The sequence below is a fragment of the Ochotona princeps genome, chromosome 12 (assembly GCF_030435755.1).
Source record: "Ochotona princeps isolate mOchPri1 chromosome 12, mOchPri1.hap1, whole genome shotgun sequence".
NCBI lineage: Eukaryota > Metazoa > Chordata > Mammalia > Lagomorpha > Ochotonidae > Ochotona > Ochotona princeps.
The window spans coordinates 53,839,349-54,096,124 of record NC_080843.1 but is presented as its reverse complement, the minus strand read 5'-3'; the positions used below and the strand labels follow the sequence as shown (position 1 = coordinate 54,096,124).

Genomic DNA, 256,776 nt, shown 5'->3' with positions numbered 1-256,776 from the left:
GAAATTTCATGCCATTTTACCTGCTTTGTTATGAAGCCTGCAGTCAGTTGAAAATACTTTAAAGGACAAGTTTGGAACTATTTTCCCTTATCAAAAGGTTTACCCATTACAATTAAAGTTTCTATAAAGACTGTGCATAATATGAATAGAAAGATGGAAATACACCCATATGTCAAAATAATATTTTCTCCTTCCTGTGGGGGATATAACTTTACCTTTTTGGTAAAATACATGATCCCCACTCAGACAATTTAAGAAAAAAAAAGATTCGTAAGTATTCCTCTTATGGGTTTCAAATAACAAGACTCTTAATCCATTGTCAGCATGATGTTTACAACATGCGTAAATCCCATGGAAGTCAGCAAATGTTAGCACTTGACAAATATTTGCTAGTAGGATTAGGACTGATTTCAAGGAGAATCTTGAAAATAGGGGCCAGATTGTGTATATAAAATACTTGAAAATTTAGAGATTAGAGAATATCCTAGGAGAAGTTAGAATCTGAAAAACAAAAAAAACTATAGCACCATTTCTTGCAAACTCAAGACCAACCTGGAAATGTGATATTATATTCTAAATATTGGGAGAAAAACACAAGCGACTGTATTAGCTTTGAATAGTTGAACCCAAATCTGTAACTGACTTTTTGGGAAAAGAGAGTCTTTTCAGACAAGGGGGGAGAAAAAGTAATCCAAATTATGGAGAAGACATTGAAAAATATTGGCAGTGACACAATTCTTCTCTTTCAGAGTATCCATTAAGGAAAACATTCATTTCTTCCCTTTGTCTCTGTCTCCTTGCCTCTACACAGATCATGTGTTCTTTTGTTCCCTGAAAGGATCCTGACCTTGAGTTGACCATGTAGTCTCAGCACCAGTTGGAAGGAAAAGTGAAATCACAAAAATTAAATCTGACATCCAAGGTCACAAAACCTGACCTAGAAATTAAATCAATAATGGAAAGAAGTGGTTTACTATGCTGTTGAATGAAAAGAACATGTCTGTAAGACAGGGACTTTTATTTGTGATTCTCAGAATGCCAGTTCACTAGCAGAATGCTACACAGTAGGTCTTTGTAGTAAGCCTGTAACTGTTGGGAAGTATGAAATCAGTATAATGCCAGGGCCACTATCTCCTGCCAATGACACTGTTACTAAACTTATACTTGCCCTGGGCTCTCCAGGACTGACAAGACCCATGAATTCAACAAATTTTGGTTAACTCAGATACTTAGAATTAATATGTCTTTAATATTCAATGATTCAGAATATACACACCAGATTTTGTATAAACCTCACTTTTACTAATACAATTTCATTATTTCAAATTGTTAGAGAAAGAAATTACTAGCTGCACCCCAAAGCAGACATAAGTGATGCTTCTTTAAAATTAGTTCCTTTGGAAGAATAAGAGGTTTTCTGAGACAAATGTGTCAGTATATCAATTTTCCTGTATGAATTTATATTCTGACTATAAAGGCCTATCCAGTGATAGTGGCCAATTGGTGTGAATATTTCACTCTATTGAGCTGGGTACTCTTTACGAGTTTAAGCCTGAATTTGTATTAAGCATGATTTTCTGGTAGCCTTATTTACTTGTATTTCTCTGGAGACATCTAGTGGAGAAAGTATAGCACGCAAGGTTTCCAGAAACCCAGATGGTGCCTATTTAATATTTTGATTAAAATAATAATGTGACATTCATCCAGACCAGTGAGCAGGTTATATGTATTTCAATATAATACCTGAAGATGAGTAACAACCACCTAAGTCTTTCTAGAGCTGATTCAGGTTGGCTGCAAGAACAAGTGTGAATTAGAGCAAAGTCCAGTCTTGTTTTTGTATCATGTGCCTCACCAAGAGCTGCATCATTTGTTATCTGGGGTTTTTTCTCCTACACTGACATAAGACAACAACAAGTGAATGAGAAATTATTATCACGTATTTGACATAACAAATGTGCAATTGGAAATAATCACTTCCTTGCTTGGATTTCATCCATTGCTCCATTCTCATACCATATACTGCATATTTCACCATTTGCACCTTTGATAGCATTGACATTAAGCCTTTCAGCTTCTCTCTCATTTTGATCCAGATAACTGTTTCAGAGACAATTAAGATCTGTTATCATGTTTCCTGCCCACAAATAACTTCTAATATTTCCTCGGTGCAGATGAAGTGGTGGATAATCGCTGCAATTACAAGAGCTCTGTAGCCATCCATCTCATACAGTACTCAAATTTCAACATCCCATCTGGTACAGTCTGAATTATAATATCGCCATGTTTCATTATCATCCATTCATCATTCTTCTTGGAGCATTTCCCTCAGAGATGGATATGTTCTCAGGACTCAAGCTTAGGCCTCTGCCCCAACTCTTTCCTAGTATCTTTCATTATCCACATCAACCCCTGCTGCATTTTGCTTCATCTATTACCAGGACTGTGAATGCATGTTCTTGATGCTCTCCAGATAGGCCTGAAAAGCTGTTTATACTTATTCGCAGCAAAACTGCCAAATACGTTTGAGTTATTCTTCATTTCTCAGTCATAATACTTCTGTCCTTAAACATATCTATTATCCTTTGTTCTAAAATAAACTGTTCCTCAAGTTCTCCAGATGTAGCTGATAAATTTCCAATTCTGGAGTAGTGCTAACTTCAAGAATTCTGCCTTCTTTTCTTTCATGCATTGCATGAGAGTTCCTGGATTTCTTATTCAAGCTTCCACAAAAAAAGTTCTATAAATGTGTGTATTCCACAAAAAAGTTCTGTAAGTGTGTACATCTGAAGGAGGTTTTATTTGCTATAATTGTATGCATATTAGTGTTGGGGTACTGAATCCATAGGGAAAGAGTGGGGAAAAGATCCGCTGTTTCAATGCTAAGACGTTTACATCATTCTTTATATGTTAAATGTTATTCCTAAAGGCACACTTAATTATGAGGCAAAATTGGGTGAGTTACAGTCACTGCTGTTTGGCCATCACAGTTTCCTGGCATACAATGGAACGATAAAACAAAAACAAAAAGTAAGTTGACCTTGTTATAGAAAGTTCAGGGTAGAGGAGGCGAAAGGAAAAAACTATTCAAGCAGACACAGAGAGTGATACTATGGTTCTTTTTCAGAGAGAGGGACTTATGGGGCTGTAGTAGATTTGACCTTAAATGACAAAAGAATCTTTGATTCTTTGTGCCTGTGTTAACTTCATAGAAATGTATGCAGACAGTTGTCAACGTTTGCCTCAAGTAAATAGTTGTCACATTAAGAAAAATGAACTCAAATAAAATGACATTTATTATAATAAAAACATATTTATCATAATGACTTAATACACATTAGCAGTCTTTGAAATTCATATGCACAGTAAAATATGAGAGGAAAACCATTATTACTGGATGGGTGTTGACACTGATGTTTAAGTAAAAGCCTTACTTTAATAGCTGAACATCATAAGACCAGAGACTAAGTCACTTAAAAATTCCTCAGCATGATATATTATTTGGGAATCTCAATTTTAAAGGGGATTATGCCAACTTAGCAGCAAGTGTGTTCACGACACAGCAGATTTGCCTACAGTTTATTTTTTCTTCCTATTCTTACAAGGCTAATAACCAGATGGTGGGGCAGGTCTTTGGTGTAGGCGCCTTGGGATGCCCACAATATGAAGGAGCCGTGGCTCCATTCTGACAGCTCCAGCTTCCTACTGCTGTGTACCTGGGAGGAAGCAGGAGTTGTTTCACATACTGGCATCCCTGCCACTATTGTGGACATCCAGGTTAAGTTCCTAAGTCCTGACTTGAACCTGGTGCAACCCTGGCTGTTGCAGACACTTCAGGAGATGAACCAGCACTGGGGAGTTCTCCGGCGCCCTCTCTCTGTCTCATCTCCTTCTCTATCTCTGCCCTCTCCGTTTCTCTGTTGTCTCATCCACTCTTTCAATCTCTAACATCTCTATCATCCCTCTCCAAACAAAACGAGCTGTAAAAGTTAATAAATAAGAAAGGTCAACTAGTATGTGGAATTGCTTTGAAATATGATAAGTACTGTGAATTTGATTGTTATTTTATTTTATTTTTCGTCTGAAAATTCTCATGCTGGTGGCATTCCATTGCTTCTGGATTGGCTTCCTCACTGAAATGTGGAAGCTTGAGTTATTTGAACTGTGAAACACATATTTTTACAGCAAAAGAACAATTGGAAAATATTTTAAAGTAAGGCTTCTGAATTCTAGGCTTTAGAATTGGAAAACCGTAGGTCAGATATACATGTCTGCCCTCTAGTGGTTGCAACCAATTTTTACAACTTCATTTTCTCGTTTAATTTTATTATTTGATGATATAGCTGCATAGGCTCAGGTATTTACCATTCTCCATTTGTAAACGCTCCTCATCCCTGACGCACACACTGATTTCCCTAATATCATTACAATTGTATAGTCCTTCCCAAACAGTCATAATTTCATCATTCTGCTATTTAAGTGCATCCTGACGTTGTAGGTATAGACAATGGCAGAGTCCAGCATCCTATTGTCAAGATACATTTAACAGTTTCATTGGGAGTCCATCTTTGATTTGGAATTAGAGACGCATATTGCATTGTAGCTTCACATCTGAATATGATGGCTTCTATGACACAGTTACTACACATTCTTTTAAATGAAAAGCCATAGACCTTGGCTTGGTAGCCTAGCAGCTAAAGTCCTCACCTTGAACGCGCTGGGATCCCATATGGGCACCAGTTCTAATCCCGGTGGTCCAACTTCCCATCCAGTTCCCTACTTGAGCCTGGAAAAACAGTTGCGGATGGCCCAAAGCCTTGGGACCCTGCACCATGTGCGAGACTCGGAAAAGGCTCCAGGCTCTTAGCTTCGGATTGACTCAGCTCCAGCCTTTGTGGCCACTTAAAGAGTTAATCATCAGATGGAAGCTCTCCCTCTCTGTCTCTCCTTCGCTCTGTATATCTGACCTTACAATAAAAATAAATTAATTTAAAAAAAGACAAGTCATAAAGCAAGATCAAACAACAGAAAGAAAAACAGAAAATTAACAATAGTGTGAATTTAAATAACATGTTACTAAATGATTGATGCGTTGCTAGAGAAATGAAAAAGAAAATAAAAAATCTTCTTTAAGCAAACAATGCTACTATATGATCTATGAGTAGGTAAAGAATTTAATAAAAATGATTCAACATTTTTGAATAAATGAAAATTAAAAACAAAAATATCAAACCCCATGAGATGTAGCACAAACAGTGTTGAAAGGACTATTGATCTTGTATTTGCATGAAGGATGCCTTGGGTCAGAGAGAATATATGATGTTTGTCTTTTTGGACAGTGCAGGATGGCTCAAAGCTTGGGGACCCTGAAGCCATGTGGGAGGTCTGGAAGAAGCTCCTGGCACCTGACTTCAGACTGGCTCAGCTCCAGCTGTTGTGGCCACTTGGGGAGTGAACCAGAGGATGGAAAAGCTTTCTCTGTGTCTCCTTCCCTCTGTAAATCTGCCTTTCCAATAAAAATAAATCTTTAAAAAATAATTTATTTGAATCTTGAGATAATGAAACAATGGAAAGGTTAAACCTTAGTGATCATCTTTCTTTTCTGAGTGTTCACAAACTATGAAATTTAATTATGAGGTCTAGGGTTGCATCTCTGTATAGGAATTTCTGAATTTTCTCCCAAAAATCTGTAATTCGTTTTTGTGTGCATCATCTACTATTCCTAGCCTGTCTCTTATTCATCATGGCTCATTATAGATCAATTATATTCAATCAGTGATCTCATCTGAACCCCTTTCAGCAGCATGAGACATAGTTTATTCTGGCTCATGGATTTAAGGTTATTTAAAGCAATTGCTATTCTCTTCTGTTCTTGACACATACCTATCTGTTCACAATAAATGTTTTTCTTCTGTATAATTTGGGGGATAATTTAAATTGAAAATGGAAACGAAAATGCTCAGAAGAATTTTTATCTGTCAACCATCAGTCGCTACAAATAGTTTTTTTTCCTGTTATTTTCCTTTTACTATGAAAATAAGTGACACAAACTTTGTCATTAAACATTTCCAAAACTCTAAATTCATTTTTTTATTTTTCTCTATTCTGTTTTAAGCATTATTGTAAGCATTTATTTGATGAGGATACTCCCAATTTTGAGTCCAAGGTTCAGAAATTTAGTCCAGTTATTCCCATATGAGTGGAAAGCACCCAGCTTCTCATATCACCTGCTGCCTGTGAGCGTGTTCTCTAGAAGCAAACCACAATTTGAAGTGCATCCAAGACATGAACTCGGCCTTTTCTGCCGGACTACATTTTTAAATAACTTCTCTCTCTTCTTTCTTTCTCTCTCCCTCCCTTCACCCGTCCCTTCTCTTCCCTTCCTTTTCCTTTCCTTATCTTTTTTCCTTTCTCCTTCTCCTTCCCTCCTTCCTTCCTTTCTCTCTCTCTTTCTTTCTTTCTTTCCTCAAGAACCACTGGTAAGTAGCCGATCAGTCGTGTATCAATGTACATAGTACAATAAACAGGAAACCTATATGAATGAGATTGACATTTTGAGATTTGATTACCTTTTATAGTCTTTGTACTCTTGAGGTAAGTAGTATTTTGTTGCTGTTTTGTTTTTGTTTTCCAGTTGATAGTTGTTAAATTCTTTGTCTGATGGACTATTAAGCCTGGGATTGCAAAATATACTGACAGTATATATAAAAATGTAGAAAAACAACAACAGCAAAAACAAGACAGCACAAACAAAATACAAACAAACCCCAAAGTAACAAGAACAGCAAGCAATGAGTAAGGAAGCAGGAAGGCAGCTAGGGAATGTGGGAAGGATAGATGAAAAGTATCACTATGCTCCTAAATCTATAGTGTAAAATACATGACATTTAAAAAAATTTACATAGATAAGCTAAAATATATTCTTTTTTTAAAGATTTATTTATTTTATTACAAAGTCAGATAGACAGAGAGGAGGAGAGACAGAGAGGAACATCTTCCATCCGATGATTCACTCCCCAAGTGAGCTGCAACGGCCGGTGCTGTGCCGATCCGAAGCTGGGAACCTGGAACCTCTTCCAGGTCTCCCACGCGGGTGCAGGGTCCCAATGCATTGGGCCATCCTCAACTGCTTTCCCAGGCCACAAGCAGGGAGCTGGATGGGAAGTGGAGCTGCCGGGATTAGAACCTGCGCCCATATGGGATCCCGGCACATCATTCAAGGCGAGGACTTTTAGCCCCTAGGCCACAGTGCCAGGCCCTAAAATATATTCTTAAAAAATCATCTCTCAGCTACAGGATGCCAGCTTAGAGGGGCTTATTCTACTATGACATAGTGCCAATTGCCCCGTGATCTTTTTTTTGTGTGTTCTACTAAAAATCTTTCTAAAACTCAAGAGCTTTTTAGATACATACTACACAGTCTTAATATTTAGTACTACCTGACTGTCCTTATTTGCCTTTATAGAGATGACCAGTTCTAACCAAAGGCACTGTCTGAGGACTTTCTATACTAAACACTTTTTATATTGTAACTAGAACTCTGTGCTACGAGTGCGTCCTTGGATAGCTTAAATTATATTTGCTTATTAATAACCTGATATTTTATTTATTTATTTATTTGTTTCAAAGGCAGAATGGCAAAGAAAAAGGGAGACAAAATGAGAGGAGAAGGGGGAGAGAGAGAAGTAGAGAGAGGGGGAGGGAGAGAGAGAGATTGAGATTTTTCATCTTAAAGTTCACTCATTAAACACTAGGAACAGCTTGGACTAGGGCAGATCTAAGCCAGTAGAAGCAGCAAAGAACCTAGTTCCTTGAATATTCATCTGCTTGTACCCTGGTGCGTTAGCAGGGAGTTAAATAAAAACATGGAGCAGCCAAGACGCACACTAGACACTGTTTTACACACTAAAGGCATCTTAAGTCATGGCTTAACCAACTATCTCACCGACTGTTTTCTGATGTCTGCATTTCCAATTATTTTACCAGAAACATACTTAGAACATTTACATTTTACATATCACACACACAATTATCTAGTTTAAAAGGTCACAAATTGAAAAATAAAATAGCCTTTTTCTCTCTGCTAGAACTGATGATGTTTGTGATTTCTCATGTTGTACGGGTGTGAGCATTTGTGAAGTGAATAGAAGTGACTTGTGTTTCCTTTCAATGCTTAAAGTAAATGCATTTCCACATAGATTTTTCGGACATGAATTATCTAAAGGTATATGAATTATATAAAGGTATATGTTATTTATGAAATAACAATAATAGCATGCAGCAGAAATAAATTTGATTAACTGAAAATCCTAAAAATTGATTCTTATTTTCCTTGGATTCACTGTTATACCTTCAGAAGTGTATTTCCGCCGTCGTCCAGCTAACTTGGCTCTAATGTTGTGCCATAGAAAATGCTCACGTCAGTGATTGTGAATTCCAGCTGCTCATCAGAATGATTTGAAGAGCTTTTCAAAATACAAATTTCCAGGCTACCATCGATGGGGGGAAAAGCAAGAAACACAAAAGCATAAAAACATTCCCCCAGGAAATAGTAACAAGCAGCCAGGGTTAAGAATCATTAATCCTGAGAAAAAGTGTGTTCCTTGAGTTTTGTTGTTCTTCTTCACTTGTGCAAAGGCTTTCAGCTCTCAGTTAATTTAGCATGTTCAATGATATAAATCAGAGAAAGACCAATAGAACATGCTCCCTTATTCTCCCTCATTTGTAAAAACTTAAATACAAAACAAACAAAATCCCACTACTCTCTCTCTGAACATAAAAGAGTAACCACTTGGAAGGTTTGGACTAGGGATGGAGGGACAGAGGAAGATTGATATCAAATCCCAGTTAGATAGACGGATGAATGGGATCCCAATGTCATCTAGCACAATGAGGTCACTGTCATTCGCAATAACGTGCTATGCATTTTCCAAGAAAATACAAGAAAGGTGCTCCATGGCTCCAGCCGTACAGTTATGACAACAAGAGGGAGAGGGTAATTACTTCTATTCACAGCACATACTGAACACGTGGATTCACTATCACACTGCCTTTCTTGATTGGCAGAAACATTGTCAATAGATTTTAAATATGGTAAGTAAAAATCATAGAAATAGAAAAATCATAGAAACTCAGATAAAATATTTACAAAGACATTGGTTTCTTTCTTTTTTTTCAAAGTTATATTTTACTTAGATTCTGCACTCAAACAATGCTGCATCAATCCAGACAGTGGAAAGATATGAAATGAATGGCATTGTGTTTAGGTATAGCCTAAGAAACAGTAGTCCATCAATTCTACAGCATAAAAAAGACTTAAATACATGGTAGAGAAATAGAATTTCCACTGGATAGTCAGAGATCATGGAAACATTTTTTTACCCTTTCAAATTCTTCAGCTTTCTAGCATATGTCCAAAGTTCAATTGTACAGAAGTCACTTCTAAGTTTTCAGCTGTTACTATATAACTCTCAGAGTCTCAGGATTGCCAATGTAATGTGTTAGCAATTGTTCAATTATTTACTTTCTTTTTTTTCTTTCTTTTTAAATAATCTTACTTAATTGATTAGGTACAAAGGGTCAAGGGCTACAGGAAAGTGGGTAATACCATTGTTTCCACACTAATATCATCACTCTTTTTCCCTGTATCTGGGGTCAGGGGAAAAACAAAGGGAGAAGCTCCACCCAGCCTACCACCCATCCCAGGTCCAGGATGTGAGGCACGCTCCAAGGGTCTTGCTCAAGCAGTTTTGATAGTTCAACAGTTCTGAATTGCTGCCAATCTCACCACTCCAACCGTGATGAAATCTATTCAGAACCCACTGGCTGACATAGCCCCTTCATGGTTGGGGTTCTGAGATCAGCAGTTCAGTTGGAGGGATCTCCAAAGAAACTTCGTCTGAGGTGATCCCAGACCTGATTCTTGTGTGTGCTTGCCAGTACAGGGTCTGGCACAGTCCGTTGCCCCAATCAGCTTACGCACATGCTGGTCAGTGTAATTGCTGGGTCAGTTCTGTTTCCAGCCCAGTCTTCCACGCAAACCAATGGGTGTTGCAGTCCAGCTCGATCCTGCCCACTTCATACTCAGCCCTCAGACAAACCAGTGGGAGCTGCAGCCTAGTGGGGGCGACTCCCCATAACCTCCACCAGGCCTGCTCCCTACCCTGGTTCCCATGCATGCCAGTATGTACCGCAGACTTGTTCAGTCTGTCCCACATCCCATTTAGCTCTCATACATGTCAATGGGTATTGAAGCCTAGTTCAACCCAACCAACCCTACTATCCAGCCCACACACATACAGGCAGGTGCCTTTCTGTCTAGCCATCCCTGTCCCTGTCCTGGTTTTTGTGCTCTCCAGTGGGAGTGGTAACCCAAGAGGGAGATGTCCACTCTTTCTCTAGTAGGTCACTCCCACTTCTGGATTGTGCACTCTCTAGGTGGTTCTGGAGTCTAGCTTGACAGATTAAGCCCCAGTTCCAGCCTCTGCCAACTGATGCTGTGGCAAAACACAACCAACCCATACCCACTCTAATTATCGCTTGCACCAATCGGAACAGTCAGCCCAACCTGGCCCTTCCCTGATCTAGCTCACATGAGGATCACAGGTGTTGCAGCCTTGCCTGTTCTGGTCTGCCCCTACCCCAACTCATGCTCTCCAGTGGGGGTGGTTGTCCAGCAGGGGAGCCCACATTCCCCTGCCAGCTTTGCCCCCTTCCCCCTGGTTCTCACGTGTGCTGTTTGGGTGTTGCCACCACATCTGGTACTGCTCACTCCCCCTTGGCATTCTGTAATGTGCACTGGTTTGTGTTGCAACCAAACCTGGCCCAACCCATGCTCCATTCTGGTGCTCAGATTCACCAGCGGGTGATGTGAACGGGTTCAGCCTGATCTGTCCTCCACGTAAGCCATATGTATGCTGGTGGATATCTTTCTCTGGCCTGGTCTGGGTTGCTGCCTATCGTGGTTCTTGCGCTCAACTGTAGGGACTATGTCCTGACAGAGAAGATTCCCAAGCTCCTCCATCAGAACTTCCCCCTATGCCAGGTTTTGTGCGTATTGGTGGTTCCATGGGCCAGCCCTTTTTGCTAGCCTTCAATCCATTCCAGTTCTTACTGTTGGATGTTTCAGCCCAGTCAAGGCTTGTCCATACCCAGACACTGCGCACACATGGCTCAGTAGGGGCAGAGCCCCAGCCTAGTCCGTCCTACATCTACTCAGGTTCTCCAGAGCACCAGATGGTGCTGGCATCTAGCCCAGCTCAGTGTGCCCAGCCCCAGTCCACACTTGTGCCAAGGGAGATTGCAGCCATATCCAGACTAGAAAGCAGACCCCACTCTGGCTCCCGCACTCTCCCATGGAAACCCCAACTCAGCAAAGGTGTACTTTGACAGCTCTCCAACCAAGTCTATTCCCAGCCCTAGATTACGAGCCCATCAGTGGTTGCTCTGACCCAATTGGTTTAGTTCCTCACCTGTCTCAGCCTTTGCCTTCAATGTTGTGGCCTAGTGCAGACCAGTTGGTGTAAGAGCCTAGTTCAGGGCCCGGTAGCATGGCCTAGTGGCTAAAGTCCTCGCCTTGAATGCGCCAGGATCCCATAACGGTGCCGGTTCTAATCCCGGCAGCTCCACTTCCCATCCACCTCCCTGCTTGTGGCCTGGGAAAGTAGTCAAGGATGGCCCAAAGGCTTGGGACCCTGCACCCACGTGGGAGACCCGGAGGAGGTTCCTGGTTCCCGGCTTCAGATCGGTGTAGCACCAGCCGTTGTGCTCACTTGGGAGTGAATCATTGGACGAAAGATCCTCCTCTCTGCATATCTGACTTCGTAATAAAAATAAATACATCTTAAAAAAAAAGAGCCGGGCTCGGCAGCGTGGCCTAGTGGCTAAGGTCCTCGCCTTGATCCCATATGGCTGCTGGTTCTAATCCCGGCAGCTCCACTTCCTCTCTGTCTCTCCTCCTCTCAGTATATCTGACTTTGTAATAAAAATAAAATAAATCTTTAAAAAAAAAAGAGCCTAGTTCAACATGACATGTGCTCCATCCTGATTTTTGTTCTTCCTTGTGAGCTAAGGTTTTTGCTTGGCCATGCCCAGTCCACCCCTTTCCAGTTGCAGCTTGGCTTACCCCACATCCTATTTTAGGATGCACCTTCGGGTGCTGCCTTGACCTGCCCAGACTGCTATCGGTTCCTTTACCCATAACTGATAGCAGGTGCCATGGTCACACCTAGCTCAGCCCAGTGCCACCCCAGCTTGCGAGCTAACCTGCAGGACTTGTAGTTCCACAGGGTTGGACCCACATTTCTCCCACAGAGTATACCCCTGGACCTAGTACTCTCACGAGCTGGTTAGTGTCTTGACCCTGCCAAATGTGACCAGTCCACTATGCCACTGCCCAGTTAGGTACTGGTACCTAGCCCTGCCAGACAGGCTCCCATCCATAGCTTTGGTGTGGACTGGTGTGTGTCAGTCAGTGATGCTCTATGCTAACAGCCCATCACAGAATTCCTAATTGGGCTGGTGAATCAGTCTGGCCCAAATAGATCTTATGGATACTACCCTCCAAACCATCAGGTCTCAGTCCCCATGATTGCCGGAAAGTTTCATGACCCCGTTACTCTGAGTCACCCAGAATTCATCTCTCACCTACACTAAACCGGCCTTATTCATGGGTGTCCCTAGGCAGTAATTACGTATCCTAAAAACCCCACAGGTCGCCGCTGGGCAGCCAGCAGGCAGATCCTGGCACCACTTGGTGCACTGGCTGCCCAAAGCCAAGGACTCAGTCTCTGCTTTTCAGCAGTGGCTTTGGCCTGAGTGCCCAGCACTGGGTCCAGCCTGGCTGGGGTACCCCCACAGCCACCACCCTGCAGGGAGCTGTATTTGCCCCAACCCCAAGACCCGAACCCCTCCCAAACTCATCCTGCAGCAAGATGTTAGTGGCAGTGCAGAGCTAGGACTTTAATCCAGTGCCCCAGTTTCCCTCATGGTGTAATTACCCTGAGGGAAGAGCTCTCTCAGGCCTGGGACATTAGTAGGAATCTGGACTTGAATCCAGATATTGTGATAATGGATGTGAATGTCTCAAATAGGCCTCCTGCATAACTCTTCTTTAGTAACTCCTTATTGCTGTTTACTGGTTCTTTACACCAATATCAAAATGATGATGAAATTAAAAATGATTTCTTGTATGTTTCTGACTTTGGTCTTTTATTTTTAGTTATATTTCAACATGGCAAGATCAACTCAGCTGCTCCAAAAAAAAATCTGACAGTCAAAACTGGTGATGTCAAACATGCATGAAAATGACCATATAGTTATTACTTATAATAATAATAATAATAATAATAATAATAATAATGTTTTGGTTAGAGATAAAAGTAGGCTCCCAGGAATATTCAAAGGTGGCTTAAGAAACAGGAACTATCTGTTGGTTCACACCAGCTTTTATTGGAATTAGAATTTTAGGCAAAGGTGCATTGTCTCATGCAAGGGTCTGAATTTGCTTTGTTTTTTCACCAGAAATGAGGGAAAGAGGACTAGTGGGCTTTCTTATTGGCCTGTTCGGAGTAAGATAAGAGGAGCATGAAATCTGTTAGCAGGATAGTATCTAAAATAGAGTCAGTGTATCCATATATTGAATCATCACACAATGTCACCCAAATATGGAGCAACTTTTCCTATCAATTAATGAATTTTAAAAAAGCAAAAAAGAAGAAAGAACAATACTATGTGCAGTATTCTAATTATGTCTTTACCATCCAAGAGATGGTGAGAGAACTGAGTGGAAATGTGTGTGTGTGTGTGTGTGTGCATGCACGCACATACACATCAATAAAAGAAGATAGCAGTCCATTCTTGCTGAAGATTGCATTCATAATTGGGCTGGCTACTGGGGATTCATCACATTTGCTGAATATTTCATGTATGACTGTGTGATATTCTGTATTCTGTAACCAGAAAGAAGACAGATAAGACAAAATCTAACTGCCAGCAGCACTTCCTGTTTTCCTACTCCTCTGTATTTTCTGCTTCTCTTTCCTTTTTCCTCATAGCGTATGGGCAGAGGAGGTAATGACACTCCATTTTCTATATATAATCTCCCACGACATCTATAAATTAAGCTGAAACCAAAGAGTCAAAATCCTAAGGTTGCTTACCACATGCTTTTTTATCTCAAAAACTTTCAATTATTTTATTTCAGTTGGTTCTCATTATTTGTTAACTAAAAAATAATACCTAGCTTCATTTCATTGCTAAGGCAACTGAAATTTTGGTACATAATATAGTGTAAGTCTTACGAAATGGACTCTGGAGTCATACTAAAAGTGTTTGAAATTTAGCATTGCCTTAGGTTAGTGAAAATACTGTAACAACCAATTAGACACTGATGTGATAGATATTTTGGTGTGGCTACGGATTCATAAAAGTACCCATGGAAATTCTACAGGGAACTGGAAAAGTATCAACTATTATCTTGCAGTCATAAATTAGACACGGTATAAATACCAGGCCTATCAAACAACAGCACAGTCGTTACATATCATTTAAGTATACCCACAGCTGAGAAATATCTGCCTACACTGGATCACATCATGTCCTAGGCAACTCCAATCAAACATCATAGGACACAATATGTCTGTTTTGAAAACTCTGAAATCTGGCACTTACTCAACATTTGACATCATGCAGTGTGATCATTCCTCATGACTAGTCATGCAAATATGACTCATTGATGTTGACTTAAGAAGTTGGAAGCCTGGATTCTGGTGGTGGTTTTTATCGCTAACTTGCCATGTGAGTTTGTAAACACAATTTCACTTCACTAAACTTCACTTCAAGTTGTAATGTTAGAGTGTATGAGTTTTAATATACATTCCCATTGTAAAGTTTACAGTTATACTTTACTATTGATTTAAGAGATAACAATTCTCAAATATTAGTCTGAATAAGGAATTCGTGCATGTTCACAAAAAATGGAGGAACAATGATTACAGGTTGTTTAAAAAGTTTGCAAACATGTATGTTCTTTAAATCCAAGTAAATTATCACTCATTCACAAATAAAATAATCAGAGAAGATGACAACATTTCTGGAGATGATAGGTTAACTCTATATGGTATTTAGAAGGTAGTATATCTTCAGATAGTTTTAGAATAATGGAAAAAAACCATAAATTTAATGGTCACACAGCTTTTTAAAAATCTTCATCTTGAAGAGAAAAACAGCTATCAAGAGAAAATCTGAGAACCAATCATGTGAGCCAGAAGGATGCCTGCATCAAAGCTGTAGGAGAAGGGTCATTTGCTCATTTCTCAAGAAGAGTTGATTAATTTGAAAAGGCAGATAGACATAGAGAAAGAGAGAGCAAGCGAGTGATTAGGAGAGAGAGAGCGAGAGAGACAGAGAGAGAGAGAATGAATGAATCTTCCATCTTCTCAAAGGTTGCAAAAATAAGTCAGACCAGGTAGCAGCCAGGAGCCAGGAACTCCATCTGGATCTCCCACATAGATAACAGGGGTACTAGCACTTGGTTAATAATCTGCCTTCCTAGGCCTGCTACCAGGAAGCCAATCAGAAGCAGGTGGCTGGAACTCAAATTGGCACTCTAAAGTGAGATGTCTGTGACCATCGGCTTAATATGCTATACCACAACCTCAGCCCATGCTCCATTTCTACTGGCAGCCATGGATAGAAGAGACTGAGACACTTTATCTAAATGAAAAATGGTAGAATAATAGTAAAAAATGGTCTATAATAATTGAGAAACTAGTACTTGAAACCGCTTTAAATTCTGCAATTATAGTTTACTGTTGATATAAATGAGATGAAATCTCACTTGAAATGATTTGTGTTAGGAAACAGATGCAGAACAGAGAGAGATGGAGGGGGGTAGGAATTCACAAACAGATCAAATTTATGAAAGACTTTTAAACTCACAGAGGGTAGGCCACGGCCTGTGTGTAGATGGAACAAATGTGTGGCAGGGGTCCAATCCTTGAGCAGGCTAGGCATTGTCAAGCATAAGGAAACCAGAATAACTGAGGTAGCTTTCTGAATTATTTCCTTTTTTAATTTTAATTTTTTCATGATACAGCTTCATAAGCACAGGGATTTCCCGTTCCAACTCCCATTCCTGACACCACTGTTTTCTCTCATTTTATTACAGGAGTATAGTCCTTCAGCAACAGGCACAAGCCCAACATTCTGCTATTTAAGTGTATCATGACATTGTAGTTATGGACAATGGTAAAAAAAATTGAAGACATTTCAAGCGTGGTAGGCGGCTCTGCTCCCTGAGGGCTAGGTGATTAAACAGGAATGCAGAGGGTGGTGTGGGGAACAACACAAGGCAAGGGCTAGACTGGCCTTTGGGGGTGCAGTGCGTTTCTTCTTACTGTGTGGGAGTCCTAGTGGCTGCAGAACCAGAATGGCTGACTTGTGTTCTTGCTCTATCCACCTGTGGAAGGATTTGAGTCCTGATACAGTTGCACTTGTTATTGGCTTAGTATGTTTTCTGTTCCTGTAATAAGATATCTGAAGCTGAATAGTTTATGAAGAAGAAGTTTATTTGGCTAAAAAAATTGCTTCGCTCACACATTGGGAAACTGAAAATGTAAGATTGGGTGGTTCCTTCTGTTCAGCCTTTGTTGAGGGCTCCTCACCTTGGCTCTGTTTCAACATAGTAGATAGCATCAGGATATGAGGGTCTGGAATAACTGCTAACAGATGAAGAAGTAAAAGCAATGAGGAGTCAGGCTTGCTCTTTTTAAATCAACTCACCCTAAAATAGAGCTAAACAGGGTCCTAAAAGAGGTACGCGAACCCATTGAGGATGACATCCTTAATCTTCTCATTACCTGGCATTTTTAAAGATTCTGTTATCTCCTAGCATATTGGGGACCATGTTTTGAGAGCACAAACCTATGGGACAGAGTGAAATATATCATACCACAAAAGTTGCCTTGACTAAAGCATTACCTACTGAAAAACAATCTTTGGCACTTTCCCTTAAATTTGGAATCAAATTTAGTTACTATCTATGACATAGGCACATGTATACTAGCATGCAAACTCATGCATAGATATATTTTCTTTTTTAAGATTTATTTATTTTTATTGTAAGGCAGATATACAGAGAGGAGGAGAGACAGAGAGGAAGATCTCCTGTCAGATGGTTTGCTGCCCAAGAGGCCGCAACAGCTGGAGCTGAGCCAATCTGAAGTCAGAAGCCTGGAGTTTCTTCAGGATCTCCCATGAGGGTGCAGGGTCCCAAAGCTTTGGGCCATCCTTGACTGCTTTCCCAGGCCACAAGCAGGGAGTTGGATGAGAAGTGGGACTCCCGGGATTAGAACCAGTGCCCATATGGGGTCCCGGGGCGTTCAAGGTGAGGACTTTAACTACTACACTATCCTGTCAGGTCAGGTCCGCATAGATACATTTTCAAAGAGCAACATTACTTTAAAAGTATTCTTATGCCAGTGTGATCTCATCACAGGTATAGTGATTCTGTTCACACCAATAGAACAATTCCATCATAAATCTCACTTTCGCTTGAAGAGGGGGTGAGTAGTTGGAAAGCGATAAAATTGTGAAAATCGCCAATGGTGTTTCACAGGAGTCAGTGTGTCAAGGATCATTCTGATCTAAAAAAAGTCATTGCAGCTCCCAAAACACAGCAAGCCCAGTAGGTAAGCACCTGAAGGACAACAGCAGAAAGAAACAAACGGCAAACATATGTATCTGTTTGTTCTCTTTCCACCAGCCAGTTTACAATTCACCCTATGCAGGATGTGGTAAGAACACAGTATTCACCTTTTTTTAGATTCAGGCAAAGTACTATGCATCAAAAATATCATAATAAAATCATAAAAATATGCTACTTTCAGAAGAAAAACAAAATCATAATTCCAGTGACTTTCATATTTATGTAATCAGTATTTGCGCAACATTGTGTCATGACAGAGGAATCCGCCCTGTGGTGCTGGATTTGTTTCATTTGTTCTGAACACAAAGCTCATTCTGGCTTTTGTAGCGTTTGCTTTTTCACTTGTCGTGGTTATGTGCATTACTGACTTGATAATCAAGTAATAAGAAATCTCTCAGTCTCTACCATGGTTTTTGGTGGTGGTGACATGAATCAATGGTACACAGCATGGTGGCTTACAAGAGTGCAGATTTGGAAAACTAAGTAGACATAGCATTTTAAAATTGCTTTGCCTTTACAAAATGATAAAGGAATACTTTAAATGTATCTTCAAGGAAAAACGCACTTCATGTCATAGCACATACTATCTTTGATAAAAAAATCATTGCTAGGACTAATTCCAGGTGAATTAAAATTTTTTCTTTTCAAACGTATTTGTCAAATGGTTCTTTGGTAGGTTTTCAAGTGAAAAAATTATCCACGATTGCATTTATATATAGTTAAGGGACACTTGTTTACCATACATAATTTCCTCATTTATTTTTAGCACAGAAATCTTATGTAAATGTCAAAATGTAACTTCAAGTAACTGTTAATGGGTACTACTGGAAAAGGAGGAATACTGTGTTTCTTGATTGGATTCAGCCACCTTGTTGAGGAAGTCAGGTTGACTTCTAAAGGAAAGTGATGACATCTTGGTTTTTTTTGTTTGTTTGTTTGTTTTTTGTCTAGTAATTTCCAGAAGATGTAAACGGTCCTGAGAGAACATGAACTTTGGAATGGAATGGAATATGCTCAAATTCAAACCTAGCACCACTATCTGTTAGCTATCAGTCACTTGCATAAGTCACACAAAAAATCACATTCCTCATTTTAGAGTGAAATGGTAGTGCAGTCTGATTCTTGTGATAATTTTTAATCTCAAGGTGTATTCAGCTTTCTTAGGTCTTTCTTCTCTGCCTCTCCCTCTTCTGCTGTTCTGTCTTTATCATCTCATCTGTCCTCCACCTCATGTTAAACTTGAGGCGCGTACATTAAGAGTCATTTTGCTTCACAGAAATGTCATTTGACATGGACCAAAATACTAAGGTTTTCTCAGTAGATCTTTCCTTTACTAACAACACTGATTTATTAACAATCATAAAAATTCTGTTGAATAAAATATTAATGAAAATTAAGTAAAAGTGAGAGTTCGGAAAAAGACTTCCCCTCCCCTTGTCCATGTGAAATTTTTAATAAAATTGTACATTCAGGAAATCATTCAACTTCTATACATTTTCTTTCTGAACTGAACAACTGAATAAAGCTGTTTTTATTAGAACTCCTGGTTACAATCACTGTCTCTGATTTAGCTGTTTCTATGTCTGTGCATCTTCTAAGATTCCTTAAAAAAATACTATCAAGAATGATGTTGATTTTTTCCAGACAGGAAACACTATAAACAATTCTTCAACACACACCACAAATACATTAAGAGCTTCAGAAACCAATTATTTTAGGAAATCATGCAGAGCACAAATGATACACCCTTTTATTTCCCTCTCCTGCAATGATCACATTTATTGTCACTTTTCAACTTATCCAAACTCTGCCATGACAGCTTTTTAAAGCCCTTCCTTTTGTTATCTGAAACAATTTTTTTCTTTGTACTTATTGCATGGCAAGGAAATTAATTTTTAAATCATATACCTTACTTTAAATTACTTTCCAATAATTTTCCACACCTCAAGTTTTTGTTCTCTCTGAAAGAAACCATTTCCCTTACACAGCCCAGTTTGTGGGCTTAAGGCTGAATTGTTGAGATGAATGTTTCAAGTAGCACATGTGAACTTGTTCTTAAATGCTCTGGTCTTCAGAGGAGCTGTAGCTTTGTGTATTTTGACACAAGGAAGCTATTGTTAATATAAACCATTCTCTCACAAAACTTTCCTTCTTAGGTCTCCTGGTTTTCCAGAGTTTCTCTGGATATGGGCGCTCAAAAGGTTTACATTTTTTTTCTCTCTCTCACTTTGTTCATGCTTTGGATTATTTATCTGCTCAAGCAAGAGAATTCCACATCCACTTTCCATTCTCCGTCTTTCTCCATCATATGCTTCAGTCAGTCTTTTTTTTTTTAAGATTTATTTATTTTTTTATTGGAAAGGCAGATACACAGAGAGGAGGAGAGACAGAGAGGAACATCTTCCATCCGATGATTCACTCCCCAAGTGGCTGCAACGGCTGGAGCTGAGCCAATCTGAAGCCAGGAGCCAGGAGCTCTTCCAGGTCTCCCACGTGGGTGCAGGGTCCCAATGCTTTGGGTCGTTCTCAACTGCTTTCCCAGGCCACAAGCAGGGAGCTGGATGGGAAGTGGGGCTGCTGGGTTTAGAACCGGCGCCCATATGGGATCCTGGCACGTTCAAGGTGAGGACTTTAACTGCTACACTATCATGTCGGGCCCAATCAGTCTTTAAAATCAAGAACCAAGAGGATTGGTGTTGTGGCATAGTGAGATAAGGTGTCACATGTCCTGCCATATTGGAATGCCAATTGAAACTGTAGCTGTGCTACTTTAAATCCAGATCCCTAATAGTTTCTGCCAGGAAGCAGAATAAGATAGCCTGAGTTCGTATCAACCATGTAAGAGATGTGGATGGAGTTCCAGATGCTTGTTTATGATGTATCTCAGTCCAGCTTTTCCCTGTATGTGTCAAGTGAATTATAGGATGGAGGGGCTCTCTAATTCTGTCACTCTGCCTTTCAAATAAATATATATATTTTTGAAGTTAAGCAGTAAAGATTGGCATTTTGATGCTGGCATCCCACGTGAGCACTGGGTTAATCCTGGCTATTCTTCTTTCAATCCAGCTTTATGCTAATGTCCTGGGGAAAACAGTGAAAGCGGCCCAAGTGTTTGGGTCCCTGCCATCTAGTGGGAGACTGAGATGAAGCTCCTGGCCTTGTGCCAGCTGTTGCAACCATGTGGGGAATGAACTATCGGTGATGGCTATCTCTCCCCATGTGAGTGTCTATTTTCTTGTGTGTATCTCCCTTTTCCTGTGAAATCATGGTTTTCAAGTAAACAAATTCGCATTAAAAGTCAAGCACTGGGCCCGTCGGCGTGGCCTAGCAGCTAAAGTCCTCGCCTTGAAAGCCCCGGGATCCCATATGGGCGCCGGTTCTTATCCCGGCAGCTCCACTTCCCATCCACCTCCCTGCTTGTGGCCTGGGAAAGCAGTTGAGGACGGCCCAATGCATTGGGACACTGCACCCACGTGGGAGACCTGGAGGAGGTTCCTGGTTCCCAGCATCGGATCGGCGCGCATCGGCCCGTTGCGGCTCACTTGGGGAGTGAATCATCGGGTGGAAGATCTTCCTCTCTGTCTCTCCTCCTCTGTGTATATCTGGCTGTAATAAAATGAATAAATCTTTAAAAAAAAAGTCAAGCACTACAGTATGCATAACTTTTATTAGTGTAAGTATTGATTTTAGTCGTATAAATGTAAAAATTTGATATAAGCTTGTGAAGGCAGTATTTGTAATATCATTAATTATTGTGTATTGAGCAAAGTAGGCAGGTCTGCAGTGTTAACATGTAAATGAGTTTTACAAAACTACTAATGCCTGTGAGTGTCTGAACAGTAGCTGTACCTATGAATTCACACATGTATGTCAGTTGGCTGTTTTCTAGATCTTCCTAGTTGGATATGTTTTAACTATTAGTGTCTACCCAAGGTTCTGAAATCTAACTTTGTCAGCATCTATAATGTGATCTCATCTTTCAGAGTAGACTCAAGTTAAACAAGTTCTGGAGCTTCCTTCTCTTTCTCCTTCTTTTGGTTTCAATGTATGTATTTGTTTTATGTATTTGAAAGGAAAAGATCAAAAAGAGAAAGAAAAAAGAAATTCCACCCTTATTTCAACTCTCCAAATATAACAGCCGTGACTAAATCAGGCTTATGTGAGTAACAGGGACCCAGTTGTTCGGACCATCACCTGTTGTCTCCTAGGATGTGCGTTAGTAGGAACCTGGAATTAGGAATGAAATTAATACTCTAACCAAGGCACTCCCATATGTGCACTCTAAGCAATATCTTAACTTATACACCAGATGTTCATCCCAGGAGCTTGCTTTCTGTACCAAATCAGGTTTTAAAAAAAGGAAAAAAAAAGATAATTGTTTTAAGCTTAAAAGCTCATGGGAACACAAGAAGCATTATTTGTACAAACATAAAGTAATTTCAAAGTTCTCATTGGTGTGCTGGAATTTCTGTGCATAGAAATTTGAATGGGCTTGTAAAGAAACTGAATATCATACATTTAAAGATTTCAAAGAAATATCTTCCATTTGTTTGCAGTTCTGTTCATTATACACATAACATATATTACAAATCTCAAAAAAAATGTTCAACTTTAGGACATCTGGTACTAACAATACCAATAGTTTTTTCTGTACTTATAGATGTATGTGCTATGGAGAACTGAGGACTTAGAGAATCCCTTCCAGACACTTCAAGGGGAGGTTTTGCCACTCCAACTGAATCTCTGTTTCCGCCATGTCTGTAACCCTGGACCTAAATGAATTACTGAGAACAGGTTGGTTTTTGTTGTTGTTGTTGTTGCTTCCATCAATAGTACTGTGTGGTGTAGCAGAGAAAATTTGAAATTAGTTTTGTGTCTTTCTTTGCAACCAGACACACACACACACACACACACACACACACACTGCAAAAAAGGAACCAATGGAAAACATCTCACACATTAATTCTACCCTTCTGCTACTTCAACTGTGTGTCTAATTTGGAAAAAAAAATGAATATTTGATTAGTCCTTGTTTTTTGAGTTCCGGTGTACTTGAGATGCAGTTGTATCTCAAGCAGCAAGTGCTGTAGTACGTGTTTTTAGTCTCCAAACTTATCCAGTCGGATTGTGAAAGCATGACGAGAAATCAGATTTGCGAATAAACAGTACTTCTGGCTCTCCTAAAAATTAAATCTAATGTTCTGTGCTGAATTCCAATATCACATACTGAATATGTATTGATCTACTTATTTCTATGATGCAATTAAGTCTTAAGAAAATTAAACACAGCACACCTTTCATTTTGTACATTTGTCCTGCTTAATGGAGCTTACCAAACCCAATCCATTCTCACAGCACAGGATTTCAGAAGTGACAATAGTAACCTTTGTCTTGCTCTGGTTTCATTCTAAGTGAGTGTGGAATGTAATGCTTGATGGTTCAGCTCTGACAGACACAACGCAGCACAATGCCATCACTGGCTGTGTTCTCCTAGTCAGATAAGTGCTTTTTCCAGATCTGTTATCTGTAAAATGAGGTCAACAACCAGCAGTGTTCCAGAGGGTCGTTATGAGCAGTGCAAAGATGCTAATACACACATGTGTGGTAATAACTGGATTATTATTACTTAAGCTGCAGTTTGGGTTTGCAATACTTTGAAATCAGACTTCCTAAGATTTCACAATTTGGGTCAATGCTAAATCATATACCATTCATGAAGTCCATAAATGCAACTTTTTTTTCATGGACGTAATTATCCAACATTTTTCTACTTTTTTTGAAGAAATAATGATCATATGTGGTAGAGAAATATGCTATAGTTGCTGAAATAAACGAGATAATGCAGTTGCTAGTAACATTTTCACATTTGTCATACTTTCCTTGTTACATTTTAGTGAATGATTGTAAGAGAAGGTAAATCACCTTGCGAATAATATAAAATACAAGGTTAAGGATATTATCACTGTAGGGAAAAGTATATATCCTATCTATATCTAGTGACAAAATACTAATGATTTTTGTGTGGTTTAATTTTCAAAAAGATGTGTCAGTTGCTGAGGATACATAAAGGAAGCAAATGGATCTTAGTCCTACTTTCAGTTGAAATCAACATTACATGATTGGAAGTGTCAAAATTCAACTTCACTTATGATGAGTTCGTGAGAGTGAACTTTTCGTTTTACTGTTATATGAAATCATCTTGATTTGCTGAAATGCTTCATTTTTGTTCTTTTCAAGCACTTAGAAACTTTGCCACTTTGTTAAAATTCAGTAATTCATAAAGATCCACACTTACATCCACGAGCAGTTGAATATAAAGCAGGTCCTTTTTTAAAATGGAGAAGCAACTTTTATTTTCTGACAAAAATTCCCTTCAAAATAGTCATTGCAATTTATTAAAACAAAACTTTTATTTGCTGATAATGAACATCGAGACAATCAAAAAATTCTACAAAGCATACCTGACTTTCTCATCCCATGATAAGAAGTCTTGATTGCGTTAGCTGTTCTATAATTATTTACACATTTTAAAGAAATAATTCAGCAATATTTTTATTTTAAAATAAAACCAGCATGGGGTAAAGTGTATTCGCCCCTAAGGACACCTTCAAATATGAAAAGCTTTAATACTGTTGGTGCTCTGGTTTTTGGCATATAAAAATATCTATTATAGGAGTCTACTACCACATGGATTAAATTGCACTTGTTTTAATTGTAAAAGATAGCTAAAAATTTTCAGTGGTTATTGCAACAGTACAAGAATACAAGGTGCATTTTTTTATTAACAAAAACAATTGTAAAACAAACTGTGAAAGCAAAAGCAGGCTACAAAACAGAAGGGTCCTTGATTGCCTTTGCCTTATTTAAACATGGTACAGGTTAATATGACACAGTAGATAAACGATGTAAAGTGGGTAAGTTAGCATTTGCTAGGATAATTTGAAACATTTCCCCCTCCCCTCCACACACACCGAGAGCACTATGGGAAATATTTATAATAAGTATGGTAAACGCTTCTCTTTCAACTATCACAGTCTCGTTGTCACATAATCTTCATGGGCGACTGTGTCGGTGAGGCTTAAATCATAGTCTATACTAGAATCCTCCTCCTTGGAGTGTTTCTCCTTTGGTATAATGGGCACAGTGTCCTCCACCACCACCTTGTCTGACTCGAACGAACACGCTCTCTTGCCTACCTGTAGACCCAGCGTGTCCGTGTTCCTTTCTCTATGATCTACTAAGACACACTGTTCACTGAGACCAGGAATGTTCAGATCACCCCGTGAAACTAATCCTCGGGATTCCAGTTGGATAGTTCCCTCAAGTGGTCCTGCCGCCTGTTGCCGAGCAACTTCTTCTGAAACAGAGAAGATTTGGTTTGTGTTTTGCTTTGACCGTCTGTGAAACAACCCGAAGTTTTTGATATCGGTCACAAAATTCACTCTCCTCTGCTTCTCCCTTGGTGGCTCTTGCACCACCAGGGCAGAGCCATTGCTTATGTTATGTCTTTCAGAGGCAATTGCTGCTGATCTTGGATGAATCAGGGTGGTTAAATCAAAAAGGCTGAGATTCCTTTTCTTGTCTTTGCTATTACCTTCGTTATCACTCTTTTCCTCCGGCTCAGCCGAGCTGGATGGCTCCTTTGCAGCATTTGCAGATTGGATGGTGGAAAGCTTGCTTCCTCTAAGCAAACCAAGAACTTCAAAGCGGAAACTAGAAATGTCCTGCTTGAGTTCCTAAATGAAATTGAAACACCAGTTAGCTTGGAATAACACAACAAACATGGGGACCATCGTTTTCTCGTTTCATACACGTGTCCAAAATATTCTCACTCCTTTCTAAGAACTAGGCGTTTACTGTACTCTGGTTCTGTTCCTGAATCTCTGATTACTCACTGACCTTTGGGATTCTCTTGATGTTTACTGATCTCCTTCTTGAGCTTCTTTTGTAAGGAAAAACTTTCTAGGGTTGATGTGAAAGGAAATAGGAGTATTGTCCCTCCGTCACTGTATAGTTGGATATATTGGTTTCTTTGAGACCACAGTTTTGAATAATTCTCCTCCAAAGGCTTTATCTACTGTAAATCTTCTCATGGTCTTTCAAGGATGTATTTTGTAAGAGTTTCAGGACTGGCGCATTTTCCTTTCTAAAGCCGAATAAAGTAGCATATACTCTTAGGAGAGTTGGCAGTTGTTATTATTTTTTTCAATTATTTGCTACCCTGGAGGTGACTGGACCCCGACTTCCGAGCTGTCTTCTAACTCTCAGGAGGTATCTCGGGTCACACATCACTCCTTCGATTCATCTTTGTTGCTTATCTTTTCAGACAGCTAAATTGTCAGTACTACCCTGATGGTGGCCTTCCTGTGGCTTCCTGACTCCAAACTATTCTGTAATGCAACACAAATCTTTGATTTAAAATGTGATTTTGGAGGTTGCCAATAGCATTTGGGATCCTTGTCAAATTCTTCAAACTGTGCTTTCAATATTATCATTTAGCTGTTAATGTCTGCTTATCTTAATTCTCTTTGTGAAACTGACTTTCTCTGTATAGGTAGTGTGTTTGTATGTGTGTGTTTTGTGTGTGTGTGTGTGTGTGTGTGCGTGTGTGTATGCTCTTGTTTCTGTTTTACCTGCTGTTATTGACTTCAATCATTCAGGCAAAATCTCTAACAATCAGAAAGACAAAATTATCATATGTACATTCTCAAATGTATGTTATTGCCTCTGGTAGAACTATTTTTTAAATGTTCAAAAGGAAAGCTAAGTTTGTAAGTTACAATTAAACTCAAATCTTAATTTCTAGCTACCAAGGTGAGACAAAGAACACTGAAGGGTTTTTCTGTTGACAGTGTCTTGCTTATTAAATGGTTCAAATTTGGAAACAGCTGAAATTTCATGAGCGCAGGCTCAAGCACTGGAGTGCTGTCTGGGATCAGTGAATGAAAATGAACTAGTGCCACGAGGTACTGGGATTTTCTCTGCCTCTAGGTAAGTCTCCTTGACACTTTGGATTAAGTATGTTTCAGAACAATTTATTTTGAAGAGAGCTTTTACCACCTGCTGTTTTTCACAATTCAATTGTGTTTCTCCTCTCCTTTTTTTTTTCTAATTAAAAAATTAGAAAGCACACAGGCTTGCTGAAATACGGCTGTGTTTCTAGCTCTGACTTTAAATGTGCTGTATGTGGTTACATGTTGCATAGCATCTGCCTCTTGGGGTGAAGATGAAAATAGTTACCTTAAAGTTCTCTTCAGTCAGGCCTTCTTCAGTTTTAGCATCCCTAATCATTGCAGCAACGTATCGCTTCACCAGGTTCCTCATAACTTCCTGGGGGTATTTTAGAAGAACATTGGTATTCAGTGAGTAAATATGATTTTGCTCCTGAATCAGTTTTGAAGTGTGTGGGAGCAAACTGTTTTAAGGCCTATTTCCAGATAGAACACAAGGATCACTTACTTGATATTGGTGATGTCTTCTCAGATTGTCAGCAGCTCTCCTCTGAAACAAAAGGGACATTTCCTTTACGGTTAGGTTGACATATTTTGATTTTTAAATACATATAATATATATGAATCAAGAATCTATTTTCATTTCCGCAAAATGAGAATTCTACCTGACAGTGAGTGAAAGCTACTGAGTGTTTCACAAGAATAAAAAAGAGTGAATGAGTCAATGAATCAAGTACAAACATATTCTGCAGGACATTTAAAACACCTCATAATGTAATCATTAGATATAGCATGATGGATAAGTACATAATCATAACTTATTCATGTTAAAAAATCACTTAAAATAATAGCAAGAGACAGAGATGGGCATATCAAATAGAGGGAACACTAAATATTACGATGACATGCTGTTTAATCTGATAGTTGAGTTTAACCTAATAAATAAATAAATAAAAGATAGTGTTCAAACATCACATTCACTAGTTCATAGTTTCTTGAAGCAAATGTGAAGCCTAGCTAGCATTTTGAGATGGTGGGTTTTAAAAGCAGGGATAAGAATAGCACCAAGCGATGAGTATAGAGTATTGGATGGAGAGCCTGTTTAATGATTGAAGAAAAGTTCATCATAAATTTAATAAAGTATAATGACATTGAAATGATAAAGGTTTTTGCAAAACTTCTAAAAATATTGGAAAATTGTGCTAAAGTTTATACCTATTGAGTAAACAACAGTGTTGATGCTTAAGAAAGAAAACTGGCTATCATAACCTGAAAAAGTATCTCAATAATGAAGGTTTAAGAACAAACATGAGAAAGAATTTGCACAGGTTGGATTTATATAAGGCTTTTGATTTTATCATTTAAGAACTTTAGAAAATGTGCATATATAACTGCAAGATCATTTTTTTAAATTATCAAACAGTTTAAAAGAAGCTTTTCTTGCATATGTAAGGAAAATGCTTTATCCTCTGGCATAAGAACAGATTTCTGGTTTATGATTGGTAACGACTTGTAAGGATGGATGAGATAATATTTAGCTTCAGAAAAGTCACTCAGCATTAGTCACTTCTGAGAAATAAATTGTCAGTATGATTGGCACATTACAGTAAAAACCAGTATATGGTAAAGAACTTACATTTTTTTTAACGTGTTGGTTGCTCAATACTATGTCAGTTAATTCCATGACGTTGTAAATTGGTGCTGATGTTATGTCGGGGCTTTAAATTGATAGGGATGCTGCTCTGCCGGCTCTACCTTCAGACCAGAGAAGGTCTCCCCAACAAGCCATTGAATTTGGGCAATGAGATGCTGGATGCTATGCTTGGTAGATGCTTGCAATGAAAGAATCTCAACTGGTTTTGAACTGTGGTAATGCAGCAAGGTGGAGGAATCCACCATAGGGGGGAGGGCTTGGGGAGGGGGGGAATCCCAGTGCATATGGGACTGTGTCACATAATGCATTGTAATTAACCAAAAAAAAAAGAGAGAGAGAGAGAGAGAGAAAATGGCAATAATGTAATTAAGATACTAAAAGTTAAAAAAAAAAAAATTCTGTTAGGAATAAGCTGTGGAAATTCTATGATTGTGCCACTAGGTGGAGGTGTCTGACGCCGATGAGACACTGCTCTGCTGAAACTCAACATAAAAATCCTTCCAAAAAAAAAAAAAAAAAGAAAAGAAAACAACAACAACAACAAAACAAAAAGTAAAAAACAGAGCTTGAAGTGAAAAAAAAGCACTGAAGCAAATTGTGAAACAGTGTATTTACCAATCTCATGTTAAATGTCATTTAGATTTGTTTTCCCTGGTTTAATGGAGAGTTTTCCTTAATTTAGAAATGATTTTATTCTATTCAATATTTATTTTTTCAGAGTGCTATAGTACTTTATTTTTCTTTCAGACTCGTTCATAACTCTAATGAAACATTTTTAACAAAGAGCAGTGGAAAGCCATTACATTTTCCTGACTTAGTTAAAACCAACAATGACAGAATAAGAGAATGATGAGTAAACTAAAATGTACTTGAGTCACTTGTGTATTGAAATGGGTAATACCTGTCCTTCCTTTAGTAAATCCTCATTCCCTTTAAAGTTAAAAATTTTACAAATATAAAGAGATCAAAGATTAGATCTCAAATAATACTTCTAGATCTGCTTTTTTATAAAAAATTTAAAACATCAAAACAATTTGTTACACAATGAGAACACAGTTACTATAATTTTTAAAAATTAGTCAATTCCCATTCCCTAATGATACAGTAAATTGTTTCTTTCAAGGGATTATTTCCCATTGTATCACACTGTTAAATAAAAACTACAAGAGGCCATAAACTCCTGTTGTAGACACAGGAGGTGAATTAAGTCACTTCTGCCTTAATCCTAACACCAAAAGGGTATTCTGAAGTAACTTGTTGGCAAATTAGCTGTTTTTTTGTTTTTGTTTTGTTTTGTTTTTGATCTACCTCCCTATCCTCGGTTTGCAAGGCAAATTACCTTGTAATGACCAACCTGATGCTTGCTTCTTATTGATAATTTCTTCAGTCATTTTCAAGTACCAAACCAAATTTCTTTTGTGAAATGAAGTGTTGTCTAATTTAGAATTGAAACTAAAGCTAATTAAGATCTTGTTATAATTTTGTCCTTTGACAGCATTAATATTACAGACCGTGTTTAGTCTTATGAGATTACATTATGAAGTTAAATTTCAACTTGCTGGCTATGCAAGCAGGAGTGGATGAAATTAACCATCTTGTGAATATCCATACCCGAAATACTTGAAATGTGTTATGGCCAAACAATGACCAGTAAGCTATGGAGCGCATGTAACCCTCATTGATTCATTCTCTGCTTCTCCTGTTACCACCACAAAGTAGATTCAAGTTTTAGTGACAATTTTATCCTTATGTATTCTAATCCTGGTTTTCTGTTTTGGGAAGGTATTGTAATGAAATGTTAACATCGTGGACTTGGATCGTATTCCTGTGCCAAGATATGGAACTTACCTCTGAGGCCTTCCATATTCCCATTTCCTTTTAATTTCCAAGATGGGTAATTGGGTACTTTTTAAGGATAAAAGACATAGAAGACATAACAGTTAAGCATCTATCACTAAAACTAGTCCATACTCCGCGTACTTTTCCCCCTTTTCTATTAATAAAAGTTAGGGCATGTTTTATTATTATGATTAATAATTGTATATTTGAGAAAGGGGTGGGGGAACTGCAATACTACCCAACCCCCCCCGACTACTATGCTGGGGCCAGCACAAGCCAGAAACTAGAAAGACAATCTGGCATCACGTGGGCAGGAACCCAGGTACTTGGGCTGCCACTGCTCCTCCTCCATTCTTCAGCAGCAGGAACCTGGAGTTAGGAACATGCCCAGATAATGAAGACAGGGACTGTTACGTGGAGCTCAGCATGCTAACTGCAGGCTTAACTGCAAGGCCAATGCCAATCTCATAACGTATTTATTTTCAGTTTCATTTATGTATTTGAAAGTCTCAGAGAAAGAGGGAGAAGCAGAGAAAGAGAGCAAGAGAGTGAGAGAGTGAGCAAGCAAGAGAGTGTGTGAGAGAGAGAGTCCATTCACTCATTCATTTCCCAGATGACTGCAAAGGCCTGGAGTAAACAAGGTGGAATCCTTGTGCCTGGAATCAGGGACTCCATCAGGGACTGCAACACGCTTGTAGGGGATCATAACCTGCACCATCTCCTGTAGGGGACCATAACCCGCACCATCTCCTGCCTTTCTTTTCAGCGCACTAACAAGGAGCTAGATCAGAACTGGGACATCTGGGACTCTAGGACTCATAGGTTGCTGTAGCAAACAGTAGCTTTACCCACCACATCACACTGAAGGTCTCTTGTTACATATTTTGAAAACTATAGTAAGAGATGGGCATTTGGCACAGATGTTGACACCACTTGAGAGTTCTTGAGTTAGAGTCTCTGTTCATTCCAGATTCTAGCTTCCTGCTAATGCACAACCTGGGAGACAACAGATCATGGTTCAAATATTTGGGTCTTTGCTACTTGTGAGGGAGATCCAAAAAAAGTCCCCAGCTCCTATCTGATTGTCACAGATATTTAGCAGTGAACCAGCTGATAGAATATCTCGTGTCTGTCTTTCCCTCCCTGTCTTTGAAATAAAGTGGAAAAATAACTATTAAAAATATTCTTGGATTATAAACTTGCAGAGTCTGACTCATATTAGAATTACCGTTGAGGAAGTAAATGAACACAATGAGCTGTAATTGTCTCTTTTGTGTAATTTTCATGACATTTCATGTTGGTGGAAGGCATATCTTCCAGATAAAGTGTTGGATATCTTACTCCTGAGCATTAGAGAAGTTTAGAAATAGGAAAATCTCATACAAATAATACCATAAGGGCAAGTCCTGTCAAGTATAGACAGACATATAGTGTGCATTCTGTAGCCAGTCGTCTTTCAGGGGAGCTTAAAGTATTTTGAATATCTCTGTTTGCAATGAAATTTTGCTGTGCCCTCTGCACATTTTCTTTTGTGAGTTTACTATCATGGCATGAGGGGTAAGGATTTCTACTATCTTTATTTCTGGGAATTAGGAGGACCATAACTCAACCTAATATCATATGTATTTTTTGTAATAAATATAACAGTACTTTTTGAAAATTAGTGACATCATTAAATTTTATATAAAAGAATTACTACCAATGAATGTTTGATATGTTTGTCATCTTTTGTTGAGTAAAGATAACTAGGGTATGAAAAGGATTTTATTACCATAAGAGAAAGCTCTGCATCTTTAATTATTAGGACAAAGGTAAGTACAAGAAATGTACCTAATTTGTGTTTATAAAAGCAACATAAAGGAAAGGAGTTGTTGCAATGACCCAATTGGCTAATCCCACTTTACAAGCACTGGGATCCCATACAAATGCTGGGTCCTGTCCTGGTTGCTCCATGTCCCATCCATTCCCCTACTTATGTTCTTGAAAACCAGTACAGGATGGCCCCAAACCTTGGGACCCTGAACCCATGTAGTACACCAGAAAGAAACTCCTGGCTCTTGGCTTCAGATGGGCTCAGTTCTAGCTATTGAGATAATCTGGGGAGGCAACCAGCAGATGGAAGATCCTTCTCTCTGTCTCTCCTTCTTTATGTAAATTTACCTTTCCAAAAAGAAATAAACAAACATTTAAAAAATACCATAAATGGGGACATTTCACTGAAGTACATAAAATTGGGTAAGGAATAATTTTCAAAGCAGTTCACACTAAAAACTTTGATAAAGCAATGTGCAATGACAAGATCTTTAATTTACTACAAAATAATATCCTAAATAGAACCATAGCCTGGTAGAGCTGATACGGAATAAATTTAGATCATGTTCACAACATTGCTGAGAAATCAGAAGACTTTTGTAGTTTTCAATCAGCATTTTCAGCTTTTAAAAATGATTTATATTGATTGATAGCTGTATTTAAGACAGGTCATGTGGCCCACAAGCACCCAATGTCTTCTTTAGCTGGGTGTCCAGGAAAGATACTTGGAAAAAGTGTCCTGGGGCCAGCATTGAGGCACAGATGACAGAGCAACACTCCAGAGCCCTGGCATCTTTTACGGTGCCAGTTAGAGCTCTAATTCGGTTCCCACTTAATGGCTTGGGAAAGCAGGACAGAAAAGTCCAAGGTTTTGGGGCCTCTGCATCAACGTGGGAGACAGAAGAAGCTACTAAATTCAGACCAGTCCAGCTCAAGCAATTTCAGCCATTGTGCAAGTGCACTCTGACATTCAAACACATAAATAAACCTTTTTTTTTTTAAAGTGCCCTTTGCAGTTCTCTTTGTAAATTGCATTGATGTCACTGAGGGCAAACCTGTGCATGCCATTCGTGTGAATCAGTTTGCAGCTGCCTCTGGCATGTCTGGGCAAGACATGGAATGTGGATCACAGAACTAATGATAAAGGAAAACTCAAGCAGTAGGCAATTTCTGCTGCAGCAAGGACACTTCAAATTTCAGCAGAGTGTCAGATCGCTTTAGAGCAGGGAACGGTCTGCAACTGGAAAGAGAGGTTGGGGAAATTGGCCCTGTTATTTTCTGGCATTCAGCTACAGGTCCTTTCCAGATCCACTGTGTGGAATGCCAGGCTTACTGCTCATAGCAAGCTCCCTGCAGTCAGTTTTCTGCACTGTCTTCTTTCCTTTGAGCCTTGGTTTTGGTCTATCACTGATTTTCAGCCCTTGAATAATGCCTTTTAGTCTTTACTGAGCTCAGCACATCCCTCAAGAGGTGTCGCTTGCTGTGTTCTTCTTTTTTAAAAAGTAAAAAGGCAAGAGACTTATGCAGAATGGAATCTATTTTTTCTCCAAAAATTGAGATGTGGCTCCAGTACAGATGGAACTACATCTTATTCTCTATAAATGAAATTTTAGCAATATAACAACATGCATCTATGTATTGCTCTTTATTATACAAACCTTCTGAGCATAGAATTATGAGCCATGTAAAATGTCTGAGTCTCAGATTGCAAACTAAACTTTCAGGACTCAGTTTTTGAGGTGCCACAAATATCAGCTAATTATCAGCCATGCCTACCTCATTGGGAAAGAAGGCATAACCAAAGGCATTGCCAGCAGTCCATTAGGAAACCAGAGACTCTCAGGGGTGTCATGTGTGTAAGAATTGTAGTTAGGTTTACATCATTAAGGTTTATTATTCAATCATTAAGATCAAAGCATTATACATTTTGACAAATTCCCACTGAAAATGAGTTCCCATAGACATACACTACTTGGATTTATCCTTCTTGGCTGATGGGTAGCAGTTACTGCTTCCTCTGCAGTGACTGCCACCATGTGAAAAACCTGGAAGGAACTCAGGGATCCCATGGTTGTTGCAGCAGAGGCCAAGCTATGTGGGTATTTCAGGAGTAATTCACCAGGTGGAGGATCTCTCTCCATGCCTTGCTCTTTCTTTGTCTCTCTGCTTTTCAAACAAATGTTTTTTCTTTTTAAAAATTTGAAATGGATATTGGTACCTTAGAATAGAGATTATTTATGTGACAGACAAGATGACATGGAGAGATATTTCATTTACTCATTCACCCATAAAATGGCTAAAGAACTTGGGGGTGGGCCATGAGAAAGCCTGGAGCCAGAAACATCATTTGGCTATGTCATGTAGGGGGGTAGAAACTTGAGAGCTTGAGCCACCATCCACTGTTTCCTAGCACATTAGGAAGGAGCTGGATCAGAAGCAGAGCATCTGGAACTCAAAGCAGCAACTCCCATGTGTGATGTTGGCTTCCCAAATATTTGTTTAAGCTGCGGCATCACAACACATGCCAAGTGCAGTCTTTGATAGGAATTTCTATTATTTTTTTCTCATGGTTTCTTTTAAAAGAAATTATTATATATTATTAATTCCAAAGGTTCTGGAATTTTCCTTATCCCCCTAACCTCTGTTTCCGATTATTTCCCCTATATTCTTATAACAGTATAGTTCTTCACAGTCCATCATTGAAAGCATGGACAATGGTAGAGAGTCTAGCATCCTGTTGTCGATATAAACCTAACAATTTCATTGGGAGTCCATCTTTAATCTGGACGTAGAGATGCAGACTGCACTGTATCCCCACACATGGACATGACAGTCTCCATTACAGCTAATAGACATCACCTTATATGAGAAACCACAAAACCAAATCAACAACAGGAAGAAAAATAGAAATATACACAGCATGAAGTTAAATAACATGCTACTGAACGGCTAATGTGTTGCTGAAGAAATGAAAAAGACAAGAAAAAACCTTCTTTTAGCAAACGATGCTACTATATAACTTATGAGTCAGTAAAGAAGTTAATATGAGAAAAATTATTTTGAAGAAATTAAAACAAAAACATCAAAATCCATGAGATACTGTCTATTGATCTTTGTTGGTGAGATGTGTCTCCTGTAGGCAACAGATAGCTGGGTTTTGATTCAAAAAGGACAAATTATCAGCCCAGAATAATGTACCTAGCAAAGCTTTCCTTTGTTGTTGAAAATGAACTAAAATTTTCCCACAGTAAAAATAATTCAAAGAATATGTCTTTTGCAGACCTGCCCTACAAATGGTACTTAAAGATGTTCTCTTGACAAGAAAAGTAATAGCACCCACCAAACCCAAAGGAAATTTGAAGAACATTGCAGTAAAATAGCAACAGAAGCCTATATCAAACAATGAAGAACCCATTGCTAAAATGACAGGACTAAGTTACCACCTATTCATATTAACCCTGGATGTAAATGGCTTTAACTCATCAATCAATTATCATATATTGATAGGAATTTCTAATTAACGTTCCAAATTAGAACTTGTTAAAGGTGAAAGTTCTGATAACTCCAGTGTGCTAGCATTTGAGAGCCAGTGTTTTCATATGGAAAAAAGATATGTACAGATAAGGTAGAGAAAGGCAATAAATAAATAAATAAATAAATAAACCTAACAAGAGACAATACCAAAAAGTAGAATCTAGAGTATGTTTCTTTACCTGGTTATTGTACCCTCAGTAGTAAACTGTCTTATTGATGAGTTAAATTTTCAGCTTTCTCTCAATAATGAGTTTGCTTCCTAGCGTAAATGTTTTGCTCAATAATAAAACATTTCTGCTTCATGTATGCTTTCCTTCATAAAACAGTCAAGTTAAAGATTAATTTATCTGGAACTCCCTAATCACATTACAAAATCCAAAATTAAAAAACGATAACATAGGAGTCTTTAAGGTTTGTGGTTTCAATACTATCTGAAAGTCATAAACAGAGAGGTCAAATGGAAATGTAAGATTGCCAGTCTTAGATGCCCAGAAAATAGCCTATGTTGCACGATGGTGGACAAGGAACTTAGGTTCATGCTGGGAATGTGGAGGAGATTAGATAGTTCAGGCCTGACATACAGGTGGCTGCTGGATGACAAGTGTAAGTGATGCACAAATACGGAACGTTCATAATAATGCTTCAAAGATTGTGATGATCCTCTTTTTTTTACTAAATCATGCAGCATAAATATAAGTGAGTTATGCATAAAAACCAAAGGTAAGCCTCCTGTTCAACAAGATTTGAGAAACATAAATGTAAGAGATGGCTGAAAAATGACAGAAGCTTCAAAAATTGTTGAGAAAAATCAGAAGATGAATATATAACATGGGAGGCATTGTTACATATTCATCAGTGTTTTCAAGGAAATGAGAGAACAAATAGGAAGCTCATTGCATTCAGAAACAAAAAAGACTGGGACTTCTCCACGTCCCACTCCATTTTGTCTCTGAGATGTTGGGCAAATTCTCTCTCACCAGAAATGGTTAGTTAAATTATCTCTGAGCTCCATTTGGAGTATAATGTTACGTACTTTTTTGTTTGTTTGTTTTGTTTTTAAGGGGTTTATCTGAAAGGCAGAGTGATGTGGAGAGGGGAAAGGGAGAGAATGAGAAAGACAGAGAGGGCATCTTTCAGTTGTGGTATCACTGACTTACCAGGATGGCTGGAACAAGATGAAACTAGGTGCCAGGGGCTCCAACTAGGTCTCACACATAGGTTGTGAGATGCAAGACCCTGAATCATCTTGTGCCACTTTTTCAAGAACATAAGTAGGGAGCTGGGGTGGAAATGGAACAGCGAGGACTCTAGCGGGCACTCCAATATGTGATGCCTGCCAATCTGTGATTGCTTAACCTGTTGTGTTCTAAGCCAAGCTTTGCTTTTGCAAAATGCCACTGGAACTTCAGCATCACCTTGGAGTTAGTGAATATCCATTGTGTCTCTTTGTCTTCCTGTTTCTCTTCAATGCACTATCAAGAAAAGGAACTGAATGGAAATACTTTCACAGCAAGTCAATTATTTTTTTGACATTATTTTCTCATTTAACTCTGTTATTAGTGTTACACTGATCTAGCTTACTTTCCATTTGTCATAGACTTTTCATAAGCAAAAGCTTTTAAACAATATGAATTATTTAGCACTGTGAATAAAATGCGTAAAATTAAACTAACAGTATGAAAATCAAAATAATACGTCATTCTCAATCTGGAAATTCAGCACAGAGAAAGAGTAGGCTCAGGTGGCACTGTACTTGAGTAAGCTGTTACTTCTAAAAAGCTCCATTTGGGATGGGAAGAATACACAGGCAGAGAAAGGAAAGAAGTTGGAGCAGAGAGGCATAACTCAGGATACTGATGTAACATGGCATACATTATCGCAGCATCAAAATACCCATTTTCAAAGGTTTAAATACAAACCTTTTTAAAACGAAATTTATATACAATGTCAACAAAAATGCTTTATTTGTCATAATTAATTTTTAAAGATCATAAGTATCAACTTGGTACCAAAAATTCTAATTTAGAGATTGAAACATAAGACAAAATTTATTTTATCGAGGCTAGTAGTGTGTGTAATAGGTAATGCACATCCACAGAAAGATCTGCAACTTCTGCCATTGACTATCTCCCTCTGAAAGCATGCTAATTGCTTTAATAAAAAGCATAGTTGAGTTCACAGCCTTCTGATGCCAAAAAAAGAAAAAAAAAAAAGGAATGATGATCACATGTTTCTAACTACAGACAAGAACGAGAGGGCTTGGAACCAATGTCATAGAGAGGTTCTTTATTCGTTTCATTGGCAGTAGAGACAGAAACCTTAAATGAGGTGCAAGTATCTGACTGCAAATTTTAGTGCATTTGAAAATCCAAGATTTCTTCTCAGAGGTACCATACTAAGGGCATATTAATCATTAGTATCTTCTGCAGAGTGGATAATAAAATTTCTTAAAGATTTAAGGATAAGTGGGAAATTTGCTTCCCTGTTACCTTTCTCTATTTATCTAAAACAGAATATAAATTGTTTCTCATAGCATTTTCATATAATTACATCACAGCATTAACTGTACATCACTCATGATAGCAATATGTCTTCAATCTTTATTTCTCCTCCATTGAAAGTGTCCTCAAAACAAAACTATGGCCTCGCTTTTCCGCTCACTCTCACATTCCTGGCTCAATTCCTGGCACATGATACATGCGTAATGCTTATTGAACATAATAACGTTTATTCTATTCATTGCACTTAATCTATAACTATTTAAAAATATTCTTAACTTAATATCCATTAACCTACAAATAAGACACTTGAAATAAAGCAGTTTCATTGCTTTCCAAGACCTGGGACCCAGTCCACAAGTTAGTATGAAAAGTCTCTGATGGATAAAATCAAATATATTCCAAAATGTGGTCTCCATAGTTCATGGGTAAAAGTTTATAGAAAAAGATGCAACTACATTCCTAATACTCTGTGTGCAATGTGGGCTCACCAGTCATTTTCTCTTTAGAGCTAGAATTGTTACGGTGCTGACAGGAAAGTCAATACATTCTCAGTAGGAGGAAGCCTTTTTCTGTGCTCTTAACAATGCCCGGCTGGTGATGAAGTAATTGAGTCTGAAGGATAACAGAGGCCATAACCAGCAGTCAAAGCTATGGTAAATAAGGCTAAAAACAAATTAACATTTAAAATTTGATGAATATATCTAAGACAATTTACCATAATATAAAGGCATTTAAATTATCCCCAAAGCAATTTTCTGAGATGTCAAAATGACCAATGAAAATGTGTTAACTGCTAAAGCATTGCCATGTGTGCTTTGAAAATCAGCGAAGGGAACAACTTGTCCCATGTCAGTGGTTTGACTGTTCGTTCTGCTGGAAGTTCTTGAACTCTTAATTTCCAATAGAAAAAAAAAGTGCAAAAGAATTCTAATCTTCCAGGACGCCACAAGCATGGTTCCAAGGTTTTCCAATAACTTAAAAATACAACATCCTGGAATCTAATATGTTAAGAAGCAACATTTTAAGTATTGATCATATTTGGAAATTGCGGTAACCTGTTGACATGGAACATTTAAGATTTAAAATCCATTGGATCATTTAACTGACAATTTTTAACAAGCATAGCAAGCTCTGTGCAGGGATCTAGAAATATGAGGTGATTAAAACAGAAGTCTTCTGCTCATAAAACTTATAATCCAGAGAGAGAAACAGCGAGTCTGAAATGACACAAATGACCTGCTGTTAAAATTCTGAGAGCGCCAGAAGTCAAGGAATAAAGAGACAGAGATCTGGTTATTTGTGAGTCAGGGAAGGATATCAGGAAATAGGTGCATGGAAAAAAAATCCTCGTTACTCAGACCATTCTTTCGCCATGGCTAATGTGTGAATAAATATTCATGAGAGTCCATAAAAACAAACAAAAACAAACCTCAGTCTCTGAAAATGTCCAATGAAAATACAAAAGGATCCAAATGCACTGTAAAAAAATAAGCACAACAACAGCATGCTGCATTCTTACCCCTATGGTTCCAAAACTTTCTGGCTTTCTTCTCATCTTTTTCTTGCACAGATGAGTCCATATCCACTTGACCAGGTACCAGAGGGACTTAGGGCTCGGGATGACATTGAAGGGAGTAGGGAGAGTTCCTCCTTCTTCAAAGTAGCTCATCCAAAGCTTTGTTCGAGCAAATTTCCACTCTATATCTGCATGGTCCTGAACAGGAGAACATGACAGCTACTGACAGGTTTCCTAATTAACAAGGCAAGATCAACCTCACGAAGAGTCTGTAGCCTGCCTCTGCGTGGCTATTGGAAGATTAATTAAATTGCTTACCAAAGCACTCTTAACTCCTGGAGACAGCTATCCACACACTTCAGGAAGTGTCCCACCCTGTCACCAGGCTTTAAGCCACTTTCCATCATTCTCTCTTCAGTGAAACAGATATTCACGGTAATAACACATTAACGAGATCACAGAGATCAATTATGAATTTACCATGATTCTGCATCTCCAGGGCTGTATGGTCATGTTAGCTCAGTTTTCTCACAATTCAGGTCAGAAACATGACTTTAGGTTTTATCTTATGTAGGTGGGTGCTACATTCACAGACACATAAAAAGCCTTATTTGGAATTTGTGTTTATGTTCAGAATTTTTTTTTTCACTTTCAGATTACAGTCAGAAGCTCAGAGATAAATCACTACAACAAATGTAGAATAGGATCTTCCTGACACAGCATCTGAACCTTGAAAAAACCTTGACCAATCGTCATCAGATAGAGTGTAATTACTTTTTTTTTTTTAACCACAATCTGAAAGATATTTCTCTATCATTTGTACTCATCCATTTTATTAGACTGGAAAACATTTCTTTTTCTTATATATAGTACAACCAGTCACATCCTAAATTGGTTGTAAATCTGATTTAAAGCAGAAGATCTGTAAGGTAGAGGTTGTAGAAACTGTATTTGTCAATGAGTAATTTTACAAAAGGGATCCCAGATCTTGGAGTAAGAGTACCGATCGTAAGACTTTGCTTCATCTTAATGTGCCTGAAGCGCTGTGTGCTGATGAATACATTTGTTTTGCAGATATTTCTCCACTGCACAATGCTGATTTGGGGTTAGATACCAGACAGCACCTTAAACAAGATACATCACAGCTGGAAAATCATGGCCTTCATTGCTGCTGAACAAATGTTTGATTTTATGGATTGCCCTATAGAAACAAGAAAGCCATTTTGTCCTCTTTGTTTCTCTCCCCTTCTCTCCTTCCTTTTATTATGTGTCTTCTACTGTCCTTTTCTTTATAGATAAGCTTATAGCTTCTGCAACTGGGGGCAAAAAGTGTACACTGTTTGTTGCAATCATGGATAATATTTCTTAATAGCTTTAGTCAATAGAAGAAACAGTCACTTTCACAAAGTGTTGAACTATGAGCTATGACTGATACTCTGAGACTCACAAATTAAGGGCTATCTTGATGATTATATTCTCTTACTGAACAGATGCTGCCTTTGTTCGTGGGTTGAGATTCTGACAGCATCACTAACAGCCTATATTACAAAATTTGGAGAAGAAAATTCATAAACTGATGATGACTAAACCCATCTTTAATTGCCCAGCTTCCATTTGCAGTATAATTTTCTTAAAGAAATTTGGATATTTATTGCTTTATAAAAATCCCAATTATTGAATCTCAACTGAACTTGAGCTGTGGTTATGCAACAAGGTGGAGGAATCCACCATGGTGGGAGGGTTTGGGGAGGGGTGGGGAGAACCCAAGTATCTATGTAACTGTGTCACATAATACAATGTAATTAATGAAGTTAAATAATAAATAATTTAAAAAATCCCAATTATTGGCAGCTTTTTAATATCTAGCTTGATAATTATAGGCTTTGTACTTTTTTCCAATTACTGTTGTCCTGGAAAGTGGATTGTATTTTTGAAATACACTGGCTAAAGGAACTCAACTTTTCTTATAAATATACATCAACAATCTATAAAATACTCAATTTGTAAATGTTTAAATGAAGCACCATTTATCACAAATCTAGATATTCACCTTCAAATCTTTTGAGAAAGGTATATTCAGAGGAGCTGCTATGGATTGGAAGTATTATAGCTTGTAAATAGTTTAAATAAAAGTAATCTGTCATATTTATGCAGCTTTTCATGCAATGACCGATGCCTTAAAAGAAAATTTGCTTCCATGAAATAGTTTAAGTAAACTTCAGAGTGCTTCTAATGAAATGATTACCAGTAAAGTCCCAACTATAAAATATATTTGCAGTTGCTTACAGAAAAATGGAGTCTAGGTATACCAGATATTACTTGTGTAAAAGATACTTATGGATGTGTCAATAAGTATATTTCATTATCTCATGAATTTTGCTTTATGGCCATATTTATTGGTCATACATATGTGTCAGTTTATAGACAAACTCAAGGGCTTAAAAGGCTTTGTCCATGGCTGTATTTTTGCTCAATAAATATTGGTTGCAAGAATAATACATTTAGCTAAGTGTTTTAGATTCCAAATTTTAAGTCAATACAGAATGTACTTTGTACTTTTTACAGAATTTGAGGTTTCTATCCTGAATTTTTAAAGAAGTGATAAACCATAATTTCTGTCCCCCCCAACCCATCAGATTCTACTGTTGGCTATTTTTTTATATGTTGTCAAGTTGACACAAGTTTGCTCATACTAAGATGATAGGTTAAAGGGACAGAGATGATGCCAAAACAGATGAAGACTGCACTGAGAGCTGCCTGTGTGGGTCATACCTCCTTCTGGCTTATTATAGTAACTGACAGCCTGGAAAGACAGATTTAGCTTATGGTATAATCCTATGAAATGGTAAAACTAGATTAATACTGTGCATAGTTATCTATGCTATAATATTGACCTGAAATATTAATTTAACAGTGTATACAATAGTCTGATGATCTCATCAACAGGCACTATATATGGTTATATTTATCTATTATCTATCTATCTATCTATCTATCTATCTATCTATCTATCTATCTATCTTTCCCATGATAACAAGGTGGAATAGACTAGAAATAAAATATTCTAGGTGAAATATTGAATTAAAATGAAGTTAGTCAACTTACAGCAATAAGTTGGTAAGAATTGTTCATCATAGCTATCAACATGTTGAGTAGGACAACCAAAGAGATGACATTATATGTCCCAAACATGGTGGCACCAACAAACTCAGTGAATTCATGCTGTGCTTTGACATTGGTCACATACAAATTGATGAGCCCAAATATTGACCAAAAGAGGGATTGAAGTGTCTCAAATAACCTATAATAGAGATAAAATGACACTAATAGTTATCTGAAAAGAAACATTACAAAGTAAAAACATTAGAACTTAAAGCTGTTCTATATATATTCATTATTTAAAAATACATATTAATTGCAAAAAATAAAAGCTCAAAGCCACTTTCTACAAGGGTTGGAAGTAATAATGGATTTTGCTTTCTCAAATGGTTGAGAAAAAAAAGGATGGTGATATTTTGTGACATGTGAAAATTATGTAAATTTAAGCTTTAATATGATAAAATTTTGTTGAAGAAAGTGAATTCTTTACCTGATTTTTTCTTTTGACATATGAGGACTTTAAAAAATTACTGTAGTACTCCACACATACATTAACATTGTCTGTAGCGCATCCTCTAAGATTGTAAAGAATCCCAGCATGCTTAGACAATCAAATTTTATGTGGTTTTTTTTTTTTTTTCGCCTTAAGAAACATTTTATTCATTTTAGCCAACGAATGAAAATCTTTCGGTTTTATTAAAGCTGAAATTCTCTTAACTTGTTCCAGGAGATGAGGCATATGAATGACAATTAAAATCTTTTTATTTTGGTGGGATTATTATGTTGCCCTAATATTATATAATACAGAGATAGTAGAACTTTAACATTCCTTCATCCATGGGTAAAGGTTAAATAAAAAAAAAAAAAAACAAACTTTTTCGTATCCATCATGATAACTTAAGAAAGCTGGATTTCTTTCTTTAGGGAGATAAGCTTTAAATTGGTATCATATTGTGGGAGTAAGTGATTTATATTTTCTGCCAGCTCCCAGCCCAGTGATATTGATCCATGGGAGGAATTTGTAGAGAAGTGTTCCTTTTGGAAGTCTCTGGAACTCTTCACCCACTACCTCAATGATTTAGGTCATCATGATGACACAATTCAAAGAGGGACACTTCATGTGAGGCCAATGGTCTGGAGTGAACTTTCTAGGAAACTTAACCTTAGAAATATCAAGATAATCAAGTAGGTTCCAAAAGGGCTGTGGTTACAGTGCTATGATAGAGTTCCGGTGGTTGAAACTATAAAAGTCAATGATTTGAAACTTGTGATTCAAGCAGTACCTAACTGAGGATGGAAAGGCATGCCGTAAGTTAGCAGCGAGAATGCAGTGACAGTGGTGGGGGTCACATCCTTGCTGATACAGAGCATCTGGTTCACTCCTGCTCTCCCTGCAGCTAGGACAGTCCCTGCGGTCTCTGCTTGCTAATGACATCTCTTGCTCAGTCTCCAAGGACTTTGCATGATTTTTGTTAAAAACACTATTTAATTGAAATCAGCTCCGTCTTTCTGGATCTTTTTAGCAAGAAGAATCTAGTCAAATACGCCTACATTGACTCTAAACATTTAATTTTATCCAATTTATTACTTTCTTTAAAAAAAAGCAAATAATTTCATGTTTACATTGAACAGCTAGTTAAAGCTGTAAGAGAAAACTAAAGGATAAATGTATTTTGCAGCAGATTTTTTTAAATGCATAGGTTTTTTTTTCATAATATGCAGCTTCCATCAATTTTTTGGAGGTCCTTTGCATTAGCTTTCTAAAACAGATGGTAGAAACCATTATCATAAAATAATAAGATCAGTTATTACTGATGTGGTCACATTTTGTCAGATTCAGGGTCTTGTGTATTATGTAAGAAGGTAGCGAATCATTTCTGATGAACAAGCCATGTAACAAATCCCAATCTGGAGAGTTCAGTCTGGTACACCAGCCTGAGACAAAGGTCATTGAAAATTCTTTGGAAAATTCTCAGGAAAAAGTAAATTTGGTCATGTGTTCTTTACCTTTAAACTTTAAACTTCTAAAGTTAATGATATTGCCCTTTAAACTTTAATTTAAAATAATTGTGTTCTGTCTTTCTGAATAATATGTTTTTTCACTGTGAATACACAAATATGATTCAATTTATTTTCTGCTGGAATTAAGCGGTTTAGAAAAATGACAAGTTAAATAATATGTTATATAATAGATTATATAAAATGTTATCAACATAAATCCCATTGCGGTTGCTATTTGAAATGCCCAAATACAATAATGACGCAGAATAAATAATTTGCTATGGTTGAACAAGACTTATATGCTTCTTTTTTTTTTTTTTTGTTGTTGTTGTTATTGGAAAGCCGGATATACAGAGAGGAGGAGAGACAGAGAGGAAGATCTTCCATCCGATGTTTCACTCCCCAAGTGAGCTGCAACGGGCCGGTACTGCGCCGATCCGATGCCGGGACCAGGAACCTCTTCCGGGTCTCTCACGCGGGTGCAGTGTCCCAAAGCTTTGGGCCGTCCTCTCCTGCTTTTCCCAGGCCACAAGCAGGGAGCTGGATGGGAAGTGGTGCTGCCGGGATTAGAACCGGCGCCCATATGGGATCCCGGGGCTTTCAAGGCGAGGACTTTAGCCGCTAGGCCATGCCGCCGGGCCCCAAGACTTATATGCTTCTAACGAAATTAGAGACAGTTGTAAGAAAACGTTTGCAAATCTTTTAGCAAAATATTTGTTGACTAACATGAAATTTTAAAAAGGGATTTCAGTGAATGATATTCTGTGATTATCCATAGATTTTATTCTTTCTTTGACTTTCTTTTGAGGGATGACTCATTGATAATAGTTGAAGAGTAATTTCAAGTAGCTAAAATATATTTATATCTCAGGTATACTCAGATCTTGATGTCAAGGTATGTTTATACAAGAATCATTCTTTCCTTAGCTGCTTTTTTTTTTTTTTACACAGGCAACGTAGTTTATTAACATTTCATTAGTACTCTCAAATCTATGGAGAGTAACATTGTCTATATCTTTAGCAATATTTGATTATTTTAGTTGTCAGAATATCTTTATGGAGTAATGTAGTTTTTGTCCTATGGATGGTGTTCCTAAAAAAAGTATTATACCATCTTAGGCGATACTTGACATACAACCTGGGTTGAAGACTAAGAATTTCAGTAGGTAGAAGCTTTGCCTTCCTGAGGATAACATTTTGTGGGCTGCCATTTGAAAATATATTCCCACTGCTACGCTTTGGAATGAGTTAATCCTGTGGTTAGATGGTCACAGCTAGAGAAACTGAGCAAGTAAAAAGGTAATGTATTTCCTAGTTGTAGTTTCCCTCTATCCATGGGACTAAAATAAGGAAGGAACACAAATACAATGCCTTTCTTAACATTTTACATTTAGTTTGAAAGATAGAAGACAATATTAGAGCAAGTAAATTATGGTGTTATTGGTCAGTTCCCATAATTAGGAATACAGCTCCAAGAATGGGACAATACATGTCACACGGCAGAGCCCTTCTTTCCACAGAGAGCCCTGTATCAGTATTGTTAACTTAGCTTTACATGCAGTGAAATTTCATTGATTAATGTTTGAAATTGTTTAGGTGAATGTAGTTCTTCACATGTTATGAAGAAACAATCTGAAGTGTGAAAAGAGAAGTTTCCATTTGTGAGGGACGGGGGAACACAGTGAAACTCAGAAGTCATAGATGACAGTCGTGCGCACTTGCAGATCATGCAGATAGGGGAACTTCCAAAGCGAGTGTTGGAAACAGGGCTTGGAAAAGATAGAATTGGTGCATCTTTGAACAAAAGTCTTACAACCAGGATTTTTCTCTGAAGATGAAATGGCAACAGACATGGATGAGGCAGTGTTGGCAAGTAGTTTGCAAACAGGCTATGCAGAATAATCAGGGAATTGTGTTAGGTGGAGCTGAAAAAGCTCTGGGTCAAGCACCCAGAGAAATAATTTGGAAAAAAAAATGGATGTGGAATTAGTCAGGAGAATTTTAACAATAAATGACTAGTTTATGTGAAATGGTTGTTTTTCTTAAAATTATTCTGCTCTCTTGTATTACGCACAGATCTCTGATATTTCATAGATAAGGTTTTTAAATATCACCCAAAATGGTGCCATGTTCACATTTATTCAGTAAGTAGAGCAAAATCACCTAGTTTTTTTTAATTATCTGGTAACTAGCCATCAGTTTATCACAATGGGAAGAAAATGAGCATGGATAAGGAGAGAGATGTTCCATGAAACTGCCCAAGTGTTCAACACGGTGCTCATAGGGACGTGTGACTGATAAACATGAGCATGAAAATTACCATGGCTTCACAATGAATCTTCCTACTGCTTATACAGGGGCATGGAAAGCCTTTTATACAGAATAACACGAGTACAGGAATTTTAGGTTTCCATTTTGGGTATTTTTAGATACTTACATTTCCTTTGTTGGGAACTAGAGAATAGAGAAGACATAAGATGGGACTGCAGTCTTCAGGAAACCATGGGAACATGCTGAAATGAACTTAGTTTTTTAATATGATTGATTTTACATATTTTATATATTTTAATGTATGTATACCTAAGCTATCAATAGTATATTTTTCCCCACATTTTTAAATGGTATGAGGTCATTTTAAAAAAATGAAGTTACTAAAACTTAAAATAAATATACCAGGTATTTCTTTAATATCAAAGGATTTATTTCTATTAAAAGACATGTTAATTCTGTTTTCTGCATTAAGTATAATTTTAATTTCCAGTTCCTTTGCAACCATTTGTCATGAGTTTTTCAAATTCATGATGTGGGACATACCAAATTCTCCTCAGTGTTGCCTATAGAAACGTCTGCTGTACTTACGTTGAAAATGCATTATTCTGCTTTTCACATCGTATGCCTTTGCAGCTTAACCCTTTTGTTTCTTCATAATAGAAGTACAATTGATTTAGGCCATTTGCAAATGCTAGCAACACCAGGCAGTATATGAACAGAAACTTCAAAATGTCCAGGAGCATTCTTCCCAGAGATATTTGCAGAGGTCCCAGGTGAGAATTTGCAGTAAATAGTGAGATCAGACGTAAGGAACTGAAGATGTTTGCAATAGCAAATAAAGCCTCTGCCACAAGCGTGGGATGCCACATGTCCCAAGATTCTCGTGGATTTAGAGCACTGTACTGGAGAGAAAAAAGAGAGAGTAAAATCTACACATAGGTATGAAAATATCAAGTTCAAACCCACAACACTTTTTAAGTAGAGATAACACAACAGCGTCCTTTCAGAAAGCTGATGTTCTTCATGCATGTGACAGGAACTTAAATCTACAGAAACGTACTAATTTATCATTCACGAGCTTTGTTCAGGTTTGCCCTGTCACTTATGATTCTGTGAATGTATTGTCAATAAATTTTAAAGAATTTTTAATGGCATTTAAAAATTGAAAATATCATGGAAGAAGTAACGTTCAATCTTATTTTGAAGGAAGAGCAGTATCATGATAGCAAAACAACTGTTATAAAGGAAAATCATTATGGTTTGAACAAATTAATAAAATTATGCAATTTCACACACTTGTCATTTCTAAAGGAATATGTGTAGAATAGATAACTTTAAAATTAATGAAGTAGAAATTTGCTGCTGTGGGAATAGAAAAAATGATCACTCTGGGCATAATTATCAGCCTTTCTAGTTGTCTGTACAACGTGACTTAGATATCATCGTAGTGGACACCAAATTAGCAAAAATTTGTCATTAATATCTAAGAAAATGCAATTATCTGAACATTATCTTATATAAATATGTGGCTCAAAACTATCTGTTGCATTTAAGTTTGATTGGTTATTATTTACAGAGTAGGATAACTTAAAATAATAGCTTTTAATTGCTGATACTTGACTGGAGTTTTGTACTGTGGTGAAGCCACTAATTGTGAAGCCAACATCTCATATCAGGGCATCAGTAAAATCAGGGATATTCTACTTTCTGTCCAACTACCTGCTGATGTGCTGGGAATGCAGAAGTGGAACGTAGCTGAAGCATTCAAGATGCTGTGAACCATGCGGGAGACCTGGGTGGAGTTCCTGGCTCCTGGTTTCAATTTGGCTCAGGCTTAGATGCTGTGATCATTTGAGATGGGAGCCAAGAAAAGCTATTTCTCTCTCTCTCTTGCTCTCTCTCTCTCTCTGTCTGCTTCTTTCTCTCTCTCTCTTTCTCGTGTGTGTGTGTGTGTCTTTCTTTTTTGCCTCTACCTTTCAAATAAATTACTTGCTAAGAAAGAATTATGGATACTGAAGGGCTCAGCGAAATGAATCTTCGGAACTACCAAGGTAGGTCTATATTCTGTTATAAGAGGAGTCAAATATATACTGAAATATTGTAGCATGTAAACCTCTGATTAAATCTGTATTAGAATTCAATAATATATGGAGTACTTTTATTCATACTTACTATTAATGACATGTCTAGACAACACAATCTTTTCCCTAATGATCATAGGGAAAACAAAGAATATTCTATTGCTGTATAAAGCACATCAGAATATTTTCATTCTTTTCATATTGCATTTTGCATCAAAGACATTTACATATGTTTGTCAATTATTTCTCTCTGATTTCTATTACACTTCCCTTGGCAGAAAACAAATCGCAATGTTCTTATCCAACCTTCAGACCCAGGCTTGACTGACAATTTAAAACAATCAAGTTTGAACAAGAAGATTAATTTCTATTTTTAAATTTTGATAAATGTTCTTGAACATTCCCACGCACAGTTTCAGCATAAAAAGCTAACAAGGGAAGATGCAAGAAGAAAACAAAAGAAAGGCTTTTTTTGCTTATTTATTGTAGTGAGTTTTGGAGTACTTGAAGTGCCAGATACTGTCTGCTTCATTCACTTCCTATTTCATTGATGGTAGCTTCTCGAAAGTTTAGGTCACATTTAATCCACTAACTTAATTCCTTTCTTCACTTCTCTTTTGATAGACACATGCATTCAAGTAGAGAACAACCCTGTCTTTGTTGATAGATAATTCTATTTCGTTTTTCTTATCTAACATAGCTTAGAATACATCTCACAATGTACAACCTACAGGGCAGTAAGCATTGCTATAGATCCTTATCCTTAACTTGCCGTGATGTTTGAAAGGATGCCAAGTCTACAATGAGTGCTCGACAATATTTTTTTTTCCTGCCAACTAGTTGTAGCTGACCGAGAAACGAACAAGCAATAGTAATAATTATAAAGAAATCAAAAACACTAACACAAAGTGGGGTAGGAATGGAGGAAACAAAGGGACTAATAAATACTTTCTGGGATTTAGGGAGCTAGGAATGGGCAGAGATGACATGTTTTCAAGGCTTTCTGAGTCATCTGAATCTGTGGCTTATTCCAAGTGTCACAGCCCGGTCAGAGAAGCTGGGTGCAGAATCTGTCTTGACTTTGTGACCAAATGCGGATGTACTTTGGACCTCCCATGCAGAGAGCTTTTCTTAGTCAATGTTGCCAGCTAGGTCTCCAGAAGTTATGAGAGGAAGATTTTCCATTTCACAAATCATAATACGCTAGATTCTGTCCTGTATAATTGAGTAAGTTGGATTCAGAGTCTGGCACTTCTGTTCATTGCTGGAAACAGTGCCACATGAACATGTTCATAGCACATACAGTGAAGGCTTACTGGGCACAACATCACTGGCATCTGGGTTAATGGATGTTTGGATAGCTAACAGTCTTTGAAAGTCAAAGACAGAGACCTCCCAAGAGACATAGAAATAGCTCCCCTGGAGCCATCTGCTTACATTCTCAGGATAATAAACCTCAGGAGAGAATTTATTTACTTTGGAACGTAAAGGTCTTTCTTTTCCAAGGGAAAAACGGATAGCTGGCTCCGCTGCACCATATAAACTTGGAGATTCTCAATTTCTGAGTGCCTTTGCTGTGGAACCAGCCCCTGTGTGTGCGGGGTGCATCTGGTTGTCGGCTTGTCTCCTTCTGCAGATTGGAGCATGGGGATTTGGTGCTAACACTGCAACCCAAGTAAATAATTTGACTGTTCTCTGATCCAGAAACCTCATTTTCTATCAAGGATAAACAGAGACATAAACATTGAATAATTATCTCTTGGTTCTTTCTGTTCAGTTTTCCTTTTGAAATTTTCCAGTCACTCATATAGAATTTATTTGCATTTTTACCTAAAGTCACTTTACCAGGTAGTTTTGAATAGTCTTAATGATCCATGATATCCTTTGGATTTTAAGAAAAGAACTGTAAATATTCCTTCATTAAATTTTTTTTCCGCATCCATGATCAGAAGTCAAAACATTAACTTGGAAAGTTTTCTTTCTCTCCTGTGTAAAAATGTTCACTTTTTCAGGTCTGTGTAGTGCATGGCATTGCGCTTTTTGTTTTATGATCACCTGTTATGTGATTACCTTGTTTTACTTATGTCTGCTAATTTGATAGCAATATGATCATGATAAAATAATAATTCTTGTTACCTCTCTATATTTTTTAAAACAAAAAATTGTTCAGGTTTTTAAAAATATATGGGTGTGGGATAATTTATTCATGTGTTTTATACTGAAACGTTAAGTAAAAAATTAGCAGAATAAACATGTACACCAAATGAGCAATAGTTTTGGGAGATGTATGCAGATATTATATTAAACATACCTCTGCATACAGGTATTATAAAACACAAGTGATATTTATGAAACTGTGATGCAATTTTCAAAGTGATAAACAAAATGACACAATAAAATTTATAACACAGTTTCACAGTCTGAAAAAAAAAATGTTCACAATATCCATACTCATTTCTATCCTTGGATGGTGGCATCCCCACTTTTGTTTTGCCCATTTATAGCATTCTTTATAGGCCTCTTTATCTTACCCATCTAGTAAGCGATATTTTAGTTTTTCACATTTTAATTGATATATAATATTTGCACTTATTTAAAGAATACAATTTTATATTTAATAACTTATACACATGAGAAGAGATAAAATATGGATAACTTGCATTTTCACAGCCTCACATATTATTGCTTCTATGTCTTAAGAAGTTTTCAAACATTCTTATTAATTATTATAAAATACTCGTCGATTAAAGATTAAAAGTACCCAATTGTGCCCTGTAAATGTCCAATCCCCTTTTCAAGTCTCTTTTCTCATGCTACTCACTTTCGTTGGTTATTTCCCATAACTCCAGTCCTAAAAGTTGAATCCCAAATACACACACTCAACCCAAAATTCTCACCTTGTAATTCTTTTATATTATATTGGGTTATGGACTTTTCCACTGTAATATAGATCAGAAGCATCACAATCTCATGACCTGAAAATGGAACTCTTCACTTTTTCATCCTCAATCTGTTCCATTGATGCCTTCTGATTTCAGAGAATAGGAATCAGTCACTTCAATCCGTGTTTGAAGTTTATCCTAGAGTCTTCTCTTCCCAAATCTGAGCCTGCAAGCCCAGTTCTCTTATGCTCATATACTGCTGATTGTTCTTGATTAGGACACTCACTGAATCAGAACAGTTTCCCTATTTCTTAGATATTACTATAATAGCTTACTGAGTTCTCTGTTGACCTTAAACTTTACTATTCCAATCTTCTATTTCCTTTAGAATGATTTTTTAAATGGAATTAGTCACATCATGTCACAGGCTTTTAATATTCTACAATAATTGTATTGTCTGTGAGACAACATTCCAATTTCCCGACATGTGGCATGAAGCCTCAAGAATCTGTGTTTTCACTTCCTTTTAAGACTCATCTGTGGGGCCCAGTGTGGTAGTCTATTGGCCAAAGTTCTCGCCTTGCACCCCCAGGATCCAATATGGGTGCCGGTTCTAATCATGGCACCCTGCTTCCCATCCAGCTTCCTGGCTATGGCCTGGAAAAGCAGTTGAGGATGGCTCAAACCCTGGGGACCCACCACCGTATGGCAGACCTGGAAGAAGCTCCTGGCTCCTGGCCCCTGGTTCCTGGCTTTGGGTCGGCTCAGCACCTGCTGTTATGGGCACTTGGGGAGTGAATCAGTGGATGGAAATCTTCCTCTCTCTTTTATCCTCTCTGTATATCTGACTTTCCAATAATAAATGAAGAAATCTTAAAAAAAAAAAAAAAAAGACTCTCATCTACTTGGTTCCTAACACTCAACATTTTAGTTTTGGTAGTTCTCCAAATGAACCACTTATTTTTACCAAAATGCTTTTCAATGAATATTCCTTTCTCTAGAATGATTTTAAGTTCTGATTGTCTTGACTCTTTGGCTGTTTGTACTTTACAAATAAATGTTGCATGAAGTTATAGTTCTTGGGGCTACAATACAGAAAAAGGGCCTGAAAACCATTATTCAAGTATTGCCAATCCTTCCCTTGAGATGTTCTTTCTGACCAAACTTGAGTAAACACTTACATGGTGCTTACCAAAGCTGTTTGTTTCATGTTGTAGAAAAATCCTTAAATGAGAAATAAAGAGCAGTTCTAGTCACATATTTGGAGTTTTCATGTAGTAGTCATCAAGTCCTCTTTCTCTAAATTATTTGCTTTTTGTTTATACCTACATTTATCAGGTTTTGCCCCACATCTTACATTCTATTCTAATTCCTTTTTAAAGAACTGCTGCTTCTGTGAACACATAAAGTTCATAGGCACATAGAACATGTACCTTTGGATCACTTGTCAATGTTTCATGCAGGGAACTGTGTCTAATGCACTTTTTCAGTGATGGGTTTTGAGTGGAGTATTTTCTACTTAAATGCTCACAAAACACTCTAGTTAGAAGAATCCTCGACAGGTTCAAAGTTGTTGTGTTTAAAAGATACTCGAAAAATGTGGCTTGAAAGAACTGGAATACATAGGGTTTAGGAAAAATACAAGGATCTAAAGAGAGGTAGGAACCAAGCATGCCATTCTTAGCACAGGTAAAGAGAAATGAGTAATAATGTTTTATCATATTTTCTTGAATTTATGAAAATATGTTAGCTCATTTTTATGTGTTGTACAGTCTTATGCATGGTTACAAAAATAAGCAATTGAAATGAGTAGAAAATATGTAAAATGAAAATGCTTGTGAGATTTAATAGAGACCAACACTGGTTTTAGCATAAAGTCTTCAGAAAATTTATAGAAATGCGTAGTATTGAAAAAGTATACATGAATTACAAAACTTTACACCAAAATAAACTTAATATTTAACTCAATTTTCCACTATTTGAAATTCCTTCCTATTTCGTTTTCTATAAATTTGACAAATAATAAAGTAACGAATGTTATTAGGCAAGCCTATGAGTTCTGTCTCTATTAGATAGTTCTCATTAAATGAGTGTATTTAGAACTGTACAACTCTTTGCTTTAAGAACTATAGGATATATCAGAACATTCCATCCTTCATCATTTGTAAAATGGAAAAATTATTTATCCCTTTTATATCTGACAAATGAAGTCATTGATAATCTATACGGCTAAAACCTTTTACAAGAGTAAGTTCATATTAAAAAGTCATGACTTTGAAATAAATGTTCTGTTATCATAATTTTGATTATTCAAAATAATTTCAATTTCCTATTCTTAAATAAGAATAGGAAAATATAGTAATTTCTGCCAAAGGATTTGAAATACAACTTCTCCAGCTACAAAGGGGCTGGGTAATATTTAGCAATGAGGCTGTATTAATGACTAAAATATTATTATTGTCCCTATGGGCAGCAGGTTCTGATTAAACAATACTTCATGCATAGTGAAAAGAGGGAATGATTAGAAAAATTCCCTCTTAAGTATTAGAAGCCAATTTTTAAAAATCTATAGTCCATGATCTGTAAAATGTCAGTAAATCAAAAGTATTTCTAAAAGACTCACAAAAACTAAAGGGAAAGATACTGATATCACATAAATTATTATTATATATATTTTTTTCTTTTTCTTTTCTTTTTTTTTTTTAAAGATTTTATTTTTATTGGAAAGCCAGATATACAGAAAGGAGGAGAGACAGAGAGGAAGATCTTCCATCCCATATTTCACTCCCCAAGTGAGCCGCAACGGGCCGGTACACGCCGATCCGAAGCCGGGAACCAGGAACCTCTTCCGGGTCTCTCACGCGGGTGCAGTGTCCCAAAGCTTTGGGCCGTCCTCGACTGCTTTCCCAGGCCACAAGCAGGGAGCTGGATGGGAAGTAGAGCGGCCGGGATTAGAACCGGCGCCCATATGGGATCCCGGGGCTTTCAAGGCGAGGACTTTAGCCGCTAGGCCATGCCGCCGGGCCCAATTATTATTATATTTTTTATTTGCACTTTATAATTTGTTGCGTTTATACACAACTATCCAAAACAATTATAGCATGTGTATATTTGTGTGTGCCTACATGTCTGTGTATAGGAACTATTTACTGATTTAATGCCCCAATACATTGTGATGTTTGATTATTGTATGAATTTCAGGGTCCATATATTGGACCTCTCCTACTGCCATGTGAATATATTTAGATAAAGTCCTTACAGGAAGCAGTTAGGTTTAGATTAGCTCATAATGGTGGCACCTATGAAAACAGCAGCAGTGAATTGACATGCGCTCTCTCTCAGTGCACCATGTGAATGGATTTGGTTCTATTCACATATAAGGAAGATCTTGCAAAATACCAGCAGAGGCTCACTATCAACCTTTTCAATTTTGCCCAAATATGATACATAAAACTGTCATCTACCATATTATAAATACACATGTATCTCTCTGTCTCTGCCAATTACTTGATGGGCGGGCCTCCATCTCAGCAATTTTTGCATTCCCAGTCACCTGATCACCAGTTATTTTCTGTGCTCACTTCTGTAACACATGTACTAACCCTTCCCCGACGTGCTCTAACAAACAAGATTGATCAAGTAGGCTGCTTGATCCACATAACTTTTATTGATTGAATAAAGCATTTTTGCAAGAACCAGATAATAAAATGAATCATAGACTACTACAATTTCATCTGAAAAACTTGCTAGAACAAAAATAAAGATACACAGTCTTCAACAGTTCTGGCTCTTCAGACAATGCAACTGAAACTTAGATTAAATAATTTGTCTTGAATGACACAGATTCAACATAAAAAATGGTAACATAAGACTGGCCACATGAATAAAAGCACCAACAACACTTGTTGGCGAGGTTGCGGGGAAAAGGGATCCCTACTCCACTGCTGGTGGGGCTGCAGGCTGGTACAGCCTCTATGGAAATCAGTATGGAGAATATTCAAACAACTCAAATTCAACATACCGTATGATCCAGCAATAGCACTCCTAGGAATATATCCAGAACACTTGTTTTATGAGAAACCAACATGCACTCCTATGCTCATAGCAGCACAATCAGTAATGGCAAAAACATGGAAGCAACCAAAATGCCCATCAACAGAGGATTGGATAAGAAAGCTATGGTTCATCTACTCCATGGAATACTACTCAGCTATTAAAAAAAACAAAATGCAGTTCTTTGTGGCCAAATGGGCCAAACTGGAAACCATAATGCTAAGGGAAATGAGCCAATCCCAAAAGGTTAAATACCACATGTTTGCCTTGATTTAAGATGATATGATGTTATGTATAACATGTTATGTTTTGAATGTTATATGTTGTGTATAAACTAAAATTGAAGTGTAGGTGAGGTGGTCACAGAAGGTGACTGGTAACTCGCATTTACTTTTAACATATTGGTTACTCATTACTATGTCAATTAATTCCATAATGATGTAAATTTTTGCTGATGGTATGTTGGAGCTTTCAATTGACTGGGATGATACTCTGCTGGCTCTGTCTTCAGACCAGAGAGGGTATACCTAAGAAGCCGTTGAACTTGACTGGACAATAAGATGCTAGACTCTATGTTTGGTATACGCTTGCAATGGGGGAATCTCAACTGAACTTGAGCTGTGGTTATGCAACTAGGTGGAGGAATCCACCATGGTGGGAGGGTTTGGGGAGGGGTGGGGAGAACCCAAGTATCTATGTAATTGTGTCACATAATACAATGTAATTAATGAAGTTAAATAATAAATAATTTTAAAAAAATGGCAACATAAAAAAATGGCAAGACCTCAAATTACTTTTAAACTAAAAGTGAATGACAAACTATAGTATAGGCAAAGGAAAAAGCAAGAACAATAAACTCAGTATATGAAAAAGGAGACCAGAGTAAAATAGCAGACAGGCTTGTGTTGTGGAACACAGGTGAAACCACCAATGGCCATGCCAGGGTCCTCTATGATCACCAACTTGTGTCTTGGCTACTTGACATTAGAACCAGTTCAAAGCTAAGGTCCTAGGGTTTGGGCACCTGTGACCCACATAAGAGAACCACATGAAGCTTCTGGTGCTTGGCTTATGCTTGGCCCAGGGCTCACAGTTTCCACCACCTGGGCAGTGAATTACTGGGTACATGATGTCTCTTTCTCTCTCCCCCTGCTTTCAGTCCCTTCCTCTATTTCTGGAACTCTGACCTTCAAATAAACAACTGAAAAGAAACGAAAGATCTCTAATAATGAGTGCTTACTCTATAACAGTCTCATTTTTAGTGCCAGCAGTGTAAATGAGAAATACTTATTTTTCTAACCTTATAAATTAGCTAAAAAGTTAAAAAAACAAATTCAAGGTCATTGAGCTAGTGATAGAATAAAGAGCTGAACCTGGTAAACATTACTGTAGTGTTCATGCCATGAAGCGTAACTTTGCTACTGACTAAACGCAATTGACTAAAACAGAGATATTTAGAAAGAACAAGGCATAATTTGTACTTATAAATTCATAGCTGAGTTCATATGATCAGTGGGAGTTAAACAAAATGCATATTTCCTAAGATTTCCTGTTCCTTACGTCATCATCATTTGTGAAATTTGTGGTATGGTACAGAACTCCATATTTATTTATTCCTCTCCTATTCCTTCATGACTGGGGATGAGTGGGTTTAATTCTAACATGAAGCCTCTCAGTTTATAAAGAACAGCTATTAAGATTTCAGTGTAAAATCATACACATAGGATGTTTTTGTCTGACAGCTTTGAGACAACCATCCAAAAATCTGCACTAGTTTGAATCAGTGGTCAGAACACAACAGAAAAAGTAAATACATCCCTTATATGCATTACTTAAGTACAGCAAATATAGTTATGAATCCTAGCTTCAATACTGCTTATGAGAATTAAATGCAAGACAATCCTTTTGGATTCACTTCCACAGCTCTCTGAGCAATTCAGTTCAACAGGATTATTCAAGACAATGTTTTTCAAAATGCTTTTCCTTAGATCAGTTGTATCTGTATTACCAGTGAGTTAATTAGAAATGCAAATGTAGGTATTTTTCTACTTTTCCTATATATACATATATAATTATGTATGCATACATATGTGTGTGTGAGTATTGGTCTGTGTGTAGCTTGCTTATATAGAGAAGATAATTACAGAGAAGGGTGTTGGCCAACTATGCAATTCAAAATAGACTTCCACTTTCTACATAGAGATATAATCTCATTTGATAAAGTTACTAACTTCTGCTCTTAATAAATTCTTCAAGATTGCCAATGTCAATGCATATGAGAAAAAATCTTGAATTTTGTTTTCACTTTTAATGGAATTGACTGAAATTGATTTTGCTCGTTTTTTTTTTTCCTCTTGAGAATCAAATTTAATTTAACGAATTCTGAAAAGCATAGTATTTCTAATTTTGGGCAATTTTGATTCTATCATGTGAATTTATACGAAGAAACACAGGTTGCCATTTTAAGACACTGGCTAGGTGAATAATTTTTCTCTTTCATGTTAGATCTTCTCTTTCATGGTAGATCTTACATGTTAGATTGTTTAACTGCATCAATTATTCATATTACACTCCATTCTATACTCTGATATTAATCAATTTAGCAATCATTTGAATATATTTTTCAAAAGAAGAGAAAAAAGAAGTACGAAAAACTGAAATATACAAGGAGAAAGTATGTTTATCCTTGAAAATTCTCCAGAACACAAAATAATCTTAATTTTTGTTGCAGGAAGAAAATGTTTTATGTCGATTCTGTGACACTAGATAAGATTGATGGTGTACAAAATCTGGAGGAGTAATGGGTGTGTGAGACTTCAAGCAATGTCACGCTGAATGAGATGAAGAGAAAGAAATTATATTCTGCTCTAATTATATCAAACTATATTAGGTAAACTGAAATGATCATTTCAGTGCTTTGAATAAGTAATATTTTGATCTACGAAATTATATCTAACAGTTACAATATAAAAATAGGTTTTTACTTGCAAGAATTGAAATGGTGTCTGAGACAGAATTTCATTAGAAATAGAAAAGATTAGACAAACAGCAAATGTGAACATTTTTGAGGTATCATTCTATCTTTACAGAAGTCAACTGGGTAATAACTTTTACACATTAATGAAAACGTCTTTGGAGGCTATAGAGCATGGTCCATCTATATGTAGTACATATATATAATATCATAAGTTGAAGCACTAGACAATTTCATTTAAAAAAGAATCACAATCATGGGAATAGTTAATTTTCAGCTCTTATGTTTTATCAATGATTTAAATAATAATTACCTTTACAAATGCAACAATTTTCAAGGAGATGGTCGCTAAGTATAAAGAATTCATCACAAAATCCATCAGATTCCACCAATCATGGATGTAATCTTGAAGTCCACCATCCCACATCTGTTTAATTTCTCCCCATATAAAGCCTGCAATTACAAAAATATTCATGGTAAGTGTGATCTGCAATAAAATCACTCAAACTGAAAAAAACTTTCATAATCATAGATCTTACAGCAGGAGACATTGTAGTTATACTAGAAGCAGCATCTATTTTTTATAGATAGTTATAATTGAGTCCCAGCCAACTTTTAAGATTTTCAGGACACTAAAGCTAACTTTGTAAATGCCATTATTCTCTTTGATCCATTGCATAAGTTCAGAGCAATGTGTATTTTAAATTAAATAATTATTTATTCTCATACAGTTACAACATCCTTTTGTAAGAAAATTCTGTAAGATATGTTGTTCTCCCAAGTTAAAATGACTCAAAGATACATGAAAGAAAAAAAAATGTGTATCAATCAAACAACCGATTTTAGATGATTAATCAGGGTGCCTTGTTACACTTCTTGAAGCAAGAAATCCTTTGAAATATCACTTTTCATTAATGAAAAAATGACACCAATATTCATGATAATTTATTGAAGGACCATATACAGAGCCATATATTTGAAGCTATATCTCAAGAAATCCTAATTCCTTTTCCTTTATCATGGTCACAGTTTTGATAGGACGTTCTTCATTTTCAACATCTAAGGGCACTTAGATGTAAGATTAGGCTGACTATTCCGACTGGTACAAGCAATAATTAGAGTGGGTAAGGGTTGATTGGGCTTTGCCACAGCATCAGATGGCAGAGGCTGGCACTGGAGGCTAATTCTGTTAAGTTAAATGCCTGAACCACCTGGAGAGTGCATAATCCAGAAGTGGGAGTGGCCTAGTAGGGAAATAGTGGGCACCTCCCTCTGGGTTACCACTCCCACTGGAGAGCACAAAAACCAGGACAGGGGCAGGGATGGCTAGACAGAAAGGCACCTGCCAGTACGTGTGTGGGCTGGATAGCAGGTTGGTTGGGTTGAACTAGGCTTCAATGCCTATTGACATGTCCTAGAGGTAAATGGGATGTGGGACAGACTGAACAAGTCTACGGTACATACTGGCATGCATGGGAACCAGGGTAGGGAGCAGGTCTGGTGGGGGTTAAGGGGAGTAGGCCCCACTAGGCTGCAGCTCCCACTGGTTTGCCTGAGGGCCAAGTATGAAGTGGGCAGGATCGAGCTGGACTGCAATACCCATTGGTTTGCGTGGAAGACAGGGCTAGAAACAGAACTGACCCAGCAATTGCACTGACCAGCATGTGCGTAAGCTGATAGGGGCGATGGACTGTGCCAGACACTGTACTGAGAAGCTCACACAAGAATCATGTTTTGGATCATCTCAGATGAAGTTTCTTTGGAGATCCTTCCAATTGAACTGGTGATCTCAGAACCCCAACCATGAAGAGACTATATCAGCCAGTGGATTCTGAAAAGCTTTCATCGCAATTGGAACTGCAAGACTGGCAGCAATTCAGAACTGTTGAACTGTCAAAACTTTTTGAGCAGGACCCTTGAAGGATGCCTCACATCAGGGACCTGGGATGGGTGGGAGGCTGGGTGGAGCTTCTCCTTTGTTTCTCCCCTGACCCCAGATACAGGGAAAACAATGAAATTAGTGTGGAAACAATGGTATTACCCACTTTCCTGTAGCCCTTGACCTTTTACAACTAAGTAAGATTATTTAAAAATAAAAAAACCAAAAAAAGAAAATATTAGCGTAGATGAATATTTCAATTCTGTAAGCTTACAAATTTATGACAATATTTTATAGCTTAATGATGAGAGAAAAATATCTAGAACTGAAAATTATAAAAATCATAAGTATGATAATGGTAATCAAGACTATAAAAAGGCATGAAAAAAGTATCTGCTGAGGATAAACAAAATTGTGAATAGAATTACTTTTACAGTAAAACTAAGAAAAAGTCAAACTATAAAAATCATAACTTGGCACTTGTTTATTAGACAGAAGAAATCAAAGAGATCAATTATGGACAAATAATGTTCTTCCAGAAGTTAATATCGTGTAGAGAAAGAGACACAGTCACGAACTGTAGAGAAAGAAGAGCTCAGAAAATTTTTATGATAAGTTTCTAAAGACCTAATGTGAGACAACATGGGAGAAGAGGCCATGGAAGCCACAAACTTCAGTGGAATTTCCATCAGTTGTCTGATCTTCTCCATGGACCCTGGCAAGCCAAAGACAAAGATTATGGTGCAAACCTGAAGAAGATGATAGTTTGTTTCTGTGTATCAGGCATAAAGGTACACCTCTTTCTCCTTCTGGTCTTAAATATGTGTCAATATCTGTAGAGATCTTATACCTCTAAGGGAAGGATAAGGCAATTTGTATAAACAACTTGCAAGATTTGACAGCCATGGAGGCAAGAGTTAGGTATCACTGAGCAAACTGGTATGCAAATCAAGGCTGTTGTGACTTTGGCCAGGGTATCAGAAACTCTTCCTGCCCTGTCAGTACTAGGGTGGCACAAAGCAATAACCAAATATGAAACTGCTGAAGAAAGTACCAAAATGCAGGTGGAAACTTTCAGAAATACAAGCGACCCGGGAATGTCCAAAGCTGTGGGCAGAGCAACAACAATGATAACCATCTTTTCCACCCAGGCAGAAATGTATAGTGTACAGAAACTTCTTATAGCAGCAGCAAAACCCAAACCTAACTTAACTCCCAACAGAACAGGTTTATATAATTTAATGATATAAAAGAACCTAACAACACTATGTAAAACCTGACTATGACAAAATACATCAAGTGTACATGAAGATTCACCCAGACACATCACACTGTAGACTCCAAAACAAGATTCCACACACTGATACAAACTGAAGTCAGGCAAGGCGAACCTAATGAATGCAGTGTAAATAATACATCAAAAACATGTGTGAAAAAAATCTTCAAATATTTTAGGATACTTCTAATAATTGTTGGGTCATATATGATTTTAGCATACATAGAAACCCTATTTTCCTACAGTGAGAGTTTTTAAACTTTAAAAATTTTAATTTTTCCTACTAACCTGGGTACTTCTTAGACTGCATGGACAGGGCCTGGCGTGGTGGCCTAGCGGCTAAAGTTCTTGCGTTGAATGCACCATGATCCCATAAGGTGCCGGTTCTAATTCCAGCAGCTCTGCTTCCTATCCAGCTCCCTGCTTGTGGCTTGGGAAAGAAGTCGAGTACAGTCCAAAGCCTTGGGACCCTGTACCCCTGTGTGAGACCCTGAAGAGTTCCTGACTACTGGCTTCAGATTGGTGCAACACTGGCCGTTGCAGCCACTTGGGGAGTGAATCATTGGACAGAAGATCTTCCTCTCTGTCTCTCCTTTTCTCTGTATATCTGACTTTGCAATAAAAAAATAAATAAATCTTTAAAAAAAAAAAGAATGCATGGACAATGATAGCTTACACAAGAAAACTAAAGGCCAAAGAGGCAGTGTAACTAATATTATGATACCGGTTACTGCAGAAACCAAGATTGGATACAAATATTCTAAAGGCAGTGTGCTTGAAACACATTATCTAAATTTGATGTTACCTAAGAAGCGATAAAACACCCTATCTTATTTTTGATACTTCACAATGTCATTTATTTGTCTTGTCTTGATTAAAATTGCCCAGTCCCAGACATTAAAATGTGTGTATGCACTCTTTGATCACAAAAAAAGTGCATTGAAAGTTTAACACAAGGCACAATGAAAATGACCAGGTTATGTCAGATGAATGAGGTGCTAGGCTCAGGTAACCAAGCAGCTCTGTAGCTTTGCAGAGTAGTCCATTTCTCTGGGTTTTTGGTTATCTTACTTCATTTAAAGAATACAGGAATACAACTCTGGTCTAAGAATTCTGTAGTGGTCATCATGGCCCTATATTCAATAGAGATTACTCCATTGAGGCAGAGGTTCCAGTCCAGAGCCTGAAATGCCTTCAGTTATACTCAAACAAAATTTTCACAAGGCATAGAAACCTTTGTGATGTCCAAAGTTAATACTGACTTGATATATGTTTGACTCCATTGCTTTCCAATTTATTTGTATTATAAAGTAAAATATAAAGAGCCTGCCAATCAGACCATTATGTTTTATTACTGATAACTTGGAATATCTCTGCATTTGCTTCTTTGATGCTGGGAATTCTGATCAGATTAAGCCATCAGAACATCTAGCTTTAATTATGGCATGGGGGAATTATGTAGAGGAAAAGGGTATTTCAGCTAATTGCGTTAAAGCGCAGGAGAAGAGTTGTTGAAAATGTTATTAAAAAGCAGTTATGAATTCAGTACAAAGTGACATTTTATTTTAGAAGCTTTCTTGAATGATCGGACTGTGTTCTTAACTAGCTGTGTTCAAGAGGATGACATTTTGATTGGAAATACAGTCTTCATGACTTAGATTTCTCAAGATGAGCAACAAAACTCACAGTTCTGATATCTATATATATATATATATATATACATATGTGTGTGTGTGTGTGTGTGTATTTAGTGTTCAAAAAGAAGATAAGAGCTAAAACATAAAAGTCTAGGGGTGGGTACTTCCCCTAGGAAATGGGAAGCACACATGCTGTTTCACAGTGGTGTATTCAATACCTGACCTCAGTACCTGACTCCAGTTTCACAGTAATGCAGACCAATGGGGACAAATGACTCAAGCAGTTGATCTCTGCCACCCACAAAGAATCATGTACTGTTTCTGGCTCCTGGTTTGAGACTGGCCAGTTGTGATCATTCCTGGTATTTAACAAAATGAATCAGCGGATGGGAGTTCTGTTTTTCTCTGTGTCTCTCCTCTTAGATTAAAACAAACAAAACTTTTTTTTTTTAACTACTCCAAATCTTACTTCTGATGCTTGGAAGACATAGCTCTCTGGGGAAAACAGAGATCATAATGGAATTGAGAACTCATGCCATTTTTTGTTTTGTAACTTGAGTTGTGAATAAGATTTACAATCAATAGTCATTAGGTACTGGATTTGGGTTTTTCATGTGAAAGGTCCAGATTGAAGCATCCCTTCCTCCAACCCTAGCCTCCCCACATCTGTTTCTTTGAAAGCTATGGACTCCTATTTGCTGTGATGCTGTTGATTCTGTTAGTGTGATGCCAAGTCTCATCTACCCTGACAGTATTAACTGCAAGCTAAAGGTATCAAGCGTTTAGAAAACTGTAGGGTGCTGTTAACTAGCCAAAGAAATGGCATCCAAATAATAAATTATTCATGACGACTCTAAAGCCTGACTAGAACAAAGCTTTTGGGAGCTTCTGTCAGAAAAATGTTTGTCCTGTTTCCATAACGGGAACATTTCAAATTGTTCTTTGCTGTTTATAAACAGATGACATGATTTCTCAGAGTTGGGGAGGGGGGCTAATTACTAGCATTGATGTCAAGCCTGTGGGACTGATGAAGGAAAGAGCGGAGCCAATGAGTCACAGAATTTCCGTTTAAAAAATATTTATGGATGCTTGAACATTTTGAACATTTTTACAATCTTTTTTCTCCTACCTTTCCCACAAGAATTTTCACTCAGGACTCTGAAGTGTCTGATTATACCAGTCGTTTGGAGGATGGGATGAGGTCAGCGTTAGCCTCCGTTGCCTTGGAGAAACCATCTCTCTGTAAACAAAGCTCTCCACCTGCCCTCTCTTGATGTTTGTACTTGCACAGGCAGGAAATAGCCCCAAAGACTAAGTCACCCTTTCACCCAAAGCAACTTCCTACGGCCTGTGATTTAAGTCCCCAAGTGGTGAAGAGCTCCAACCTTGACCTTAGAACTCAGCTCACAGAACTCAGGATTCCATGGGCTATCATCCAATCAGCGGAGATAGGAAGAATACTGAGAATTTCACTCTGTCCGAGTTTTGGTTTGTTATGTTTTGTTCCTCAAATCACTGAATAAGAAAGCAGTTTCAAGTGAAAGACTGCTTCTGTTTGAAAAATTCTCCCAGCAGAGGTTAACTTAAGCTGGATTCCTGAAGGATCCAGAATTAAGGAGTAGCTCCTGTGGTCTCGGTATTATATTTAAAACTCACACAATGGTGAGAATAGGGCTCCAGTGACCACTTTCTGAACACAGCATGCAGAAAATTATAGCCAACTTTTTTTTATAGGGCTTACTAAGAAACATTAGAATTGCATATCTCATCAACCACCTGCACCCTCTAGTCTACACTAAGCCAACACTGGGAAGAGAGACACTAGACAGCCGGGAAAATAAAGACAGCACAATATCTCTGGTAAGAGGCAAATATCCCTAGGAGTGAGTTGTTGATTACTTAGCCATATTACCATACCTCTAGGTCAAGCCAGAAGGGCTGCAAGAAAATATTTCATAATGTCTGAGTATTTCTACACCAAGAAAACAAAACAAAAACTACCTCATTCCCTGTTGGGACATTTACTTTGATAACTAGCTTGTTTGTCTCTTCCTGGATCCAGTTTCTCAAGGAAAATAATTAAGTGGGGCTTGGTAGTATGCAACCACAGGCAACCTGATTTCACCTGGTGTGGAAATGTCCCTTGTGGCTGTCATGGACAGAGAGTTTCAAACCCAAGAAAATGTTGGGTGTGAGTCATTGTTGCTGCGACTCCAGGGGAACACTTGCAGAGTTCCAGGACTCCACTAAGGACTGCCTGCAGGTTTCAGAAATCGAGACAGCAAGACAGCAGGCACAGCAGAGTCTCTGATTTAGGGAACCACGCACTGTGGAGACACAACAGCATCCAATGACAGACAATCACAAACCTTCTGGAGATCAACATCAGCGTCTGACACACAGGCTGTTCAAGGACAGGCAGAGTTGAGGGACAACCAAGAAAGAGCTATGGGCAAAGCCTGGGGTGAGTAATGAAGATGTCTGATTTCTGTGAATTCTCTCCCCCAAGTCAAAAGGAAGGGAAGATGCAGAAACTGTGCCCCTCTGTCTATTCCAGTGCTGGAGTTGAAGAAGTAGATCAAGTGTGCACTCTCTCACATCTCTCAAATCGAAGTGAGATCTTTGTGGGGGTAATAAAGATATTTAACAGGATTAGAAGCATGCAGGTTTAAATTGAACTGGATCTAGTGTTAATAACTCAGTTTAGAGTCTTCGTTGATCTCTATCAGTGATATCTTTAAGGGACCCGGAAAGGATCATTGGTGTAAGGTGGCTGATGAGAAGGACCCAGAGAAGCAAAGCCATTTTGGGGTTTGAATGTAAACAGTTGTACTTCACAAATACAATCATATATGAGCAGGGCATTGGCAGGAAATTTGACTTCAGAATTATTTCTTAATCTAAAATGCTTAACTGTACTGAGAATTTTTAAAACAGCAGATCCAGACAAAATAAAAATTGGGATTTTTTTTTTGTAAGAATCTCAGTGATCGTAATTTTAGGCAGCAGATACTATTTCAAAAAAATGCTGGCTGGGAGGCATAGCGATCTTCATCTGCAGGCATCTAAAATCTTTTATCAGGGACCTGGCATGATGATTCAGTGGTTAAATAACGCTGAACACTCCGGGATCCCATACAGTTGATGTGTTGCTGCCCCATTAACTCCTCTTCCCATCCAGCTCCCTGCTTGTGCCCTGGGAAAGCAATGGAGGACTGTCCAAAGCCTTGGGACACTGCACCCGCCTGAGAAACCTGAAAGAAGCTCCTGTCTTCAGATAGGCTTAGTTCTGGCTATTGCAACCCCTTGTGGAATGAACTCGGGGATAGAAGATTTTTCTCTCTGCCCTTTTCTCTTTAAATCTATCTTGCCTACAAAAATAAAGTAAATCTTAACAAAATTCCTTATCAGTATAATTTACTGCTGTTATTTTAAAATCTAGAAGAAGGAAAAGTAATTTACAGTTAAGGAAATGCATACTTTCTAAGTTGACACAGAAAAAAATTCTGTTAGCTTTAGATTAAAGATGTAGAAATTAGAGTTCCTGATCATCTGATATTATGGCATAATTATAATTAGTTAAATATCAAAGTGAGAAGTTTCTACTATTGTGGTAGCGTTCTTTTTATAGGATTTCAGTTTAATTACAAAATTCGCATGAAAACTAAGGCATAAAATGTCTGTCTAGAAGGGAAAACAATGGTTAAATATTCTTCCAGTGCATTGTAAAAGAGCTTTTCCTATAAAAGTTATGTATTCAACATAAAGCAGTACATGATCAATACACGATTTTGAATGCAATGGTTATTAAATCTTTGCCAGGCAAGTTGTCATTTCCCACTTAATATCAAATTTTAACACTGTCAAAAACAATTGCATGCAAAAGCATGTGCATCTCTGTGTATGTATCTTTTAATTTTCTGAACACATCCCTACATACACCTGCAAATCCACATGTACTGATAAATGAATTTACATTCTATTATGTCCTTATGCCCAAGGAATTAATTTTAGATCTCAACATGTATACATTAAAATCACTCCAAAATCATATCAAAACATCTTTGTTCTTTCAGTCTTGAAATAAATTTTTTTCAGTAAAGTGAACCATGTTTTTATGGGCTTCAGATTGGAGACAAGTAATAATGATAGAATAGGTGTTGTGAGATTGGTGGTATCATAAGTTTGGCATGTTGATCTACACGGTATCAATCTAAAAAAATTCCAAAAAAGAGCTGTATATTACTGGTTAATGATACATTCATTGTATTCAATTTAACCATGTGGAGTTGTAAGGTGGCAATCCAAGGGAGAGGTCTAAGTGGAAACCGGGATTCCTGGGCAGTTTCTGCATCATTTTCCCCTTACCTGCTTTGCTTCTGGGGACCATCTCCTAGAGGATAAAGTGTGGGCTATGGAGTTACACTGAGAGAGGTTGGAATGTAACCTCTACCACTGCTTAATGCCCTAATCATGTACAAAAGATCAAACTTGGTGAAGCCTGATTCCTTTCCATAAAGTGAGACAGAAGTGTACTGTTCATGATTAAGTAGAATCTCTGTGAAGTTCACGCAAACATTTCATTTAAGTAGCAGAGTGCCTACTTATTAAAGTGTTAAACCTTTATTACCACTATCATCATCCTGCATGAGTAAAAACTAATTCAAGCATCCTTTTGTTTTGTTTGTTTGTTTGGTTTTGCTTTGATTCTTCCTTCTTTGGATACTTGCTTATTTTCCTATTTCCCTGAATCATTTTAAAATATATCTAAAGGTTCCTAAAATTCACTACTGATGTATAAAAATTTGTATTTCATTGCCATGATCAAAGAGTTCACTGACTGAAATAAAATGTTATGTATTGCCGTTTATTAGTAAAGATATAATGCACAATAATTTGCATTTCTCTAATACTTATTTTTTGAGATTTTATTGCACTACTACATACAGCTTTATATAGCTGACCTTAAAATATTTCCCCACTGATGGGAAAAAACAGATCACATGTCATGTTGAAATGATGATCTGGTTTCCTTGAACATTGAAGTATCCCTCTTAAATGCATTGGTTGATGTGTTTAATCTGAATGGTGATGTATGCAGCTTATTTGTGGAGGTTGTTTGAGCACCATGACAGGGAGAGAATGGTGAAGGACCATGGGGTTGTTTCTTAGACTTATAAGAATATATCTTCTGGGATATTTGAGAGGCTAAGCAATTTACGGTTGAGGCAAAAAAAAAAAAAAAAAGATTAGTATCTGAAACCCTATGATGCCAAAACTATTCAAAATGGTCACAAGAAACGAAGACCACATAGAAGATGGTTTTTTCTCTACGCATAAGTGGATGACTGTGATCATCGTTTTTCACTTCACATCTTCCATTTGGCATTGCTTCTTGAAATGTTCAGACTTGTTAATATCAACCTTTTAAAATATAAAAATATACAATAATTCAAGCAAAGGGGAAGTCAATCTTGTTAAAAAAATTCTAAATAAGTATGTGTTATAGGCAACAAAGATAATCTGGATATTATGAGCAATTCTTACTTTATGCCTAGCGATTCAGTAGAAGTTATTCTTAGCAGAGCTCAGCTAGATCTCTTCCTTTGGTGCACCCTCCCCTAGTGCAGCCTTCTCATTGTCAGCTCAGTGTACACAGATTTACATATTTTTGAATTGTGGTACACTGAGGCCTACACAAAACGTCAAGCCATTTCCAGCAGCCATTTTGTTTTCTCATGTTGGCCTTCATTAAGGTTCTTCTTTTATAGAAACATTATCAAAGTCTTATTTATTTTACTAAACTGATTATATAAACCTATATCTGGAAATTTTTATACTAGCACAGGGGAAAAATAAAACTTTGACATATGTTTTGTTGCTGCTTTTTTGTTATAACAGATTTTGAAGAAAAATCCAAGCTGAAAACCAGCCTCTAAGATTGTTTCTTTCTTTCAATAATCTTTTTGTTGATGTAATGAAGACAATTAAAAATTCTGTAGAAATAAAATATGTATGGTGCCAAGATTTTGAAATCCCTGCACAAAGCTCTTGCCATATTTGACACCTGCATTTCACATGCATTTCTGAAGACTTCTTATATTTGCACCAACTAGTCACACCAATTTGCGATAACACTGTAACTATAAACAAATTCCTGATGTATACAATATGCAAGTAATGTAATTTAGTTCATGTGCACATTTTGTATAAACATAAGAATACCCTATTCATTTCATATCCTTGGAATTTTATATTGAAAATCAATTTCTGGATAAGTTAACAACCTCGTCATTCAGTCATCGGAGCGAAGAACTCTTTACCACACGTTCTGTTATCAGCCCCATATGAATTGTTGGGCAAAAAGCTGTTCTATATTTTACTTAGCTTTAATCGGATAATTTGATAGTCGGAGAATCACATTATTACCCATATTTTTCTATCAAGAGGGCTAACAGGATTATGCATGAGTACTTTCTCTATTGGTTAGAACTGTATATCAAGATTGCTAAGGAGGTAATTTTGCTCCCTGTTTGAAGCTTCGGGGTTCTTTATTTGAAAACTAAAATGTTCAGCAAACTAAATTGACAGCAAACATCTGTAAAATATCCTCATGCTGTTTGATGGAAGAGAAGAAGAGTCTACACCTTCAACACAAACATATCTGCTACAAAAATAAGATTTAAAGTATGTGGGGTGAAGACATAATTTATTGATAACATCTTTGCAGAGGGATTTAGGGACCTTGTCCACTGTTTTCTAAAGATACCAAATTCAAGTGGCTTCATTTTAAAGATTTAATGAAATATTGATCTTTGGCAAAAAAAAAAGTGATAAAGAGTAGTTAAAGAAAATGTGAATGAATAGATGTGCTAATTACATTCTGTATAAATGTCTTGAAATGTCACGCTATAGCTCATAAGCTGTAGGGTTACTAGGTATTATTCAGTTAAGGTATAATAAACCCTTTGGGATGTCAAAGATCAATTAACATGATAAAGCAAATGATATTCTATCATTGTACTTAATCACAGGGTGTTTGAATCTGCCAGACTTAATACCATTAGTTTAGATGACACATGGCGTATGGCATAAAGTAATGGAAATTCCCAAAGCATATCTCTCAAAGAGAAAAAAAAAAAAACAATTGGCTTGGGTGACATGGGTTGAAAACCTAAGTCAGTTCAAAATTTGAAGATAGTGTTATTTCATGGTTGTGACTTTAGTGTGATGGGGACGCACCTACAAACCACATTCCTTGTGTTAGTAATTTAATATTGGTGTTTCAAATCTAGCTCTTTAGAGTGCATAAGCTGTTGTATCAAGCGACTTGTACCTACCTGATTTATCAGAAAATAGAACTTGGTGGAAAAATATTGCAAATTCACTCATATAGTCATGAAACCAGACCATGACTATTTTGTCTGTGTCACACTTTTGACGCAATGTGAAAGCATTCTGAAACCCATGTTTTTAGCCCTCTAGCTATTCACCTATTCCTTTAAAAGAGACTAATTATTTCTGTATTAATACTGGTTGCTTGGCAGACAGAATGCTAGGGCTTAGTGGGACTTAGTGCTGAGTGGCTGTGACCACCCATAATTTCACAATCTATTGGCAGTCCAACATCACTGACAACTTAGTCCTAGATACCAGGCACTGGGAATTTACTGCACGTGAACAGTGTAACTGTTTGGAAAGATCCATTGACTATATGAAGACTCTCCTCACAGCTTTCATTTAAGATGTTCACTAACGTTTACCTCTTTTCATCCTAAGAAATATCTTTATCCTAAAATTCCCAGATACATAAACTCTTTACAATCAGAATATCTTGAAAAGATATTGATCTTAGCTGATACTTGTTTGTGCAGGATTGTAATTCCATATATTGTTGAATCACATAGCAATGAACTATTGTAGCTATGGTTTGTACTTTTAAGGCAATAATCATGGGATATTTTATTAGAAGCTTTAGGTACAGGAGGCCAACAACAACCATTTACATTATATGAGTTATTTAAAGTTTGGAGCTTGTTTTTCTTCACATTATTTAATAATTTCTGACATATTGTATATCTATTTTCTTGCTCATTGTTTATTTCCTCTAGTAAACTTTGAACTTCATAAGGAGAAAAGGGATTTATTTTATTTTATTTTACTTCCATATCACTCTGCCTTTGTGTTGTGCTTAAGGAATTGAAAATACTTACTATATTTTTAGTGGCTGCCATAAGGAAAGGGTATAACTATGTCTGTGCTTCATGGCATCTATAGTATCTTTTAAATTGAAATGTTCTGTGTTTCAGTTGGGACTTTAATGCCTTTTGTCATTCAGTTAAGTTGCCCGTAATGGAAAACTGAACTTCCTAAATGTTCTGCAGGATTTTTCCAAAGAAAAGAACATTCCATGAAAAAAAAGGCACATGTTTCTCATGTTTTGTTTCTAACATGATATAACTAAGTGGAGACTGGCAGATTAATTTTATCTTTGATATTAACTATATTTATAATTACTTTACTCAAAAGGAAATTCACAGATGGTCTAAACTTCCATTCTAGCTTTCACACATTAACACTTTGTGCACTCCACTTTAATTAGAGTTTACCCAAAAGTTCACTTGAAAAACTTAAAAATTTTAGCAACACACATAAAAATTATCAAATCATCACTTTGAATATCTTGTTACTATGGCTTAGCATATTTATAATTATTAAAATTGAAAAGTGGATTCTTTCTGAATCAGACAGGCTGTTTTTTCTACTTATACTTCTTTTGCAGTTTTTCTGACTAAAGTCAATTCAAACTGATCACCAGAGATTGTGCGTAACAGTTTTGCGATGTGTTTCCTAATGATGTGATATTGATCCAGAGGTTTACAAACATGGGTTAAATTGAGAGAAGATGAATTTTCAGTGCACCACACTAGGACAGAAGGAAGAACGATTAAAATGTAAATTTTAACCTTGGACACAATAGCAAAAGATGAAAAATGAAAGAATAAATAAGGTTTATACCAAATACTTTAAAGTTTCTAACAACGACTTTTTGCAAATCTGAAACAATTATGGAAACAGAAAGGGGTAGAAAACACCCTTCAGTTTAATTTCCTGGTTTTTTTTTTTGACTTACTGCATAATTTTTAAAAATAAACATAATGCTTTGATTTTTAAAAATTATTGTGGTTATTTCATGTGTTGATTACTTAATTTCAGAATGATTTGTATTTATCTTTAAGAAGGCACATGTTTAAAGAAATTGAGAGGAATTATACGGCCAATGAGACACACTAAAACATCTTATAATATAAAAAAAGAGCCCAGATGATTAATCACAAAAATGAAGCCATTAAAAAAATCTAGACTTTTAAAACTTAAGACTGCATTTCCCAGGGTGTATCTGGGAGCAGGTCCACCACAGCTTGCAAAATAGTTATTGGAATTTCTGAATTAGGTCTGTACTACAGTGCTACAGTGATCCCAGTCTCTGGGGACCATTCCTATGCTGCAAACACTACTGAATGCTAGTCTCTGAGCAACAACATTCCATGGCAGTGACAGGCTGTTATTATATTTTCTATAGTAACACATTTACCCAGGACCCATGGTAATATCATCCACTCGACGATGGTTGGTGGTGGACCTTGCCTGTTCAAGTCTGACCTGTCGATGTGCTGAGAGGCAAGCAGCAGAAGGAACAAAAAAGTCAAATAGGAGGCTGTGTGGCAGATAAACTTGATAAATGGCTTTCTGATGAACAGTCCCAGTGGGCTTTTAGGAGCTATCAGGTAGCACACAGAGAAGACAGGGAAAAGAAGTCCTATTATGAAACACGTCACCATCTTCACCGCCCAATGTCTTCTCCTCCAGCCTGGGAATTCATCATACCAGCGAGATGCCAGGAGTTGTTGACAATTGGGTTGGGCAACAAACTAAAAGGAAAGGACAAGAAAAGGAAATACAAGTTAGCATCATGTGAAATTACTTTGGTTCTGCAATAAGAACACAGAGGAGTTTTTAAAACCTGAAAGTTCTATTTCACACAATCTTATATTTCAACAAACTGCTTGATGCTATTTTAGAAAGAAAGCCGAGTATCGAACATTTATTATCTCCATGAAATAGTGTTCTGTGCTTTGTGAGATACAACTGATGTCTAAAATACAATGCTTGTCCCCAAGGACACTAAAATAGAACTGGTAAGGAGAATTATGTATGTGAGGATTTGGTATGTGAGCAAAACTATTAGAAACAGATAAACATGCACAGATACACACATGCGCACACATTTACATGATGACATATGTAGTGAAAATTGGTGTTAATACTTTGAAAACAGTTACCCAAACTACTGAAGTCCCAAATCATAAATGTAACAAATAAAAAAATAAAATATGAAGAGAAAGAAGATAAATCTAAAATGTAAATAAGTAAAAAAATCCAAACAAAAGCCTCACCACCACCTAAACAGGACTTAAGATATTAGTTGGATATCAACAAAATAAATTTAAATAATTCAAAATTTAATATAAGATTAACAATTAAAATGACTAGGGATCCAATTTATTTGGTCCTTTCTTCACCTTTTATTTTTTGTTTCTCTTTTTTTTTTAAAGATTTATTCATTTTATTACAGTCAGATATACAGAGAGGAGGAGAGACAGAGAGGAAGATCTTCCGTCCGATGATTCACTCCCCAAGTGAGCCGCAACGGGCCGGTGCACGCCGATCCGATGCCGGGAACCTGGAACCTCTTCCAGGTCTCCCACGCGGGTGCAGGGACCCAATGCATTGGGTCGTCCTCAACTGCTTTCCCAGGCCACAAGCAGGGAGCTGGATGGGAAGTGGAGCTGCCGGGATTAGAACCGGCGCCCATATGGGATCCCGGGGCGTTCAAGGCGAGGACTTTAGCCGCTAGGCCACGCCGCCGGGCCCTATTTTTTGTTTCTCAATAGACATATTTTTTTCCTGGCTTAAAAATGTGTATCCAAATTCAGAGCTTGGCCATTGTCTCCCTAAAAACAAAATTCATATTCTCTGAACAACTGTTTTGGCACTTTGTCCTCGTATGTTAAGTGATAATCATGAGAGTTTCAATTGGCTTCTGGTTAATTACACATTTGATCATTTTATGCTATTGTACTATAGTGATTTACGTAAGGACAATGTGATTTTTTTTGCTCACAAAGAACCAAATATTTGCATGCAAGTTTCCTCTATGTTTTATAGCTGATTCCATGATCATGTTAAAGTAATTCATATCCTTTGGATCTTCATTTCTCAGTGTAAGAATGTTCTCCAACAAATCATTTTACAATGTTGATAGCAAACATTAGGTATTAGGTATAGATAGGGGTGCTTTGGGGAATTATTTCACCCATAGCTAAAAAATCTTTTTGTTCTTCTAATTCAGCCCTTACTTCATAGCTACCGATGTCTGGATCTCCAAGATAGAGCTGGTTGTGTTCATAGGTAAAACAATTCTACTGGTCTCCCTGTGCATAGTCATTATCATGTGAATAATTACTCTCCTCAAAGCATCATTTTAACATGTTCCTTCCTAACTTAATTGAGCCAGCAGTCTTTAGTATTGCTTGGGAGCCATATGTTGACTAGGTAAGTGGTGAGAAGGCCAAGATTATTAAGAACTGGACAATCTTTCTTTAACAAATTTGAAACATACTGGGACTGGCAATGTGGCTGGATAACTAAATACAGAGCATCACTGGCTTATTACAAAGCTACACAGAAAATAGGACATTATGTATCATTCCAAACATGGAATGGTGTGGCAAACAAAGAAAGGAAGTTGTATTTGGTAGTTAAGTCTAAAATAATACGTGGGGTTTGAATAGGCATGGATAGATTGATGACTGTGTTTTGGTTTAGATTTAGAAAATCCTGTTGCTGGAAACATGGGGATGGAGTTAAGTATTTTCAGCAGAGCATCTGCTCTGCTAGGAAGCTATAGGTCATGATAGATGTACTAGAAGTAGAGCACAAAGTGAAGTTGTGATCCTATGTGGGATACATATGGGAATGTTCATCATTGAGGCAATGCCCAAATCTAAGGTTTTTGGTCTTCAAAGTGTGCTGAATCCAGCAACACTCACAGCAGTAAGGAAACTGGGAGGCACTGTAAAACACCCAAATATAGACCTGCTGAATAAGAATTTACATTAAAATCTGATGAGTACTGCTTTAAGTTTGTAATACATCTAATGATGTTATTTATACGTCCATTGGATCGGATGAATATTCCTTTAAAATCAGCTTAATTTTATATAAACATACATTCTAATACCAAAACCTAGTAAGAAGTTGCTCAGTATGAAATTGTGGGAGTGAGTGTGGTGTCCTAAAGTGTACAGGTGTGCAGGAGTTTGTGTTAGAGTAAGGCCAGCTTTAGAAGGTATGACAGTTTGAGTAAAAGAAAAGTAGAGTGGTTGTTCTCAAAGTTGAGCAAGAAGAGATCTCCTAAAGACTTCTTAAAATATATTTAGCCTGACTGCATGCAGTATTTCCTTTTTTAAAGATTTATTTAATTATTTGAAAGGCATAGTTATAGAAAGAAAAAAACGAGAGAGAAAAAAATCTATGATATGCTAGTTTCCCAAATAACCACATGACCAGGGCTAGGCCAGGCTGAAGCTTGGAGCCTGAGCTTCTTTCAGGTCTCCTGCATGGGTACCAGAGGCCTAGGAAACTTGAGTCAAACTCCAACACTCTCCCAGGCATATTAGCCAGGAGCTGGTTTAAAATTGGAGCAGTTGGATGTTAAACTGGACCCCATATGGAGTCACTCAGATGGTTACTTAACTCATCACATCACAGTGCTGGGCTCCATTCAAAGTGTTTATCATGCAAATTGAGCTCCTAAGCTCATTATTCCTACCACGTCTCTAAGTGGGTGTGTCCTGGTTTAGAGTCCAAGCTTCAGGAACCACCACCTTATAGAAAACAGTATTTGAGTAATGTGGGATATTAGTCTAGTTTTTCAAATTTTTATGATATTATATTTTTGCTTTCCTCATTTAAGATCATTCCTTATCTTGAGGTTTGGAACAGGAATATACAGTTGAATAAAGTGCCTATAAAGGGAATTACATAAAAGTTATACATCAAACAGATATACTCTATGATAATAATTAGGAAAATCTGTAATTATAGAAATAAATACACAAATATGAAGAATAATTTGCAATAAGTTATTATAATTTTAGTGTAGATGCAAATACAGAACACAAGTAATGGCATCAAGAAGATGACAGGTGATTAACTTAAAATTAACTTTGAATGTTACTAAGAGAACTAAACCAGCATGGATGATTGTCAGATTTGGACAGAGTAGAAACGAGAAGACGGAGCAAAAGATAAACTTGTAGGAAAATAAGAAAGTGCTTATTTCTAATTAGTCACAGAAAATTATCCTATTTATTGCCATCTGCCATCATTATAATCCTAAAGTTATAGCAAATTGTGCCTCATATAATGAATTTCAATATTGTAAGAATTAAGAACACTTAATCCATGGAATGGATCCTTTGGGTTTCAATCCTAGATGTGGTGTTTTAGGAATGTGTGAATGTTATGGAATTACAATGTCTCTCCTGTTATGCAAAATGGAGATAATAGATATCTCATAGTTACAAAATTAAATGAATTAATATGTGAAAAATGAGGCAGCTACTAGGACATAATAAGTATTAGATATTGGTTACCAATATTGGGTATTTGTGAATTTACACACCAAGGATTTATGCTTTGCTTATTTTATTTTATTTTATTTTATTGTATTGTATTGTATTTTAAACTTATTTTAAAGGAAGAATTACAGAAAAGAAGGGAGAGAGAGGATCATACAGAGATCTTTTATCAGCTGGTTCACACTCCAAAAGGGCTACAACCTTCAGGACTGGGTCAGGATAAATCCAGGAGCCAGAGGCTTCATCTAGATCTCCCATGTGAGTAAAGACACCCGACTTGGGCCATCTTCTGCTGCTTTCCCAGGCACAATAAGGAACTGGACTGAGGTGCCCATATGGAATATCTGTATCCTAGATGGTGGCTTTACCCAAGATAATTCTTCCCCAGGCAATTTTTAAAAATTTTTTCATGATACACTTTCTTAGGCCCAGGGATTTCCCTTTCCACCCTCCACCACCCAATTCTACTTCCCCCAAGTGTTTTTCTCTGTATTATATAGCTTAGTCTCTCAACAACAGTCACAATTCATTGTTATTCTATTTAAATATATCCTGACATTGTATATATAGAGAATGGTATAAAGTCCAGCAATCTAGTGTTAAGATATATTTAACAGACATTGGGAGTCCATCTTTTATTCAGACGTAGATCTTGTATTTTGCAGAAGGTTACCTTATATATGTCCTTTTGGGATTGACTTATTTTACTGAGTATAATGGTCTCTAGTTGGGACTGTTTTGTTTCAAAGCAATTTCTTAAACTCTAACCATAGACATGAAACTAAAGCACTTACATCTACACTATCTAGTCTTTTTCCTTCCATCCAAACTTTCTGTTTCCCTGACAACAAGTGGGAAGCTTATCCTGGCCAACAAATATTCAGGGATAAGAAAATAAAACGTTTTTAATTGTTCAGTCATTGAGATTGTGGTTGAATTAACTAATACACGAGAAAGAAAAATTAGGAGATTTGAAAACAGTAGAGCTCACATAGTAACAGACACCCTAGGTAGGACTGTCCTAGAGGGGACGATTAAACAAAAACAACACATACGTGAGCCAAGGGAGCATCAGTAGCTCACAACTCTGCCAGCCTCTGATAGGCCTTCCACAAACCAAGGACAAGTCATATAGTTTAAATCATCTTCTGCATCCGTAGGCTGCTGTAATTAAATCTCCTTCCTCAGGGCTTTCTGGATACTTGCATATTTTAACTGGCATTAAATATCACATTTCTAAGACAAGTAAGGGATTAAGCAACTAATCCCTTGCCAACTAGTGCTAACAGGGCTTTCAGACAGCAGAATAAAAGGAAATAAAACTTTGGAACCTGCAAAATGAGGGCCAGGTGAGCTTGATCTGGTCTACTAGGGGAGCCTTAGTGAAGAACTCCAAGGATGCAGGGGAAATATATGGGTAGAGATCATCTGAGAGAAGTTATCTTGAACACAGCAGTTGCATGAAGCAATAACCTCCAACATGAGAAGAACTGACTTCTGTAATTTTAATTGGTTTGGTAATATTTCTGAAGATGAATTACCAGGTTTTCAACGCTGAAAATTATTACTTGAAAGTAATGTAGATAAATAAAATTCAAGAAATTCACAAACTATTCATTATGATAAAGAACACTGTTAATCCATGTATATAAATTATGTTGATTTGAATACAACAACCTGGATAAGATATGAACTCTTCTGCATTTGCTAATGACTAACTTATTATTTGGAAAGTCTCTGTTGTAAAAAAAAATATGACTCAACCTTCGCATAAGCCTTGTAAGTCAAGAATCTGAATGCAAATTACAAGAAAATAATCAAATTTGAAAATGACTGGAATGTTATTATACTCTTATAATTGCATATATGGATTATATTTAACCTTTCAGCTTTGTATGAATATCAAAGTAACAAAAATTATGAGATGGTTAAAAAAAGAAAACAAAATTGGGTCCGAGTTTTGAACTGTCATTATCGAAATGCACAGAGATGGTAAATAAGCACATGGAGGAAATAAGATCAGAATCATTAGATGTTACAGAATTGCAACTTGAAATCACTGTAACATTCTACTGCACACATATTAGAATGGTTACAACTGAAAAGAATAATCACAACACGTATCGTTGGAAATGTGGAGATTCTGGAATCCTCAGACATCACTCATCAAAGTGTAAATGATCATCTACTGTAGAAACTGGCATGCGACTTTTTTTTTAAAAATTCAAGCTGTGGATGATAGACCCATTCTAAACATTGTCGTTTATTCTAACACAGAAAGAAACTATTTGTCTTTAGACACTGTATACAAATACCATGATAGAAACTCAAAAAATAATGATACCAAACAATTCAGAGGGAAAGGAAAGCATAGAGTACAAAAATCTCAATTACAGAAACACTAGAAAATACACACTAATGTACCAGGAAGGAAAATAGGCCAACAATCACTGGAGTAGTGGTAGATGTGGGGAGGCGGAGAGTGGGAGAGAGATTACAAATCAGTACAAACACGATGGTCACATTTACTGTTTTCATTATGAAATTTTCAGACACATCTAAAGTGCGAAACTACATCAGATTATCCAAATTTAAACTGTACTGTTTATTCGATTTGATGTCATTTTTGCTTTCATAGAGCTTTGAAAGTGTGTCCGTCTTTTGCAGGCACCACTCATCTTCAGTATATTAGCTACCTTATCAACTTGGCCTCTTTAGCCTGCATTCATCTCGTTACTTCATTTTAGTCCTGCTTCTTGTTTCAGATTGTCCTGACATATCATCACATGAGGGATGATGATTTCTGACCTACACAAAACGTGTTACTTTGTTTTCTGTCTATGTTTATCAGTTCCTAATTGCTTCTCGCAGTGTGGAGATGCTGAGCATTGCATAATCCTTATTTATCTGTGTCTATTTAGCGTTTAAAAATCTTTCTGGTTTTCCTAGCCTCCGGGAAAGAGACCCAGGTTGACATAAGTCACACCATGCCCTTAACTCATTTTCAACCTTCTCCTTTCTTTCAGCCTTACACACTAGTGCATAGACCATAAAGGCTTTCCAGGGTTATGATGCCATCCTAGGCTTTCTTACTGTAACAAATTTGCAACGTGCTGATAGATTTGCCTGTAATTATCCATGTCTCATTTTCTCAGCATGAATTCCTGTTGATCTTCTGCTTAGATTCACATTTCCCTGGCTACACTCAGATTTAATCGTGCCTTCAATACACCTTTACTATTGTACCCATGGCCCATATCTCCTGCATCTTGGGTCATGAATTGCAATGATCTATTTAGAAGAGTCTATTGTTTCTCATCAGTTAATTCCTAACACACCACCCATATATAGTTCTAGGATGCCGATAATTTGCCATTCATTTGAATCAATTGTTGAGTTAAATGCTGACCCAAAACACAAAGCTTGCAGGTCCATTTATTCAGGCAACAATGACACATGTAAGTTCCACAGAAAAGTCTGAAGGTATTAACCTCAACAGTAACAATGACGCTAGGTATTCTTGTGCTTTTTCCAGAAGTTATAAAACTAATTGTGTCTCTTTTCTTAACATAATGTGAAATAGTCTAGGTAACTTGTCTCCTTGAAAATAAAACTATTGGTATTTACTTTCCAATATTTGGAAGTCATCAACCCTGCACTCTTATACTAGGAAACAGTGATATTATAAATAAATACAGGACAACTAGAATTTTTATGTCCCTTAGTCTCTAAATATTTTAATTCCATTTTTGTATGAACTTTCTGAAGTCCCCTTGTAAAGTGGTTTAATATAAGTTCTGTGTCTTGACTTGGGTTTCTCAATAATAGTTATCATTGTGCCCAGAGGTGAATATATATCCACAAAACGTATTTCATCAGGTTTTAAGCTTCTGTGATGCAATCTGTTTGTTAATTTGGAACTGCTTCTAAAAGATTTTTAGTAGATATCTTTAAATATCACAAGACATGAACAGAGTGTTAAGAGATAGTTATGCATAGAAAATCATATTGCAACATGCCAGGAAAATCCTATAATAAGCTGAGGATATAGAAAGAGTTCCATTTCTCTGAAGTTTTCTGTCCCAGTGCTACTACCCATCTCATCGCTTCCATAGTATCTGCGATGATCACAAAACTACTCAGGCACTTCCGTGGAGACAACCTCACATTGAACCTCACGTTGAGCTCCAGGCTCCTGTATCTGGCCTGGCCTGACCCTGACAGTTGTTGGCATTTGGGGAAAGTGCAAGTACATGGAAGATCTCTGTCTCTCTCTGTCTCTCTCTGTCTCCCCACTCCCCCCACCCCCCCCCCCGTCTCTTTCTGTCTTACTCTCCTTCTCTCCCTTGGCCTTTCAAATACAGTGACAATTAAAGATGTTTCCTGACCTTTCTGCCTGAGGGAGGAAGGAGGATAACCAGTCATGGCCTCAACCCTCAGCAGCGGCACTGTCTGTCCTAAATTGAGGAATGGGGTTTTCTCTTTTAGTCCAAACAGGCAAAAATTCTTCCATAATTGATGGTAAATAGAGTTACAACCTTAGCTATATTGAATATAATCACAATTATGCAGAATGCCCCTTTTATACACTAACACTTTCAGTGGAAATAAATAAAAGCAATGAAGAGACTGACAAAGGTTAAAGAATTTCTTGTTAAATTCTTCTTTAGTACTGGAAAATCCATTTGAGAGCAAACAGAACTCATCTGGTTCATATCCATAGATATTATTGCCTTCTCTGACTAACTATTTAGCCACCTCCAAACATTTATAATGCAGGTTTTGATGCATAATACATACAAAGAAGGTGTTATTAAAATATTTACTTATAATTCTTTCAGGATAATTTTACTTCATCCAAAACAGTGTTAAAAGTTAGATACAGTTTTTCTTTTCTCTCTCTTCTTTTTACTATGTTCAGTTATTATTTTGACTACTTCTTTAGGTACCTCATTTTCTTACACTAAAGCAATTGAAAAGTCACAATAAAGTTTATTTTTTGGGCTAGATATTGTGGCACAGCAGGTTAGGCCATGGCTACTCTGCCATCCCATGTCAACATGTGCTTTGAGTTCCAGCTAACCTGTTTTTGCTCCATGTCCTTGCTAATGTTCCTGGGAACACAGCAGAAAATGGCTTGCATACTTAGATTCCTGCTACCCAAATGGGAGACTCAGGTGGATTTTCTCTTTCCAATCTTCAGGCTGTGAATGCCATTTGAGGAGTGCCATTCTTTTTCCGCCCTCCATCTCTTTCTCTTGAATCTACCTTCTATTTTTAAAAGAATATTTTCATATCTACTCCTAGGGTTTTAAAGCCACACATAATGGTCTATAACACATACATTATTTAAATTATAAATACTAATTTTTGAAAAAGTATTTTGTTCAAAGTGAAAAAGTTGAAGTACCAAAGAGTAACAAAGAGAATTCACTTTTCTTTCTATGCACAAGAAAACAGCATCTGAGTAACTACTTTCTCAGCAGGTTGAGCAGTTTCTCATGTGGTGAAGATGATCCTTTATGACGGATTTTATTGAGATTGGCATATTCTAGCATTTAATTTTTATCACCACACTCCTCTGTCATGTCAGTAAAAGTTAATCTTCCTAGAGAAGTAAATGTCCACCCGTAATTTCAGCTAAACCCAAGACAAAATGTTCTGCTGCAAGATGGTGTGGAGGTGGAGAAATACAGGGCATGCGCGTGAGCAGTAGCACTGGAGGTGGTGCCTCCCAGGGTTGCCACGGCATTGACCTTCGAAAGCAGCCAGAAGTTTAAAGCAAGAGAGTAAATTCTGAGTCAAGGATTTGGAACATTTCATTATCTAAGAGCTGAGTTGTTGCCAGTATTCATATGTCTGTCCAAGTTTAAGAGAACTGAAAACATCATTAAGATAGGTTAATTGTATTGAACGGCTGCTAAGTAAATGTAAAGTGCTGGTAAGAGAATAAAATCAATACTTAAATTAACAACAATAATATTATTAATAATAGCATAAGTACTATTTAACATGGAAAGAAAAGACTTTGTGCAGCATCTAAAAATTGAGAAATTGTATTAATTCATCATCTTTATAAAATCTTTTCTTTCTTTTTTGAAAGGAAGGTAATGGATCATAGATGGGTAGATTGCTGATAGAAACCATCTATTCATTCCTCAAATGGCTACAACAACTGGATTTGGGGAAGTCTGGAGTTGGGAGACTGGACTTTAATCCACATTGTCCATGATACTGAGAGGGAACCAACTGCATTGCACAATTCAGGTACTGGATTCAAGAGTGGAGTTGGGAGTCGAATCTAGGGGCTTAGGTCAGGCTTTGGGTGTCCACACAAGTCTTAATTATTGAAACAAACACCTGAGACCATCATTTTTATCTTCCCAAACTCCGGCAGTCGCTTGTTATAAACAGTCTCTTCCACATTCTGCCTGCAAAAGCCATTCTGAAACCCACTCACCATGATTGTCTTTATGTACGAGTGTGTTGGCTCCAGCATTCGTCACAATATATGATATGGTAGTTAACTGCTTACATATTTACCTTTGGCATTTAAATACCAATCTGATATCACTTGCTTCTTCCTCTATGAGTTTATATCAAGGTAATTCATTATTAAGAAATAAATTGCTCAGGGTTTATGATGTCATAAGATATGCAATATATATTACATATGAGGCAAACCTTGAGTCTCTACACAAAAGTTTATTTTAAAAAATACTCACGCAATAATTCTATTACAAAACTATGTTATGAACATGAATTGTCAAAATGTTCTTCATGGTCACACTAGAGCTCTTTGCATAAAATAGCTGGACGTTTGTTTTATTCTAGGAGTCTATTATTGCTGCCAGGTTGGAAACTGTCCTTTTGTTAGCAGGATGTGAATTCACAAGGATAATACATCACCTAATCTATTTTAATATCATATAAAATGGGTGATCTTAGCAACAGTTATTTCAAACACTTCCTCTTGGCAGCATACTGTAAGAATTTACAGTGTAGGCAACAAGAGCACATTGATAGCTGTGATGGCGATGCAGATGAAGCTGTTATGATAATATCATTTTATTCAACATGAAGTAGTTACTTGGTTATAGAATACCTAGGTCCCTGCCTATAGTTGAAAGACTGCTAACGTTGGTATTCTCTAAGATGTATCCTCTACTGAAGAGCAATATTCCAGAATAAATGGGTGATCCGAAGATCAGTAAATTGGCAATCTACATTGATAACTTAGTGTAGCACTCAAGTTAAGGGCCTTGCTGTGAGATGGAAACAACAAATCTAAGAAAGAAACATAATTTGAGGCAGTGCTATCCTCAAAAGTAAAATATGAGGCAGATGAGGAATTTTAAATGTGTAAATAGGCACACTTTCAAAAGAAGAAAAAAAAACATAGTTACTTTAATTATATATTTACTTAATCTACCATATCTAAAAGTTTCATAATCATTTATGATCTAATATTTAAAAATTCTTATTTTTGTTCAAAGTCTTTCAAAACTGATAGGTGCTTTACACTAACAATAAACTTCACCTGGGAAAAACTATAGTTTGAATGCCTAATTACCTCATTGAGCCAGTGACTGTGGTATTATACAGCACACCTCAGATGCTTTTCAAATAAAAATGGTGGTTATCTTTTGATATTTCCAAAGAAATCTCTAGAAAGTCACCGAGCATTGGCTGGGGAAAATAGTTATTTCATTGTTTCCATGGTTGTTTACAAGGGTTTATTCCCAAAAAGAATATTTATACCTAGTTCTCTGGATTCTCTTCTCTTTAAGGTGGGGTGAGTTAACTCTTTTCTACCAAGGGCCATTTGGGTATTTATGACCAAATCTGCACGCCATACAAATGAACCTCAATACTGGCCTGCAATGAAAGTGTTGAATTTCGAGTCCTACCTATGGTTAACTTAGCAGAGCCAGACCAAATGATTTTGTGGGCTATATGTGGGCCTGCTTTAAAGCTGGATCAACAAATTGTCAATTCACTCTAACTAATCCTAAATGCCTTCATCCTAACCCCAATCCTGCACAGAACAGGAAATTTGTGTTTTTTCCTCTTTAGTGTCTTTAATCATATCTAAATCAGATAATAAGGGGGCATCTGTAACACTTCACAGAAGAGTTATCCAATCATAGACTTGTGTTTTTACAATATAGTTTGCAGCAAAGAGAGGGAGATGGAGATAGCAAATCATAAATGCTCACTTTCATCCGATTATTAATAAGCAATCACTAGTGTGAGCAGAAGCTACTTTAAAATGCAAATAGCGCTAGAGTAGTTCAGCCTCAATCACTGGCATCTCTGAAGGTAATTTTTTTTAGAGGAAATCAGATTACTATCTTCCTTTCAAAGATTATATTTTATAGCATGGAAAATCTATTCAGCTTTGATTTAAAGACTCTTCATTCGTTGATTGGCCTGAGAGAGACTGCCAAAGGGGATTTCAGAATGGAAAGGTACATCAAGGAGTAATGAAAGCTCAAATTGCTGGAAGAGCAGGAAGATATGCCTAGGCTCTCAAAATTGCAAATTCCTTGCTTATTGTTTTTATTCCTCAAAGGAAAAAGAAATATATTTATACCCTACATTGAAAATGTGCATGATTGAAAACAGTTGAATGAGGAAAATCGAGAAATGCTTGCATAAGACCACAAAGATTTATCATTCTTAGGAAAAGATCTTAGAGGTGGATGATACTTCAAAACCTCAGGCCTCATTTCCTCATTTTTTTCCACTTTGGAACCAGGAACTTGAGGGTCACTGATGTCAGGTGAATTTTTCAGGAACTTGAAATCAGCAGTAGAGACAAAGTTAGCTTCCTGCCATACACAGTGCCGATTGGGACTTCAATAGCTTAAGATTAAAGGCATGTGTTTCTCCAAAAACAAATGAGTATTTCTATTTCTTGTCCTCTAAGCATTATTAGCAGTTTGGAAAAGGAATTAGGAGACTTTCTCAAGCTTAAGAATGAAGAATATTCTTAGATAACGCCAGGTGCAGTGGTCTGGACATAAAAGTACTCATTGGTGAAAACACACATTTCCTGTATCAAGAAAAAAAGTGGTAACCCTTGGTGCTATGTTTTGTATTCTATTGTAGTTTAATTGTCTCATATTTTCCAGAAGCATGGAAAATTCTAGAGTTGTCAGCATAGTTATCACTTAGTGATCCCACAGATCAACGGTTTTCTCTGCTGATGAAGAGATGTGTCTAGAGAAAGAGGCCATGCATGCAGTGACCAAGAAAGCCCACACTTCACAGGAATGTGTACATTCCTCACGCAGTCTCTTCTATACAGCTAGCACCCAGATGCATATCATTCACTCACTTCATATATCCAAGCAAAAGTCAAAAAGTATGGCTTTTCCCACATTTTATATTCCTGACTCTCTGTCACATGACTGTAGTACAAGTTATCATGGTTTCTTGTCATATATTTATCTTCCTTACTCCATTCCAAACCTAAAGTGATCTTTTGAAGCAAATTTAAATATGGCACTTTCCAATTAAAACCTTTCACAAGTTTCTTGTGACTTTCTAAAGTAGACAGGTGCTGCTCTGGTTCTGTCGACCACTAGTCAGCGAGGGCTCATACCCCAGGCTCTGTTCTAGGCACTGGGCCCTGGCTTTCACACAACACCATGCCCCACTTGATGCTCCCATTGTTTGCTGTGGTATCATAATCCTACCACTTCTTTCCCTCCTTTATTCCCCGTTCTTCAGTGAGTCTGTGTGGAATCCCTAAGCTACCAAAAATTATCTCTGACCATGTTATATATGTGGTTCTCCATAACCTTTCCATAATGCTTTCCAATGGTTGCCTTAATGCACTAATTTGAACACTATCTTTATTTTGTTCTTTCCTATGCTGAGATGGCTGATTCAAACACCTGACAATGTCTGGTACAGTTAGGTGCACACCTCATCTTCATTTAATGAAGAAAAATAGATGCATATGTGAATAGACATGCATACATGAATAAATCAATGAAAGGATGATATTGGGATTTCTCCTCTCCTAAAATAATTTCTAGTGCCTTAGAAAATTTGAAGGTATCGCATGGCCTAAAGAGAGCTGAAAGAACTTGTCTAAGTCTAATTATCAAGCTTACTTCCTCCTACCTGGCATCTCAACCTACATGTGTCTGGGAAGTGCTATTTGAGTCTCTTGATGTTGCCGAGGCCAAGGAAAGTATGACACTTGCAGGTTGGCCATGCCTCTCTCCCAGACCAACATATAAACCTGTCAAATAATGAGCATCTTGCTAATTCTAGCTCAGGTGGAATAGCAGCAAACGAATAAGTGCATCTAATTTTTACAGGAAATAATTTATCATAGAAGAATTTTGGCTGAGAGGTTAGAAAGCATTAGCCGTAAAATGACGATTATAAAAAAACACTTCTCTTTTTCCTTTTGAAGATTGAAATGAAATAAGGTATATGATATGTTTTTTCTGGTAGTGGGGCAAATGAAAGAATCAGTAACTCTTCCCTTTTGCACCTTTCCAAGCCGGTGCGTGTACCAAAACTGAAGACATAGCACACCTAGTAGCAATTTGTAATTGTTTCCGTATTTGCTTGCAACTCTAATGTGATAAATAGATTCACTAACTTTGTCATTGTGTTTCCCTCTCCCAGCACCACATGCAACATCAGAGGAAATTATTAGCCACAAGGCTGCAATGCTGGCCTCCCATATCTGAACACTTGGTTGAGTCCTGGTGTTCTACTTACTATCCAGCTCCCTGCAACACCGTGGACAAACAGCTGGGGACACTCCATGTGCTTGGACTTCTTCCAGCTCTGGAGGAGATCTCAATAGGTTTCCAGATTCCTGGCTTTGGTCTGTCTTAGTCGCTGCTCTTGTGGCCATTTAGGGGAATGAGCCAGCAGTGGCAGATCTCTCTGTTTCTCTTCTCTATTGCTCTGTATTTCAAATTAATAAACAAAAATTTAAACCAGAAATTATTTTTAATTGGATCGTGACATCATAGGTCATTTTGTCTGATGAGACACATGGGAAATCTACCAGTTGAAATGTGATGTTGGTCATTTCCAAAATTGGTGTATGTACAAAACTGTCCATATCTCTTTTTGTCACTGTGTAAGGAAGTTTGATTTGCTAGCTGGGAACTATCCATGCCCATCCATGGCAAGTACAGCCAAGTGGGCAGAAAAGCAAGGGAATATGGCTCAGTGTTCCACTGTACCTAGAAATCAAACCATGACTGAGGTTTTGTAGTAAGTTTTTATATGTAGATTTTTGGATGTCTTTCTGAACAGCCTCTTGACTTGAAAAATGCCTGCTAGAATCAAATGTGGTGGGTGTATATGTGGGGGGCTGTATTTTCACAGACTGAGTAAAATAAGAAGCTATATTTTTCCCTTTTAAGTACAAGCTAAAGGCAGAAAAGAAATACACCATAGTGGTTCCCCCCCCCCAGATATGTGTGTAGCTTTTGTGATTTTTGAGTTCCTGCATAATCTCTTAGTTTGGGTAAAACTAAAACTGACTTTACTCACGTATATGCATTAAAATGTACAGAAATTGTAAGTTAATTAAAGTTCGGGTGCATTAGATATAAGTGAATAAGAACTAGAAAAAGTCTAAGTCAGCAAAATATTTTATTATTATATTTAAATCTTATTACTAAAAATTCCAAATGCAGATCCTTATTTTTAATTTTAAGGATTTCTAAATACATTTAAAATGATTTCTAAATATAAGTCTATAGATGAATTATCCTTAATACTACTCATTTGAAGTTACAATATTTAGTGCCATTTTCTTATGAGTAAAGTTACTTGACTATACTTTTGCCAACAAGGGATGGCTTATGAAAATAGTACTAGTCTAGTGAAGAGTCTAACTCTGTATAGGAAAATTTCTAAACTAGAGTTTTCCTTTTTCTAAATAAATTTAAACTCTTAACCTACATAGCATCTTCAGGAAGTGGTTAGTATTATGTGTATTTGGTTGCAGTGGTTGTGGAAGGGTGGTTACTTTTAGACTTACAGGACATTAGAGATGAAATATGAATAGTCAATCTTAAATATTTTTGACAGAAAATGTCAGATAAACAGATCTTAAATAAATAGAATCTTTCCACTTAAGAGCTATTTTTATTCATTTCAAGTTTCAACAAGCATGGTATTTTTAAACCAGGAAGCTGGAAAAAAACATTTTTATTTTTAAATTGCCCTTTGTGAATATATTTTCCTCCTAGATGCTCCTTTGGTGGGGAGCATCAAGGTTTTCTAAGTGCTTTTCTGAAGTTTATAGAGAACAGAAGATGGAAGAGAGGTCTAGTGTGGAGAATGGGGCTGTCTTGTACATGGAATACATATTTACATCCACAATTACACTCTGATCTTAAGATTTATAGTTGTACAATATCATGTGTGAGTGGAAACCAACAAAAAATTGAGAACTTGGGATGCCCATAACTCAATAGTTTACTTCCATCAAATATTTTATATTCACATTATTTTATGCAGGAGTATAAGAGAGAAATAGGAAAAATTAGATTCAAGAATAATTTTGCAAAATTAACAATGGAGCTCACTGTTATCAATGATTTATCTTGATTTGGAATGTAAGATTATTTATACAGAAGTTTTAAAATATGCTTTATATAGTAATTTTACTAGGTGAGTATATGACAAAACTCTCAGAGCGAAGTACTGTCATCAGTGAATTGGTTTCATTTAGAGTTTATGATAAATTTTTCAAGAGTTTCTTGGGATGACTTCAGACCTGAGCCTAACGATTTCTTTTTATCTAAAAGTAGAGTTACAGAGGTGGGAAGGGCGCCGGGGGAAAGAGGTTTTCTATCATCTACCCATTGGTTCAGTCCCAAACGATCCCAATAGCCAGGTTCTAGGCCAGGCCCAAATCAGGAACCCAGAAGCTTCCTCTGGATCTCCCATGAGAGTGTGGGGTTTCAAGTACTATTCTCTGCTGCTTTCCCAGGTACATTAGCAGGGAGCTGAGTTGAAAGTAAAACAGACAGAACTAACACTCCATAAGAAAGACCTGTGCTGCAGAAAGAAGCTTAACGGCTTAATGCTCCATGTCATAGCGCTGGTACCTGCAGTCTTAACAAACAAAGCATTCACAAAAATGCTACAGGTAAAGCACTATTTCTGATTTACAAAGCTGTAGCCATTCAGGCAGGCATGTATGGTGCAGTGGGATAAGCTGCCACTTTGATGTCTACATCCCACAGGTGAGTGCCACATTTGATCTCACCTACCATACACATTTTTTTTTAAAGATTTATGTATTTTTATTACAAATTCAGATATACAGAGAGAAGAGACAAAGAGGAAGATCTTCTGTCCGATGATTCACCCCTCAAGTGAGCCGCAACGGCTGGTGCTGCGCTGATCCAAAGCTGGGAACCAGGAACCTCTTCCGAGTATCCCACACGGGTGCAGGGTCCCAAAGCTTTGGGCCGTCCTCAACTGCCTTCCCAGGCCACAGGCAGGGAGCTGGATGGGAAGTGGAGCTGCCGGGATTAGAACCGACGCCCATATGGGATCCCGGTGCGTTCAAGGCGAGGACTTTAGCTGCTAGGCCACGCCACTGGGCCCATACCATACACTTTTGATACAAATTTCTGCTAGTGCACCTGGGTGAGGGGGAAGTTGTACATGGTCCAAATGTATAAGATTCCTGCCTCTTGGGAGGTGTGGCTGCTGGGTTGTCCTGAAGCAGCTCTGGCTGTTGTGTGCATTTAGGGTGTGAACCAGTGGGTATTAGATTCTCTGTTTTTCTTTCTGCCATTCTCTTTCTCACATTGCTCTCCCTCTCTGTGTGTCCTTATGTCTTCTAAACTGAAAAAGAAAAAAAAAATGAGGGGAACTGGTTCTTCAATTGGGTGCTGCTTTGTTTCCCTCCTCGTGGCCTGGGAAAGCAGTAGAGGATGGGCCAAAGCCTTGGGACCCTATATCCATATGGGAGACCTGGTGCGGAAGAAGCTCCTGGCTCCTGGCTTCGTGTCGGCTCTGCACCAGTCATGGCAGCCACTTGGGGAGTGAACCAACAGATGTAAAATCTTTCTCTTTGTATCTGCTTCTCTCTGTGTGTAGATCTAACTTTCTAACAAAAAGCAACAAATCTTAAAATATTTTCATTTCTTCCAAATAGTTTCATAGATTACACAGTGACATCATTTTAACCAAGAGGCTTTTGTGTTTTCTTTTTCATTTCTTCATCCATGTGTTGGTTATTCAGTGGTGCATGTTTTGACTCCATGGTACTGTAAATTTTTTGTTTTAATTTCATACCTGTTGTTGACCTTGTTTCGTGGCTTCTCATTTAAGGGAATGTATAGTGATGGCGTAATAGATCATATTAAAATATAATATTCAGATGTGAAAATACAATGCAGTATGCATCTCTCTTTGTATATCAAAGATGGACTCCCAATGAAACTGTTGGACATTTCTAGACAATGGGATACTGGACTGTCTGACATTGTTGGTACCAGCAATGTCAGGAAAATAAGAGACTGTAGGACTTACGACTGCTTATAAAAGACTATATTTTTGTAATAAAATGGGGAAAATCAGTCAGGGATGAAAATTTGGGGAGAGGGTAGGGAAATCCCAGACCCTAAGGAATGGTACCATGAAATTCAAAATTAAAAAAAAAAACTCAAAAAAATTGTAATAAAATTAGAGTTTTAAAATTTACCTTTTGAATACCCTCAATTCCTTGATATTAAATTATGTTAAAAGAAATTAAAATAGTTCAGATTCTAGATGTTATTCAAAAATATGGTGTCATTATATCAAGCAAGGGTGGGGCTCACCGTGCCTGAGAACCATATAAGGCCCACGATTTCATGTGGTCTGTACCTGCCAAAATAACTAGAGGCAGGATTCAAAATTCAATAAATTTTTAGCTGGCTGATTTTTAGTTGATGATTTTTTATGACCCATGAATGTTATAAATACCCAAATGTTCCTTGACAAAAAAAGGTTATCTATTTATGATCATAAATGCTTAAAGAGTTTCTAAACATAGGATTAATATTCTACAAAAATGGTTAATATCCTATTTTTTGCTAGTATAAGATCTGAGTTATTTATTGTTTCCCAGTAACATCATTTCAAAGAGTGACAGTGAGCAGGCTAAAGTCTGCTAATTTTCAGTAGTTCAACCACTACCTAATAGGTTCCAAGTTATTTTCCAGACGCCACAGATTGAACAATGGATACAGAATGAAAAAAAAAACATTGGCTTGATGTTGCTGCTTACATTCTGATGGAGACAGGTAAGTAATAAAACAAAACTGAGGAAAACAGAAAACATTTCAGTTTGTTCTGTAGTTAATGAAATAGTGACAACTATATGTAATGGACCAGGAGTGTACCAGAAGGATGTAGGCTATTTTCAGAGTGAACTCGGGAACAGCTGGAAAATTTTAGGTGGGTACTGGGGGTATTGGATTGATATTTCACATCACAGATAGAAGAGATTAAATGAGGACCAATTCAAAGAAAGTTGATTATTAGTTATTTGGTATAATGGAGACAAAGTTCTCAAGGCAGATTCTCATATTTGGGATGCTGGTATTAACTGATTTCGGATGTATTAAGTAAGAGCCTGAACCAAGTTGAAATTAAGACAGAAAGTATCCCTGTCCAATTTCCCTATCAGTGTGAAAGCTGAGAAATTACCTAATGGACTGTAACCGGTTGAACTGTGCTCAACCAAGATTCATAAATTGAAATCCTAATCCATACTTAACATGAATAGATGGTCTTTAAAGAAGTAATTAGGTTGAATTGCAATTCAGAAGGAAAGCAGAAAACACAGCATGATGACAATCATCTGCAAAGCTGAGTTCTCAGAACAGAACAACCATGTCCACATTGTGTCTTGGACTTCCAGCATCCTTAAAGTTAGTACAACAGATTCCTCTTGTTTAAACCTTTCTGTTGTACTTGTTATGGAACCCCTAGATGACCAGAACAGAAATTAAACTTAAAATATCACAAAAGCTAGTTCAAAATTCTGAAAACGAGTAACAACAGGCAGTTTCTGGAAAACAACAAAAGCAGAGATGAAAGGAACAGGTCACTGTGTCTCTCATCTCATCTCATCTATCATAGTGCCTTGGCTTGAGCCCCAGGTTTTTATTGTTAAGATTCGTATATTTTTGAGGGGAAAATCAGAAATACAGAAAGAAGGAGAGACAGAGAGGAAGGTCTTCCGTCCACTGATTCACTCTCCAAGTGGCCACAATGGCCCTGCTGAGTCAATTCAAAGCCAGGAGCCTCTTCCAGGTCTTGCGTGCAGGTGCAGGCTTTGGGCCATCCTCAAATGCTTTCCCAAGCCACAAGAGGGAACTGGAGGGGAAGTGGGGCCTCCAGGATACAAACTGTGGCCCATATGGGAGTCCAGCGCATGCAATACGAGGAATTTAGCCACTAGGCTACTAGGCTGGGTCCTGAGCCCCAGTTTTGCTTTCACTTCTAGCTTCCTGCTAATGCATATGGTGGGGAAGCACCAAGTGATGGCTCGTCCACAACCTTATCCTCCCGACTCAAGCACATTTGGGGCATGAGCAAGGTGAAAATGTGAAGTTTATGCTACCTGGTGAATGAGAGTCAAGGTAGTAGGTAGAATTACGGCGGCTAAGCTGCTAACATTACAGTCAGAAAATTATTCTGGATTATATAAGGAATTATATCTGGAGTATCTGACAGGAAGCATAAAGATTGGAAAAGAGAAGCACAAGAGGTGGCCAGCGACATTTTGCTGGAAAGATGGAAGCTGCTGCTGTTCCTGGTGTCAAAGATGGAGAAAGATGATCATGATCCGATAAGGGAAAGGAACCTTGCATAGAAAGCGGAAAAGTAAGGGAATTGCTTCTCTGCTGTGCTTGCAGAAGAAATGCAGCTCTCATAACTTCTCACTAACTCAGCGAGCCTTGTATCACACACACTGAATGTGCAAGCTGTTTTGACCCACTGGGTGAACATTTGTGCAGTATGCCAAGAAAAGATTTAAAGGTATATACTGCAATTCTTAAAGCAACCATTAACACACATTGCAGAAAAAGTAGAGCTTTATGCTGTGGTCCCGGAAGAGAAGGGGTATCAGACCCTTGTCATTTCTAGCACTGCAAATCCCGAGTCAGCCTTTTGTTTTGGCTATCAGAAGCTTAGGACTAGTTGCTTTGTGCTTTTTGCTTTCTGTCAGGATTAGATTTTTATATACAGAAATAAGTGTGTTGAATTTTTAATAAGAGCTCATTCAAAATGCAATTGTATCTCATTTTTCCATTAAATATTTTATATAAAGGCAGTTATGGTATACTGTTCATAAGTTTAAAATAGGAATAGTCAGTAATTATAAATAGTAATATCAGAAACAGCTACTCAGTGCCTCACATAACAGCAAACGAACATCAAGTATTGACAGAACTAATATCTGGACTCACAATGTTAGGCAAGTTTTACTCGAGAGTGGATTTACTATATATTTTTCATTTGAAAAAATAGTTGTCATATTGTAAATGAGAGTTTTACTTGAGCATACTTTAAAATTAATTCATTTTCAATTTTTTAGGGATATATACTTAATAACTTATACAACTCAGGACATTTATTCAACTAAATAATCGGTGGAGTTTAAATTTTAAACACACGGGCAGGTCAGCAGTTTAGGCAGCAGACATATGGGCTATTACAAAAAGTTTGCTGTTGTTTGGCAAAATATTTATTAAGAGTACTCAGAAAAATTTGAACAAAGGCTATTAAGCTACACAGTCCAGACAAAGACTGCCTCTTTTAACTTCACAGACTAAACACCAAGCTTTCCAAAGGTCAAATTATGAATAGCGCTATTTAATTAAAAAAGAGTGACCTCCCTCATTGATAATCCGTATCTTCCCCCTTTTAACTGCATATATGGAAAATGGTAATTCAATTATAAATACAAAAGGTTGTGTTACTGAGCCGTTGCCATATTCATTTGGTTTATACACTGCTTGTATATTATATTTCAAAAGGCTTTACAAGATGCGTATTACAGTGTTCTATATACAGAAGAGAAACTTGAAGTTGGGAAACTTTAATTTGCCAGAGTTATTTAGAAATGACTAGCAAAGTGTCTTAGAGCAAGGTTTGCCTTTCTCTATTTAGTGTTCTTCCTGTTCTTCGGCTCTCTGCCTTGCTAGGCACATCAGCTGACTCAGCATTTATACTGGCCCATCCCTGGCTTTTGCAGCCATTTGGGGTATGAAAGAGCAGATACATGGATTTCTGCATTTTTCCCTCTTTCTGAACTCTGCCTTTCCAGAGTCATAGATAGTAATGTGATAAATACATCCAACACAATTAGCATATGGTATGTAGATATGTAGTAAGCATTTCAATTTATATAATTTTAAGAAATATTGGAAAACAAAAATACAAGCATCCACTGAAAAGCCCCTTGCCAGTACAAGCTGAAATCAGCTCAATAAAAATATTAACTTAGACTGGGCCCGGCGGCATGGCCTAGCGGCTAGAGTCCTCACCTTGAAAGCCCCGGGATCCCATATGGGCGCCGGTTCTAATCCCGGCAGCTCCACTTCCCATCCAGCTCCCTGCTTGTGGCCTGGGAAGGCAGTTGAGGACGACCCAATGCATTGGGACACTGCACCCGTGTGGGAGACCTGGAAGAGGTTCCAGGTTCCCGGGTTCGGATCGGCGCGCACCGGCCCGTTGCGGCTCACTTGGGCAGTGAATCATCAGACGGAAGATCTTTCTCTCTGTCTCTCCTCCTCTGTGTATATCTGGCTGTAATAAAATGAATAAATCTTTAAAAAAAAATATTAACTTAGACATTCCTGAAGCAAATGGAGATGTCATGGAAAGAGACTACCTTAACTTTTTTTATTCCATTTAACAATGGAGGTTGGAACCACAGCAACCAGGCAAGAAGAAAGAAATGAAAGCCATCAAAACGGTAAATAAGGAAGCACAGTTAGATAACATGGAGCTTATATGTAGGAACTACTGAAAATGTCACACACACACATACACACAAATGTTAAAACCAAAGAAATATCTTAAAAAGGAACACGATAAAAATGCCAACTCATTTGAATACACAAGCGACCAGGAGCAAAGCTTTCTTGAAGAATTAAGACAAAGATGGAGGAATCACAATTTCAGTTTTCAACATGTACTACAGGGCAGTGGAAATCATAACAGTCTGGTACTGGTACAGAAACAGGGAAGATCAATGGAATAGAACAGAAACCACAGAAGTGAGCCCACACATGTACAGCCAATTAATCTTCCATAAAAGAAATGAATAACCCAAGGAAAAAGGTTAGTCTCTTAAACAAACGCTATTGGGATAATTGACTATGTGTTTTAAATAAATCAGATGTCAGCCTGTCACCTTACACAAAAATCAGCTCTAAATGCATCAAGGACCAAAATCTACACCAAGAAATACTCAAACTATTAGAGGAGGTCAGGAAGCACTCTACAAAATATAGGCATAGGCCAAATCTTAAAAAGTCACCAAAGGCACAGGCAGTTAAAGCAAAATAAACAAATGGTATTATAACTAAGAAACTTCTGTACAGCAAAGGAAATAATCAACAAAGCAAAGAGGCAATCAATAGAATTGGAGAAAATCTTTGTATATTACACAATACATAGGGGAGAAATAACCAAGATTTACAAAGACCTTCAGAAACACAACATTAGCCGAACACCCCTGCAAAAATGGGTGAAGGACACTTGGGGAGTGAATCATTGGACAGAAGATCTTCCTCTCTGTCTTTCCTCCTCTCTGTATATCTGACTTTGTAATAAAAATAAAAATAAATCTTAAAAAAAATGGGTGAAGGATATGAGCAGGCCTTTCTCAAAAGAACAAACTGAAATGACTAATAGACATATAAAACAAGCTCAGGCTCCCTATCTATTAGGAAATGAAAATAAAAACCACATTGAGGTTCCAACTAATTCCAATAATACTGGCCTACATTTGGAAATCTACCAACAACACATGCTATTGTGGGTGTGGGGAGAAAAGTACCCCTCTTCACAGTTGGAAGGAATGTAGGCTAGTACAATCACTGTGGAAATCAGTATGGAGAGTGGTCAGACAAATGAAATTGATCTACAATATGACCCAGCTATACCACTTCCAAGAATACATCCAAATGAAATGAAATCTGCTTCCCTGTATTTATAGCAGCACAATCCACATTTTGAAGACACAAAAACCACCCAGATGCATGTCGAAAGAGGAATGGATAAAGAAACTTCAGTATAGCTACTCCATGGATTACTATACAGCTATTAAAAATAATGGAATTTTATTATTTGCAACAAAATGGTCCCAACTAAAAACCATTTTGCTTCATGAAATAGCCAGTCCTTTATAAAGGACAAATATCCTACGTTGTCTCTGATATAAGGCAGCCTTCATATAAAATACAAAACAAATAGATATATCGGTAACCAAGTACATACATATATTTTCTTTTTTTTTTTTTAAAGATGTATTCATTTTATTACAGCCAGATATACACAGAGGAGGAGAGACAGAGAGGAAGATCTTCCGTCCGATGTTTCACTGCCCAAGTGAGCCGCAACGGGCCGGTGCTGTGCCGATCCGAAGCCGGGAACCTGGAACCTCTTCCGGGTCTCCCACACGGGTGCAGTGTCCCAATGCATTGGGTCGTCCTCAACTGCTTTCCCAGGCCACAAGCAGGGAGCTGGATGGGAAGTGGAGCTGCCGGGATTAGAACCGGCGCCCATATGGGATCCCGGGGCTTTCAAGGTGAGGACTTTAGCCGCTAGGCCACGCCGCCGGGCCCTATACATATATTTTCATAGATGAATTCTGTATTGGAAACTAGTACATTGGGAAGTGAAAATACGTTGCAATATGCATCTCCCGAATCCAAAGAGGACTCCTAAAGAATCTGTTAAATATAATTCGACAATTTTATACGGGATTTTTCTACCATTACCTATACCCGAAATGCCGTGATACACTTAAAAGAATAGAACGTTGGGCTTGTGACTTTTGCTCAAGGACACTACTACTGTAATAATCTGGGGAGAATTTCTGGCAAGAGAGAAGGGGGAGGGGAGGAAGGGGAAGCCGAGAAAAGTATCCCTGTACCTAGAAAGCTGAATCATGGAAAATAATAAACAGTCAAAATACATTTAAAATAACAAAAGTCAACTCACAAAAATACTTTTATTTCTATACACCAACGCTAATCAAATCGAAAGAGAAATAATTCCAATTGCACAGCATCAAAGGTAACAATATACTTAAAAATGAATTCAACCAAGGATTTTAGAATGTGTAGGATGAAAACCACACGATATTGTCAAGTGAAATTAGAGACATACATAAACAGATTGTGAGACTCATGAGTATCAAGATGCCAACACTACACAAAACAATCTACAGATCTAATAAAATTCCCATAAAACTTCCAATGGCAATTTTCACAGAAATTGAAACTTTACCATAAAAGAAATCATATAAAATCTTAAGGCATCCTGATAGGCTCATTAGTAAACGCAGTTACATAAAAGTAATAATTTCATAGCACAGAAGGGTGAGTATAGTTTCCAATAATGTAGTATAAAGAACTAGAAGAAAGGAGCTGGTAGGCTCCAAACATAAAAACAAGGAAATGAAAATGCTAATTACTGTATTTGATCAGTTTACTCTGTGAACATGTTGAAATTGCATAATGTATCCTATAAAAGTGTACAGATCTTACACATTCATCAAAAATCTCCTTTAAGACAGAACAATAATGAAGGTTCTGTACTTGATCATCTTGAAACTTGCTACAAAGTTGTGGAATTTGAAGCATATTTGTACTGACCTCTTGACAGATACATTGATAAATAAAATGCAGTATAGAGCCCAAAAATGAACTATGAGTATATAGACAAATTATTTCTAGCAAATTAATAATGAATATTAAATGAGAAAAGGAAAGACTATTCACAAATGATGCTGGGAAAACTGAATATTCACATGCAAAAGATTAATATTGGACTCGGATCATTCCCCAAATTAAGTTGAAACCTAAGCATAAGCCCTAAATAAAGCTATTAAATGAAAACATAGGGCAAACTTCTGATTATGTTTTTAACATTGATTTTTGTATAGAAGACCAAAGTACATATGCCAGAAGAAAAAACACTCACATTTTCCTTGATGAAAAATTAAATATGCATTAATAAATATTGTTGGGGTAAGTACTTGAAAAAAACAGTTAAGGCAGGGAGTCCTGTATTCCATATGAGAGTACCTGGTTTGAGTTTTGGCTGCTCTGCTTCCGAGCCAGCTACCTGCTAATATATAACATGGGAAGCACAGCATGTGGTAACCCAACCGTTTGGGTGCCTGCCACACATGTAGGACATCTGAATTGAGTTCCAGTATCCTAGGTTTGATTTAGCAGGGCTCTGGATTCTGCAATAGTTGGGTAATGATACTTGTCTTCCTCTTTTTATTTCAAATCAAATAAAAATAATAAAATTTGAAAATATTAAAAATAAAAAGTTCAGTGTATATATTTCAAAAAAATATCAATGCCATAAATGGAAAATTCACAGATGGAGTAAGTCATTTACAATTCATATTTCTGATAGTGGATTAACAACCATAATACTCATATAGAGAATTCTTAAGTTTCAGCATTATAAAACTCCCAAACATGTGATTCAAGAAGAGAAAAGATTTGGGCTATTCCTCCAAAGGAATAGAAATGTACCATAAAACATGCTCAGTGTCACTAATCATTAAGGAAATTCAAATCAAAATTATGAGATACAATCTCTTATTCATTAAAATGGCTACAATTAAAAATAATTAATAACAGGTGTGGGGATGGATATGGATAAATTGAAACTTTTCTACACTATGGGTGATGATGTAAAATATTATGATCATTGTGGAAAATAATATGGGCCAGAATAAAAATTAAAACCAAATAAGATTGCCACATGTAACATAATAGGTAACTGAAACCAGAATATTCAGGACATACTTGTACTCCCCCATTCAAGGCTTGAACCCAAGTCTTCTTCAGCAGAAGAATAGATGAGCAAGATATATTATATCCATACAATGTAATATTATTCAGCCTTAAATAGGAAAGAAATTTTGGCATATGCAACCACATAGATAAAACCGGAGGGAATTATAACACAACAGAGACCATTAAAACAACAATAACTATATAACACCATACTCTGTTTTTACTAGATGAGATACTTAGAGTAGTTAACATTGTTTGGAAGTACAATGGAGACTGTACTTTCATACAACCTGGAGGAACAGGTAAATGGGAATAATTTCTTTAATTGGTAGCAAATATCAGTTTTGCAAGTTTTGAATTCTGCAGATGGATGACAGTGATGGCGCCATAGTAATGAGTGTTTCATGCTGCTGTACTTAAAACATGTTTTTTAAAAAAATTATTTTATTGTGTAACTAACTTGAACAAAGAATTAAAAATAAGCCAACACAGAAAATGGCCAATGAGGAGACAGCTGGGAAATCCATTGAGACTTTTTGGTTTCCAGATAAGACATTAAAATGAGAAAGGTCTTGTGTTTAGAAACCACAATGGGGTCCCTAAACATGCAAAAATTTAGGTCCATGCTTTAAAATGCACCATACTGTTTTTATTTTGGGAGGTAGCTTGAGGTAGAGAAAAATTCTTTTATCATGCTTTATGAAGTATACAACATATAAATTCATACACACATCACACATTGACTTCTGTTGGTGTTAAATGTCACATAATAACATGGGCTTAAAGCTTTAATTGATTTCTTGCCATATTTTGATTTTAAATTTTCTTTTTAAATATTAATGGAATTTCTTCCATTTTGTCTCAAGCTGATAATTTCCAACAGGTTTATATATTGCTATATTTAATTTCTTTAGTCTTTACATAAGGCCTATAGAGATAATTCTACATTGTTTGTTTTTTATTTTTTTTTATTTTTTTTTTTATTTTATTTTATTATTTTTTTTTATATATTTATTATTTAACTTCAGTAATTACATTGTATTATGTGACACAATTACATAGATACTTGGGTTCTCCCCACCCCTCCCCAAACCCTCCCACCATGGTGGATTCCTCCACCTTGTTGCATAACCACAGCTCAAGTTCAGTTGAGATTCCCCCATTGCAAGCGTATACCAAACATTTGTTTTTTAAAAGAATTATTTATTTTTTATAGGCATATAAGATTAACAGAGAAAAACATCTTCCTTTCACTGATTCACTCCCAAGTGTCCACCCTGATCAGAGCTGAACCAATCCAAATTTAGGAGCCAGGAACTTCTTCCAGGCCTCCCACATGGGTGCAGCTTCCCAAGGGTTTGAGCCAGGCTTTACTGCTTTCCAAGGTCTTAATCATGGAGCTTGGTGGGAAGCGGAGCAGCTGGGAAATGGATGGCTACTCATAATGTGGGATCTTGGCGCTTGGAGGTGGAGGATTAATCAGTTGAGCCATTGCACTGGGCCCTTACTTTTGTTTTTAATGAACTTATTTTCATTTTATTTGAAAGGAAGAGAGGGGAGGAGGAAGGAAAGGGGAGAGCGAGAGAGAGGATCTTCTATCCATTGGGTAGCTCCAATGTACCAACAACAGTAGGGCTAAAACAAGGAACCTGGAACTCAGTATGGATCTCCCATTTTGGTGCTAAAAGCCCAAGCATTGGAGCTATCATCTGCTGCTTTCCACAGGGCTTTAACAGAAAGGTGGATCAGAATCAAAGTACATGGGGCCAGAATCAAAACACTCCAACAAGTATTGTGTGCATTGTAGGTAGCAACTTAACCACTGTATTAAACACCCACCCTGATTAATTATACTTTAATTTTCAAAAGACTTACCACATTTACAGACTCTCACATGTATTACTTTGTGTTTTTAAGCAGCTCTATGTGTGGTAGCTTTTCATATTATTATTAAATTTTTTTGCTAGAGCATTTTTATTTATGAGAGAGAGTGCAATTTGCTGGTTGCTGGTTCACCAGGACTAGGTAAGGCCAAACCAGGATCCAGGAACACCAACTGGGTTTCCCCGCTGGCTAGGAGAGCTCAAGAACTTAAGCCGTCTTATGTTGCTTCCCCAAGTACATTAGTAAGGGGTTTGATTGGAAGCAGAACAGTCAATATTCAAATTGAAATTTATATGGGGCCTGAGTTCTGGAAGATGTCTTAACCCACTGGGTCACAATGCTGGTGTTTACATTCAGTTTTAAATGTAAGTAATTTGCATGAACTTTCATATGTCTAAATATTTTAAAACATGACAGAACTTCTTCAAAATATTACAAAAAAGTCACTGTATTCAATTGTTTAACTTCATTCAATATTCATGAATAAGTCTTCAGGTCTTTGCAAGACAGTTTTTATTTTAGTTTTCTCACCTTTAAAGGTTTATGTATTTATTTTGAAAGTCAGCATTACAGAAAGAAAGAGACAGTGAGAGATGTGAATCTATTGTTTCATTTCCCAGATGACTGCGACAGCTACAACTGGGCAAAGCTGAGGCCAGATGTTAGGAGCTTCATCCAGGTTTCTCAATGGGTGAACAGGACCCAGAATACTTGTGCCATTTCCTGCTGTTCTTTCCAGGCCATTATTTTGGAGTTGGTTGGAAGTAAAGCCATTCTGACACGAACTGATGCCCATACAAGATGCCTTTATGAGATGCTAATGTTAGATGTCACAGTTTCACTGCTATACCACAACTCAGGTTCCTAATTTCCCACATTTGGATCTGATGTGATTAGTAGGTTGCTGGGCCCATAAGTGGTCATTATAGGCAACCATACAGAGGCAGCAGCATGAGTCGCTAGCAAGTAAACAGAGTTACTAATTGTGAAAGATGAGACTTCACATTAATTATAAAAAGGGACAATTTCTATCATACTTTCATAGGGGCCAATTAGCTAATGAGTGATTAAAACTTTAAACTCATGGTCTGAGAATCAAGAGTAATTGAAGTTCATTCTGAAATTCCAATTTACTAAGAAAGAACTAATTGTGTTCCATATATCTTGTTAAAAAGGAAATATCAAACAACTTGTTAGTTCAACCAAATGGTTTTCATCCCAACTAATCACATTATATATGGAAAAAATGCTGGCACTTAAAATTGAGCTTTTTGAATATTATTATAACCAATTTTAGATCTCTTCATTTCCAATATCCCTGGATGGCAGATTTTCTTGCATATTCACTCATTGTTTTCCTGAAGTAGTGCACCCAGATCCTAAAATACTTACTGTACAGCATCAGCACACAGAAACAGGTTAGTGGCTTCAATCTCAAAAGTCAATGCTGTTTCCATGAGTATGTCCAGGGATACTGACTGTTCTTCCTTAACAGAACAGACTGCAAAATGAGAACTTTGTCTCTAGAGTGCCCCCAGAGGTGCATTAGCAACAAATAGTCCATGATAAAATAGATGTGGTAAGATAGAAATAAAACCAGGATGCACAAGGAAAGTTAGTAGATAGGAAAAATCAAAATAAAGTATTTTGACATATTTACATCTTTTAATAGCTATTGCTACTTACCGCACCTTAACATTAATTACTCAATTAATGCTATTGTAAACAATATTTTCAGCAACCTTTGATCAGATAAAAGTCAAACTGATTTTGTTCAGCAAGAATACAGAAAAAAGATCAATATAACTAAAAGCTTGCTTAACTTCATATCAAATTACTATTATTGAATTCTTTATTTGAAAAGGACAATGTACACAATGTTATTGTGCTTTTAATGTGTTTTCCCAAACATTATTTAGTTTGGCACCTTCCTACTCCTAATACCTTTGGAACTATCCACTTTATACCTTCACCACAGATTTCTCATCATTATATATAAATAGAGCATTCAACAAAAATTGTATAGAATTCTTTGTTATTTTCTCAAATGATCACATCATAAAATTCCTAGGGAATGCCACAGAGGCATTGTGTAAACAAGTTTTTTTTTAACCAAGAAATGTCTCAAGTAACAACAATAATAAAAAATTAATACCACATAAAGTAATTGCTTTTATATCAGAGTAATACTGCTGTAATTGATGAATATAGAAAAATAAAAGCCATAATTCTTGCCTTGAAGGAGTTTAGCATCTTCTGGAGGGGAAGAACCTAAAGCAATTAAGTACAAAGTGGTAAAGGCAAATTTTCCAAAGGTAGAGAGCAGTTAATCCAGGCTGAGGAAGGAAGCTTGTCTTGAAGACTGATTAGGGTCAAGTTAACAATGCAGTGGTAACATGCAGAGTGACAACATCCTTAGAGCACAGTATACAAGAGAAGACATCAGCTTTTCTTGAGTATGTTATATAAGACAGAAGGAGTGAGAGGTCCACACAGACAGAAATCTAATGTGCAGATATGACATAACTTGTTAAGGAAATTGTTCATTATTTTATAGGACATAGAATGGAAGGGATAGGCTAAAATTTAATTACCTTTTCAAATATTTATTTATTTTACTTGAATGTCAAAGTTACTAAAGAGAGGAGAGACAAAGACAGATCTTCCATCATCTGGATCATTCCACAAATGATTGTGATGGCCAAAGCTGTGCAGTCTGAAGCCAGAATTCAAGAACTTCCTCCAGGTCTCCTACATGGTTCTGGAACCCAAAGCCTTGCACTATCTTCTACTGATTCCCCAGGCCATTAGCAGGGAGCTAGATTGGAGTGGAGCAAGAAGGAATTGAACCAGTACCTGTATGGGATGCTGATACTGGAGGTGGAAGATTAGGTACCAAGCTACCATGCTGCCCCCAGGAAATCTAGATTCACAATGTACAAAAACCAGACACAACCCAAATGTCCACTGATGGATTAACGTATAAACAAGAGTGTTATGCTGAGCCTCTCTAGCACGGGGGCCTCACTGTATCTGGCTTTCTAACAGGGCAATTCAGGACTCCTGGAGAGCTGAGAGGAAGTTTTGAGACTTCTAATGATGAAAGCTACAGAAGCCACTGCTGTTGCATCTTATTGGCTCGGCAAAGAGCAAAAGCAGGCTCTAATTCAAGAGTAACAAGCTAGTAGTTTTCAGGTTATTACCATCTCTCATTTTCCCCATGAAGCTTTGGGAGATTGTTAATACAAACTAGTAAAGGTTAACTATCAGATTTGTAACATGAATAACTGGAGTCGATTTTATTTTAATACAGATACTGCCATACTTTAGAGATAGACAGTGAGTTCATCTTTGAACAATGGGGGTTTGAGAAAATAGTAAATATGATATATTTGTGTATGCATTTATGTCATAAACATTAAAACATTTTATAAATTCAAAGTTCCTAGGAGTGTCCATCTTAGGTATTAGCAAGCTAGTTACCAGTTTTCCAAGCTTAGCTTCTGCCTACCCTGAATTCTGACCATTTGTTTAGAACCTACTGTAGGCTCCAAGCACTGATCTAGGCATTGGATTTGCCCTAACACTCATATAAAAAAACTCTAATACAAGCAGATGAGTATCATTTAGAGGCGACCAAACACGAGAAACTAAATCACTTGGGATTTGAGTGGTGACCATGGAGAGAATAAAACTGAAATATGGAAGGGAGTTAATGAGGTACAACAGTGCAAGAGAGGACACAGTATTAATTAAAGGAGTTGTTGTGGAGATGTTCATTGAGAAGCTGATAACATGATATGAGGCCTAATAAAAACACTGAGCAGAGAAATAAGAGCAAACGTGTGGCGAGAAGAGAGAAAGCACACACAAGGTGCCCTCCTGTTCCATGCGCATGTCTGCCCCTCTGCGTCGGCATGTGGCCTTTCTAGCCCGCAATGCCTTTCGCTAACTTCTTTGCACAGGTGATGTCTAATTTCCACTGAAACTCAATCAAGGTACTTTCATTGTCAGGAAGACTCCCATTAAAGTCTCAGGCAAAATTATGATCCGTTTTAATGGGCCTTAAGAGAGTAGTTCTTGGAGATTTCATTTGATTTATATAAGTAGGAACAAAAATCCCAGTTCTAGGAAACTTTTTGGAGGAGAGCCAAGCTTGGCTTAGGGCTTGCTATTTTCTCATTTTTGCTGTCCTCAATATTTGGCACAGAGCAGATGCCCTGTAAGCATTTGTGGAATTCCAGGGAGAGAAAGATGGCATCTCTTTGTCTACAGGGCAGTTCTTCAGCCAAAGCTCCTCATCCCCTCCACCAGCTTCCTGCTGGACTTACTAACAGCTGCTTATGAGATCCCTGTCTTGACCCCAGCGATGAAAGAGGGGCATAAGGAAAGGAAAGTAAGAGAGGTACTTGGGATACTGGTTCCATTGCTGCCTAGGAAAATCACCACTCTCAGAGACTACCATGGAGGGCAAAAAAACTTGTACCATGATTTAAGATGGAATTCGTGCTATGGGACAGGAAAAGCACGCTTTCACAGACATGCAAGGGCTGGCAAGCATAGAAGGAAGGCCCAGAGGGAACCACGGAGCAAGAACCTCGCTTTACTCTCCCTGCGGCCGCCGAGTTGCGTGCCACCTGCAGATGAACCGCGTGCAGCACAAAGAATAAACACGTAATCCTGTGTGATGACTTTCCCGTTCTGTACCACAGAGAAGCCATCTGTAAACACACAGCTTTAGAGTCACGAATCACCAAACTTCAGGACAGGCATGGGTCTTGGAGTTTTACAGGATCTTTCTGATTCCAAGAACTCGAACATAAAATAATCGGCCGCTGTTTAGAAAAACTGTGAGTATACCTAATATGGTCACAGGAAAATGAGAATGAGGGAAAAGTTTAAACATTGTTTATGACATATAATTTATAAGAAGATTCAAAGTCATCAAAATTTCGTGAGCTCTATAATATTTTTGCTTCATGAATTTCTTAAAGGCAATCTATTGAACTCTTGTGTTTCTCCAGAAAAAAAAAATGATTGGGATAATGTGATGGATCCACAAATTCAGAATTCTGTAATTTCAAATTATCTTTAGCGGTGGATCCCAGAGAAAATCTGGGTCAGTATACAATAGCCTAAAATAAAATAGCTCTCAAGTTAAACTGTGAGCTTTTGTGGAACAAAATAAAGAAAATGGCTCATCACCGAGAAACTAAATGGTCATTTCTGAACAACAGACCTTGGCTGATCTGATAATAATCCCTGGCCAGTCAATCATCTTACGCAGATATAACAGTCTTACAGAAAAGCAACTCAGTTGAGGATGGAAGGAAGATACCTAACACACAATGGAATTTTCCAGGTATTAGCATTAGACCAACGTTTTCATTTGATATCCACAACAAATGAGAACATCTTTAAAGAGACACTTATTCTGAATGATGGTATATACATTTTATCAGGTGAATAGAAAATCAATTGAAAATAAGTTGCTCAATCATCTTAATATTTAATTTTCCATAAAATAAAAGCTATGTTTTATATTTCACTGTGATTTTACACTTTCTGAACCATACATATGTCACTTTTTAATTAGTGCCATTTATAGAGATAAATGTATGCAATTGTCCAATTTCAAATTTAACTATGAAAGATAAAAAAACTTTCAGATGTGAATTAGGATATTCCACTTTATTTGCTTAAAAAAAAAAAAAACCTCCTATGGATTGAATTCTAAGCTCTAGAAACCTGGTGTTAAATGCCTAATGACCTGTCACAGTTCTGTCTGCAGCTGACAATCCTGAACAGGCATTTGCTTCCCCCATTCTATAGTGTCAGGCACTGCAACACTGCAATATTTCGTTCTTAGGAGGGGACTGAGTTGAAGCATCAAGGACTCATGTTGCCTTTGCCTAGCAACGGCAGGTGTGTGTGCATTTGTGAGAAAAGAAAAACCTAGGGCTACAACCAATTGGTTGGTGAGTGAGCACTACAAAATAGGAGAGAAAATAAAGTGAGAGAATGCTGCTTTATATCACCTTTCCTAGTGCTATTCTTATCTCCAATCACTCATTATAGTATTATGTATCAAAAAACTATCATATGCTTAATATTTCAAGGTGTGGCAATGTGACATTAGGTCCTGATGTAAATAAAGCAGTGAGGTTCAAGCAACACATAAAATCAATACCTAAAGTTAGTTTAACCAGTGAATGGACGATCTCTCTCTTTTCCCTGTTTCAAACAAACCATTAAATAAATCTTCAAAAACAGTAGAGTGAGGACATATCAAAATCAAGTGTGTAGTCTAGGATGTGATTTACTTTTGAAAGCCTATAACTGGAAGAGAATTCGGACAGCCTTAAGGCTGGGATAAAATGTATACATTATACAGGAAGTGTACTTTAATGGTTCAAATACCTAATATGCTAATCTATTGTAAGAATAATAAATTTCCTTTGACATGAAAAACAGGGATTTAATCCACAAAGCACTTGTGACTATAACAAATGACAAAATGGGAAATGATATAACTGTACCGGGGTAGTGCAGCAAGTTAAGTTGCCGCTTGAGAAGCCAGCATCCTATATCTGAGCATGGGTTCCTTTCTTGGCAGCTCCACTTCTGATGCAATTCCCTAGTTCTACACTTCAGGAGCCAGCGGATAATGGCCCAACAGTTTGGGAACCTGCCACCTGTACAGGAGGACCAGGTTCAGTTCAAGTTTTCTGGCTTAGGCCTGGCCCGATCCCAGATGTGAACTAGTGGGTGAAAGAAAAAAAATCTGTGTTCCCCTCTCTGTTCTTCTTTGCTTTTTAATAAACAGATAAATCTGAAAAGAATAACGGACAGTTTCTTTTTTAATGTGTGAGATTGAAATGCATGATAATCGCAGGATTAACTGGTAGGGCAACTTCTTGACAGAGTATGTGCTAGAGTATGTTTTGAAAGCTCTCCAGGTGACTTTGATAATAGACCACATTTAGCAGGTCTGCCTTCTCTGCGTGCAAAAATCAAGGAAATCTACAACTTCAACTCACAAGCCAAATATTGATAATTTTGAGGACAGCACAGTACAATCACTTGAACGATTTAAGGCAGAAAAAGAAATTGTCAGTATTCTGAGGCAGTAGTGTATAGCTCATAAACCTTCCCGCTGACTCTAAATCTATTCGAGAAAAACCTGCTTCCCCACTGAACAGACAGAACAGAGGTCATTGTGTGTCACTGTGTCATTGTGTGACTGCTGAGCATAAAGGCTTGGTACTGTGTCTGATATGTTTTACGAGTGTATCTGTTCTCTTGAAGACTCAGCTATGAGCAGTGATGGTGGATGACAGGAAAGATAAAATTAAGTATTTTATTGGCATCTTTGTGAGTGCACTGAGGTATTTCAACGATGCGGAGAAGATGACATTGTGGTACTAGACGCAAAACTCCCGGGGTCCTATTGATTTTTTTTATTACCATCGTTAACATTTATTTATTTATTTATTTATTTATTTACTGGTTTTATAGGCACTGGGATCCCCCCACCCCTCCCCAAACCCTCCCCCCATGGTGGATTCCTCCACCTTGCTGCATTGCCACAGTTCAAGGTCAGTTGAGATTCTTTCATTGCAAGCATATACCAAGCATAGAGTCCAGTATCTTATTATCCAGATAAGTTCAACGGCTTCTTGGTGAGACCATCTCTGGTCTGAAGGTAGAGCCAGCAGAGTATCATCCCGATCAATTAAAAGCCCCAACATAACATCAGCAACAATTTATTTTGACTACAACAAATTGCCTAGGACTTGAGACTCTTCAGTCCTCTAATTACAAACGTTGTCCCTAGATTTTCTTTTGTATGCAAACAAGCACAAAAAAAACAAGGAAAAGGTGAGTCTAGAGACAGAATCTACAACTGGAGTCAAATAATGTAAATTTATCTTGCAGTTGTACACTAAAGTTATTCTAGTTCCTCTGTGATCCTAAGTCTCTGAGCCCTAAGCATTGGAAACTTCAACAATGAGTTGATACTGTTGAAAAAGACCTGAACTAGCATGCGTGTCATTTAGGAGTCCGAGGAAAATCATGCAGGAACTTTTTCCTTCATTGTTAATATAAAAAAATCCTTCCAACTAGTTTCAGGCTACCATGACAACTGATTAGGCTCAACCAGTAGAAGAATCCAGGAAATAAATTCAAGCTTCTTGAACTTTAATTATTTAATAACTAGCAGTAGATGAAGCAGTCAAGGCTAGCTCGAAATTACTAAGTCCAAGTTTAAAAGATACTAAGGATATTTGCAAATTCAGAAGTCTCTTTTTCTCATTCTTTTAAAATCTTACATCATTTCTCCTACTATTATTCTGGAATAAATAGTGACTGTCACCCAACAGTGAGTAGACAATCAGCATTTTCTAGAAAGAGTAGAAAGCAATATTTAGGGAACTCATTCAAATAGTAATTGCCATGGAAACACAAAACAATCATGCGCATCATATGTGTAAATCTGAGGTTTTATTACTAAATTTTCTAAAGCTGTGAAAACTTCTTGAGAAAATACTTCTCTGCAATCAATTTCTTTAGATTTTTCCTCATTAGGAACAAGACAGTAAACTAGAGATTAAAGATGAACATTTTCATTTGCTGTTGGACAAGAATTTTTCCTTATTAGTAATTTGTAACAGTGTATTTTATTACTATAATACCTTTTAGATGGCTATAAGACCTTATACATTCACACATTACACATTTTCTATGAATTTATAAGGGAAACGTTTCTAACATATATGTGCATATTTTAAATTATGCAACTATTAAATCCATTAGTAGATGAGATCATTGAAATTCAAGGAATTCTATACATGACGCTTAAAACATAAGACTTACAAATTGAAGAGTCAAAGCTCTCAGCCTGGAAATTTCAAAACGCCTTAGTTTTCCACTGTAGCACAAGTCGATGAGTACATTTTACCGCAGATGTCAAAAATCATTACCAACTAGCAAACCTCTTATTTCCATTCTTCAGTGTGCTTCATAATTGCTAACCTTGCAAACAATGAACATCATCCTCTTACGGTTAAATCGAAAATGCTCTAAAACCCAAAACTAATTTTGTGAGCAGCAGTTTGCTTCACTGTGATTAAATTCTATGGCACTTTGATGAATGGAGTGTGGCAACACTTACCTCTTTTTGACGGTACTTAATAGCCAATTTTAGTCTTGCAAGATCGTTTCCACTTTGTTCTTCTAACAAACTATTGTCATCTCGGTAATTAAGAATTATCTCCAGTTCCCTGGAACTTCTTGTCTGATCCAGGAGGTCCTTAGCAAATTGTTTGCACTGTCGTGACAGTTCCTCATACTCTGATTTGAATTCATTCTCTACCTTGCTCAGTTCTTGGAGTTCCCAACTCAGCTGGAAGGCTGTGAGAAAAGGATCTTCACTTGACAGCGCAATGAGAGACGGACTGGCCAAGGCCTTGTAGATGTTGAGTCTGGAACGTGAGTGACGGAGGCTGTCCACGTCCGAGCTGGACACACATTCCACACAGTTACAGCGAACCTCATGGGGTCGGGGGACCGAGACTCCTTTCTGAACCAAGAGTTTTATTATCTCATAATTATTTGTATGGGCTGCCAAGATAATTGGTGTAATGTCCGGTGTGAATTCAGAGAATTGCTTATCAAGCAGTATGGGAGGCACCTAAAATGAAAGCAGAATTGATGAATATTCATTCATTTGTTCAAGCATAGAAATTTCATGCAATGGACTCTGTTGAACAAAGTTCATAAGTCTTTTGTGAGGTTTCTCTTCTTTTTAGGTTTTCTTTTTTTTCCGGAGAGATGAGAATTTTCTCCTCTACAAGCAGAGGAAAAAAAAAAAAGAAAAAAATCGGAAGATACCCATCCCCCGTCACACGCACACACTCACAACTTTCCAATATAATGACACACTCTTCTTTCTTTAATCTGAGATGTGACATTTTGTGCAATCTTAAAATAGATGGTGGTGGAACATATTTTTCTTGATAAAAACTTTTCCTACTCCCTACTTATTTTCTTTCCCAGAGATGTTGACTCCCTAAATAACCAAGAAATACACCGGAAAATATCAAGAGCCTGTTTCAAACCCAATCTCTTCCTCTGCGGCAAAAGTCTTTGAGTTCCTTAACTCATTTCCTCTTTTGGTGTTTGTTTGATTTTGGTGTGTTTCATTGTCTCCACGCTTGACATGCAGTCAGTGATTAAAAGTGGCAAAGGAAATAAGAAGGCTCCTCTCAGGCTTTCTCTTTTCATCTAGCCTCTTCCGGCAGTTTTTCCACATGACAAGGACAGTTTTACTGCTAACAGTGTTGTTCTATTAGAAATAAACAAACACTGAATCCAGTCACCAGGGTGAATTTCCAGTGAATCAGGTTGCCCGTATGTCCTCACATGATTTCCTTTGGTTTATACTCCAGGGATGACAAGTCTGAAAACAGTAACAGCCACCATTTAGTAATCATTTGCTAGGTACATTAACCCTCAACCTTGAATAGTCACATTTTACAGATGTGGTCTCTCCGTGAGTTAGTAGAAAATATAATTAGAATCCTGATCTGCCTTTCTGACCCCATGCATGTGTATAATTTGCTATTTCTACTTGGCTTTATGATTTGTAGTTTAATATTCATCCCTGTTTGTACAAAGTCACAGACGGATCTGTGAAAAATAAATGCTACATAAAGACAAGTTAGGCAGATGTGGTAGGAAAAATGACTTCTTTCACATTAAAATATACTGGAGGTAGAATATAAATGACAACATAACAGATCATTAGGAGAAGAATCATGCAGAAAAAGAAGACACAAAGACCACAACCAGTTCCACTGTTTTTAAGTAAGAATATGATTTTAAATATGTTGATTATTTAGCTTTGTTATTTAATTCACCCCAAAATACGTATACTTATGCATTTTACAGGAAACATTACAGTAAAGAATAAAATGATCTCTTTAAGAGGATATTTGAAGATATATGCCAGCAATTTATAGTGAAGATACTATTGGATAGCTTTTTAAAGTGTTGGTAAGCACGGGAGTAGATTAGCCGTTGAGATAGTACCATAAGCTTAAGCAGGATCAATGTATAATTTAACACTTAAGCGTATACTTTAATTCTTAAATGTAACATTCATTAAAAAGTGATTATATATTTATTTCAAAGTAAAAATTCCATTAGTCAAAACTGAAGAAAGCTCAGTCTTGAACAAACTTTGGCAGACATTTAGGGAAAAGCAAACAATATTAGTTGTTATATTTATTGTCTGCACTGTGGCACAGTGTGTTAAGCTGCTGACCACATGGAAGCATCTCATATGCACGATGGTTGAAGGTGCAGCTTCTCCATCATTGATCCAGTCTCAGAAAACAGGTCTTGGGTCTCAGAGCTCACCTAGGAGATCCAAAAGTAGCTGCTAACTTCTTGTGGCCCTCTGGGGAGTAAAGTAGAAGATTGAATATCTGTATTAAAATAAATGTATGCTTTAAATATATTCAAATGATAGATGCCATTTAAAGGAATCTAGTTTCAGAGCAAATTTATTCGAGATCTTTACACACTTTTCAATCTACCAAAAATTTTAAATGTATTAATTATAAAACATTTCAGCAGAATATTTTAGGAAGTTATACAAAAAAGCAATGTAACATGATCACATTGAAATCATACTTTCTGAAAGATCTATTTATTCACTTGAAAGGCAGAGTAGTAAAAGGACACAGATAGACACAAAGATCTAGAACTTCTATCTTCTGGCTCTTTGCCCACATGGTCACCATGGCTGGAGCGGGGCTGAGCTGAAGCCATGAGCCAGGATCTTCTTTCAGGTTTTCCACATAGGTGCAGAACTTTGCCCATTTTCTGTCACTTTCTTATGTTCGTTAACAGGGATCTGGAGCAGAAATGGAGCAGACAGGGCAGGAATGGTACCCATTGGGATATTGGCTCTACAGGTGTCAGCTTTACACACTACACCACAACACAAGCTCTGAAATCACATATGTGTTTACAATGCCAATGGATAATTTTAAAGAGAAATGAATAAATAATTGGTTCAATTTTGTGAGAATGTCAGGAATGAATATTCTGGGAATGAGCTTTAATATTTAAAACATCCCTGTGATGTAAATGTTTTAGTGCATAAATATTTCTGATTTCATCAATTATAGAAAGCCTGAGCTTTGAAAATTTTTATTGGACCCATTTTATAAGTCCAAAAATATAATAATTCTTAAATAAATAAGTATTTTTAAAACTTGATAATTTCAATAATTGTTGAGCTTCCTTTTACTCTATAATATGCTGGAAACACAACAACATTGTATGCACTTCACCTTAACTGCCTTGCAGCGAGTGGGCCATTGATCACTAGATGTGGGGAACTGCTCCCCTTGGGTGGTTTTCACTGAGAGTCTGCCCATAGTACAGCATGCAGCCAGCACATATTTTTGCTTAACCAGATACCAGAAGATAGGTTTTTTGAGTATAATGAAGCAAGAACTTTCCCTCCCCCCAACAAAATTTCAGTATTATAAATCTCACATTTATCTTTCTGATATTTACAGAGTATTTGACTTTTTCATTCATACAAACTTAAGGAAGTTTCAATTTAAAGATACATATAAAATTATTCGGTTTGGTAGTTAAGAAATCACCTGCCTGAAAAGGCCTTGACTCTGTGTTTGTCTTTGATTTCTGACTCAGTTTCTTGTTGATGTGGATCGAGAGAGGCAGTGGTGATTGTTGAAGTGATGGATATGCTGTGAATTAGACTAATGTTGAACTAACGATCAACATGCAAATAGATGAATGTTTGAAAGAATTCAAGGAAGTGAATTTTATGAAGAAAAGACCATGAATGATTCTCAAAATTTCTTACATCAAATTAAGTTCATACTTGAAATTTACTTTAATTTCTTTTATACCCTCATATGTGATAATATGAGGATAAAATTAAATGATATGAAAAATCCATCATTTCTACTTTGGAAAAACATACAGACACTCCTAGAAAAACCAAAAAATTTTGGCCTCCAGTCATAATGGATGGAAATTATATACTCATTTTTTAAAATTGCGATTTCTCCACGTTGGTACAAAGATAGCCTTCAATTTGGGGCATCATCACATCTTTCAGTTGCGATGCTTTTCATATCCATTTGCATGGGATAAGATAGGTTTTTTTTAACCGGAACACACTAACTACATAGTTGTTTTCAAGGAGAAGAAATTGGAAAACCAGACTTTCTGGAAAGAAAATAAGCATCCTATTTGAAATTAGACACAGGTCTATTTTGATTCAAACATGCATTGTTTCTTAGTAGAAAGGCCCTGGATATCAAGTAGGAGAAAATAGAAAAGAGAACTCAACACACACACACACACACACACTCATCTCAGATAAAATGTGGGAGATTTGAGAAAGATCCAGAAGATTTAACAGGTAAATACAAGATATTTAAATGGAAAATAAGAAACAGATAGATAAAAAGCAAAATGTGGCATAAGTAGCAAGACAAATGTCAGAATCTGAGGAAATGTGTCTCTATATAGACCAAGGAGTTCCACCTGGTCTCTATATTAAATATATTTATAAATATTTATATATTAAAATAGTGAAAACAATGTCCTGATGAAATCTCCAATTCCCTTTTTCTAAAGGGAAGAAGAATGTATTTAAGCCATCAGATATAAAGTGAGTCCATTCTTATTAACTAAAGTTTCCTATTATTGTGTATCCCTGGAGCCAGAAAGTGATGGCTCAAACATTTGGGCTTCCTGTTATATACTTCCTCCAAGCGTATAAGTCTTGCCTCCTGGTTTCTGCCTGGCCCACCCTCATCTGCTGTGACAACCTGAGTGACCGAAAGCGGCTTGCTTTCTCTCTCTCCTCTAACAATATGGACAAGGAATATCTGTAGAATGGACACTAGTTGTGTATGTAAATAACACAGCATGCTATGAAAGCGTGGTTTAAATCAGAAATGAAAAACAAATGTAAGATTTATTTTTTTTGGAAAGACAGATTCACAGAGACAAATATCGTGCACTGCTGGTTTACTCCCCATGTGGCCACAGCGGCTGGAGCTGAACTGAAGCCAAGAGCCTCTTCAGGTCTCCCACACAGGTGCAGGGTCTCAAGGCTTGGTGCCATGCTATACTGCTTTCCCAGGCCACAAATAGAGAACTGGATGGGAAGTGGAGCAGCTGGGACATGAGCCAGTGCCAACTCGGATCCTGGCATGTGCAAGGCAAGAATTTAGCCACTGTGACATCACGCGGGTCTAGAAATGCAAATTCTTTTAATATTATTTAAGTGTAACTAGTTACAAGAAATAATTTTCAAATAAGTTGATTGCATGTATAAAAAGACATAAGATGGTTACTCAAAACCGTGTCAATTCCATAATGTTGCAAATTGCTGTTGATGTTATATTGGGACTCTTAATTGACTGGGATGATATTCTACCAGCTCTAACTTCGGAACAGAAATGGTCTCCCCAAGAAACTGTTCAACCCATCTGGACAATAAGTAGCTGGACTCTATGCTTGGTATATGTTTGCAAGGAAAGAATCTTGATTGAATTTGAACTGTAATACTGCATCAAGGTGGAGGAATCCACCAGGGGGAAGGGGCGTGGGGAGGGGTGGGGGGATTTCCAGAGCCTATGAAACTGTCACATAATGCAAAATAATTAATAATAATAAAAAGACATAAGAAGGGCTTGGTGGCATGGCCTAGTGGCTAAGGTCCTTGCTTTGAATGTGCCGGTATCCCATATGGACGCCGATTCTAATCCCAGCAGCCCCGCCTCCTACCCAGCTCCCTGCTTGTGGCCTGGGAAAGTGTTCGAGGACGGTCCAGAGTCTTAGGTTCCTGCACCCGTGTGTGAGACCTGGAAGAAGTTCCTGACTCCTGCTTTGAATCAACACAACACCAGCCATTACACTCACTTGGAGATTGAATCATTGGATGGAAGATTATTCTCTCTGTCTCTCCTCATCTCTGTATATCTGACTTTGCAATAAAAATAAATAAATCTAAAAACAAGACATAAGATAATATTCACTACTATTCTCAACTTGGTAACAATTATCAAGAAACAACAGTAGAACAAACAATACAGTCATCACTCTTTCCACCAAAACTGAGCAAAACAGAACTGCTAATCTTCACAATTTATATTTTTCATTACTTTGGAATTTTTGTCCAAGGTTGTATTAGACAGTAAATTATCAGCAAAAATGTTAAGATACATCAGCCTTATAAAGGAGCAAAAATTTGCCCTTTGCAGCCATATGGTTGAACCTGGAGGATACTACATTAAGTGAAATAAAGCAGGCCAAGAAGCACGAATCTTACACACTGTGGAACTGCACAAAGTTCATACAGAGAACACTGGCTAAGAGAAGAGAGGTGGGGGGAGAGAGTAGACAACATATTCAGGATCATAACTGGATAGCAAATGAGCTAAACAAGAGAAGACATGAAACAATCCATCTCTGCTTGGCAGTTTGCATGGTCATATGTTTAGTAGTTCCAAGAAATTCTAAGTTAAAAACATTAACAAAGCTTAATATAATGTCTATGGGCCCAGTACCATAGCCTAGCGGCTAACATCCTTGCCTTGCACACACTGGGATCCCATATAGGCACCGGTTCTAATCCCAGGAGCCCCATTTCCCATCCAGCTCCCTGCTTTTGGTCTGGGAAAGCAGTTGAAGACGGCCCGAAGTCTTGGGTTCCTGCCCCCACGTGGGAGACCTGGAAGAGGCTCTGGGCCCTTGGCTTCAGACTGATGCAGTTTCAGCTGTTGTGGCTGTTTGGGGAGTGAATCATTGGACGAAAGATCTTCCTCTCTGTCTCTCCTCCTCTCTGTATATCTGACTTTCCAACGAAAATAAAATAATAATTTTTTTAAAAAAGGAAAAAGTCTATGGAACATATAATTTTTAAAATGTTTTAAAAATATGTTTATGTACAAAAATTCTTATTGGTAGTGTAAGTTATAAACACAATTGAATAGGAAAGATGTGTCTTTCATATGCTGGTTCACTTCCTAGATGCTTGCAACAAACAGCTAGAGCTTGGCCAAAATGAAAGAAGGCAGGAGCACCTGTGAACTGAATCTCGGCTTCCCATGGAGGTACAGAGGCTTCCTAGGATGTGCCTTGGCAAGAAGCTGGAATTGGGAACAGAGCTGGGACTCAAACACAGCAACTCTGATATGGAATGATGGGCATTCCAGATGGAGGCGTCACTGCTTTACTAAAACGCCACTTCCCTAATGCTTTTCAGCAGAAAAAAAAAGTTTTTGAACTAATTTTGGCACATCTTTAACTGATGCAATATCATGCCAAGGAATATCTGAATAATAAAGAACACTGAATATTTCATTTTCAATGGATGCGTCTGAGGTTTCATCTTGTCATGTTAGAGATTTGTAACATGCTTATTTATAGAACATCTCTTTCCTTTGGATTATTGAAACACTGGATGAGAATCTACTTTATGTTAGAAATTGTTCTTGATACTTTGTTGTGTCTTAACTATTTGTTTAATTAGCAAAAGGTCGTGTAACAAAAGACCAGAACATACCTTTATATGAAATTATATTTTGCACTAAAATTCAGCATATGTTCTATATGCTCTAATCATTTGCATCAAACTTTCCATTCATATCTTTCTTATTTTTTGTGTCCTCTCCCCCACTTATCCAATTCAATCCAAAATTCAGAAGCCAGATCAAATAGCATAGTTTCCTACCATTTATTCCATAAAATTGAATTTCCATTAAGCTGCCTTTATCGAGAGCAGTCTGGGTGGTAAGGTATCACTTTGTTACCAAAAGGAGAGAAAAGCATTCATTTTCTTAAAAAAAAAATATTAGCGAGAATAGTGACGGCAATAGTACATCATAATATCTGGTTTCCTGTTCCCATTAAGGGCTCCTGCTATAAAATAGCTTTAATCCTACCAGCCTTTAACTAAAAATGCATTCAGTATTAAGTATGAGAGACTTAATAGCAATAATTATTTTTGCATTTGTGAAGCTAATGTTCATTTTATATTGCATTTTCACATCTTTGTGTTACAGCCTGTTCAAAGTCCACTGTGAATTAAAAACACCAGCAGAGAGGCACAGTATCGATTTGAAAAGATGTATGAGGCACACAAACAATAAAATTCCATAAGAACTTGGTTCATACATATTTTTCAGAAAAATATGGTAAGCATTTGAGACAAATAAAAATCTGCTAAACTGATACCAAAAAAAGGTGTATAGGATTGGGATCCAGTGATGACAAAAGCAACAGCTAAGCCTTGTCCTCTTTTTTTTTTTTTTTTTTTTTCAATGAATATGCTTTATTTTGTCAGGCAAACATGAGCACAGAGCAGGCAATCAGAATGACATCGCATAGCTATCTTGTCGTCTGAAGCAATGGATTCTTTTTTTTTTTTTTGTCTTTCTTTTTTTTTTTTAATTTTTAATTAATATTTAGTATTATATGACAGTTTCATAGGCTTTGGGGATCCCCCTCCCCCTCCCCCCTCCCCTCCCCTCTGGTGGATTCCTCCACCTTGATGCAGCATTACAGTTCAAATTCAATCAAGATTCTTTCCTTGCAAACATATATTAAGCATGGAGTCCAGCTACTTATTGTCCAGATGGGTTGAACAGTTTCTTGGGGAGACCATTTCTGTTCCGAAGTCAGAGCTGGTATAATATCATCACAGTCAATTAAGAGTCCCAATATAACATCAACAGCAATTTGCAATATTATGGAATTGACATAGTTTTGAGTAACCAGTATGTTAAAGAAGAAAAAAAACAAAGAACAAAATAACAAAAAAAAACAAGTCCTAACCACAACCTATGATTAGCTCATTGACATCTCAATTTTAGTTTATATACAGGACCGGACCGGCTGCTATATACCCCGAAAAGGCCACAGGGTACCATTCAGCTGTCTCATGTCTATTTCATTTTAGTATTTAGCCATTTGTTGTGTTGAAGTATAATTTTGTTGATCTTGGCAGATTTTGGGATAATCCAGACTGGCCTGTAACTCTAACAAGATATTTGTCGACATTTAAGGTGCAGAACATTTTTTTTTGGGGGGGGGGGTGTGCAGGGAAATCCTCATGTTCGCCTTAATCTGAGATGAAAAGATGACAACTTGAAAGATAGTACCTGTATATTGTAATATTAGTGCAATCTCTAACAACCTGTATCCAATGCAATAAGATAATGCGATATAATCTATAAAACAACAATTAATGTCAGAATACTTAAGATCTACATCAAAAAAGTGTAAAACCTACTATACCCTCAATACGCTATATTAACCGGTAATGGGGAGGGAGTGCAGGGAAATCTTTCAGGACCATAAAAAGAGTGAGAAAAAAGTACAATATAGCTTATCAAGGTCAAATCTGGTATTTCATAGACAGCAGACTCAATGCGGCACTAAACAACAATAAAACTACTATACCAATGCATGAGGGGGGAATCGGGTGCGATCCTGACAACCTCTTAACAGGAGGTCATGTGCGTGGAGCAGGGGGGCTCTCCAGAGTGGAGCAGGTGGTAAGGAGGAAGCTTGGATCCCAACCATGAAGACTCCCAGATCTTCAACATAAACTACTAATACGAGCAACAAGGACTATACCCCAACTGCCAAGGAGGCCACAGGGAATGGGATGCCCTCGGAGGCCGAGTACTTTGAGGTCACCCACCCCCAACTGGAGCTCCCGCAGGGGATGGAAGAAGTCCAAACACTACCGCGTAGAAACCAACGTCATCGGAAAGACAGCCAGAAGCCCTGAGCGGTCAGCAGACACAGAAGAACAATTAATGTCCTTCAGGACCAGGGAGGAGAGCTTTCTCTGATCCGAGCCTGGCTCCACCTCTGGACCCCCGCCCTCCCTCGCAGTGACCATCGGGATCGCTTCGAAAACCCCTCACAGCAAACAAACAATCATACAAACTAAAAAAAAAAAAAAAAAAAGCCTAAAATAAATAGACAAACAACAGAAAGTAGAGCTTGAAATCTGACAGGAAAGAGCTGGCATGGATTGGCTCATGCCTTGCTGGGTGGGACACAAAGATTGGTCACTCCTCACCATGGTGTTGAGCCTTGTCCTCTTGACCTCATCTGAGTTAGTTCTCAGTCATTTGGGGAGGTTGAGGATTACCATTCTCTTACTTATAGTGACACAGAGATCCATGCAACCTGATTCCACACTCTAAATTCCTGATCAGTGAATGCCTTCTGGTGGTAGGGCAGCTTTGGCATCCTGGAAATAGGTGTCTAGAGTGAGAGAATCTGCATTAAGTTCTGCCTCAAATACTTTTAGTTACATGAAAATGACAAATCCAGTTAACTTCCCTATGATTTTACTTGTGCATTTTCAACGGTAGACATTTATCCAAGCGATTTCTCATTATGGAATAAGAGACAGAGAAATGGATTTTGGTGGCTTTTCAAAGTAATCCCCGGTTGTGATGTTGACTAAATGTGAAAGCACATGAATCACTACATCAGGGAGACGTGTGTGTTATATGGCAATGGTAGGATTACAAGGAGGCAGAGCAGACAATCGTCTTGTTCAATTTCATCAGAATCATTTGTCTCCTCTCCTATAAGCACAGGACAGAATATAGCACTTGATTTCCCTAAAAGGTAGAAGAGTAATGACTGGTAGGCCAACGTTGCTACGACAGATGTCAAAGGTCCGATGCGCAGTTTTGTGACTAAAAATCTAACTCATTTGTCTCCTAAAATGACATGAGGGTCTTCATAATGCACTATTATAAATACATCTTAAATAGTAACTATTAAATATTATTTTCATTTTGGATGAAGAGTTAGAAAAATCATGTTTCAACTCCTAAGGAGACATCAGAATCGAAAGGGTTCCTCTCTCATTCATCTCTTGAACACTTATATTTCTAAGGGATCAAAATAAAGCTCAATATTCTCATTGTACAAACATGCATTCCTCACACAATATTGGCTATTTCCTGTGTTAGTTATAATCTATATATGCTAATTTTTATTCTGGTCATTCAACAATGCATTTTAGTATCAATTGTATGTTAACCATTTGCTAGGGTTTGGTGATATAATGATGTACACATGATAAAATTTACATTTTCATTCATGAAGGGGAAGGAGAAACACATCCAATGTGAAATAACATGTGTAAGAGTGAATTGATAAATGAGTGGATACCAAAGTCTAGAAATCACAGAGACAAATACAGTGGGATAAGAGGGAACAAGGGGCTCTAGAAGCAAGGAGCGATTGCTGCTCTTCAGAGGCTAGAAAGATGCTCTTACCCCTGTAGGTCTGTTTGTGTAGAAGTCTGAGAAATGTGACATATCACATTAAGCTTCTGTTTAAGGTTCCTGTGTTTCTAGAAGCGGAGAAGCAAGAGCAAAAAATCTGAGTCACGAGAGTAGCTAGAGTTTCTGTCACTTTCACAAGAGTAGTTTGTGTATGAAAGGGGGGGGAGTAACAAGTGAAGTGTTGCAGATGTGTTTGACATACATTATGAATTTTTCTCTTTTTCTTAGTTTGATAAAATAGCATTGGAATATTTCCAGCATCAGGGTGACAGTGAATGCCCACCTTTAGCAGGATGAGTATGGCTGCTGTGTTGACAATGTCCTGAAGGGAACAGAGATCAAAAGCAGAGCGCACTGATGGGCATTGCAGTTAGTAAGAGAAGAAGCTCTCGATGGCTAAGACACATCATACTGGAGAGTTTAATAAGGAGCCTAATAATAAGTATATTATAACAGCAAATCCAACGGATTGTGCTAATGTCTTAAATATTGGTTATGAAATATAACATTAAAAAGATACTTCAAAAATGACTAAACATCCCAACCCGAACAGATGGAGCTGCAACTTGCTGAGAACTCTGGGAAAAGAGGTTTTAGGATGCAATGAAGATAAGGATATGGTTTTTGCATGTTAAATTTGAAATCTGGAGATGTACTTGACAGTCATCAACATACAAATAGTATTTAAAGACATATGCCTGAATGTCACTAAGCAAGTGAGAAGTGAGTATAGATAGAAATAGTAGTTAGAAATTTGAACCTTCTGACATTTCAAGATTTGGAGGTTGAAATAATGAGGAACAACCAGTACGGATATCTAGAAACTAGACAGAAAAACAGGAAAAAAATCCTAGAGTAAAATAGAAAAAAAAAAAAGGACATCACCTGAGAAAAAGGCAAGAAGACATGTGGACTTGTACGTTTGAGGAATTATGAAAATTAAGTGCAGGAGCCAGCAAAAGTGGGAAATCATACGTACTCAAGAAGTGTAGGAGGATTGTGGGGAACCCCTAACTTTGCTTTTGAAGTTAGGGGTCAGGCATTTATAGGGAAGCTAGTGAAAGCGGTTATATGTTTTTCTTTAATTCTCGTGATTTCCTGAGCAGAGGCACACAGTGGACAGAGACTAGACTAAAACAGAAATGGAATTTCACCAGGTGATACTACAAAACAAGAGAGGATGTGGCCGACAGCTAAGTTGCCACTGATGGATGAATATATCCCATCCATGTAGGAGTAATGGCCTGAGTCCCAGCTGTAAATGGGAACCCTACAGACAGAAGGCAGTGGCTCAAGGATTTAGGTGCTTGCCCCCCACATGGGACACCTGAAGGGAATTTTGACACAACCCTGGTTACTATGGGCATTTGAGGAGTGAAAAAATCAATGTAAAGTCTTTCTACTTCTCTCGGCTATAAATTCTATGTCTATTAAATAAAGTAAGAGATATAATATAAAATAAAAAATTTAAAAAGTCCTTGCCAGAGCTATTAGGCAAGGAAAAGAAACTAAAGGAATCCAAATTGGAAATAAGGAACTGAAATTATCTCTATTCGCAGATGACATGATTCTCTACATAGGAGAACCAAAAGATTCAGTCAAGGGACTATCGAAACTCGTAAGAGACTTTGGCAGGTATCAGGATACAAAATTCATGAACGTAAATCAATGGCACTAGTGTACACAAGTAATTTCATGGCTGAGAAAGTAATTGTAAGTATAGCCCCCTTTAAAACAGCAGAGAGGAATCTTAAATACCTAGGAATTAAGCTAATTAAATATGTGGAAAACATCTATAATGAAAACTATACAACATTTAAAAAAACAGGCCCGGTGGCATGGCCTAGTGGCTAAAGTCCTCTCCTTGAACGCATCAGGATCCCATATGGGCAACAGTTCTATTCCCGGTAGCTCCACTTCCCATTCAGCTCCCTGCTTGTGTCCTGGGAAAGCAGTCAAGGACAGCCCAAAGTCTTGGGACTCTGCACCCATGTGGGAGACTTGGAAGAAGTTCCTGACCTCTGGGTTTGGATCAGCGCAGCACCAGTCGTTGCGCTCACTTAGGGAGTGAATCATCAGACGGAAGATCTTCCTCTCTGTCTCTCCTCCTCTCTGTATATCTGACTTTCCAATAAAAATAAATAAATCTTAAAAAAATAAAAAAACAGAGGAAGACATTGAAAAATAGAGAAACTTACCATGTTCCTGGATCAGCAGGATCAACATCATCCAAACGTCCATATTATCAAAAATAATATACAGATTCAACGCAATCCTAACCAAAATCCCAACCACATTCTTCTCAGAAATAGAAAAGAAGATACAAAAATTCATCTGAAAATACAAGAGACCACAAATACCAAAGCTATCCCGAAGAGTAAAAAATCAAGCCAGAGGAATCACAATTGCAGATCTCAAGACTTACTACAGAGCAGTGGTCATTACAACAGTTTGGTACTGATACCGAAACAGAGAAAAAGACCAATGGAACAGAATAGAAATCCCAGAAGGGAGGCCAAACATGTATAGCCAACTAATCTTTACAAAAAAAAATGAAAACAATCCATGGAAAACTCTGGTCTCTTCAACAAATGCTATTGACTTAAGAAGCAAGACCCGCACCTGTCACATTACATAAAAATCAGCTCTAAATGATTCAAGGACCTAAATCTACACCTAGAAACCCTCAAACCATTAAAGGGAAACATAGGAAGCACTCTCCAAGATATAGGAACGGGAAAAGGCTTCTTAGAAAAAACATCAAAAGCACAGGCAGTCAAAGACAAAGTAAACAAATGGGACTACATCAAACTAAAAAGCTTCTGTACAGCAAAGGAAACTATTAACAAAGTGAAGAAGCAACCAACAGAATGGAAGAAAATCTTTGCAAACAACACAGGTGATAGAGGACTAATATCCAGGATTTACAAGAGCTTCAGATACACAGGGACAGTAAAAAATGAAAACAAAACAAAAACCTTGTGAAGAAATGGGTGGACGAAATGAACACACATTTTTCAAAAGAACAGATTCAAATGACTAACAGACATATGAAAAGATGCTCAGGCTCCCTAGTTGTCAGGAAGATACAAATGGAAATCACACTGAGGTATCATATAACTCCAGTGAGGTTGGCCTACATTCAGAACTCTATTAACAACACCTGCTGGTGTGGATGTGGAGAGAAAAGTACCGTTCTTCACTGGTAGAAATGCAGGCTAGTACACCTATTATGGAAATCAGTGTAGAGAGTGCTTAGAGAATTGCAAATAAACTTTCCATATGACCTAGCTGTCCTGCTTCTGGGAATACACTCAAAGAAAATAAAAACTGCATATGAGAAGGGGATCTGTAGTCTTATATTTACAGCAGCACAATCTGCAATAGCAAAGACATGAAAACAATCCAGATGCCCATCCAAAGAAGAGTGGATAAAGAAACTGCAGTACATCTACTCCATGGAATATTACTCAGTCATTAAAAAGAGTGACATTATACCATTTGCAATTAGATGGTCCCAACTAGAGACCATTATGCTCAGTGAAATAAGTCAATCTCAAAAGGACAAATACCATTATGTTTTCTCTACTATAAAGAAGCCATCATGCAAATTGTAAGATCAATAATCCTTTCCATACTGTTTTTACTGCATCCCGTGTGTTTTCATATTTGTTACTTCATTTTCTTTTCTTCCAAATGGTTTCTTTTCTCTTGTTGAATTCATCACTGGCTCATAGATCTCATGGTGGCATCACTTTACCCAAGAGGTTTTGTGTTTTCTTTTCATCACCCATGCACTGATTATTCAGTGGTTCACCTTTTCAAATCCATAGTGCTGTGATTTGTTGTTGTTGTTTTAACTTCATACCTGTTGTTGACTTTGTTTCATGGCTTTTCATTTAAGGGAATGCATAGCAATGCCATAATAGAGACTATGATATTCAGATGTGAAGATATAATTCAATATGCATCTCTACTTCCAAATCAAAGATGGATTCCCAATGAAACTGTTGGACATATCTAATTGAAAATAGTTGGTAGAAAAGATGAGAAGGGGGAAGTTCGTAGTCTGAGAGATAGTTTCATTAATAATAATGTTAATTCGGGGTATGGATATGGAAGTAGGTAGCTGATGTAAGGGGAAGTTAAAGTCCAGGTATCACATATGAGAGCAAGAATCCAACCACTTGAGCAATCACTTGTTGCCTCCTTAGATATGGAAACAGGGTTCTGACATGGCATCCCAGGTGGCTATTTAACCACTGCACCAAATGTCCATTCTGAAGTTTTTAAAACATCATTGTAACGAGTGTGTCATATTCTGAATAAAACTCTAGAGTGATTAACTTAATCACCACTTCCACTTTTAGAGAGAGGTTTTCCATCCACCAATTTACTTTCCAAAATCCTGTGATACCTGGAACTGGACCAGGTTGAAGCCGAAGTCCAGGTTTCCCATCATAGTAAGTAAGGTCCCAACTACTGGAACCATCACTTGCTACAGCCCAACCCAAGCACTCCAATATAAGAGGTGGACATCACAAGCAGTGTTATAACTGCCATGCCAAATGTCCATCACTAGACTATAGGTGAGTATCTCCTCCATTTCCATGCATAGCAGCACGACTGTGTAAATATGAGTAAATTTTTCTGTGGTTTTTCTTTCACTAAAGAGTGTTAAGTTGCTTTTCTGAAAGATTGCAGTATGGTCCCCGCCCAAGAAAGACACGTGCTGAATGCTCTCTCTTGCATGTTGGTACCAAAAAGAAAAAAGAAAAAAAAACTACAAACAAAGAAAAGCCTGTGTGTTTTAGTACTGTGCACAGTTTTGTCAAATTTTTATACCTTTGTCAAAGCAATGGTTAAAAATGGTATACTACTACAGCTGTAACTTACGAATATTAAGAACCCACCTGTTGAGTAAGGTTTCTAAATTTTATGTTCCTTTGATTGATGGTTATAATGCTACTATTATAGATTTCCAATGAAAATACTTTATATTTATTTCTCAATTGCTCAAACATTTAATAATGTCTTTTTCATCCATGCCTTCTGTATAATGGTATGCACAATCGACACTTGAGAGAGAAATGACTTTTTCCTATTACAAAAGCTATCTTATTGCCTGAAAATTTTTTTAAATGTCCAAAAACAAGAGAAAACTGTTCAGCAAAACTCACAAGAGATACATGTTCAGCATGTATGAATACATATGCAGACTTTTTATATGAAAAATTGACAGTGTATTTTATAAATTGTTAAGTAGTTCAGCAGTAGGCAACTGCTTAGGTTTTGTACCTAGACAAATGCTACATTGCAGGGAGAAAAGCAGGCAATAGCTGGCTGGCATTCTGGGCCTGGTTAATGTCAACTCTGTGTTAACTATACCAGTGTGCCAACATAGCTGCCTTTTCTATTTTTTTTAGATGATTTTCTTCTTTTCTGGAGACTAAGCCTTTCTCTTCACTTCCTGCCTTTCTTTTCATTGCTATTTGCTCTCTTTGCTGCTCTGTTATAAAGTAGGTAACGAAGAAGCAGAAGAGAATAATTCTGTTGCAAGAATGCTTAGTGTTCATGAGGCCTTTAGCCTAGCAGTTAAGGTGCTGGTTATGGTGTCTGCATCCCACATTATAGTGCCATAGATATGTTACCCAGTACCCGATCCTTCCTGCTAACATAAATCATGACTGGATGGGTCCCTGCCACCCTCAAAGGGTATCTGAGTAGATTCCGAGCTCTGCCACTCCTAGTTCCTGCTTTTGCATGCATTTCAGAAGTGAACCAGCAGTCCAGACTTCTCTCTCATACAAATACATACATAGATAGGTAAATAAGAAATCTTAGTTAAAAAGAAAAAGCTTAGCATAGAAAGAAACACTACATGTGTGGGTATACCAGATCTTCTTCAACATTTCTTCTAAATCCAGTACACGAGGCATGATTTTAAGAAGTTAACAATTCCATTTTCACTACTGTTATCATGAAAGGGTGTGTGTGTGTGTGTGTGTGTGTGTGTGAGAGAGAGAGAGAGAGAGAGAGAGAGAGAGAGAGAGAGAGAGAGAATATTTGGAAAGAAATCAGATACAAAGACAGTCTATTTTGGTTGGCAAGGTTGATTTTACAACCTAAGAAAGGAAAAGATAGTATTAGATAGCAGCAAAGTTGGGGGGTGTCTCTAGCTCATTTTATCCCACTTAGTTAACACTTACTGAATTCCATTGGGAGTGTTTAATAAAAGTAAAGGAAAACAATATTTGTGGCAAATGTGACAACCTTTTTATAGATTGGTAGCAGTCTGTAGAAATAGAAACTTCTACAGTTATTAGATACTACTAATAAGATGCAGAGTTCCCATTACTCTGCAGGGACATTTCTTTGTAGACAACTGAAGTTGGATAGGAACTATCCCTGTGCCCAAAGGGAAGTAAGTGACCACCATTTCCCTGGTCACTTGGAAGCCTATGGGATTTAATGAAGCAATACCTCCCCAAAGGCTCCAAAGCAGTTGGTAACTACATGTTCAGCATTCTATACCAAATCCCCTAATGTCCCTGTCCCATTATTTCTTCTTTCCAAGTAATGCACACGCACATTCACATACACACAAATGTGCAAATGCTCACTCACACAGAAACACACACACACACATCACAATGTGAATATACTGAGAGAGGCCACTTTGCGTTCAGACTACAAAGTCTATTACTGAAGAATGAGAGGGAATTTTAAAGAGAAAATAAGGAGAGAAAATACGCGATTCCATGCAACTATGCTATATTCTATACATATTAGTAAAACACACACACATTCGCCTGTGTGTACATGTTTGTGAAGCTCACAAAACAGCGAAAGGGGCTACAAGTTTTCAGCATCAAGGCGAGATGAAGAAGTGTACAGGAAACGGTGCAGTGAAAAAGATGCGTAATGAACTCAAACAGTGTCGCATAATGTATCCCTTCATAAATGAAGAAAAGGGCATGCATTTGAAAAAATAACCTCCTTTTGCATAGAGGCTGCGTTTGTTTCTGCTGAATTCCCGCAGTCAGTTTTACTTCAGAATCAAACTCCTGCCAGAGTCCTTCACTATGCTGTCTCAGGCCCCCGCTGCAGGATCACATTAAAGTGCAGAGCTTGACATTAGTTTCCTACACTCTTGTTAATGTGCTGTTCTCACCTCCCTCCTCCCAGCAATGTGCCAGCAGCATCTCTCCTATCACTGCCAATCTCTTCCTACAATGATCTAGCAGAAATTGAGGAAATAGGATAATCCATTTGAGGAAATCAGTAATTTAGATGGTGAAGAATCTATTATCAGCCTATGGCAGAAGGATTTTTAGGACACTCTTGCAAAGTCAAGGGAAAGAAGAGATCTTTCTGGGTGGCTCTAGGATAAAGTTTTATTGCTAGATTGTTATATGTTCTGAAGGGCTACAGTTGCTAGGTCTCTGGTGGTGAACATGGAAAATTTGGGAAAGGAAGAAAAATTGCTATGAAAGCAAACTGCTTCCAAAACTCACTTGTGAAGCTGTTCATCTCTCTCAGCCTCAATTTCCTTGTCAATAATAGTTTACTGTGACTGCAATGAATGAAACATACAAACACATATCAGGAAATTAATAAAAAAAAGCATTGCTTGTATTCCTTGATACACACACACATATATGTGTGTATATATATATATATATATATATATATATATATATATTCGTTACTGATTTAGTCAACATTGCTTTGAGCAATTACTTAGACAAATGTTCAACAAAGAATCCAAGGCTGCTGTTAGGTTACAGAAGAACTCACTTTGCAAGTTGTTAATAGTATCTACTTGGATACTGCTGGGACAATTGGCAGTTCAGATATATTCCACTCTCTATAAATTAAATTAACCCTTGATTGAAAGTATGTGAAAAAATCAGAATCTGTACTGCTCATACAAATTTTCATTTTAAAAAATTTTCTAGGGCCCGGCGGCATGGCCTAGCGGCTAGAGTCCTCGCCTTGAAAGCCCCGGGATCCCATATGGGCGCCAGTTCTAATCCTGGCAGCTCCACTTCCCATCCAGCTCCCTGCTTGTGGCCTGGGAAAGCAGTTGAGGACGGCCCAATGCATTGGGACACTGCACCCGCGTGGGAGACCCGGAAGAGGTTCCAGGTTCCCGGCTTCGGATCGGCACAGCATCGGCCCGTTGCGGCTCACTTGGGGAGTGAAATATGGGATGGAAGATCTTCCTCTCTGTCTCTCCTCTGTGTATATCTGGCTGTAATAAAATGAATAAATCTTTAAAAAAAATTTCTAAATGATATACAGCAACCGTGAAAGCCACTTACACTATATTATATAGTGCAATTAATCTAAGTATGATTTAAAGCATACAGGAAGGAATATGTCTGTTACTTGCATACTATATCACTATAAAGGACTTAAGCATCTATTAATTTTGAAATCCATTGGGCTATGAGCAAATCAATTTCTGACCAATATGCTAATGGACAGGATGATTGTATTTAGTTGTTAATATTGAGTAGGTAATTGTTAACTTTGCTTTGCTTTTTAAATCTCAGTATGAATGACCTTATCATAACATCCAGTAATGAATAAGGTAACTGAGTAGACTGGTTTGGAGTTGGAGTTGTGATAAAGTAGGAAAAGCCCCTCCTACAAGGTCAGCATCCCCAAAAGCGGCCAATTTGTGCCTCAGTTGCTCCACTTCTGCTCCAGCTTCCTGCTAACGTGCCTGGGAAAAGCAGCAGCAGATGTTGTTAAGTGCTTAGGTCCCTGCCACTCCCATGGGAGATCCAGACGGATCTTTTGCTGGGTTTGGCCTTCAATTGCCCTGGCAGTTGTAGCTATGTTGGGGAAAGGACCAGTAGCTCTGTCTATCCCTCTCTCTCTCCAACTCTTCCTTTTCATTATTTTCCATGACACAGTTTTGTAGGTAAAGGGATTCCCCCTCCCACTTCCCTTCCTCCCTCCCCATTCTCCCTGCCACCAACTATTTTCCCCCATATTATTACAATAGTATAGTCTTTTAGCAACAGTCACAAGTTCAACATTCTTCTGTTTAAGTGTATTATGGCATTGTAGGTACAGGCAACGGTAGAAAATCTAGTATCACATCATTAAGGTATATTTAACAATTTCATTAGGAGTCCTTCTTTTTTTCAACAGTAGACAGGCATGCTGCAACGTATTTTCACTTCCCAGTATGCTAATCTCCATTTTGACTTTCCAATAAATAATTTTTGGGAAGAATGTAAGACGGTCTTACAAAAAACTGCTTCACACATTGTAATGCTCAATTATTATTAACCATCTTTTGATGGTCTATAATGACCACCATGAAATATTGTATATACTTAAAATCACTTCATTCTGCTTGTTTTGTGAAATTTTGTATTTCTTATCAAAATATTCAATATGTTGCTAATTGAAGTTGTCCTTACATTTGAGAGTGGCAAATAGTCAGAATAAAGGTCAAGTGATGGAGAGTTGCTTCTAATTTCTAATTTTTAAAAAAATATTTATTTTTAAAGGCAGAGCCACAGAGAGAGGGAGAAACAAAGAACAGATCTTTCATCAGGTGATTCACCCACCAAATGGTGACAGCAGCTGAAACTGAGCCGAACTGAAGACAGGAACTAGGAGCTTCTTCAGGGTATCCCGTGTAGGTACGGTGCTGCTTTCCTAGGCCACTAGCAGAGAGCTGGATTGTAAGTGGACCAGTCTGGAGATGAACCTGTGCCCACAAGGAATGCTTACCCTGTTGAGCCACTGAGCTGGCCACTTAATTTGTAATTTATTATAAAATATAAAATTATATTGTAACAAAGATTTACACTTTAAAATTATATACCCCCCCATAGAGACTACTATTGTTCTCAGCAGATAGGCCAGTGCCTGTGATGTTACTTTCCCATATCTGATTATAGTTTTGACTTCTGGATACTTCACTGGTAAAACAGCTTTCTGTCAACAAGCCTAGGAAGGCAGCAGAAACTTATCAAAGTACTTGAGTGAGCCTCTGTCTCCCAAGTGAGGGACCTAGATGGAAGGGTTTGGCTTTGGCTTGACCATTGTGCAAATTTCAAGAGTGAACCAGTGGATAAAGAACTAATATCTCTCTGTCTCTCACTTTCTCTCTTCCTCCCTCCTTCTGTAACTTTCTCTCTCTTTCAATATCATAATCTGATTTTAAAAACTAGTTTACTTAAAAATTGTATAGTACCAAAATCTCCATTTGATTGTGATTCTGATGTGAGAGCAGTAATCTAGTGATTTTGCCTGTAACCAGAGAAATTAGGAAAGTGTATCAAATTAGCAGAAAAGGATACATTGAAAACTGTAGCAGGGAATCCCAATCATTAGATGCATTATTACATTTTCCAATTATAATGCTGCTATAGGTATTAAATTAATTATAATTGCTCACTACTATCCCTAATGGAAGAATTCCAATTTTGAATCCTTTACTGAAATATAATACTATTATGCTTGTTTTTAATTAAATTTATGATGGGTTGGAGGGAGCGAATAAAAATGGACCCATAAAGGTTTTTCACCAAAGCCCACATTTTGGAAAATTATTGGAGGAGAGAGAATAAGGTCTTCTGTCCATTCATATATACCCCAAGTGGCCACACAGCTGGAGCTGAGTCAATCCGAAGTCTCTTCCAGGTCTCCCATGCGGGTGCAGGGTCCCAAGGCTTTGGGCTGTCCTCAGCTGCTTTCCCAGACCACAAGCAGGGAACTGGATGGGAAGCAGGGCTTTCAGGGTTAGAACCAGCACCCACATGGGATTCTGGAGCGTGCAAGGCAAGGACTTTAGCTACTAAGCTACCTCACCGGGCCCTCTCTTTCTTCTGAAGTGTAAATCCATTTTCATGTTGACACTAACACTTCACAGGGCTTTTGTTTTAGAAGATAATTAACATTTTTAATGCATGTGTATTTAAATTAAATTAAATATAATAAATAAAAAGCACTTTGAGCTTTAGAGTACTATAATTTCCAAATTGCATCAAGGTAGAGTTATACTATGTCCTTTTTGGGTTATCTTGCTCTTGTGTTATCTATTTATTCTTTCTACCAACCTTGCAAGCAGGAACTGCAATTCTCTCCTTATTTCAAAGACAAATCAAGGGATCAAAAGGGTAAGTGATTTTCCTGAGATGATAAGATGGGATGTATGACTAAATTCTTCTCTCTAAATCTCTTCTCTCCCTCCTGCCTGAACAATTCATCTGACTTAGATTCTCTATTCAAACACAGAGCCCTATCTTGCATTTTCATTTCAAGGAAGAGAAGTGTCTAAACATTTGGAGCTTTGTTTTATGACCTGAGAAAGCTCTATTATCATCATTTTTTTGTTATTTTGTCTTTTGTAAGTCCAGTTTTTCATAAGTGGCTAAAAGCAGACACAGGAAGATCGAATAGAGGCACTCCAGTTTGCCTCTCCCTCTGTTGAGCAGACTGAGAGCACTAGAGAAACAGTTATGTCTTAAGGTGAGTAACTGAAACTAATTAAGAGAATAGTGGGAACCCATTAGGTCATAAAGTCCAAGGATGGCAGCTAATAGACAGAATCAAGGTTCCCCAGCAAAGAACGTGGTACTCCTTGCCTTGGGTAATCTTATTGGGGATGGGGAGGAGAGCAGAGGAGCCTCAGTATGTCTATCTACAGAATCATCGCAATGGGGAGACTCTTGACAAGAGAACAATCCAGGGGCCACAAACCAAAAGCCCAGTAAGGAGAGAGACCTGGGCCACTCATGGCTGATTATTTTCAGGAAAAAAAAAAAAAACAGGTCATTGTGTATCTCCACATAGAGAGATTGCCCATAGACATCCCAGCACTCCAGCAAGGAAGAGAATATTCTCACAAGCCCAGCTGGACCCCCAAAAGCTAGACAGCCTTAGCATTGAAGCCCACAGAATGCTCACACCTCAGCAAACTGGATGTAGAGTAGTGGGGTGATCCAGCTGCTAGAATTAAAGATTTTGCTTGAAGTTGTATCTCTCTCCGCTTCCTCCTCTACCTAGACCACTTGGGGCATCATCCATCACTTTCCAGGCGAATTTGGGTTCCTGGCTGCACACTGAAAGTTGTGTTTGGTAAGGACTGTTTGCCTGTTCCAAACAGTGCAAACATTGAAAGCTGCTTTAGCATCAATCCTGATATCAGCCCAGCAAAGGCCCTACAGTCTGCTGGGGACACCAGTCACTTTTACTGAGTGTGGTCAGAATTTCTGCACTCCTAAACTCCTGGTACATCGCTCCAGGCCCGTGCACTTTCAAAGGCAGCTGCCACGATCTGTGTACCTCCCCTCCTCCAGTCCTGTACAGCATGATGCTTGCTGGGGAACTGGTGAAGGCTTTTGCTTCTGATTGAACCCAGTGTGCGGCTCAGATGTTAAGCTCTCTTCCCTGGAAAATTGCCAGAGATTCTGCACACACCACACAGCTCACTGCAGAAGTCCAACTAATCTGATGGACAATCGCCAGAGTTTCTGTTCCCTGCCTAGCCCTGTGTGTTGCTCCACTGGGGCTCTGGCCAGGAATGGGGGCAGGGTTGTCACTGTGCTTTGCCTAGCCCAGCATGTGGCTCAAGACTCCAGGCTACTCCCACATTCAGCACATCAGACTGCATATGTTCTAACATCACTGACCAAGACCTTTTTTCTAGATGTAACCACTGTCTCAGCCATCAACTGCAAGACCCACCAGCACCATCCAGGGTTAGTGTTGGCCTTGTGGCTCTGGAATAGGATGGTGGTGTGGAGTATATAAGCCTAGCTTACACCTGAGGCTAGCTTGCTTTACTCTCAACACCAGTGGAGTTATACAAGCTTCAGTCCCTGTCTTTAGCAATGGCTGCATGCCAGGTGCACCCACCCCAAGAACAAGAGCTGCTTCCAACATACAATGCTCTCAAGCCCATCCTTTCTTCTGGAGCTCACTGGGGAGCTGCCTAACAAGATTACAGAAACCCCACTAGGTCTCAGAAGTATCCAGATCTGTTATACTGCTACCATCAACTAGAGCAAAAGAGGTCATGGAGAAACTTCAGTACAGGGTCCAGCTGGAGGAAAAGCCACAGCAGCCTACCAAACTGACACCAATGTTCACCTTCAGGGATTAGTCTTCAATATGTGAATCAACACATCAGCTGTATAGAAACTAATACAGGATTTAAAATGTATAAACAAGAAAGGCAATATGCCTACCGAGAAGAAACAGCGATACACCACCGCCAGACTAGGAAGGTGAGAATGAAAACAGTGCCTAGTGAGGAGTCAAAAGATTTGTTAACATGAGTCAGGAAGTGTAAATGAACACGAGGAGTCTGCTAAACAATTGGGCCAGACCAAAGCCAAGAGCCTTCCATCCAGGTCTCCCACATGGTGGCAGGGACCCCAAATGTTGGGCCATCTTCGTCTGCTATCCCAGGCACATGTGCAGATAGCTGCCTCTTCAGAGGAGCTATCAGGATTTGAGTCAATGCTCACCTGAGATGATAGTGTTACAGGCAGTAACTTAACCCACAGTTTCATGTCACTAGTCCTAAGACTTTTGTTTTTGGTTAACAACGTAAGAGTGGTCCTTTTAAAAGTTTGTGGAAAATTCATATTACGGGAAAAACAACATATGGAGTTCAAAATTATTTTGCAAGGAAGCCAATTTATCTTTTCATTCCACTGTTTTACAAACTAGCCTAAGTTCCCATCTTTAGTGTTTTCTTACTTTCATGTGAAGAGTGATACACTGAGAAGAAGGAGCAAAGAACATGATTCAGAGGAATTGTTATTACGTGATTTGCTGCTTTGCAAGATAAAATGTCTTCGTGACTAACGATTTTCAATGTGTTAAACAGTATATTATTTTATGAGGCAGAATAATCAGCTCTGTTAAACCACTTGATCGCATTAATAGTGAAGGACAATCTGTCTTCTAAAAACTCTCCATTTAGACCAAAATTACGCACATCTCTCATGATTGCCATTTTCCATCTGATTAAACACAATCTATGCTCTGTGTTACCACAGCTTTTAAACTCCCTGCTGTGAAATAATAAGACTCAATTAGGATTTTATACTTTGGAAGCATTTGCTTATGTTCCCTACTTCACATAACAAATATCAAAGTTGAGATGATTTTCATTGTACATGTTATTGGCAGGTTAAGAAAATATTAAATATAAAGATTTCTTGCTCTCTATATCTCAATTTTGATGGTACATAAATTATGGATATATATATGGGATAAAATGTAGATTTTGTGGTCAGAAGAAATTGGGTGCATTCTGAGTGGTATATCCCTGAACAGTTTGTACCTGGCTGCAGATGACATAATCCCCTCATATGGGAATCAAAAGATTCTACAAAGAGGTTATTGAAACTCACAAAAGAGCTTAGCAAAGTTTCAGGATATAAAATTAACCCATACAAAGCAAAGAGAGTTGAGAAAAAGGTTATAAAATGAATCCTATTCACAATAGCTATGAAAATTATAAATACCTTCGGATAAATTCAATGGTTAATAAAATGAAAATTACAACATATTCAGAAATGAAATAGAAAAGCACAAGACAATAAAAAGTAGTCCATGTGCGCATATTAATGCCAAAATATTAGATGTTCTTCTCAGAATGTTGTGTTACTTTATATATTTGCTTGTTGATAGAAAGACTGAGATAATGGCATTGTACAATAATAAAGCCAGTGTTATCATACAGGTGTTGGACATTGCCCTTATAAGCTGTCACCATCACTGGGCATGGAGTGGAGGAAAAATTAAAATTATGATCCTGACTAATAGCCAAGAAAACCAAGGCATAAGTGGAATCATAGACTTCTCTAACTTGCAAGTGATAAGCAGGAACAGAAGCCTATATTTCCATCACTTCTCTTCATTCTCCTTCCCAACATTTCATAGCTTCTAATCGCTTTTCAATCCCTAATGCAATGTTAGGACAAGGGGTGTGTAAGGCCACAATTAGCATTTATTGATCAGCTAAATCACGAATGTCATGTTGTATTGAGGATTGAACATAATCTGAATATTTAAGTCAGAGACTTCTAAATTCATCTATCTCCTAGCCTAAATGATGATGCTGAGCTAATTAGTTAATAATTTAATCACATTAAAACTGATTCAATAGGTGGATCCAGAACCAACATGGATACTATTGTAAGAGACTGTTGAGTCCTAGTTCCACTGTAGCATGGTTTCGTGATGTGGGAAACCTCACTTATGCCTTTCGGGCACTCATTTCACTGTGTGTAGGTAGAGATAGCTCCGCTCATAGGACAATTTAAGAAATAAAAACATGAGAAGAAATTAAGTTCTTTCAGTTATTGTTACGATAATTGCCCAAATAAATATTGTCTGGTAGAATCATTTTCATTGTCCTTTTTATTATCTTTGTCAGCATCAGCAGCAGTTTGGTTGTAACCTAATAATATGGCATTCCTTCAAGCCAAACCAAAATCAAGACACCAGTGGATTCTGTTTAGATTTCATTCTTTGTAAAATGAAGTGATTTGATTATATAAGCTTCAAGATCCCTCTCCATGAAAAACTCTTACATTCTGTTTAGCAGAACTTAAAACCCCAAATGACTTCAGCTCTAAGATCTTAACTGTTGAACTGAGGACTAATGTCTGACAATGTCTTCTTAAAGGAGAAAAAGCCAAAACAAACTTTCATATATTAAATAGCAATTCATAGTTAATATTTATGAAAATATGACATCCCCTGAAAATCAAAACTAGCGTAGAGTGTAGTTCATAATACATAATTACATTAACAAATTATGACACTTTTATAACTCAATGTCCTCTCAGTCCATGGTTCCCCAGACTGGCAGCATTAACATCACCTGAATAACTGTTAGGTCAAATTTTAGGGCCTCTTTCTAGACATATTTTATTAGAAACCCTGTGGTGGTGTCTAGCAACCTGAATCTGAGAAGTTCTCCAGGGATTTGGACGGTGCTAACCATAGGAAATGAGTGTTCTACAAAAAGAGTGGAAAAGCAAGTTCTTGTGACATACATTCACTGAACCAGCTGAAACTGGAATTGAACCCAACATCAAAAGACATCCAAGAGGGCCCTGGTGTGGTGGCCTAGTGGCTAAAGTCCTCGCCTTGCATGTCCCGGGATCCCATATGGGTGCTGGTTCTACTCCCAGTAGCCCCACTTCCCGTTCAGCTCCCTGCTTGTGGTCTGGGAAAGCAGTGGAGGACGGCCCAGGGCTTTGGGACCCTGCACCCGCGTAGGAGATTTGGAGGAGGTTCCTCGTTTCGAATTGGCTCAGCTCCAGCTGTTGCAGCTGCTTGGGGAGTGAAGATCTTCCCCTCTGTCTCTCCTCTCTGTATGTCCGCCTTCCCAGAAAAACAAATAAATCTTAGGGAAAAAAAATATATCTATATATATAGAGAGATATTTCAAGTTTTCACACCAAAATAAATATCTTTTAATTTCATTTTCTGAGTTTTTGGAAGCACTCTCATATTAGGTTATCCTTCTTATTCATTTTAATAGTGGCTATTTGTATTTTATGTGATTTGGTGTTACAGTTTCAAGTCTTATCATTCATTTTAATGACCTCAGCAAAATCAGTACAATGTGTTTCAAAGTCTAGAAATATCAATGAGTCTGAATTTTTTGTAATAATACAAAAAGTGGCTTTTAATAATTACAATATTTATCCAAAAAGTAACACTTTATGAGTCAAAGAAATCCTGTCAAAAGCGTGCTCGCTCCCTAAAACACAGTGATTTGTGCAAAAGGCCATTAGAGAAGATGTTGGCTTACTAAGGAAATGCAGTCATTGAAACACAGAGAGTTGCACTGTAATAGTGTTGGACAGCTCAGGCCCTGAGGACAACTTTTGTGTGTAATATTGTGTACATTTTATGTTGCTAAATTCTTGTCTTTGTAAACATGCCAGGAAATTGCAGGTAGATTGGAATTACCATTTCAAAAGTGTAAAGTCCAAACAAAAACAGACAATTTGTGTTTATCCTCAGTGCCTTCACATTCTAGAAAGTACAAAGAGAGAAGGAATTCTTGGCCGACAGACTGATAGAGCAGAAATATTGCAGAAACACATGGCCTGGGATATTTCAGGCTCTTGGCAGAGTACAAACCTGTACTGCCTTTTATTAATAATCAGGGTCCAGATCAAGTGCCTCTAAGGAGCCAGGACCTACTTGTGAGACCAGAGTTTAGCTTAGAAGTTGAACATCTTCCAACAAACACTCTCACTACAGCAGATATGTTCTGCAGACAGCAAGTTACTCTAGTCAGTACAGATGTCATGGACTAAGGAGACACTGAAACGGATGGCTGATGTTTTGCAGAAAATGGAACTAAAAGGATTTCAGTGTTATGTACTAACTACACATTTAATGACAGTCTTGTTTTATAGGCTTGTTATGTTCCAAAGTGATCAGCACTATCTGTTTTTAAATTACATATATATATGTGTGTGTCTATATATAAACATGTAATAATTAGTATATAATATAATATTGTTGCTATTAGGAAAAGTGAATTCTTTAGCAGTATGATTGTAGACAGAATTTGCAAACAAAAGATGATGATATCCACAGTATCTTAAAAAAAACTGACACAGATAAAAACACTATTATACAACCCCATATATGTGTTCAGTACTCCATTAGTGGTGAAAAATTAGAGCAAAACAAATAAAAATAATAACTTCTAGCCCAGTCAAGGTTTGCCAAGGTGAGGAACAATGAAATCTATAGATATTTCTATCAGCAAAATTTTGCCATTGTAAGGTGATCCACAAACACCTGTGTGTAAGATAAACAAACAAAAAAAAAATAAGTGGCAAGCGGGGAGTCTGGTTTTGTGGAGTATTAGTTTATCAAAATTTTGGTGCAGATAAGGAAAACAGGTAAATAGATGTGAGAGTCTCAAGAAAATACCGGAAAAAACAGTCTGAGAAAACAGGGAGATATTGAATCACAAAGTTCTCTTTCTCTTAAAAAAAAAAAAAACTCTTAGTAAAAAAGATTCATAACTGGAGAATTATTAAAACCACTTGAGCAAATATCTCAGAGCATGCCCCACATCCGGGACTTGGGGTGGGCGGGAAACCGGGTGGGGCTTCACACCCAATATCCCCCTTTACCTCAGATACATGATGGAAACAATATGGACATAATAGTATTACGCACTTCCCCTATACCCCCTGAACCTTTTTTTTTAACCGCAATTAACTATGTAAAGATGTCAACAACAATACAATAAAAAAAGAAAAAAAAACAAAAGGAACAATAAAACCTTAAAAAGTTAAAAAAAAAGTCATAACTTAGAATAGTCTATAATTTTCAGAGTTAGGGATTTGTGGATTATCAAATTGGGCAGAAATGCGAGAGCTATAACACATATTTCTGAAGCTTTTACTTGAAAAGACAGATTTGGAGCCAGTGTCTTGCTTCTAATGCTTTGGAATCGATAGTTCGCCTGGATGCATGGAAGTGAAGAAGTCAGTGTGAAAGAAAAAAGAGTCAATACGCAGGCAGGCACAGGACAGCAGCACAGGAAAGCATTTCACCAGGCTGAAGAAACAAAGCTCTGTGCCTTTCAGCCTATGATTTCTCCATATCCTTAGGAATCAAAGAGAAAACAAAGCTTATACTATTTGTGTCATTGTTAGTGTCTTTTCTGTGGACGATGTTAAGCATATCTACACTGTTGCAATGAAAGAATTTGATATATGTACACCTGTAGCATACTATTATTTTGTAATCACCATTTCTGTTTTCCTTTTCAAGTTTCAACTGAAAATTTCCCATTACAATGTGTTAAGGACCACCTGGAGTACTTTAAAAAGATTCAAGCAAAATGGAACTAGAAGATGAGTTTATTTTAAAGTCCATGGATAGTCTCTTAACAGTACATATTTTCCATGAAGTTTTTAAAGACTCTTTGTATAGTCACAAGACAAATGAACAACCTAATATTCGAACCATTCATAGGGATGCTTGTAATTTCAAGAAGTCTATTCATGCTTTGTTCTTCTTTGGTGCTCACAATTATCTGTGACCTTCATGTCAGAAACGGCAAGAAGTAATGCAGGACATGAAGGGTATGCTTAATAACAGTTTCTTTTTATAACAGCCCTAATTTTCATGGATGCATGTCTCAGAATTATGAGGGAATCAGCATCAAGCTCTCTCAGACTGAGCTGCAGCACCTGCAGGCATGTGCAAGATCCGGGGTAGGAAGCAAGCCTGGTAAGGGAAATGTGCACCTGCTGGGTTGTAGCTCCTGCTGGTAAGCATGAGAGACAGAGCTGCAGACTGGCCAGGCTAGTCAAGGTGGCAGTACCCACTGGCATTCATGTGGGCTGGGTCTGGGAACAGGCTGGGCTAAGCTGCTAAGATGCTAAGCTGCAGCATCCATGGGTATGCACAAAAGCCAGAAGGGATACAGTATGGACTGGGCTAGGCTCCAGTACATGCTGGCAGACACAAAAACCAGGGCTGTGGGGCAGGCCTGGTGGGGGTTCTTGGCAGTTGCCCTGAATAGTCTGTGACATTGGCTGGTGTGTGCGAAAATGGGGCCTGTGGTGGGCTGAGTTAGGGCACGGCACCTGTCAGTGTGCATTGAGATGAGGCTGATAGCAGAACTGGCTAGGCAGCTCTAACTGCCAGCATTTGCATTGGCTAGTGCTGGTAACTGGCCAAACCTGACCCTGCACTAGTTGGGACACACCAGAGTCAAGTCTGAAGTCATCCCAAGTGAGGTTTCTTGGGGACTCCAGAAATAGATCACTGGACCTACGTCTCAGGCACAGGGAAAGTCACAATATGTGTGGTCTGATCTTAGAGCACATCTATCAGGACTGGGCCTCCTCACTTGCAACTGCAAGAGCAGCAGAGAGCATGCTCAGAGGCACATGGGGGACAGGACAGCCAGCTCATCTAGACCAGCAAAGAACACTGAGTGCCTTGTCAGAGGATGGAAAGCAGAACAGTTTAGACAAGACTTTCCTGGCAAAACTTTGCAGCAAATGTCTCGGTCTATGGAGACACACTGAGGTGGACTTTGTCAGCCAACAGAGTTTGGACGGATTTCCTCAGCCCTGGTGCAACGAAATTGAAGATGTTTCAGGAGTACCCAAACCATTCCCAACATTCTTCCCCACACTGGGGTCTCTAAGGCATCACCAAATGACTAGCCCCCATTCCCAGGTGCTGATGTAGTATGACAGCAAGAAGCGGTCCCTGCCGCCACCCCAGCTGACCAGAACACAAAGAACTGAAACATGTGTTCCACCTACCTTCCTCCACACATTACCCTCTGCACCTCAATCAAAGGCCCACATGGGCATACCTCCCTTTCGACTATGTAAACAACATTAAAATAATTTTCTTTAAAAAACACGAAGGAGGGCCCTGTGGCATGGCCTAGTGGCTAAAGTCCTTACCTTGAATGTGCAGGGATCCCATATGGGTGCCGGTTCTAATCCCGGCAGCCCAGCTTCCCATCCAGCTCCCTGCTTGTGGCCTGGGAAAGCATTTGAGAACGGCCCAATGCTTTGGGATCCTGCACCCATGTGGGAGACCCGGAAGAAGTTCCTGGCTCCTGGCTTCGGATTGGCTCAGCTCCAGCCATTGTGGCCGCTTGGGGAGTGAACCATAGGACTAGGACGGAAGATCTTCCTCTCTGTCTCTCCTCCTCTCTGTGTATCTGACTTTGTAACAAAAATAAATAAATCTTTAAAAAAAAACCACGAGGGAATCGAAGTATCCAAAGAAACGTTCTATGGGAGGAATGAATTAAAAATTTCATCTGTGCTTGTACCTGTTTTTCTCCACTTGGCTTTTTGTGGTTCAGTAACAGCTCCACAGCGCCGACAACTTCTTTTCTGATAGCGTGTAGCAGCGCATCTCCAACATAGACATTGAAGCTTAACAGCAGCTCAATGAGCTCCAAATTCTCGTTTTCAATGGCAATGAGAAGGGCAGTTCTTCCAAGAGGATCAATGCAATTTATATTGATTTTGAAATAGATTTCAGCTTCCTCAAGTGATTTCTTGACACTTGCATAATCTCCTTTTTCCACTGCATTCAAATAGGCCTTTTCTGATGGGGAAAGTTCTGATTCTGCTCTTACTATCCTCAGAGGGATGCGGTCTCTGTACGGGGCATTAACATTTCTTTTGTAGTAGAACTGAGCCATGTTTCATGCCATGCTTTTTCTTTGTCTCTGAAATTATAAACAAAATCACACAGATTAGTGTCGCCATGCATATTCAATTAGCGTGTATCAAATTTCTGTTCCAACTCACAATGACAGGAGTGCTCGCATTATCATTAACCAGTGAGAGTCAAATTTATCTTTCTTTATACAAAAAAAAAAAACTACACTTCATCTCTCTGGAAAAAATTTACAACATCCTAATCTAAGAGGAACAGTGATAGTATTGGTAAGAATCTATAAATGTAGTCTCAAATTTACAGAAAATAATGTTAATTTTGACTATAGTTCTTTATTGCTGCTAGTTCACATTTACAATTAGCTATTTTGTTATTTTAATTAAAAACTGGATGGTTTACATATGTTTACAATGTAGTATTAAAATATTTGCACCATCCCAAGTATATTAAATGCGTATACTTGTCTTAACCAATTATTTTAGATTTAATAACTATGAGTAAGGTAATTTGATTTGAATACTATTTTGTAGATTAAAATGTATGCAGTTACAAGTGTGATCACATTCAATGTAATATTTTCAATTTGAAAAATCATGTAGTGTTTGCATATCACCTGAAGTTATCAAGTAACTAAATTTACCCGTTGACATAAAATTATTCACAATTTCTCAAATATCTAAATGGAGAAGTGAGTGTGCAATGCTATTCTTTCATAATTTGTTACTTTCTAGCAATGTCAGTACTTTCTTAATATGTCTTTGTAGAATAGGCAAAGAGCAGGTGTTCAAAGTGTATTAATTTTAGGTATGTAAGTTATTTTTCTGAAGGGCTATTGTAATTTTGTGTTTTAAGATGTATATTCATTAATATTACGAGTAACAATCATTTCACAGGGTAACAGGACTAATTTGATTGCTTTTAGTATAGCGAAAACTACTACTGTCTATATTTAGTGATGTGATTCTGAATGTCTTACTGATGCATCAGTGACTCCACTCACATACTTGCCTTGGAAGGTGAGCTACCACCCATTCCTTCTGTGCCTCTTTTCCCAGTCCTATCCTAGGATACGTAAGAGTATTGGGTCAACAATATGACTTTCACATTCGACTTTTAACAAGCCTACAGTCCAAATTGAGCAAAATGAGCATTACTGGCAGTAATGTAGCCACACCTACTATAATCTCACAGTGGCCCTATTCAATGCTCATGGGAAAACAGGAAATTTTCTCCTTAGGCCCATGTTGTGGTCTGACAGATGAAGACTCCCATTCATGTTCCAGCTGCTCCACTTCCTATTTAGTTTCCTGCTAATGGTCTGGGAAAAGCAAGGAAGGGCTGGCCCAGGTGCTTGGGCTCCAGCCGCCCATGTGGAAGACCATAATAAAGCTCATGCTTCAGTGAGGCCCAAAGCTGGCAGCTGCAGCCATCCAAGGAGTGAAGACCTCTCCCTCTCTATAATTCTGTCAAGTAAATAAATACCTTTTAAAAAGAATTTTATTTGATATGCATATGCAACATTACTTAATAATAATGTTGTTCTTGCTTAAATTTTTAAGGTAATGGGCTGAAATGAAACTATGGCCAGAATCACTCACAATTCAAAGACAGTCATGTACACATGTGAAGCAAAGGCTTCAGTGAATTACGATGAATTTATTGAGGTGAAGTATCAGCCCAAGGCTTGATGCTGCAGCCTGTGGGTTAATCAGCCACTTGCTACACTGGCATCACATGTCAGCACCAGCTTGAAACCCAGCTGCTCCACTTCCAATCCAGCTCACGCACCTGGGAAAGCAGCAAAGGCCGACCCAAGTGCTTGGGCCCCAGCACACACACGGGAGACCTAGAATACCTGACTCCTAGCACAGCTTAAGTGAGTAAGGCTATTTGGGGAGTAAGCCAGCAGATGAAGATTGCTCTCACTCTGCCTCTCCTGCTCTCTCTATAACTCTGACTTCCAAACAATAAGGACAACAACAAAATTGAAAAAAAAAAAAATCAGCCTGATATAGTAGGTTAACCACTGCCTAAATCCCAGGATCACATGTGGGCACTCATCTAAGTTCTAGCTGCTTCACTTTGATTGAACTCCCAGTTGAAATGCTGGAGCCTTCACTCCCACAAGAGATCTTCTGACTCGTAGCTTTGGTCTGGCCCAGCTTTGGCCACTGGGCCTATTTGAGCAATGAACCAGCAAATAGATTGTCTCTCGTATTCTCTTCCTGCAACTCCACCTTTCAAATATTCTATTTTTGAAAAAAGAATCAGCCTAAGGATCTGCCATTTTTTAAAAATTCCATTTACTTAACTTGATAATGATGCTATCAAATTCTAAATATACTTAAAATTTAAATGCATCCAATTGCATTTAAATATTTACAATGGGATGTTATAATTCACACATAGAAGAAGAGTGAAAGTAACTGCTGGCTAAAATTCTGAAAATAGGAGAGAAGATTATCTAATTTTTCATTCTATGGACTTGTCCTTCTCAAATACTTGAGATGCATGGATAGTAACAAAGGACAAAAAGAAATCAAGTTTAATATTGCAAAACTCTGCCACATGAATGCAAGAGCAAGTGGAAAGCGCTGATAAGGCCCTTGGAGTGCCCTGAGCTGACACTCTTATCAGTCCTGTGGAATTGCTATTGGAGGGAAGTCGATGAAGGAGCAGAGAAGAGTCAGTCTAGCAATCTTCCACCTAAAATGTCGAAATCCAAAGCTGCTCCTGGCCTTGCACTTTCAGAATGTGCTTCCCGAATTCAGTCATGGAGGTGACAGAAGTGAGCAGGTCCTTTCTTTTCAATGTCTCTTTTAATAACACCAGGAGTGCAATGTATGTGTCATCAGCCAAGCTTCACAGACTCAGAAATGAGATCTGGATTGATGGGGAAAATCTCAAATCCCGAAGTGTGTGTGTGTGTGTGTGTGTGTGTGTTTTTAATAACCAAAATCTGTTCTCTGCAACATGTTGAAAAATTTAGAAACAAAAATGTGAGGAGAGCTAGTATTTGATAATGATCCCTAGGAGAATTTTCAAAGTTTTCACTAAATTTGAAAACTGCAGTTTCGTAAGCAAGATATAAATATACAAGAAAACAAGAAAAGTTCTAAGTATTTATGTGTCTCCAAAGGCATATTCCCCAAATGATAAGCTTAACTGTACCATGGAAAGAATGATCATTTTGAGTTTTGTAGAATAACAATAGCAACAACAACAACAATAACAACAACAACAAAACATAGAAACCTTGTGCTTTAGTATGTTAAATCCAATATCTCTCAAATACTTTTCTTTTCCTGATTCAGTGTCAAAACACAGGGATTCACAGGTGTAATAAGCCAAAAGGCTTAAGAGTCCTAGTGATTGCTAGATTATGACCACAAACTTTTAACTTTAATTTGTACTCACTATGAAATCTGATAGAAAATAACATTTTCTCACTTTAGTTCATTTCTCATGCCATCATTTTAGCATATTACCATGATACACATTGAAATAACACATATGCCATTTAAATGCATAATGTTCTGACTTTTGCTAACTTTCAATCCCAGACCCTTTTCTAAGTTTGCTAGGAAGGAAATTGTGTCTACGTTTTGTCAATTACAAGTCTTACACTAAAAATGCTACAAATTGACTGAAGTGTTTTGTGATTTATTCTCATCGATATTAACCACCAGCATTTTTCTTTTACTTTCATACATAGAAGATACTGATACACTAAATTCCTTTAAAATGTTTTAGTGATGTTTCACAGATGAGGTTATCTTACTGAACAAAAAGAGCAACAATTTGAGAAAACTTATGAAACCAAGTACTGTGACATATCAACATTTTAAAGCAAAAAATTATTTTCCAAATTATTTTTATGAATTAAATTTCCCTAGGACTTAACAAGCAGCAAATTTAAAACTTAGCCCAAAATATCTTCATTTTAAAACACACATTAAGGAGAATGACATATGCAAAGCAAACACTTTTTTTTTTCAGAGACAGTAACATTTTATTTTTAATTTTATGGTAAAATTATGTAGGGTCTGGGATCCCCCAAACACTTTTAATTAGCTAGAATTTATCTCACATGATTTAGAAAACATGTTCGAAAGTACACTTAGCAACGTTTGAATCTGCAGCCTGAAATTTAGAAAGTATGCATTGATCTCTTTTTTTCCCTTCAGTTTCAAAGGAAAAGATGTTCTCCTCTCCCTCTAGCAACTAAATCCTACTGTCTGAGCTGTCATTCATTGCCACCTGTCTAACACTTTACATCCAATTTCTTTAAAGCCTGAAATTTCCATCTGCAAATGAACTCGTTCCTTTCAAGTTACAAATGTACTTAATTATCACGTGAGTTTGTATTTCTAAATACTTATGGTGATTTATCTCTCCCATCCTTGAACATTTTGTAAACTTATGGGTCATTTATTATTATTATTATTATTATTATTATTTTAATTATATTGTTGACAATCTTTACATAGTTCATTACAGTAAAAAGGTTCAGGGGCTATAGGCAAGTGGGTAATGCTATTATGTCCATATTGTTTGTTTCTTGTATCTGAGGTAAAGGGGAATATTGAGGGAGAAGCCCCACCCAGTTTCCCACCCTCTCCAAGTCCCGGATGTGGGGCATGCTCTGAGATCCTTGCTCAACTGGTTTGAATAGTTCACCAGTTATGAATCGCTGCCATTTTCGCCATTCCTAGCTCGGTGAGGTCGTTGAAGAATCCACTGATTGATAGAGTCTTCATTTGCCCAGTATTTCGCTGCCGACATATAGCTGAGGTGGTTGATTGACTTGTTCTTTCTTCTGTCTTTTCTTGGCTAGGGTTCTGAGTCCAGCATTTCGATTGGGGAGATCCCCAAAGAAACTTTGAGGTATTCCCAGACCAGATTCTTGTATGTACTAGCAAGCACAGGGCCCGGCACAGTCCATCTCCACGATCAGCTGGTGGTTGCAATTGCTTGGTTGGTTCTGGTTTCACTCCCGACTTCTGGGTCATTTTTTCATTTATTCTCTAATGTAATATTTATCCTTGTTGTGAATAAGGATACATATTCTCAGTTGTGTTCTGCGATGATCCGGTTAAATTTGGCACTGTTCAGAGCTAACTGTATTCTTGTTTCCAGTAACCTTGAAAGACCAACTTGAACTTGTGTTTGAATACTCTTTTCACGCTGGTTGGTGATACAGCAAGCTAATCCTCCACGTGTGACATCGCTGATGGGCACTGGTTCTATTCCTAGCTGTTCTGCTTCTGAATCAGTCTGCTGTTTATGCCTGGGAAAGCAGCTGAGGATAGCCTAAGGCCCTAGGCCCTTGTTCTCACGTGGGAGACCCAGCAGAAGCTCCTGACTCCCAGCTTCAGAGCGACTCAGCTCTGGCCATTGCAGACATTTGGGGAGTGAACCATCGGTTGGAATATCTTTCTGTTTCTTCCTCTTTCTCCGTAGCTCAGGTAAAAATAGGTAAGTCTTTTTTTTTAAGATTTATTTATTTATTTTTATTAGAAAGTCAGATATACAGAGAAGAGGAGAGAGAGTAAGATCTTCAGTCTGATGAATCACTCTCCAATTGGCCACAACAGCCAGAGCTGAGCTGATCTGAAGCCAGGAGCCAGGTGCCTCTTTCAGATCTTCCACGTGGGTGCAGGATCCCAAGGCTTTGGGCCGACTGCTTTCCCAGGCCACAAGCAGGGAGTTGGATGGGAAGTGGGGCAGCCAGAATTAGAACTGATGCCCATATGGGATCCCGGTGCTAGGTGAGGACTGTAGCTGCTACGTTATTGCACTGGACCCAAAAATAGGTAAGTCTTAAAGAAAGAAAGAGAAAGAAAGAGGGAATGAAAGAAGAAGGAAAACAACAGACTTCTCTAATACTGCCCCTCCCACTTCAACACCCCTTGCTCCCAGTAGTTCATAAGACCTCTTGTGCTTCTATACGGAGTTGACATGCTGGTATTAGAGCTCTCTTCTGTCTCTTTCCTCCATATTTCACCTTCCTTATTAATTGCCTGTTCCTGGAAACATTTAATAAAACCTAAGGAGCAGCCTAAGCCACGCCAGGTCATAGTGCCCCCCAGCACTGATGTGGGTCAGATCTGGGGACAGACCATGCCGAGAGTGTTTATACCATCTACTGGCAGATCTGAGAACCAGGAAAAGGTGCAGCAGGACCAGGTCGGGCCAGGACAGGGATCTGGCTGGACTGGGATAGACTGTAGCAGCCACCAGCAGGAGATGGAAGGGGGGACTGGCTGCACTGAGCCAGGCTGCACAACACAATGGTGGTTGTTGCAGTGAGGCAAGCTGTGCCAGCCAGGGGTCAGTGAGTGCTGTCTTTGTGAGCCCCAGGGGCGGCAGATCTCCAGGACTCCGGGCACGTGGCTCGGGGCCTGGGGCCTGCCTGCAAGGTGGGTGTCCAGTTTTTGAACCCCAGAGGCACAGGATCCAACGGGGCTCAAATCACCTAGCTCAGGTCCTGGGGCGGCCCGCAAGATGAGTATCAAGTTTGTGAGCTCCAAGGGTGGAGCATCTGTAGGGGTTTGGAGCACCTGGCTCAGGTCTTGGGGCCCTCCCATGAATTGGGTGCCAGATTCATGAGCCACGGGGGTGTGGGATGTGGTGGGGCTAGGTTTGTCTGGTCCTGATGCGTGGGCTCACCTACAAGTGAAAAAGGCTGAGCCATCGTGGTGCACCCTGAGGCACATGGAGAGTATGGCAGCTCATTGGGTGTCATAGCAGAGGAAGGAGAACTGAACAACATCGACAACCACCCCAGCCAAATGATGACAGCAAAAATCTGGGTGAATGGAGACTTGAGGTCAACTATTTCAGCCAATTGACCTTCGGAGGACTGCCTTAGCCTTGGATGGGCAAGATCAACAGCATTTCAGACGCACCCAAACCACTTCAGAACACGCACCACACTGGGCCCCTGGGTTGATATTGGGTGGTGGGTCCCCATCCCTGGGTACTGGGACATTTGGGAGGCTGGGTGTGGCTTCCCCCTGTATCTCTTCCCTTCCCCCAGACACAAGAAGAAAAAACCAAAAGTCAAAAACAATTATTTCACCCACTTTTACCTAACCCTTCATCCTTCCCACCCTGATCAACCATGTAATAATCATACAAAGTAAATATATATATATATAATAATAATTTTTAAATGATGTGAAAAAAAAGATCAATGGTGCCGGGCCTGGCACGATAGCATAGTGGTTAAAGTTCTCACCTTGCATGCGCCAGGATCCCATATGGTCGCCGGTTCTAATCCCAGCGGCCCTGCTTCCCTTTCAACTCCATGCTTGTGGCCTGGGAAAGCAGTCGAGGACGGCCCAAAGCCTTAGGATCCTGCACCCGCTTGGGAGACCCAAAAGAGCTCCTGGCTCCTGGCTTCAGATCAGCACAGTACCATCCCAGATGGAAGAACTTCCTCTCTATCTCTCCTTCTCTCTGTATATCCACCTTTCCAATAAAAATAAATAAATCTTTAAAAAAAAGCAATGGTGTCAATCATAATTCTCAATCTGGACTTGTGTCCAGTACTGTAGCCCTTACTTACATATATCTGTATACAGTGTGAGTTAACCAAAAATTAGAGAGAAGGATAGTTTCTTTTGTTATTGGCTACATTTTACATACTGAGTAGCGTCATCTCTCCGTGAGATTGAGCCACTTAATCTATTGAACTGAACTAGTTGGCTCTTAAAAATCACTGTCTTCCTCTATACTTCTCTCTACATGTTGAATACCTTTACTCCCTTTAAATCCCTAACAAGTACTTTCAAGTTTTTAAAGCTTATCTGAAGTATCGTAGCCTTGAGGATTTTTCTCACTTTCTGTCAAGCGGGATTACATAGCCATTTTTTTATGAATTTTCATAAACTTTGTGGCTCCCAGGGATTTAGAGCATTTCTTACTGTGTCTATATTTAGTAATGATGACTTACAAAGCTTTGTACAACTGCTCCAGTGTTATGAATGAACAGGTGACCTAAGGGCTGTAAGTTTGGAGCTATTCCACTGTGAATTTAGATACAAGAACAAAATAAATAGGGTCAAATTGCTTTAACCACCTGTCTAGAATTTGCTTATCTCTTTTATCCAAAGGGTATTTAACTATGAAATAGCCTGTGTAAAATGTTTTTATTTTATACCTATTTCTCTTCTCTGAATATGTTTGCCACTGAGCTCTCATCAACTACATGAGGAATTACAATTGTGTTGGATAAATAAAGATCTGTGTAGCCCAAGCTTTGGAACACATCACCGACCACTGCTTGCCTAAAATCTTCAGGTGAACAAAAGACCTTTAGTCAGTTGTAGGTTCTTCAGGTAAATGTGAGAACAGAGAAAAGATACAACACACCCTCCCAAAAGTAATTTACGTATCTGTAACGGAGGATATAGAGTTAATAAATATCTGGAGACTAAAACGGGAACTAATTTCAGGAATAAAAAAACTCTAAGAAGTAATTGGAGATAGAGGTAGAACAATAGTCATGAAACTCTTTGTTAGAAATAAAATGTAAAAAGTTAACAGAAATGCAGAGTGGGAGTTCAAAGTAGGAGAACAATAGCAGGACACTAAAATCAAATAATATAGTAAATAAAATATTTTTAGTAATAATGGCCAACCATTTTTACAGTTATAAGAGGAGGAACCAGAATTGTGGTGCAGTATGCTAAGGCACTGCCTGTAATACTTGCCTCCCATATGAGCACTTGTTTGTGTCTTCTACAGCCTTGTTAATGTACCCGGGAGAGCAATAGAATGTGACTCAAGTGCTTGGACCCGGGCCACCCAAGTTGGAGACCGAGATGGAGTTCCAGGCTCCTGGGCTCAGTCTAGCCTAGCCTGGCTGTTGTGGTCATTGAGAGTGATCTAATGGATGGAAGATTTCTCTCTCTGTCTGTCTCTGTCTCTCTTATCCTTTACATAACTAAATAAACCATTTTAAAGGAATATATTACACTTTATTCTGAAAAATTTGACACTGCTACATAGTACATTAATTGTGATTTTTTTCAGAGAAAAATCTTAATGTTTGGAATAAACCACATCCTATGAGAATTTCAATCATATGCTTCAATATGAATAGCTAAATCAATATACAGTAGCTGCTCATTCAAGAAAGGCTGTTGTAATTCAACAATGATTTCAATATTTCAGTAGTCACATGGATAAATTTACACATGCTTTTTTATCTAACATAAGGTCTTTTCTCAATTGGGCAAACACTGTTTACCTTAAACAAAACCCTCAATTTATCAATCCACCAATCTTAAAGGAATCATATTACCAAAACCGACATTCCTATCAATTTTCCCCATGTTGAAAGACAGAACTTGAGTATCATGAATGCCACATCAACAATTCCTGAATGTTCTTAGACTGTTTCCTCTGGAGACATCATGAAACTCAATTCAAGATGATGCTCCCCTTAAAGTGAATTCAAATGAACGTATTAGTAGATTTTATCTGACATTTTTAGAATCTAATACAAGTAAAGGACAAGTAATTGGATTAAAAGAAGACTTCTTGGGCCCGGTGCGATGGCCTAGCGGGTAAAGTCCTCACCTTGAACGTGTTGGGATCCCATATGGGTGCCGGTTCTAATCCTGGCAGCTCCCTGCTTGTGGCCTGAGAAAGCAGTCAAGGACGGCCCAAAGCCTTGGGGCCCTACATCTGCTTGGGAGACCCGAAAGAGTTCCTGGCTCCTGGCTTCGGATCAGCACAGTACCAGCCGTTGTGGTCACTTGGGGAGTGAATGATCGAATGGAAAATCTTCCTCTCTGTTTCTCCTCCTCTATGCATATCTGAATTTGCAATAAAAATCAAATAAATCTTTAATAAAAAAGGAAGACCTCTTTGTCAAATTTACAGGAAACAATATAATGGAGTTCCACTTTGAAAATAAAAAAGGAAAAAAAACCTAGTATTTGGAGGATAAAACTTGCATCTTATTAAAATTATTTAAATATAGGATGGAATAAAATTTGTCTCATACATATGGTTTTAGATAATTTTTTCACTCAAAACTGTATTAGAACATTGGAGAGTTCTACAATTTAAGGAAAGTATGAAAAAAGAGGAAATGTTTCAGTTAAAATTAAGTCAATAGACTTCTGTGTTTTGCGTGTCTAGGTCTATGGCATCAGGAAAGCATGCTATGCAATAACTGATGAATGTGTGAAATATTTACTAAACAGATATATGTCAGGCTTTGTGTATTAAACATTGAGAACATCACCACGAATGATAGCCACCATCTGATTCTCTAGAAGAGACACCCCGTCTCAGCCCTTAAACACACACGAAGCACTCAGTGGGCAGGTTTTTGCAAAGCCGTTGGAATGCTGAAAGGACTGTAAGGGAAACAGTGACACACGGAAGAAAGGCTGGAGTACACTCAGTGTGTGCTGCTTCCCTAAGACACAAGAAATGATAAGATGCCAGCATCTGAAAACGCACTGAAAAGGTTATATTATGAGAAAGAAATAGAGAATGAATGAACTGAGAAGCCAAGGGAGCACATGAGACTAGAATAGGGAGTAAGGGCAAGAATGAGCAGGTGGATCTCCAGAGGCGTTGGCATTGCGCTCACCATATCAGTCTCTTGAAGGACTCTGAGTAGGAGAATCACATAATATGACTTCTAATTTGAAAGGTTGCTTGCATTATTTAATGATTAGGCATTACACAATGTGGAATTATGCACTAGAGCACATCTGGCAATAAACCAAGCGAACACTACCATTGTACAAGACTGGGCCCAGTGCGGTAGCCTAGTGGCTAAAGTCTTCGCTTTGCACTTGCCAGGATCCCATTTGGGTGCTAGTTCTAATCCTGGCTGCCCCGCTTCCTTTCCAGCTCCCTCTTGTGGCCTGGGAGAGGAGTGGAGGATGGCCCAAAGCCTTGGGACCCTGCACCCACGTGGGAGACACAGAAGAGCCTCCAGGCTCCTGGCTTTGGATTGACTCAGCTCTGGCTGTTGCAGCTACTTGGGGAGTGAATCATCGGATAGAAGATCTTCCTCTCTGTCTCTCCTCCTCTCTGTATATCTGACTTTGCGATAAAAATAAATAAACCTTCTAAAAAATTATTTGGGAGAGAGCTAGAGAGAGAGAAAGAAAGCTCTTCCATACACTGGTTCACTCCCCAAGTGGCTGCAACAGCTGGAGCTGGGCAGTCAGAAGCCAGGGGCATCTTTGACTTGGAAGTAGAGATGCATACTGCATTGTATAAAATACTTGTTTTGTTATTAACAATACAATACTTTTTTGTTTAGATAATGAACCATATATAGCCATATCAATTAGGTTGTATTTAAGCTAGATTTTCATATAAAGGTGTATTATTTTATAAATTTATATAGGTTTCTTTTCTTTGTCCAAATAATCTGCTGAGGTTTATTTTGTATTGAGACAGAACTGATTTGAAAACATCACATAAAACACAACCCTAAGTGATGAATTTCTGGCATGTAAATTAAGCCTATGTAAAACCACTGAAACAACCACCTACAAACTCTGACTGTAGGAGTGTTATTGCAAACCAATAGTAAACACAAAATGGGAAATCTTCCAGGGCAGATTTGGGTAACATTTGTTGAGAAATCCACAGAAAATAAGCTACATTAGTTTTCTGCTCATCAACAGGGGACACATCTCAAGACCCCAGCGGTCACCGGAGTTTGCAGATGGTACAAAGCCCTGTGCTTCTATAGCACTGCCTTTTGGTTTTGCTGCACATCATAGTAACCTCGACATATGACTTTATTTTTCATTTTCATTAAATTGAGATCTTTTTAATTTTTTTTTTGTTTAAAGGAAACTGTTGGCTTCTCTCAGACGTATTTGAATTACTAGTGTGGTGCTTCTTCTAGGTCTCCCACATGAGTGCAGGGTCCTAGGCATTTGAGACATCCTCCACCACCTTCTCAGGTCACAAGCAGGGAGCTGGGTGAGAAGTGGGGCTGCTGGGACAGGAAGCCGTGCCCAAATGGGACCTTCTTTTTCTAAGTGATTTAGAAATATCAATCAATCATTTACCTGCTATATTTCTCTTGTTAAAAAATATTTATTCCATTCATTTTTATTTGAAAGGCAGATTTCGCATATGCAGAATGAGATACAGAGAAAGAGGTCTTCCATAAGCTAGTCCACTCCCTGCAAATAGCCACAATGGACACGGCTGAGCTGTTGCTTTCCCAGTCCATAAGCAGAGAGCTGGATGGAAGTGGAGTACCTGCTCACCCACGTGGGATGCCGTACTTGCAGGGAGAGGATTAGCTTGCTATGTCACTGTGCAGGCCCCTTTATCTTTTTTAATGTAAGCACATAAGTCTATAAATGCCCCTCTAATATTGCTTTTGCTGTGTGTCGCACAGGTTTTGATGTGCAGTGTTTCCATTTTCATTTATTTAAAAATTTTCTTTATTTATACCTTAATTTCTTCAATGGCCTATTGATCATCCAGTAGCATATATAATTTCCATGAAATTATGAATGTTACACTGTTCATGCTTATTTCTAGTTTGCTCCTCTCTGGTTCAGACTTTCATCCCCTGCTCCCTGCCCAAAATTCTCCTCCGTTTCTAAGAGATATGAACCCACATGACCTGAGGCCAAATATTTCATTACATGGGTAAACAACTGATAAGTTATTAAAATTGCAACGAATTATTTATTTATTTCTCTTATAGTTCTCTGATAGTTGCGGCTTTAATTGTGAGCTTTCCAATTTCCATTGAAAATTAGAACCACAAATTTTCATAATGTATCAGATCCCATTGCTATGCATCGATAGGATATTTACAGAAAAGTGAAATGGAAATACGTCCTGCTGGTCACCAAAGGTTGTCTCTGGTGTATAAAATGTTTTTTTTCTTTTTTTCTTTCTTTAAGCCAAATGGCTGATCTATTGTAAATACATTTTTCTACTGCCTAAATCAATACTGTGTTTGGAAGAAAAATACTCCTTCACAGGAAAATTATATAGTTTGTATATGCAATTATGCAGAAAAGAACAAAGAAACAACAGAGATTTATTTTAACAAAGTTTTATTTTAATTTCCCTCTTTATGTGTTACGTAGAGAAAGAACATCTTAACAAATAGGAAATTTTGGCATCAATATCTAGTGACTGCACTGTTAGCGTCTCAAGGTGCATGGAGGGAGAACTTTCCCCCTTTGAAAATTTCCTCAAAACCAATTTGAGCTTTTTTAGCTGAAAATTTTAACTTTCTGTGGTTTCTGATACACCTTTTTTGGTCAAATTCGGGAAATTCAGTTGAATGCCTACATTTTGCATTTTGATGTTGTATTTTAGATTTGCATCAGTAAAAACCAGATTGGATGTCAACTTTGATACCTAAACCGTTAGAGCCTGGACAAGATCACTTAACTCACAGTTCTATTTCCTCCTATGTAAAACAGAAATTATGCTATTCAGAATCCTGTGTGAAGGAATTTAGATAGACACATTATGTGGATCAGGGAGCCTAATTTACAGGAGACATGAAATACCTCAGAAATACACATTGACTTTCTAGCCTGGCTTTTAGTATCCTGTAACTTTGGAAGTTCAGCAGTTGAAGTAAATTTAAATTTAGTGAAATCTCTCTGTCACACAATAACTAACTATATAGTTTAGGAAACTGGTAACTTGGTGACCTCAGGTGGTTTTATACAACTCATAAGAGCATAATGGACCTGGTGTGGTGGCCTAGTGGCTAAAATCCTCACCTTGAATACACCAGGATCCTGTATGGGCGCCGGTCCTAATCCCAGCAGTTCTGCTTTCCATCCAGCTCCCTGCTTGTGGCCTGGGAAAGCAGTAGAGGATGGCCCAAAGCCTTGGGACCCTGCACCCATGTGGGAGACTTGGGAGAAGCTCCTGGCTTCTGGCTTTGGATTGGCTCAGCTCCAGCTGATGCAGTTACGTGGAGAGTGAATCAACGGACAGAAGATTGACCTCTCTGTCTCTCCTCCTCTCTGTATTACTGACTTTGCAACAAAAATAAATAAATCTTTAAGGGCATAATACTAGACAGCTTTGCTACTCTGGAATTTTAATATTGACAGTGAACATTTTGCAATCAAAAATACTGGTTTTTGAAACTACCTTGTGCCACATGGCTCAGGCTAGTTATTTCCTCAGAAATTTAGTCCCTCTGTCGTTGTAGATAATGATGTCATTGTTCAGGTTGCTGCTGTTCAAATGTGATGCGAAATGTACAAAGTGCCTGATAAGCAGGCATTCAGCCCATAGTGACTATGTACATTTTACTATATTTTACTGCATTTCAAGATGTAAACTCCTGAATATCACCTGTATATATTTCATTTAAATTGTATATGCCTTCTGGGCCTGGCGTGGTAAGCCTGGTGGCTAAAGTCCTTGCCTTGCATTTGCCAGGATCACATATGGGTGCCAGTTCTAAACCCAGCTGCCCTGCTTCCCATCCAGCTCTCTGCTTGTGGCCTGGAAAAGCAGTCAAGAACAGCTCAAAGCCTTGGGACCCTGCATCCATCTGGGAGACCAAGAAGAAGCTTCTGACTCCTGGCTTCGGGTTGGCACAGCTCTGGTTATTACAGCTGCTTGGGGGAGTGAATTAACACACAGAAAATCTTCTTCTTGATCTCTGCTCTTCTCTGTATATCTGACTTTCCAATTAAAAAACTGTATATGCCTTCCAATAAACGCAAATATAAGTTGATACACATATCATGTGATGAACTGTTCACTGCGTTTGATTAAAAAAATGTTAAAATCAACTTTCTGAGCTTGATTTCCAGACGTTTTAAGAGCTATTATCAGCTTGGCTCATATCCTACAAAAGGACAAAATCTGTCATAAGCAACAATTGCCTTGTACATCTCATATGAGGATACATGAAAATGTTTGTGGAAAATAGAATTAAAATACAAATTTGGCACAAAGATGTTGAAATTCATGCATATATTTTACAATGCATCTTTCCATGAGCATTTGTAGGGACTCTCGTGTACTGCTCCTTCTGTTTGTTTCATAGATTGTTTATGAAAAGTCATAACTCAAAAAACCAACGGAAACAATGAATTCGCGCTGCAGTATTGCCTGTGAAGCCAATGCCTACAAGGCTGACAACCGGTAATGATGCTGATTCCTGTTCCAGCAGCTCCACGTTTAATCCAGCTCTCTCTAACGTTCCTGAAAAGCACAACATGGTCCAAGTACTTAGGTCTCTGTGCCCTGTGGCAGCTCCAGATGGAGTTCCCAAGCACTGGCTTATCGTGGACCAGTCCTGAGCAGTGCAAACACTGTGGGGCTGAGCCAGAGCTCATTTCTCTTTCTCTTCTTTCATTGCCTCCATCTCACTCTATGAAACGTTGCCTTTCAGATCAGTAATAAATACTTTTAAAAGTTAATGGGGGGCTTGGCAACATGGCCTAGTGGTTAAGGTCCTCGCCTTGATCCCATATGGCCGCTGGTTCTGATCCCGGCAGCTCCACTTCCTCTCTATCTCTCCTCCTCTCAGTACACCTGACTTTGTAATAAAAATAAAATAAATCTTTAAAAAAAAGTTAATGGGAATGTTAATGTGTTATGGATACTCTTCAAATGTAATGAACAGCGGAATTTAAAACATGATGAGAAAATGGACTGGAAAGATGTGAATTTTTCAAGAATCTGAGTCACCACATATCTGTGTATATAGAAAAGTAAAACAGGAAATAATATAAACTGCACACCCAGACATTAATATATATTCATATGTATATGAATATGCACTTTTGCCTATCAGCTTATACATGAATAGAACTAGCAATATACTGAAATATATTGACATAAAATGACTATAATATGAATCAGTCATATATCATAAAATAATAACCCTGATTCTATAACCTTTATAGTATAAATTAATATGGATAGCATTGCAGTACACAAAACAAGAAAACTCCCACAAAAAACATTTCCTTAATTTGGTGGTTTGATTTTTAGAAGCTATTTTTACATTTAATATTTATAAATAGAATAATAAATACTAGCAGACCATGTTAACAACTATTGATCTCATGTTTCTAATATCAGTAATAACTAATATAACTAATCAGTATGTTTCTAATATCAGTAATAACTAATATAACTAATCAGTAATAACTAATATCAATATTTTATCAGCTATGCAAAAAGCCCACTTGCCATTGTCTACAAAAATTTTAAATGTGAAAAATGTTCATTGCTTTTAAGTGGTATATAACATGTAAAATGTATTTTTTAGGCCCAGCGGCGTGGCCTAGCAGCTAAAGTCCTCGCCTTGAACGCCCCGGGATCCCATATGGGCGCCGGTTCTAATCCCGGCAGCTCCACTTCCCATCCCTGCTTGTGGACTGGGAAAGCAGTCGAGGACGGCCCAAAGCTTTGGGACCCTGCACCCACGTGGGAGACCCGGAAGAGGTTCCTGGTTCCCGGCTTCGGATCGGAGCAGCACCGGATGTTGCGGCTCACTTGGGGAGTGAATCATCGGATGGAAGATCTTCCTCTCTGTCTCTCCTCCTCTCTGTATATCTGACTTTGTAATAAAATAAATAAATCTTTTTAAAAAATGTATTTTTTGCTATTTTCCCTTTTGGGGTAGAGAATGGAAGTGTCTTGCTCACCCTCTGCCTCTATCTCTCCTTGGCTTGCTTGCTTTCGCTGTCACTCTGCCTTTCAAGTAAGCAAATAAACTTTTTTTTTGCATGGTGACTGGCTTATTAAGGGTTTAACACCTGAACATATAGGAAGTAAATGGTACATGTTATATTCATTTATCTTCAAGCTTGAAAGTTACATATTCTGTTATATTTTTTAATTTTTATTTTTATGATGCAGTTCCAGAGTCTCCGGGTCATGGTCAATGTTTGTCTAAATCATCCATCACTCCAACCTCTAAGTCACTTGAGCAGCTACAGCTCAGATACGTAATTGTGTAGTATTAAATGAGCCACTTAAATCTCTTACATCTAGGAAAGGAAGGTTTTTTTTTTGTTGGTGGTGGTTCTGCTGAGCTAACAACTCACTCCAAAATACAAATGAGTTTCAATTTAACTGATACAATATTAAATATAAAACCAAATCAAATCCTGAAACAGAATAATTATTCACTAGTTTCCTCATTCTCTGATTCATGGGCACATTGTTGAATGTCCACAGTCCTAGAGAACTGAAATGAATACAAGAATATAAAAATACGACCTTGCTTTTTTGAAGCTGAAACTTTTAGACAGTGAGTAAAATGGCAAGCATAATATCAAAAATTCTTAAGTAAAGATGCTTAGAACCATTTACAGGTATTAGAAAGCCTCACAGAAGGTAGTATTTAAGGTGAATTACGAAGGATGAAAGGATGTGTTAGGTAGGAGAAAAAATAGAAACCAATTTTTGAAAGGTAAAAACAAGTAAAAATGGAATGTTGAGAGCTGGATGCATCCGTAACTTAGAGAAAATATTTTGGGCAAATGCAAATTCTGACATTTCGTATGAACCAAAGAAGCTCATTCTACAAATGAATTAATTCATTTAAAAGCCTTTATTGAATGTCTAATGCAGTTAGTAACTTTATATGACTATAAGAAAATATCTAAGACAACCTGCTAGTGAAGGGATAAGCTCCATTCCCGCTGATGATTCTGGAGGCAAAAACCAAGGTGAGCAGCCCTACTGACTTGTCTGCCTAGTGAGGATGGCACATGGAACAATATGTGCAAAAAAAGGATTTAATGATCTAATTAGCTGAGAGAGCACAGATGCACTCCTCTCCAGCTTTTATTAGCAAGTTTTTGGAAAGAACATGCATTCAAGGCTGAGCGTCCAATGTACTAAGAATCCACTAGGACCACTTCTTAAACACTGATTGGACCAACTTTGCCCTGTTGGTACCATCAATCCTTGACCTAGACTTAATCATCTAGCTGAGTCCAGAAACTCTATCATATTTAAACTATGTATCTAAATACATAAGAAACTAGGTTTACACATTTCTGCTTTCTTCTTTTGAAGTGATTTTAGAGTTCTAGAACTTCTGCAAAGGCAGTGCAACATATCCGACTAATATTTCACTTCTTAGTTTAATGTTCTTTCCCTCCAGGATTCATCAGAGAATACCACACTGCATGTGACCACGAAGTCTCCTTAACATTCTCCAGTCTGTTTCTAAGTTTTTCTAAATAGTTCTCCAGCTGTTTCTAAATTTCTCTTGCCTTGTCTCAACTTATTTTGCAGCTTACCAGTCATATATTGCATAGAATTGCCCTCAATGTAGGTTTATTTGATATTTCTTTTGACAAAACTGGTATTATGGATGAGAGGAAAGAGACAACATAACAATTTCATTGTAGCATGGAAAATATGACATATTGAGGCTCCACATGGCTCAACTAGGTAATCCACTAGCTGCAAGTTCCAGCATCCCATATGGGTGTGGGTTCATGTCCTGGCTACTCTGCTTTCCATCCAGCTCCCTGCTTGTGGCCTGTGAAAGTACTAGCAGATGGCCCACAACCTTGGGACACTGCACCTGCATCAGAGACCTGGAAGAAGCTCCTGGCTCCTGGCATGAATCTTTGCATCCATTTGGGGAGTGAATCATCAGATGGATCATCTTTGTTTCTCCTTTTTGTTTGTTTGTTTGTTTGTTTGCTGTTGATTTTTGTAAAATCTCTCTTTCAAATAAAAATAAATAAATCTTAACAAACTAAAATATTACTTATTAATTGTGCTGTTAACCTTGATCCTTCGCTTAAGATGAGGACTATCGGCTTTCTGTACAGTTTTACTTAGTGGAAGTAAATCAATAAATTCAGTATGTATTCAAAATGAAAGAATTATATTTGACCGACGAAAAAAGAATTATCCATGAGTTTTTGGAAAGGTATTAGAAATATTAACATACGGGTCTGGCATGGTAGCCCAGTAGCTGAAGTCCTCACTTTGCCTGAGCTGGGATCTCATATGGGAGCCTGTTCATATCCTGGATGCTCCAATTTCCTTCCCCCTTCTTGTTTGTGACCTGGGAAAGCAGTGGAGAATGGCTCATGTCCTTGGGAGCCAGCACCCACATGGAAGACCCAGAAGAAGCTCCTGGCTCCTGGCTTTGGATCCTCTTGCTTTGGCCATTGCGACCATTTGGGGAATGAATCATTGAATGGAAGATAATTCTCTTTGTCTCTCCTTCTCTCTATAGATCTGCCTTTCCAATAAAAAATGATAAATAAATTTTTTTTAAAATAAACTTCAACATAATATATATTTAGTGAAATACTTTCAGGAAATTCAAATGTCATTTTCTGTTCTTCAGGTTTTGCCCACTAGTTTCAGCACTCATCAGTGGGTCTTGTCTGCAATAACTATTATTGCAATATTCAAATGAAATTTTCTATATTCTCATGCCTTCCATATTGGCTGCCTTGCATTCTTATGGAAAACTTCTCCCCTTTCATTTGTACTTAAATTATTAACAAGTCAGTATTTGTATCATGGATTTGTGAGTTGCAATGTAATGTTGATGTTGTTTATTTCGGCTTTGACCATTGTTAGCTTTTTCAGGCTGACACCTGCATCTATGCTTTGCATTTATTGTTTGTGTTTGAGCACATGTTTACTTTTTGACATTACAAGATGCTCCAAGATTTTCTTGTATTTTCCTTGCCCTTGTTCTAGACCAGCAATTCTCCAAAGAAACCCTAGTCTTTTTAAGATGGTATTTAGAGGGCCCAGTGGCGTGACCTAGTGGCTGAAGTCCTCGCCTTGAACACGCTGGGATCCCATATGGGCACCGGTTCTAATCCTGGCAGCTCCACTTCCCATCCAGTTCCCTGCTTGTGCCCTGGAAAAGCAGTCGAGGACGACCCAAAGCTCTGGGACCCTGCACCCACGTGAGAGACCTGGAAGAGCTCCTGGCTCCCGGCTTCGGATTGACGCAGCACCGGATGTTGCGCTCACTTGGGAAGCGGACGGAAGATCTTCCTCTCTGTCTCTCATCCTCTCTGTATATCTGACTTTGTAATAAAAATAAATAAATCTTTAAAAAAATGATGGTATTTAGAAATCATTATCTGGATACTAGATATGGTCACTGCTTCTGAGGTGTTACTGAACTAACTTGCCTCAGTAGAGCTTGGGAATACATATATGTATGCTAAACCACACATATAAGCTTGTCTGCAATTGTCTACAAATGCAAGCACACAGACACAATCTTTATGGTGTTTCAAATATCAGTCTAGCATCACGGCCTCATTATACCATTCCCTTTTGCAGTTGTAATTTTGTTTTCTTTTACTAAGAAGTTAAATTTTCAGTATGTGAAACATTATTTTATCTGGTAAAATTCACAATATATGTCAAATGCTTGCAGCATTGTTAGACAATATCATCATAAAATAGACCAACTTTGTGCACACACAGTTCTTCATGTCTCCCATCTTACAACATGTAGGTAGAAGTGGAATTTCAGTGTTATTCCCTCCACCAATATGGGTAATTTTTAAAGCTCACAATCCAGCCAAAACTACACATTACCAAACTACGCTGTGAGGCAAGAGACATAAAGTTTGTGCTGACTCCTGGCTTATGGAGAGGCAAGGAACTCTTAATTGCATTAATAATGATGAAGATTCCCAAGACCAAACCACAATATGTTAATATTATGCATTGTTCTGGTGACTAAAATCCATTAAGATAGATACAAAATGCCATTAAAATGTTATTCGATAAAATAATATTCTCACTCACCAAAATTACTGGGGAATGGGAGTTTGGCACACTGGCTAAGGCTGTGACCCTGCAAAGTGCATGAGTCTCTGCCACTTAAAATGAATCCAAATAGAGTTCCCAGCATCTGGCCATTTGAGAAATAAAGAGGTTGGTGGCGCTCTCTCTCTCTCTCTCTCTTTCTCTCTCTCTGTGTATGTGTCTGCAGTAGCTAGAAATATAAAGACACAATTCTTTTTTTTCTTATTTCACCTCTTTGGAATATCTTTACTCGACTTGGTTATCTTCAGCTTAACCCTGTCCATCTGGCCATCTCCATCTGAATCTCAAGAGTCAAATCTGCAAATCCTCTGAGCCTCAGTCATGATCATGGTCTGTTTCCAGTTGCTATAGTTTTACATTTTTTTCTGAGTAAATAACCTCCATGAGCATTTAAATGTTCATTACATTACAAATTTCCTTGTTCTTAAAGCAGAGATAGATTTGTCGATCCCTGCAACCTCACTACTTAGCCTGTAATAATGGGCTGTATTTTATCAAGTAAATGAATGAATTAAAATTATGCACTTAAATTATCTTCAAGAGCAAACAGAGATTAACTATTATGCTAATTTGTGCCACATACCTCTATTAAAGAAAAGACCATTCCAACACAGAATTATATGTACAACTAAAGTGGAGAAACAATGATAGATTGCAAAAGGTAGAATTCAGATATTGCCAGAAATATCACATTTTGTAATATTTTAAACAAATCTCCCAACCTTCTAATAAAGGCAATGGAATGTTAAAACCAGTGTGCACTTATGTGTTTGTGGTTTTTATTTCTAGAAATATTCTCATTAATTGCATCATAAGTTCATATATTTCTTTTTTGTAATGTTAACATAGAAATTATCAACCCATCAACTCATCTTTCAAAAAATTAAAAAGTTGCATTGACAGCTATGTGAGGTTGATGCCATCAAAAACTATTCATCAATTCTGTAGCTCAATACAGAGCAATTAATCGAGTAGTTCCTATTAGAGACCCTTACTTGATAAAGGGCTGGGAGTATAAGGGAGCTACATTATAACATATCGAAACTTTTGCAATGCAGTCAAAGCTATGCTAACAGAAAAAATAATTAAAATCAGTGCCTATGTCAAGAAGCTAGAAAGACACCAAATAAATAAACTAATTACAAATTTGAAGGAGCCACAAAACAACAACAAAATAATACCAAGCTTAGCTGAAAAAAAAATCAAAATAATGGAGGAAGTAAGTCAAATAGAAACAAAAAGAACAATATATAAGATCAATGAATCAAAGAGCTGGTTCTTTGAGAAATTCCACAAAATAGGTAAGCTGCTAACCCAATTAATGACAAAATGAGGGGAAAATATGAATCAACAGAGTCAGAGATGAAAAAGTCATACAACAATGGATGTGTTGGGCACATCAACAAATATTACAAGCGTTTATATATCAATAAATCAGAAGACCTGTAAGAAATGGATAAACTTCTGGACATGTGCAATTTACCAACACTCAATCATGAAGCAATTAAAATATAAATAGACTTGCAACCAGGATGGAGATTGAACTAGTAATTAAATGCCTCCTACCAAAATTTTTTTTTCTATGAAGGCAACATCATCTAAATACTAAAACCAGATAGAGGTACAACAAAGAAATATCCCGGAGAGACATAGATACAAATCCTCAACAAAAACTTGCCAATAGAATCCAACAATATGTCAGACAGATCATTTACCTAGACCAGGAAGAATTTATTCCTGGCATTAAGGCATGCTTTAACATATGCAAATCAATAAATGTGGTACATCACTTCAAGAAAATGAAGAATAAAAACCATATGACCATATTAACAGATGCAGAGAAGCCATTTGATAAAATACAACACCACTTTATGCTAAAAAATAATAAAACCTAAGAAAGATAGACATATAAGGAGAATTCAACAATGCAATCAATGTAATATGTGAAAACCCCATGCCAGCATCACACTGAATGGAGAAAGAAAAGAAGCTTTCCTACTAAAATCTGGAACTAAGCAGGGATGTCCACTTGTGCTACAGTTATTCAAAATAGTTTTGGAATTCAAGAAAAAGAAATTAAAGAAGCTCAAAATGGAAATGAAAAGTCAAATCATCCCTCTTTGCAAATGACATGATTCCATACATAGGAGACCTAAAAGACTCAATAAAGAGAATATGGAAACTCATAGGAGTTTGGCAACGCAGTAGAATACAAAAGCAATGAACATAAATCTGTATAACGCTAGTTCATTCAGAATTGCATATTAAGTGATCCGTGTGGAAATTTAAAGCCTCCTGATGGATACTGAGCAAGCGAGATGTTCATATGGTGACCAGCATGATGGCATAAAAGGTTAATCTTCTGTTTACAGCACTGGCATCCTGATTGGGAGCCCGTTCATATCCCAGCTGCTCCTCTTCTGATTCAGTTCCTTGTTCGTGGTCTGGAAAGCAGAGCAGGATGCTCAACGTTTTGGGCCCCTTTACACAATTGGAAGACCTGGATATATGATTTTCTAAGCTGTCTGTTGAACAAGCCAAATTATTTCTCCTGAGTTATTTTCATGTCATATGTTTAAACTTTGTCTGTTATTTATTCACACATCCCAATAGCAAAAGGTACATGTGAAAGTTATGTGTTTAGGTCTGAACAAAAGTCAACATAATCAAGGCCTCACTAACACTGGTTTTTTAAATAATTTTTAAAATATTTATTTGAAAATTATACACTAGTGAGGATAATAAGGTTTTGGCTTATTAGGTCAATTACACTGTTTAAATCATCTTTCTATAATTTTAAAGCAATTATTTAAAAGGCATATCTTACAGATAGAAGGATATATAAATATATATAAAGAGATCTTCCTCTGCTGATTCACTCCCCATATGGCCACAAGAGCTGGAGCTCAGCTGATCCAAAGCCAGGTAGTTAAAGCAAAAATAAACAAATGGGGCCACATCAAACTAAAAGGTTTCTTTATAGCAAAGGAAACAATTAACAAAGTGAAGAGAAAACCACAAAAATCAGAAAAAAATGTCTTTGCACACTACAAAATAGATAGGTAACTAATATCCAGGAGTTACAAAGAGCTTCAGAAACTCAGTGACAGCAAAGCAATCAATCCTGTGAATAAGTAGATGAAGGAAATGAACAGGTAGTTTTCAAAACAACAAATTCAATGGCTAATAGACATATGAAAGCATGATTACGGTCCCTAGTTATCAGGGAAAAACAAATTAAAACCACATTGAGGTTGCTCCTAACTCCATTGAGGTAGGCTTATATTCAGAAACGTTTTAACAACACATGCTACCATGGATGTGGGACAAAAGTTCCTCCCACTGTTGGTGGGGGTGTAGGATAGTTAAGTGCTATGAAACTTAGCCTGGAGAGTGCTAAGACATCTGAAAATTGATCTATTGTATGACCCAGTTATTACATTTCTGGGAATAAAACCAAAGGAGGAGAAATCTGCAAGTGAGAGAGTGACCTGAAAACCTATGTTTATAATAACACAATCCACAAGAGTAAAGACATGCAAACAGCACAGATTGCTGTCAAAGAAGAATGGATAAAGAAACTGGTACATCTGCTCCATGGAATATTACTCAGACATTAAAAATAATCCTATCATTTCAACAAAATTGTCCTAACTAGAGACCATTACGCTCAGTGAAACAAGCCAGCCTCAATAGGACAAATATCATATGTTCTTTCTGATATTAGGTAGCATTCATGCAAGTTACAAAATGAATAGAAATACAGGCGAACATGTAGCTGCAGATACTCTCAGAACTGAGAATGGAGGCAAGCATACCAGGGAGTGAAGGTAGGTTGCAGTATATCTCCTCCCAAGTAAAAGTGGACCCCTAATGAAATTGCTAAATGTAGCTTGACAATTCAACACTAGAAATTCTACCATTGTCTATAACTAAAATGCCATAATACACTTAAATAGCCGAATGTTATAACTGTTACTAAAGGAATATGTCACTGTATTAGCATGGAGAAAAACAGTGGGGGAAGAAAATGGGGATGGAGAACCAGAAGAGGCAAGAGGAATCCCTAAATCTGTAAAAAAAATCATCATGGATAATATTAAAAATAAATACACTGAATGGAGAAAAATGCAACATATGTATGGAGAAAAGAATGTCCTCAAATGTATTATTAAATATGTCATTGTTAAATCCTATGAAAGTCAAGATTTTATTTTGTATCTAGTTTCCTTCTATGCCTTAGTTGCTGAACTGATAGATGACAGGTAAATTTGTTTTCCCACCAAAAAATGCCTAAGACATTTATTTGTGGGGAGCTCTTTCAACAGATTTTCTGATTAGAGGTGACAATGCAAACAGAATTAAAACAAATACATTGGTGAAAACACATTACTGTTTCCTACAGGTAGGCTTAAAGAACGTCACAGAAAAGGGACAAATACAGCTGACCTTTAACAAAGCAAAATGGGTTTGCCAAATCGAGAAAGGAAGGAAAGATACCGTAAGTGTATAAGTATGTGTCTATGTGTGTGTGTGATGTTCCGTCTTTATATTTGAGATAAACAATTTACTTTTTTAACTGTTCCCTACTTATATATTGAAAAGGTAGTAGCTATCAGTGCAATAGGCCAAGGATGCCACCCATGTGAATGTATCAGATATGGAGACTGCTCTTTTAGAACTCATTCTCCCTACATTTCACAAGGTAATTATGAAGATACACTACCCAGTTGGAGTTGCAGAGGGGAAGCAGTATTATCTAAGTGAGGATATATTGAATACTGGGGCACTAGGCTCATTCATTCGGAACTGGATCCAGGAGGAAGATTCTTTCTACAGGAGAACTCAGAGAAACATCTGAGTCTGTGTGCAAAAGGGTATTCCAAAGTTTTGCAAAATAAATCCCTTGTTGGTGCAGGCATTTGTCACAGTGGTCAAGAAACCAGCTGGGCTAACCCAATTCATATCAGATTGTCAGGGGCCTGTCTCAGCTACTGTATGTCCCCTGGGAAGAAGCAGAGGCTGGCTCAAATACTTGGGTCTCCGCCACCCACATGGGATATCTGATCAGCCTGGCTTTTGTGCGCATTTGGAAAGTGCAACATCAGATGGAAGATCTCTTAATTTTACTGTCTCTCACTCTATTCTTCAGCAAAATAAAATTCAAAAGTTATCTATCTTTCTATAACTGAAACTTCAAGATCCTCTGGGTAACTGAGGTGAAAGCGCTGAACACTGCAGTGTGACAGTCACTGTCTGGAAGGTTAAATCCGGAAAGTAAGGTTCTTGATCACTGAACTACTTTAACAGAAACGAAACTGGAACAGGGAGTTGATCAGAAACTATTAGAAAACTACACAGTAATGAAGTCTAACATTCACTCATACTTTGTTCTAGGCACTCTGCCACATTTCGTTGCATCTGCAATTTCTCATTACTCCAAGAGAAGGTAGTGTTATTTTAAGTACTTTATAGATAAGGAAGCAGAAACACTGAGACATTAGGCTATTTCCTAAAGTCATACAATTGGAAAGTAACACAGCTGGGGTGTGAACCAGGGCAGTAAGCTCCAGATTCCCATTCATTGAACCACATTTCTTACTTTTCAATCTGAACTGAGAACTATGGAATTCCACTTGCAGTTATTTGGGGAGAAATAAATTTTGACTGACCTAGAAGAAAAAGGAACTGCTTTTAAAGAGATTTTGAACTATCAAGGTTCACATTGTATTCTACACTTAGAAAACATTTTAATATTTCTTTAGATTTCACATTATGACTCCATTATAATTTCAGAGTGCTCTGAGTACTTAAAATTATATATGGTTATATTTTATAAGCAGCTATCATAGCAGGATGAATGATAAATAAATATGTAATTCTAATATAACCACAACATATGTTTCAGAACTTTTTCACATTATGAATGCCTCTAGTAATTCCAGAAGGAGGTATATCCATTTTATAGAGAAGATTACTGGCCTAGGAGTAACATATTCAAGTGATGGCATACATAAAGACACATTCAAGATAATTAAAATATTTCCACAAAGGCTTGTCTTAACAAATAAGAACTATATTGTCAAACTGTAGATGAGGTATTAATTTTACATAATCTTTAGTTATGAAAAAGATATTCTCAGATGATATTTTATCTTTATATCACAAATATTCTTCTATTATAAACAGACAGTAACATTTCAGATCTAGAGGTAGCATATCAATGCTTTCCCCAATCTCTTCAAATTACCTTTTTGTTTTTTTAAGATTTATTTATTTTTATTGGAAAGCCGAATATACAGAGAGGAGGCGAGACAGAGAGAAAGATATTCCGTCTGATGGTTCATTCTCCAAGCGGCCACAATGGCTGGAGCTGAGCCAATCTGAAGCCAGGAGCCAGGAGCCAGGAACTTCTTCCAGGTCTCCCACACGGATGCAAGGTCCCAAGGCTTTGGGCCGTCCTTGACTGCTGTCCCAGTCCACAAGCAGGTAGCTGGATGGGAATCAAGGGCTTCCGGGATTAGAACTGGTGCCCGTATGGGACCCTGGTACGTTCAAGGTGAGGACCTTAATCGCTACACTATGGAGCCAGGCCCCTTCAGATTACTTTAAGCATGAAAGAATCCACATTCTTAATACAATTTCTACTAAAGATTTTGCTGTTTTTATTTTGTTATTTATATAATTACTTTTATCAGCTAAGGTAACAAATGCTGCTATCACTATTTTGATCTCTCGATAGCAAGAAATATTTTATGTGTGTACAACTTAATGGTGATGAATTCTAACAATGCCAACATGCCATGAGCAATCTACTGACAGCCATGACAAGTTAGACGTTTATTTAAAAGGAAATTTATGTATCCACTGCTGTTACCATACTGTGTATATGTCTCATCTCTTTCCAGCCTTCCCTGAAGAAGTCTTCAATTGGTAACCTGTGCTCCTTTAAATATAAATCTATGATTTTTTTTTTCACTCCATACACAGATGGATATGAATAGAATGCCTGCAGCAAATATAAGGTATCGGCCCTAGGGAAAGGGAATTTTTCTCCATATTAAATGACTCTGAGATTGTGTTCTTTTATGAGATATATATTCATATTCTTTTGCAGGATTGTGCAGGTGATATGAATAAAAAATCCACAGTAAATAACAAATCCACACTGTGGATATGAATAAGCGCATTAAAATCATGAAAAGCACGATTTAATATTTGTTGACAAGAGCCTTACATGAGGAAACTTCAAAAGTTCAGGAGCAAAGGAATGAAATGCTCAGGATTTTTTTGTAATGGCCATTGGGGACAGCGGTGAAGAAAAAGCTTGTGTCTTACACATCATGGACACCCACGTCCAATGTCCGGACTCTAGTTCAACCTCCGTTTCTGAGTCCAGTTTTCTGCCAAGGCACTCCATAGGAGGCAGCAGGTCACTGTTGAAATAATTAGCTCCTTGTTATTCACTTGGAGATCAAGACTGAGTTCACAGTTCCTGACTTTGGCTTTGCATATTCACAGCTGTTGTGGGAATTTAGGGGGTAAATTACAAGATAGAAGATTTGCCTCTGTTTTTGTCTGTCTACTCTCTTTGCTTTTCAAACAAAATGAACATGAATAATGACTTCCCAAAGAGGTAAGTTTGATGAAATCCCTGTTTATAAAGAGTTTTCAAAATGTCCATGGAAAAATACATATTATAGAAATGCTTCCAACATGGGGTTCAAAAAGTTGCTCCAAATGTTTTTTCAATTCCATGGTCTGTGAACTTGTTAATATGAGATAATTTATCTAAAAATACTTTTAATAGAAACATGAAAATTGTACAGTTATGTACAATGAGTGCCATGGGATGTTTTGATGTTCTTGTACACCAAGAAATGTCCAATCAGGTTAAATGCATCCACCTTATAAAACATTTATCATTTGTTTATGATAAACAATTGATGTTATCTAGTTTTGTTTAGGTAACTCTGTACTTATCTTTTAGTAAATAAGATCATTTATTAGCAAATAAGACTATTATTAGCAAATTAAGATTATTAGCAAATAACATTACAACAGATTACTAAACAGCCTAAATGTCCTAAGAATGGAATTCCTCAGTCTCCACATGTAGGGTTCTTCTTGATGTCCATTCTTGTAAGGAATTCCAGTTTAAATGCTGTCTTACTGAGAATTCATCTCCATGTTTTTCTTGAGATAAACAGTAAATGGATTCCTTCATGAATTTGATGAAAATCAGAGATGTCACTTAAAGCAAGGTCAGAATATGTGAAAGTAAAACCAAAGAGTAAATTCATAAAAAAGGGAGAGAAAAAGAAGACTGAAAAAAATTAGGATGCCTTTGTTACACGTCTGATGACTTAAGCCTGATACACCTTTATATAGACAAAGACCTAAATACCAAACACAGAACGATTGTGAAGAAGGTAACAGATAAATCAGCCATGCAATGTAAATTAAAATGTTAATGCAAATAAAGTATCAAACATTTAAAAATCATACCTGATTGTCAATCAGTGCCATGTGTTCCTCTGTCTTCATCTTTGATACATTGAACTGTTGTCAACAGGAACATTTCACATGTATAGTGATGGAGTACTGGGGTCTATCATATACAGATGTGGGGATATAATGAAACATTCATCCCTGCTTCCAGATGAAAGATGGATTCCCAATGAAATTGTTGGACATGTGTAGACAATGGAATGCTGGACTGTCTGTACCAACAATGTCGGGATATACTTAAATAAGAGACTGATAGAATTATGATTCCTTATGAAGGACTACTATTGTAACAAAATGGGAAAAATCTGATGGGGGGTGAGAGTTCGTGGGGGAATCCCAGCCTATATGAAATTGTACCACATAATTCAAAATTCAAAATAAAAAATACATTAAAAGTTAAAACATAAATAAAAAGGAAATTTCACACAGTGTGATTTCCAAGTATTAACTTCAGTTTTAGCACAGATCAAAAGGTAGTGCTTGCTCAGAACAAGGTAATTACTGTGTCTAATGAAAGATAAAAGAAAAAGTAAGCTGAAATCTGGGTGTTTCATTATTGCTATTGTTCCCCAGAGACCCTGTGGAATTTCACCAAATTTTTTTGGAGACAAGAAAAGCTGAGATACACAGTTACATATGCTGAGCATTTGTAAATCAAGTAATAACTTCTGTGGGCACTACATCAACATTATTATATTTCGAAATTCCCTTTCCTTATACCTAGGAAGCCCTGGATTCATGGCACTTAATCTATAAATGATTTTGTGCTTGGGAGTAAAATGAGCAATAATTTAGGCTGACTGTCTTCAAAGCAAATTGGGAGATCAGCAGAATAGTTATAATCATTAATGTTTTCCAAATAACTGGAAGAGGGGAGGAAAAAGTATGTGCTAACAGTACCAGGTCTAAACACAAAACCCTGCCTGTCTTCTTCCAGCCACTGCAGCACGGTAATCTCAGACACGCTGTAAGGTTCAAGAGACATTTGGACGTGCCAACTTGTGACTGCTTCTCAAGAGGGCTACAATTTTAAGCTCTGTTCCCTACAAGCTGAGTAATAACTACAAACAAAATAACTCTCGTTATGAAGCCTGTATGAAACTGATTAGACTAGCACATTAAAAAATTATTTTCAGGAATTTTTATAAACAAAAATGCTATATGGAAAAATTACAATTACTATCTACATATATCCTCACAATCGTTGATTAGAACTTATAATTGAATGCAACTTTGATGTTCTGTGCCTTCAAGCTATGCATCCAAATTATAATCCCAGTGCTATTGCTTAATAAGAAAAGCTAGGGCATGTAAAAAAGTGTTTAATGAAAGTAAAAGGAAATAAAAGCATTGGCAGGTTTAGCTCATAAAAGTACTTTACTACATTATTTAAACTTTATTTCAACTTTGTAGGGCCATTTTCTGTAAAAAACAGTCCCATTTAAGCCTGAAATATGATATTTTCATTAGTGAGACCATCAATAATTAATACCTGAAACCACCCTTCTGGAAGCAGAAAAACATTCACATTTTCTCGTCTTTGGTTGTCTGCGCTTTCATCTGCAACTGTGATGACAAGCTATGTCAGTAAACCTTGAGAAAAAGTCAAATTTAGTATAACAGTGGCTGATTTCAGAAGAATACAGATCAATTTAACTCATCCCTCACTGCTACTGTTGTCAGGTGTCTGGTATGAAAAGCAGAAAATGGTTTAATCAATGAGCCTTAGAAGTGTTGCAAATGAAGAGAGCAGTAAAAAACAAGAATCTGTATTACAGATATTATATAAAGAAAAGTTCACAGAATTTATTTTTAAAATATATAAATAGTTAGAATTAGGAATTTTATTGGTATGTCAAGTTCAGTAATTGCAATGATAAATAGTAAAATATTTATATGATGAAATATATTTTTTTTGTATGAATGACCTGTTAGAATTGTAAGGAACTGGTTGGGCCATCTCTTTTCACTGTTCTCTGTCTCCTATCTGTCTAGTTATAATAATTATTTTAGCATCAGGTTGAATCATATTAAGTCAAAGGTTTATAAGCAAAAAAATTAATACAATTTCATATGATACAAACTAACATAATTTGGAATATTATTTGCTAAATAATGTTCAAAATTTCTATTTAATATTTTCATCTCATTCTGAGCTTCACTTTCCAAGTTTATTGACCTATACATTTGCCTTTTCTCTTTCAGATTACTAACATTTCTAGTATGCTCACTTGTCAAAGGCTGACTTTTCTCCTTTTTAAAATTTTACTTCTTTATTATTACTATTATTATTATTGTCATCATCTTCATTTTATGATACAATTCCATAGGCCTTGGGATTTCCTTTACCCCCTCTTAAAAACTCCTCCTCACTCACTGAGTTCCCCTATACTGTTACTATCGTATAGTTCTTCATAAACAATCACACGTCCATCATTGTAGGCATGCACAATGACAGTTCAGCATCCTATTGTTATGATATATTTAACAGTTTCATTGGGAGTTCCACTTTGATATGGAAGTAGAGATACATACTGCAGTGTATAAAATACTTTTTGTTATTAACATTAATATACATCTTTATTTAGATAACGAATATAGATACACAATCATATCAACAATGTAGTTACTATGCAGCCCCTTAAATCAAAAGCCACAAAACAAAATCAACAGGAAGAAAAATAAAACTTTACAATGCCGTGTAGTTAAATAACATACTACTAGATATGATAGTCTCCATTACACAATTACTATACATCCCCTTAAATGAAAAACTACAAAACAAAATCAACAACAGGAAAAAAAAAGGAAATTAAAAATGGCATGAAGTTAAATAACATGCTACTAAATGACTCATTTGTTAAAGAAATTGAAAAGAAAATCAAGAACCTTCCTGAAGAAAATGGTGTTACTGTATGATCTATGAGTCAGTGAAGAATTTAATGAGAAAGAAAGTGTTTTGAAGAGAAGAAACAAAAAAAAAGTCAAAATACATGTGATATAGTTTCCCCTGATCTTTGCTGGTGAATGAGTTTAAGCCATTTCCATTCAGGATTAATATGAACGGGTGGTAATTTGGTCCTGTCATTTCGGCAATGGGTTGTTCACTGATTTAGTCTTCTGTTATTATTTTACTAGGATGTTTTTCACATTTGGCTTTGGTGGGTGCTCTTCCTCTTTTCTGTCAAGAAAACATCTTTAAATATAATTTGTAGGGCAGGTTTGGAAAAGGTATGTTACTTTAACTTTTCCTTACTGTGGAAGAATTCTATTTCATTTTCCAACACAAAGAAGAGCATTGTGGGTTTGTTATCCTGGGCTAACAAACTTTTTTGCTTTTAGATTCTGAAATATGTCACTCCATTCTCTTCTTGCCTGTAGAGCTTTCTGTGAGACATCTCCTGTAAGTTTAATTGGCATTCCTTTTTATGGCAATTAATTTTTTCACAGGCACATTTAAGGATCCTTTCTTTATGTTTGATTGAAAAGAGCCTAATTATTATGTGTCATGATGAAGATCACTTTTGATCAACCCTGTTTGGAGTTCTGTGTCCCTCCTGGAAATTGTTTCCCAATTCTTTCTCTAGATTAGGGAAGTGTTCCCTTATTGTTTCATTAAATATCTTATTAAACCCAGATTCTCTTTCTGCTTCTTCTAGGACTCCCATAACTCTTATGTTTGGCCTTCTAATAATGTTTTTCAATTCTTGAATACTTTCTTTAGCTTGACCCAGCTCTGCTTTTGGATTTTGTTTGTTTCTACCTGGTGATAGGAAGAATCTTCCAATTCTGAGATTCTTTCTTCTGCCTCCTTCATCTATTTTGGAGACTCTCCACTGTACTTTTAATTTGCTTCACTGTATTCTTCATTTCTGATATATCAGCTTTCATTTGATTCATTTGCTGTGTGACATGTTCCTTAAATTTCTAGAACTCCGTATTTCATGCTTCTCATTGTTGATAAGAAGCTTTATAACAAAGGCTTTTGCTGCTTTGCAGGGGAGTGTTCAGTAATATTTACTGTGCCCATGTCTCTTCTTTTGCTTTTGGTCATTGTGCTTCTGCTTAGCAGATTCTTCTCCTTGGGGCAGGTTTCTAAGCTGTGTCACCCAGAGGTCTACAATTAGATTTTACTTATTGCATTAGGTACATGGCTCTTTGCTTGCAGTCACTTGTGCTACTCCCTCTAGTAAGTTCCAGGTCTGAGTTTTTATGTTAGATTTCCACCATTGTCTCTGTAGCCCTACCCCCCAGGTCACCACTCTCCACCTCCTGTGATACCATGCTGAGGTTGCACTGTTGTCTCTGCAAAATTTCTCCCACTTCCGGTTGGAGTAGGTTCCAGGATTAGGGAGAAACCAGAAGTCCTAAATAGCTAGGTTGTTGGTGGTGCTGGTCTTGCCAGAACCTGTTGGCCATTAGGTCTGAGAGCCACACAGACCTATTTTGACCTGTATGATGCCAAAGTTGGTATTACTTTCCCTGTGGGACCAGTGCAATGCACTGAGCTTAATGAGTTTACTCCCAGCTCAGTGCATGCACAGCTCACTGTTGTCCCTGATGTGTCAAATTCTTTGCCACACTGTAAGAAATGGTGCCTGATATGCCACTACGAGAGTTTTTGATCTGCTAGCTGTCAGGTCTGAGGGCCATCTGGACCTGTCTTGGGTGGAACCGGTAGGATGCAGTTGCAGTTCACTAAGCCAGAAACAAGTTCGCTCCCAACTCAGTGCATACACAGTCCTATTCCATAGCCTGTGCCTCCCTACACAAAATGGTGCCCGATTTGGCTCTAGGGGGTTGGACTGTGCTGTGAAATCTACCCTGTTCCCACACTGCTCATCTGAGACCTGCTGTTCTGTCTCTGCTCCTGGTCAAATCAAACAGACCAGCAGAATAGGCAGTCCTTTGTCTGGGTTCACCTCTTGAGTCCTGGTGAAAAACCCTTCCCACCTGGTTGCTGGTGGAGTTCTGGCTGCCAGTGCAATTCAGATCTCTACTTGCTGAAAACCACTGGAGTATCAGCCACTGCAGCACCACACCATTGTGTCCGCTGCTTTCCTGTGTCTGTCAGTCTCCAGGTACCCCTCTGCTGTTTTCTGTCCTCTCCTATTTCCTGGAATGTGCCATCTCTGCTTCACACTGGCTAAGATTTCTCTGTCTATTTAGATATGTCCTTACCCTATTCTGCCATCTTGATTCTCAACCTGTATCCTTCTATCAGAAGTTTGGTTACACAACTGGAAATCATTAAAATCTCTTTGCACTGAAATAACTAACTAAATAATTTTTGCTGCAAAGCCAAGTACTGGCTTGGGAAACAGTTTTCAAAGTCTGCTGGCAAATGTACTAGTCACTTTTTGATTTTAAGTAATTGATTCATTTTGAACCTGACATAAAAGACAGTCTCATCTAACAATAATCACCATGGAAGCAAATATTCTGAAACAGTCATTTAACAGGATACAATGTAAAAATTTCTGGAATTATATTTGGTAATACAAAAGTATTTGAAATCAGGCTTAATTGTGTATAATTATAGGTAATTTATAAGGGATCACATAATAAATGTGACTTTAATCAAGAATATCCAAAAAATTATTATATGCTGATCCTGAGTGTCAAAAGAAATAGTAATAATATACAGGTGACTTGAGAGAGAGCAGATGATTGAAATACCTGTCTACAGAACACTGCAAATAGCAGAAGATAATCAGGACAAAATCTGGTTGTCTTTGCGTTAGCAGTAAGAAAAATCTTTCCTCCTGTGACTGCTTTTTCTTCTTAAAAATAAAGATGGCACAAAAAAATAATAACTTGGGTTTCATAAAAACTTAAATGCTTGCCGAAATCATCCTATTCAGAAGATAAAATGACAAACTATCGTCTTGTGGATATTATTTGCAAACCATATATCTAATACCTAAAATTATAACTAAGTACCCAAAACTAAAGGCAAGAATTTAGAGAATCTGGCAAGGACAGAGAGGTCATTTAGCTAAACATGAAACAAAGCCTGCAGCAATGAATCAATTAAAAGACAGTTAACATCATTAGTTATCACAAAATCAGCCTAATGAGTTAATATTAGAAAAATAGCAAAAAATGAAAAACAGTAAACATCTCAGTAAATATGGGGAGAAACTAGATCATTCATGCATTTCTACTAGAAACGTAAATTGATACAGACACTTTGTGAAGAAAACTTGAAAAAATAAAAATGATATGACTGCATGCCTCAGCAATTACTTTCTGAGCAGAAATGCCTGTAAAATAAAGACTAAGAGTACTTATATAAATCTATGTACAAAAAACAATAGCACTCACTGATATTGACAAAACTCAGCGATAATCCAGAAGTCATTCAGTGACTGAGTGCTCAAACCTATGTAGTTCATCCACACTGTGGATTCCTACTCACCAGAATAAAAGAACTTATTATCGATACACATAACTTAGGAAAAGCGCAAGGGTTTTATGCTGAGTGAGAGAAATCAACCCCAACAGGGTACACATTTTTCATGCTTGAAATGAGAAAAAATGCCAAATCAAGAAACAGTTGAGTGGGTTTTAGGAGGTAATGGGCCATTCCATAGAGAAAAATGTAAATCAGAAGGCATACTTTGGAATAATTGTGTTTGAAACAGATCCAGAAAATAAAAAGATTTGGTGGTTCTCCCTGCCTTAGTGAGTTTGGGCTACTCGCAGACATGGAGGCTGGGAAGTTGAAGGTCAAATTTTGTGTCTGGTGAGGGCCTGTTTTCTCATTCACATATGGGACCCTTTTGCTGTATGGAAAATGCAAGGCATCTTTCTGGGGTCTTTTGGAACACTAATCCCATTCACAAAGGTTGAGACCTGACTGCCTCCCAAAACTCTATCTCCTAGCGCTTTCACCTTGGGAGTTAGGATTGTTATCAACACTCAAATTTTGAGGTGCCAAGTACATTCAGATTACAACATTTACTGCAATCTAACTTTGATAAGTAAAGATAAGAATCGTAAGAAATAAATAAGGGCATTTCATTTTCCTAGAATGATATAAATTGGACAAATTTACTCTCTCAAATGTTAGCACTTTCACAAGAGTTTTGAAGCCGTAAAAAGCAGGGGAGTGTGTTGTTAAAGCTCTAAGATTAATAAATAAGGGGAATATAGGCTGCTCAGATGGGCAGTACAGGTGAAATTCTTTGTGTTTCAGGTTTGCATTATATGGCATGGTAATTAAGAGATTTGGTTTTCGAATTTCAGATTTAGTTATTCGAGGCTGTAGTACATACTAATTATGTGACCTAGGAAAGCTATTACTAGCAACTCTAAACTTTTAGCTTCTTTGAAAGTATTTTAAATAAAGATGCTGATAGGTGTATGGAGAGTAGTAATGCATGATCGTGCAAGTTCAGCATTGGTTCTACCAAAGGTTATTATTAATTAAATATTAAATCGTTTTACTTTGCTACTATTTGCAGAAGAAAGTTGGAAAGTATGCTTCTATTCACTATTAGAATTTCTTCAACTTTTCATGCACCGAGTTGGCTGGCTCCCAGAATCATTAAATTCCAGCCACTTGCCTCCCAGGCTGATGGTGTGCTTGGATGACTGCAACATGACTTTTAAGTGCCAATGTGGCACCACAAAGTGAGATTAGTAAAGGTGTGCAGAAAAGAGATCACACTGGGCATGTGGTGGTTCATAAAGTACTCAAGAAAACTGAACTCAATAGGGTTAAAAATCTTAGCTGCTTCATGGCTCAAAGGGGATTTCATCCTTGCCTGTTTGCAGTTGTATAGCAGCAGAATTATGCTTTGAAACTGATATTTATTTTTCAAAGGCCCATAATCTATGTGTTTGTAGAAAATTTTATCATAGATTTTTAATTTTTATTTTCTTAAATTAACACAGTGAGAACAGATTTCATGTATTTTACAGATAAGATTCTGAAATCCATACTTCCCTCTGTCCCTCAATTTCTCCTGCTTCCTTCCTTCTTTAATTTTTACAATAACATAATTTCATTTTCAATTTTTATATAATCACAAGATTAATACACCACTAACCATAATATTCAACAAATAAAAGGGAGAAGGACCAATGTCCCACAGAAGTATAAGTGAAGACTAACAACAGTAACCAAATATAGGAAAACTATAATCACAATACCATCAATGAAACACTGTAGCAGATAGAGAAAGCGTATGGATTAAAAAAAAAAAAAACATTAAAAGGGAAAGATTTAGAATTCCTATCTTCTTTTTTTTCCATAAAAACTCTCAATTCCTGTAGGAGCTCATGGTCTGAGTCAAGGGCCAACTGTAGAGATGTGGATGGATCTTGAAGTTACCATCGGCTCACCCACCATTCACACAAGACACATACCCTCACCCCATCATCAAAGAGAAGTTCCAGTTAAGAGATGACCATGAGGTTAGTAGAGACCTCATCCAAGAAGGTCTTCTAGCATCCCAAGGAGCTCTCTGAGGTATCCTTGGCCATTATTAGTGAGTGATGAGAGAAAATGGCATAAGAGAATTTTGTCAAATCTGTTAAACATGTAAGGAATAGATAAACACCACAAGTTGGAAACTATTAAGAACTAAAGTAACACTTGTTATACTAGTATGTGGAGTATGAATGATAAAATCTGTCTGGCTTGAAGTTGACAGATTTTAAACATTTGCTTGTTAAGGACACTTTGGGTATAAGTTATGTCCACAAAGTCTTCCAAAAGGCACACCCCACTACTTCCGTGGAGACACCTCCCTTTCAGAATGGCAAGGCTGGCAGTGGTCTCACTGCAGACCACTGATTGTCAGAACCTGGAATTCCACAATCAGATGAAATCTGTGAGCGCACTGGGATGGAGGCTGGTTATGAAGTCACACAAGCTCAGATGCTTGGTAAGAAGGCAGTTAAAGGGTTAAGCAGAGATCCTGGATCACCCTGCATTCCAGATTATCCAGATTGTTTTCCCAGTTGCTGTGCATCCACACCCTGGATTACTGCGGAGAGCAAACAGAATCCGTTGTGAGGATATCAATAGGATCTCAAGATACTGACATACAAAATGGATGAACCTTGTGAGTGATGACCAATATGTCCCACTGGAAAAAAAAGGCTGAAATTAGTGTGGGTTCAACTGAAGCTTAAAGTCAGTAAGTTAGTTTACTTGTTGCTGTCGATGTGATAAACTGCTTCCCATGGTGGGAGAATTTAGTCACAATTTCAACATCGGCTTTGGGACCAAAGGACAGTCCCAAAAGACAAAGTTTAGACCCAGGACAATAGCCTAGTGGTTAAATCCTTGCATATGCAGAGATCCCATATGGGTACCAATTTCTGTCCTGGGTGCTCCACTTCACATCCAACTCTCTGTTTGTTGCCTGGGGAAGTAGCAGAGGATGGCCTAAAGCTTTAGGACCCTGCATCCATGTGGGAGCCCCAGGAGAAGCTCCTGGCTCCTGGCTTTGGATCAGCTCAGTTCTGGCCTTTGCGGCCACATGGGGAGTGAACGGATGGAAGATTTTTCTCTCTGTGTCTCCTTCTCTCTGTAAATCTTACTTTCCAATGAAAATAAATCTTTTAAAAAAAGACAAAGATTACTTCCAGGATATGACCAAACAGCGTTTTGTCTAGCACTGGTTCTAACTCCTTGGGAAATTTGGCGAAAACCTGAATAATTTTTCACTTTGGCCAACCAGCTCCTCTTGGCTTCTAAAGATTGTAAACTGGATGGGGGTAACAAAAATAAATATTGACTCCTCAATTTTAGGATGTTCAGCACTGACAAACTAACTCTGGCCTGAGGTAGTAGCTGACACCATACCAGATTGAAACATAACCACATCAAGTATACTGGTGAAGTTTGTCCCCTGATCACCCCTACAGCTTTTCAGCACAGTGTATGTTGTAAAATAAGCCACACCTCACAGAACAAGAGGGTAGGAGTTGGATAACACAAAACATTTAGCCTATATATTAGCCACATGCTGCAATGGTGATGTTAATAAAATCAGAGAGGATGTCTCATAGGCAGGTTGGATGATATCCTGAATTACATGATGTAGGATTAATATAGTATTGGCCCTATCTGAAAACATTTTCAAAGAAATATATTCCATCAAGCCTTAGGCAATGTGAGCAATAATAGTTATAGCTGAACCACAAGCAATGGTGAGCTGTAGCATTTCTGCATCCTTTAAAAAAGGCTCCCAATGGAAGAAATGATGATTACTCAGGAAAACCACAGGCCTGAATAATATTATCTCATTGATAAAGAGGTCAAATTGCCATGGGCTCTGCTTTGTATTTAGTTAATGTTGTTTTTACTACTCAAAAAGAGAGAGATACTAATTGGAACTTTGCAAGACATGATTTATGCTAGATTAATATTGGAATTAAGCGGTGGGAATTTGCACCTTGGAATGTCCACACCAAATTTCATGGTGCCTGAAATCAATACCTGGCTATTCCATTTCTGATCAAACTCCCTGCGAATGTATATATTGCTAAGGGTTTTCCGGCTAGTGCTTTGGTCCCTGTCACCTGCATGGGAGACCTGGATGGAGCTCTGAGCTCTTGGCCCTGACCTGGCGCAACTCTGGTTACTGTAAACACCTGAGGCATGAATCAGCAAATGGAAGAGCTCTCTATCTCTATTCTTCTGACTTTATGTGCTTCTCTGTGTTTCAAATAAAATGAAAATCAAATAGTTTTACCATGGTAATTGATGTATTTGGAATTTACTATTATATAAACAAAATAATCCAAAATGCAATGTATAGTTCCTGGTGTTAAAGATGTGGTAATTTTTCCAAAAATAGTGTTATTTCTCAGGCAGTTAAAGATAGCAGAGATGCAGGTTAAAGATTTTGAATTTTTATAGTTGCTATATTAATTACTGTGGATATAATCACTCATATTGTATCATACGGGTATAATATTCTATAGTTAATGTTTCAACATTAAAGTCAAAATACAAAAGAAGAAGGATTAAGCTTCTGACTTTGATGGAATAACATATGTGAGGTAACTTTCTTTAGGAAAGATTAGAAAAGTTGGGTAAAAAGAAACAATAATGAGTAAAAATAACTTCCTGTCTGAAGAGTAGCTGCAAAAATAAACTAAGATGGAAGGAGGCAAATTCCAGATTAAAAAAACAAACAAACAAGCAAACACACACAAAAAACCCACACAGTATTGGGCTCAGATTCTACAAGGCCTATTTGTTCTCCAAATTTTTCCAAGGTTATTTGCCAGAATGCAAGGTTCCCATGTGCTCCCATGAGAAATGAGACACATGGAACTGAGGTTCACACACATCAACTCTTCTTCCAAGACACGTAAGGTTGAAATCATAAGCCTCTTGGGAAAATAAGTAAGACACCTGACAAAAAGCAACTAAAATTAGAAGAGGGTCACCAAAATTTATTATTCTAGAATCTGCAAGAATCAGCACTTTTATGTGGCAGTCAAATAATCATGGTCCATGGTTCCTCAAACATAGGATCTGGATAAAACCACAAGTTCATACAGCTTTGCTAAATCTGAAAATTCTCTGGACATCCCAACTTATAACTGGATTAGATAATTTATCTCATCTGCATTCCAGAGAACAGGGTCTATTCTCTCTAGGGAACAAAATACTAATCTACACTTTTTGAATTAATTTTTAATCTTTAAATAACAAAGAAAGATACTAGAAAACAAATTAAGAACAACAACAACAAAAAAGCCATACTTATGCTACCAGATTCAACCTCAGACTTAAAACTAAATGTGATATCCAGGAATATTCAGAAAAATATGGAAAATGGGGAACTTTCTGCCTGATTTAAAAATCTAAAAGACAAATAAAAGATATTGGACAAAAATTTTCGGTAATTAAAACTTGTAGCAACACAGGGAGCACAGTCCAAAAGAAAGGTTCCTAATTAGGAAGGTAGAACTCTAGAACAAAAACTCAGAGTGAAACAGACACCGATCATGAGTGGAAAACACATTAAGAGAAAAATTAAGGAAGGCTAATAATTAGCATGGATGTAAAGCTCTAGACATGTATTTGGCAACCTTAAGAAAGAAAGAAAAGAAGGTAAAAACTGTAAGTGATGAAGGATTTCTTTCTCATCTTAGCCAACAAGTGTCAGTTAAAAATTCTAAAAATGACAAATTTTGGACATTTTGAATGAGAGCTATTCACCCAGCGATGAGGTGAAGTCTCATTGTGACGTTTTATCTGCATTTACCTGATGGTGAGTGATCCAGAACATTTTTTATGCATTTTTTGGCCATTTATATCATCTTTTGAAAAACTCTTACTCATGTCCATTGCTCATTTCTAAATTGCATTACCTGCTTTGCTATTGAATTTCTTGAACTCCTATTCTTATTCTACTGTGGGTAATAATTTTTTATATAACAAATCCAGTTTGTATTTTTATCCCATTCTATTGGTTGCCTCTTCACTTTGTTGAGTTTTTCCTTTGCTGTACAAAAGGTTCTTAGCTTGATTCAATCCCATGCATCTGCTTTGTTTTCATTGCCTGTGCTGCTGGGGTCTTATCCAAGAAGTGTGGGAAAAGGTGCCGAACCTATTCCCGTTGGGAATATAACATCTACAATGTGGTTCAAGAATGCCACTCCTGGGAAAATATCCAAAGCAAATGAAATCAGCATACAGAAGAGTCACCAGTACCTTCTGTGCAGTAGCTGATCAACATAGATGTCTATTAACTGATGACTTGATGAAGAAGACACGGTGTAAATATGTAATGGAATAGTACTCAGCCATAAGAATGAAATCCTGTCTTATGGTGTAAAACCGATGTCACTGGAGACCAGGGTTAGTGAAATAAGCAAGACCCTAAAAGACAAATACATGTTTTCTCTGAAATATATAGAATAAAAAATAACGCATAGGAGTGGAAAAGATATCTTTAAATCTGATTATTGCTTACCGTTCTTGTTTATATTCCTGCTGAAATGTGGTATTTCTACTTTTCTAAAAACGAACAATTTTTTTAAGGCTAACAAAATGGATCAATTCATACTGTAAAACTTCTTAAATATCAGGCAACAGAAATACAAAGTACTCAACCTAGATAGATTGTTGCATGATCGAATTACTCAAGTGAAGACTAAAATGAAATATTAGAAACACCAAACAGGAAGTATATACCAGCCTCAAAATGCAGACATCAGATTTGTGGTTGAATGTTTAACGGAAAATATGGAAGGCAAAGGTCAACTCGGTGGCATATTTAAAGTATTGAAAGAAAGTTAATTACAACCCATATTACTCTAACCACTAAAGTTATTTCAAATGTGAAGTTTTTTTCCAAAGCATTTCAGTCACTCAAAGAATACAAAAATTGACGATGAAGAAACTCACTAAAACATACACTAATTCTAAATCCCTCCCAGAGCCATGGTGATACTAGAAGCAACTGGGGACAGCTTATGGCATATTTGAAATTATAAAAATAATTTTAAAAAACCTACTGAAATAAAAAATAGAATACTATTTTTTGGAAGATTTATTTATTTGCAAGTTGGAAGTACAAAGAGAGAGCGAGAGCTTCCTTTCCCGGGATGGCTGGAATGGCTGGGCTAGGTCAGGCCAAACCTGGATGGAACTTCATCCAGGTCGCAGAGTTCAAGGGCTTGTCTGTTTCTGCTGCTTGTCCCAGACCATGAGCAGAACGCTGGATCAGAGGTAAAACACTTAGAACATGAACCAGCCCCATATTGGATGCCAGCACCACAGGCAGTGACTTAATCTACTTTGCCACAAGGCCCCAATAATTTTGAGAAAAAAAAATATTGGTATTTATTCTGATGAGGTTTTCTGGTTTTTTTTTTCTTTTCAACTGTTTGTTTGCTGGTATATAATACTATGTTATTTTTTTAAAGACAAATATATCTTCCTGCTAATTTATTTTAAACTTCTTCATGGTTAGAAATAAACACAAAAACATCTCATGATAAATGGAGATAAATTTTGTTTTCTTATTGGTGTCACAATTATATTTTAAACAGCTTCTAGGCAATAGTAAGTGTATCAGGACAATGAAATGAAGGTATTTGTTTATGAGTCAAAAATAAGTCAAATGAAATATTTTCTTTGAATAACAACATAAATAATATATGTTAAGTAATTTGCTATTGCCAACAAAATCTTTGAAAATATTCATGTAACATTTTTTATTTTTTGTTTTTCCTTAGGCCTATAGTGAATACTCATTTTAGCACATAGCACTGAGTTGTCTAGAAGGCCCAGTGCCAACAATATACTGACTTTGCTGTCAAAATGGAACAACATACTGTTCTCAAGATTCATGACACCTTCCTGGAAACCCAAAACAATGTAATAATCTGAAATCTCTTTCCTTCAAATCCTGTTAAGTCTTTTCTCATATAATCTTTTCTCTTTAAGATTTTAGAAAAACACTCTCATCTCTCACCTCAAAGAGACAGAAACCCCTGAGAGGCACTGTCATTAGCAATAGAAGTTGTCCTCACATCTTACCATAAAACCATGATTTTGCCATAATGTCTAAATGTGCATCATACCCACCAGGTGCATTTGAAAGTATCCTGGTGTGACTGAGGTGGTTTAGAATGTGAACTTTATGAAGGAATTCTTGTAGGTCCTAAGCCTTCATTTCCTGATAGAATGAGTCCTTCTGTGTCAGAACCAACTATACAAACTTGCCTCTGAAGGCGGGAGACTGATGCACTATAAGCAGTAGATACTGAGTATTGTATCAGCAACCGACGTTACTATTCAGAAAACTCTTTGATCTGTCACTTTCTTCAATACTTAAGGATCCATTTCATTACGACTGAGATTATTAAATTTGGTGGAACCTGGACACTTCTAAAATCAATTGAATTCGAACAAACCTTATGAGCATATACAGTTCTTCAATATTTGGCAACTGCTTTTGCATTGATGATTTAAGGTTTTGATTTGGATGTTAAGACCAGCAATAGGGTAGCTCACCTTTCAAATAGCAAATAAACATATCTGCAATCCTGGTGATGACCTGACCCAGTACCAGCTGGTTTGAGCATTTGGGGAGTGGACTAGTGAATGGAATATTTCTCTTTTGATAATCTGTCACTCTCACTGCCTTTCAATGAATTAAAAATAAGTTAGTACTCTTAAAAGATTTATTTTCTTTTTATTGGAAAGTCAGATTTACAGAGATAAGGAGATAGAGAGAAAGATCTTCCATCTGCTGGTTCACTCCCCAAGCAGCCACAATGGCCAGAGTTATACCAATTTGAAGCCATGAGCCAGGAGCTTCTTCTGGGTCTCCCACACAGGCTCAGGGTTCCAAGGCTTTGGGCCATCCTTGACTACTTTCCCAGAGAGTTGGAAGGGAAGTGGAGCATCTAGGATATGGACCAGAGCCTGTATGGGATCTCAGTGCATGCAATGCAAAGACTTAGCTATTAGAATAAAGCATTGAGTCCAGTTTAGTTTTACAAAAGAAAATACTTCAGTACATTTACAAATTAGGACCTAAATGTTCATTTAAGTAATCCTTTGCTAAGTACGCTGACTTTTAAAACAGTTTCTATTTGAGTTAAAATTCTTCACCTTTTCATGTGCTGGAAAAGTATTCCTCATTAAGTGCTACTACAATGTATTGGTTTTTTTTTGGTTTTTTTGTTTTTTGTTTTGTTTTTTTTTTCATGTAAGCCTCTTTTAACCATGAAAGGGCCAAATTATTTCCTGGTTTACTTTAATCTAAGAACATGCTACAGTGTTAAATGAAAATGTGCCATTCATCTCTCCAAGTTGCTTGAACTATATAAATCAAAATGTTAAGCCATGAGGGTAAAATGCACCAGATAAGTAAATAAGTCTTTACTCTCTGTCAACATTTTCTTTCTGTACAATACACACACACACACACACACACACACACACACACACACACACACACAGGCATATCCATAGATGTTGTTTCTCACGGTAGAGGATAACAGAGCCTCATGATAAGCCCTCTGAGTATCTTGCATGATGACTTTCAGAAAACAAACAAAATTAACCAATATTGGGTAGCCCTCAGAATGTAGATCACAAATAATTATTCAAAAAAAAGCTAAGGTAGCTGGCCCATTCTCTTTTGTGTTCCCAGGATTTAAAACCAAGATAAAGATGACCTACTTTTCGATTAATACATTTCCAGTTATGGGCAGAGGAGGAAGTGGTAAAGAAGAACAATAAAATATTGAGAATTTCTTGATGGTTGTGAAGTGGATGCTAACGAATCCTGTCCTTTAAGGTCTCCAGGTAGAGGAATTGAGTATTGAGGAAGCTCTATTTATGCTAAACTGATTGCAGAGAAATAGGATGAGGAGAAGAGACAAATTACACAGAGGAAATGAACTCCTATTCACTGGCTAATTCCTCAGATGTTTGCACTGGGAGATCCCTCAACGCACTGAGCCATCCTTATAGCCTCCCAGGGTCTGCATTAGCAGAAAGTCAGAAACAGCCCTGGGAATTGAACCCAACCACTCCATTGTGTGCTGCTAGTATCTTAACTGCCAGGCTAAACAGCCTCTCTGAGAAACGCAATGTCTTTAATAGCATGAATAATGATATTTAAATTTAACATGTATTTACATATGGAAAACTTAAATCCTAATTTTAGGAAAACTAGTAATTTACAGAGTATGCATCTGTAGTTTTCAAACATGAGTTAATACTGTTTGGATTTTTTTGTTTGTTTTGCATCCCAAATATAGACTTACTCAATATATTTTATCTTATTTATTTAATGAATTCTCCATTTTCATAAGAAAAGATCAGAAGAAAATGAAACAATAAAATATTTGTAAACCTAATTTAAAGTACTGGAATATAATATTGTTTGACCCCCTTTTTGAAATATTACAATAGGAAAACATTTCTTTTTTTAAGAGTTATTTATTTTTAGTGGAAAGTCAGATATACAGAGAGGAGAGACAGAGAGGAAGATCTTCGGTCCAATGATTCACGTCCCAAGTGACCACAAAAACTGGAGCTGAGCCAATCCAGGAGCCAGGAGCTTCTTCCAGGTCTCCCACACCGATGCAAGATCTCGAGGCTTTGGGTTTCCCAAACCACAAACAGGGAGCTGGATGGGAGGCAGGGCTGCCAGAATTAAAACTTGCACCTATATGGGATCCTGGCATGTTCAAGATGAGGACTTCAGCTGCTACGCTATTGAACTGAGCCCAGGAAAATATTTCTTATTCCTCTGTCTCTCTGGTCAGCATCAAGCATAGTGCCTGTTTTGTACTAAATAAACCTTCAATAAAGTGTGTGAAAAGATCCATATGAATGTGTGTTGATGTATTTATGAAGCTATTTCAAAAATTTCTTGGCCTGGTAGGCTAAGCCTCCACGGAGACACTGGCGTCTCATATGGACTCCAGTTCACGCCCTGGTTGCTCCGCTTCTGATCCAGACCACTGCTTGTACCTTGGGAAAGCAGTGGAGGATGGCCCAAATTTTAGGCCATTGCACTCACCTAGAAGACCCAGAAGAAGCTCCGGGCTTCTGGTTTGGGATCAGCTCAGCTCCAGCTGTTGCAGCCATTTGAGGAATGAACTAGTAGATAGAAGTTTATTCTCTCTCTCTCCTCCCTCTACCTCTGCTTTACTAATAAAAATAAGTGAATGCATATTAAAAAGAAAAAAAAACCTTCTTGGAAAAATAGAGTTAAAAGTTAAACTCGTTTTGAAGCAAAAAAAATTGTAAATCTTTGCATATGAAGGTGTCTCCAAAAAGTATATGAAAAATAAATTTATGAGTAAAGTGTGTGTAAAGTGTGCATACATTGTGCTGGACTGTAGATGAAATTGAAAGCTCCCAAACTACACTGTCCTACCAGAGTTCAGTCATCTAAAAGGTCACCTTCAGTGTGATAGACATGGTCTATAGCTTCATTCTATCTTTATGGGTATGATGCGCTTGTATCCAAAGATGTTTATGCTGTCACAAAAGGTGAAGTTGACACATATAAAGCAACACGCATTCTTCATAATGTGCTCCTGCCCCTCTGTTGAACTTAGGCATTTATACTAGGCTTCTACAACTCCCTGAAAGATCAGCGTATTAAAATAACGGGAGTAAGTATGATTTTGACAGTGGATCATTCAATCATCTACCCATTCACTTACTCGGCTCATCCATTCAGAAAGCATATTCTGAGCACCAATTATAATAATTCAGAGAACATGAAAATTGCAGAAAAGTGTGCTATAAACTGCATGGAAAGGCACCAAGTTGTATAGTTGCATTATTTTTGTTATCTTTCAGTGATGAAATACAGCATCTAGGCAATTTTCATAAAGACTGATTTGTAAAATTCTACCCTAAGACAAGAAGAATGAAATGACTTTTAAAAATCTCTCCCACAATGGGGCACTACATAATGTTGACTTTTTGAAATGAACTCTTAATTTAATTTACCAAATGCCATCACATCAAAGATGTCTCCAGCTCTATTTAGTTAAGTGGATATTCATGAGAAATACTTGTATCTGTCCTTTTTCAACTTGAACCATTCCTTTCATAGTTTAATACTCAAAAAAGAAAAAAAAAACTCCTTCCTTAAAAAAACAGACACATTGCAATTCAAGCTCTATAGCCTTTAAATTTTAGTTACATACATCCTGTGAAGATAAGTGTGTTGAAGAACTGGCTGACTCAGTTATTTCTACTGAATAGTGTCAGATGCATGATTTCTGTAACACAGAAAGTAACAGCTCTACCAATATGCTACATAAGTGCAGCACTGTTAGAACTGGCTTGTTAGAAAAAAGATTTGATGAAAAATAAGACAAGTGAGATGTAACTATGAAATTATGTTTAGTCATGGACCCTAATATTTATGACAATCTAATCATGTTAAACACTTAGAAATTTTTGAGCATCCTGTGTGTTTCTTAAAGGTATTTACTATCTAGATCCAGAGACAGGCCTCTACCCAACTGTGAGGCAGAATAAATTCAGGGCTTTGCTTGCATTTATACATGGGACATCTGTAGAAAACTTCCAAAGACAGTAGCATTGGCTTCAACCAGACACTGACTCGGCTCTAGTGCTTAGAGAACATTTTGACAGGAAGCAAGAAGCTATTTTAGACAGAGAGAGCTTTGCCAGAAAATTTAACAAAAATGCAGTGCAGACCGGTGTGTCATCTATCCATTTATTCAATTATTCATTTATTGATATTCAATGTGTATCTACTGGATTAATACTACTTTTGTGCTATTTTTGTAATGGTGTTATGTATATTCAAACTTTAACTTTAACTTCAATATAAATAATTTTGAACATAATTATATCAGTTCAAGCGCATGTCTGTGTTTAAAATACCATGATAAGTTTGCGAAAATTTACCCACAACTAAGATATGTCTTCTGACATGTATGAATGAGAGTCCCTCTCAATAAATACCAAACAGTATTGCTATTATTAGCAATTAAATATTCAGCTAAAAGTTAAACACTTGGCTAGGAATTGTTTGTAACCTTGATAAGATAGAATTTAAAGCTAATGTTAAGATGGCTACTTTTTAAGGAAAAAAAGACATTTTTATCAATAGTCCACAGATTAGAAATTATTATTTCTTCAAGAACAGCTTGTGACCTTGAATAATTTTATCGTTGAAAACATGTACCCTTTCTGTATGCAGTGCATTTCTACTTAACAAGAGGGCATACATTAAGAATCTATTTAAGGTGAATAGTTTATTTCCACTGTACTGCAAAGTTTTAAATTCCACATTCTATATTCATGAGATGAATAGTTGTTTCAATTCCAAAGGGTCAATATATGTAAAACAAAATCTTTAGAATACACTGAATTTATGAATATCCTTACAAATTAGATTTACTTTAGAAACCAAAGTAATTAAATAAAGGATTGTAGTCTTCGAAATCAGATGGACATGTGCTCAAATTCTGGCTTGATCCCAAAGCAGGCTTGCTATTTTGGGGAATATTAGTCTTTTTCAGGTTGCTATTTTATGATATTTCTGTCTCAAGGTAGAAGTAAAGATAAAAGTTTTTTCATCTCTTATGTTTCTAGCATAATGCCTGCTGTAGATATTGGTCCCCTTACTTTTTAAAAGAATATATATAAATATTTATATTTATATTTATGTTTATATTTACATTTATATTGGAAAGGCAGATTTACAGAGAAAAGAAGAGACAGAGAGAAAGATCTTTCATTCACTGGTTCACTCCCCAAGTGGCCTCAATGGCCAGGGCTAAGCTTATCTGAAGCTAGGAGCCACAAGCTTCCTCCGGGTATCTCATGCAGGTGCAGGGTCCCAAAGTTTTGGGTTTTCCCAGCGCACAAGCAGGGAGCTGTAAGGGAAGTGGAACAGCTGGGATACAAACCAGTGCCCATAGGGAATCCTGGTGCATGCAAAGCACAGATTTAGCCACTAGGCTACTGTACCGGTCTGGCCCCCTTACTTTTTTTCCTTTTATTTTTCACAATGGTTCTTGCGTTCTGTCTTGAATATATATCATTTTTATGGAGTTTGTCCAAAGAAACTACTTATAAAAACTTTTTCAACATAACTAGAAATCTAATTGCAAAATTCAGGGAGCACATAATGTATATCTGATTCATTTCACTGCACTTAATCTCAAAACAAAATAATATTGTGCTCGATTGTACTACAAGGCATTTAAAAAAGGTTTGAGTTAACTTTCTAATCTCATGTTCAAAATTGCGTCCATGTGTCATCTGTTGTTTCTCAAGAATTCATTCTTCTGTGATATTGTACTTTTAAGAATGTCAGACAAAGCATTAATTTCTATCAATGGGACAGCAGCGACAGTTTAGCAACACTAGTAGACTGAGTACTGACAAGTTTATCTTACATCATTTAAATTAAATTGAACACTCCGAAATTGATCTGGATTTTTTAAGAGTTGCTTAGACTGGCAGTTACCATGTAAACTCATAGCACATTGTTTTCTAAAATAATGTATTTTCAATGCATATATTTTTAATTTTTAGTCTTTCAAATGAGTCATTTTTCTACCTGGTGATATTTTTTTCCACCACAGTTATTTTTGGTAGTATTAATGATCTGAGATGAAAGCTACATTTGTTCAACTTCTCTTCAAATAGACATAGTTGTGATATTATGCTTCTGATCAAACTACTCTCAAATTTTAAAATATTAACGTCTTAATATATCTGAGAGGATTTCAAATTAAAAAAAAACATATGAAGAAAACAGTTGTACAGTACAGCAACTCTTTAACAAAGCAGTAAGGATTCATTAAAGTTGTTTTGAATTGAATCTGTTTTAATGTTTCTTTGGGGGCAGGGTGCAAATAAATTAGTTGAGCACTGAAGATTTTATTTTGAATTGTCTATTCTTAAAGAGAAGCAAATATTCATGACGGGCTTTCTACAGGTGTTGAAGTCAATAACACTTGCTTCAATTAAGCACAGAAAGTACAGTTTGGAAAGTCAAGATGTGCATTGCAATCTGGCCTTATAAAATGGCTATACTGATTTTGAAGTAAAGAAATGTAATGATTATTATATTTCTCCTCACACAACTTGATTTCGAATATATAAAAATTGAATTTTCATTTAAAAATTGAGTCTACAGTATTACATTCCTCGCTCCTGGTTTGTATTTCTCATTTATCTATCCTTGAAAGTAGGGTTTTTGTTTTGTTTTGTTCTGTTCAGTGCATACAAGACAAATTATTATTCTTCAACAGAAATTGAATCATATTCATATTACAGTACGTTGATAACACTGGGCTGAAATGACCAGACACTACTTCTAGTTGGCTATCATAATTTTTTTTTAGTAATGCTGTACATTATCTCTATCTTTCAGTTATGGCTCAAGAACAATAGCTTTTAAGAGTTAATTTTTTCCAAATAGTGATGGAATCGGTATCAGTCATTTCATGTGAAAATTGATAAACAAAAACATTCAATCATTAGATTGCTCATTTAACTTTCAGATTCCTTTTAGGCTCAAATGACGTAATTGTTTATAAAACACAAATTGTTACTGCTTTACGGATTCATTTAGCTTCAGTTTCATGACTGACTATGTTTGACCAGTTAACCTTTTAGTCCTTTACATGACTGTACCTCTCCATGGAGAGTAAGTGAAAAAGATTAAAATGTATAAATGAACAAGACATTCAAATTTCCCTAAAGGAAAAAGAGTAACAGTGTGGCTTCTGTTCTTTACTATTTGTGTAAATCTCAAGTTGGTTACATTGTCTCCAAAGTTATTGGTCTTGTTTCCATTTTAATAACTCAAATGACAATAAAATTCATTTAGAATTTTAGTTCTGTTATAGTCTCCTCAAGCTATTTTTATACTGACTTTTTGGAAATAAGCATGATAGAAATGGAACAATATAAAAATTACAAAATAGCGAAGCTCTCATCCATGAACAAGATCAGTAAGCAAGTAGATTGAGATTTCTCTCATGAATTTAAGAAAAAGACTTTTAGAAACATTGTCAACATTAGACAGGCTTTATAAAGAGATACGCTCCTTGTATCTGTCTAGTTAAACACTTCATGATTTCATGAATGTTCCTTCAACTTGATATTGAAAAGAAGAGCTTATCTAAATCTACAATGGCAAACTTTTGTCTGTATTTGTCCGTATATTGTTCACTTAGGACTCTTATTCAACTCTTACATACCTGTTAGTGTATGCACTTCTTCACTTAGCCATTGCGTAGAACTTTCTGTGTTACAGAGTGTTGGAATCGCAATATCAGCTCTGTGAAGGCAGCCCTTTCTGCTGCTGTGTTTAATATAGATACGTAACGTCAGTGGTTTCTTCCCATCTGAACGTACCTTTGCTAATCAAATATATTGCATAAACTACTTGGAGAAAATCAGTGTAGCTTCTACTGCTTTGCATTAGCAACTGTGTTAATCCGTATGCCGAGTCTGAAGGACTTTTGTAACAATGCTGTTCTGAATTATGATTTTAATTCTTCTGAGTATCTAATGTAATTATCCCTGTTTCCAACTTTTTCCCTTTTAAATACTTTTTAAAGGGTGGTGTGGCCAGCCTACTGTCCAGCTGAGTAGAAGATACTCCAAGTCTTATTTCAAGCAGCAAACATAACCCAGTAATGAATAGCTCAAGGTTTTAACATAGCTACCCACTTTTACTGTCTAAAGAAAAAAAAATTAGCAACCTTTTTTCGGAAGGACTTTGTAATACACTCTGGGCCGTGATTACTGTGTAGGCAAGCTGGGGTTTATTTGAGCCCTGAGATGGTTTTGCTTTATGTTTCTTGTTTTTTTGTTTTATTTTTGTTTTGTTTTGTTTTGTTTTGTCTCTAATGAAACCAAAGCTTGTGTCTACCTCCTCCCACTACGCTGGCTTGGTGCTTAATCCTGAAACAACTTGCTGCGTTTTATAGGTGTGAGATTCAGCTGCGAAGGGCCTCACAAAACGCCATGTGACACACCACAGTTGGTATTCCGGGGTGAGTGCGGGCGCAAGAGCTCCTTGCTGCCGCTTTTCAGCTCCCCCCAGCCTTGGGTGCTCCCCACTGTTTTCTCTCTCCAGTCACAAAAGACAGCTGAGTTCCCGGGGCTGGAACAACAAGTTGTGCAAAGGAGATCTCGGCGATGTAACCAAGTGACAAGAAGGGTCATTGGCTCAACTGCAGCCTGGATTGTCAGAGGAACTCGGAATCACTAGACTGGCTCCAGCAACGCGGATCAAACTGTTTCCACTTCATGACAGGCAATGAAAATGACGCAGAGTCTAATTCATCGATAGGATATCGAACACCCCCTTCCGTTCCTCCCGCTGAGACGCCTGAGAGCCAAGGGCTCACTTAGACGCACCCACAGGCCACCACAGTCTCCATTTTCCCCAAATGCATAAGAAGCTAAAAACAACCACATTTCCAGCCCCTCGGGCCCACGGCGTGGCTGCAACTGCTTTGTTTACCATATAAGTCACACCAAGGGCTCACTCCCCGCGCTCCGCCGGCTTCTGAAGCCGGACGGGGCCACTCAAAAGCTTCCCGCGTCTCCACTCTGCTCCGCCCGGGTCAACCACGGACAGCTACTTCACCCATCTTTTTCCTGAGCCTTTGAAGAGAAAACAAACTGCCCAGCCTTCTGAACTCCTCACCACCTCACCCCAATCCCTGGGATGTCCCCTCCAGAGAGGGAGGCGGCTTCTCAGACAGCCTAAGAAACTTAGCCGAAATCCCAGAAAAGGAGGCTAGGGGTAGCTCCTGTCCCAAGGAACTGGAAGGAGACATACTTCCTTTACCTGCGAAGTTGCAGCCTGATGGCTGAAGTGACGGAATCCGAAGAACCGCGGCTCGAATGCCGCGCTGGGCGAGAGCACGCCCGGCCAATGGCGCGATGGGATTCCCTTAGCCGCTGCCGAGTTTTGGAGCATTCCAAGGAAAACGCACGAAGCTGGAGCCCACGCAGCTGGCACCGAACTGGGCGGAGTGAGGATGCTCAGCGAGTGGAGCCATAGGAGGCGGGGGAGGGGCGGGCCGGGAAGGGGAGGTGAGCGCTTGGAAAGGAGAACCTCGCCCACCCCTGCCCCCACTGGGCCCTCAGGATAAAGTTGGAGTTCCCACGGCTGAGCCCGGAAGAAGGCAGCCCGCCCTTGGGACCTAGCGGTTGCACGCCTCGGAGTCCGCACAGATCGCGCTTGCAAGAGATAACCCGGAAAGATGCGCGACCCACGCACGGCTCTGCGCTGCGGATGAGCAGACTCGCGCGCTGGCCAGGGCTGGCGCTCACCCCGCCACGCAGACACACACCCCAGTCCCCCGAATCGACTGCGCCCGAGGAGCTCAGCCAGTGGGCAGTGGAGCTTGTCCCCAGCCAGCAATCATCCTGCCACCCCGCGGTCCTGGCCTCCCTCCAGGCGAACCTTCAGCTTGGTCTAGCTCTGGGGGCTTGTGGAACTTAGGTGCACGCAGAGAGCCACCCTGCAACAGCCCTGAGGCCACCTTAGTAAACAAGCACCCTGGCGGTACCTCGCCTGGCTGCAGGAAAGTAACCCCCTGCAACTCTCCAGACTGGCTGCATCCCGCTGCTCCCGGTTCCGGGCACCCCCTCGCCCATCCTCAAGGTGTCAGACTTCCCCTATCAGAACCCAAAGACGCAGCTCGCCGCTGGTGTCAGCACAGGAGACCGTCGCAGCGAACAGATGACGGCCCCAGCCTTCCGCCCACCCCTGCCAGCTCGCTCTTTCCAACAGGCAGAGGAAGTCGGCAAGTTTCCAAATACGGAGCACCCCGGGCGCTGGCAGCCTGCAAGCGCGAGGTTGGGTGACGGTAGAGTCGGTGTGCACGGTTGTTGTGTGCGTGGTGAGGTGGAAATTTCAGGACAAGCCACATCCTTCCACCTTTCCCTTTAAGGTGATCACAATAAAGAGAGGTAAAAGCAAATTTTGGGGGGGGGTGTGAGGAATAGAGGGTTGTGGGGCAAAGAAACTTACTTGCTGTCCCTGAGGCGTGGCCATTCACATGAGTTTAGTTCGTCTGGACCCACCACCCAAAGACTGGAGAAGTCCGTTTGTAAAGCAGCTAGTGACGTCCCGGAAGAATCCTAGACAGCGACGACCTCCTCGACACCCATTCCACTTGCATTCCTTTATTTTCAGAAAGCATCCCCGGGATGAGCTGCGGGTGGCCCACGGCATCCCAGCAGGTGCCTGCTCCAGTTTGGCGCTTCTGCAACAGCTGAGCAGCTGCCCGCTCTCCGGGTACCGCTCCTCGCGGCTGCGCGTCCTGAGAAGCCGCTGCGCCGGCCGCGAGGCAGACCGTGGACGATTTCCCGAAGATGTAAGCAGGAAAGGCGGCATCCACCGGCAGACTCCGAAGCACAGCATTAAGAGTGTCCTCTTCTCACTCCTGCTTCTTTCTAGAAGTTTTGAAAGTATTCACAGGAGAAGGGAGGCCATCCCTGGAGACCTCCCGCAGGGGCGGCTGGCAGGCTATTGTTTTTAACATAACTTTTCTTCTTATTTTTTTTAAAATGTGTGTTTCTCCCTTACTAATTGCTTTCCTGGATTTGGCCCCAGCATAGCTTGATTGCCTTTCTAAATTTCCAGAAGCACGCCCTCTAATACCATCCCCTGTGAAATACTGAGCTTTCACCCGGTGAGGTCCTGCAGTGCCTCTTTGGAAAAGCTCATAAATGAGAGAGCTACCAGAGGGTGTCTTTCCTTCCGGGAATCTCTACCTACAAACATATTAACATCTTCAGTTTTTACTTTTCTTTATATTAAAGGATGACTTAAAAAAAAACCGGGAAAGATCAGTCTAGATGTGGTAATGAACTTTACAATAAATTCAAGTGCACTTAACAAGTCAACAAAAGCATACATAGAAACATTTTTTTTTTACAATGTCAACTGTATTTTAGGATATTCTTCATTTAATGATGTATTTTTTATTGATGATAAATAAATGTCCAGGAAACAAAGATGTCAGACATAGTGGGCTAATGAGTTGATTAACACTCGTTAAGCGGAGCACTCAGAAATTGGGCCTGCGGCTATAGCACCTGGTCTAATCAGACTCATTGGCGCTTTAGTGGTGCCCTAATGGGCTGGGGGGGAAAGAGTATACATAGGGGTAATAAAGAGAGGCTGGAGAAGAGACTTCTCCCGCCATCACTGGTCTCCGTGTGTAGGTGCTTGACCCCCAGACCTTCGCCTGAGCCCCGGACCTTCGCCTGACCCCCGGACCTTCGCCCGACCCCCGACCTTCGCCGTGTCCATGTTACTGGCTCAGCTGGCCGCGACAGTCAGATTTCACCCCAGGAAGAAAAAAAAAATGCCACATGTTGTCCACTTTACAGTGAAATTCTGGGTACAGACAGTTCTGCATACTGTGATGAGTGTGGCTCTTTTTTCCTCTGAAAAACATTATTTTTATTCGAAAGGCAGATTCACAGAGAAAAAGAGGGATGGATTCTCCACCTGTTGGTTCACTCCCCAAATGGCTGCGTGGCCAGCGTTGAGTCAATCCAAACTCACGCAGGCCATCCTTTGATGCTTTCCCAGCCATAAGCAAGGAGTTGAATGTAAAGTGGAGCACATGGGACGTGGGTACGTATTGGATGCAGGCAGAGGCTAAGTCTACAACGCATGCCATAGCAGTGCTGCTTAAAGGTACATCTTTTAAAAATACATGCAGGAAGTAAGTGCTTAGCCCAGAGGTTGAAACCACATTCTGTTTCACAGCACTTGGATTCCATGCCCTGCTAGCTTCTGAATCCAGCCTGCTGCTAGCACAGAAGCTGGGAAATAGCTGTGATGGGTCAAGTACACGGTGTTCCTCTCACACAGGAAACCAGGATTTTGTTTCTGCCTCCCAGCTTGACCTCAACCAGGCCTGATTCCAGCTCTGCCTCCACTGTTGAGGATCTTTGGAGAGAGTGAGAGGCTGACACATTCCTTCTCATCCTTACTCGTTCTCTCTTGTCCTGTCTCTCTTTTTCTCTACCTCTATCCCACCCTCTCAAACAAATAATTAACTAAAATCATAAACTACGTCTGAAAGTGGATCAGTGAAACCTGTGCCCACCGTTTGGAGCAGATGAACTTTACAATCTAAAACTCCGCATCAAATTAAATGCCCTCATCTCCTGATGGATGCTCCTTACAGCCGTTGCCATCTCCATCATGATGGCAGTGAGAAGTATTTTATGAGCTCCCCCCTTCTTTTTAACTTTTCTAATAAGAAAAGTACCAATTTAATCTACAATAAATACAAAATAGGAACATTGAGAGCAGTATTGTACAGTTCTGTCATCTAAACACGTTGTGTTCCAGTGAGACTCAGTCCTAACTCACTCAGTTTTCTTTTGAATTGTTTCATGTGGCCAATAATGTTAATTTTATGTCAAGTGCAGATTAATTAGCCATTACAGGAAATTTTTTTGAAATTAAATGAAATAATCCAATGAATTACATATACTACAAAACCAGAAAAGTCCAAAGAGCATTACTTTACTTTAAAAATGTGTGATTACAGAGTTAGCATCATTCCATAGACCTGTATCTCATTTAAAGTGCAGTTCATTGCAGTAAAATAAATTTACAAAAAATGCTATATCCTAATTTGATTTTTTAGTATCTTATTCAAACAAATAAAAGAACAATCTTATTTTTGTAATCAGCATAAATCAAGTGATCTAACAAATGGCGACAGCAACATAATTCTCTTTTGTGACTATTCATAGCTACAATATATCTTGAAATTGGCACGACAATTGTTTCAGATACCTGATTATCAATTTTCCTCTAAAAGTTATGCTCCCATTTCAGAACTGGAATGCAGCAGGTACAAAGCGCTCTCTTCTAGTACTGCTTTGCAGACCTATAGGCAAAGTCACAGAAACAGATGTGTGGACATTTTAATTCTATGCATGTACCCGTCTCAGCATTTATGTGATGGCAATTTACTTGGTAAAGCTGTTGTCGGTATATAGTTGTCTGTTTGATCTTAGAAGTAAAGGACAGAAAACACTGTCTTTGAAGCTCACGTGACCTGTCTTCCTGTGTGACCACAATTTTCTTTCATTCTGAGCATGGACTCATCCGACATGCTTGAGGAGCAGGACTTGGGAAGTGTTTTCCTGTTCTTGGTGATTCTTCACTTTAGGTTTTTGCTTCTCCTGCAACTAGTTTTTGACAAAATCTACAGTCACTATTGGTTTAGAATTTTTCCTGCCTATATGAAAATGTTAATAATTTTGAAGTGAAGAAGTTATCTTAACAGATCACTGTAGTTTTTTATAAAATACTTGTGTGCATTTCAAGAAGTTCTGGAATTGTTTTAAACTATTAGTTCCTCTTGGAAAGAAATATTTTTCTATGAAATATCTACATTTATTTCAAGTGTTTAAATTCTGAAATGTTCTAAGTTATTATTTGCTCTTGGGAGACTTGAAAATGTTGGTGGAAATATTGTTGTCTGTACATTTGATTATATTGTCAGATTAGAACATTCCAGATAGGATCATATGTCAAGGTGCAGGAATATTTTAAAGCTTGCAGTATATATTTATTATTTTCCATTTTTTCTTTAATTCTGATGTCCTATTTAAATAAAGAAAAGGCATGCTAATTTCACAAGTGTGATTATTGGAAAAGATGACTTTCACATTTTCTCTTTTTCTATTGTTTTTTCTCCGAGTTAATAAGCATTTTTAAAGCTTTAGCAGTGAAATATTAGGACTTTCTTCATGGTATTAAAGGTTTTTAATGCTTTTGCCTCATTTGACAGACAAAAGCATTTACTATGTCAACATTAGTACCTTTCAAACTGACAGATGATATTTTAGTTTTTATTGATTATTAAATTTAGGACTACTGTTACTCATTTTAACATGTTGTAATTCTTATTAATGTTAAGTCAGCATATTTTCCTGAATGATTGTTTTCAATACACTAATGTTGTTAAAGTTTTTCCTTCTACTATTGAATTGATTAGTTGTTAATTCAATGAAACTCAGAATCATGTTGCCTGGTTTTGAAATCCCAGCTCAACATTCATTCAGCCAATACTAAGTAGTCAATAATGAACAACAAGCTTTGTATTAGGTTCTTAGTATGTATCTGTGAGTCAACATTTGAGACACTGCCATGGTATAACTTAGATTTATGGGGAGACAGATAAAAGCAGTAGGTATATTAAGTGAGTAAGTGACACACAACATTAGAGGGTGATTGAAAAGATGAATGCAGGAATTGGAAGTTCTGTGAGCAAGGCAGACAGTGGTGGTGGTTTTCAATTTAAACAAGTTGCCAGAGTTGTGCTACTTACCCTGAAGATATAAAGGTTTACTGAGCCCGTCTCTGGGCATTTTCTGGCATGTGGCAGTGTTCCAGGCAGATGAATAACCTAAGCTGATTTCAGTCTTCACAGTTTATTTTGTTGCAGTGAAGGGATACTGATGAAAGCTCAGGTGGGAGGCAGGGGCTCAAGTAAGGAGTCACTGAAGCAAATCAGGTCATGTGGTGATCAGGGAGGGGCATTGAGGGAAGTGAAGGCTGATTCAAGATTGAAGATCCATCCAAATATCCCAGTGTGTTTATGCAGACTGTGAAGAAGAGTGGTTATGAGGTGATGGACTTGATGACACAGATGATTCTCAGCAAATGGTTTTCTAAGATGGAGACGCTCCAAGTCAGAATGTTTTTAGTAGGAAGATTGAGAATTGACTCATGCACGTGTTAAATCAGATGGCTATCAGGAAACCCTTAAGCTGCATGACCTTAGTTAACACGCTTTAACTTGTATGTGTCCTGGTTTCCTTATCTGTAAAAGAGTAAAATAATTTCTCTAACACCATAGGCTTTGTTTAAGGATCAAACAATTTTATATGTAAAGAGTAGCATATAGCAATATTTAAGGTTTTATCTCATCATTATTGCATATAATTCTAACACATATTGAGATTGATTTACCATATGTTCTTCAGTGACTATCTTTCAACAAAAGAAGGAACTAGTGCATTTATTATAACTGGGAAAGATGAGTTGATTCTTCCTTTTCACTTAGATTATTGATGTCAAGCCTTTGCTTTAAAACAGATTCTTTTTCCAGTGCCTCTTTCTAAACCACCTACTCTGGTCCGCAAAGACTAAAATTTAGCACCAAGTTGTTATGTGTTTCATTTCTATCCATTCAGTTGCCCAGTTACTAATCATTACAGCTGGAAGACTAGTCATCTGCTCTCCCAGTAGTTTTAGATGTCGAAATGGGTATAGTCAGCAACAGCTACTGTTGAGAGCATGAAATAACATAGCACGAATGGTTCTTACAACACAGATGAGTTGCTAGGTATGCTTAATGTGTGTTATTTGCTGTAAGAACTAATGGTACTCACTGTTGAATAATGCTCTTCCATTCCTAAGATTCCTTATTCAATTGTTTATCCTCTAACTTGTTCTCCTACTTATTATATGCAATACAGAAATGACTTCTACCCAAACAACACTCATGAGAACTGCCGGGGGTGGGGGAGGAGGCAAAGCTGGCAGGGAATGTGGGCTCCCCTGCTGGATAACCACTCCCACTGGAAAGCATGAGTTGGGATGGGAGCAGACCAGACCAGGCAAGGCTACAACACCTGTGAGCCTCATGTGAACTAGATTGGGGAGGGTCCAGATAGGAATGACTGTTCCGACTGGTGCAAGCAAAAATTAGAGTAGGAGAGGGTTGATTGGGCTTTGCCACATCAGATGGCAGAGGCTGGCACTGGGGGCCAATTCTGTTAAGTTAAACGCCAGAACCACCTGGAGAGTGCACAATCCAGAAGTTGGAATGGCCTAGTAGGGAAATAGTGGGCACCTCCCTGGTGAGTAACCACTCCCACTGGAAAGCACAAGAACTAGGACAGGGGAAGGGGTGGCTAGACAGAAAGGCACCTGCCAGTATGTGTGTGGGCTGGATAGTGGAGTTGGTTGGATTGAACTAGGCTTCAATACCCATTGACAAGCACCAGAGCTAAATGGGATGTGAGACAGACTGAATAAGCCTGCAGTACATATTGGCATGCATGGGAACCAGGGTAGGGAGCAGGCCTGGTGGGGGTTATGGGGAGTCGCCCCAACTGGGCTGCAGCTCTCACTGGTTTGCGTGAGGACCAAGTATGAAGTGGGTAGGATTGAGCTGGACTACAACACCCATTGGTTCAAGTGGATGACGGGACTGGAAGCTGAACTGACCAGCAATTGCAATGACCAACACGGGCATAAGCTGATTGGGGCGACGGACTGTGCCAGACCCTGTACTGGCAAATTCACACAAGAACCAGGTTTGGGATCATCTCAGATGAGGTTTCTTTGGAGATCCCTCCAACTGAACTGCTGATCTTAGAACCCCAACCATGAAGATACTATGTCGGCCAGTAGATTTTATGGCCATACCACCCTAAGCACGCCCGATCTCGTCTGATCTCAAAAGCTAAGCAAGGTTGGGCCTGGTTAGTACTTGGATGGGAGATTCTGAATAGGTTTCATCATGATTGGAACGGCGAGATTGGCAGCAATTCAGAACTGTTGAACTATCAAAACTGCATGAGCAGATTCCTCAGAATGTGCCTCATGTCGGGGACCTGGGATGGGTGGGAGGCTGGGTGGGGCTTTTCCCGTTGTTTCTCCCCTGACCCCAGATACAGGGAAAAAAATGATATTAGTGTGGAAGCAATGGTATTATCCACTTTCCAGTAGCCCTTGACCCTTTGTACCCTAATCAACTAAGTAAGATCATTTAAAAACAAACAAACAAATAGAATTCTAAAAAAAAAAAATGACTTCTACCCCATGGGTAACTACTTATCTCAGCATTTCTATTTTCTTGAACCTGGAGATGTTTTGTGACCACAAATCACTCTTAATAATGACCCATTTGCAAAAGTCCCTGCTTATTTTTGTCCTGGAAGTGGCTCTGTCTTCCTAGATGTAGATGGGAGAGAGGTACCAGTAAAGAATAAGAGATATTTGACCTTCTTAAAAACTGACACAATAGTTGGGCAGAATATCATTTCCTGAAGGAATACCCAATATAAAGACATGTAGGTAATGAAACTGATTTTTACAAGCTAAGAATATCATGAAGAGACTCAGAAGACCTCTCTAATGAGAACAGGAAGCTAGGTTTGTGTAATTCCTAAAACAAAGCACTGATAAAACATCACTTTCACTCTGTAATACTTGTTGCATTATTTTTAGCTTTAGTAAAAGTCATTTCATGTTCTGGTAACAAAAAAAACCCCACAGTTTTAGCAATATATTTTATGAAGTATCTTTTCTGATCTGGATTTTATGGACATTTAAGAAAAATGATAAAATTGCTATTAGTGAGATGCTGTTTTTGACTGGAACATTTTACTTAATCTTCAAAATTAGAATAATATTGAAAACTAACAAAAGCATGGTTATGTTTTTCAGTTTTTTTTTTAGAGAAACTTCTCTTTACCAATTATATGGCTACTGAGTTACTTTTTTATGTAGGAATTGTACATTTCTGAAGAAATGAAATGAATGTTGGACAGAATGGATCTCAGCTTTTCTGCAATATTAAAAAAAATAATAATTTAAGAAACAAATCAATTCAAAACTAATACAGAACAATAATAGTTCATTTTGAGTGATCATTCTTTAACTTCCATTTGACTATGCAAGAATACATCAAACAATTCAATGATGTTAGGGAAAATTGGCAAATAATACAGTGGTTAGGACGCCAGTTCTACATGAAGACTGCCCAGGTAATGATGCTAGGTCGGCTACCTACAGAACATATACCTTTGGCTCCAGGATATACCTTTTACTGTTCAGTTTATTCATTTCTAGCATAAAAACTATAGCAATACTCCTTTCACATAATTGGTATAGAAATCTGTGTAAATAAATGAATATTGAAATGTAAATAGCTTAATATTCCTGTCGTTATGAGCATAAGTGTTATTTTGTTTTTTATTTTGATATCAAATAAGTTAGTATTCTTATTTTTTACAGAGAATGATGATATTTTATAAAATGTTAATAAAATATGGTCAATTTAAATATATATAAGGTTATTTTGATTGGACCCTTACAATGTATCAGTGCAGAACAAAGTAAAATAGAGCTTTGCCATTTGCCAGTGAATTTAAACTGAGAGAACAGGAAGTATAAAGAGCGCAGAAAAGTAAGAGCAGTTCATTGTTATCATATTCTGCTCCAGTGCAAGGACTCTACGGTCAAAACAGCTGAGTTCACATCTCATCTTTGTCCCTTTCTAGCCACAATGGCTTTGGGCAAGAGCAACTTAACCATTCTGTGACTTAAAGTCATCGTTTGGCAAATGGACATAAAAAGTATTTGTTTCCTCTAGTTGCGATGAGAATAGAGTTTGGGGAATTCATAAAGCACAAAAACAAAAGTTTAGTAAATATATTGAATTGTAGCTCTTCTTAATGCAGGAAATTATTTTTAAGAGCTTCTGAAAGGAATGATGAAATGTATACACCCAAATGTTGTAATTTTCGTGAAAGGAGAAATTACCTCTAAAATAAAGGAAATCAATGGTCATATGATCAGCTGTGCCTAGAAAAGGAATACAAACATTTTTCTGTAACATTTCAAACAAATATGAAATTTAACTGTCCATAATGGCTCAAAAGCGATTACAAAAATTTGGTTGAAGGTAATCAAATTGAAGATGATCAAATAAACAAATTTCCCTGGCACAAATTTTGAGTGTGTCTGTATGCATGTGTGTAAATTCTGTCTTCTATAATGCAATGTGTATGCTTCCATGTGTTTTATTTTTCCTGAACAGAAAACAATACGACTATTCTTTAATTTTATATATACTACCAGAGAAGTACATCTTGTTCTTACTATTCTAATCATGTCAAAACTTCTCCACTATTTCAACTTGAATTTGCTCAGATTTTTTGAATAAATAATGATACCACTTCATTTTACTTCTTTGGATAGTAATTAACTCATCCTAATTTCCCCAAGATACTCTTAGTTTTGGCACAACTGCTCAGGGAAATTTCTAGGTCCTAGATAAATCCATCCAGCTGGAAATCTCACTGCTTTGTTGACAAACCCCAAGCTAAAATAGTTTATTTTGTGTCTGATTTTCTATGTACTAGTCATAGCTTGTTGCATTATTTGAGTACTTATGAATTTATATTTGCCCTATATAAACAACTTTGCCAGTTCTGTATGTTTTAACTTCTCAAGGAGGTAACATGAAATATGTGAAGTTGACATGACTTTGAAGACAGTAAATCTGAATTCAAATGCTGCTAGTAGCCAGAGAATCTGAAGTCTTTTAAATATGAAGCCTTCTAGTTTTAAAAGACTGACAATATATGACAGCAGAATTTATTACCAATTTACTAACTTTATTAAGCAAGAAAATGTGTCTTCAACTATTACAGGAATAAAAAACTGCATAGTTTTAAATGCATATTATCATAAATACACTGGAAATTTTCATTGGTTTTCATAATAAATTAAAGTGGCCAGTTACAACATAAAATGCAGATAAAAATTCAAAGCAGTTACTTACACAGTTTATTTTATAAATTTACGTGTCAATTCATTTCCAAATAATATGAAATAAAAGTTACAGATATTGAGGTTTTATACACTCACATTTCCCAGCAAAGAGAGAGCTTCCATCTCATGGTTCACATTCCAAATGCCCACAATGTTGAATATTGCAACAGGCCAATACTGGAATCCAGAAACTCAACCCTATTCTCACACATTGGTGGGAGGATCCCTATTACTATGTCATCACTGTTGTTTCCCAGAGATCTACACTAATGGTAAGTCAGGGTCAGAAGACACACAAAACAATAAAACCTAGGTGCTGTGATGTGGCAGTTAGTGTTCTCCCTACTGAGCTAAATGTCTGCTCTGCTCTAGTATTTTATGAACTAATTTAACTCAGACTCTTCACTTCAAGTATCAGTAAAAACTCTTCCATCACTGGAAAGGATGCAAGTTGTTTGATTCAAGTGTCTTGTATTGAATTTCGTCAAAGAAGAGTTGGCACAACTAAGGAAGGCTCATGTCGTGCTTCAAGGACATTGGCAGATACACAACTTCATTAAGAAGTGGCAAGAACCCTAAGCAGCAGAGACTCAGAAGACAACAGAGAGAAAAGCAAAGGAAGTGGCCACTTTAACCCCAGTTCCCTGGTTGGAAGAACTTCACAATTCCAGAAAAGGAACTGTCTGATACCTCCCTGCGGCTCCTGTGGGAAACATTATCAATTCCAGACCCACACTTGCTAAGCAAAGTTGCTTCCTCATGGTGTCTGGGTAAGGTTCCCTTCACATTTTCCAGTATGGGGACTGGGATGTTGGTGCTGTAAGCTCTGATATCAACCAGTTTCAACCATGGGGACCAGGGGAAGGTCCACCCACTTCAGACACTTGCAGGATCGCCTCCATTGGGTCCACAAATACCAGAGCAAGGACCATGTGTCCTACAGAACCAGTGAGGTAATTACTACTGTCACAAGCCTCAGTGTGACCAGAGTTCAATTTTGTGATGTTGAGTACACACATTTGTGCAATGCAACATGCTTTTCAAAGTCATGCTACTACCTCCACTGACTAGTGAGGACTGGACAATGGTGCCACTTACAGACATTGCTGACAATGGTTTCAGTTAAAACACACTTAGAGATTGTAGTTTTAGGATTACCTAGAGTCAAATTGAACTAGCTATACAACTGATAGTTACTACCCATTTAACTAAAAAAAAGTCTTTTACCAGTGAAAGTAATTCCACAAATAAACAGATGAACAGACATCAATATAGGACCATAAAAAACATGAAGAAATGGGGAAGCATGTCATTTCCAAAGCAACATAGTAGATTTCCAGAAATAGAACCTTTATTTGAAAGGAATCTATAGAATCAAAATTAAATGCATACTCATTGAGTTGTAAAAGAATACAGGTCAATTCAAGTTAATAAGGAAAGACAATCATATGAATGAAATATTTTACATAGATAAAAATGGGAAAGAATCAGAAAACTTCAAGCTGTACACTGTAATAAATCATGTAAGAATATAAGCCAGAAACTCAACAACAGGATAGACCAAGTAGAAGAGAAAATGTTTGATCCTGAGAACAAGTCTTTGGAAATAACACTGTCAAACAAAAAAGATCACAGAATGGAAGCCCATGAGAATACGGAATATCATCAAGGAAATAAATACTTGCATTATCGGAATGCCTGGAAGAAGGAAGGAAACACGCACTGAGAATCTATTCATTAATAGCCAGAAATTCTCCATGTGTTGGAAGAGATTTTGACATTATATTCAAGAAGCTCAAGCACCCCAACAACACTCAACCAAAAAAAAAAAAAAAAGTTCTCCAAGTCCTTTTATAGTCAAATTGTCAAAATTCAAAAACAAGGAGACAATTGTAAAGACAGTGTAACTGTACCCCCAGTTCCATATAAACAAAATCTCATGAAGCTGGAAGCAGATTTCTCAACAGATCCTCTGTAGGCCAGAAAAGAATGGGATGATATTTTTAACCTGAAAGGAAAAAGAAATATTCCACAACACACACAAGCCAGTGAGGCCATTCCCTAGGTTAGCAAAATCTGAGGAAATTCATCACTATAAGTGTATCTGTACAAGAAATTCTTTTTAAAGATTTTTTTTTATTGTTATTGGAAAGCCAGATATACAGAGAGGAGGAGAGACAGAGAGGAAGATCTTCCATCCGATGTTTCACTCCCCAAGTGAGCCGCAACGGGCCGGTATGCGCCAATCCGATGCCGGGAACCTGGAACCTCTTCCGGGTCTCCCACGTGGGTGCAGTGTCCCAATGCACTGGGCCGTCCTCAGCTGCTTTCCCAGGCCACAAGCAGGGAGCTGGATGGGAAGTGGAGCTGCCGGGACTAGAACCGGCGCCCATATGCGATCCCGGGACTTTCAAGGTGAGGACTTTAGCCGCTAGGCCACACCGCCGGGCCCACAAGAAATTCTTAGTAGAGCCTTGGGACCCTTTACCTGTGTTGGGGACCGGAACGAAGCTCCTGACTGCTGGTTTTGGATCACCTCAGTTCTGGACACTGTAGCCATTTGGGGAGTGAAACAGCAGCTGAAAATCTCTCTGTCTCTCCGCTCTGTAAATCTAACTTTCCAATAAAAATAAATAAATCTTTAAAGAAAGAAAGAAATTCACTTCACAAGAAAAGGCACACACTGACCAGGTGAGGGCTTGGAGCAAATATTTTATGCAAATGGAAACCCAAAGCAAGTAGGAGTAACCATGCTTCATATCAGATAAAACAAACCTGTTGGGCCCGGCAAAGTAGCCTAGCAGCTAAAGTCTTCACCTTGCATGCACCGGGATCCCACATGGACACCAGTTCATGTCCTGGTGGCCTCACTTCCCATCCAGCTCCCTGCTTGTGGTCTGGGAAAGCAGTCGAGGATGGCCCAAAGCCTTGGGACCCTACAACTGCATGGGAGACCCGGAAGAGGCTCCTTGCTCCTGGCTTCGGATCGTTGCAGCTCTAGCCATTGTAGTCACTTGGGGAGTGAATCAGCAGAAGAAAGATCATTCTCTCTGTCTCTCCTTCTCTCTGTATATCTGACTTTCCAATAAAAATAAAGTAAATTAAAAAAAAAAAACTTGTCCCGATTTGAACAATATTTGGTTCCCCAACTCATGCAGATATTTAAACCTCATTTTCTTATATTAATGGTTAGTAGATTGATGTTGGTGGACTGACGCTGGAATCTTGATCCAATTATGATATGTGGGAGGTGGGTTTAGTGGGAGGTCTTTCTGACTTGGAGTCTAGTTATCGGAAGGTATTATTCCTGAGATGTTTGGATATGTAGGGTGAATATGTTTCTTATATGCCTGCTTTCTTGGAACTAAATCTATAGAATAAATAAGGTCTGCTGCCTATAAAAATATAAAAGGAACATACATTTTAATGAAAGATTTAAAAGAAACAATGTAGCGATGAAAAAATCAATTCCAAAGTAGTAATAGGCAAGAAATATATATGAATTAGAGAAAATTGAAAAAAAATAAAAAGACCAAATATATTGATATTTGAAATTATAAACAAAATTTATAAACCTTTTGCTAGAATAACAAAAAATAAAATTTAAACAACTGGCATTAGAAGATGCAGTAGGCTTTGGGTCACTGTGGCCATTCAGGGAGTAAACAAGCAGATGAAAATCTCTCTCCGTCTCTCTCTTATTCACTGTTTCAAGTAAAATAAATCATTAAAACAAACTGAAATGGACCATTCTCCCTTGTTGGTGAGCTGGGCAGGGGGTGGTGACCCACTACTCTTCTCCCATGCCAGTGAGCCTGCCGGGGAGTAGAACGGGGCTGGTGGGGAGATACGGATATGGGCTTGGGTGTGGGGAGGGCTAGGGGCATAGCTTAGATGGGCATGTGGGGACCCGGGAACTCAATTCTAGGCAGGTTTCATGAACCTGGGGATTTTCCATGTGCTTGGTCCTGGGTGAGGTGAAGAGAGAGAGGTGAAAGCCCCAGGTTAGCACTCTGCCCTGGTGTGCTGGTGGCCAGGCCTGGAGAACTTTATTGGGCCTGGATCTTGGGTGTGTGGAGGGGTAAGGCACCAGGCCAGCACATATGTCAGCAGGTTGGGACTCTGGTGGGTTGACAGAGCTCTAGATCAGCACACGACTCACTGGACATCTGAAGACTGGGCTGGAGAACACATGCACTCCTGGGCTCAAGGACTGTGGATTGATTAGGGAAAGGAGCAAGGGGACAGTGAATAGGGAGCGCTGACATGGGAATATCTTGCAGGTGAGGAATGATTCTTGAGGGACTCCCAATGACAAGGCCACTGCACTTGCAGGTAAATGAAGGGAATGAGACCTAATGGTTTGGAGAGAAGAGACTGAAAGACCATTATGGGTCAGACTGATGCACCAGCCCACGTGGGAGACCTGAGCTGGGCTTGTTAGCATGGAGCATTACTGACCACCACACATCCACCCACATAAAAGCTAGGGCTGGGGACTGTCTGGCAGAACTAGATCCCAGAACCTACAGTGAGTGTTGGAACAGGGGACGGATCACATTAGTTTGGACCATGACACTAACCAGGTCTAGGGGTAGATTCTGTGGGTGATATGTGTGGCTAATCCTGTGGAATTACAAGTCCCACTGATTAGCTTAAAAGTTGAGGTGGTAATGGGCTGAGCTAGGCATGACCATGGTACCTGCCAACACTCATGGGCACTGAAGTTGGGAACAGGCTAGGCAGGTCTAAGCTGCAGCACCCACATTAGCACCCTCAAACAGGGTGTGGGGCAGGCTGGGCTGCAACATCCACCAACTCATATAAAGGTTGGATGGAGGGGGCAGATTATGCCAGGTAGGGCCTACCACCTACTGGCATGCTTAATATTAGGGTCTGGTAGTTGGCCAAGTGGGGGTATTTGGGAAACTCGCTTAGTGGGTCATAGTTCCTGCTGGTGAGCATGTGGTGTATTGGACAGGCTGGGTAAGGTAGCTCCATCCGTTGGCAAGTGTATGGGTTGGATTTGGAAGTGGGAGGAGCAGGCAGGGCCAAGCAAACCTTAGCCCACTGGCAAGTGCAGAAACCAGGCTGGAAGGCAGGCCATGCCATGCTAAGCTCAACACCTACTGGTTTGCATGAGCCAGGGATGGAGCAGACTGAGAAGAGCCAGGTTGCAGCACGCACCAGGGAGAGTTGGGCCTGGGGGCAGGCTGGGTCATGCCAGACTACAGCATCAAAAAGCAAAGGCCAAGATGGGTGAGGGGCTATGTCAAGTTGGGTCAGAGCCACCAATGGCACACATAAGAGCTCGGGCTGGGAACAGACCTCATTGGGGTACTAAGGGGACACACTGGCTAGGTTGTAATTACCATTGTGAGTGCAAGGGCTGGAATGGGGGCTGCCATCTGGTTTGGACATATCTGCAGTGTCCCTCAGCACAGGTGTGGACTGGGTCTGTGGTACACCAGACTGGGCTAGATTCCAGCACCCACTGGTGCTCATGAAAACCAGAGTGGGTATAGGATGGGCTGTTAATGGGTGAAGGCCAGTCAGGAAAGGCCACTGTTCCTGCTAGGACAGAAGGTAGACTAAGTAGGGATGGACCACGGACCCATTGGTGTGTACAAGATCTGGCACTGGGAGAAGTTCTGATAGAGGAACTTGGGAAACTCCTCTGTCAGGACATAGTCCTTGTAGGTGAGTGCAAGAACCAAGACAGGGAGCAGATAAGACCAGGCCAGGTTAAAGTACCCATCAGGACACATTTGGCTCTGGTCTGGGCTGAGCCAGGCTGGGCTAATTCATATAACCTGGTGTCAAATCCGAGAACCAAAATGGTGTGTGGGTTAGGCTGGGTTGGGCCGCAATACCAGCCAGTTCACATTAGGGCTTAGATAGAGAGCTGGCTGGGCTGGGCTAGAGTGTAGTATCATTGTGACTGGTGTGGCAATTCAGAACTGTTGAACTATCAAAACCACTTGAACAAGACCCTTGGAGCATGCCTCACATCGGGGACACTAGGATGGTTGGGAGGGTGGATGTGACTTCTCCCCTTTTTTTCTGCCCTTCCACTGGATACAGGAAGGAAAAAGAACAAAGTGCAAGTAATGGTCTCACCCACTTACCTCTAGCCCTTGTCCCTTTGTACCCTAATCAACTGTGTAAAAATCATCAAAAAAAAGTAAAAACAAACAAACAATTAAAAAAATTAAAATGAAGTTACTGCGGAGCCTATGGAAGTGTATCATAAAACATTAATAATAAATGAAACAAAATAAAACATGATTTCAATAGGTGTAGAAGTACTTGCAGATATTCAACATCTTTTCATGAAGTCTCTCTCAAATATGGGCTATGAAATGAACATACCTTAAGATAATAAAGACCATGTAATTTTCCACTTTCTCAGTCAATAAGTAGAATGGGAAAAAAACTGAAACTGTTTCACCTAAGATCTGAAACAATTAGTCAATATAGTGCTGAAAGTCTTAGTAAGAAAGAAATAAAGGATATCCAAACTTAATAGAAAGAAGTTGAAATAATTGTGCTTGCAGATGACAATATTTTATACATGAGGAAACCTAAATGTTGTACCCAAAGCTGTTAGAAACCAAAAGTGAAGTTTCACAGTACAAAATAAACATGGGAAACTGATTTTTCATTGAATTATGTACTTTAGTGTTTTTTGATACTTTTGTGTGGATCCATATCAATGATGTCATGAAGACCTACTTATTTGGAAAACAGAAAAGAATCACACACACACAGACGCACACACACACACACACACACACACACAGAGAATGATAATCTGCTGGTTCACTTTCAAAATGTCTACAACTGAGGTAGTATGAAGCCAGGAGCTCAAGTCAGGTCTCTTGTATGAGTAGCAAAGAACCAAATAATTGGCCATCATCTATTATCTCACTAGAGCATTAGCAGGACACCTGATTGACAGAGGAGATGGAGAGGGGTGTGGTGTTGTGGCATAACAAATAAAGTCACTTCTAGAAATTCTAGCATTCCATTTAATTGCAAGTTTGCATTCTGACTGCTCTACTTCTAGATGAGCCCCCTTGCTAATGAAGTGGATGATGGTGCAAGAGTTTGGGCAATACCACCCATGTGGGGACCTGGATGAAACTCCTGGCTCTTGACTTTGGTCTGACTCAGCCCTACCATTTCTGCCATCTGCAGAATAAAAATCACATAGAAGATTCTTCTTCATTTTCTCTCTCATGTTATTTCTCTCTCATTCTGTCTCTGTTTCACTTCCTCTCTTTATGGCTCTGGCTTTCAAATAAACAGAGGGTTTTTTTTTTTTTTTAATGTAGACATGAGACTTGATCCCAGGAACTCTGAAACGGAATGTTAGTATCCCGTGCGGTAGTTTTCTATGCTATGGTATGATGCCCAAACCAATAATGTCTGATTTTGATAAGAGATCTCTTTAGTTAAATTCATACAGGCTATTTTCAATATGATCTCTACCATGTTTTATCACAGTTGAACTGCAATAGCAACATACTTGCTAAAAAGATGTAAATTTTTAAAATGTTGAATTTGAGTGTGAGAGAGACAGAGAGAGCCCATATGCTAGTTCATTCTCCAAAGGATCACAAGAAAGGCTGGGCCAGGCGGAAGGCAGGAGGCAGGAACTACTTCCGAGTTTGTCATGCGAGTGAGTGGGCCCCTGTTACTGCAGCCATTACCTACCAGCCTTATCAGGGCTCTATCGTGGGAACTACACCATGACTTGAGCTGAGGCATTCAGAAATAGGATGCCTGTTTCCAAGTGGATCTTACCTACTCTGCCAAATATCTGCACAATACATTTTTGATGAAGAAGAAAGTAACACTATATCTTAGTTTCTCTGACAAGAGAAATGTTACACTGATGTATTTTGTTTCTTCCTTTTGTAGCATCTTTTTCCTTTTATGAGAAATTATAAATTTTGTTCTTCCAATCAACAGCACAACATTTTGCTGCTTTTATGTGAATAATCAGAAGAGCTGTTTTTTCCCCAAAGGACATGGATTTAATGCTATTCACCAATAGCATGTCAGAAAAGGTTATGATTAGTTGTTAAAAAAATTTAAATTTCAGAGAAACAGTTTTTTAAAATTTATTATTGGTCAGGTAACTACAAATACATTCATAAAGATAATAAAGCTTTATTTACATACAGTCAGTTGGCACAAAGTTTGGCTTATACCATATATGGTGAGCTTGGACAGTCTCAGCCTGTCAAATTTATTAAACTCCAGTTTTCTCATCTATACATTTTGCAAGTGATAACATCTTACAAGATAATCTTGTAAAATATGATTATGTGTATGGAGTGCTTTTACAAATATATATGTGTATATAAATATATTCTATGTATCTATGTAACTATCTGACTTTTCTTCTATTCCTAATAAACTTCAGGAAATTCATGGAAGATGCAATTTAAAGGTAAGCTTAATGCATTATTTTCTCACCATAAATATTTCCATAAACTCTCTTAAGATACTTTATTTTGGTATCTGTCTTAAGCTGAAATAATTGTAAGTAATATTGGAGTGTGTCCGTGTTTTGTTGTGCTAAACTTTATGTCAAATAATTGTTTGGATAGGATACTTTCCATAGAATTACTATTTTATTCTCACTGAAAAGAAGGAATTGTGTTTTATACTCAAGGATCTGGAGTGTAGACAAAGTTCTAACAACATCTCTAATGATTTATATGAAGAAAGACAATGGGTGATTAACCATAATGATGGTTTATATAAAGATCAAAGCCGTAATGTTCTGAGAGGAAGTTAAGATAGCATATACCTACCTCATGTAGCCCTCTAATTTCTTCTGTGAAAAGCATATGTGCTTCATCAGGTTTCAGAAGGCTGTTAAGAAAAGGTTAGATTAAATTGCTAGCCTAGAGGACTAAAAGCAGCATACCTCAACTGCTCCAACTAGAACAGTCATATGTAAATGTGACATTAGTATCTAGCATACCAGCTGTGCCCTGCGATCACTCAGTTATTAATGACTGTGCACAGGGCATGTAACTTGTGCTCTGCACCAATTCTAGCATCCCTCTTTCTGGTTTAACAATTCTCAGTGTGTGACTGAAACATTTTCAACTTTGAACTTTTAAAAAAAAAGATAATACTGGAGAAATTAAAAATATGAAAACACATTTAATATTCAGTCTGTTAAATTGTTGTATATAATTACATATATTTTTTGCAAATACTGTCTGCATACCTACATTAGTCAAAAAAAAGTTAGCAAATAGTTACTGAGTCATATTACGGACTGTGGATACAAAAATCATAATACAGATTAATACATTAGTATAAGTTGAAACAAGTCAAGAGAAATGCTAATGTTAAAATGTTCAGAAAAGAGAGATTAGTAGCCATTTATCACAAATTATATATAAAGAGATGGTTTTCATTTTATGACTCAATGTCTTTTTTTCTTTTGTCAAGTTCTGTGGACACTATTAGGATTATAAACATTCTTTTATGCCTGCCTATTTCCAGAGTAGTTCTTGAGTAACAGAGCTTAGTTTTCTAATTTGTACCATTTGGGAAGTGAATCAGCAGATGGAAGATCTCTCTCTGTCTTTCCCTATATCTCTGCAACTCTACCTTTCAAATACATGCAATAGATAAAAAAATAATGTGTTTAGCTCTACTCGTGTCACCACTATTGCACTCAGTTACGTGTTAATAGCTAACACAGAGACACACATAAATGTGACTTACAGCTAACACTGAAATGAAGCAGTGCATGGCAGAACATGAAGGCTGTCATTTAGAGAATATGTGGATTCGCATCTTTATTTCCAGAATTACATGCCTATATGGTACAAAACAAAAAGTGGTGGACATTTTGAAATTGAAATAACAAACCAACTAAGAAAAACTAAGCCACTGGACTCCATCTCCAGGTTTCAACAGGACAGAAATCAAGAGCAACTTGTCTAATAACATGTACAACTCGATGTCTCATTTATCGTACTTGCAGATGTGGAGGGGAAAAAAGCACCTGGTAGATTTTCTCTGTAAATCTGTCTTTCCAATAAAAATAAATACATCTTTAAAATTTTTTTAAAAAAGAAATATAGATAACAAAATGCAAAATAAAGTTGGACATTCCATAGTTCTCATGGATTGGACGAGCTTGATGACGAGAATTTAAATAGGAACAACGTAAAGATCAGGCAGCATGGTGATATGGTGAATACAGCTACCACCTGTGATGACAGCATCTCAAAGTGAAACCCTAGTTCAAATCCTGGCTACTACATTTCCAATCCAACTCCCTGCAGTGCAACTGGAAGGCAGTAGAAAGCGGCCCAGATATTATGCATCTGACACCTGCATAAAAGACCAGAAGGAGTTCTGGACTCCTAATTTCCATCTGACCCAGCATGGGCTTTGCGTTAATTTGGGGAGTGAATAGCAAATGCAAGATCTCTCTCTCTCTCTCTTTCTCTCTCTCTCTCTCTCTCTCTCTCTCTCTCTCTCTCTCTCTCTCTCCCTCTCTTTCAAATGACTAAATCTTTTAAAATAAAAAATAATAAGATAAATTATAGGAGCTCAGTAGTCTCACATGAATAATCACAAATTGTTTCCTTCCTGCCTGCCTTCCTCATCACCATTAAGTGACTTTTAGGAACAATTTAAGAAAAATGTAATGGCTTTCTAGAGTACACAAGGAACTGCAAATCATTCAGAGAACTAATTTTTCTATTTATGAAGCTGCATTTGCTTTAATGACATAATCTGTTGTTTCTCATTTATGCCAAATGTGAGTTGATTTTTGTTTTAGTGTGTGTTTATTAATGAAAAACACATACAAAACGGTATGAATAACAATATCTGTTCTAATCACTTTCAGAAAGCACTGTTTTCATTCACTCTAGCACTGTTCAAACTTTAACTCTTCTCCAAATTCATCCCCTTCTAGTTTTCATTCTTTTAAGAAACAATGAATGTTATAATTTTGCATTTCCAGGTCATTCAACAAGCAATTTTGATTCTATTAAATGCAGATGATTAAAAATTTTCCCTTAGAATTTAGACTTTCATTCCAACAGAACTCTATCATGTCGTCCATAATAAAATAGACTATTTCTTGGATTGTTGAGAAATTCAGATGCCATGAGAGGAAGAGGATCAGGAATGTACACATAACAAGCAGTGAAAAAAAATGAAAGGAGATAGAAACACATGAGACTACAATAGGAATGATGTAATGAACAGGGTGACGACAAAGAACAAAACAGTTAATGTAATCATTGACCAGCCCTGATTATCTGGGAACACACACCCTTCCCCAACTGTTTACACCCACTCCTGCACTTATCAAAACTAACTAAATGTTCTCATTTAATAGCAACAATTTATACCTATGGTCAAAATTTTCATATTTTCTGTATAAGTTATGAAAAGGAAAAGGAAAAAGTAGAACCCAGTGGTAATATTTCTTCTTACCTAGCAGACTTTGCAAAAACAGTTTGTTCTTAGAGTAGGTTGCTGTTCAGTATATATTTACTACCTTAATCTCTACATTATTGCTATAATTCTCTCATGTCAATGAAAACATAAGAGCTTTGCTGTTGGGCTTATAAACTTATAATGTATCCAATGACTGTTTAAAAATAAATTGTGTCTTTAGTTCTCGGGATTATATGAAAATTAAAGACTGACGTCAACATGTGTTTTTCTACCTTCTCAATTTATCTGTTTCTTATGCTCAAGCTAACCTTTTCTGGCTGAAGTTCTAGAGACTCATGCGAAAACCACCATTATTTGCATGAGGAAGAACCCTGGTTTTAATGACTGGACCAACACATGGGCTTGTGATCTATTTGGGCAATTTATTCCCTGAAATTTGTATTCAGTAAGTGAAGTTATCCCTATTCTCTAATATTTCCAGACTGGTATTGTTTGTGCTAACCTAACTGAGAGCACATCTACTTTGTGAGAAAAGCAATGGAGTCCACAGCCACAGTAGATGAGATTTAGGATGGCAATACAGAAAAGATGGAGAGAGATGAAGAGCAAAAACATCTACAGATGGCAACCAAGTGTGTGGAACTGGGTGACCAGGAGAGTCCCACATCTGGTCATCTGCTTAGGTGATTCATTGGTGGTTTATTGGTTCATACAGTTCAGTTTTATCTCCTTTGAAACTAACTTGACTTAGGATATTGCCACTTAAGAAGTTCTGATGAACCAGGGACAAAATAATGCTACTAACAGGAACACGATGATGCCAAAACTCATTCGACTATCAGCCTCATTGTGCTATGCAGTTTGTAACTACCTCAATTTGTGTCTTACCAAGTGAGGCTCTCTGTTATGAAAAAGAAAAAAAAAAACACAATTGAAAGCTGCATGAAAGGAGTTAGCTTTAAAAAAAAAATAATTTCTAGGGCCCAGCATTATAGCTTCATGGCTAAAGTCCTTGCCATGCATGCTCCGGGATTCCATATGGATGCTGGTTCTAATCTGACAGCACTGCTTCCTATCCAGTTTTCTGCTTGTGGCGTAGTAAAGCAGTCAAGGATGGGCCAAAGCCTTGGGGCCCTGCACCCGCATGGGAGATCCAGAAGAGGCTCCTTGCTCCTGGTTTCAGATTGGCTCAGCTCCAGCCATTGCAGCTGCTTTGGGAGTAAATCAGCAGACAAAAGATATTCCTCCCTGCCTCTCCTCCTCTCTGTATATTTGACTTTCTAATAAAAATTTTTAAAAATAAATCTTTTAAATAATAATTTCTAACCTAACTTCCATTGCTTTTTTAACTGTGAGATATCAGAGAATTGGTACAAATCCATTTACCAATTAAATGAGGATGTTGAGCTTTGACTTATAGTCATTGAGAAAATAAAGTTTAGTTAGAAGGAAGCAGAGAATATTCAATTATTCTGAACTGAATTGGAAATTCTACCTGAATGAATTATGGAAAAAAATAAGTTGTTATGAATGGAGGTATAGTGTAGGAGAGAGTGGATTGATTTTGCTGCTGGGTCTCTTGGTAAGCAGGCCTCAAGTTTTGATGATGTTGGGTTTTTGTGGAATGGCTCATGTTTGCACTAGGAACCCATCTTATCCAGAATGGCTATCTGTACCATCTCTGGCAGAAGTGAAGATGAGCCTCTTGTCAAATAATACCCATACGCTTTTCTCCTCTACCCTACCTAATTTTACAATAATTAAACCTACAATATCTTCTTTGATAACTTTGCTACATTTTGATGCTTTATAGCTCTTTAGTTCCTTTATGAAAATGAGCCCGAGTCCCATTCTGTGACTGCTAAGAAGGCTTAGCATTTTACATTCATTTTCTTTTGCTTCTAATCCATACCATATGCTGACATTTAATGCTGACATTTCTTCCATTTATTTTAATAAGGTTTTTAATTGGAAAGAGCTTACTAATGGTTTCTATTAGGCAAAATATCCAAAGTGACCAAACTGGGCAGGTATTCTTCATGAGTCATTGGATGTTTGCAACAAAACAAATATTAGTCTATTCTATGAGCCTAGAGTAAATGACTGCTGTGACATTAGGAACGGCAGCTCACCAATAATATTTATTTCATTACTAATGGTTTAATAACTATAGCAAAGAAGAATAAGGAGTGATCGTGGTTGAGAAATCTCTGCCAAAGCTTGGCTGGCTTTCCTGTTTGTTTGCCCAAGCACTTTTGAGGAGTTTTACATTTTTGGTCTGATTGTATGGGTATGACAAAACACAGAGGAGTTAGGAGGAGCAGGATAAATTCTCTCCATCATTTGACATATTCTAGACCTCAATGGTTTTCCTTCTGTTACAATTTCCCTTTCAACTTTCCATATGTGTTCACAGGTGCAGTATCAATAGGTACATGGTAAAACAAAGCATGATTAAATAAAGAAGTCTGTTACTATGATCTAGAGATTAAATTTCCAAAATGAATCATTCTTGATGATTGTCAGGATGAGTTATACCACATCGCATCACTTCCTCAAATATTCCTTGTTTGTGAAATTCTCACACAGGGAGAGTTAATCAGTAAATAAGGAATCCTATAAGTGCTATATAAGGCAGAATTTTGAGAAATAAGCAGATGTCTACATTAAGTAACAACAAATGAATTTCCTGTAGTGATGCCAAATTCACAATAAAATGCTGAAGTAAGTGGTTGCAGCTTTTATTTTGTACAGGTGCTCTGCAGTCACTGTTAAGTATCATCTTTGGGACAAAAAGGGGTTTATTATTGCTCACCAGTAAGGAGGCGGGAGAAGGACTCATCTTCCTCCCTGATTGGAGGCTGGGGGAAAACTTTATGTATAAGATTGAAGAAAGCCGGGATGCGGAAATGCGCTGCTAGGAAAACTTAAGAGGCTTGGAATCAGGCCAGCATGGTAAAGGGGCCTTTTCAAAACACAATATTTTACTATTTTTGAGATAACACTTTCAAGGAATTGATTAACATGTTCAATTCTTGCTCATATAAATGCATGCTAATTACTACAATACAATCAATTCTCACATTAATTTAATCAGTACATATAAAACAGATTCAAGATAACTTATAGACATAATATAAGAATGTGCTATTGCTTTCTTTCTCACTTCCTTTTCCTTTCTTTCCTTCTTTCTTTGAGATACATATTTTTAATTCTCATTATAGACAAATAGCTGAATAAATAGTTCAACAAGTGAAGTAAAAAAACATAATTCAGCACAAATATAGACAAAACTTATAAAGAGTACTCAAACGAAAAAATGTACACTTCACTCATAAATACCATATTTTACAATAATCACAGTTTATCAAAACTATAGTAGCATATTATTGTTAACCATTTATATGACCAAGAAATAAAGCCAAGTTCGACAAAACTAGATTTACAGCCATTTAGGTATACATAGGCATTGCTTCCCCTGGATTTCCTCTTCTTGTACAAGCCTCAATTGCATGATTTTTGCTTCGCTACTCCATTTCCCTTCCATACATACAAGACCATATCCTAAAATCAGGGACTGAAAAATATGATCAAAAACATTTTTTTTTTAATGCAGGAAAGCCTAGCAAGAGATTTTTGAGCTTGAGCTTTGAGGGACAACCTGGTTAAAGGGCAAATGTCAATACCGAAGAGCGGGAATTAGAAATTCATCAAAAGCAATAAACTGTGGATTTGTCATTGGCTTTGAAGACTGTAACTACGTAGTTAATCTTTCCATAGTCAATTTCTTTTATTGTTGCTGCTGTTTTATCCATTACTGTTCTAACTTGTCTAAAGGGAGTCTTATGCCTTAAATATTCTTTCTCAGTACAAGCGGTGACTAATTAGATAATACATGTCAGGGTGGGAGAATTGGCTCTTCCTAATTTAGATGAAGAAACTGTCACATACAGGAGTAAAGTTTGTCAAGATCACTCTGCTTGTCAGTAATAAAACCTGGGTCTCATAATAACTAGCATGTTCTCAGTAACTGTTGATAAGCATTGCTAATCTCACTCATCCTTCTGGAGAACAGGGGGGATCTCTTCCTCTTACTTCCTGAATAATTTAGGCAGTCATACTTATGCAGACTTAACAGTTTCAGAATCTCAAGGAAGCGTCATTTTATGAAAAAGACATTGATTGTGCTTTAGAGATATATGAGTCACTCTGGAAGTTCTTTCTCATTTTAGTAGCTTTATCCCTTCTCCATGTATGGTCATGTTTCCATCTGAAATGGCCCAGTGGGATTCATTGATGTTTACTATGTTCTTAGAGCTGTACACACATTATCTCCTTGAAACCTAAGAATAGCACTGCAGCATAGAGACACACATTTCCACTTCACAATGTAGACAGCTGAGCCTCAGAGGGTTCAGAAGAGCACAGTAGAACCTAAATGCCCAATGCAAAATTTCTAATTCAGAGCTTGTGCTTTCTGTCTCTTTTGGGCTACCTCTCAAGCTATACTAAGCTTTGGAATCACTTGGGGAGTCTAAGACAGAAACAGAAGGGAAAGCGTGGGGGGGGCAAAGGGAGGAAAGGGGTAGGATATGGGGAGGAGGGATGGGGGGAGAGCAAAAGGAAGGAAGAGACAAGGGAACACGGTGAAGAAGGAGTGTGTTTTCACTTCTCTGTGCGCTAGTCTCCATTATACAGTTCCTTTAGATGAATGTATGTACATGCATGTTTGTCTACGTCTTTATCTCTTGCATTTTGCTTGAAGGTTACCTTATATCAGATAGAATATATGATATTTGTCCTTTTGGGATTGGTGATTATTGTAATAATATAGGGAAAATCAGTAGGAGAAATCCCTGAACCTGTGGAACTTTACCACACAAAAAAGTTTTTTTTAATGAAAAAAAAGATGAAGGAAAGGAGGAAGAAGGCTTCTGAATGGACAACACTTACAACCAATTAGAATGGAATGTAAAATAACTCATGGAATAAATAAAAATATAGAAAAGAATGGAGTTTACACACAGCGTTGCTGATGCATTGCCAGGTTGGGGAGCCATGTGCTCTGGGAGAGACAGTCAGAACCATGTGCTGGTAGCACTTTCGGAGCAACTCCTTCTTCCCAGGGATGTCTCTGTGCGGTCATCTGATTCATCATCCACACTGCATCACGGTAGTCGGCAACGGGGGCAAGCTTAGTAAACACACAGGCACAACAAATGTAATCCGCTGTTTTCTGGGTTGATTGGACTGTTTCACCATCTGGATGACTCCAAACCTATCCCAGTTTGGACTGTTCAGTCTCACAGCAAGGACCACCTTTATTCAGTTCTTTCTCTACTGGGTCTGTCAGGGAGTATTGCATCATGCATGCACACAGTATTTACAAGATGAAAACTTTCAAGACCTTTTCCCCTTCTCTATTTTAAATAACATCACTCATTTTTTTTCAGTATTTACTAAAATTCTCTGAGATGGATGAAAGAAAATCTACTATCCTCCAAACAGCAACCGAGAAGCAGATGACCTTCCATTTTGAAGAAGCTTTCTGGACTGGTTAGAGTCATTTCCCTACACAGTCCTGCTCTAACGGGTAGAAGTTGTTGATATGTACTTAGTAGCAACAAAATTGCATTTATACTCCGAAAAGTGAGGGATAGCTTAACGTGAACTAAGCAATGCTGTCAAAATACATATAAAATAAGGAGAAAGCTTTGGTTGATGATGCCCTAGTGCTTGTCACACCAATCAATGGGTTTTGTCTGACCTCCAGTTCCTAAGTGACAATTCAAAGTGACAAGCCTAGCTGTAATGTGATCAACATAATTGTCTTGAGACCACCCTATGTAAGCTTCATAACTTGAGATAGGTGGCAAACAATTTGTTTTGAATAAAGCATTAAAATATTTAAATGTCAAAGATTTATTTTGCATAACACACACTTAAAAGAAGTTTTGGGTTATAAACCCATGTGAGCCTTTTTAAAATCTTCCAGCAAATAGTCTAGACTGCTAAATTAACAGAGAAGCAAATCAGTGTTCCCTGTGCATCATGCAGAGTAGATGGTAGTAGCCTTCACAGCATATAGCTCCAAGAAAAGCTCTGAAATGCATATTTAATTCAAGTCTCTCTCCAATAAGAAAATGTAATTAACTCTCAAATGAAAGCACAAATTTATACACATTTAAGTAAGCTGTCTTTTGTTCGGCACATTCCCTGCATGCTACCCAAGTCTATTAAAATGTAAAATTATAACAACCTTTTCCTGGGAAGTTATTCTGTACAATTTTGTTGCACTAGGGTATCCAGAATACTACCTCATGAGAACATAATAGAAAATGATTTCTTGATAAACTACAATAACTTATTGAAAAAGAAATATACATTATTTCCAAACATGTTAAACTAAGAGAAGACCCAGAGAAATGATTTTAAAAAGTCATTCTGACCTTCCGTGGCTTTCTGCTTTTGTCTTTGATGCCCCTGAAGTTTCTGAAAGTTTACTGCTCAAGTCTCCTTACTTTGGGGGAAGTACTATGATTCACCCAACAAACAGATGGTTCCCATTTCTATGCACCAACTCCCCTTGTTTGCCAGTTTCTTGCTTAGTCTGTAGCTTTACATCCCAACTCATCATGTTATCCCTTGTTAATGTAAAGCGATAAACTTGCAGGGGAATCCATTCATCATAAGATTTAGAGATATACACAAAGGTCTTAGGTGACTGCATTCAATTACCATTGGAAGGACTAAGAATTCTGGGTATTTAATATCTGTGTCATCCTAATTCCTTTGTGGACTTCTAAGCCACGCAGCCTCATTTTCCAGGCCTGGAGCCATGGTTTCTTTCTCACAATTGTGCCTTGCAAATGTGCACTTGGCGCAGACAGGCGCATTCTTGGTACTAATGTGTCTCCAAGGCTGCCGGAGAGTCCATCTCCTTCATCATTGTTGTCTTCTGTTTCTTTGCTAGAAAAATCTGTTAACTCCGGTAGTAATGATGAAAGATGAAGATACATGTTTCTCTACTAGAGGTGCACTGCTTGACTTTCCATGGAGAACTGAAAAATAAGTTAAGCCATTATTTGTTCTTTGGAAATTGGGATTTGAATTATGGGAACAATGGTTAACACATGTTTTGTGCCTACCTACTAGCTACTGTGTGAAAAGTTGTCAGACGTTTTTTCCCCCTTAAAATAAAGCCTGTCTTACTCCAGTAAAACCTAAATGTTATTTTTAGCCATATTTTACTTTGTGACTGGAGTGATTCAATTAAAAAAGAGAAAGAAATTGAGATTTAGCCATATTCTTTATTATTATTATTATTATTATTATTTATTTATTTATTTTTATTGGAAAGGAAGATATACAGAGAGGAGGAGAGACAGAGAAGAAGATCTTCCATCGATGGTTCACTCCCCAAGTGGCCGCAATGGCTGGAGCTGAGCCAATTTGAAGCTAGGAGCCAGGAGCTCTTCTGAGTCTCCCACATGGGTGCAGGAACCCAAGACTTTGGGCTGTCTTTGACTGCTTTCCCAGGTCACAAGCAGGGAGCTGGATGGGAAGCAGGGCACTCGGGATTAGAACCAGTGCCCATATGGGATCCCAGTGTGTGCAAGGTGAGGATTTTAACCACTAGGCTATTACACGGAACCCAAGATTTGGCCATATTCTGTGTGAACTGCAGTGAAAAGAAAGTTGAAGAATGCAACCACCTATAGGAATAAAGGAGGGCTGAGGATTAGCCAATTGTTAAGTGTTCCAGACAACCTAATGCTCTGTTATTCAAGCACAAAAATAAAAAAGGAATACAGAAGAAAATATAAAATGCACTTTTGGATCCTGTATATGCCAGTAGTATCTGACAAGGTGGCACCAAAAGGCATTCTAGATGATTTTCTGTTGCTACCACAGAATGCTGGAGATTGGGTAGCAGACAAAGTATAGTCTGATTTACATTTCTGAGGGCTGGAAAGTCATAGACCATGGCACTGCAATGGTCTCAGTTTCTAATGCGAGCCATTTCTGTGTCATAATATGGTGGAAAAGAGTAAGGACAAACAGGGTAAATGGAGAAGGAAGATGTACGGATAGTGACACTGCTTTCTAACAAATCACACAACTCATCCAGTGTAACAATAGTTACGTTGATCTCTCTTTCTAGTCTCATCTTCGCTTCTGAACACTGTTGTACGGGAACCAAATGATAACATGAGTTTTAGAGGCATCCATCATCTTCAAACGATAGCAAATGATAAAAGTAATAAAACTCCATCCTGGTGTACTTCAAAGTACCAACATCTACACAGGTGAAAAGACTGTCCAGGTACGACTTAATAAAAAAGTTGCACAGCTTCTCCAAAATTAAGAGCTGCCTCCATAACCCCACCCTGGCTGTACAGCAATATCAAAGATAGTTCTGGGAAGAAAATGTGACTGTAGGGAATCTACAGGTGAAAGAGACTGAAACTCCTAAATTTCTAGAAATATATTGATTCTTCAGCATCTAATTAAGGATATATATGGGTAAAGCTATGTAAATAATTAATAAGAACTTTATTAAGATAATTATCTGCAAGCCTGTCTATGTCCTCTGCAAGACTTCACATTCTATTAAATCCTTTCATGTTCATTATAACTTTCGGCCCAGGAACTTTTTATAAGGACAAGTACACAGCAGGTATTAAATAAGTAATTTTAAGGGGATAATGAGAAGTTCTTTGGAAATAAAGTACAAGTCCTGATGAAAGAATGGGAAATTTCTGACAATGGTCATATAGAGGATGGGTAACTGATAACAGAGAAACCAGTGACAACATAAAATATTAGCAACAGACTCTTATAAAGCACTTGTTATGTGTCAGGTGAAATCATGTGTGCAATCTTCTCCATTTCTCTGTGGCAGGCACTTATACAAGATGAGGTACTTTGGGCGCAAAGATAGTTACTGATTGGTCTTAGATCTTAGTAAGACTAAGTGTCAGGGCTAGAATGTGAATTCACAAAGTCTGGTCCCATGAGGTTTCACTATGCTGTCTACAAAAGAAGAAAAAAAGCATAAGACGAGCCTATTTTTCTAGCAGGGTGAGCTATTCAAGAATAATGTGTTAAAGTAAAAATCAGAAATGATTTTGTATTTTGATGTTTTCTGTATGTATTTAAGTGTATTTGTGTGCACATGTAGAGTTTAGGTATGCAAGTATGTATATAATGCTTGAACTAAATGATAGACTAAATGCATGCAGTCTATCATACATTATGGATTTCAAAGTTCTGTAGATTCTTTATAAAAGAAAATCATTGACCTCAGTAGATTGTGATTGTGTTAAAAACTGTAATGCTTGCAGAACCCTATCTATTTAATCAGTCTCATTATAGAAAATTCCCAAAATGACTCCCTTAACATTATAGTTCTGTAGGATGTTATGAGGTGTTTCAAGGAAAGCAGGTTTTATTGTTGAGTATGTCTGGCAAATCCTAAAATGATAAAGATAAGCCTGTTTCATTATGACAGCTGATTACAGCCATAAACACAAAAAAATGTAGGTCTGAGAATAGAAATATTTTTATATTTGTAGAAAGTTAACTGAGAGCACAGAGGAGACATGTTTTTATATACTTTTCCCACTAGGGATAACCAAAAGTTACGACAAATTTGGCATCATTCATGGAAAACTGAAAATGAGAGAACACAGGTTATCTAGAGAATCCAGGTGCCAAGGAAAAGCATGGTGTTTGGCTTGATGCATTTTGTTTTGTCTAATATGTTACAGACCTAGAGATAACAAAACCAGCAATTCATAAGGGCCCATTGGTGTAGAAAAAAAGTACGAGTAAAAGCTTGCTATCTCTAGATAAAGAACCAGGAGCAGGCAGCCTAGCAACACATGAACTTTTTGACACTAACCCTCCACTTTCAATATTTATTGCAGAGTGCAAAGTTTGTAGTCCTTCCTTCATAATATCATACTAGGCTAAGCAGGAAGCCTACATTTTCACTCTCTGAGGATATAAACAAGCACCTCCTCTTCCTCCCATCAGTATGGTGTTCCAGAAATCTGGATATGAATCCCAGACTCCCAACTCTGCTAGTCGGTCATGTGAACCCACCCCAACCACCCTCAATGTGCATAGACACCACCAGTGAGGCTACTGTCCTAAGGAGGAACTCTTCCTACTCCCCAAGGAGACGGCAGGAGATGGGATCAGGAGAGGTGACTCATGGTTTTCACCAATGACCAGAGATAATGAGCTCTGCTGAACCCTGTGGTGTCAGTGGAAGTCATCTGACAAGAACTGGTGACACATTTCTCTGCCTCTCAGCCTAAAAATGATCAGAGGCTCCCTGCTGAGGTGTCAGGACTCACACTACTGCCCAGCGCCAGTGAGAATCTCTCTTGCCATGGAGTCAGGCCAGTGGGAGAAGGGAACCTGCACTCCTCTCCCCACCTGAGGAAAAAAAGGAAAATGAATTTCTCCCTACAAGTGTGCATAGACCAGAGCAAGCTCCAGCTATCAGCTGGTATAGAGGCTTTACTATAACCCTGAGTCTCAGAGTGAAATAAAAATCATTTGTAACATGGAGAACCAGAAATGTTCCAGACTGAGTGAAAAAATAACATAGAGATTAAGACTCACATGGCAGTGATGTTAGACTGATCTGACCCGGTTATGAGCAAACCTTCATGAAAGCCCTGCAGCAACAATACGAAGATGCCCAAGATGTGTGAGACTGTACAATTCTCAGCAAAGAAACAAAAGATAAAGGAGAACACATGGAAAACTGAAAAAACAGTAAGATTTAAAAGGTTTTTAAGGTTTTTAAAAGATTTAAAAAGGTTTAAAAGGATGGTTTTGTCCAATTTAAAGTATCTGAAGAAAATAAATACTGGTATGGAAAAAATCCTGGAAAAACAAGACGACATATGGGGACTAGTTTACACAGTTAAATGAATGTAAATGGTAGAGGACAAATTGCTATTTTTACACCTCTTTTAATTTATTGGGAATATAGTAGGTTTTACATGATGTGGTAATGAGAAGTGCTCTTGGTTTTTCTTAATCCCATTTTATTCTGAACCACAAGACAATCATTTTGTTGAGCCTAGGAAGTCTTAATGTATTTGTGCTCTACTCCTTTTCATAATCCCAAAGAACGAATTAATAATATAGCTGAGACAAAGCCATCAATTAGCAATTCATTAAAAAGCAGCTATTTTCCTTGCCTTTAGATGGAATCCTAACTTTTAGTGCAGGAAGCACTAACAGTGACATGTGCAAGCACCGATCATGTACCACACAGACCTTAGGTTCCATTACATCAATATTTTGAGCTCCAGCTGTGACATTTTAGGGCACTGCCATGTATTTGGTGCCCATTAAATGAACTGAAACAAATAAAGAAAAAGTCTCATCTAAGATTATTTCTATTACATCAAACAAATAGCTCACTGTTAGAAAATAATTGAGGATTCTTGCAATAATCGAGTCAGAATAAAAGTCACATCATGGTAGAGGGATATTTGCCCATTTGTGGAGACAAAGAAAATGCCACATAAGTAACATACTATAGAAAACAGCATTTTTTTGCGGGACAAACTGTGCGGAACATTTGTACAATTTGTACTTCAGAAGAAATAAAGTGAATGGCATTAGTAAATTTTATTGGTAGTATTTTCATACTGACTCATGGTCTTATGTGCAGGTGTATATATTCTGTCCATAGCCAACTTGACATTGTATCTGCCAGGCACTATTCTAACATTAGTGTCACAATCTTTCACAAGCTTGAGAAGCCTCATGCCTTCATGGCATTTTGTTTCTCATCAGAATGGATAGAAATGCACCAGCAAAGATTGGCTTAAACTTACTATTGCCACATTATTGTTATTGATCGGAAGGAGTGCCTTAAACTGGGGTGGCCTCTGAGGTCTACCCGTGGAGGTGGATTGGAGTCTACATAATGATCAGCACACCAGCATTGTTCTCCAGAGTCAGAGTAAGAATAGTTGTTCTGTTCTAAACAGGAAGAAACTGTGGAACATTTGAATGAAAAAAAAAATACAGCAGTGGAAGAGAAAGAAGAATGATAGCTTTGAAGACATATCTAGGCAGTTATCTCACTCTGATCAGTCACTTATTATAGCTTAGACATGAGTATGAAAATGTGCCATAATAAAATTTTTCACTAATGAAAAATAAAGAAAAGGAAGTAGTAAGGCCTGCTTCTGACTGGACTACAGGGAGTTTCTGGAGCTCACAGCTGCCTTTTGTAGCAGTGGTTGGCTTCAACAGCAGTTGTCAGAAGCAGGAAGGAAGGACTCCATGGAATAGTAGTGCTTGTTTGTCTTTCAATGAAGCTTTCTTTTGGGGCTAGGAAGCAAGGGAATTTCTCCAAAAGGAATTACAGGCTTAAACGTGCTGAAATTTTGTGTCATAAGGCTGTTTCTTTTTATATATGGAAACCATCCGATGGAATGCATTTGTATCAATGGCTGACACTTTACAGAATCACAAGTCCACCTGGTCTCCTGTGTGAGGTCCATGGGCCACGCACATGGACTACCCTTTGTTGCTTTCCCTCCTAGGCATATTAGCAAGGATTGGATCTAAAACAGCTGGGACTGAAACCAGTGCTCACCTGAGGCCCTGGTGTCACTGTAGCATCCTAATCCACTGTACCACAATGCGGGCCCCAATAATTTATTTTATTTTATTTTATTTTTTTTGAATTTAGCATTTGCAGTTTTATTTATTTTATTTTATTTTATTTTTTAATTTTAAGCACAGATTTTGTTTTTTTAAATAAAGCAAACGTTTATTAAACTATAATAAAAACATTCCATCAAATTACAAAACCTGAGCAAGAAAAACAAACGGCACATGCATAAGTGTAATTGACATTCAAATAAAATCTGCATTCCCAAAATATTACACAGTAATTAGAAAATACCAGCCAAAGTAATATTAGGATACTTTTACGTGTGATCTCAACAAATTTGAACAGAAGCAAATTTTAACAAAGGTAAATTTTACAGTGAAACATAGCAGTAGATTAAGGATCTTAACATGTTTATTTTACTGCTATTTGACACTATGATACAAAAATAAGAGGATTTACTTGACATTTTTAATAAATATCTCATGGGCTGTTGAGTGCCTTACTGGTGAAAAGATTTAACTGGCTAATCTCATCAATCATTTTGTACATTTAGTAAGCATCATCTCTGCCCTACATAACTCTTAATGCAATTCACAGCACACAAATGGTTATCATATTAAATACATAATCAACTCGGACTTCTCAACAACAAGGAAATTAGTAAACCATCAAATGGACTACTTACCATACACTTTCCTCATAACTAAATAACACACAAAAAAATCAAAATAATATTTGTCATCACTCTAAACTATTGCTAGCAACTGACGGAAACTGCCAATTTGCCATATTCATGTTCACAACATGCTAAATATACTCTGCTGTTACTTCATCCATGAAATGCCAACATGCCTAGAACAGAGAATTTTCACCATCTCTTGCCGTGGGACCTGACTTGCAGCATTCTATATTTAAATCAGAACTCCATGGGCACTTGATGAACTCTACCTTTCCATGTTGGCTTTCTTATATGAGAGAGAATATATGGTATTTATTCTTTTGTGATTGACTCATTTCCCTGAGCATAATAGTTTCTAGTTGGGATCACCTGGTTTTGAAAAGAATAATATTGTTCTTCTTGACAGCTGAATAATATTCCATTAAATAGATGTACCACAGTTTTTTTAACCATTCTTCCTTAGACGCACATTTGGTTTGTTTCCATGACATTGCTATTGTGGATTGTGCTGCTGTGAATATAGGATTACAGATCCCCTTCTCGTATGCAGATTTCACTTCTGTTGGGTATATTCCTAAGAGCGGGATTGCTGGGTCATATAGCAGGTTTATTTGCAATTTTCCAAGCACTCTCCATATGGATTTCCACAATGATTGCACTAGCCTACACTCCCACCAGCAGTGAAGGAGGGTACCTTTTTCCCCACATCCACGCCAGCATGTGTTGTTTTTCGAATTCTGAATGTAGGCCAGTCTCACAGGAGTTAGGTGGTACCTCAAGGTGGTTTTCATTTGTATCTCTCTGATGGCTAGAGAGCCTGAGCATCTTTTCATATATTTATTAGCTATTTGTATCTGTTCTTTTGAGAAATGTCTGTTCATTTCCTTTGCCCATTTTGCTACAGGGTTTATTTTTTCACTATCCTTGGGTTTCTGAAGCTCTTTGTAGATCCTAGATATTAGTCCCCTGTCACTTGTGTAGAATGCAAAAATTTTTTCCCATTCTGTAGGTTGTTTCTTCACTTTTTTAATTGTTTCTTTTGCTGTACAGAAACTTTTTAGTTTGATATAGTCCCATTTGTTCATTTTGGATTTGATCGCCGTTGCTTTAGGCGTCTTTTCTAAAAAGTCTTTCCCTGTTCCTATATCTTGGAGTGTACTTCGTATGTTTTCCTTTAGTAGTTTAATGGTTTCTGGGTGTAGATTTAAGTCCTTGAGCCAATTAGAGCTGATTTTTGTATAGTGCGACAGGTGCGGGTCCTGCTTCTTTATTCTGCAAGCTGTTATCCAGTTGTCCCAACAGCTTTTATTGAATAGACCAGGTTTTTTACCTGGATTGTTTTCTGTTTTCTTGTCAAGGATTAGTTGACTATACATGTGTGGATCCCCTTCTCGTGTTTCTATTCTGTTCCACTGATCTTCTTCTCTGTTTCTGTACCAGTACCAGACTGTTTTGATAACCACTGCTCTATAGTATGTCTTGAGGTCTGGAATTGTGATTCCTCCGGTTTGATTTCTATTTTTCAAGACAGCTTTAGCTATTCGTGGTCTTTTGTGGTTCCAGATGAACTTCTGTATCATCTTTTCTATTTCTGAGAAGAATATTGCTGGGATTTTGATTGGGATTGTGTTGAATCTATATATTGCTTTCGGTAATATGGCCATTTTGATGATGTTGGTCCTGCCAATCCAAGAACATGGTAAGGTTCTCCATTTTTCAAGATCTTCTTCTATTTCTTTTTTAAATGATTTATAGTTTTCATCGTAGAGGTCTTTCACATATTTAGTTAACTTAAGGGAAATTTAAAAAATTGCTTGAAACAAATGCAGGCATCAGCACAACTTATCAGAACTTATGGGATACAATCAAGATGGTGCTGAGAGGAAAGTTCATTTCAATTAATGCTTATCTCAAGAAACAAGAAAAGCACCAAGTAAATCAGCTAATCTTACAGTTGAAGGAACTAGAAAAACAACAACAAAGCAACCCTAAGACTAGTAGGAAAAAAGAAATCATCAAAATAAGGGAGGAAATAAACCAAATAGAGACCAAGAGGACTATACACAAGATTAATCAATCAAAGAGTTGGTTCTTTGAGAAAATCAACAAAATAGACTCCCCACTAGCTCGACTAATTAAAAAAAGGAGAGAGAAAATACACATTAATAGTATCAGAAATGAGAATGGAGATGTAAAAACAGATACCGTAGAAATACAAAGAATCATCAGGAACTACTATAAGCAACTATATGCGAACAAATTAGAAAACCTAGAGGAAATGGACAGATTTTTGAACTTATACAATCCACCAAAATTGAATCAAGAAGCAATTAACAATCTAAATAGCCCAATAACATGCACTGAGATTGAATCAATAATTAAAGCCCTCCCAACCAAGAAAAGCCCGGGACCAGATGGCTTCACTGCTGAATTCTACCAAACGTTTAAGGAAGAGCTAACCCCAATCTTACACAAGCTTTTTCAAACAATAGAAAAAGAGGCAATTCTTCCAAACTCGTTCTATGAAGCTAATGTCACTTTAATACCAAAGCCAGAGAGAGAAACAACAGAAAAAGAGAACTACAGACCGATATCCTTGATGAACATAGATGCAAAGATTTTCAATAAAATATTAGCCAACAGGATCCAACAATACATTAGGCAGATTATTCACCCGGACCAGGTAGGATTCATCCCAGGTATGCAAGGATGGTTCAACATTCGCAAAACAATAAATGTGATACATCACATCAACAAGTTGACTCATAAAAACCATATGATCCTCTCAATAGATGCAGAGAAGGCATTTGATAAAATCCAACACCACTTCATGTTAAAAACCCTAAATAAGATAGGCATAGAAGGAACATTCTACAACATAATCAAAGCAATTTATGATAAACCCAATGCCAATATCATACTAAATGGGGAAAGACTAGATGCCTTCCCGTTAAAATCTGGAACTAGACAGGGATGTCCACTCTCACCGCTACTCTTCAATATAGTTTTGGAAGTTCTTGCCAGAGCTATTAGACAAGAAAAACAATTAAAGGAGTACAAATTGGAAATGAAGAATTAAAATTATCGCTATTCGCAGATGACATGATTCTCTATATAGGAGAACGAAAAGACTCAGTCAAAAGACTATTGGAACTCATAAGAGACTTTGGCAAAGTAGCAGGATACAAAATTAATGAACACAAATCAATGGCATTCGTGTATACAAATAATTCCGTCACTGAGGAAGAAATTGTAAGTACAGTTCCCTTTAAAATAGAAGAAAGGAATCTTAAATACCTAGGAATTAAGTTAACCAATAATTTATTTTAAATATGACAATTTCCAGTTACAAATTCCAGGAGAAACAATTGTGTTAAATACACAAACATGCATAATTCTGATACAGCAGCACAATGAGATCACTTATCAGTGATAATTCTAAAAAGATCTGTCGTTAATTTCTAAGAGTTATTTGCCAGATTCCACACCATACCACAGTGAAAACACTTATGTAGCAGTTCATATTTAGATTAAAAGGAAGAGCAAATTATGTAGATGATCCAAGAAGACTAACAGCCCACGTTTCACTTTATTTGTTTGGCCAGATCAGATAGACGCAGATTGCGTCATCTATTTTAGGCACAGTATTTGAGATTTTGATTTAGGACGATTTGTAAAGCTCTATGAAAGTTATTTTCTGTTGTATTTGGTAAAAACCAGAGAAGCTGAGTTGTGGTACATCAACACTTAAGTACACTAACATAATCTTATGAGAATAAAGGAAGATGGAAATACTTACTTTCTTTTTCAACATTGTTTCGAAAGAAAAAAGACTTCCAAACTGAAAGAACACAGTAATTTGCGGAGAGAGAAAGTTTACATATATTGTTATTTGGCTAATGACCCTAATGCAAACATTCCCACTTTGAAGTTGAAATACAGAAAAGAAGTGTTCGCCACAACATAAAGAACATTGATTCCTTCCATGCATTAAGGGAGTCTTGGAAACAGTTCCACCAAAAGACAGCACCAAATACTCCAGGACAACTGTGCTGCAGAATTCCCAGAATATAGCCCTTTAGCGCTTATCCCTCATCTGCCCTCCTGTTTCAAAAACGTGAGAATAGCTATATATTCTTAATATACTATAGTTTCATTATTCGTGTGGTGGACTGAATAATGACCCCCAAGAGAATCATATTCTGACTAGGGAGCCTGTGAATGTGACATTAGATGTTAAAGGGTACTTTACAACTGTGAGGCTTTTAAGATTCAGAGATGAACCTGGATGCTCTTCAGGAATCCGAGGAATCATGAGGATCATTATAAGGAGGATTCAGAGAAGTGTCAGAGAGACAGGAGAGATGCTCTCTGGACCTGGGGGGTGGGGCGGAAAAGGACTACAGCCACGGAATATGTAGGCTCTCTGAAGACCTTAGCCATTAGGACACCTTGGCTTTGACTCAGTGAAGCTGAGTTCGACGTCGGTGGAGTAGCAGTAGGAAACTAGTCGCTAGTGTAATTCAGTGTCACATATATATATGCATGCATTTTAAAGTGTGAGCAGTCATGAGTTCTGGCTATTGGTACCATATATTCATGCCTATATTTTCAAAGTTCTGCAAGTAATTTGCATTGCATTATCAATAAGAGTATGTGTGACAAATTTTACTAACCAGTGTACAGACAGAGATTGAATTTTTGAGTGATTTCTTTTCTATGTTAACTGTAAAAGAAGGAAACTTCAACATCAGTCTTGTCCTCAGTCTAAGGTTCTCACTGATAGAAATGTTCCTTGCATCAGCTTCACGTTTGTTCATTAGTACACTGTTTGATTATGTGTTTGTTCATTGCTCCTTCACAGTTTCTTAGACATACTCATGACTTTCACAGCTATTTATCTGTTTAAATGCCCTGCTACTCTTAATTCATGCAAAGTTCTTTTTTATTATCGTTGGTTTGAATCCTAATAAAATAGAACATCATCTCAGAGAAATATGTTAATTGTTAATTTCCCACTTACACTAATCCTGTTTTGTCAGCTTTGCAGTTTTCCCTGAAATACTTCTTACAAAAATAATACATGTTATTCTGGACCTACGCTGTCAAATCCTATCACTTAGGTAAAAACTGAATAATTAAAGGCAAAAATTAATTTTATAGATCATAATAAGATGTTGACTAGGAAATACTTTTCCGTGGTTTGCTCTGTTGCAGATGGTATGACTTGCAAATCCAAGATTAGTGTCTTGATATTTTATATAATTAAGGAAATTGAATTTATTTCAAACAGGTATGTGTGGATGTTTATAAATTCTAAAACAATTAAGGTAACACTTATTTAAAGAACGTGAGAGATGAACTTTCAGCTAAATAAAAACAAATGGTGCTTTACTCATCAGTTATGGGTAGTCACATTATCTTCTTGGACTGGAACAGTTTAAGTAACGAAGTTAAGCAAAACATTCTATTGAAAATTGCTTGCTATTGTATCTGAATGTGTGTCCTAAAATCCATGTGTTGGAGCATAATTGACATTGCACAGGGTGGTACAGCTTTGAAGAAATGGGGATGCCCTGGTGGCAGAGTTCTTATGAGTGTAATTAGGTTCCTTACAACACAGTGTGGGGCAGCTGCTTCCTTTTATTCTCTGTGCACTCTAGGGACACAGGGCACCTCCTGCTCTGCCAGGAGCTGCAGCAAGACTGCTCTGTATTCTCAAGCCATGCTCTTGTATTCCAAGTGTATCTTCTTAACATTCGCTGATTCCTCCCCTTTTGTCCTTGAACATAAGCCTGGATTTGCTTTACTTTAAAGGATGTAGTAGACACATAAAACTCTGCCTATTGTTGGGAATGGTGTTTACATGTTTACCTGTGTAACACCCAATCAGGGTAAATATATTTATCTTTTCAAGCATTTAACACTTGTCTATAGTAAATATATATATATGTATATTTATATATATGTATCTCCATATCTTGGTTTCTTTCATCTATATAAATACACACAATGAATTAACATTATCTGTCTTCACCCTCCTGTGCAATTGAAGGCCAGAATTTGTTGCTTCCTTCTAGCTAAGGTTGTAGCTATAACTGGATTTAGCATCCAACAATCAACCTTTCCCAATCTCTCCCTCCTTATTTCCTTCCTGAAATTCTGATATACACAATTAGGCTTTTTAATTTCTATGAGATAACCTGTTTCTTTAGCTTCCACATGTAAGAACATGCATTTATCTTTCTATGTTTTGCTTAGTTCGCTTAACATAATGACCTCCAGGTCTATACGTGTTTTTGCAAATAACAAGATCTCATCCTTTTTATGGCTGAATAATAGTCTTTGGTGTAAATACACTGCTTTTAAAAAATCCATTAATCAGCCAATGAACACTTAAGCTGTTTCCATTTCTAGCTATTGTGAACAATGCTGTTATAAACACGAAAGTGCAAATGTCCCTTTAACAGATGGATTTCATTTTAGTTGGCTACATATCCAGAACTGAGATTGCTGTATCATATAATAGCCTCTGTTTTTTGCTTATTGAGAAACCTCTGGACTGTTATCCACAGTGCCACAAAGACTGCAGAAATTCGCATTCCAAGCAAGCATGTGTGTTTTCTTTTTTATCACACCTTGCCAACTCTTGTTATTTTTCTCTCTTTGATAGCAACCAGAGTGAGGTTATATCTAATCCATGACCCAGGGTTGTCTTTCCATTTTTTTGGTCTCCTTCCATTTCTTTCTTTCTTTCATGATATAAGATTTTTTGTTATAGTGATCTTTAACCTCCTTGATTTAATTTACTCCTGGATAGTCATTTATTATTCTTCTGTAGCTATTGGAATTGGAGATGTTTTGTTTTTCAAAGGATTCACTACTGGTGTGTAATAATGCTCCTGTTTGTTTTTACCTTGATTTAGGATCCTGCAACTTTGTGTATTTGCTTATTTATTCTAGCAGGTTTTTGGCATGATCTTTGGGCTTTTTCTCCATGTAAGATTTTGTCAGTTGCAAACAGTAAGTTTGGCTTTCTCCTTTCTTATTTGGGTGGCCTTTATTTCTTTCTCTTGCCTAATTACTCTAGCTAAGACTTCCATTACTTCCAATGAATATACATGGAAAAAGCTTGTCTTCTTTTCTTATTCCAGATCTTAAAGAGAAATATTTCAGCACTTTACCATTCAGCATGATGTTAGCTGTTAGCTTGTTTTATTAGGTTTTTGCTAAATTCAGGTATTGCCCTTAGGCCTTTGCTGCCTAATTCAGTGAGGTTTTTATTTTTCAATCAATTGATATTGCATTCCTTTGAACACATTCTTGCACCTGTTGCATAACATCATTTTTGTCCTTCATTCTTTTGATTTGAAAGATTATACTTCATATAATATCCTTGGGAATAATCCAAATTTATTATAGTGAAAGATATTTTCAATGTGCTGGTGGATTTTATTTGTTAATATTTTGATGCAGATTTTGCAGAATGTTAATTAAGGATATTAGCCTTTTTCTTTCTTTCCTTTCCTTATTATTTTTCTCTGTTCTTTCTATCTACTATTATTATTTGATTCTGGTATTAAGGTAATGCTGTTCTTAAGGAACAAATTATGAAAAACACACTATTATATTTTGAAATAAGTATTGGTGATAATTTTTCTTTAAATATTTCACAGAATTCAGGCTTAAGCCCTCTGGTTACTGGCTTTTCTTTGATGGGAGAATTCTTACTATTGACTCTTTTACATAAGACACTATTAGTCTGCTGAATGTTGTGTTTCCTCATGACTCAATCTTGATAAAGTGTTGTGTCCAAGAATATGGACATTTCTTCTAGATGGCAATAATTTTTGACATTAAGCTGTTCATAACAATCTTTAACAATACTTCGTAGTTCTGTTGTGTCGATAGCATAGATGAGTACAGATAATTTAATAAAATATAATACCCTTTCACAATTAAAAAAAGCAAATGTGGTATAGAAGGAACATTCCTCAATATAATTAAGGCAATAAATGAAAAACCCACAGTCAGGATAATCATGAATGAAGGAAAGTTGGAGGCTTTCCTACTATTATCAGGAACCACAGGAGCATGTCCACTTTCACCACTGTTGTTCACTACAGTCCTGGAAGTTTTATCTAAAGCCATTATGCAAGAGAAAGACATCAAAGGGATCCAAATTGGAAATGAGGAAGTCAATCTATTCCCATTTACACATGGCATAGATCTTTATGTAGGAGAACCAAAGGATACTACTATCAACATGAAAATCAATAGACTGTGTACACCAACAATTCCATGACTAAGAAAAAATTTGTATGATCTGTCCCATTCACAACAGCTGCAAAAAACAATTTAAATACCTTGAATAAATTTAACCAAGAGGATGAGGATTTCTATGATGAAAATTACGGAATATCAAAGAAAGAAATAGCAGAAGATACCAAACATGGAGAAAATTTGCATGTTCATGGATCGGTAGAGTTAATACCAACAAAATGCTCATACTACCAAAAGTAATCTATGGATTTTATGCAATCCCAATAAAAATATCTACAACATTGTTCTCCAATCTAGAAAAATTTATACTAAAAGTCTTATGGAAATACAAGAGTCCCATGAATAGAAATCTTGAACAAAAATAATGCATAAGGTATCACAATACAGGACTTGAAGATGTGTTACAGGGCAGTTATAATTGAAACAGTCTGGTGCTGGCACAAGAAAACAGACATGAAGCTCAATGGAATGGAGTAAAAATCCAAGAAATTAACCCCTTCATCTAAAGCCAACTCATTTTTGACATAAATCTAGGCAAGAAGAATCGTCACATTAGAAAATGGTTCTGGGGAAATTGGATATATAAATGTAGAAATATGAAGCAAGATTCCTACCTTACAACCTACACTAAAGTCAATTAACTCTGTTTGGATCAATGAGCTAAATCTATGACCTGAGACCATCCAGTTGCTGGAGGGGAACTCTGCAAGAGGAAAACAAATGTGATGAACTCTAAGAGAGGGCAAACTCTACGATCGTAGGCAAAGACTTTTTGGAAAGGACTGCAGAAGCACAGGCAGTTAAACCAAAAATAAACAAATGGGATTACATTCTGCAATGCACAAGAAACTCTCAACAAAATAAAAAAGGCAACCAAAAGAACGGGGATAAGTATTTGCAATCATGCAAGTAAGAGATGATTAATATCCAGGTATAAAGGCTCAAAAAACTCAACAACAACAAAACAATCCAGCTCAGAAATAGGCAAAGAAATGAACTGCCAATGTTCAAAGAATGAAATACAATTGACCAACAGACATATAAAAAATGTTCAGCACCACTGAACATTGGGAAAATGCAAATAAAAATCATTTTGAGGTTTTAGCTCACATCAGTTAGAATGGTTATCATTCAAAAATTAAATAAAACAAACTAACAATAAATACTGGCAAGGAAATTGGGGGGGGAGGTGCCCTAATTCAGTGTTGGTGGGAATACAAGCTAGTACAACCATTATTTTAAATGGTTTGGAGAGTCCTCAAAGATGCTAGCCATCTCACTCCTGGAAACTTACCCAAACAAAATGAGATCAGTCTACAAAAGAGTTATGCATAAATCTGTATTTATCATAGCTCAGTTTGCTATAGCTAAAATATGGAATCAATCCTGACTTTTATGAATGGATGATTGGGTAAAAAGGTTGGCATATATTACTGTGGAATGCTACTGAGCCATAAAAAGTAATGAAATTCTGTCATTTGATACAAAGCGGACACAAGTGAAAACCATTATACTTACTGGAATATGCCAATTCAAAGAAGACAAATATGTTTTCCCTGAGCTGTGGTAGGTAACAGAGTACAGAAAATGCAATGTGTTGGAGTGAAATTGACAGTTTGAGAACTGATTATTGCTGATAGCTTTTGTACTCTTGAGGAACAGTAGTTTCTTTTTATTTTCCTTCTTTCTAGTGGTTGCCTTCTTTACCTAATAAAGTGTTAAGCTCAAAACTTGAACCGTGGACAGAAAGCATGGCATTTAAAAATTCAGGGCTCAAAATAAGAAAGGGGGAAAGTGGATGAGGAACACGGACACGGGGAGAATAGAAGAAGCATGATTGGGCTCCTGAAACTCTATTGCTAAATATGGTAAACTGGTTCACTTCATAATAATAAAACAATGAAATAGTATAGTTTGTATTTTCATCTTTAACTCTAAGTATTTTGAATTTCTCTCTTTTTCTTTTTTAGTCTAGGGTTTATCAATTTGGTACATATTTTCAAAGAATCATTTCATTGAACTTTCTGTGTTGTTTAAAATTCTTTCATTTATTTGTGCCTAGAGTTTTATAATTTCTTCTACTTTCTCAGGATTGGATTTGTTCCTGTTTTGCTAGTTTCCTGAATTACAGCCATAAATTGTTTATCAAAATCTCTCTGGGTTTACTTATACTTTAGCTTATGATATAGACATTGGTTGCTACCAACTCCCTTTGTACTACTGCTTTTGCTATATGCCAGAGGTTTCACTGTGCTAAATTTCCATTTTCATTCATCTCAACAAAGTTTTGAAAGGTTTCTTTGTGTTTGTTTGTTTGAAAGGTAAAGTTACAGAAAAGAGAGACTGGGAGATCTTCTATTCTCTGGTTCATTTCTTAAATGACCTTGATGGCCAGGGTTAGGCCAGCCTGAACCCAAAAACTCAAACTCCAGCCGGGTCCCCCATGTGAGTAGCAAAGAGCCAATTATTTGAGAAATAATTGAGAAAGCAAGATTAGAGCTGGGGCAGCTGGAACTCAGACAGATGCTCATTTGGGACACCAGTATTGCAAGCAGAAACTTAAGCTGTTATGCCATAATGCCAACACATTACTTTTTTCTTTTTAAAATTCCTTCTTGATCCATCAGTTGTACAGGAATATGTTGTAAATTCAGATATATTTGTTTAGTTTGGAATTTTTTCTTCTTGTTTGTTTTCACTTTTATTGCATTGTGCTCAGGAAAGTTATTTGGTATGATTATTATTATTATTTTAATTTGTTGAAACTTGTTTTATGATCTACCTAATGATCTATCTGGACAATGTTCCATGCTCTGCTGAGAAGGTTGCCTAATCCTCAGCTATTGCATGGACAGCTCCACAGATGTTTGCTAGGTCCATTGATCTCAAGTGAAATCTGACTTTGCTTTTTGTTGACTTTCTGTCCAGGTGACCTGTACATTACTGAAAAGAGTGTGTTAAAGCTCCCTTCTACCAGTGTGTTGGAGCCTATCTCTTGCTTTGGGTCTATTAATGCATGCCCAGTATTGACATACACACTCCAAAGTCGATCACAAATCCAGTGATTTTCCCTATGGTCAGAGTTTTGAGTCCAGTGGTCCAGTTGGGGAGAAGAAGTTCCCAATAAACTTCATCTGAGGTAACCCCAGACCTGATTCCTGCGTGTGTCAGCCAGAGCCGTGTCCAGCTCAGTCCCTCACCTGCATCAGTCACACACACACACACACACACACACACACACACACACACACACGACTGCAGTCATTCTGCAGTTCTGTCCCTAGCCCCGTCTCATAGCAAACCAGTGGATGCTACAGCTCAGCATGATCGTACCCACCACACACTCAGCCCTCACAGCAGCACGAATTGTGACTTAGTTGGGGTGACCTCCAATAATCCCCACCAGGCCTGGCCCCATCCCTGTTCCTGTGCATGCCAGCATATGCAGCAGACTGGTCCAGTCTGTCTTACATCCCATTTAACTCTCATACACACCATGAGTGTGGCAGCACAGCTCAGCACAACCCACTCCACTATCCAGCCCACACATATGCTGGCAAATGTTGCCCCCTTATCCAGGCAGGCCTGCCCCTAGCCCTGGTTCTTATGCTTATAGATGGGAGCTGTAGCCCAGCAGAGGAGTAGCCAAAGTTTCATTACTAGGCCCACTCCTATCCCCGGAGATTGTGCTTTATAAGAGGTACTGTGGTCCAGTCTGACTTGAATTGTCCCCAGCCATGGCACTTGCCAGTGGATGTTGTGGCAAAACCCCAGAGTCTCCAATCTGCCAGCAGATGTGGTGGTATAGTCCAGCTGGGATCTCCCTCAAACCCAGCTCACATTCAGGGAACTGGTGCTGTAGCCCCCTCGTCTGCCCCGAGTCCCGATTCTAGAGAATTCTAGATTTGTAGGTGTTGTTACTCTACTAGTATGTTTTCTACCTTGTGATATTCTCTTTTTAGCTTCTTACTGCTTGTTCTGTTCAGTTTGAACAACTCTAACATTACACAGGTCTGGCAGGGATAAATTTTTTCCAGCTCTTATTTGATAATCTCTTTCTCTCTCCCTCATATCTAAACAGTAGCATCACTGGATATAGTAATTTTGTCAGCCAGCTGATTTTTCCTATAAAAGTATCATCCTACTTCTTGGCATGTAAGGTTTCTGATGAGGAGTCTGCAGTTAGATGATTGGGACCAATTCATTCATCATTTGCTTCTTTTCTCTTACAGATTCAAGAATCTTCTATTTATCCTTATATAATATAGTTATAATAATGCTACAGGGAATTTTACAAAAATAGATTAAGGTGACCTCTGTTTTAGTGTCACACAAAATAAGAATTTTCCTGATGACAATTTCAGTGTCTGCTGAAAGGTAAAAATGTTAAAAATAGAGACCTGCCACAGTATTTTCAAGAAAGACTTAAGGAAATAGTGGAAGTAGTATCTTTTAAGCACAGCTCTCTCTGTGTGTGTGTGTGTGTGTGTGTAAGAGAGAGAGAGAGAGAGACAGAGACACACAGAGAGAGAGAGAAACGAAACAGCAGCTAGCAGTCACAGACTAGAATTCTAATACTTTCCTTCTTGCTCAAAATAAAAAGCCATTCAAAGAATGTGCCAGGTAGACTTATCCTATTTCCATGATAAGCTGAAATCTCAGGCACTGTCTCTTGCTTTCTAATGATAGAACAGGGTGAGGGGTGCTGAAAGAGATGGGTTTTGACGTTTTGATCTGGTCTGAGTTGACTTTGGGGGAGGTGCTTTGCTTTTCTTCAGAGACTTCCTGATATTTTTCCCCTTACATGATAAACAGGAAGTCAAGGAAATGGAATTCATATTCTTCTTTTTCTTTTTAAGATTTACCTATTTTTATTGGAAAGTCAGATATACAGAGAGAAGAGATCAGAGAGAAGAGATCAGAGAGGATCATTCCCCAAGTGGTCGCAACTGCAGGACCTGAGTCAATCTGAAGCCAGGAGCCCGGAGCCTCTTCCAGGTCTCCCACACAGGTACAGAGTCCCAAGGCTGTATGTCATCCTTGACTGCATTCTCAGGCTGCAAGCAGGGAGCTAGAAAGGAAGTGGAGCAGCCAAGATAAAAACCCGGAGCCCATATGGGATCCTGGTGCATGCAAGGCCAGAACTTGAGCCGCTAGGCTATGGTGCAGGGCCCTGGGATTCACATTCTAATAGGAGCTCCACCTCGCTTCCCAGTTGCTGTTCCTGTTTATCATAGGAATCAGGAGGCAGGAGAAACTTGCCTTTGCAAAGGGTAAAACAGGGGAGAATCAGATTTTATATTTTCAAAGGAAAATTTCATTAGGAACCATAACCCTAAGTACCCACTGGGTTAAACTTAAGTTGGCTCTGCATGGTTACCTTTGATCTTGTTATGCCTGCATAGTCCAAAGGTTGAGTAATTTTTCTGTCATTATCACTTGGAATATATTTCCAAGACTCTCTCGAATGCCAGTAAGTCAAATATTTGTTCTTCTCTTGCTTTTCCATATGCTTTGCTGTTTTTCGTTCTTGAATCTTATTTCATTTTTTGCAAGTGCATTTTTTCAAACAGCCTGTGCTTGGACTGTTTTCTCTTCTGCTTAATCATCTCTGCTATTATTTTTCTCTGTTTGATACTTACTATTGTATTTTAAATTTCACTTAGTGCATCTTTCAAAGTACTTCTGCTTGATTCTCTTTAATCACCTCTGCACCTCTGCCAAATGTCTGTAAGACTACTGAGTGATTTCTCTTTGCCCACTTTTATATTTCAGTTTACTTAGCACAGCTGTTTTGAAATCTCCATTCAATCATTTAGAAACTTTAAATTGGGTATCTAAGTGGAGTTCCTAACAGACTGAATTGCACTTCCCTAACCTCTAGCTTCATCACAATGTAACGAGGGAGCAGGATGCTCTGAGAGAAGTCACATGGGACTTTTCTCCCAAAAGGCTATTGTTGACTAGATCAAGTTGTCAACCTCCAAGGAAACAGTATCTGGCATTTCAGGTTGTCATGAGCCTGTGAGGAGGAAGTTACCAGTCCCAGCCTTCTGATGTTTTTTTGTTTGAGCAAGCTAGACAGGGTGATGGAGCCCAGCTCATCTTAGTTTCCTCCCCACCAACTAACCGATCAGGGTTTTTTCCCCTTTCCTCAAATTGTACTTAAAAAGCTGCTTCTGCAGTTTTTCTGGTCTTCTCTTAGAGACCAGTCCCCTCAGATTGCTACAACAGATTATTCACTTAATAAAATCACGCTTTGCGCACTGAAATTGTCCAGATGGCAATTCTTCCTTTGTGTCAGACAAGAGCTGAAATTGCAGTCCACCTTGCATGTCAGAGTTCTCTGCAACAGTGGTTCCCTGAAAGTTCCTGAAACTTGTTGGGGTATCAGGTCACCCAGTTTTTACAGCTAGCGTGAAGGTGACTTGATTTGTTTACGACTGTTCAGTATTCCTGCTGGGAAGTGGTCACTGCAGTTTCTTGCTTAACCACCACCTTGGATCTGCCTTTCAAAGTCTACTGTTTTGGGTACACCCCTTGGGTTAAACCCATTCTCCACTGCAAGTAAAATTATTTCCTTGGGGTATAGATCAGTAGCTATATGTTTTATGACCTAAAAGAAGCTCCCAGAAGAGTCTCTGAGGATGGAGGTGGATAGAGTGAACAACAAGCTGTTGTCTGGTAGTTGAGTGCTTCACGTGGAGCCAGGCAAGCAGAAGGACTCAGCTCTGACTGGTTTCTTCCCGTCTAAGACCACCACATAACTGTGTCACATAATACAATGTAATTAATGAATTAAAAATAATAAATAAATTTTAAAAAAACCAAATATTCATCAGCACATATTTGACACCAATAGACACTAAGGAAATGCAGACGAACCCACAATGAGGTGTTACCTCACGTTTTACACCAATAATGTCACAGAATGATGGACTTGTGACTGTTGCTGAGGGAATATGTTATTGTAATAATGTAGGCTGTAACAGGGAGGTGGGGATGATGAAGGTGGAAGGGGAAATCCCTGAGCCTATGGATCTGTATCATGAAAAAATAAAAACAAAAAGTGTTGCCAAGAATGTAGAGAAAAAAATTAAAAAAAAAATAAAACCACCACATTTCAAGTCGGGCAACCACCCTGGTCCTATATTCTCAGCACGCTGCATACACAGTCAGAGTGGCCAAGCAGGAGAAGTGAGTGAGGAACCCTTGATGTACTACCTGGGGCAGCAGTTTGTTGGGGGGAGGGATGAGATATGTGTCAGTCTCATTTCTCTTGAGAAGATAGCCCTTCAAATAGAAGTCCAGAATTATGGTTTCTTACCCTCTCTGGAAAGTTCTGTGCTTCACAGAACTGGGAAGGAGAGGAAAGGAGTAGCCTTGGTTCAAATGCCATAGACTCTTGTTTAAATACAACAACTTCTGTTAGGTTGGGCAGAGCAGAAGTGACTTCACCACCCTGTCCAAATCAAGCTGACACTCCCGTACAGAAACCTTTGGAATGTCAAATCATCCTAATCTTGTCTCTGTGCAGATCAACACCTGGCATGATGAGTTCTCCATGCTACAAGTCACAAGCTGTGCAGACAGAGGAGCTGCTGCCTTCCCATCCCCCATGCCTAGGATGCATAAAAACTCAGTGCTGTAAACCCTGAACTGCCAATTCCCTCACTAGGTCAACCTGCTATGTAGAAGCAGTGTCAAGCCACCTCCTCCCAGGGAGTGGTCCATCTGATTCTCTTCCCTGACTAATAAAACTCTGCCTGAACTAAACTCTCTCTTTCTGTTTCTGCCAATCACTTCTAAACCTAAGACTTTTTTTCATAGGTTTTTTTCATTTGCAGTTTGACCCACAGGTCATTCACACATTTTAAAGTGGCTGTCTCTTTAAAAAGAAATTTTAACTGTTCACATGAGATAAGGTCATTGGTGTTCCTCCCACTGCTGTGCTACCAATTTAACATCAATATGTTATTTCTTACAACTCCGTGAATCTATAATCAAAATAATTTCACAAGAGGTTATAGGATATTTATTCAGGACATTTCCTTATTTCCAGGACAGTTTTAAAAAAGCATGTTCATTTTCCTCATGTTTAATCTTAACAGAGACTTCATTCCACTCTACAATTTGTTAATATCGTACAAATGGTAAATTGCTTTTGCTGATGTCAGTAGAATTTGCATGATAAAGTTTGTCCTTGGTGGAGAAGATCAAGGAATATATATCATATGATCGCAACTACCATTTTCATGAAGTGTCTGTTAATTGAATTACTGAGGGTATAAGTGAAGAAGTAGTATAAACAGAGACAGTAGTGGTGGTGATACAATCCTAACTTTATTCGCTACCACCATTCAGTCCGTCTAACTCCTCATTATCATTAGTGTTTAAAATCTCTTTTTTAAAGATTCATTTATTTTATTGGAAAGGCAGATGTACAGAGAGGAGGAGAGACAGAGAGGAAGATCTTCCATCCGATGAGTTACTCCCCAAGTGAGCGCAATGGCTGGTGCTGCACCGATCCGGAGCCGGGAGCCAAGAGCTCTTCCTGGTCTCCCACGCTGGTGCAGAGTCCCAAAGTTTTGGGCCGTCCTTGACTGCTTTCCCAGGCTACAAGCAGGGAGTTGGATGGGAAGTGGAGCTGCCGAGATTAGAACTGGTGCCCATATGGGATCCTGGTGTGTTCAAGGGGAGGACTTTAACCGCTACGCTATCGCACCGGGCCCAATTGGTTAAAATCTTTTTAGAGTCGACAAACATGGCAGGTGCAACCAAAATGTCAAAACAAACAAGCCACTCAAGAAATGGGCACGGGAAATGGGCAAACACTTCACAAAGGAACAAACCCAAATGGCAAATAAACATATGAAAAAATGCTCAAGTTCCCTGGCAATAAGGGAAATCCAAATTAAAACATCAATGAGGTACCACCTAACGCCAGTAAGACTGGCCCACATGAATAAAAGCACCAACGACACTTGTTGGCGAGGTTGCGGGGAAAAGGGAACCCTACTCCACTGCTGGTGGGGCTGCAGGCTGGTACAGCCTCTATGGAAATCAGTATGGGGAATATTCAAACAACTCAAATTCAACATACCGTATGATCCAGCAATAGCACTCCTAGGAATATATCCAGAACACTTGTTCTATGAGAAACCAACATGCACTCCTATGTTCATAGCAGCACAATCAGTAATTGCAAAAACATGGAAACAACCAAAATGCCCATCAACAGAGGATTGGATAAGAAAGCTATGGTTCATCTACTCCATGGAATACTACTCAGCTATTAAAAAAAACAAAATGCAGTTCTTTGTGGCCAAATGGGCCAAACTGGAAACCATAATGCTAAGGGAAATGAGCCAATCCCAAAAGGTTAAATACCACATGTTTGCCTTAATTTAAGATGATATGATGTTAAGTATAACATGTTATGTTTTGAATGTTATATGTTGTGTATAAACTAAAATTGAAGTATAGGTGAGGTGGTCACAGAAGGTGGCTGGGAACCCGCATTTACTTTTAACATATTGGTTACTCATTACTATGTCAATTAATTCCATAATGATGTAAATTTTTGCTGATGGTATGTTGGAGCTTTCAATTGACTGGGATGATGCTCTGCTGGCTCTGTCATCAGACCAGAGAGGGTATACCTAAGAAGCCGTTGAACTTGACGGGACAATAAGATGCTGGACTCTATGTTTGGTATACGCTTGCAATGGGGAAATCTCAACTGAACTTGAGCTGTGGTTATGCAACAAGGTGGAGGAATCCACCATGGTGGGAGGGTTTGGGGAGGGGTGGGGAGAACCCAAGTATCTATGTAATTGTGTCACATAATACAATGTAATTACTGAAGTTAAACAATAAATAATTAAAAAAAAATGTTTAACGGTCTGTTTGATGGAGAGCTGCTTTGTAGCTTTTCGCGCAATGCTCTTTGGTGCTCGGGCCAACCTGCTTTTCAGAGATGATGGTTTGATTGCTTCCTTTCTTTCCTGCTCTCTGGATTGAGAGACACTGCGGCCCAAGCATGTGAAGAGAAGTGTGAGAAGTAGCTCAGGTGCTATCAGAGCAGCCCAAAGGTCTCGGAGGCAGGAGGACGAATGCAGGGATGCTAATGCAGGGGGGTCTGCAACTTAGTAACTGTTGCCTCAACACAGCATAAAAGCTTCTGCAATGTCATTAGTCCCCTCGTTTCTATTTAATATGCCTTTTGAAATACAATGTCCTCACGTCACATATGGATGCCAAGGTGAGAAAGCCAACAGAAACAAAAAGTACTAAACCATCTCTAACCTAGAAGAGAATGCTGGTTTGGAAACACAGATCACCAACACTGAATAAATTCACCTCGCTATAAATAGCACATTAGCTGAGAAGGAAAATCATCCAGGCAATGACTGAAAATGTTCAGAGTGCCTGTTTTACCTCTGTTTTGGAAATACATCCATTAATTGCAGCAATTGGCAGATTAAGTGAATTACTGATGGGCATCCATGCATGGGCACATTAGGAAGATTTCTTGGTTAATTGTTCAAGCAGAAAATCAAGCAGAGAAATGGAAGAATTCTTTCCTTAGGACACAACTGAATTCCATTTTCCATTGATTATCTCCATCACACCAAGTAATCAATCCTCGAATCTGCATTTTGCTTCCCATAGACAAAATAGAAATGAATAGCAATAGTTTGAACCAGAATAGTAACACTTCTGTTATCTAGACAAGCTTTATGTAAATAAGACTACTCTAAAATGAAACAAGAAGAGGAAAGCAAGAAAAAAAAATGACTCTTAATTTATGCATGAGGTCCTCAGGTTTGATTTACTGTCTACAAATCTTTAGATTTAATTTGAGCATGTAAAGCTGTGTTCACTTTGCATTTGCTTAAATTAGAACAGGGAAACCGAAGGGCTGTCGGGGCAGAGACAGTGTGAGTAGCAGCGACAGCTGTCAGGCCAGTATCTCATCCCTTAAAACACCCCAACTCCTCACTGTAACTGTTTGTTAAATATGTATTTTCCCTGAGAGTTTTCAAGTTCAAAAAGCAGAGATTTAGTTTTATTCAGGCTGAATTCACACTTTGAAAAGTGATTTTAGTTAAGAGTTACGAGCTACCCTAAACAAAGGAGTCATATTCTGAGATTGTTCCAATGAGCAAAATAACATTTAGGGATAAAAGCAATGGCTATCATCTTGGTTAGTGTTTGGACTGACCAGGTTCAGGGATGGACCTTGGAGTCCTAGTGGGGCAGGGAGCCAGGTTTTTTAGCATGGAAATTATAATCTTGCTAGTGTGCTCATTACAGCTATGTATATTTCCTGTGCATCTGCTTTGACCAGACACAACGGAAGATTATGCCTCCTTGCTTCCTTTTCAGAAAGGACTGCATTTTGCCAGGGAAATAGGAAGAGAACTGCTGTGTTTCACTTTTGAGAGCTGTGCGCTGCACTTCATGCTTCTTTCCAGGGTGATCGTAACATCACGGTTCAGTGCAGTCTACTTATTCTAAGCAGCCTGAATGAGTAGGAAGTGGGAGCGTTGTACCAACTCTGATCACTTAAACACTTTTCCAGTTATTGTCTACTTTGAATCCTGCAGCTGGAAAACAGTCATTTTCTTTCCTTACGTGTTCAAAATTTTTAAAAAAATAAATTGGAAATCATTTAAACTGTACAGAAAGTCAATGACAGGCCTACTGGAGGTCTGAGTAAGAGTAAATCTAACAACAAAAATGACTCCAGATAATGGCTGGAGTGCTCATTTGGAAACTTGGATGGTTAATTGTGCTGTCAAAAGGAAACACTAACTTTTGGCAATTAACTCCACTTCGAGTCTTATTATGCAACTTGTTATCTATTTTCTTACAAGTTATTTTCAAAAATTCTTAGCTGCAGTGCATGAGTGGGACTCTAGAGAAGATTCAGTAGGTGATAGAAATAAAATTGCCTTAAATATGGGGAGAATCCCAGTACCTATGAAACTGTATCACATAATACAATGTAATCAATGAATAAAAAATTGCCTTAAATATTAAATGTCAGAAGAATATAAATATAACCATATAACATTTTCTCATAAAACATGACCAGGACCTGGCATGATAGCCTAGTGGCTGAAGTTTTAACCTTGCATGCGGCAGGATCCCATATGGGTGCCAGTTTGTGTTCTGGCATCCTTGCTTCTCATCAGCTCCCTGCTTGTGGCCTGAGGAAAGCAGTAGCAGACAGTCCAAAGTCTTGGGAGCCTGTGCTCCAGTGCGAGACCTGTAAGAGGCTCCTGGCTCCTGGCTTTGGATTGGTACAGCTCTGACCATTGCAGCCACTTGGGGAGTAAATCAGAAGACAAAAGATGTTCTTCTCTGTCTCTCCTCCTGTGTGTGTGTGTATGTGTATGTGTGCGTGTGTGACTTTCCAAACAAAAAACTAAGTAAATCATAAAAAAACACATAAAACCATACATGGGATTTCATTTTTTTTCTTATTCTCTGGATATTATACAAAATTTTTTATCGATAACAGTAAAGCAGTCATTTAAAATTTTCTGAACATGAATAATTAAGTCTTTTTGCTTGATTTAATTATCCTCTTGCACTGTGGGAGATGAACCGATTTAGGATTTTGTTGTCAGGAACAACTGATATGGAAGAAGTGTGTCTGCTTATTTTTTGTTTATCTTTTTTATTTGCGAAGAATTGTATCTATTTTTTATGTAAGAATTGTGTATGTCAAAACATTGTCAACAATAGTAATATCTCACATTAATTTAGGACTTACGTTTTATCAACTAATTGATGCACCTTTGAGTACCTGCTGAGGTAGAGACTATTGTTATATTTTGTTTTAAATGGTAAGAAAATTAATAAGAGTGTATTGAATAGTTGGCATGACCACACAGTAGATTATAAGCAGGCTTCTTAACACACAAGCATTCCATGCTGGACTGTCCCTGTGAATGCTGGCTCCTCTGCTGTTAATCCAGTTCCCTGTTAATGCACTGAAAAAGGCAGCAGAGATCGGCCCAAGTGCATGTATCCCTGTCGCCCAAGTCTGAGACCTGGGTGGGGTGCCAAGCTCCTGACTTTTGCTTGACCCAGCCCTAGCTGCTCAGGCCATTTGGGGGGTAAACCAGCAGATGGAAAATCCCTCTCACTTTGTCTCTCTCTCTCTCTCTCTCTCTCTCTCTCTCTCTGTCAGTACCACTTTCCAATAAGCAAATCATTTTTTTTTAAATATAGTGTTCTGAATAGTATGTTTTGAGAAACATGCATTTGGTTTGTTTTTTCTTACTTCCCTCATACCCACCATGGCAATTCAATCTGCCCCAACACAACAGAAAAAATAATGTGTGTTCCTTCTTTGGATGAGAATTTGTATTCAGTTAGACCTGCATTACAACTCGTTTGCTAGTAGTTCCCAGCTGTCGTATTCTGAATGGTTAAAAGCATCAATTAAATAGAGACATTGTGAGAATTGAGATAATTAATACATGCTAAGTTCTAAGCTTTATACCTGTCACATAACGACTTCTCAACAGATTGTATCAATCTATTTATATCAACAGTTCCTACCTCTCAATAACCAAGACTAGGATGTGATGAAACTGCACTGATTCCTTTACAAACTCCTGCTGTGTGATTACAACGAACTATAAGCTCATCTTCTTTGTACTACTTAACTCTATTTGCCAAGCAGTACATAAAATCCGATTCATACTGAAGCCCAGGTTAGATCCATTCATCTTTTAACACAAAGAGGCATTCATTCATGAGGCATGAGTTCCATTATCTATTATTTTCTACTGTACACTTCAATCTCTTAATTCGCTTCATTTATAAGGAGGAAAAGTAGTGCAGGGCTTAAGAGCGTGGAACTCAGAGCCAGCTTCTCTTGTTTGGAATCTTAGCTCTACTACTTCAAGTCTCCAGTGTATACATATTTGTAAGACTTTTTAAAACATTTTCTAGCATATGGTAAACACATAAGTTTTGTAAAAATAAGTCAATCAAAATGTATTAGTTATCAGATATGTGCTAATAAGACTTACTAAGACTCAGAATCTAAAATAGGCTTAGAATTTATTCTTAAAATCTACCAAGAATTAGTGTCTTGTGGGGAATTAATACGCTATAATTCAAAGATGAAGCCGCAAGTACTATAGAAAATGAGGGACCAAATCATGTAAGGGGACATTGTGGCATTTGGACTACAGAAATGTAATAGGGTAGATATTAGCGGTGTTTTTATTTTATAAGAAAGAAAATCAAAGCTTATAAAGAGTATGTGATCTCAAATCTACTACATATTGAAGGAAGTGCTTGAAAATAGATTTCTAACTATGGTTCCCAATTTTTCTCCTATCCTATTCTGTTTCTACTTATTTTTCTCAAATTTCTTAACAAGCATTTTACTAGAAAAAATCAGAATAAAAATAGACTCAAGGAGAATTTCTCACCTTGCACCAAAGTAGGCAATCTATTCATAGTGCTGATACTGGAGAATCAATGTATTTCTAGAAAGTTAGGAGTTTCAGTCTCTTATAAGAATAAATATTTTGACTTGGTGCCATGGCACAGTAAGTCAAAACTCTATGCTGTGCTGCTGACATCCCATCTGGGTGTTGGTTCGTGTCCAGGCTTCTCCACTTTCAATCCAGCTGCCTGGCTGTGGCCTGGGAAAACAGCAGAGGATGTCTGTCTGTCTCTCTTTCTCTCAATCAATCTGTCAAATGAAAATACATAAATCTTTAAAGGAAGAATAAGTGTATTCTTGTTCATACTCCCTCGCTGCCTGGTACTGGTCCTCTTGATTTATGTAACTAGCAATCATATGACATAACAGACTCATCTTGACATGAACTTGAAATTGTGATTCTCATAACTACAAGACCTCTCTCTCCCCAGGTTTCAAAACATTCTCAATTACCACTAAGTAACACAAAGTCCACTGAGAGCACATCCAAAGCCAATATTCTAATTTTTAATAATTTAATCTGTGGGAAAGAATTTTGGACCAGCTGACGATTCTGTCAGATAAGCTATTTTAATTTGAATACTGCACAACATGGAAATCAAAGAACACCATATTGGGTACTGGACCACAGTTTTTCAGGGAGCAATGTTTACCAAGTAGCCACAAAAAAAATACAGAAAAAAAAAACCTCTGAAAGACCAATATAAAGTTTATTGACCAGTTTTATATGCATTACTTTCTGTGCATCTTCTTAAATGTGAATAAGATATAACTTAATACTTTATTAGCAATTCAAAGATCTTATGCATAATTTTAATTATTATACTATCATACACTGAATCTGGAAGCAGCTTTCGCAAGTTTCATTGTATTGTGAGGCAGCATTCAATGATCACCAACAGCCAC

General features: G+C 37.8%; 1 protein-coding gene across 1 annotated transcript; it reads right to left on the bottom strand.

The window, feature by feature from the left end:
* Positions 1-24,449: 24,449 nt before the first annotated feature.
* TRPC4 (transient receptor potential cation channel subfamily C member 4) lies at positions 24,450-197,916 on the bottom strand. The gene is made up of 11 exons (XM_004577508.2): positions 197,536-197,916; positions 143,550-143,954; positions 111,493-112,011; positions 73,263-73,599; positions 59,189-59,328; positions 47,474-47,787; positions 42,620-42,815; positions 39,518-39,712; positions 27,167-27,208; positions 26,948-27,037; positions 24,450-25,443 (listed from the first exon to the last, which is right to left on the bottom strand). Exons 2-11 carry the CDS (start codon positions 143,925-143,927, stop codon positions 24,736-24,738), a joined length of 2,919 nt encoding a protein of 972 aa, XP_004577565.2. The 5' UTR covers positions 143,928-143,954; positions 197,536-197,916; the 3' UTR covers positions 24,450-24,735.
* Between the last annotated feature and the right edge of the window lie 58,860 nt (positions 197,917-256,776).

Coding starts and splice junctions, on each gene's coding strand:
- TRPC4 (XM_004577508.2), bottom strand. CDS start 143,927: ATGGCTCAGTTCTACTACAAAAGAAATGTTAATGCCCCGTACAGAGAC. Junction 42,816..47,473: donor CAGAATAATGCATTTTCAAC/GTAAGTACAGCA, acceptor TCTCTATTATAG/GTTATTTGAGACACTTCAAT. Junction 39,713..42,619: donor ATTCTTACCAACTTATTGCT/GTAAGTTGACTA, acceptor TCTCCTGTTCAG/GACCATGCAGATATAGAGTG.